This window comes from Mercenaria mercenaria, chromosome 2 (assembly GCF_021730395.1).
Source record: "Mercenaria mercenaria strain notata chromosome 2, MADL_Memer_1, whole genome shotgun sequence".
Lineage (NCBI taxonomy): Eukaryota > Metazoa > Mollusca > Bivalvia > Venerida > Veneridae > Mercenaria > Mercenaria mercenaria.
In genome coordinates, this window is record NC_069362.1 from 34128596 (window position 1) to 34388368 (window position 259773).

The 259773-nt window shown below is 35.4% G+C and overlaps 6 protein-coding genes across 8 annotated transcripts; 4 read left to right on the forward strand and 2 right to left on the reverse strand.

Annotated features, from left to right (window-relative positions):
• The first annotated feature begins 8068 nt into the window (after positions 1-8068).
• Positions 8069-11590, forward strand: LOC123562659 (agrin-like). Its single transcript, XM_045355277.2, has 6 exons — positions 8069-8215; positions 8319-8411; positions 8677-8910; positions 9262-9477; positions 10564-10755; positions 11470-11590. Exons 1-6 carry the CDS (start codon positions 8182-8184, stop codon positions 11556-11558), a joined length of 858 nt encoding a protein of 285 aa, XP_045211212.2. The 5' UTR covers positions 8069-8181; the 3' UTR covers positions 11559-11590.
• A 22874-nt stretch (positions 11591-34464) lies between these two features.
• Positions 34465-70166, forward strand: LOC123563679 (uncharacterized). 2 transcript variants are annotated; one of them, XM_045356619.2, is made up of 14 exons: positions 34465-34576; positions 36078-36255; positions 36578-36773; positions 36887-37060; positions 38050-38419; positions 38949-39171; positions 39673-39793; positions 45582-45831; positions 46665-46794; positions 48764-48980; positions 51185-51349; positions 54717-54849; positions 55986-56091; positions 67063-70166. In XM_045356619.2, the coding sequence occupies exons 2-14, from the start codon at positions 36091-36093 to the stop codon at positions 68638-68640; spliced, it is 3828 nt and encodes a 1275-aa protein (XP_045212554.2). In that variant the 5' UTR covers positions 34465-34576; positions 36078-36090; the 3' UTR covers positions 68641-70166. The 2 variants fall into 2 exon arrangements, with proteins under 2 accessions (XP_045212554.2, XP_045212555.2); XM_045356620.2 differs by having other exon boundaries at positions 38071-38419.
• An 11869-nt stretch (positions 70167-82035) lies between these two features.
• On the forward strand, positions 82036-136956 carry LOC123563680 (ras association domain-containing protein 4-like). The gene is made up of 11 exons (XM_045356621.2): positions 82036-82292; positions 89620-89714; positions 101435-101940; positions 119318-119399; positions 121555-121719; positions 125485-125685; positions 127257-127358; positions 128058-128109; positions 128486-128673; positions 129030-129127; positions 130530-136956. The coding sequence occupies exons 1-11, from the start codon at positions 82253-82255 to the stop codon at positions 130597-130599; spliced, it is 1599 nt and encodes a 532-aa protein (XP_045212556.2). The 5' UTR covers positions 82036-82252; the 3' UTR covers positions 130600-136956.
• A 3423-nt stretch (positions 136957-140379) lies between these two features.
• LOC123563682 (exocyst complex component 7-like) lies at positions 140380-173082 on the reverse strand. The gene is made up of 19 exons (XM_053534741.1): positions 172925-173082; positions 167780-167945; positions 167141-167225; positions 166821-166929; positions 166418-166535; positions 165377-165542; positions 160557-160609; positions 160035-160141; positions 159135-159239; positions 158809-158928; positions 158282-158341; positions 156267-156368; positions 153778-153844; positions 147979-148047; positions 147220-147340; positions 146419-146514; positions 142744-142822; positions 142353-142394; positions 140380-140970 (listed from the first exon to the last, which is right to left on the reverse strand). The coding sequence occupies exons 1-19, from the start codon at positions 172991-172993 to the stop codon at positions 140734-140736; spliced, it is 1971 nt and encodes a 656-aa protein (XP_053390716.1). The 5' UTR covers positions 172994-173082; the 3' UTR covers positions 140380-140733.
• Positions 173083-173208: 126 nt separating this feature from the next.
• LOC123563684 (WW domain-binding protein 11-like) lies at positions 173209-230727 on the forward strand. Its single transcript, XM_053534733.1, has 16 exons — positions 173209-173469; positions 178651-178682; positions 179285-179378; positions 179844-179941; positions 181166-181253; positions 181662-181730; positions 182265-182335; positions 182948-183074; positions 183524-183607; positions 188748-189010; positions 189313-189523; positions 194630-194830; positions 195320-195468; positions 195855-195996; positions 196314-196453; positions 229779-230727. The coding sequence occupies exons 1-15, from the start codon at positions 173406-173408 to the stop codon at positions 196436-196438; spliced, it is 1818 nt and encodes a 605-aa protein (XP_053390708.1). The 5' UTR covers positions 173209-173405; the 3' UTR covers positions 196439-196453; positions 229779-230727.
• Positions 230728-244705: 13978 nt separating this feature from the next.
• LOC123563685 (forkhead box protein J1-B-like) lies at positions 244706-250307 on the reverse strand. 2 transcript variants are annotated; one of them, XM_045356630.2, is made up of 3 exons: positions 250086-250307; positions 248606-249190; positions 244706-248097 (listed from the first exon to the last, which is right to left on the reverse strand). In XM_045356630.2, exons 2-3 carry the CDS (start codon positions 249179-249181, stop codon positions 247255-247257), a joined length of 1419 nt encoding a protein of 472 aa, XP_045212565.1. In that variant the 5' UTR covers positions 249182-249190; positions 250086-250307; the 3' UTR covers positions 244706-247254. The 2 variants fall into 2 exon arrangements, with proteins under 2 accessions (XP_045212565.1, XP_045212564.1); XM_045356629.2 differs by lacking the exon at positions 250086-250307 and adding an exon at positions 249662-249815.
• Positions 250308-259773: the final 9466 nt, after the last annotated feature.

Sequence of the window (259773 nt, forward strand, 5' to 3'; positions counted from 1 at the left end):
CTGTAAAGTACATATGTCTATTTTATTTAAAAAACGTACCCGGGCCAAATGCGAAACTGGCCCCTGCCACTTAACGTCTGTGTAATTGAAAATGAGAGCCATGTTTTACTTGAGTGTAGTATGTACAATGATATCAGAGATACACTTTTTAGTAAGTCCATAGTTTTTGTACCAAATTTTATGGACAAGAGTAATGCTGATAAAATGAAAATTCTTTTTACTTCAGATGGTTTAACTAGAGTATTAGCCAAAACCTGCTTTTTAATATTACAAAGAAGACAGTTTTATCTGTTTAAATAATATATATCTATTATAAGTGATTTCCCTTTACTAATATTATAATTGAGAGACAACTGCTAACAGAATCAGCCTCGACAACATTTTAAAGCCGAGTATTCTAGTCACATTTTAAAAAGTAAAGTTGTATCTGTTTGGACTGATTGGCGGTTGTTGCTCAATTTTATCCATGGGTATGTACTAGTAGTGTGATATATGTACAAAGTTTACTACTGTAAAAGTAATCTTTTTTTATCAGTTATTGCTATTATTAACTTTTCTAACATAAAGTGTTTCTATGGAGTGATATTGTTAGAACATAGACTTAATAAGTAGGGAGTCATTTTCAGAATAAGAATGTTTGCCTGATTCGAATATGAATAGATCACAAGGGGATTTATTACTTGACAAGACAAAATAGTTACTTTAATATAGGCCACACTGGGTTGTCTGTGATTAACAATAAGTTTGTTCTCTTATGAAACCCGACATTACACTGATAGATTTGTAGTCATTGTAAATTTAAGTTATAAGTACAAATTCTTCATACACGTGCATACATATTCCTCATTTTACTTAGTATGCTTGATAATTGCTAATGGATTGTGACTGACTGAATTAAATAACTTAGTCACATGTTCATTGAAATATGGATTTGACTTCCACACTTACCATATCAGTACACTCTGAGGTAACTTTCCCTCACCAGATTCAATCACACACACACACATACACGCACACAAACCACACAGACCAATGCACACACACACATACACACATAGATATACACATGTCTTTACTTTTCTAAGTAATCTGGTTACACACACACGCGCGCGCGCCAGTATGTTTTAAGTAATCTGGTTAAACAGACACCTGCACACAGATACACACTCAAGTACACACAACACACATGCTTATGCACATACTGTTTTAAGTAATCTGGTTGCTTTTGATGTATGTATTGTTATTTTTATTGTTTTATACCGGTATGTCTCTTATAATTCTAAAATTGAATGGCCATTTACATATGTTTTTAATGCTATGATGTTTATTTGTATATACTTGTAGTTTGTAAATGGAAGAGACTGAAATGAATAAATAAATAAATAAATAAATACATTTTTAACACACAACAAAAAAAACCCAAAAGGGTTGGGCTACGAGTTAATCCAACATCAGCATATAGCCCTTCCCAAACTGCGAACAACTGTAAAAGGGTTGAACACTTAACATGCGGTGTGTCTCAAAACAGTAGCGCCATATCCTCTTTAAATAAAACGTTTTATGTTTTTACTTAATACAGTTGAAAAATTACAATGACCCAAAATCTTGCGAAGTTTGTAAACCACACCCCCAGAAAAATCGGGTTTTCATATACCTTTTCGCAGAAGTGTCTTAAAATTAATGTTGAATTTCAAAACCAAACCTGAATTACGATAGTGAAATGTAGCATTTATAATAACGGTAGCCCTGCTGAAAAAGTTTATTTGTCATATATATAGGTTGCGTCCATTGAAATTCTAAGCATGACTGCACGCTCTGGCAAACTGAATTCATTGAGAAATATATATCCCAAAGATGTTAGCTGGGGTACATCCTCGTCCATATGGGAGAAATTAACACTACTAAAAGTAAAATCACCACTCTTGAATATCGATATATTTAATATTGTCATGAAAGTTACGTGGTGGAAAATTCCGTCTTAAATGCATATATTTTATTTACATTACAAAACATTCTTGTACAGCAAAATCCTCCGGACATAATTTACGCCTTTAATTTGACCTAAGCGGACCTTGAATTTATAACTGATTTTTTATTCGTTTTTATTTGGTTACGTTGCGCTGCGTAGTTTTGGCAATTTATTATCTAAAAACTAAAAATAAATATTACACCAAAGTTTTTATATAGATACCTTGCGTTCCTCACTGTTTCTTCTCCAGATAAGCCTTTTAACATTGTATGGCCGATAGAAACCTTTCTCGTTTCATATTTAATTGACACACATTGTAATTGGCATAATTGACACTGATATTTAAATAAATTAAAAAGGTAAGAACAACAACATAAGAAGAAATGCGCATCTCTTTCTTTTTAGAACTAGGATATTAACCGCAATATTTAATTGAATTTCTTATGTTGTAAAATTTGTGATATTAACACAAAAGGAATTATTCGCGAAGTAAAATTGTGTCAAATAAAACATTCAATCACAAATTAACTAAACTGATTAAATCATTTACTTTAACCTTTTGATCATGATACCGCATGTTCACGCGACATAAATATGTCGTCTGCATATGACACTACAACAACAACTTCGCACTGAAGTTAATTATTCTTCAAAAACAGTGGAAATTAACCGTCTGAGAACGTATCAAATTTTTATTTTACAAAAATATAAAAAATATCATTCAAAAGATAAATTTATTGAGAGTAGGAAATCATTTGCACCTAAGCTGACATATCAATGGTTTTATACAAAAAAAAATGCTTTTGAAAAACGCATGTATGAGATTTGTATACATTTTGTATGGAAAATAGAAGGGAAAAATGACGAAATGATGGCATTAAACATCATGTTAGGAACGAATAAAATAAATACCGTGTGATGAATCAAATGTTGAACTTTGGTAATATTTTTGCACCTAAGGTTTCTTATTTTTAGTAATTTTGTTATTAAGTAAAATGTGTACATGCCCTTCTTATTTCTATATTTCTGCCCGCTATCGATTATTGGCCGGAGGCACATTATATTTTCAAACTTGATAGAAATGAAGTAATTACCCACTTTTCAACATGGAATCAGACCAAAACACAGCTGATTAGCTTCACAAAGGAGGTTCTCTATAATTTAGAGAAATGACAAATGTTTTAACTTTTGCATTTTACCATTGTAAACTTACACACTGTATTCCAGACTAGCCTCTCCAAATCATACTTGTGAACGATTGCTCGGGAGTAACATGTAGACGTAGAAATTGCTTACTTCCTGAAATAAAATTCAATGGAAAACAATACTAATATATTTATTTTTTCCTTTATATCGAAACAATTACAGAATAAAACATCGTCAAACAAAGCTAACGTTATGATAAATAAAGGAAACTTTGTCTCAAAGAATTGTGCTTTTGTTACATAATCAATTTTCTAAAATAATGTTATTTCATAAGCGTAAAGCTATCCGCCACAATGTTCAAGATACGCGTGTTATTCCATGTCATACTATTATCAATAACTTCCGTTGGCAAGATACATTACTTCTTCAAAAATGCTTGGACTCTTTTGGAATCTCTGTTAGTAATGGGCAGTTATCTCATGAATAAGCATATGGGTCTTCATAATTAATATGTTAATGCATAAGACGTTATCTTGCGGACCTTTCAGTGTTGTAACAGATTTCTAATCCTTATAACTTGTCCTTATGAAAGCTTGTCTGAGGTCTAAGTTTGAAAGTAAGTTCACCCAATCTTTTAAGTTGTTCTTAGTATAGATTGTTGTTTCATCTGAACCTGCAGAAATCCTCCAGTGTTGTGCACATAAAATGTTATACTGTTCTTGTATTGTACAGTTACATATGCAATGTCAGTGACAAACATTGACCAAATGATAGCCCACATCCTCTCATTTATTCTAAATTCTACCGAGGGACACCAAGAATGATATTACGATGAAGAGCATCCAAATCAAAAAGGCGGTAAAGAGGAACCAATCGACTGTCTTCCCAACATCAAACCACGTGACTTCCGCGTCTTTCCAAAAGTTTACTTCAGGTTTTTCATACTTCTGTCGAATATACATTTGTTTTAGCTCAATTGACCCATGTCGACTCAATGCATCAGCCTTAGTGAACTTCTCCACAGGTGTTTCGGATATTTCCAGATCATGCATTCCAGATATTTCTCCGTTCGATTGGCCTGGGCTATTTGCACAGAATCGAAGACGTGAAGCGTTGATAACTACTTGAAGCCACCTTGGGACACTCTTGTTATTTTCTGCCTTGCCGTAGATCCTCAAGGTAAGTACGGTTGCGATTGTAACACTACAGCTATGAATCAACATGTACATCATGAAATACGAGAGATGTGCGATTGGAACTGAACTCTTTGGCATATTGTCACTAAGCATGCTCATGAATACAGAGAAAGCCAGAAAACACGTGATTGCAAACGACATGCGTTCTCCCGAAGACGCTGGAAGTAGGAACACACATGGGCTTAATATACTGAGGAGAATTGGCGGGATCAGCACGTTCATCAGAAAGTACTCGTACAACCGGGTTATTTCCAATGAAACTTTCAGATATGGCCATTCTTGGTCTACGTTAACAGATTCAACTTTTGTATTACTCAAAGTCCAAGCGCTATTCTGCGTGAACAAGAAGTCCTTAGATTTGTCAATTCTTCCATTAATATGAACTTCTGTACTGTCATAGCCCCAAGGTGCAATATGAACTGAACAAGTCTGTGTGTCAAATGGAAAGTTTGTTACATCAACGGCGCATGAAGCCTAAAATGTAAAACGTCTGTTTATGTAATTATTATTATAAACTGAGAAAAAGGTATATAGAATATAAATAGGCTTTATATGATAAATAACCGAACATGGACGATACAAAGCAGTGCTGATATTTAAAGAAAATTAGACACATGAAAAGTAATAAAATGGTTTCGGGGGCAATAATAATCACTAAATAAAGAAATAGCATCATTGTTGTACGGTAGAAAATGTTAAAACATATTATTGTAAGTTAGATTTTTTATAAGCTTTCTAAACCAAATATTCTGCTAACCTGTTGGACAATGTTTTGTCATCTTACCTCGACTCCTGTGATTAGATCCCAAGATACCGTGCCATTGTTGGAGATTCTTAGGTTCTGTGACACGCTCGTCAGGTCTTTGACCTTGTTTGCAGGGTTGAGCACGTACATTCGAGGTGTCCATATTGAGCTCGAAGAGATTGTCAATGACGCTCGTCCGCCAAGCAGATCTTTATTCCATCTCGGTAGATTCATGGCATTCCAGGAAAGTCGCAAAAAAGCTACAATATTAATTTCACCTGATATTTCATCGAAATTCGTAACTGAGAGAAGAGAAAAGTCCATTGTGACTTCTAACGAGTCAGAAATGTTATTGATTGGAATCACTTCAACGTCGATTTTCTTCAATGGAATAAGGATGGTACGTTTAATTCGTTCATTTATGACTTCGAAGTCATGATTTCCTTCTGTCTCATCATTATAGTACACCTGTGAATTGTAATATTCTGGTAGTCCAGAATTAACCACAATAATAAATTGTGATAGTACCAGTAAACAATTGTAAAACACGAGCTTAATAAGAACCATTTTTTTCAGGGCTTTTCAAAGCAGCCAGGAAGAAATCTGAGCGCCTGAAAGTCTGATTTAAGTTTGAAATTGGACTAATGATAAACAAATGAATATTTAATAAGCAACATTCAGCCCATTTGTAGAATTAGGTATTAACCTACGTTGTGTAATATTCTCTTTGGGAGGATGGGGTCAGGTAATGACGACAGTACTTATACATCACTATGACAGCATTGTACACTGTAACATTGAATATCACGCGTTACTGCAGGCGACACGCAACTGCATAATTATTAATTCACCATAACAAGTTAGAATTAGATCTACTTTTATAGTTCAATATGAAGCATCATAACACTCAGTGTAAGGCTATATCTATATTATTCCCACGTTGAACGTTTGAACATCTGCCCATTTGTGCATAGTATTGGCCGAAAGGATGATGTAGATTCCTTTCCAGATTAGTCCAATAATAATTAAGACGTTTCGGGACAGCGTGATAACTTATGACTGTTGCTGTCTCCGTTAGAGGACGACAACTATAAGATATCAGATCATAAAATAAGTCATTCCGATAAGCCAAATGAGTAAGGCTATTTCCAGATATACTACTTTTTTTAACTTCGAATGATTAATCGGAATGCGATCTAGTAGAGCACATAAGACGGTATTTTTTTCTGGTTACCTTGCTATATTTACTGATATAATTCGATAGAACAAGTGTTTGTTTCATTTCAGATAGCCTTAGTGGAAATTCAGTAAGAATTAATTATGTCTTTTCTATTCTTTTCTATAACTATAAATCTAGCAAAATATGTCGTGACATGAGAGCAAATAGCTAGATGACTGACACTTGTATTGGTGTACTTATATCATATTTCATACAGCTGAAGCTAAGTTCAGGGAAGAATTGTTTTAATGACACTATTGAATTTAGAACATAGAATTTACGCCAAGTTTCCATGACAAAGACTATACTTAAATTATCAAATGCGGTTGTCATAAACATTTTTGAATAACGAAGCATTCCATACCTTGATTCAAGTTCATCTACATGGATTATGTATGTTTTTCTTTCTTACTTATAGTGCTATTAGAGAGGTTGCGGCTATAAGTACGTGTAGGGCTTACTTTATTAGAACATTACACATTCCTGCAAGTTCAATATATTTATCTGAAGTATTATATGAGTAGATTTATATGTACTGTATTAATCTTATAGATTTAGTCAGGCGTTATTATTATTATTATTATTATTATTATTATTGTTATTTTTATTATTAAGCACTAGAGTACACGTTACTAGTATGAAGTCGCATTTTCTCTTTAAAAACAGGCGGTCACCATGTTATTTCCGTGACAAGTCACGTCAGTAACAGCTTTGTACAAATTGCATTATAAGTCAGAAAGCAGAAAGTTCTGTGAAACAGAGCCCTTATCTGCAGCCGGAGTGGTATGGGGATGGAGTTGGGGGGTGGGGGGGGGGGCGGGCGTGGGGTGTGAATGTGCCATTTTCCACTTTTGTTTCTCTGGCATTATACCTTTAAAGAGGAATTCGAATAGCAGTTTTATCATTTCATTAGCACCATGCGGCACAGTAACTGAACTATAGTTTAATACATATCCGTTTGAATGGTTAGTCACATGATAGACCGCCAACATAACATGTTATTTGTCGTCAGATTGGCACGCATAAGGACGATTTCTACTTACATACATTCATTACGTGAAACTCAACAAATATTTAGATACTGTCCATGTAATTGTACAACAGTATTGTTTTTTTTTTCTTATGTCAATTCTATGTTCCACATCTCATGTTTTTATTTCGATGTAAATGAGATGTGAAACCAAAATTTGTAGTCCTGTCTGGCGCCATATAACCTATACTGTGTTGGTGCGACGTAAAACCCAAATAAATAAATAAATAAACAATTCTATGTTAAAATCATACATGTACATTTTGCAACAAATCATCACAACTTGTCAAAGTGTGTTTAAATTGTGCTTTAATCCGTACTGTTTTTTATCAATTATTTGCATTTTACATAATAGTAGTTTTTCAAATTTTCATGAGAATATATGATTACAGGTGCAAAGACTTTTGCAGTAGTGGCACTGACATTATCGACTTTCAAGCACATTTATTATAGACATACACGTCTATGTACAGAATCAAAGTAGTAAGAGAGGACATGAATAAATGAATTGCAAGATATCATATTCATGATACAATTATGTACTCTAATAAACAGAATAGTTAACATAAAGATTCAGCTTGTGTCTCTGCAGTTTCTGTACTTACACTGAGAGGGCATACATATATTTTGGCAATAACATTTTACACTCGACCGGAAACAATTTTTGTATTCACACGATAAACCTTAACACTTCTACTCTTCCGAACTTTATATGATTTGAACTGTTACAATCATCGTGACTCTAGTACGCGGGCCACAGTCTACATTTAGAACATTCTGCAGCCAAAGTCACGAACGTTAAGATAAGCTTTAAGAATATTCAGGTTATAAGTCTACATTGTGCTTTTGATATCAGTTGAGTTAAGAGAAAGCAAGATGAAAGTTATCACCGTCTTTCTTACACTAACAGGTAATTTATAATAAAAAATCGTTAATTTTTAGTTGTTGTTGTTGTGCTCGAAAAATTTGATGCATTGTGCATGTTTTCAACAGACGATGTTTTCGCTTTTTAGGATTGCTGTGTGGTGTAAACGGGTATTGTGGAAGTTGCGATGACCAGTCTGGCGTGAAGGATCCCATGTGTGGCTATGATGGAGTCCGATATCGTATGCATGCTTTTGTTTCTAAGAAATGCAGTATATATACAACTGCTTAATTAAGCTGTTATGTTGACACATGGTAGACATCAGGTATATGATATACTTGAAAATTAAAGTGCATTCTCAAAGATGCCGTATGTTTTAAAGATTTTACTTTATGAACTCGGCATCGTTTAGCTTAATCACATTGCGTCCATTTTATTGTACTACGATATTACTTAGACGGAAGATGAACTTTTGCTAATAAATAAAAAGAAATTAACTTTTTCAGAGACATTCCAAAACCCCTGTTACCTTAAGATGGCAATATGCAAATATACAGAAGCCGGGGAAAAATTGACGCTTGCTTACAGAGGAGAATGCAAGACAAGCGCGTCCTTGACAAATGTCAAACCAGCCAGTCAGCTTGGAACCAGTGGAGCAACTTACCTTAGAGACAAATGCAGCTCGCCCTGTCAGTCTACTGGGGAATTACTTATCTGCGGAACAGACGGAATCACTTATCGTATGCTCTTAAATATGATATATATCCCTCATACAATTGACGTATTTGAAAAAAAATATCAACATTTATTTTTACGAATATTACAAAGTGTATGGACTATGGAATCTAACATGTCTCGACAGAGCGACAGCACCTGACTCTTACCATGCTATCAATTTCATTATCACAAAGTCTAGTAATGCTTGTAAAATGAAACTTTATTACAATATCTTACAATATCTTAAAGACTGGGTTTCCTCTTTAACAGCACGTTGCTATTTAGTTCATTTCAGAGTAATAAAGTCGTAGATTCTATATTAATCCAATAATACCCCTATATATAGTTACTTTCATGTTTCAATATTTCGATAGAGAACAAATGCGATTTCGCACAAGCGCAATGTAAATATCAAGCTAACAACAAACAGCTCGATGTCGACTATTTGGGCGCATGTCGAACTACCGATGTCAAACCGGCCACACAGCTTGGGACTGGTGGTTCAACTTCCTTGATAAGTGACAAGTGCAACATGAACTGTGACTCGACTGAGAGATATCCAATATGTGGCACAGACAGAACAACATATCGTTAGTACTCGCTTTACATTTTTCAAGTAATGACATTATTACCTTGAATGTCATGGGTGTATCAACCTATTGTAAAACATAATATAAACACCTTAGAACAAGCCAGTTTTGAAACAATCGCACGGCAAATAATAGTAGCATAGTAGGCCACGAGATAACGAAAACTCCTTATACTTTCCAACGTGCATATCTTCTTAAAATATCATTGCAATAAGATGCATTTTCATGAAAGGCTATTGAGATATTTTTATGAAAGTTTCGCAGCTTTCAAACCAGTAAATGGCAGCTGCTATACATCCTGTGGGCACTTGAACAAAAAATATCAAATGATAACGTTAATTATCTCAATTATATTTCCAGGAAACTTTCAATTATTCAGATAATCTCATCACAAAACTTTATTGTATCAGGAAAATATAGAATATCGCGATAGATACCTAGATAACTCGTGGTAGAAATATCCCACCGTACCAAAGGGGTATGATAAAATATAATAAAATATAATTTATTTTATGTTTTTCGGTGGTTTATCGAAATATAACGGTGAATTATATCCTGATAAACTCACTGGCCACTCAGTAAAAAATTATCAAGTCTGATACCCGCATTAACGTCAAAAAGTTTACCGAGCGTACTGAAAGCCGGAAACAATATGACGATGACGTCGTTAAAATGACGTCATCTTTGCGATGCTTCCTGATAAAATTTCCCGCAAATTTCGACATTTTATTGAAATAAACACAACAAAAGTAGAGTTTTAGACATAAAATAAACAGAAAAATTGTTGGTATCGATGTAATATCACGTTAATTTCACTCGTGAACACCAAAAGTTGTAATTTTCACTCGTGGCTGCGCCACTCGTGAAAATATCACTTTTGGTGCCCACTCGGTGAAATTATAACATGATATTACACCGAAACCAACAATCATCCTCTAATTAAAAATGATAATTATTTCTATAGAAATTATATTTCACATGATATAAAACGCTAAATGTATTTAATGGTGTAGAAGCACACAAATATTAGTCAAAAAACTAATCAAGAGGGACTGTTTTATTTTTTATTTTTTTGTTTCTTGATAGAGAACAAGTGTTTCTTCTACCAAGCTATGTGTGTGAAGCAAGCCTCTGGAGAAAGACTTGATTTTGCACATGAAGGAGCTTGTATAACAGATAGCAGTTTGACGGGTGCAGTACTTACTTCAAAAGCTTGCTCCGTTACACGTTGTGATAGCTCCGCTCAGAGAGTATGTGGTTCAGATGGAAATGTTTATGGTATGTACGCTTAGAGTTTTAATACGATACACAGGAATAGCTTAGTTGCATTTAAAAATTGTATATTAATCTTTATTTTATGCTAACTAATGAAATACAGTATTTTATTTTATGCTTATATTTCTCGATTCAAATTATTTTACTTAAAGAGAATTTGATACCGTTATGCAGCAAAAAATAAAACAAAATGGAACTTTATGTTTCATGCGTCTTTATAACGTCACAGCACGTCTGACGTCATGTCTGTTTACGCGCGTCTGTTTCCCGCGCTGAGATTAAAATAGTTGCAAAATGCACATTTCAAATTAATTGAGCATAAAATAAAAAGAAAATTTGTTTGTTTTTCGTGAATATAGAATATATCTCACCTCGAAGGGAGAAAATTTTCACATTTTCACTCGCGCTACGCGCTCGTGAAAATATTTGAAATTTTCTCACTTCGAGGTGAGATATATTCCATATTCACTCAAAACAAACAAATATCCTCTATATCATTTGTGTACATATCTTTTCAATACTTTTTCGCAATGAATCAATCTTCCATACATTTATCTGACGTTTTGTTGTTTCAATGATTGTAGACGCCATTACAGAAACTTCATTATAATGACAAAATGATTTCAATTGATATACCCTAAATAATCTGAAAAAGTGATTAAAATGGCATGAGAACACGTTTAGAATATTAATGGTTTCCGTTTCTTTTATTTACAGATAGTGAATGTGGGTTCTTGAAAGCACAGTGCGCCAATCCACGGTTGACGAGAGTGCGTTGTGCAACTCTTACTGCTGCTCTGGGTTAAACAATGATTTACAATAAAGTATTGCAACACTTGTTACCAGTTTGGTTTTTTGGAAACCCACTTTTACTAATACATATAAATATTAAGTATTTAGGAATTTCTGCATGCAAAATGAATGAAAATCTAAAATCCTCTTAGCAGCTTTAGGGCTCAAAAATGTATAATAAACGGCAAAAATTATATCTATATTGGTAAACTTGCAAGCACCAACGCTGAATACTGTGCTGTTAATGCACAGGAAGAAAATAAACAAGGTTTTGTAATCGTATGCATCTCCATTTGATATAAAATACACATTTTCAAATCAAAGAAATACCAAAGTAGAAACCAAGAGTGTTAATTTTCCAAGGTGGTGTGGAGATACTATAAATTAGGTAATGATCCATAATTGCTTCAAAGGATAAAATATTTTATTATTTAAGCTCCAGCGGCTTCTATAGTGGACAAAATGCCACCATTTAAGCAGTTTGAGAGGATCTTACTGTAATGCTAGACACCAAGTTTGGTGATGATCAATGAAGCGCTTTTTTAGCAAGGTGTTTTAAAAGTTATTCTGTTTTCAGCTTTAACAGTCCCTTTAAGGGGCTGATTGATCCAATTTGAACAGTATTTGGAGAGAACTTTACAATTCTGCTGCAGAACAAATTTGATAAGATCTAACACGCGGTTCATCAGAAGAAGTCGTTTTAAGGTAATTCTGGTGTTAGCTTTCGCGTCCCCTAAAAGGGGTCAAGTACCCCATATGAGAAAAAGTTGACAGAGCTCTTATAATGATGTGACAGGCCAAATTTGAGGAAGATCAATGAAGTGATTCTTTGGACGAAGCCATTTAAAGATATTATTTTTTTTTTTTTTTTTTTGCTTTAATGGCCCCTAAAAGGTGTGTTTGTTTGTTTTTTTGTTTGTTTGTTTGTTTGTTTGTTTTGGGTTTAACACCGTTTTTTCAACAGTATTTCAGTTATGTAAGGGCGGGCAGTTAACATAACCAGTGTTCCTGGATTCTGTACCAGTACAAACCTATTCTCCGCAAGTAACTGCCAACTTCTCCACATAAATCAGTGGTGGAGGACGAATGATTTGAGACACAATGTCTTTTATCAAATCGTCACGGAGAAACCTACGCCTCGCCCAGGGCTCAAAGCCGCGATCCGTAGATCTGCACTCTCCCTATTGAGCTAAGCGGGCGGGGGGGGGGGGGGCCCTAAAAGGGGCTAAGCGCCCCCATTTGAAATTTTATTGGACGTTATAATAATGTTTGATGAAGATCCTTCACGCGGTTTATGAGAAGAAGTTATTTACATGTGTTTCTGTGTCCAGTTCTAGCGTCCCCTAAAGATGTCAAGTGTCCCTGTTTGAAAAGTTTTGCAGGAACACATTATAATGATGCAACATACCAAATGTAGCTTGATTAAGATCTCCTTTGGGATGGTTTAGCACTATTCGATCGTTTGGGTCTTTACAAGAAAAAACTTTTCACTTGAAATTGGTAAGCATCCATAGGCACAATATTTACGAAAAATGACTTCCCTTTGTGAACAGTGCCATAGTTCATCAGAACAAAATTACTGCATTAATAAGATCACTCTGAGAGGCAAAAGTGAAGCGGGAATAAATCTGTAAAGAAGGGAGCTGTAGTTAGGATTCTGCACATCCAGTCATTACCATCTATTGGTCCTAGAGTAATGGCAAAGGTTCTGTCTGGTCTGCGGTTGTTGGTAGGGAGGGGGAGAGGGTTGGGGAAGGTATGTGACTAGAGCGGTTATACTTAACAGCAGCAGGGATTTTCCGGATAAGGGTGGGGTTGTTCTACACTCAAGTTCTTTAATCTGTTGTTAAAACATAATCTCTATTTTTTGTTGAAGTTTATTGTTTTAAATATGCTATTAATTGAAAATAAGTGGTTGACTTCTGTGCACGATATTTATCCAGAATATAAATGATATTCCAGAATATGAACATGACATGGAGACATGTTCGGTATTACCCTTACGTAAATAGTACCAATAGTAATTTAGGTCCTGGGTACGATGTAGATCTTCTGAATTTGTTTAAGAGCAACATTTAAAAAACACGTTTTTTTTTCATCCTCAAGTAAAAAGTAAGTAGACTCGCCCAGTGTAATCAATAACCCACAATTGACCGACCCCTCTGGTACAGTATCAAGACGCATAATCTAACTCTATACATGGAGCGCCTACTTCACCCGATTTACATTCGGAACATTTTCACGCGTTTCGGGCTTTATCGTCTGTTTAACATGGGATTTTTGAACCGTCCAAAGATGTTGGAAATGTTTGTCTCATTTTTTTTTTTTTTTTTTAATACAAATGTTAGTACTTTCATTGTCTACCACTTTTTTCCACCCTTGCCTGAAAAAACAGTAATGAGTTTGTACACTGTTCAGACAATTGTGCTCTGATGAAATTTAACCAAACACAAGTTTACCTGCATAAACAGAAAGCATGATATCTTAAACGTATGTCACTATACCTGTCCAGTACTGGACATTATGGTAAACGCTTCTTTCCTGCACAAATGACAATTTCGCAACTTCTGTCCGGTTTGTACAAATTTCTGGCCGCGACAAACCATTTGACTTGTTCTCCGATTTGAATGACATCTGTTATGAATTCTTAGGGGACGCGGCTCTTTGTCACTGAAGTTGCTGTTTTAAGTGATAGACCGTAAATTATTACGTAACTATTATGAAACTGACATGATAAAACATAGGTCACCTTGATGACCATAACATTATTTCGAGGATGTCACCTAATTAGAACGGTTCATAGAAGTTACTGAAGCATATATAAGATGTCTTTGATGTGGAATACTTTAATGCCTTTCGGTCATCAATGCCATTATTAGTACGCACATATTAATATATCACGTGGCGGAGCTCTTTAGTAAATCAAAAATAAACATATCACACAATATCTAAAATTTTAAATTATATACTTCGGAACTTTGATGGACATTTCCTTTTGAAACGATGTTCATTTAGATTATAAGATTCTTTCACTGGTTATAGGTGAAGATGGGAATTTCCGGCCTCGAGGGTAACTGTTTAGGCGGTAACGAGGTTCCTACCGAGTTACCGCCGAAACAGTTACCCGAGAGCCGGATATTCCCATCTGCACCTATAACCAGTGACAGAATCTTTTTCTTGCATACCGATATCAAGATATAATAATAAAAATAAAATCAGTTGAACGGCTTTCTTTTTAGAACTATTTCTTATAGCAGCGTATTTAAACAAAGCGCGGGAAATCAACGTCCGTAAACACGAAAGACGTCATGACGTTTCAAAGACAAATAACAATGTTTAGTTCCGGTTTTGTTTTATCAGTTCCAGCGTAACGTTATGAATTTTTGATAAAATAACGTGTTTTGAATCGAGAAATATACTATCAGGAACAAAGAGGAACTGTCAAGGTATTGGATTTTTATTCCGTTTTTCGAAATAAAATATAAATAACTACATAAATCTTCTACATATATATAGTTCGTAATACGTCATTTAAAGCACGAGAGTCATCTTACACCCCGGGGTGTAAGATGGATTTTTCCAGCACCGGTAAAAATACCGGAAATCCCCGTCTGGTATGCAAGAAATAAAAATCTATATTTGTAAGATCTGGATGAAATCAAGGACTTAAATGACAATTGGAATTTATTTACTGAAGAACAATACCTAGTATATATCTCTGATATTTATCTCTTATGCTTATGTGCTGGATCATTTTCATATTCTTAATATAATCGAAAATGTATAGTGACAGATTTTGTATCTAAGAGCCAAACTTATGAAATAACATGTACTACTATGACAACTCTCCATGTGGCGACTCTATTTAAACATATGTATAGCAAGGCAAATTATGGCAGAGACAGTTGAGTCACTACCTTTTGCACTCAACAACATAAGCCAATAGACAAATTGAGTGAATACAAATGCCGACTGACAGAATTATAGGTCATATATCAACTTTCAATGCATTATTTAAGGTATGGGCGGGAAGCTAGGCTAAGCCACTGACTGTAAGCCAGCTGGATTACTTAAAATCCACACAACTCAACTCAACTCAACTCAACTCAACTCATAGTTTATTATAGTCTCATCTTTGTATACAATTATAAAATCATAAAAAGAAAATTAATACAAAGCCATTCTAAAATTAGAATTACAAGAGACTGTGTAAGTTATTAAATCACATTTATAATAACATTTAAATGAAACTTAAATCTGTATAAAAAGAATACAAATAAAAATTATTTTATCTACTACAAAATACCATTATCTGCACTAGATTCTATTAACCCGAAATTAAAAGTACAGTTAATGTCTAATGTCACGTTCACAACATATTGACTGACTTAAATTAAAACTAGTTAAACAAACCTTACCCCCCCCCCCCCCCCCCCCCCCCCCCCAACAAAAAAAAAATCTTAATCTAATTTCCTCATTCCCCCACACATGAAAGAATTCTACACCCTGAGCAAGTTTTCGAACACACAGCAGTGAAGGACAAATAATTTAAAGTCAACTACCCTAACCACCCGGCCACAAAGATAAAAACTGATATATTTTTATTTAACTGTATCCACTATCCAGTAGACTTTGAAATTACATCATTTGTTTAGAGATTAAGTATTTCGTAACAGGGGTAACTCCTTAATTGAAATCATTGCTATTTCCTTGTTTTAGACACACCCAGCAAAGTATGACAGCTGTGATGTAGTTAATGTGCAAGAATAGATAATGTCATACTACTCAAGGTTCAAGCAAAGCACATATATACTCTGACTCTGGTGCTAAACTGATTTAAGTAACCAGTTGTATTTTAAGCCAGCGAGTGTGTCTTACCTGACAAAATATTTATTAAGATTCTTCAAAAAATGGTTGACATATTTCATCCCTGACATTTTTTTCTGATGATACAATGTATATATCCAAAATCTGGCAACAATGAATTGGATGACATCCAATGACACCCCTGACTTGATCAGATAATATTTAATACTTTGAACTTTTATGTCAATGTATTAAGGGGGACCAGAAACCATGGATATACATTAATAAACAATTGATAATTATGTATATAATGAAATGTGTTTCAGTGAATTGAAATGTCTTCATGTCATTGTACTATTTAGAGTAATATGAGCGGGTGTAGTTATTGATCTTTAGAAAGTACGGTATGTATCATATTTGACCTAATGATTTATTAGATGTACATGCTACTTTAATAAGGCAGTAATCACATTTTAAATACCTTAAGCATACCTCTACCTCCAGCAATTTGCATATAATTAGTAAAATTTAGTCACAACTGGTTAAACACTCACTTTCAACGTGATATTTAGCGCCATGTACGCATTGATCAAGAAATAGCGCTTTCAAATTTCATGAAATATTTTACTTAATAACATGTTTTAAACGAAATGTCACATCGCACAAATGTGTTGAATAATTTACAAACATACCGAGTTAGTTATTCGCTTTGCTGAATAATTCGCAATAATTTTCGCCCGAATTGGACTCTGCCGCAAGACGTATTACCATTTCCGGCCCTGGCGTGTATAAACAAAAACCTACTATTGGCGCCAAGCTTGCGCGAAGACACAGTTCCAACATATTTGATATAAATTTTACAATAAAGAACATATTAGAATCGAAATAATTTATAGCAAAACAGTGCTTTATCACTATTTATACACTCGGGTGATTATACGTCGTCCGAAATAATGACTCGGGCAGCGCCCTCGTGAAATTATTACGCGCGACGTGTATAAATAGTGATAAAGCACTGTTTTGCTATAAATCATTTCTTAAATAATCTCATTGAAGCTAGAGTATCAAATGCAAAGTCATATTGGAAATTGTTAAAGGAGTGTACAAAAAATGTTTCAAAACCAAACATTAGTATATATGAGCAATTTTGCAGATTATTTTAAGTCAATTAATAATCCCGTTTTTCCAGGCAGATAAAGATATTTTGTACTTCTAAGATGGGGAAATGCAGGTTATGTTCGCTGAGCTAGATTCGGAAATCACTATGTATGAAATACGCAAAGCTAGGTCCGGACTTATTTCTGAATGAATTTTTTATACATGGGGCGGATGCTTTAATACATTATTTTCATAAATTATTCAATACCTGTTTGAACATTGGATATTTTCTAGAAAAATGGTCTGAAGGGTTTATAATTCCAGTTCCAAAAGGGGGTGACGAAAATGATCCTGCAAATTACAGAGGCATTACATTACTTAGCACTTTAGGAAAACTATTCACACGTATTTTAAATGAAAGATTGCATTGTTGGGCTGAGAAATATTGAGGCTCAAGCTGGTTTTCGAAAAGGGATGGGCACGATTGATGATATATTTATACTAAATTCTTTAATAAGTCTATGTATTAATAAGGGAGATAAACATTTTTGCGCTTTTGTAAACTTCCTTCGGGATCATTGATTTCAACTCATTTAGATTTGAAGATTGAATACTGCTTAAGCCGGTGCTAGGGGGCGTGGGCAGTGTTGCATTTTCCATTACTGCTCATGAACAGACTCAATCAAACCGAATCTGCAATTTTCACTGTTTGCCTTGTTCTCGGTGCTTCCGAGGTATCTACTTTCCAGATTTTATTCCAGAAGGCATTTGATTTTGTTGTAAGGGATGTCTTATGGTATAAACTAATTAAATACGGCGTGAGGGGAAATATATTGAAAGTTATAAAATCTATGTACAACAACGTTAAGTCAAAGATCAAGAGTTTTGACTCATTAAGCGAAAGTTTTGTATGTGGTCAGACAGGGCGAGAGGCTGTCCCCTTTCCTGTTCAGCATATACCTTAATGATATTGAGGAGGTATTCTTATTAAAGGTAGCAGGGTACACTTAGATTCGAAAATTTTGGGCACGGGCAGCCTTACATGTAGCGAGTCGCAATATTGCACTTCCCTTATGAGCAGAATCAGGGTGGCCATTTTATAACTTGCGTGTATGTTTTGTGCTTTTAATTAATGGCAAGATCAGGATTCTCATACAAGAATAAAGAAAGTTATCAAAACGAAAGTTTTACACCATCCATAAAAAATAGCATGCCAAAATCATCAATTTTGCACTTTTTGAACAGCCTGCAATGATCCCGCTGCAAGAACAATGTCCAATTTTATTGCATTTCTCAATTAAAAAGTCCTTACTGAACTTCAGGATATAAACGGAATGGGGGCCCATCCAGCTTGTTTTTTTTTTTTCACTAAATGGCGAAAATGTTCCTGAGTATCAATCAACAACCACAGAACCTTTCCGTGATTTGAATTTTCCGCGAAAAGGTCCTTTATTGATTCATACAAAGCTACTAGCAGTTAGTTTTACAACTGACATCAGAATTTTACATGTGTCGGCTGTATAAATTTTCTAAAGGATTAACAATCATTATCTCTCACCTTAATTTACAGACATCAAAAATCACGAGGTTCTAATTATAACAAATATTGACGGGGGCCAAAATTCGAAGTGAACCCTGCTACCTTAAGATTTTTCAGTTAATGAACAAAATAGGGTTTTACTAGTTCTGAACTTTTATATGTCTTTCGCAAATTAAACCAAGTAAAAAGGTTTTCAATAGCATGAAAAGAAATCTGCATGAGAGAGTCTAAACTTGCCCACCCCTAATGCGCAAATTTAGCCAAAATTTACAAATTGTCGCCACGAGACAAAGAACGTAAAATACATCCGTTTTTACCATTTTCTGGCATGTTTTAACGTATTTTGTCATTAGGAATGGTATAAGGGCAATTTTGCATCATTTTGCGAAAATAAAATGTCCCCACCCCCTATTTTCCTATTTCAAGGGGTCCCCACCGTCCGAACACCCCCCTGATTGACGAAATGCATAGCTGGTGGGCCAAATATGCGCTGTGTGAGTTAATAATGATAAAAATGCTGTTTTTACTGTACCAAAAACCTGGTACTTGAGTTAGAATCTAAAAAATCGTATGCGTGTATATTGACTTTTATGCTTTTATGTGTCCTCACCGTAACATTTTTGAGCTGATGTGCCGTCAGGTAGCGTTTTAATTCTCCAGAAAGTTTAGAATATCAAAGAAGAGGTTCTAAACTATGTGAAACCGCACAAATTTAAGAGTTCTTTCGAAATTTAATTTTGGCAGATTTCCCTAAAGGTAGCAGGTTACATTTAGATTCGAAAATTTTGGGCACGGGCAGTCTTACATGTAGCGAGTCGCAATATTGCACTTCCCTTATGAGCAGAATCAGGGTGGCCATTTTATAACTTGCGTGCATGTTTTGTGCTTTTAATTAATGGCAAGATCAGGATTCTCATACAAGAATAAAGAAAGTTATCAAAACGAAAGTTTTACACCATCCATGAAAAATAGCATGCCAAAATCATCAATTTTGCACTTTTTGAACACCCTGCAATAATCCGGCTGCCAGAACAATGCCCAATTTTATTGCATTTCTCAATTTAATAGTTCTTACTGAACTTCAGGATATAAACGGAATCGGGGCCCATCCAGCTCGTTTTTTTTCACTAAATAGCGAAAATGTTCCTGTGTATCAATCAACAAGCACAGAACCTTTCCGTTATTTGAATTTTCCGCGAAAAGGTGCCTTATTGATTCATACAAAGTAACCAGCAGTTAGTTTTACAACTGACATCAGAATTTTTCATGTGTCGGCTGTATAAATTTTCTAAAGAATTAACAATCATTATCTCTCACCTTAATTTACAGACATCCAAAATCACGAAGTTCTAATGATAACAAATATTGACGGGGGCCAAAATTCGAAGTGGACCCTACTACCTTAAAGGCATTGAAGGCATTGGCATCGGAACTATAAACATTTGTTTACTTCTATATGTTATCGTTTTGTTCTCCAAAAGCGCGAAAGGGTTACAAAAAGTCTTTAGATGTTTTAGCTGAGTATTGTGATAGATGGAGGTTGACAGTGAATGCAAAGAAAACAAAAATCATGGTGTTTAGAAAATGGGGTAGACTTAATAGGAATATAAGATTTATTTACAAAAGTAAAGAATTGGAAATTGTAAGTAAATTTAAGTATTTAGGAGTGTTATTTAGCTCATACGGCTCATTTAATGAGACAGACAAGATGCTATCAGGCCAAGCACTAATAGCCATTTTCAAAACGAATAAATACTTATATAAATTTACAGACCTACAACCTAAGCATACTCTTGATCTATTTGACAAACTCATATTACCAATACTTAATTATGCTTCTGAAATATGGAGATTCAACAAAAGGGTCACAAGTCAAACGTATACACTTAGGTTTTTGTAAAAAGTTACTCGGTGTTAAAGTCACAACCCAGAACTCTTTCATTTATGGAGATACAGGTAGAATGAATCTTCAAACTGGCAGAAAGTTAAACATTATAAAATACTGGTTGAAAATCTGTAACTCTAATGAGAACAAATATATTAAACAGGTCTATAATTGTTTAAAAGTTATGTCGAGTTAAATCCAGAGAAAACAAATTGGTTAAACATATATTATCAAGGTTAGGTTATTATGAGGGAGGTAGGGGATTCAACATCTTTCTGCGTCAGTTGAAACAGTGTATTGAGGACATATACGTACAAGAATTAAAAACAAGTTTACATGAATCGAGTAGAGCTATATTATATAGAAATACATTTGACTTCAAATTTAACGAATATCTGGATATTGTAACTACACAAAAATTTCGGTTTGCATTGTCTAGATTAAGATTAGACTCTCATGGACTTGCTGTGGAAACAGGCAGATGGAGAAAACCAGAAAGTATCCCTTATGATGACCGTAAATGTACAAGGTGTAATGCACTTGAGGACGAATATCATTTCGTTATGGAATGCCAGGATTTCTTAAGCCTACGAAAACAGTATATCAGAAATTATTTCTGGCACCATCCTAGCTTTTATACAGTTACTTAAGGTATTGGACCCCTAATAGTAATGTTTAAAGAATGGCATTTTAGTTGACCGTGTTTCGCACAGTGTTGCAATTTTTAAAAAACTTTTACTGTGCCGTTTTTTTGTAAATTTTGTATAATTTATGCTATTTCCTCAAGCTCAAGTTGAGACAAATTTCAAAGTGATGGCCACTATCCAAAACGTTTGCAGAGAATTCATTATGCCATTAATTTTGATAAAAGAAGCATCAAACTATTGGTAAACAATCATAAAACACAAAATAAAACTGTCAATATCATTTTTTCTAGGGTGCCTCAAGTAAACGGATTTAATGAGACAGAAATCTAACTCCAACATTTGAAAAATAAGGTCGAATCCTGTGGGTCTGTTTTGAATTTTGCTCACTTCATTCAAAAATAACATTTGGGCAGAAGTAATACCTATCTACATTTATTCAACAATATGTAATCTAAAGAGTAAAGGCAAAGAGAACTTTTACCGCATGTAACTCAATATTTTTAAAGATGTCTAACTCTACCCCTTCTGTTTCAGAGGTAAATTCACTTTGAACAGCAAGAAAATCGCTTATCAAATGATATTTTCCACTTTTGTAAAATAAATCAATAAAAAGTCTTGAAAGAAGTAAAAACTTACTAGAAAAAAAAGTAAAAAAGAGGAAAAAATGTTGGTCCCAGTGGGGCTTGAAACTACGCCCCCTGAAAGTTGCAATCAAAGTAGTTTTATGGTAGGAATTGAATACATGTACTCTTCAAAAAGGAGGTACTCTATTAGGGGTCTAATACCTAAAGTGATAATATCAATGATGTATATGGTGGCATAAAACTGCCACCACTTAATTATTAGGTTTCATGAAAACTTTCACGAAAATAATTTAGGTTTTCACGAAAAGTAAAAAAACAAACACGAAAACAGATAAACATTTCATGAATGCAAGATGAATATCTTAACATGAAAATTTGCTCGTTACTGCTTCAAACTGCCACAGCCTAACAGTTAAAGTTAAAAAATTTGCTTTCCAGAAATTCTGTATTTTTAGATATCTGGTTTCGTGAAATTTATCTGGTTTTATGAAAAATTATCTGGTTTTGTGAAAAATTATCTGGTTTCGCGAAACTTTTCCTGAAAACTTTTTTTGAAATGTTTTATGGTTTCGTGAAAAATTATCTGGTTTCATGAAAAATTATCTGCTTTCTTTCGCGAAACTTTTCATGAAAATTTTCTTTAAGTGGCGTCAGTACAAAACACTAACTAGCATAATTTCGAGTTAAGATATTTAAGTGACCTTTGTGATAATTTACTGTTTTCATGAAATCATCCATTATTAACGTGAAAACCTAAATTATTTTCGTGAAAGTTTTCATGAAACCTGGTAATTACGTGGTGGCAGTTTTATGCCACCATGCCACCATACACCATAGATGTACGTAATTTTTCCATTTATATATTATGGTGGCATAAATCTGCCACCACTTAATTATCAGGTTTCATGAAAAATAATTAAGGTTTTCACGTTAATAATGGAGGATTTCATGAAAACAGTAAATTATCACAAAGGCCACTGAAATATCAAGAGTGAAAGGTCATATATGACTTTGCTGTGTCCGCTCTGTAACTCTTGAACTGCTTGAAGGATTACAAAGAAACTTGGCACAAATGTTCACCACACTGAGGCGACATGCAGAGCGCATATTTTGGATGACTCGCTTCAAGGTCAAGGTCACACTTAGGGGTCAAAGGTCATATATGACTTTGCTTTGTGTATATTGCTATGCATTGCAGTGCTCTTGTTTTTATTTGGCAGATCCCTTTTTGTTCTCTTACAGTATTTTTTTTTTAATTACTTCCCTTTTTTGTTACTATAAAAAGCTTATTTTGAAACTTTTTTAGTATTGTCAGTAGGGAAAACCCGAGACCACTTTTCTGTGGTACAACATGGATGGTACATCCAATTTTTAGATATATTTTGACATAACTTAACCACGTAAGAATGTTTTTGTGGACTTTGAAAAAATTTTTTTTTGAATTTCTTCTCTTTCTTGTTCCTGTCCTTTGGGCTTCAACAGTCAAGTTCTTTAAATTTTGCTCCCATCCTCTGATGTAACCCTTCGGGCGTATATTGCCCCGCTTGGCGGCGCTCTTGTAAAAAACAAATTTTGACGAATATAAACTATATTTGCTGTTTATTGCCTAGATATCAGTGCAAAATCATTTATTTTTTGTTTATATGTGCGTGCAGATCGGGTCAATACACTTATATAATATAAAATAAATATTTTTAAATATGAAATAAAGAAAATATGGCTTGTTTTCGAAAATATTTCTTATTTTCGCGAATATAAACTTTAGGCCCACTCACCTTGACTTCAGAAAGTGACACTGAAAGAAGCGTGAGGAATGAAGCGTACCTTAAATTTCTTATATAAAAGCTTGCACTCCTTTTCCCTTTTCCATAGTACAGGTATAGTTCTTGATGGTAATGTAAGCCATCAAAATCACCTTATTAAAACAGTCTGATTTAGTGGTGCTTAACCTATGGTCTACGAATTTTTGTTATGTTCAGTCAATATTCATCAAAGTATTTTTTCTTTTGTTGATGCTTTACTGCCGCCAACTCGTGATTTGTGTTCAACATAAAAATAAGTTTAATAGAAGCGCATACTCATTATTGATCGTAGTGTCATAGATATACAGCAGACTGAATAACTAAATAACTAAATAAACTATGCAAATGTCTAAACTTTGACTTTAACTTTAAGAAGAAATGCTACACCGATGTTTGCTTGACCCAAAGTTTTCATATCTTCATTAAAATTTCGCGACGCATATTTGCTGTACTATTTTAACCATATATAATTTCACGTGTGTAATGTTATAATGCATTATAACTACAAAATAGAATTTGACAGAATATTTACTACTGCTTATTTGAAGCTGAAACTCAAAACCGCTCATAACAAGTAAATAACAAACCCGTCGTTACGATACAGTTGTAGAGAAATAATATGTTGACTAATGTATGATATACATAAATTGAAAGAGGTCTGGCAGTTGAAGAAGGTCAGTACATGTAGACAGCAAAGTCATTGCGTTTACACTCTTATTACCTAAGCTTGCGTTACAAATTCAGATATGAGTAACTTTGTTTTTTTAATGAAATCATGACGTATACCATTGATCCTGTGACTATACATTACGATAGCATATGACCTATATACTTACAGCAGCTGTTTCAGTGTGATTATTGATTGAACAAAGGCTTGTTTAATCAAGATAGAACTTAAAGTCTGCATTATTTACTTCTTTTGTTGCAAAATGATGTTTGCGAAATAAAAAAATAAATAAACAAACAAAAACATCAGTACATTCAAGTAACGAAGGGTTAAACAGCTTAAATGTTCATGGGTTTGTGTTATATCTCGTATTTTGCTACACGCACAAACGCACACTTTACGATATATGCATAATTGAATTACTTAAACTTACATTTAAGAATAGTACCAACAATAAACTTATTTATTGTAATTTTATGACATATAGTTTAAAAAATCCTTAAAATATAAACAGCAAATGTATGTTATGATATGTATTATTTTCATATTTACACAAAAAGCCTTGCCATGTATCAAATAATGGCGCAATATTATAAATAGAGTCTAGCTGAATATTTGATTTTTTTTATAACTTGTCTAACATTTTGTTTATCGTGTGTTGACCATGGTCAATGATATTTTCCCAAATATGCAAACCTTTTCTCATCAAATACAAAAACCAATTTCACAAAGATAAACAAAAGGAAATACTACACCTGATCAGTATATTTCAAACTACAAACAATGTTTTAAATGTATTTAAATTAAGTGTCAAAGAATTGACACAGAAATGACACAAATTCTCTCAAAATTATCCAATATGGCCGCCATTATGAGATCTCACATCTATAGGGCCATTTTTAAGGATTGCATCTCAAAAATCTACAAAATTCTACATAACTAAAAGAATAATATGACATAACAGTAAAATTTCTGTCCTGAAAAAATTCTCACAATATTTTTAATAAATCGCTTTCATTGGCCAGCTCTAGCCACACAATTAGTTGACTTGGACAAATGTAAACAAAGGGGTATTTTTCAAGGTTCTAAAACTACAAAATGTCATTTCCTCAAAGTTTACATAAATGTTAAGACATGTATTTACCACAAACGGCGGTATCTCTCTATCAGGCATAGATACCAGAAATTTTAATAAAAAAAAGAAACGAATATCTGTTCGGTAAACAGGCTATACAAACCGATAACTTATCATAAATATGACATGAAGTATTCTGGCAAAAGTAAAATAGGAAGAACACTACTGACCGCTTATAGATGCTGTTTGACACTTAAAATGTATATTTATGCCTAACTTGAAGGTTTAGCGTCGACAAGTAGAAAGACAACCGGCAGTTCAAAATGTACAGAATAACAACCTTTAGTCATGTTTGATCATATACTCTTAATCAGTTATGACCTCGCACTGATTTTAAAATTCTCAAAAATGCACAAACTGAATGTCCTGAAATTAATCAAATTCAGAAAGAACAATATATATGTTCAGAGTTTTAGATGGGGCCTTTTGGGGCAGGAAAATATCAATACAAGGCTTGTCTTTTCTCTCCGTTTATTTTGAAATAAGATAAAACATTTCTCTATCGTTTCAAGATATATTGTCAGGCTTAAGTATATATTATTGTTCTTTATTATCATTTGTCTTCACGCTACGAAAATACAAAGAAAACAATGCTCATTTCATTGTAATAGGCAGTCAAATCTTCCCTTCTCGTTTGTTCATCTGTCCAAAATAATTCGGAATCTTGATACATCTTTCCAAGGGATCTTGTTGTAGATTTTATTAACTAGCAGAAGAGCAGACTTTCTGAGTGCTACGTAGCGGCTGTAAAAATGTCTCATCGAAATTGTGCTGTAATATTTGCTGGTGTTTTCGCATCATGGGGATTCATTCAGTGTATTATGATAGCATGAGTTACGGGATTTGGGCGTGAGAGGTATTGCAATGTGATTACCTCTCGTGTACAGACAACCAAACCAAGCCTACAACCGTTTCGCTTGGTTGCTTTCTGTGCATCCAAGGAATCTTCTTATAGATTTTATTTGATGTATCTTATCTCAAAGACACTCCTTTGTCAAGTTTATTGTCAAGTTTCTTGAACGTTCAGTTATATAAATACACTTGATTAGGATGCGCACGGGTAACATCCAGTCATTACGGACATTGCCTAACACTGATCATGATCTCAATTGCTTAGTGCTACGATCACTGATATTACTAGCCATGGCTTCTGTTCCGTCTAAACAGCTGATCACATGTATAGACTGAGGCCCGATCGGTGCCTTAGAAATACAAGGTCGCAAGTCCTATAATTTCTATAGATTTACGACCTTATACGTCTAAGCAGTCGCGATAGGGGTAGCCGAATTCGGAGTTCTATGTATAAATCTATGGTATTAGAATAAAATAGTTTTATTATGCAATAAACCTGACAAGATTCATGAGCATAGCATCATTATACGATTCATAATCTAAAACATGGTATATGGCAAGATGACAAAAAGTACAAATTGGATATAAGTTTCACTGTCTAAATAGATTGTTTAACGGGAGAGACAGCATGTATTAGATCAAATAGTGTTTTAAATAGCTGTTTTATCATGAGTTAGTGTTGATATGCATTAATATCGTACAAAAATAGAAAGTTCAAATTAAGACAACAGCTATATGTATATCACAAGACCCTATTTGTAATATTTCTTACTTCAAAAGCTTTGTATATACTATGGTGGCATAAAACTGCCATCACTTAATTAGATCTATCAGGTTTCATTCTATTTTGAGAAGTCAACCGGTTTCTAGTTTAGCTGATTATGTAATCACGAGCTATGATGGCTATCAAGATATAACAGATTTTTGTGTTCTTGATATAACAGAATTCTCGGACCACTGTCCTATCGTTTTTGCATTAAAAAATTATATTGATATACCACAAAATGATTCGGTTGAATATGACAAAAAAAAATTGGGATACATGTATATCCAAAAAGGATTGTTTTATAGAACAAGTAAATAATAATTCTGTATTGTTTGATAGAATAAATAGCAGATTGTTATCTGGAGAATATGATATTGACCAGTGTATGAGTGAGTTTTCAAATTTGGTTCATGATATCTCTTACAGATGTTTTGCAAGGACTGTTAATAGCCGTCCGAAACCAAAAAAGAAAAAATCGCCCTGGTTTGATGAACAATGCAGACGAGCAAAGTCTAACTTTTTTGCAGCTAAACGTCAATATACATGTATGTCAAATAGGTCTGAAGAAAATAAAGTGCAGTTTTTGAATTCAAAACATGTATTTAGTGCAGTTAAACGTAAAGCTAAATCAGTCTTTTATAATAAAGAGAAAATTAAACTGTCAAATATGAGCAAAACGTCTCCACGTAAATTTTGGAAATATATTAAGAAATTTAAAAACAATAATAATAATAATACTAATAACGTTAAAATCGAGGACTTTGTTTCTCATTTTTCGAGCATTTCAAATGAATCGCAAGGTCAATTTGATATTAACGATCATACTGTGTCACGTGATGTAACTGTAAATGCTGATCAGTTAGATAGATTAATATCTGTAGAAGAAATAAAAAAAAAACAATATCTATGTTCAATCGTTATAAGAGCTGTGATTATGAAAACAATGTATCTGATTTCTTTATTGATACAAAATGTTATATAGCACCTTATTTATGTACCAAGTTTAATTACATATTTGAAAACTGTATTTACCCAAATTCATGGGTAAAGGGTGTGATTGTACCTATTTATAAAAAAGGTGATGCAAATAATCCCTGCAATTATAGAGGAATCACACTGGTAAACGTTATAGGTAAAAAAAAAAATCACTGTTACTAAGAAATCGCATAAACGCAAGGTGGGAATCAGAAAATGTGTTTAATGAGTCGCAGTTTGTATTTCTTGATGGATGCTATTTTTTGTTGCATACTATTATTCAAAAAGTTTTGTCTAAACGTTCTAAGCTTTGGTGTGTTTTCATCGATTATCAACGGGCTTTTGATACCGTTAATCGTGATGCATTATGGGTAAAATTACTCCAAACTGGAATTAGCTGTAAAATGGTCAGTATGATTAAATGTATTTATAATGTTGTTCAGTCTTGTGTAAAATTGACAAATACTGTAGAGTTGTCCAAATTTTTCGATGTTACTATCGGTCTGAAACAGGGGAGCCATTATCTCCCCTTTTATTCATACTTTTTATAAATGATATTACTGATAACTTAGATATTAATTTGTTAACAGACAGGGATTTTGATATGTTAACAATGTTTATGATATTATTTACTGATGATATTGTACTGTTTACCACTGATCCTAAAAGCCTGCAGGCACAAATTGATAGCGTTTATCAGTATTCACAAAAGTGGGGCTTGAAAATCAATGTTAATAAAACGAAAGTATGTGTTTTTGAAATGCGTAAACAAAATGTCTATTCTGATTTTGTCATGAATGGTGAAAAAATTGTGATCGTAGATAATTTCATATACTTAGGCGTAAAATTCACACACACTGGTTATATGTCAGGCGCTGTAAAAGCTCTACATGATCAAGCCCTAAGAGCTTATCATAACCTTTTGTCATTGTTTGATAAAGTTAATTTTGATATTAAAACTAAACTCTCATTGTTTGACAAAATGGTGGTACCAATATTGATGTACGGTTCAGAAGTATAGGGGATTTATAATAGTACCAGTTATAAATGTGTGGATAAACTTCATGTCAGATTGTGTAAATATATACTTGGTGTTAAACATCAAACTCCAAACAGTGCTGTTCTTGGTGAATTGGGTAGATTTCCATTATCAGTAATTTGCAGGGAAAGATCAATAAAATACTGGCTGAAACTTATGAAAAATAGGGACTCGCCTTCTTTTAAGATGTATAATGACCTATGCCAGCATGTACAAACAAATTTCTGGGCAACTAGAATTCATTCTGTGATTGATCACTTAGGTTTTAGTAACGTAAGACTTAATTTTGATAGAACTGTAAATTATTTCCCAACTATACAGCACAGAATCCGTGACCAGTATATTCAAGAATGAAGAGAAACAATACATAACATGCCAAAACTAAACTATTATTGTAGATATAAAAATGATTTTGTTTTTGAAGATTATCTTTGTAATATTACAAATGATGACTTGAGAAAATATTTCTCTAGATTAAGATTGTCATCTCATAACCTTTGTATAGAAAGTGGCAGATATTATGGTACAGTAAGAGAAAATAGACTATGTATATTATGCAATCAAAAGGCAGTTGAATCGGAATATCATTTTATGTTATGTTGTGACAAATTCAGAACAGTTCGTAGAAAATACGTTAGAAACATATCTTGGTCTTGTATACAGAAATTTAACTCGTTTATGTCGACAAAAAGTAAAGGTTTGCAGATCAAAATATTTAAATATATTAAAGAATGCATGTTAATAAGAAAAAATGCCCTGAAAAACTTAAAAAAATAAACTTGAAACTAAACTGAAACATGAAAAGTTTCACGAAAATAATTTAGGTTTTCACGAAAAGTAAAAAAAAAAATCACGAAAACAGATAAACATTTCATGAATGCAAGATAAATATCTTAGCACGAAAATTTGCTCGTTACTGCTTCAAACTGCCACAGCATAACAGTTAAAGTTTTCATGATACCAATTAACATTTCATGAAAGTAGTTAACTAAGAATAGAAGTTGAACATATTCGGAACGATTCTTCTGTCTTTGGGTATCTATTTCAAAATATCTGGTTTCTTGAAAATTATCTGGTTTCGTGAAAATTATCTGGTTTCATGAAAAATTATCTGGTTTAGTGGGTTTTCAATGGTTAAAAATATGGGTCTACTTTTAAATCCTCCTGGAGTTTTTAGCTCGACTATTCGAAGAATAGTCTAGCTATTCTACTCACCCTGGCGTCGGCGTCGGCGTCACACCTTGGTTAAGTTTTTGCATGCAAGTACATACAGCTATCATTTAAAGGCATATAGCTTTGAAACTTATTTATTCTTTTTCTAGGTCAATTACCAACCTCACTGGGTCAAGTTCCATAACTCTAACATGTATTTTGAGCAAATTATGCCCCCTTTTGGACTTAGAAAATTCTGGTTAAAGTTTTACATGCAAGTTACTATCTCCAAAACTAATGCAGATATTGAATTGAAACTTCACATGTGTCTTCGGGGTTATAAAACTAGTTGATAGCACCAAGTCCCATAACTCTGACCTTCATTTTGGACAAATTATGCCCCCTTTTGGACTTAGAAAATTCTGGTTAAAGTTTTGCGTGCAAGTACATACAGCTTTTACTAAAAGGCATATAGATTTGAAACTTATTTTTTCTTTTTCTAGATCAATTACCTACCTCACTGGGTCAAGTCCCATAACTCTGACATGTATTTTGGCCAAATTATGCCCCCTTTGGACTTAGAAAATTCTGGTTGAAGTTTTGCGTGCAAGTACATACAGTTATTACTAAAAGGCATATAGATTGAAACTTATTTTTTCTTTTTCTAGATCAATTACCTACCTCACTGGGTCAAGTCCCATAACTCTGACATCTATTCTGGGCAAATTATGCCCCCTTTTGGACTTAGAAAATCCTGGTTAAAGTTTTACATGCAAGTAACTATCTCCAAAACAACTACAGATATTAAATTGAAACTTCACATGTGTCTTCGGGGTTGTAAAACTAGTTGATAGCACCAAGTCCCATAACTCTGACATGTATTTTGGGCAAATTATGCCCCCTTTTGGACTTAGAAAATCCTGGTTAAAGTTCTGCGTGCAAGTACATACAGCTATTACCAAAAGGCATATAGTTTTGAAACTTATTTATTCTTTTTCTAAGTCAATTACCAACCTCACTGGGTCAAGTTCCATAACTCTTAACATGTATTTTGAGCAAATTATGTCCCCTTTTGGACTTAGAAAATTCTGGTTAAAGTTTACATGCAAGTTACTATCCCCGAAACTAATGCAGATATTGAATTGAAACTTAACATGTTTCTTCGGGGTTATAAAACTAGTTGATAACATCAAGTTCCATAACTCCGATATGTATTTTGGTCAAATTATGTCCCCTTTCGAACTTAAAACTCTTTTGATATTTAACATTTTGGGTAATAATTTCCTGCTTCTGTGACAATATTTTGAATAGTCGAGCTTGGCTGTCTTACGGACAGCTCTTGTTGAAATTGGGTTTATTTTGTTCTTTGGGCCTTTTACTTCAAGAAAAGTATCATCCTCAAATTTTCATGTCAATATTTTGGCGGCCATCTCGAATTCAAAATGGCGGCCATGGAATTCAGTGATGTAACCAATAAGAACTATGCATCTCGGTCAATTTTAGGTATATAAGAACCAAAATAGTATCAAAATGTCCCTAAAGCATTGCCCTTGCCTTTTCAGTTACTTTATGTAAATTAACTAATTTGCATATTTATGAATATTAATGAGAATGTAAAAGTATGACCAAATTTCACTAAAAATGGGCATATATGAAAGTTAATACAAATTATTTTTTGGTAAGTTTTAGTCCATGAAGTAGTCAAATGGTACCAAATGAAAGGTTAGACACTGTGTGTTTGATATCTTATCTATTTATGGTCATATCTAGCAGATACCAGGCGTGAGAGGTGTTGCACATTTCATTACCTCTCATGAACAGACTCAGTCGAACCGAGTCTGCTATTATTCTTCTTGGTTGCATTCTTTGCTTCCAAAGGATCTTTTTACAGATTTTATTAGTCAGTGAAGTAGTCGAATGGAACCAAATGAAAGGTAAGACACTGTGTTCTTGATAAGTTATCCGTTTATGGTCATATCTAGCAGATACCAGGCTCGAGTTCAGTCAAAAAGGGGTGGTGTAAGAAGCTGACCCCTGAACGCGAAAATCAATTGTTTCACCACCAAAGTCTTCTGAACATCAACAAAAGAAAATATGTAGTACATGGCGATTAATGGGGATATGGGCCGCCGTGAGAAAAATATTGAGAAATATTGAGAGCTAAACCCTATTCTAGATTGAAGTGAATTATCGTAATTTTCAATGTATCTCTTTCCGGGCACGTGACTGGAAAAAGTAATGACGTCATAAATTTGGCAGCTCAAGAGAAAATAAAAAGGCAAAAGTATATGACTGCTGAATAGTTACAGGTAACAACATCTTTGAAAATTATGTTATAATTGTGAAAATGATATACTTAGTGAAAGTTATGTTTATTCTAGTAGATAAAACAATTTTATGAAAAAGAAGATTGAAATTATTATGCTTAAAATGAAAACAAATCCATAAATGTCAGAAATGACTAAATGACGATATTAAGTGAGCAAATTTCTGTTTAATGGCGCATTATCTTCGATTAAAATAGAAATAGTCTGATTATCTATCACTATATATCCATTTGTTACATGGTGCAATCTTGAGAATGCTGTTTCTAATGCATAAACAACGGAAAACGTAAACTATTTCATAGTGTCGATTCTCCTGTTATAATTGATAAATTAATACATTATTTCCCATAAACCTGAGTTAAAGACATCTCCGAAAGGAATCATCAGAAATTTTCTCTATTTTTGTTTCAGCATAATCATTGGTCTATGATGTCATGATCGTTTAACGCCTACAATATATTAACGTTTTACATAAAAAACTTTATAGTACTAAAACCTACATAATGAGTCCTTCAAATAAACAGGATTTGGTCACTAATCAAATCCCTGAAGTTTGTATTTTCAAAGTTCACATAGATGATGAGCAAGATTATGTTTGATTCCTTAATTGCATATACAATCACCTTAAGCTCAATTCATAGTTAATTTAACCACTAAAACATGTACCAATAATATTTTTTAGTCATATAACTTCTTGTCGATGTTATTTTACCCCACGTGAAATGATATTACAACAAAGTATATGCAAACTCTAAAAACAACATTCATAGTCAGTATTAAATCTTGCAAAATCCTAGAAAAATTAAAATCCAGCAATTACAAGGTTTGCTGTTCAGTCGTTTTCATATGATTTCTTTACTCTTTATACCTACATGTATTTACCAAATTGCTTATAACATTGCTAGGCATTTTTTCCATGTGAACCTGTGAGGCAGGTTTTAAAACCTCCTCCATCTTATTGAACAACATTGATGTCCGGTTAGGGAATGCAGTTTTTCGAGAGGTAATTAGTTTTCCTGAGAACTATTTCTGCCTAGCTTGTCGCAGATGTTTTAGTATGATTTAGAAAACGTTATAAACAGTCAGGTGTGTTTACTATATCAACAATAATTCACGCATTCTTGATAATGTTTTCACGCATTCTCAGTAATGATGTTTTCGCCCCATCTGGTTCAGGGACGATCTGTGTATGAAAAGAATTGGAACCACTGCGCTATATTATCTTGTAACTCTCAGTATATATAAAGTGGTGCCCATTGTGCATATACATGGTAATCATTTATTTCAAATATACATACCTGTGTATTTTAAGTGATGTACACTGGTGGGACTTAAAAAAAAAACAAATAAATAAATATAATTATACCAAACGACCATATCATTGCACTTTCTCAAAATAATTATATATAACGTTATAGAAATATTTCTTTAAAATCCACATGAATAACTGTCAAGTTATTTCGCCAATGAACTCTATATAAAATATGTGGATAATTTTGCTGTCGACTTTCGGTGCAAGATCATTTATTTTTCGTTTGTAAGATTACATTGGCAGGATTTAAATGAAATCAAATTAGACATATATAAAGAAAATATGGCTTATTTTCGGAAACAGTTCGTATTTTCGCGAAAATTATCTTATTTTCGTACTTTAGGCCTACTGTTTCAATGTCACTTCCGGTCGTGTGGACGCCATTTTGTCGATAAAAATCAGATAAGTAAAAATGATTCCTTAAACAACAATCGATTTAATCGAGGTAAGGGACCCTTAATTTTTTCCTCGTTAAAAGCACCTCCCAGTTGTAATTAGCACCTATCGTTGGACAGTACGCCGAACATGTAAAATCACACAGACATTTTCGAATACATGCAGGAAGTGGGTGGGGAATGGGATTATAGGTTATAACTAGTCCAAATAATTGTACTCGAGAGTTGAATATCGTTATATTATTTTGACTTGTCGATATCTGCCTCCGAGTACAAACCAGAAAAGGTAAAGAATGTGGTAGCACTGTCCTCTTCTTTGCGTAAGTAAAACCCGATGGAAACCGTTGGGCGGGAATTATGTTTTAATAATGCAACGGATAAAAAAAAAGAAATACATACATAGAAAGCCTGTAATTTTTCCTTTTCAATGATGTATATATTACCGAGATTTCTTGAGAAAAATTCAAACTATGGCAGTTAAAAAAATGCCAAGGTTTTACACGAGTGTACTACATATTGGAAAATGGCCGATCACCGGTAAACACATTACTACACGAAGCGTTTTCATTGGTCACGCCTCCGACCGCCATTACATGAAGATGACTGAAACGTTAGAGGTTTAAATTTTTTACAACAGAAATTCTTGATAAATACGTCCTATACTTATGTTTTTCATTTACTATTTATGATTTAAAACAACAGGTAAGCAGTTAGGGCTAAAGAAAAATCGTTACTACTGATAAATCGTAATTTCAATTGACCACAGTTTCCACCACAGTTTTGATTGTTTCTGGTTGAGACCTCTAGGTAGACAACGTAAAATATCAAAATGGAAAATCGGTCTGCCCGAGGTCTCATTATTTAGACTAAGGTTATAACACACTAATAGTTGTTGTTCTCTATTCTATATAAAATTGACCTATTTCCAATGACCGTGTATATTGATTACTGGACTGCAAGTTCAGGGTCTTGCGGTCCAGTTACCAGACCCCTAGCCACTTAGTAAATTTATTTCAAATGTAAAGAGTGGGTGTATGATACTATGAAATCTGCTGAAATTACAGTCCGAAACTAAAGTTAAAAAATGTTTTATTATTGCATGCATAGATAACACTGCTAGAAGAGTTTTTAAAGAAAATGTGGATCACTCTCAATTTTTAACATTTTCAAAAATTCAGAGTCCTACATAAATTCTTAAAATCACTAATCACCTACATTTGTGCATGCACCGCCTAAGTGTTTAATTTTTAATTGCAGGTAACTGGTTTGAGTTAATTGTAATTTTTAACAGATTTCATACTCAATGTCTGTAAATTTACAGATTGTCTATATATTTACACAGTGTCTGTAGTGTTGAGTTAACCTGATTGTCAGAACCACTGGATGTTTTCAATAGATGAATGTATTTTAGCTGGGTATGGCAAGAACAATACAGAAAGTTCTTTATTAAGGATAGCAATTGATCAAATTTGTGTTATTAAATTGGGCTTGAAAATCAATGTGTTAAGCATGTAATAGTCTCATGAAGTTTATTTATGTCTTGTGATGTAGAATCAAGATCACCATGAATCCACATATACCAGGAGGCTTGCTGCCTATGATGATGCCCCAACAGATAGGAGGGCAGCAGTACATGATGGCAGTGAGGTTACCTTCTGGTGGTTTACCAGCAGCAGCAGCTGCCCAGCCATATATGACAGCTGGAGTACCTGGAGTGCAGGGTCTTCAGGTAGCTATTGTTTGCACAAGTCAGCCTTTTAACTAAATAGCTTTAAAAATTCAGCTAGATTGTATTTTAATTTAGGTTCTAAAATGTAAAAAAATAATGTTATCACAATAAATCTTCATACTGTTTTCTATGTTCTTAGACTTTCAAGTCACAAGTTTACAAGCATGAGTATCAAATCCTATATAAGGTTATCAGATTTAGCATATGAATAATATATAACTTCTAATAAATAATACATGACTTTCTGTTTGACAAAAAATATGTTAATTACCATGACCATCCAGCTTCATAATTGTGTTTGCATAAATTTTTCTGTTTCTAGGGATTACCAGTGACTTTAGCACAACCACAGATGATCTCTGCTGGTCATTTGGCTGCCTCACCCTCCCCACAGGCAGCAGCCCTTGCTGCCATTCAGCCATCACAAGCATCTACATCATCAGCAACCACGGCAGCAACTCCAGGAATTATGTCCATAGCATCATCCATACCACAACAAGTTCCTGCAGGGGCAGCAGGTATGTTTGTTACTTTTGACACTCTAATTACTCTCTTGATATATTGACTGTTATGCAAAGGTTAACAACTGCCTTGAGAAATAAATTACATAAATTTATATCTTATATTTTAGGGATTCCAGCCAGTTACCTAGCAGCACAGTATGGTGTTCCAGGGATACCGGGTATGCCTGGCTTGCCTGGTATGTCACTTACTGGTGGTGCTATGGCTGGACTGGTCTCAAGTGCAAGTCCAATGTCAGCAGGACAGTTAGCTGTAGCAGGTGCACAGTACCCAGGGCTTACAGGTAACTTGCTGTTAGTGATCGGACAATTATTGAATACAATCTATTGACACTTAGAAAAGCCCAGTCAGTTCCAATGATTGATACATTTTCTGATAATAGGTAGTGTGTACGAAAATTCTGAGTATGAATTAAATTAGTATAGGGAAATGACTCACATACACAAATAGGGCGGGGGGGGGGGGGGGGGGGGGGGGGGGGGCAAAAATTAACAGGGATAAAGTATTTAACCTGGCTGTTCTTAAACAAAATTGGGGTATGGAAAATATTTGGGTTTACAAAAATCACATAAAACTTCCCTGGGACCAAAACAATCTGAATATGATTGTGGAAGGTTAATTTTAAAGTTAACTCCCTGTGTATTACAGAACTTCAAGTTCATAGAAAGTTGTTCCAGTTTTAAAGTTCTATGAATATGATTATTCTGTAAAGTTTCATCACATTGGCTCACATACAATAATTCTGATTTTGAAAGCTAGTCTGATGTCATTTATTTTTGTTCACATGAAATTCCAAACTTACGGCCAAAGTGGCTTCAAATTTTAAATATAAAAGAAGTGTAAATTATATTTGTTCAGCAGGAAGTGAAATTTCGGTTTTACACTTTGTATCTCGCAGTTTGTTCCGCTTTGACTGATAAATATTTAAATTAAACTGATACCAAAAGGTAAGTTATATAAAAAAGTTGAAAGAAGACATTGAATATGCAAATCTTTGCAAATAAATACATTTATATTAGTGAGGGAGAATGACTTTCTTCTCTGAGAATGTTCAGATTTCATTTATCAAAAAGAAAAAAACGTATATACTTGAAACTGTTTGTTGTCGGTTTATTCAGGGAAAAATCAGTTGATGATCTGGAAATCATATTTTGTGCCATAACAGCAATGGTTCATAAAGGGTTTGCTGATGCAGATATCACAAAAAAGTGTAATGGGTATCTCATGTGAATGTTTCCAAACTATGCACAGAGTTAAATTCTTTCTATTCAGAGTGGTCTCATCCACATGCAGGTGCCCAGGTTGTCACCCAAGCAGGAGCACAGGCTGCACAGTTTGCTGGAGGTATGGCACCCAGTGCTTACAGTCAACAGGTAGCGAACCTTGCCAATGCACAGCTAGCTGGTCTACAGGCACAGCAGATGGCAGCAGGAATCCCAGCCTCGCATCTAGCCCAGTATGGAAGTCAGTTACAGGCTACAAGTCTGGCAGGGTTACAGATGGCAGGCTTGCAGCAAGGGCTACAGCAGGCCATACCTACACAGGCAACACCACCTCCAGCTTCAACAACACCAGACAATAAAAAGAAAATACAACAAGAAATAGCAGCAGCTCAGACAATGCAAGGATTGCATGTAGCAGGGTAATGAGTTAATGCACAAATAATATATTTTTTGTCTGTCTTTTAAGCTCAACTATACAAGTGTATGAAGAAGTAAGCAACATACCCTTGCGTTGGCATCCTTGTCCGCATCTGAGCCTAGAGCTTTTTTGTTAAAATTTTGATGTACTTTCACTTTCCTTGTTATGTGTCAGTAATGCATGTTTTGCTGAAGCAGTATTGTGGTAGTATTAATTACTCCAGTGATAGATCAAGTTCTCATCTGTGCCCTGCTTCCCTATCCAGCATTGAAATAGTTGAGTGAGCTGCCTCCTGCGATAGCTCTTGCTTCTTCCTCATTACAGAAGAATTAGTAGAAATGTTGCGTTATTTAGTTAATCCAGGTATTATATTTCAGACGGTGTAATAATAATATGCTATGTACTAGAGCAAAGTTTAATGAATCTGTTAAGTTACTTGTTGTGAGCTCGGCATTTAACAAATATTTATAGTGTTGTTTTTTTCTTCAGGTTCATGTGTTTTTATCATAGTACATGTATAAATATTGCAGATATGGGGCGTATGCAGTAGAGCAGGCACAGCTTCAACAAGCCGAGTTCCAGGAGCAGGATACAAGTGGCGAGGATAGTGTGGTCATGCTGGATGATTATAACTCGGACTGTAATCTTGTCATTGATGAGAATGGTTACGATGCCCAGCCATTAGTTGATCCACCAGGATTCTGCTTCTGTTGGTCAGGTGTAAGGTGTACACATGGGGTGACTAGAGGAAAGGTAAAGATATTGCATTCTTACTTACTGATAAACGATTTAAGGGACTCAATGGAAAGACATTATAGGGACACATGGAAGGACATTTAAAGGAAAAAGTCTACATAACTTATATAACTAATTTGTTCTTTTATAGCTTATTTTGCGCCTAATATTGGTAAAAAATGATAAATTAGGAAATGACAAACATCTTTGCTTAACGAGTACAGTGGAATGTAGTGATGGTGTATGCTGTGTGAGCATTGAACAGATTGAAGAGTTTAGAAGCTGTGAAATATAATGGCTTGTTCTAATACTACTTATGTCAGCACCAGGAATGTAAAAAAAGATCTAACTAAAGTTCACTCACTTCTTTTCTAAACTTAAAGTGATGGCCTGTATTAAAAATAAGAAACAGTTACAGGTACTGTGTTGGAGCATATAGCTGATTTAGCAAATTTTAATATTGCAGTGTATCATGCCATTTATATTGATTATATTATTGAGACTAGTATAAACTTCCAGGCATATTATGAATGTAAGTTGACAGAAGCACTACAAGTTGATTTTGGTGAAGATCACCAGGAAGTTAATCCACATATAGTCAGAGTGGGCTGGTCAATGGACAGCACATCATTTCAGCTGGGTAAGTTATTTGAAGTGACTTTTGTTGAAATTGCTATTGCTGATCAATTTGGGTTGTTTTTAGCTAACCTGTCACAAAGTGAGCTTTGTGATCGCGGGGTGTCCGTCGTCCGTCGTCCGAGCCGAAACTTTGTGCTTGTGACCACTCTGAGGTCAATTTCTGTGGATCTTATGAAGTTGTCAGAATGTCATCTGATGATATCTAGGTCAAGTTCGAAACTGGGTCACGTGCCGTCAAAAACTAGGTCAGTAGGTCTAAAAATAGAAAAACCTTGTGACCTCTCTAGGGGCCATATATTTCACAAGATCTTTATGAAAATTGGTCAGAACATTCACCTTGATGATATCTAGGTCAAGTTCGAACTGGGTCACGTGCCGTCAAAAACTAGGTCAGTAGGTCTAAAAATAGAAAAACCTTGTGACCTCTCTAGAGGCCATATATTTCACAAGATCTTCATGAAAATTGGTCAGAACATTCACCTTGATGATATCTAGGTCAAGTTCAAAAGTGGGTCACATGCCATCAAAAACTAGGTCAGTAGGTCAAATAATAGAAAAACCTTGTGACCTCTCTAAAGGCCATATTTTTCATGGGACCTGTATGAAAGTTGGTCTGAATGTTCATCTTGATGATATCTAGGTCAAGTTTGAAACTGGGTCACGTGCGGTCAAAAACTAGGTCAGTAGGTCTAAAAATAGAAAAACCTTGTGACCTCTCTAGAGGCCATATATTTCATGAGATCTTCATGAAAATTGGTCAGAATGTTCACCTTGATGATATCTAGGTCAAATTCGAAATTGGGCCACGTGCCTTCAAAAACTAGGTCAGTAGGTCAAATAATAGAAAAACCTTGTGACCTCTCTAGAGACCATATTTTTCATGAGATCATCATGAAAGTTGGTCTGAATGTTCACTTGATGATATCTAGGTCATGTGCGGTCAAAAACTAGGTCAGTAGGTCTAAAAATAGAAAAACCTTGTGACCTCTCTAGAGGACAGACTTGTGAATGGATCTCCATAAAATTTGGTCAGACTGTTCATCTTGATGATATCTAGGTCAAGTTCGAAAGTGGGTCACGTGCCTTCAAAAAATAGGTCAGTAGGTCAAATAATGAAAAAACGTTGTGACCCCTCTAGAGGCCATATTTTTCATGGGATCTGTATGAAAATTGGTCTGAATATTTATCTTGATGATATCTAGGTCAAGTTTGAAACTGGGTCAACTGCGATCAAAAACTAGGTCAGTAGGTCTTGAAATAGAAAAACCTTGTGACCTCTCTAGAGGCCATACCCTTGAATGGATCTTCATGAAAATTTGTCAGAATGTTCACCTTGATGATATCTAGGTCAATTTAGAAACTGGGTCACGTGCCTTAAAAAAATAGGTCAGTAGGTCAAATAATAAAAAAAACCTTGTGACCTCTCTAGAGGCCATACTTTTCATGGGAACTGTATGAAAGTTGGTCTGAATGTTCATCTTGATGATATCTAGGTCAAGTTTGAAACTGGATCAACTGCGGTCAAAAACTAGGTCAGTAGGTCTAAAATTAGAAAAATCTTTTGACCTCTCTAGAGGCCATATTTTTCAATGTATTTTCATGAAAATTGATCTGAATATTCACCTTGATGATATCTAGGTCAGTTTCGAAACTGGGTCACGTGCGGTCAAAAACTAAGCCAGTAGGTCTAAAAATAGAAAAACCTTGTGATCTCTCTAGAGGCCATATTTTTCATTAGATCTTCATGAAAATTAGTGAGAATGTTTAACTTGATGATATCTAGGTAAATTTCAAAACAGGGTCACGTACTTTCGAAAACTAGGTCAATAGGTCAAATAATAGAAAAACCTTGTGACCTCTCTAGAGACCATATTTTTCAATAGATCTTCATGAAAATTGGATAGAATTTTTATCTTGATAATATCTAGGTCAAGTTCAAAACTGGGTCACATGAGCTCAAAAACTAGGTCACTATGTCAAATAGTAGAAAAAACGATGTCATACTCAAAACTGGGTCATGTGGGAAGAGGTGAGCGATTCAGGACCATCATGGTCCTCTTGTTTTAGCACACCTGTCACGAAGTGACAAGGTGAGCTATTGTGACCGCTTGATATCCATCGTCCGTCAACAATTTCTAAAAAAATCTTCTTCTTGAATACCACTGGGCAGAATTACACCAAACTTCACAGGAATGATCCTTGGGTGGCCCCTTTTCAAAATTGTTCCAAGAATTGGATTCCATGCAGAACTCTGGTTGCCATGGCAACCGAAAGGAAAAACTTTAAAAATCTTCTTGTCCAAAACCACAGGGTTAGGGCTTTGATATCTGGTGTGTAGCATCATCTAGTGGTCCTCTACCAGAATTTTTCAAATTATCCCCCTAGGGTCAAATATGGCCCCGCCCCAGGGGTCACATGGTTCATATAGACTTATATAGGGAAAACTTTGAAAATCTTCTGGTACAAAATCACATGGCCTAGGGCTTTGATATTTGGTATGTAACATCATCTAGTGGTCCTCTACCAAGATTATTCAAATTATCCCCCTAGGGTCAAATATGGCCCGGCCCGGGGGTCGCAAGTTTTACATAGACTTATATAGGGAAAAAAGTTAAAAAAATTTTCTTGTCTGAAACCACAACACTTAGACCTTTGATATTTGGTTTGTAGCATTGTCTTATGGTCCTCAACCAAAATTGTTCAAATTGTACACATTGGGTGAAAAGAGGCCCAGCCCTGGGGGTCCCAAGTTTTATATAGACTTATATAGGAGAAAGCTTTAAAAATTTTCTTGTCTGAAACCATACGACCTAGGCTTTCGATATTTGGTATGATGCATTGTCAAGAAGTCCTCTACTAAAATTGTTCAAATTATGCCCCTGGGGTTAAAAGAGGCTCCGCCCTGGGTACACTTAGTTATTATGTGAGTTATATAGGAAAAATACTTAAAAAATCATCTGATCCTATTTCCAAGACTGTTTAATTATAATGACCTGATGACCCCAAGTAATATGATGTCACTTGACTGTGACCTTGACTTTCTTGTTTTTTAAGATACAGCCTTGAAATTTTGATGACATACACAGTTTTTGCACACAAATCATAAAACTGAATTTCATTGACCATGAATGTGACCTACTGACTTTCTTAATATTTTATCATCATTTTGACATTTGAAACATGCAGCATGCCCACTCATTTTAAAAGTTGAGGGTACATGTACCCCCTGCTTTTGCAAAATAGGGGTACACTTCAAAATTTGGGGGTACACTACATCGCAGATCTGAAAATTTTCTATTTAACTACTGAAATTTGTATACTACATTGTTTTTTAGCTCACCTGTCACAAAGTGACAAGGTGAGCTTTTGTGATCGCGCGGTGTCCGTCATCCGTCCGTGCGTCCGTCCGTAATTTTTTGCTTGTGACTACTCTAGAGGTCACATTTTTCATGGGATCTTTATGAAAGTTGGTCAGAATGTTCATCTTGATGATATCTAGGTCAAGTTCGAAACTGGGTCACGTGCCATCAAAAACTAGGTCAGTAGGTCTAAAAATAGAAAAACCTTGTGACCTCTCTAGAGGCCATATATTTCAAAGATCTTCATGAAAATTGGTCAGAATGTTCACCTTGATGATATCTAAGTCAAGTTCGAAACTGGGTCACGTGGGGTCAAAAACTAGGTCAGTAGGTCTAAAAATAGAAAAACCTTGTGACCTCTTTAGAGGCCATATTTTTCATGAGATCTTCATGAATATTGGTCAGAATGTTTACCTTGATGATATCTAGGTCAAGTTCGAAACTGGGTCATGTAGGGTCAAAAACTAGGTCATTAGGTCTAAAAATAGAAAAACCTTGTGACCTCTCTAGAGGCCATATTTCTCAATGCATCTTCATGAAAATTGGTCAGAATGTTCATTTTGATGATATCTAGGTTCAAGTGTTCGAAACTGGGTCACGTGGTGTTTAAAAACTAGGTCAGTAGATCTAAAAATAGAAAAAACCTTGTTACCTCTCTAGTGGCCATATTTCTCAATGGATCTTCATGAAAATTGGTCAGAATGTTCACCTTGATGATATCTAGGTCAAGTTCGAAACTGGGTCATGTGCGGTCAAAAACTAGGTCAGTAGGTCTAAAAATAGGAAAACCTTGTGACCTCTCTTAGAGGCAATATTTTTCAATGGATCTTCATGAAAATTGGTCAGAATGTTTACCTTGATGATATCTAGGTCAAGTTCGAAACTGGGTCACATGGGGTTAAAAACTAGGTCAGTAGATCTAAAAATAGAAAAACCTTGTGACCTCTCTAGAGGCCATATTTTTCATGAGATCTTCATGAATATTGGTCAGAATGTTCATCTTGATGATATCTAAGTCAGATTCGAAACTGGGTCACGTGGAATCAAAAACTAGGTCAGTAGGTCTAAAAATAGAAAAAACCTTGTGACCTCTCTAGAGGCCATATTTCTCAATGGATCTTCATGAAAATTGGTGAGAATGTTCAGCTTGATGATATCTAGGTCAGGTTCGTAACTGGGTCATGTGCGATCAAAAACTAGGTCAGTAGGTCGAAAAATAGAAAAACCTTGTGACCTCTCTAGAGGCCATATTTTTCACGAGATCTTCATGAAAATTGGTCAGAATGTGCACCTTGATGATATCTAGGTCAAGTTTAAAAGTGGGTCACGTGCCTTCAAAAACTAGGCCATTAGGTCAAATAATAGAAAAACCTTGTGACCTCTCTAGAGGCCATATTTTTCAATGGATCTTCATGAAAATTGGTCAGAATTTTTTATCTTGATGATATCTAGGTCACATGTGCTCAAAAACTAGGTCACTATGTCAAATAATAGAAATAACGATGTCATACTCAGTTGAACACTGGGTCATGTGGAGATAGGTGAGCGATTCAGGACCATCATGGTCCTCTTGTTTATATATATACAGAACTCTCGTGGGTGGGGTATAACAGATGAGATAATTTTAGAAAATGTAAAATGTTTTTCCAAAGTTAAGATAGGAAATTCTGAATGAAAAGACCCCTCCCTATATTATACTAAATATAAATATGTTTTCAGCAAGGTTCATGTATTCCCAATTTCGTGAACGGAACACGATTCGTCCAAAATAACATACAGTCAACTGAAGACTGGTAAAATTCGTCCATCAATAATAAATGCCCAAACTATTACAGATATGCAATGTGTATCAAAATTGCAGTTAAATATCGAAAAATAAAATACTGTTAACCTTTTGCCGAGTTTCTTAAAGCTAAAATGCCTTTTTGCGTTTCGTATCCATTCTTTTTTTGCACACGACCCGTGTGACGTCCGACTAAAACATTTACCAAACCCCTCCATACAGCTGACAGTTACGCCGAGAATTCGGTGATGGAAACAAAATTATAACGTTCGTGGACCTGATCTGCATTTTAGACCATACCAAACAATTGGCAAGTGCGCGATGAAATAAACAGCGATTTGTCAGCTGAACTGGAGTTCCGAATCTCAGGTGCATGTACCCCCAACAAGTGATTTTTATGCGTGCATTTGATATTTTGTACGTGATTCACGTACTGCAGTGCGTGAATGGGCATGCTGACATGTAGCTCATATTACTCAGGTGAGCGATCCAGGGTCATCATGACCCTCTTGTTATTTAAGGCACATTGGTTGTGTTCTGTTTCAAATTAACCTTTTTCTAATAGAGATTTAGAAAGAGCTTGAGGAAATTCTTCACAACAGTCTACTGATTTTTGAAGATGTTTTGTATAAAGGTTTTATTTTCAGGTGAAGAACCAAATTCTTACGGTTATGGTGGTACAGGAAAGTTCTCAACTAACAACAAATTTGTCAACTATGGTGAGAAGTTTGGTATTGGTGATGTGATAGGCTGCCTTCTTGACCTTGACTCTCGACCACCGAACATGTCATATGCCAAGAATGGGCGCTGGCTAGGTGTAGCACAACCTTTACATGGATTCCAAGTAGGAAAGAAAGAAACAGCATTGTTTCCTCACATTCTTACAAAAAATATCAGGTACTTATCCCCCAAAAAATGTTCATATATTTATATTTTGACTTAGACTTTAGTTTTTTAGATTTCATCATCTTTTTATACGCCTGAAGGGACGTATTATGTTATGACGCTGGTGTCTGTCCGTCCATCCATTAGCAATTTCGTGTCCGCTCTGTAACTCTTGAACCCCTTGAAGGATTTCGAAGAAACTTGACACAAATATTCACCACATTGAGACGACGTGCAGAGCACATGTTTTGGATGGCTCGCTTCAAGGTTACACTTAGGGGTCAAAGGTCATATGACTTTGTTTCGTGTCTGCTCTGTAACTCTTGAACTGCTTGAAGGATTTTAAAGAAACTTGGCACAAATGTTCACCACATCGAGATGATGTGCAGAGCGCATGTTTCGGATGGCTGGCTTCAAGGTCAAGGTCACACGTAGAGGTCAAAGGTCATACCTTCAGGCATATAGTGCTCCGTATTGCGGTGATCTTGTGTATAATTTGCAGCAGGTCTGCAGAATGTTGCCATTTGTCTGTTAAAAAAACCATAGAAATAAATGAATTGAAATAGAAATATGCAGAAGTGATTTAGTTAATGTCTATATTTAGAGGCAATAGATTGTCGGTTAGAGCTGCAGGAGTTCATAACTGTACCTTGTTGTAGGTTCCAGTAATGGCTGTTTGAGAGTGAATCAGATAATAAACTTCAAACTCTGTCACAGTTTAGCTGAAATTTATATAAGTAGATATAACTTACGAAATTAAGGATGTGGGCCAGCAGTGACATTAACTAGTTTAGATTTTGTCAGATTAAGTTTTTACATGTTATGGTGTAAGTTTATATATTTAGGTTTGAAGTAAACTTTGGTCAGCAGGCTCCATGGTTCCCCCCAGCACCAGGCTTCATGTATATCATGCAGTATTCAGTCAATGAGCGAGTGAGAGGATTGAAACCACCTTCCACAAAATCTTCATGTGAGGTAGATACCTTCTCATTTAGCAAAGAGATGATGGCAAATGTAAAAACAGTACATTAAAATGTGGATTCATATAATCAAAGTCCTAAATGGACTAGCAAAATTTATCCAGTTATCAAGAGTTTTGACAGATCCAAGTAAGAAAATACTTAACAGCCAAGGACCGATAAAATTGCTCAAAATTATCGATGTCCTTGAGATACGAATGCTTGAGCAAACGCTATTTCACTGTATGTTCTACATTTGTTAGAATAAGTATATATACCTTGAATACAATGATATGGTGGCAGCAATGTCAATGTTCATTATTAAATTCTTCTTTTCCCTCAAAACTGGATTTATTGTCAAATCTTTTGATGCATTGTAGCTCAGATGTTTATGGTATTGAAGAGATACGAATCAAAACAGCTTACATTTTTTTTCTCTGAGAATTTAAATATACTGTAGATACCCATGTATAATTCGCACCCGTGTATAATGCGCACCCCCCAATTTTAGCGCAAAACCCTGGGGAAAAAAACATTTTGGTCAATTTTGAGGTGAATGGAAAACGAAAGTAGAGTTTACATCAACACCGGTAATAAATTTTATCTCCGCGGCGGAGAGCATCATCAGTCTCGCAGTACTATCGATTTTTGTTTTCTCGAAAATAAAACTAATAAAATATCGTTACGTTTGTTAAAACCCTAGTGATGTTCGTGTCCGGTCCATAACTTTGACATGCATGGTCTGATTTCAAAATAATTTGACAGAAATAATAAGCATGGATAGACGATGTGTCTTGCGCAAAACCAGGTCCCTAGCTCAAAGGTCAAGGTCACAGTCTTTGGTTGAACTTAGCCAATTTTCACTACGTATATACTGATAATGTGGTCTTCGTGTCCGATCCATAACTTTGACATGCATGGTCCGATTTCAAAATAATTTGACACAAATAATAAGCATGGATAGACAATGTGTCATGTGCAAAAACCAGGTCCCAAGGTCAAAAGTCAAGGTCACACTTGCAGGCTAAAGGTCACATACATGAATGACTTTGTCTTGAGCATTTCTTCTTCATGCATGTAGGGATTTTGATGTAAGTTGCCTCGGTTGTATACCCTCATGAGACAGAATGTCATGTGCAAGAACCAGGTCCCTAGTTTAGAATTACTTCCCTTTGTTGTTACTATGAATAGCTTTTATTGTAACTTTCTTATTACTGGTGATAGGGAAAAAACAAGACCACTTTTCTGTAGTACAACATGCATGTTACATCCAATTTTGAGAAGTATTTTAACCTATCTCTACCTGGTAAGGATTTTTGTGTGGACTTAGGATTTCTTTTTTTTAAATTTAAGATTAACTTCCCTTTGTTGTTACTATGAATAACTTATGCTTGTGACCTTTTTCATGTTGCGGGGGCATCAGTGTCTGTGACACATTTCTAGTTTAAATATTTCTTTTAAATTTATATGAAATTAATTTTGTTTGAAAGAAAAATAAACCACTCTATCTTTTACGGAACAGCAATCTTAGATTTTAGCGTGGAGAGTAGTTTCCCTTTATCAAAATGGCGAAAATCGTAAACAAACGTCTTGAAGTTGGAAAATCGTCTATACCTGTGTATAATGCGCACCCACGATTCGGGGGTGGTCCCGGGGGTCAAAAAACTGCGCATTATACATGGGTATCTACAGTAATCTTTCTTCCACAACAGATATATTATATTTGAGTATGTCTGCCAGAGACCTTTGAGGGTGGGTGGTAAAGGTAGCTGACTTTGAATCGCTTTCTGCTCACTGATGTGGGTTTGAAAACTCACTTGGGGTGTAAAATTCTTTATTTGAGGAAGCCATATGACCATAATTGTTTCGGTGTAATATTAATGAGTGTGACTATTTTGATTCTATTCTTTTCCATGTATTTATCCAGTGTAAGGATTAATCAAATTTAGTGTGATTTTAAAATGTTTTCTTCAAATCCTTTTCAGATGATCATGATTATTGGTCTACCCGGGTCAGGAAAAACAACTTGGGGTATCAATAAAGCTAAATCCAGCCCAGAAATGAGGTATAACATTATTGGTACAGACACACTCATTGATAAGATGAAAGTGATGGGATTGCCAAGAAAAAACAACTACCATGGTAGATGGGATGTCCTCATTGACAAAGCTTCAAAGTGTCTCAACAAATTATTTGAAATTGGTAAGCAGCTTGGTTTTATTGTTTAGTCACTTTTTTTAAACTGACTGCAAGTGAGACAGTAAAGTTTCTGACACCTGACATGGAGGTCATTATTGTTATTTTGGGAAGTATATTTAAAACTGATCATATTGAGACCATCTTAAGCACCTTAGGAAAAGTATCTTGTTTGTGTGTGTGTGTGTGTTTTAGCTTGACTATTCGGTAGTCTAGCTATTCTACTCACCCTGGCGTCGGCGTCACACCTTGGTTAAAGTTTTGCATGCAAGTACATACGGCTATCATTTAAAGGCATATAGCTTTGAAACTTATTTTTTCTTTTTCTACGTCAATTACCAACCTCACTGGGCCAAGTCCCATAATTCTGACTTGTATTTTGGCCAAATTATGACCCCTTTTGGACTTAGTAACTTGCATGTTACTGTCTCCAAAACTAATGCAGATGTTGAATTGAAACTTCACATGTGTCTTCGGGGTTATAAAACTAGGTGATAGCAACAAGTCCCATAACTCTAGACTTGCATTTTAGCCAAATTATGCCTCCTTTTGGACTTAGAAAATTGAACTTTAACCAATTTTCTATCTCCAAAACTAATGCAGATATTGAATTGAAACTTCACGTGTCTTCGGGGTTATAAAACTAGTTGACAGCATCAAGTCCCATAACTCTGACATGCATTTTGGCCAAATTATGCCTCCTTTTGGACTTAAAAAGTCCTGGTTAAAGTTTTGCATGCAAGTACATATAGCTATTACTTAAAGGCAAATAGCTTTGAAACTTATTTTTTCTTTTTCTAGGTCAATTACCAACCACACTGTGTCAAGTCCCACATCTGACATGTATTTTGGGCAAATTATGCCCCCCTTTTGGGCTTAAAACTTTTGGCTAAAGTTTTGCATGCAAGTTACTATCTCCAAAACTAATGCAGATACTGGATTGAAACTCTATAGATATTTTAACATTTAGGGTAATATTCCTGCTTCTGGGACAACAGTTCGAATAGTCAAGCATTGGCTGTCTTATGGACAGCTCTTGTTTTTTTTTGTTGTATTTATGCCCCCGAAGGGAGGCATATAGTTTTTGAACCGTCTGTCAATCTGTCAGTCCGTCAGTCTGTCGGTCTGTCCGCAATTTTCGTGTCCGGTCCATATCTTTGTCATCGATGGATGGATTTTCAAATAACTTGGCATGAATGTGAACCACAGTAAGACGACGTGTCGCGCGCAAGACCCAGGTCCATAGCTCAAAGGTCAAGGTCACACTTAGACGTTAAAGGATAGTTCATTGATGGGTGTGTCTGGTCCATATCTTTGTCATCGATGGATATATTTTCAAATAACTTGGCATGAATGTGTACCACAGTAAGACGACGTGTCACGCGCAAGACCCAGGTCCATAGCTCAAAGGTCAAGGTCACACTTAGACGTTAAAGGATAGTGCATTGATGGGCGTGTCCGGTCCATATCTTTGTCATTCATGCATGGATTTTAAAATAACTATGCATGAATGTGTACCACAGTAAGACGATGTGTCGCGCGCAAGACCCAGGTCCGTAGCTCAAAGGTCAAGGTCACACTTAGACATTAAAGGATAGTGCATTGATGGGCGTGTCCGGCCCATATCTTTGTCATCGATGGATGGATTTTCAAATAACTTGGCATGAATGTGTACCACAGTAAGACGACATGTTGTGCACAAGACCCAGGTTTGTAGCTCAATGGTCAAGGTCACATTTAGACGTTAAAGGATAGTGCATTGATGGGCGTGTCCGGTCCATATCTTTGTCATCGATGGATGCATTTTCAAATAACTTGGCATGAATGTGTACCACAGTAAGACAACTTGTCAACCTAAGACCCAGGTCCGTAGCTCAAAGGTCAAGGTCACACTTAGACGTTAAAGGTCATTTTTCATGATAGTGCATTGATGGGCATGTCCGGTCCATATCTTTGTCATTCATGCATGGATTTTAAAATAACTATGCATGAATGTGTGACACAGTAAGACGACATGTCGCGCGCAAGACCCAGCTCCGTAGGTCAAAGGTCCTAAACTCTAACATCGGCCATAACTATTCATTCAAAGTGCCATCGGGGGCATGTGTCATCCTATGGAGACAGCTCTTGTTTTTCTTCATTTCAGGTAAGCTCATTTGTATTTGATCAGTAGTTAGTTTTATTTAAAAGAAGACATTGTCCATTCACAGCCAGCAAAAAGAAGAGGAATTTGATACTTGATCAGACCAATGTTTATCCATCAGCCAGACGGAGAAAGATGAGAAATTTCAAAGGTTTCATAAGAAGGGCAGCAGTGTTAGTCCCTGATGATGCTGAACTGAAGAGGAGATCAGATAAACGTACATATGAGGATGGTATGTCTTGTTACTTTCTTAGTCTGTCTGAAATTGTGTTGTGCATACCTCAAGAAGTGTTTGACCGAGTCATCAAACCTCACAGGATATTAATTCAGCATGTGAAGTTGGGCACCTGGTGTTTTAATTGTGATCTCACACAGCCAGACCAGAGTTATGGCCCTTGACTAAATCAGATTTGCATTAAAGGGGTCTTTAAGTTTGTGTTGGTTGTTTCTCAAAAGTATTTGACCAGGATTATGAAACATTATAGGAATTTCACTCAGTTATGGTCCTTGACTATTGAAAAATACACATAAAGTGCTTGAACATTAAAATATATTTCACCTAGAGTCATGAAACCATATACAGTGACAGGAAGTGGGGGCACCAATGTCCTATGGACAAGAATCTAGTTCATAACTAATGTAGCTTTCTTGTAATGATATTTTGGAGGTTAAACTAGCTAAATCACTTGCTTATCTAGCGGGGCAACTATACAGTAGTCCTATCAAGTGCCAGGGCTGTTTGTTTTTCTCCAGGAAAACTATCTAAAATTATGTGCACTTAAGTGACAATTAAAGTACTAGCCATATTATTACATCATAAACTGTTAATAGAATGCTTGGAAATACTGATATCTGTTTGTTGTAGCAATCTTTTAATGTGCTAGACAAGAAAAAAATCTTGCATGTCCACCAGTGAATGACAGCTGTTTTCCAAACCCTCAGGGCAGCCTGGATAATAAACCTCGCTAATGCTTGGTTACTCCTTGGGTAGTGAAAACACATTGTCTTGTACAGACAGGCATGTAACATCATTACAGTTTTATAGGTTACTGAAATAATAGTCGGGGGGCCTATGTGGCCGAGTGGTTTAGGTCGCTGACTCCCAATCACTTGCCCCACATCGCTGTGGGTTTCGAGCCTCACACGGGGTGATGAATTCTTCATGTGAGGAAGCCATCCAGCTGGCTTGCGGAAGGTCGGTGGTTCTACCCAGTGCCCGCTCGTGATGAAATAATGCATGGAGGGGCACCTGGGGTCTTCCTCCACCATCAAAGCTGGAAAGTCGCCATATGACCTATAATTTTGTCTGTGCGACGTTAAACCAAAAAAAAAAAAGAAAAAGAAACAATAGTCTAATGCTGCAGTTAAAGTGGCCAATCACATTTTGGCAAAATTAATGCCTTTTTAACCAGGTTTTCAACGAAAACCTGAGTTATTAGATTGGGGAAGATGTCGGTCGGGCGGGCGGGCGGCGGTGGCGGCGGCGGCGGCGTCAAACTGGTGTTTCCGGTCAATAACTTTTGTTTCGGTAAAGATATTTGAATAAAACTTGGTATGTATGTAGCTTATATCAAGACAAAGGCTGGGATTGATTTTGGGGTTTCTGGGGTCAAGGTCAAGGTCACTGTTACTTAAAATAGAAAAAGTGTTTCCGGTCAATAACTTTTGTTTCGGTAGAGATATTTGAATAAAACTTGGTATGTATGTAGCTTATATCAAGACAAAGGCTGGGATTGATTTTGGGGTTTCTGGGGTCAAGGTCAAGGTCACTGTTACTTAAAATAGAAAAAGGGTTTCCGGTCAATAACTTTTGTTTCGGTAAAGGTATTTGAATAAAACTTGGTATGTATGTAGCTTATATCAAGACAAAGGCTGGGATTGATTTTGGGGTTTCTGGGGTCAAGGTCAAGGTCACTGTTACTTAAAATAGAAAAAGGGTTTCCGGTCAATAACTTAACTTAGGAATGAGCTATCATGATGAAACTTGGTGTATAGAAAACTTATATAAAGTTGTAGCTTGGGATTGATTTTGGGGTTTCTGGGATCAAGGTCAAGGTCATTGTTACTAAAAATAGGGTTAGAGTTAGGGTTAGCATATTTTCTACATGCATGGAGGGATTTTGATGAAAGTTGGCACAATTGTTCACCATCATGAGAAGGAGTGTCGTGCGCAAGAACCAGGTCCCTAGGTCTAAGGTCAAGGTCACACTTAGAGGTCAAAGGATACAAGAATGAAAACTTTGTCCGGAGCATATCTTCTTCATGCATAGAGGGATTTTGATGTAACTTGGCACAATTATACACCATCATGAGACGAAGTGTCTTGCGCAGTTCCCTTCTTTAGAATTACTTCCCTTTGTTGTTACTATAAATAGCTTATATTGTAACTTTTTCATTACTAGACGTAGGGAAAAATCGAGACCACTTTTCTGTAGTACAACATGCATGTTACATCCAATTTTGAAGTGTATTTTGACCAATCTCTACCTGGTTAGGATTTCTGTGTGGACTTACAATTTTTTTTTTTAATTTTTTTTTTTTTTTTTTTTTTTTTTTTAAATTTTTTTTTTAAGATTAACTTCCCTTAGTTGTTACTATAAATAACTTATATTGTAACTTTTTTTTATAATTGACCGTAGGGAAAAACCAAGACCACTTTTCTGTGGTACAACATAGTTGTTACTTTCTAATTTTAGGAGTATTTTAAGGTATCTCTACCATGTAAGGAGTTTTTTTGTGGACTTAGAAAAGCAAAAGAATTACAATGATTACTAAACAACCACAAAATTAAAATTACATCTGCAAATACAGGTGCTAGAGTAAAGAAATTTGCTGTGACGGGCGTATATTGTGACATTCTGGCACTCTTGTTTATTCTTATGAAAAGTGTTGAAAACCTGGTTTCATGGCATTGCCGCGTTTCTTGTTTCAATAATTGAATATGAAAGTACTTAAACATCAGAGTATTCTTTCAATTTCAATGTAATTGCTAGTTTTTGCATTTCTATATGATAGACATCAGGATATTTCAACAATCTGAACCAAAGGAAAGTTTTTAAATCAGAATTAATTTATTTCTAATCTGTCTTTGTTGCAACCTTGTTAGGCAGAGAGAGGTAATAATAGTTTTATAAACTTGCATTTCTAATGAATTTCGGCAAAATACAGGTATATCATGTTAAGTTCAACTTTTTGATAAGTATCTCTTATATTCATATCATTCCTAAGGCAAAGTATATTTATTGAATTTATACTTATGCTAAACTTACTCCATCTTGTATGCTAGTCATTTCGTGTGTAATAAGTGCTTGTTCAATTTTTTGCTTATCCTTGAAAACGTAATAAAAGTCCTTGAAAACTTCTTGAAAACCCCTTGAATTTTTTGTCAGTCTGGCTGTATGAACCCTGCCAATGTAAAGCATTGATACACGGGGATGGATTTTTTAAAGCTCAGCATAAGTGTGAATGATCAAATTTTTCAAACAATGCTTTTACCCAGATTCTATTACTTGACCAAAATCAGATTAACCACTTTAAAAGGGAGGTCCTTTTTAGAGATGTGACATTGATTTTTTATGTGGTACATGTATGTATTTCAGGGAAGTATGTTCCAGAGGAGGCTGTGTTGGACATGAAAGCCAACTTCAAACTACCTGCAGAGAATGATGACAACTTTGACTACATAGAATATATTGAACTGCCAAGGGAAAAGGCTGTTTCTCTTGTCGAACAGTAGGTTTTTATTAGCTCTTCTGATTTTTGAAAAAAAAGCTTTTAATACGTATTGTCGTCAATAAATCCTCAGTGTCAATTAAGATTTTTTGTTTAATTCCACTTTTTCTCGAAAACTATAAGAGTTATAGCTTTGAAACTTTGTTCTTTAGTTTATTATTGTTAGATTTAAAATAAGTAAAAAAAAATCATAACTCTCCCTTGCATTTTGTTGGAATTGTCACCCTTTTTAAGTTAGAAAATTGGTGTTTCTTGGTTATTTTTTTCCTGACCCGCCCACTTAGCTAAATAGGGAGAGCGCAGATCTACGGAACTCAATCCCCGGGCAGGGCGTATGTTCTCCACGACGATTTGATAAAAAAGACATTGTGTCTGAAATCATTCGTCCTCCACCTCTCATTCATGTGTGGAAGTTGGCAGTTATTTGCAGAGATCAGGTTTGTACTGGTACAGAATTAGGTTAACTGCCTACCATTACATAACTGAAATACTGTTGAAAAACGGCGTTTTACCCAAAACAAAACAGTTTTTCTGAATACTACAGCTTTAAAACTTTAAAAAAAATTTGCTATCAATAGGTCAATAAGAAGGCGAAGAACCATATTTCTTTGCTTGTATATTGCCTAAGGTCAAGCACTTATGGCAAGCTTTAGCACCCACAGGCGTAGGGCTTGTTTGGTTGAGTAGGGAGATAAATAATTTCACTTTGTTCTGTTCTAGGCTAGTATATCTGCAACATACCATTTAGTGAATAAGATTCACTAGCTGTAAGGATACATGACCAAGATGGGTATTAAATTTGGGTTATTATGTGATAAATACAGTTATTAATCTAGAAAAAGAAATTTGAAGGCCTCTGTAATTAGAGTGGTTACACCCATACATACCACTTGATGATGTCAACTCTTGAGTGTACAGTTGTTCCATATTAAAGAAGCTATCCATCTTGCATATGAAAGTAAGATGGTATTAACAATGAAAGTTATATGGTATTGCAATGCTTGAAATAATGTCTTAATGGGCATCAGTGGTCTTTCCCTACTGGATCTGTGAAGTCACCACATAAAATGAATGTGTCAGTGTGACGTCAACCCAAACAAAGTCAACACATCAGAGTAATATATTGGCAACTTCAGGTACAATTTGGAGGGTCAGACTAAGAGACCTCAGGCAGTGAAGGGTGGTGGTTTCCGTGGTAACCAGAATGATAACAGGTTCAAGCCTCCAGCAGACATGAAGCAGGTAAGTCCTCCAGGGTAAGACATAGGGGACACATGTAAACAGAGTTGCTATGAGGGACAACACTTAGCTCAAATACTTGATTTGGTAAAAAAAAAAATGGGTTTAGTAAAAGAACTTTTTTGTAAAAGCAATAGAATAACTAACATACTTTTAATGTCAGTGTTGTTTTCAACCCCATAAAAATTTGAATCCATTCAAACTGTCTGTACAAAAATTAAGAGCTTCTGTTTTTCAACAGAGGGTAATCCATACATCGTGTGATCAAATTGAAGAACTCAAAAACAATATCCTCTGCAAACAGAAATTATAGGACCTGTGTTTTCAGTTTTACTTCTTATGCATCTCGTGGTTTTGTCTTACTTTCTAGTTTCTATGAAAATACTTAGTTTCAAATATATAAAAATGGATACATTAATATCTTCATTAAATATGTTCTCTATTGGTGTTGACAAAGTTCTATACAGGGTATATCTGATCTGAAGATAATTTACACAATATTTTTCTTAGTGCTTGCTTTGTCTTACTTTCCCCTCTAGTAAGAAAGACGGGTTCATTTATGGACAAAGTATAAAATGTATATCCACTCAATATATGTAAGGAATTACTTCTTCTATTTTAAGGTTGTATATTTCTTGACTGTTGATAAATGGGAAATTTACTAGTGTTTTTGCTTTCTATAACATACAAATGGTAGTGGTTTTCTATGTTTCCATCCATCTTCATTCATTTTCTCCTAAATTTTCGTAGAATGTGTTATACTTTATATTAAAGCCAGTTGTTAGTTTTGACAGGTACATTAGTTTAAATTCAGAAATTCTGACTCTTGTTTCTTTCTTGTGACCTCGGTACCTGTTTAATATTATTAATAAGTATCTTGTAAAACATAGATGGGGAAAAGGAAAATAGTAACTAAAATGGTACTTGAAATTAATTTAACTACAATCATTTGCTTTTTCCATTTTGTTTGTAATACAATAAGTAGCTGTCTTCCAGTAGGTCACTGTTATAAAATTATTTTCTTCCTTTCAATATTGATTTCTTCCTTTCTGAAGAATACTTCTTAAATATTTTTTACATGAGGTATCATAGGGTTAGGATAACTTTATATGAAGTAGATAGGAACACTGTCCTTATGTCTTCATAATAATTTGAGCCACACCATGAGAAAACCAACATAGTGCATTTGTGACCAGCATAGATCCAGACCAGCCTGCGCAACCAAACATGAGAAAACCAACATAGTGCATTTGTGACCAGCATAGATCCAGACCAGCCTGTGCAACCAACATAGTGTATTTGTGACCAGCATAGATCCAGACCAGCCTGCGCATCCGCGCAGTCTGGTCAGGATCCATGCTGTTTGCTTTCAAAGCCTATTGCGATTAGAGTAACCATTAGCGAACAGCATGGATCCTGACCAGACTGCGCAGATGCGCAGGCTGGTCTGGATCCATGCTGGTCGCAAATGCACTGTGTTGGTTTTTCTCATGGTGCGGCTCATATTAATTGCATCTGTTGTAAGATGCATGTGATATATGTCCTGTTTTCACTTTCTGTATATATGAAATATTCAAGCCAGTGTAAACTATAGTTTGGTTGCAAACCTCTTATTGATAATTCCCTTAAAAATAGATATTTACAAGTATAGGGAATAAGTAGTTTGATGGTTTTAACTTTCAAAAAGCCTATATGTATCTTTTTAGAATGTTAAAAGCAGCTTAAGTTATTTTTCTTCATTTGAAAAAGAAATTTCGGAACAGATTTGTATTTTTTTTTTTTTTTTTTTTTTTTTTTTTTTTTTTTTTGTTGTTTTTGGTTTTAACCAAGGAAGAGCTATAATGTTTACTACAATAGATTATTTTTTATGCCCCCGAAGGGAGGCATATTAGTTTTCAACTGTCAGTTCGTTCGTTAGTTAGTTTGTTTGTTCGTCACAATGTTAACTTTTTGCATGAAGGCACTTTACTTGCGAACCACTGCACCCAGGACTTTCAAACTTCACATGCTGATAGTATTTATTGAGTACGCAACCCCTATTGTGTTTGGGGTCACCAGGTCAAAGGTCAAGGCGCTGCGGGGGGGCATTTGTCACCATTAGTGACAGCTCTTGTTTTACATAAGAAGTTGAAGCAGAGATTCTCAATTTTGATAATTAAATAATCATGAGTTATAAATCATGTTGTTATTTTTTTTCTGCCTTAAAGAATTTCAAGATGACATTGATATAGTTTCAATTTCTGCATGCTTGTATATATGAGACAGTAGAGGATTGTGGTGGGTTGCTTTATGTACAGGGACATTGAGAAATATGCTCACTTGTTTTAGTATATGTGTGTTGTATTCCCGTATTTTCCAAATCTGTGTACATACCAGTACTAGCAACAACTACTTACTAACTTGTACACACTTTCTATTCTTGCATTGTGCATAAAATTGTTTTGATTACATATTTTTTTTTTTGAAAAAGTCTATGTCTATTCTGGGATTTTTTTTCTTTCAATTAATGTGATTGAATAAAACCATGAGATGCATTGGGGTTATTATAATTCTACTTAATATTACTAAGAGCAACTCTGTGAATGTGTGGTTGCCCATAATTTATTATACAATAAAAATGTAATTCTTGATTTTTGAAATAGAAATTTCAAAACTTTTAACAAGATGTTAATATTAACATTAATTATAGTGACGATTGAAATTTTGAATGTATCTGTGTTTATACCTCTATGTAGCTGTAGAGAGATTTTGTAATGGAATTACTTTGAACATTAAGATTGATTCTCAGTGTTAAAGAGAACAGGAACTAAACCATAGATTTGTCGTCTATGTAGCCAAGTAACCCCATCTTTGCAAAACTGCACGAGTACCCCTTAATATAATGTTTAGTCAGTCCAAAAGATTTAATGGATTCGGAATCATTTCATTTGTATAAATACTTGAGGTTTTTATGGAAACACTGGAAATTGTAATCTTACTTGCTACTGAGCTATTGACATAGTAGTACACTTAAAGCCAGAATGCATGATGCAACCATGATTGAGGAGGAAATGTCCAGGGAGATTGGAGCAGTTGATTTTTTTTGTATACATTGCTTAAACATGTATTACTTTAGCTTATAAGTTTATATCACAGTTTTTGGGGAAATTTCATGTCACAATTACTTTAGTAATGTAAAGCATGCTTTGCCACATCACCTTGAAGAAAGACCCTCTACTCTTATTAATAACCTGTTATTATCAGACTATAAACTAACATACGAAGAACAGATTCCAGTTCTAATTGCTTAGAATAATCAATACAGATATAAGGAAGGCAGTATTGCATGATTCTGAATTGCTTGAATAATCAATACAATATAAGGAAGGCAGATTCTTGAATTGCTTGAATAATCATTAATCAGTACAATATAAGGAAGGCAGACACTTGAATTGCCTGAATAATCAGTAGAATATAAGGTAGGCAGAAACTGGAATTGCCTCAATGAGATAGGTAGATTGTATTGGTAGAAGCTCTGTATAGCCCAATTTTAACCATTACAATTGAGGTTCTGTGTTACTCTTTAAAGTTGTAGGTCAGATTTTGATACAGAATACTTTGTTGCATGAGAAAAGTAAAAAAACTATTACATGTTGTTAGAAGTTGAACAGAATATAATATTTATTATAAATTCTTATTATTCAAGAGTTCTGGCCTTACTCGGTGTAAAAGCATTGAATTTTTCTCGTAACAAATTGGTATATAGTACGTAAGTGTGTATGAACCCCTTGGTTATCCTAAATAGCTGTAGACCAAACTTTAAAAGATATAAAGTATAAGAATTTGCAACAATTATAATTATATTTTTTTTTAAATAGGATGAGTTAAATTTATTCTTACGATTTTGATTATTCATAAAATCAATAAAATTGACAGGTTACTTAGTATACTGATTCATAGTTGGTGTTTAGTTCAATATTTTCTTTGCTCGTTTTGTTGTGAAGTGTCTTAAATGGATAACTATACAAACTGATCACTGTGTTTTCTTTCTATATTATGTATTGTAGTAATCACCACATGGTGTATATAGTAAAAGTGGATGCTGTGACATGCATTCTACTTAACAGTTTAAAAATAATGGTGCTGGATTATTGAGTGCTTTGGAAAAACAATGATACTTTATGAATTCAGTTGAATTACTGTTGCCGAGATAAATGCAGTTATAATGTTTTAATTTCTACACTTTATAGAAGTTTAATTTAACAAAAATACTTCCATTATTAATTAAATCTGTGTTTGAAAGTGTAATTCATTTCCAAACATTAGTTAAAAATTTTAACAAGTTTCAAGGTAAATTATGGAATCTTTGATTTGTTTTCTTCTATCATTTTCATATCATGGGAACAGTAATGTATAATGATTTCACATAATTTCATACCATCATGTTTACTAAGAATATTTTTCGTAGCATTAGGTTATTTACCAACACTTTCTTGTTCATGCCTATTTCATATCATTTAAATATCTGCATATAATCATTCTTCATTTCTTGCCATTTCATTATGCATTCATTCCACTATATCTGATAAACGACTGTTCAGTTATGAATTTATATTAGTCTATGTATACCATGATAATATAGTAAGCCTTTTGCGCCACTTAAACATTTAGGAAAATTATACTTTTGACATTATCATGTTGTCTAAATGTACATTTAGCACTTGCTGAAATAGTGTATAAAGTATTGTTGCTTTTACTTTATTTCCCACATGTCCCAGAAAGAATAAGCTAATTTAAAAATTCATTTGTGACCTATTTTCAATGGAAAGTCATGTCTGCTATTGCAGTTTTGTTCCACATCTGTTTCTCTTGTTGCTCTTTTCTTAAATCCCTTTCAACCATAAATTTTCATCTCATAATATATTACTGATTAACACATATATATATAATGTAGTGCCTTAATTTGATAATGGTTCTTAGCTTGTGGCCATAATGTTTGTTTATAGCTAAGCACGTCATGTTACAACCTTGCACTTGTTCAACCAGCTTAAACACCTTGAAAAGGGACCCTAGGCTGCATGCTAGAAAGTACAAAAGTATCCGATCTGAAATAAGGTTTTCTTTGGCTTATTTACCTGTAGTTTGCAAACAATTTCATTGTCTTTGAAATAATGTTTTGCAGATATTACACATGTGTACAGTAGAGACATTAGTATGCCCTTTATATCTTGTTGCCATGTTTACATCTGCATAATTTCAGATTTTTTATGTAACATTGGAGAAAGTTAACATGGTGCCATTAAAGGTGAAAGAATATATGCATATTCATTGCTCTATAATTTGGTAAATGTTAAGACCATAATGAAAAATTGTCTGTTGCTTCACCTTCTGTATTCATGAAGTGTTTATGGGCATTATTTAGTTTTGTAGAAAAGTTCGTTTATTTTATAGAAATTAGAGAGATCTATAGAAAAATTTGATAAAATTTAATGCTTTTGACATGGTAGAAAAAAGTTAGAATTTTCATAATAGTTCCAGTTCAGTAAATATTAATATCAAATGTTAATTCAAATAAAGTTTATTGATTGTCCATATGTAATGTGATTCTGTTAAACCAAACATTAACTTTTCAGTATTGGGATTTTGTACCCAGTAGTCATTCACATTTGCTTATGGAGACACCTAAAACTCAATGATTTACTTTTAGCTCTTACATAACTAATATTGACTTTTGCAACGAAAGGTTTAGAATATTTAAATGAGTGTCTTGAATGTCTGAATTGAGAATGCTGCCATCACTTCCTGTTGGTTTGTATTGTAACAAGTTTTCGTATGCATTTGTTAAAAGCATTTCTGAAGGTTTAGAACTCTGGATTTACATGTTTTGAGTTCTTCGATTTATAAATATTTTTAAAGGATTTCGTTTTTAACTTATCAGTTCCTGAAATCTCATTATCACGTACACTGGATACTTATTTTGAAAAGTTACTTTGAATAAGTTCTCAACTTACTACAAATGTATATACTTTTTGGTTTGGCTTAGAAACTGTCGTCCTTTATAGTAACCAATTTTCACCCTCGGCTGTTTTAAATGATTGGATATTCAATACCTACATTTAGCTGTTTGAAATGATTAGATATTCAGTACCTAAATTGAGATCAATATATATATATTTGCATTTTTATTTGTTGTGCTATTTATCTGAGTTGCTTTTATGTATTTAAGAACCGAAATTACAGTACGCATGCAGAGATATTACAAGTTATTAAAAACCTGTCACCTGATTTATTTGGTTGACAATGTTTTCAGCATCTGCGTGGCCTCTATGTTTCAAATGTTTAAAGCTTTTTATGGCTATTGCTTGAATAATATTCGTCTTGGGACGTGTTTACTAATTTTTTCTTCATTTATAAATGTTGATGCATTTTAGTAGAAAAGGAAAACTTCAGTCATCCAAATTTATATTCTTTGGTTCTGTATGTAGCTAGATTCTTTTGTTGTAGTTCCTGTTACTTGTGCCTACTCCTTCATCGAAGCAGACATGTTTTTGTCCACGTTTTCTACCAGTCCATCCATCTGTCTCGCATTACCTCTCTGGATAATCTTTGGACTTGAGACATGCTCAGGGTAGAGGTTTTTCAGGAAGCCGTCCTGCTGGATTGCAGTAGGTTGGCCATTTTACCCAGGTGCTGGATGTAATACCAGTTTTCTGGTCCAGTGATATAATTACACAATTAAAGTAAAAAAGTCACCATATGACATGAACCCTGTTGATCCAAGAAACTTGCAACTACCTTTCCCATATTATACATGCATGTTTGTGTTGCAGGGGACATGTTTTTTTACCAAAGAAAAGAAGTTACAGTACTTTATTAAAGTGTTATTTCAATAATCTAAATACAATGTAGTAAAGCATATTCTCTTCATCTATGGAAACACATGCATAGGGTTTATGTCATGGAATAAATTAATTAAGTAAAGCCATAAATTATACAGTGAGTACAGAGAGGAATCATTTGTTTTTTTGTCAGTAAAGTTTGCACTGCTCCAATAGTATACTTCCGCAAAGTGATGTTTCCCTGGTTATATACTTACCATTTGAAGCAGTATCACCTCTGCCTACAGATACGAAGAGTATGTCTTCTGTATTGAAGTCGCACAGTCATGTCCATCTATCTGTTTTGTCATTTTGGAGACATATCCCAAATGGTCAAATAGCTTTATTTTATGTATTTTCCATATCTTCTAATCCGTTGGAAGGCTAGCATTAGTTTTTACCTCATCAAGATGACATGCAGAGTGTACTACTGAGATCTAAGGTCCTGGTCACACGGTGAGATCAAAGGTCAAGTGTCTTTTGTTTCAGGTCTGCTCCATTTCGTCCTAACGGCTGGAATAGCTTTCCTTCCTCGTATTAAACAGTGTCTTGGGATATTTACCACCTTCTAATTGAGATATTTTATTCCTTTCACCTCCTGTCTCTCAGTTTCAGTGTCAAAATTGATGTCATCTTGTTCATAGGTCTCTAAAGGGTCTCGTATTCATCAGGGCTGTTTAAGTTTTGCGGTTGCTTATTTCTGCATGAATCTTGTTGTTAGAGCCCCATGCTTTATATTAATGTCCTACAGAAATCATTTTGACTTAGTGAAATGTTTTTTTTTTCTAGTTGTTTATTGTTTTGTAAAAACATTAGGATGCCATGGTATTATCTTCAAAAAAAGTTTCTTGTACTTTCATTTGTTTGTCAAAAATATTTTCCAGGGAAATAAACTTCACATGTGAATGTGACTAACAGGCATGATGATCGTGTAATTTCAGATATCATTTTCTTGAATCTATTTATTCTCTTCTTTCCTTGATATATACATCACGTCAGTCATTACATGTAAGTGGTAGGCCTTAGAAAGTTTATTATAATAATAAACAAGGTTTAATGTAAAAACATTTACTCAATACTAGTAACAGTTTTTTGATAACTACAATTATTCATAGCAAATATTAATGCAAGCTTCAAGGCACTGTAGAAACTCGTCAAATAAATTATTATCATTATGTTTCATTTAATATATAATTCGAAATTTACTCAACAGTAGAAATAAGCAGTTTATTTGTGAGGGAGGAAAAGGATGCAAGAAATAGTACTATCGTATTTACATTTGCTGCAGAATAGGTAGCTCAGCAAAACATATCGAATATATCACCAGTAGGAAGCTGGTATCTTGATCATACCTGTATTTTATGTTTAACAATTTGTGAGTGCTATTCCAATGTTAGAAGGACTAGAATATCGTTTAAAGCAGTTTTTTGCCACCAAAGGGAGTTCTATAGTAACCACACGGTACGTCAGGTTGAAGTGTTCGTATCTCAGTTTTTAAAGTTTTGAAGGCTTTACATTTAGCATGATGAGAAAGTGTATTGCATGCAGAAGTCTGTGTCATATCTTCAAGGTCAAAGTCTCAGTTAACAGCACTTTAGTTTACAAGCCTAATAACATGCCAGGCAGTGATTATAAATATCATTCTCTTTAAAAAATTAAAATACACTTTATTAATAGGTAGCATTTATATCTATTGTTAATTGAAAGATCATATCGGTATGTATACCTTCTCTTTACTTTATGGCAGCATCATTTTTGTAAATATATGAAACTTAGAATATAAAACAAAATCACTAACATTAAGCTCTATAGAGTCTGTCGAGATGACTTTGTGCTTTTGCTTCCAATAGACCACTTACAATTTATTACTCTATGCTAACATACGAAAATTGTCATCTCTTTAAGCTACTGAAACTATTGTCCAACTGTCTGGATGAAAAAAAGTTCACAAAAAGTTAAGATTACAAAGGTAGTTAAGATTCCAAATATATAATGGAGAATAAACACTAGCATTTAACATTTACTCCTATGATGTAGCTTACCCTAGGGAAACGCACCGAATGAGGAAGGTTCTTTGTTTATAATCATAATAATTTGCTTATACGTAGCTTTTTGAAAAGTTAGAGCTATTTTAAAGCCTTACATGTTTCAGTGTTACACATGTATCTGTATGTACTCGTCCTTGAATGCATTATATAGTTCCAGCTTGGATAAAAGTCACATTTTGCAGGATCTTACAGGATCTTTTTTGTTGATAACTTTATACAAGTCTTGTACAAATAATCCTTCCGTAAACCATTTAAAACATAATATATATCAGTATGTCATATCATTTAGTCGTTGATACTTTTAACATAAAAATAGATTTCAACAATTTTTTATACAGAAAGTGCAGCATATGTGTATTCATTGTGTATCTCTTACATTTTCTATATTCTGAATTTATTAGACCAAATATGTTAAAAAAAGATACATTTTCCCCTTCTTTGAAGTACCTTTGCTATGTTTATGCCTTTGTTAATGAAAAAGTCTGTTAATCACATTCAGTATACTAAGAAAAGGCATTTTGTGTGCAGTAAAATATTAATGAATTAAGATACAGTTATGCCGTGATGGCAGATATTTTGGCATATTAAAAGTTTTGTGTTTGTTAAATGTTAATACTCGGAATTAGCGAAAATGACGCAAGCAGGCAGAATAGACGTATGAATTTAGCACAGAACACAAGAAATTATATTATCAAAACATTTTTTTTTTCTTCATATACATGTAGAATCAATATATTTCTGTACCCGTTTTAGAAATAAAGAGTAACATTATCGTTGTGGAACAGTAATTTTATAGCTATTATCTGAGAGACTAGACATGATACTTCAAAATATTCCCCTCTCTGGAATATCCATTTTAAAGATAATTGCATTGTTGAAAGGAAGAGGTTAGGTCAGCTGACTTATGTTTATGGTATTGCAGAAACTAAGAAGGGGTTGTGTTGTTATTATAAAAGTGTTCTTTCACGTTTTCATTTTCATACAATCACTTTTATCCATGTTTTAATGTTCTTTCATATATCCTGTTTTCCTGATAAAGTTTTAAACTTTGCAGCTTATTTTGTTTGAATTTGAAATAAGGGGGAAATTGTCTCGAGACTGAGTAGAAAAGACATAGTTGCCTGGTATCATTAATATTGATAGATTTAAGAAATTATAGTCATTGTAAATTTTCTGAAAAATTTGTCTATAAATAAAAGCATTTTTTTTCTTTCATTATCCTCTATCACAAAATGAATGAACTTTATCGTTTGCAAATACATGTCTTTTTTCCAACATCTTATTCTGTATATTTTCCTTGTTCACTTTCATGCAATTTTTCACTTAGAATGCTTTAAAAAGAAAATAATAATATGATAGTTTAATTATAATAAAACACATATACTTTGTCTTTATATATGCCATAAATGACACACTAAACCTTAATGTTAGAAGTTTTAAATGGTGCAGTAATACAGGGAAAAAATAATTCTTTTATCCAGTTGTTATGACTATGGGCCATGCTCTTTTACCAGGAAATGAATTATAATTACTTAAAATAATACGTTGAATATAAATCAGTACACATACTGATTCTTAAAAGATTTTGTGTGAACCTTGTTGCATAAAGCCGCAGTTTAGGGGTAAATAAGGGATATTTTAGGTTAGGTACTGGAGGCGTTTCCTGGCCAGTCTGCCACTGTAAGTTACAGTTTCATTCTAATGTTCACTTCTGAACTTCATGACTTGATCACAAATATTGCCATAAAGATTTTCTGTTGAGTTCCTGTATTAAAAGGTAAATTTGTTGATTACTTTGACCAATGAATCTCCATGTGAGTAAATGTTCAATTTTATTCTTTGGCACCAGTTTATGGGCACATTGTCAGTTGAAACAGATAAACAAAAGAAAACATAAAAAATGATGACAATGCTATTTCGAATTACACAACAATTATTCATTTGGTTCAAATGTGAAAACACTTAAAACAGTGAATGTTCTTTGGAAAATACTATCAAAAAATGCATGGAGGTTCATCTACGATGTTTGTGTTGCACTGTTCTGATTTTGTTTTCCTTTTCTTTTTCAGCCTCCGCTGCCACCAGGAACCTTCCATGGTTCACAAAACCCCTCACAAAGGGGCTCCCAACCTCCCCCACCCCCTCCTCCTGATCATTTTGGTGCTCAGCGCCATAGAGATAGAAGTAATGAGCCCCCTGAAAAACGAGCCCGCTATGACCAGAATGCAGGTGGCAGTGCTCTTGATTTCATTAAACAAGAGTATAGTGGTGAAGCAGAAGCACAAGATCAGTTTCAGGACCGTAAACCAGAAGCTTGGCAGGCATTTGGAGGAGAGCAATTTCCTCAATTGGCTCAGCAGGTGGTTACATCTTCCCAACTTCAGGAGCAGTTTGCTGGAAGGGGTCTTATTGCTGTAGGGGCACAGCATTTATTAGGACAGTTACAGCCAGGGCAGGGGCTTTTAGGAGAATATGGAAGTCAGCAGAATGAACAGTTAGCTGCGATAGCTTACGGTGCCCAGACTGCCTTTGTTGGAGGATTTAATCCACCGGTGGCTACAATTAAACAAGAACCTGCTGAACAGGGTCAGCAATCCTGGCAAGGTCAAAACAGGGCTCAAAATCAGCATATAGGTCAAAATAATGCTAACAGGGGTCAACCAAATAGGCCAAATCAAAATTTTAATCAAGATCAGAATAGAAACCAAGGTCAAGGTAGTAGACCTAATTCTGGGTTTGGGGGTCAAAGGAATCCTACACCACCTAGTTCTAGGGCAAATCAGTTTGGATCCCAGCCTCCACAAAGAAATGTTGGTAGTCCTGGTGCAGCAAACAGAAATCAAAATTTCCAAGGTCGAGGAAACCAAAATCAGTTTAACGTTGAACAAAGTCAAGATCAACAGAACTCTGAATCACAGGAAGATAAACAAATAAAACGTGAAAGGCGGAGACCCAGTAAATGGGATACTCCAGAAGATAACAAAGACAATGAAAATTCATCATCAGAAAATGGACAACAAGACTTTCAGAATGCTTTGTCCAACTTGAGAAACAAAATAGCAGAACAAGAAGCTGCAAATTCTCAGAATAACCAAGGTGATAATAAACCTCCAATAAATGAGTCTGGTAACCATGGCTTTAATCAAGGGGGTCCTCCCGGGGGTCCACCAGGTGGTCCAAACAAAGGGGGTCCAGGAATGCCAGGTATGATGGGTCATGGACCAAGGGGACCACCTCCTAGAGGGATGAATCCAAGAGGCCCTCCTCCAGGTAATTTCAATGGTCCGCCTCCACCATTTGGTCAACCTGGCCCACCAAGGGGTCCTCGGGGTCCGGGAATGGATGGTCCGCCACCATTTGCTAGAGGCCGGGGTGGTTTTCAAGAAAGGGGCCCACCGGGGAATAGAGGTCCTCCTCCATTAAGACCTTTTGGCCCAAGAGGTGATGGAGATGGTCCTAGGGGACCAGGGGGTCCTGGACCAGGTTGGAATCCTAGACCAGGGGGTCCTCCAGGAGGTCCTAGAGGGTTCAATCCAAGAATGGGAGGGCCTCCAGGGCCAAGAGGCCCTTTTGGTGGTCCACCTGGAAGATTCAATCGACCGCCACCACCCATGGGACAGAACCGCTGGCAAAGGCCACCACATTAGATGTGAACTTGCATGTCTCATATGAGTCGTTGATCATGTTTTATAATGTAAACAGACACTGGTAATTGATCAGAAGTGTGACAAATTTCTGTTGTTAAATGGACTTTGGTCTTCTCAACAGGCATGTTTCATAAAATTATTGTTGTGCACTGATATTAGTAGCTAGAATAAATAGAGTATTTTATTCTTGGTACCTTTTATAAGCACTATTCTTAATTTACCTGCCATAGTCTAGTTGGTAACTGCTTGCTTATCTTGTTTAAACAGTAAAAATTTTATTTCCAACAATGGTAACATTAATACCTTGTCTTGCTTTTAATATATTTTGTATTTTAGATCGTGAGTTATTCTTTGTAAACATATTTGAAATTAAGCATATTTCCTACTTATTAGTATTACTTAACAATGAAATGTGCTTTAAAAACAATCAGGCATTTCTCTAAAAATATTTTTATTTTCATCTAACTTTTACTGAATTTACATTTTCCTATATTGCTATGCTTTCGTTTAAAATACTCAGATACTTTACAACTTCATCTGTTTCAGTTTCATACGTACATGTATACATATACATACATCTATCGTATACCTTGAATTTATGTTAAAATGCTTCTTTCCTTCCATTGCTTTTCAGAGATCAACATTTTCTTTAATTTTAAAAAAGGATGAAAATTTAAGCAGATACTGTATTTTGTTTCAGCCAGGGCTACAATTTTGGTTGATTAACTTATTTCAGCATGCACTCTGAGGAACATAAATCTTAATAGCTTTTGATAGGTAATAGGAATACGACTTAAAAAAGTTCTGAAAAACTAAAATTGGTATGTTTATTTGTAAGAAAATTTAATAATATAAAATGTTTCATAATTTTTTTTATATGAAGTAAAGGTGACCGTGTATGCTGTGAACACAATGTCCTGTTTCAATGTCGTAGTCATTATTGGTTATGGTTTCGTTTTCTCATCATTTTTGTCGTAATGAATACATAAAATACGCGAGTAAATTGTAGAAAGCTACTTACAGTCGTTTTCCTTGCATGGAGTATGCTTTGTGTTTTTAATCTTTCCTCAGCCTCCACCTTTTTCAGTCAGCTATGACTCCACACAGTTAGTGTCTTTGTCCTCAGTTTTCATTTCAGTTTACACAAAAAATAAGGTTTTTGTGTGTGTTTTTTTTTTCAGCAACAGTTTGTCATTCCAGCATTGTAGTTTAACTACTAACTGTACATAACAGACATTTTAAATTCATAATTTTGTTTTGCAAAGTCTTCTGTTTCAGGTTATTAAGTTCAGGATTATTTATGAATTCAGTCGGCACATTTGAAAATATTAAGTTGTGTTAATAATATACAGTAACAAATCTTTTAATGAAATGTATAGCATATTTATTTTAAATTTTCAAATATTTGGTAGTCTACAGTACACTTACTTACATCCTTTATAAATATGTCTTTAATTTTCAGCTTTATTTGTAAACCATTTGTTCTACAATGTTGACATATTTAAAATAAATCATGAGACATTCTAGATTTGTATTTTTATTTGTGACGGTACCAGCTGAATGATAGAATTTTAGAAACAGCCTGTTACTATCCTTCTTTGGTTTAATCAGCATTTTATTGTCATATTTGTATTTGTTACTATACAGTATTACAAGTACCAACACAGGGCTCAAGATAAGCGCCGTAGCCGAGTGGTTAAGGTCGCTGGTTTCAAATCACTTACCCCTCACCGATGTGGGTTCGAGCATCACTCGGGGCGTTGAATTCTTCATATTTGGAAGCCATCCAGCTGGCTTACGGAGGGTCGGTGGTTCTACGCAGGTGCCCGCTCGTGATGAAATAATGCACGGAGGGGCACTTGGTGTCTTCCTGTACAATCAAAGCTGGAAGTCGCCATATGACCTAAATTGTGTCGGTGCGATGGCAAACCAAACAAAAACAAAAAATCAAGATCAGCTTATTTGGAACTCGCCTTGCTTCCTTGAATTTGTCCAGCTAATAAGTTAAGAGAAGCGATGTTCAGCTTGGCTAAGGTCGTGAAAAATTGTTCCGAATGATGAGTACACAGACAGTAGATTTAATTGCTTCGACCTCGTTTCCAGCAACTCCAAACAATTCTCGAGGAAATTTGTTAACTATGGCAACAAAGATGAACCACTCCACTTTGCCCTTTCCTGTAGACATGCAAACAACGGCCAAGCAAAATAGTTACAGGCTTGATTTGACTGGACATTGTTCATGAGAGGTAATGAAATGGGTAACGCCCCAGTAAAGTGAAACTTTAAATGTTCCACATGACCGAACAGCAACAGAGTAATATCAGGAAACTTTACGGTCTCCACACAACACTTGAAAGCCTAGTGTTATGAAGGGTTTTATTAATTCTGCAAGAAGCTGCTCAACTTTACCACCACCACACAACACTTGAAAGCCTAGTGTTGTGAAGGGTTTTATTATCCCACGACGAAAGTCGGAGGGATATAGTTTTGGCATTGTCCGTCCGTCCGGAGCCATATCTAGGAAATGGTTGGGAATATTTATTTAAAACTTCATATACATGTTCACCACTATGAGTTCTTGCGGCCCGTCAAGTTTCAGTCAGATTGCCCAAGTAACACCAGAGTTATGGGCCTTAGAAGTTTCTAGTGTTAACTATATAGGGTACAATAAATATGGCAATTTCTGCATCATAACTTTTGATATATTTGACCTAGAACTATGAAACTTAAATAGAATTTAGATCACCATAATATGGTTGTGTACACACGATTTCGTTCAGATTTATTTGTAAATTAAGAGTTATTGCCCTTTAATTGTATAAAAATCCACATATTTGTACACAACAAACTTACCATTGGTAGAATTTCATTAAATTTCTTTCATTCTTTTCCATGAACATTTATTGTAAACATGTGAAGTTGTGTACCCACACTGGTCACCCCCATACCTTGATCACCACCCCCCGCCCCGCCTGCAAAAAAAAAAAAAAAAGTCATTCCTTATTTTAGATTTTTTTCAAACAAACTTCATATACATGTTCACCACTATGAGGTTATGGGGCCCATCAAGTTTCAGACAGATTGCCCAAGTAACACCAGAGTTATGGCCCTTAGAAGTTTCTAGTGTTATCTATATAGGGTACTGTAGGTATGGCAATTTCTGCATCATAACTTTTGATATATTTGACCTTGAACTATGAAACTTTAACAGAATTTAGAGCACTATAATGTGGTTGTGCACACACAATTTCGTATGGATTTCTTTTGTAACTGCAGAGTTATTGCCCTTTAATTGTCTAAAAATCCACATATTTGTACATAACAAACTTCCATTTGGCAGAATTTCATTAAATTTCTTTCATTCTTTTCTGTGAACATTTATTATAAACATGTGAAGTTGCGCACCCACACCTGGTCGCTCACTTGCCTTGGTCACCCCCCCCCCCCCCCCCAAAAAAAATTTTTTTTTTTTTTTTTTTTCATTTAGATTTTTTTCAAACCTTCCATGATTATTTGTCAACATACAAGTTGTACCATTCCCCCACCTCACTCCTCCACCCAGTCATGCCCACCACTGATCATGCATCCCCCCTTCCCCCCCCCCACACACACACACTAAACTTCACCCTTATACCCTTTTTTTTTCATTTTTAATTTTCCATCAATATTTATAATCAACATGTGAAATTCTGTTTCCTCTCCCGTTCCCCCGCACCCCCTAAAAATTAAATATACACATATATATATATATATATATCCATTTCTTTTTTTTTTTTTTTTTTTTTAAATGTTCAAACCTTCAACATGTGACATCTGTTCTTGTAAGTTCAAATGTACATGTTAAACGGCAACACCTGGTGCCAAACCACTCAAAGACAATATTTTGTTCCAGTTAAACTTCAAGCTCATATTTCAATTAACTGCATTTAATTTTAAAAGCTAAGCTTATTACAGTAAGGCGTAAAAAAAATTGTTTGTTTCCGGTATCCTGACCTACCCTAAATTTTTGGCCTGACCCTAAATTTTTATGGCCTTGGAGAATATTTTTTTCAACTTTTTAGCAAAAAGATGCAAAACTGCACTTTTTATGTTTTAAACATGGCCAGTGATGTTAGAAATCAACTTACTGATGCTCTAAAGGCATAACCCCCTTATTTGTAATCATTTTTTTGACAAAAAAACAATTTCCGAAAAGTCTCCCGTAATAAAAAAAATTTCAAAAAAAAAAAAAAATTCCGACCTACCTACCCTAAATTTTTTGAGCATGTTACCGGAAACAAAGAATTTTTTTTAGGCCTAAGCAGATCCCATTCAAAATAAATTCTTTAGTCAGGATCAAAGTATTATACATTTATTATGTACTCTTTAATTAAACATTTGTTTTCTGCTAAATTGATTTTGACTAATGAAATTGTTTGCTTCTTATTAACATCCTTAACTTTTGCCGGATATATTTTTTTGCCATTCCTCACCACAAACCCTTTCGGTGGGGGATACCAATTCATCGAATTTGCTTGTTAATTCTGCAAGAAGTCTGTTCAACTTTACCACCACCACACAACACTTTAAAGCCTAGTGTTGTGAAGGGTTTTATTAATTCTACAAGAAGTCTGCTCAACTTACCGTCACCACACAACACTTGAAAGCCTAGTGTTGTGAAGGGTTTTATTAATTCTACAAGAAGTCTGCTCAACTTACCGTCACCACACAACACTTCAAAGCCTAGTGTCGTGAATGGTTTTATTAATTCTACAAGAAGTCTGCTCAACTTACCGTCACCACACAACACTTGAAAGCCTAGTGTTGTGAAGGGTTTTATTAATTCTGCATGAAGGCTGCTCAACTTTACCGTCACCACACAACACTTGAAAGCCTAGTGTTGTGAAGGATTTTATTAATTCTACAGTAAGTCTGCTTATTCGTCGGCCCTGATGTAGGGAATGATGCTAGGTGAGCTCTTTGTAAAGGTTAATTGCCCTAGGTACGCAAATTTGCTGGTCACTATCGTTAGAGCTCGCAGTTCGGGCTCGATGAAACTTTGTGGAATATGAACCTCTAAAAAATCTCGAACAAGTTCGATTCTGGGTCATTTGGAGCCAAAAACAAGTCGCTGTCATTTCGTAGAAAACTAACTTTAGAGACCACATTTTTACCCAATCTACATGAAACCTGGTCACAATGTTTCTCATTACATCTATTTTTACCGGATTACATGAAAATTCGGTCTGTAGGTTGAATTGGGTCATCTGGAATTGAACATATGGTCGCTTCGCCGAAGTATAGAGCAGCATTGTTAACGCACTGGTCAGGGGCCGCATTTTCTACCTGATCAACATGAACTTTGGTCAGAACAATTGGGTTAGGTTGTAAACTGATAGTCGTGGTGTAATGTTTTCCTTGAAACAGTCTTCTCTTGAAATACGTTTTAGAACTCGGCGAGATCAAGCCAGAAGCATTCTATTACGTTAGTGATTCAAAGCAATTTTGTGATGGTTTACATCCAAATCGAGCTGGAAACAGCTGGTAGGGATTCAGAATCTTATAAATGCTGGTCATAACCCTCACGGACGGGCACTAAGGATTTTCCTTCTCGGACTACCGTGGATAAACTAATTTTGGCTGGAAACATCAACCTGAAGTGGGTATTCAAGAGTGTACAAAGATGATACGGCACTGACACTCGTAATAAAATCTGGAAAGTAGATCCCTCGGAAGCACCGAGAACAAAGCAAATGAACAATATATTCTCAAAATTCAAAATTGCAACAGAGGCCACAATTTCATACCTATTTTTCAACATTTTCCAAGTGGAGACCCCTAGCCTGAACCCCTAGAATGAAGTACCCTTCCTGTATCTCAAAACTTAGACAGGCCACCATTTCATAGCTATATTTCAAGATTTTCAAGGGGGAGGCTCCCCTGACCTTCCCCGCTAAAATGATGGAAGTACCCCTCCCGTACCTCAAAATTTAGACTGAAAAATGCACTAGAGGCTATCATTTTATACCTATAATTAAAAATATTCCAGGGGGAGACCCACTGACCCCCATAAAATGATGCGAGTGTCCACTCCCGTACTTCAAAATTTAGACTGAATAATGTACAAGTTGCCACCATTTCCATACTTAAAATTTCAAAAGTTTCCAGGAGAGACCCACTAACACAAGCAGAGGGCCCCTCCCGTATCTACCGGCCGCCCCTATTGGATGTACGCACGTATTGAGTGTACTATAATACTGACAATGCCCGCGAACACTCCATGCGGGAGAGTTAATGCCGACCATCTACTGGCGCTATGCTATGCGCCTCACCGTTGACACCTTCGTTCTAGACAGGTGCCCGTACCCCCTAAAATATTTCTGGATTAGCGCCCGCCATCAGGAACCACGTGAAGGAACTCTAGTAAAGACGACAAATATCCTCTTGTGACAAGGACTCAAAATGATTCAATGACACTGATGTCTTTGTAGCCAACAGACGGGACCACTAATATGTAAAAAGTCATTTCCTTTCCGTACCTACATTATGGAGATGCAGGAGTAAAGACGATTCAGACAGTACTATAATGGAATTCAACTAAAATCCGGTTTATTTCATTGTCAAGTAATTGCCAAAGTCAAGAGCACGTGAAGTTGGCAAAATGAGCTAGCCAATATTTGATATGCATAATTAACATATAACCTAGTGTTACAGTTGTTCTATAGCTGGCTGTAACTACAGTGTCCGTCCATATGTACATTTTTTCTTGTTTTAACCACACACATCATTAACACTCGCAGGTACAGCATACGATGGTTGGTGTTAGTTATAGTTCAAACACTCATCCACGAGAAACAGATCATGTCTAATTTATTCAAAGTTCGAAGGCTTTCTGACAATTTCACTCGTCACTTGACTCGAAAATGTTCCTCTGTTCGTAGTAAAAGGTCGAGGTCAAACGCTAACATGCGATTTCCTTTCTTCGACCTACTTTAAAAATGTTCCACTAGAAGAATGCACATTTTGTTCGGTCCAGCAGTAGAACGATTTCAAATACAAAACCATAGTATTTCCTGTTGCTTTTGTGGTTAATAGTTTTCTATCAATTATTTGTGAAAGAATGTTGTGTCCAGTTGTACTTTCTGATAAATGTTCTCCTGAATGCATGAGAATGTTGTCCAGAAAAACAATAACAATTTCGGTTTGGCCGAGTTCTTAAGAGATGATGAAATGCGCAACAACCATATAGAGCGATATTAAATTGACGCCTTTTTTCACAAATGTAAAGCAGTAATAATATGTAACAACACAAAATTATAAGTACGAGCTGCCGCAGAATAATACACTAGACTACTGGTGCGTAAGTGGATGTAAATTTACTAGCATCACAGACGTAGCTCCATGCAGACATTGTCTGCCCTTCAGATGGGCACTGTAGACCCGGGTCCTGGTCATTTTCAGAAGTTAAGTATTCAAAATGTCTTAATTTGGCCCTAGAAAACGCATTGTGGACCAAACGAATCCAAGGGGAGCATGTTCCCGAACTTTCCTACCAAGCGGGATCCGCTAACATATTCTGGCCTAGCTGTGCCCCTGACTACACATCGCATTGCAAGTAAGTCCTTTAAATCGTTTTAATAAATCAGAGTGATGTCGTGTCAGAACCGCTTCTGAATGTTTCATTATCAATCCATGCACATGAGTTTATACCTACAAATATGCATTTACAATCCAGAATATTTGAAATATTTCTTAATCCAACATGCATCTGCATTATGCACTGACCGCCTAGTCGCAAAACTTGATATAAAACTGTTCCACTATTCGCCAAAACACTGTACGCCTATTCAATAAAGAAGTGTTTGGGCTTAAAAGCTCCATACACTGTACTCGTTGAATTAATAAATATAAGTTTTGTAATGTATTTTACTTGCGACAGTCAAAAGTATTTATTGGTCTATTCCACCAACAATGTCCTTGTCTTGGACAAGAAATAGAATCCGTATGCGTGTTTCCGCTAACATACGAGAAAAATATATATTTATTCCGCTCAGTTTGACAGGACACTTTGTTTTTTTTTTCTTTTTCTTTTTTTTTTCTTTGTATTTTTATCTCCACTATTCGGGGTTGCTGTTCTAATCGCCCCGGCTTCGGCGTTGGCTTTCTTGGTTAAAAGTTTTTCGGCAAACTTGTTTTTCTGTCGCATCTTTTTTACTTTTGCTTAAATCTTACTGTAACTTCACATAAACATTGTGCAGCATACAAAAAAAGCCTTTTTTCTGCAGGGACTGTGTCCATTATACCCAAGGTCAAGGTCACCCAAGGTGTTATACTTTTAGTGTTTGGAATTATTTTTTGTTTACAAATTTAAGCTCCGCCTACTGACACGCGCGCTGTCCACCTGATTACCTAATAAAGTCAAAGTGTCCAATTAAAACTATCTTCCAGGGCAATGGTAGATTTTATTCAAATTAGTTATACATGTAGAACAGCTGATATAATCACTAGGAGCCGGGTCATTTTCAGTTTGTTCTGTAGCGAATACTGCAGTAATTATGAATGAAAACGAGAACTTGAGCTGGATGTTAGCTTCGATCTGCTTGACTTTGAATAATACTGATCAGCGGTGCTCTGGAGCCGGATATTGAAATAAACTAAAAATACCAGTAACCGCGCCGACCCGACGGCAGCTGTTTTTTTTTCTGTGAATGATGATAAAGTCTCCATCGTAAAGTCTGAACAAGTCCCTGAGATGACGGATATGGACCAAACACTGAATTGTGTCACGTAACGATTACATGAATGATGCGTTAGTGATTAATGTTACTGTGTAAAGAATCTAGTCGTTATTACAAAAAATAATTTCAAACACTATGCAGGTTATGCTGCGTTTACACTTAGCCACGATGTCCACGATTTAAAGAAAAGGTCGGAGCTCCACGAATTTTGTATTACTACGCTTTCCCACTCTTTCATACGCTCTCAGTACGTTATGTTACTACCTGCAGCGTTTTATTACGCAACCAACACGATTCTGGTCTGCTACGATTTTCATCACGTTCTCTCAAGTTCTCTGACGATTACCACGATATGCTATCACGTTTTGTCACGTTCTGTTTAGATCCCTCAAGTTATCAAGTTTTGTTAAGCTCTCCTACGATTTATGGCCACGATTTGATCAAGATTGTCACGTTTTGAGCACGATTGGAGTATAAATAGGAGGCATGGGTCATCCTCTCATTCTCTCCAGAGATTCCAGAGGAACGAGCTATGCATCAAAGAGCTGAACAAGATGCTGAATTTGCAATTTTCGTGTATGCCTATAATAGTTACTCGTCGGCAGCAGCAACAAGGGACGAACAGGGCTGGATAGAAGAGAGAGGAAGGAGAAGAAGAAATAGAAGGCCTAGGCCTGCTGGGTGAGACCATGGCTAAGTGGAAACCGAAGGCACCAACTGGGACAATACCCTCAACTTTTCAACACAGAACTCAGGCATGAAGATGTTGGCTCCAACGTCAACTACGTAAGGATGCCTCCAGATTTAGTGGAATTTAGAATCGTAGTTCATCAAGATCCCCATACGATGAAGCATCAAAGTCAAATGCGCTACGTTAAGGTCTGTTAAGCTGCATTACGCTCTACAACGATTTCCACGTTCTATCACGCTCTCTCAAGATTTAAGATAAATCGGGATAATCGTAGCAAAATTTTTGACTGTCAAAACTTTTGTCACGATCCTTACGATCATCACAATTCCACCAAGTTCCCTCAAGATCACCACGATTCGATCCCACGAGCCCCTACGCTCACCACGCTTCTCTCAAATCGTGGACATCGTGGCTAAGTGTAAACGCAGCATTAGTGTTTATTAATTAGTACGCATTTATCAATTTAAATTGGTCGTGCGGCTGCGCCGCGCTAGACCAATTTAATTTGATAAATGCTTCCTAGTAAACACTAACCTATGCAAAAAGTGGAATCAAAACTGCAGTAATAACATCTAAACTGGTCCATGACTGTTCTGAAACGAAAGAAATTATAACTATTAATTTTTAACGGTTATCATAAAACAAAGTCAAAACATTGAAATAAAAAAAATGAAAAGAAGTTTTGAATAGGCGTACAGTATTCCGACTAAGCGTACCGTCCGGATTATAAATACAATGTATTGCGATTAGTGGGCCAGCAATTAATGTATGTACATGTCTTGGAAAACGTATTCTTTACCATAGAGCCATTCTAGTATTTATCGATGCGTAAGATATTTATCTACGAAGTAGCAAAGGTTTCAAGTCTTTGCAAAAGATACATATATTTCAAAGAATTGATAGTTTCATTTCAAAATCGAACAAATATCAACACGTGATTTGACTTGAAATTAAGCATATAATGCATTTTATTAGACATGTTTGGTATCTACGTAAACAGTAGCTCTTAGACAATATGTAAATTAAAAAATACACTTACTTTATGCGATATTAACGAAATAAACAAAGAAAATCCAAGCCATCCGCGACAGCAAAAATTTGTGTTTTGATTTTTGAACGCCTAGTTTTGACGACTTCCGTTTGGGCGTACAGAGATATACTCTGTGATTTTGGACTGAGCTGTAAATAAAACTTATAAAAGACACAAACATCGTGGTATACTACTTTCAGTGTGCCCAATCACATGATCGCGCTAGGTCATTTTGAGCTCAAAAGTGAATGTGGAAAGGTAAACAAAAATTATAAATCAGGGCGTAAGTTTTTTATTCAATATATTGTGTTAATATCATGCACATTATTCGAAACCTATTTAAAAGTGCTTCCTCCGGTACTACGATTTCCCCACCAAAACCTTTAACGCAATTCCTGTTCAACCACTTTCGACATTGTGCGCTCATTGTGCAAGTCAACTGAAGAGGAACAGTATTAAAACGAGAAGGTTTTGGTGGGGAATCGTAGTACCGGGGGTAGCACTTTCAAATAGGTTTCGAATCATGCTCGATCACGTGATTGGGCACACTGACTTTATAAGAGCATTGAACAACCGATGGATATCAGCATTTCTTTCCTATAGAACCCAAAAGCTTGTCCTACATGAACAGGCATTAGGCGCTGCACACCGCTGTTCTCAGTAATTCCTCGGGCACAGCTCATGGTCATGTATATAAATGTGACCTATCAGATAATATAAGTCTTCTGGCGACTTCTTGCTTATGACCGTGTCCTATATAAGAATATACATGCAGTGATGCAGATTGCATTCTACTGCAGGAGGGTATTGGCTAATGCGATCCGACGCCTCTAAATGTCACGCTCTAAGGGCTACAAACCATCAATCTGATGACCAATTGTGTTTAATTTACGCCATAACCAGGTACTTGGTTTCTGCCAAATATTTCTATAGGTCTCTCATTTGGCAACACGGTATCATGGGACACTGTTATTACACATAGCATTTCTAAAGCCAACAGAACCCTAGCTAGGCTTACGTAGGAGGGACACGACCTTTGCTCCTAGGACAATAAAGGTCTTGGCCTATAAAACACTAATAACACACATCATGTGGAACTTACATCTCAAATTCGGAGTTATCGCGAACGAAACGAAATTCGCAGGTTAAAAAAGGTACAGAGAGCAGTGGCAAGGTGGAACTGTTATTGTTGGAGAAATCAGAGCTAAGTATGTAGTCCTGTTTTCCTTTTTTAAAACTTTAACATAATCTTCCTATAGCTTTTATTAAAGAAATACACTAGCGGAACAGTGGATGAAAAAGTCTTTTTAATTGTTGTGGAATCCATGTTACTAATATTTTACTTACATGCAAAATTAAAATAATTTTGCTTACATGACATACGTGTGCCATGGAATTGCACCAAAACGTGAATCAAATTACTACGTTTAGTTTACTGTTTGTTTAGAAACGAGTAGTGAAATAGATTTCCCAAACGGAAGTTTGCCGTACTAATGCATTACTTATAACGTTCGCACGAATTATTACTTGCACATGTAATAATTAATACGCGTGCACGTACTAACTATTACAGGCGCACGTTATTACTAATACGTGTTTAACCACAGACTGGTCAGCAGATCGATCCATGCAAGTTTTCAAATATAATTATTACATGACTTCTTATATAAATTGCCAGAACAAGTTACTGCGTTTATATTTCACTTACTGATCCATTACTTTTTATGTGCGCGCGAATTAGTTATTTCTTGCACATGTGATAATTCATACGTATACACGTACTTAGTTCTGGATACCATAACTGAAAAGGGTCTTTCATATACTGATGGTGACCTTTTAGTTATGGAATTGTCCTCTTTCAATATCAACTGTTTAAGACCAGCGCATAAAATGTAAGTTCACTGTTCGAATATTGCAGAAAAGTAACATCTACTTTCTATGTCTATATTATTCAAATGTTTTGTCGGAAAAAATCTATATAAAACCTACATGAAATGAAATGTGGGTTAATGCTCATGATCATCGCCTAAGGCATTCGACCAACACGTACTAACTATTACAGCCGCACGTTATAACTCATACGTGTTCAACCACAGACTGGTCGGTAGCTCGATCCAAATTATAATTATTACATGACTCCTTATATAAATTGCTAGTCCAAAGTTTGTACTATTTGCCGGTCTATAGTTCAACATCATTTTCTGCTTGGCTTAAGTTAATTTCGAAGAAGAAAGTTATGAAAATAGATTGCATGCCATTCAATAAGTGTATATTATGTGCGCATGTATTAGCTTTATGACATGCGGACGTATTAACTAATACGTTTGCATGCAACAGTATAAAAAAACATCTATGTTACCACTGTGCCATCGTAGTTATTAAACTTTCTTCCTTTTTTTATCCAGTTGCAAAAAAAAAATGAAGCAAACTTCTCAAAATAGCAAATGAGTTGAACCACGTGTACGAAAAAAACCCATACAACATCGGGAAACGCTTCTCCCTTATCCCACAGGTAAAAAGCCACTGTGTCTCTTGTTTCAATGGACTTTGCCTAAATAGAAGTTGAACAGGGTTAAAAATTGAATCTTGTTTAGATGTGGCTCTAAATGTGCTAGTTTGGTCAGATACTGATAGAACATGACAATTTCAGTCCAAGAACATGACAATTTCAGTACGATTTTGCAGAGGAAGCGTAGAAAAACTTTTCTTATATAATTATATGTAACATAACATGTAAATAAATTGTTTTGTGGGGGTGGGTGGCGGGGAGACATGATAAACTAAATAAAATGCTCTAAAGTACTGAAATTTCATTGTCTATATGAAATAAAGAAGGAACTGAATTGGTATAATGTAACCTAAAAGAGCGCACCACTGAAGCGTGAAACACGGCTTATAATACACCCCTCTCATTATAATGAGTATAGCCTTCTAGTATCGGGATGTCCCACTACGCTGTCATTCTGTCATACACCGGTTGATTGTTGTAGGCATGTTTACATATCATACCTGTTAAAATTTAAATGCTACCGGTAAAGTGTGTATTATGAAGTTATAGGGTGTTCGATATTCTAAAATGGATTTTTAAAGTTGATCTGAAATTGTTAATTTTGTGGCTTATAATTAGTTGGAGTCGCTAATTTTTGACAAAACACGGGAAGGTTTTTCATTGGCATGGATACGTGCTCCAGATGCGGAAAAGCTGTGTATTTTGGTAAGCTGTTAAATTGATTTTCAAAGCCGATAGCAAAAATTCGTAATTATGTATCGATTTTTGAACGGTTAACAGTAGAGTTATTTATTAAGTTGTAGAGTGTTTTGAATTCGTGTATGTAGTTCTAACTTCTGTAGAAAACAGTTTTTGGTCCATCATCTAGAAAATCGGTCACAAAATTAGATCTACATGATTCGATACGATTATATAACTTTGAAACATACAAGATTAAAACAAATACAAGAGTAAGTAAATAATTGATCATATAGTTCTTGGCCTCTGGCTACCATAACTTAACTGACACTGTTTTTACTTTCTGATGGTCACGTCCATTAACAGGCTGGGCACATCTCCAAATCAGGGTAAATTACCTCGTTCGGGGTAATATACCCCGATCAGGGTACAACTAGTAGAACAATAGAAAAGCACAAAAAAATTTATTCTTCCTTTCTCTTTAAAGTGCTAACATATATTTCTAAATATTTTTACTTAAAGTTTTATATCATCATTACAAATATACTTATGTACCATTTTATCAATTTTGCATATGTTAAAAAATGGTTAAAATCTGAAATTTTTACAACAAAGATTTGTTTAAAAATTATCATATTGTCAACTGTTTATATCATACGAAGTTGACACCAGAATATGAGCATTAGCACTTCCTTAATAAAAATGTTATCAAAAATTTTGTACTTTTCTATTGTTCTTGTTATACCCCGATCGGGGTATATAATACCCCGAACGAGGTAATTTACCCTGATTGGGAGATGTGCCCAGCCTGATTAAGAGATCCTAGCAGCATATAAACATCTCTGAGCTGAATTTTTTTAGCTAGTGGTCATAGTGCAATTTAAGTTTGTATATTAAGAGAAATTATCACCCTAGGGAAATCAGATAGTCTGCTAATATTATCATTGTCACAGTTGTGATAATTATATAATAATTAATTATATAATAATTCTACAATTTTTTTTTTGTTATCAAGAAATACGTGTCTGTACCAGCATGCTCAAACAATCTTGATATACCTGCATCTACAAATAGAATATTTAACCTAAAGGGAAATCTTGTTATTTTATACTACCCATATATTTTACACCACCCATATCAGATTCTGAGGTGTCTCTTACCTCTTTACATCAACAACTATCATGTGTCAGAAAATATAATAACCTTTTAGATACAGATGAAGGATGGTTGTCACAGTCATGTATATGTTGTGAAAGGGTCATAAATATTCATTTTACCTGAGGTAAAAGGTGTATCCAGAATAGGATGTAATATAACACTAGTAAACTATTTCAGATCAGTATTGGATATCTTCTAGTTTTTGCACATGTTCAGATATTTTGATCATTTTTCTTAATGATTTCAAAATATCATACAATTATTGATTTGTTTATTTGAATGTTAATTGGGTTTACTTGATTTTCATCTACACATGTAATTGTGGGAGAAGTAAACTGTAAAAACAGAATTTTTCACAAGGGTTTACATCTCGCGAAAATTAATCCTACCGTAAATATTCACAATTTTTAGTATAATTCAAATTCAAATAGGATACCATTTTCACAACTTGGCGAATATTAAACCTCGCGAACATACTCAATAATTTTCAAAATATGTGCCTTTACAGTAAAATGGTATCACTGTAAGACATTTTTATATCCTGCAAGTTAAAAAAAAACATATACTCAGCAAAAGTTCTAACTCCACACCTACAATTTTGAATATATATCTCGCTAACCTTTGGATGTATTTCAATAAAATTTGGACACTATATAGATCAAACGTTTAATAAAAGTAATTCATGAAACAATTGCGTAAAACAGCAAATTCATTAAAGCGTGAACCATTTGAACAGTACAACCCCAAAAATGAAAAAGTCACACAATCCGAGATCTTGGTATCTTGTGTGCCCTCTGACAACATTAATAACGGCCGTACACCTGGAACGCATGAATCGAATGAACGGTCAGATACGCCCCTGTGGAATAGCATTCCATGTTCTTGCAGCAGCATTTTGTAGTTGATTGAGGTTGCGAGGAACAGGTCTCAGACTCCTTACTCTTTGCCTAAGTTCATCCCACAGGTGTTCAATGGGGTTCAAGTCAGCAGACTTTGAACACCACGATAGCATACGAATGTTATTTTCGTTTGAACTAGTTTTCTAATATTATTTCATATAAAACATGTTGTTGAAGGGTGTACCTCTCGGTTTGATATGCCACTCTGGACCAATCCCACGGCGCACTCTTTCTCATCTAACGTCATCCGGCATATACTTATGGAAACAGGAAACTTTTATGTTTTTCAATGTGGACTGATCACACAGATTACATATACACATATTTTGGACCGTGTAGAGAGGCCGGTAGATATTTAAACATGAAAAGCACGTAATGCACGTGCACGGTGGAAATCAATGAAGATGGGGGTATTTGTTTAAAATAATATCGGTTACCTGTAGGACGATACATAGGTACTTAGCAGACGACAAATAGGTATATTACCGGCTATAGCAAGAAAAAGATATCCATATTTCAAAAGTGTGGAGTTAGAACTTTTGCTTTCAGAGTGTACTAGCTGGATATGAACAGTTCAACTGAACTTGAAAATGTGGTTCACTGTCTCAAACAACAATAGATAAACAGACTGGATTAGAGTCTATACAGTATATATAGGGTAATTATTTCAACTGTTTATCTCCTTAAATAACATGATGAAATGTTATTAAGGAAAAAAAATCCTTGTTAAAATAAAACCTTGTATGTATTTAAAGTTTATTGTTGCCTGTGGCATTGAGGCACAGCATGTTTAGATTTAATGCTGTACATCAAAACATTAGTGACAGTTGATCTGCATATTGTATTTGTTGCACTAGATGACTCCTGTTTTGCAGTATGAACCTTGCAAACATTATGCCAGCTGTTAATGTGAAATTATATTAACCCTTACCCTGCAAAATTTTTATAATGAACTTGTCCATCTTTCAATTTGGACAATGCCATTAACTGTTAAAAGGGGTGCTTACCTAAAAAGATACTGACTGAATGGGCAACCAGTGCAGATCATGATCAGACTGCACAGATGTGCAGGCAGATCTTGATCTGCATTGGTCGCAAAGGCAGAGTCAAGCGTGACCTGAGCATGGTAAGGGTTAAATAAGTCAATAGCTTTGGTGAAATGATTTATTAAATCTCTTTTTAATAACTAGTTTATATAGAGCATTAAAGTTATTTAATTTGTTGCGAACTCTTCTATTATGATCATATGGCAGGACCTTGATACACTCTTTTCACTTTTATCAAGTTAAACTCCTTGTTAATGTTGAAATATTTGATATTGGTTGTTGATATCTTACAATGTAAATATGCATTGTTTGTCAACATTGTAAAATTAATGAGATCAACAAGTATATGACCTGAGCGACTTAAAACAAACATGGTAAACTATTTGATATATTTCAGATGATAGAATAAGATTGTAATAAATTTGGACATGTTTCAATAAAGCAGCAATAAAATGTGTCTTACTTGACATACTGGGTGTTCTTAGATTTAATTTGATTAAGGATAAATCAGGTGTTAATCTCTTTGTTGGAGGCACAACAGCACCTCTAAGGATTGGCTGATCTGTGCCATCCTTGTGTGTCAATGCTTGGAAGGCATGCTATGCATTTTTGTGTTATTACAATGCTAATGGTATGTTTCCACTGGTTTAACATTGCAACTATCTAAGTTATGTTATATTTTCCCAGCCTTCCATTCATCATTACAGGAAACTGCAGACATCAGTCAGACATGTCTGTAGGTTCAGTCCTGTACTCAGTTAGCCAGACAACCAACTACATGTAATTGTTCTTGGGCATGCCGGGTGCAAGGCATACATACATCAGGGTATAGTTAATCTTAATAGTTGGAAGAATTGGGGATCAAACTCATCGCCCCTAGTTTCTAAGTCAGACAGTGTTATCACTGGGCCACTGTGTTGGCTGTTGTAACAAGTGACTTGAAATCTGAGCAACTTGTACTTCTTGGTTGTGTACAACCCCCTCCAATGCTACACCTTGCAACTTATTATGTCCGTACATACATACACGTGTACTACTACAAGCAATGCATTGCCATACACAGTACGGTAACTTTCAGAAAGTCATTTCTGTTTCTGACATATATCTTAATTTAGATTTTTTTTCAGCCTAGCAGCACTTCATGACTGCATTGACAATTTGCACATGCTTGTAAATATTCAGTCATTTTAAGATAAAAAGATTAAGTTCCTTTCTATAATAATAAATTAAATACCATGAAGGACATTGTAATTTAAATCGCTGGTCACCTTAAACTTTGCCAAAACACATCGCAACACAAAAACCCCCATATGAATTGTATCTGAATGCTGCAGAAGGAGTGCATATAATAATCACACAGTCTGTCTGTGCTTCAGTTTGTTCGTGAATCTGTTGGTCTGAAACACCTTAAGTGTTGGGGGTTCCAATGAAATTTTACACAAATGTACCACATGCTGAGAAAGTGCGAGATTCAGGTTTGTCTGTGTCAAATGATTGCAAGATTCAGGTTTGTCTGTGTCACATGCAGGATTCAAATTTGTAAGTGTCTATGCTAGGTTCAGGTTTGTACATGTTGCATGCACAGTGCAGTTTTGCATGTGTCCCATGCTTGATTCAGGCTTGTACATGTTGAATGCAAGATTCAGGTTTGTAGGTGTGGCTTGCAGGGTTCAGGTCTGTACATGACGTAGGCAAGGTTCAGGTTTGTATGTGTGTGGCATGCAATATGTGTGGCATGCAATACTTGGGTTTGTATGTGGCATAGGCAAGGTTCAGGTTTGTATGTGGTGTAGGCAAGGTTCAGGTTTGGATGCGTGACATTCAAGATTCAGGTTTGTATGTATCACATGCAATTTTCAGATTTGTATGCTCAAGGTACACGTCACAGGCTTGGTCACTAACCTTAAATCACAGACAAGGACACTCCAGCAGGATTTATCATCTGGTTATTTCAGTGTTGATAGTGAAATGCAAAGTTACTGTTTTTATAATAAGTGGGCTATTTTCGCATTATAGAATCTTAAAGTGTCATCATAAACTAGATAGATATTAACTGACTTGATTTTTGAGACTGAACCCCAAGTGTCTCTTATCCCATAACAGACACTTTGGGCTTCACTGCCTCCTCCCATCCTCCTTTCCTGCCATCAGTTCTTTTAAAACAAACTGAGCACAGCTCTCACTCATAAACCATGTTTCATTACAGTTACAGCATGTTTTAAAAATTTCCCATTTACTTATAATTACCAGTAATGCATAGCCTACATCAAGATTTTAGTTTCCTGGTTCAAGGAATATGAGAATTGATCTGAGCTCTGTCTTGCAGTATTATATATGGTTAAATCAGGTGCAGTCAAGTTTTGCTGTAACCCTGTTGAGAAATTCATGAACAGTTCATGAATAATCCTTGAACTATTCCAGAACTTTGTTCATGAACAGTTCACGAATAGTTAATGAAAGTTCGTGAACTACAAATGGGACTTTTTACGGCATCAAAAATTCATGAACTAGGCGTGGTTCGTCAAGTTCATGAACTGGACTGGTTCATCAAATTCATGAACTGGATGTGTTCATCAAAGTTCATGAATTGATAGGTTCATGAATTTGATGAACCAGAAATTCGCGAACTTGATGAACAGTTCATGAATAATTCTTGAACTATTCCTGAACTATTCATGAACAGTTCATCAACTACAAATGGGACTTTTTGCGGCATCAACTATTCATCAAGTTGATGAACCATAGTTCATGAACCAGGGGTTCATGAACTGAAAGTAACAAGATAAATGGAAAGTTGATGAACCCAGCTGAATTAGAAACAGTCATTTTGACAATAGTGACGTTACTATAGCAACTGCCTGATAAAGCCTGTCTGAGAAATGCAGGCTTTCTCAGGTCAGTGGCTTGAGAACACTTTGCACTGTTTAAACCTGTGATTAAATCCAAGGACATCCGATTGTGTCCTGGTTTTGCATTTAAAAATTATTACGCCCTCATACGACACTGAAAAAGGTCTTTAAATTCCAAAATATGAAAAACGGAAAAAACAACAAAATCCCAAGTGAAATTTTATCCGAAATTCAGTTGCTAGACGGTCTAATTTACTTTAATCTCAAGATTGACATTCAGATTAGATACTAGCTTTGTTTCAGGGTGGTGAAAACATGTGACATTTTAAAAGGATTTTATATTTTTTAAAATGAACAATTTATGACAACACCATAATTACTTATTGATATTCAGTATACTCATGTTCCTTTTAAACCATTCCTTACTGTAGTATGATAAATATTTCCTTCTCATTTGCTGCACAAACTTCTAAAAAATTGCTGAATCACATGTGCAAAAAATTTCCCAGCATGCAGCAAAATAATGGAAACTGATCATGTGACATAAATTTAATGTTCATGAACATTCATGAACAGTTCATGAACTTATTCATTTATTGTAAAAGGAAAACCTAAGTTTTATGTTTAATGAGTGAACAGTTCAGAAACTCCTAATTGGGTTCAAGAACTGGTACTGAACTAGAAAAAGGTTTTGAATTTTTAGTACTTTTATTGAATCTTAGATGACATCAAGAATGTTTTAAGAATTAAATATTCTTAAACTGCTCATAAAATGCTCATCTTTAGTTTCAAGAATTTGGTGAAATTTTTGAAGAACCAGTTCATGAATAATTCTTGAACTTTAGGTTCACAGACAGTTGGTGAACTTTTTCAGGAATAGTTTCATGAACAATTCATGAACTTTTGGTTCATGAACAGATCACAAACTTTTTGAGGAACATTCATCGCATTGTTCACGAATGGTTCAGGAATGTTCACGAACAGTTCGTGAACAGTTCATGAACCCTCATCAGTTCATGAACTACAGCTCAACAGGGAAGTCCTGTGGTCTGAGGCATTAGTTTATGTTCTTGACTTTCTCTTGTCATGGCTGTGTTTATTTCTCGTTGGGTGTGTGTGTGTGTGTGTGGGGGTTGTTATTTCTTCTACTTTATTTTACATTTTAACAATATATTGTTCAATAGTTTGAAGAAAGAGATAGATTTCAGATCATGAGTATTTTGTCCATCATTTTGAAAAAATTATTTGTAAAATATGCATTTTAGAGTATTTTTCTTAGCGGATTGGATTATGTTCAAGGATAACAACAAAAGTTGTAATTTCTATTTAGAAATTTTATTTTCTAGCACAAAATGAAAGCAAAGTGATTTTACAATAACTGAAGGCTTTGACTTCATTTCAGCTGAGAGAAAAACATCATTGGGCAGACACTGGCACCCAAACTGTTTGAGATGCTTAGAATGTAATAAAATCCTTGCACCTGGACAGCATGCAGAGGTATGTAGTTTTAAGACATCTATCCACCATGTAACGCTGCTGAAAAATCAGGGAGACAAAAAATTAAAATATTGCAGGCTTCGCTTGATTGAGCCTATCCCTGGATGGTAGTGGAAATGCATGCTACTGACTGCTATATCTGGCCCTAGGTTGAGCAGAGCTCGACATTTTCACAGTGTTACAAGTACTAAAATACAATGCAGGGACATCCACAAATGTGTACACACAGCACTATAGATGGAACCTTCAATGATACATTGGAGTGCAATTCCATCAAAAGGGGCGTATGGTCCGCAGTTGAAATAGTGGACTAGACCTAAATGAGAAAACTATGGGTAGAACTAAAAAAACTACAATTTGAGAGGGGATCTGTGGTTTTGACTGTAGCCTGCATAGAAACTGTCAAAAGACAAAATAATTAAGCAAGCACCATATCTAAATGGTGTTTAAATTTAAACAATACCCAAAATATAAAAGTGGGAATATTGGAACCACTCCTGCTGAAATGACTATTCAGTACCACTAACAAAACATAAATGACTTGCTGAGCAGTCTGAAAATATCCAAATATATATGAGCCGCGCCATGAGAAAACCAGCATAGTGCGTTTGTGACCAGCATGGATCCAGATCAGCCTGCGCATATGCGCAGTCTTGTCTGGATCCAAACTGTTTGCTAATGGTTTCTCTAATTGCAGTAGACTTTGAAAGCGAACAGCATGGATTCTGACCAGACTGTGTGGATGCGCAGGCTGGTCTGGATCCATGCTGGTCGCAAAGTCACTATGTTGGTTTTCTTATGGCGCGGCTCATATAACAGTTCCTTTTATATATTAAATGTATGGGGAGACTTTTTATGGCCGCCATACAGCACAAACAACACTATTACGATAATAAAGACAGAAAAAGTGGAAAATTGTACATGTCAGTCAGTATATCCGCCTAGTATCATGAAAAAGCATAATTATAATAAAAATTTGAATAGGCCTGACAGATACCTGTAAAATTATGATCAAAAGATTAACTGCACCACACACCCTACCCTCTACATGTTTAAAACATAAAGCAGTCAAGCTGAAACATGGAGATATTTCAGTAACAGTTGAACTTCAGCAAGCAAATCATTCTGCATTGTGAAAATTTAAAATTGTGTTAAAATTATAAAAAGAACAACATTAATTATAGAGCTTGAGGGTATCATGAAAAGGCAGAAGGTCATTTCAGCCATATTTAGACAGTTGAACAATAGCCATGAAACAATTCTGCATTGTTAGTAAACATTAATTAATAAAAAAAACTGTATAGCGTAGGATTCAAATAGTAATGCCAGTGTTCTAAGTTTGAATGAACAGATTATCTTTTCCACAATCTCTTACAAATTTAATGGCACAGTTCAGTCTTGAGTGTAAAAGTAGATCAAGGTCTATTAAACATGATAATTTATTCTGATCAATGCAGCTATTCATATTTGTGATGTAAAATAAATGGATACTTCATGTCATTAAAATACTTTGACATAATATCTTATCATAAACTTGAAGTCAGAAAATGTCCTAGGGCACCAAGGACATTCAGTAGCTAATGTTAAAACTAAAAAAATGGCCTACAGATTGTATTTCAATTCAAACTTTATTAAAATAGAGAAATACAAGTAGAGCAAACAGAAGTGTATAAAAGCATTCAATTGAACCAAATTTCCATGTTTTTGCCATGTTTTATAGCCACAAAATGTCAGCAGTGGATTTTATGAGATATTATAGATTTATGAGAAGATTTAGGACATTTGAAAATGTTTCTAACACAAGCTCACCAGAGGGACAACTTCATGACTGAGCCACGCCATGAGAAAACCAACATAGTGGCTTTGCGACCAGCATAGATCCAGACCAGCCAGCGCATCCACGCAGTCTGGTCAGGATCTATGCTGTTCGCTAACAGTTTCCCTATTTGCAATAAGCTTTGAAAGTGAACAGCATGGATCCTGACCAGACTGCTCAGATGCGCACTGCCCCTGCGAGGAATTCAAGAAATAGTTCTTGAACAGTTCTTGAATCTAGTTCTAGAATAGTTCATGAACATTAAATGGCCGTTCTAGAACTTCTTCTAGAACTAAACCTAGAACAAATTCTTGAACTCCTAGTTCTAGAATGGCAATTTAATGTTCTTGAACTATCCAAGAACTAGTTCAAGTATTAATTGAACAGTTCAAGAACTTCTAGATATGATTACAGAAGTTCGATATAATTGAGTCCCTTCCTTTGACTATTCAAGAATAAATTCAAGAACAAATTCAAGAACTAATTTAAGAACCCTGTCGAAAATTTTATGAACTGATCTTGGCAGGGGCTACAAACAACATTTTTTTGAAACTACATTACTGTTATTTAGCAGACTGACCATCCTATGAAATCTGTCAACTATAGGTCAAAGTGATGTTCAGTTAGTGGCTAGAGACTGTGGTCTGTTTTTAGTCTCAGTCACTGTGAAATGACATTTTACACCCTCAACAAATGACATGAGTAAAACAGTAAACTAGAGTGGGATTGGGGGCATAATAAGAAGTAAACAATAGCTGCATAAAATACAAAACATTAAGTTAAACAATGTATAATTTACTTTAATCTCAAGATTGAAATTCAGATCCTTCAGGGTCGTGAAAACTTGTGACATTTTAAAAGGATTTTATATTTTTTAAAATGAACAATTAATGACAACACCATAATTACTTATCTGATATTCATTATACTCGTGTTCCTTTTAAACCATTACTTACTGTAGTTGATAAATATTTCCTGCTTATTTGCTGCACAAACGTCTCAAAAATTACTGAATCACATGAGCAAAAAATTTCCCAGCATGCAACAAAATAATGGAAACTGATCATGTGACATTATGAATTTAATGTTCAAGAACAGTTCAAGAACTTATTCATTATTGTAAAAGGTAATAAACCTAAGTTTTTTGTATAATGAATGAACAGTTCAGAAACTTACAATTGGGTTCAAGAACTGGTACTGAACTAGAAAAAGGTTTTGAATTTTAGTACTTTTAATGAACCTGTGTTCATGAACAATTTTGGTTCTAGACCAGCAGTAACTGTTCAAGAACTCTGGTAAAGTTCTATAAGTTCTTGAACTTTTGCAGTTTTTGAACAAATGTTCAAGAACCATCATTGTTCTAGAACCACAGTCTAAGAACTGTTTTGCTGGTTCAAGAACAGTTCTATAAGTTCTTCAGAAGTTCTTGAATGTTCAAGAACTTAATACTAGTTCTAGAACATTTTTAAAAGGGGAGGCTGGTCTGGATCCATGCTGGTCGCAAAGCCAATAGGTTGCTTTTCTCATGGTGCGGCTCATGTTAATAATAGATGTTCATCCTAAAGCACTGATTTGCAACTTTGCAGAGATTTAAGTAATGAAAGATTATATCTATTTTGTGGGTGTTGGTTTGATACCCAACAGAGTTTAGTGTTCTGTAGTGATAGTAGGTTTAATGCCACTTCCAACAGCCTTGCTGTTGGATTAACCCTTTAGCAATGTGGTTAGAGTGTCCGCCTGCAGATTTCAAGGTCCAGGGTTCAAGCTCCAGTAGGGACTTTGGTATTTTCTCTCCCAGGAGTTACTTTAATAGTGTCATAAGTGTTTGACAGACTCATGCGGTTGGCATGGAGTGTCATTCTGGAGAGCTGGTAAGCTCTGAAAAGTTAAGGGGGAGAAGTGTAGTGATAGTAGGTTTATAGGCCACTTCCAACAGTGACGTGGTTAGAGTGTCCACCTACAGATCTCAAGGTCCGGGGTTCGAGCCCTAGTAAGGACCTTGGTATTTTCTCTCCCAGGGTTTACTTTAATTCTATTCATTAAATGTCCATCTTTAACATAGTGTTATGTGATTCCATATATTCTCTTGAGAGAAACAGGTAAAATGAAATAATGAAGTCTGTAGCATATTGTAATGTTTTTCAAATAAGTACAAATTACATAATGGAATACACATTCAATGTTTTGTTTTCATGGAAAAATAAAATAAGTTCTAACTGTATCTAATGCTTGACTCACACTTGGCAAAACTGCAGATACAGCAGGTGAAGCATTATAAATTATATTTTGCATTGAATTACAATAATTATGAAATTAAAAAAAAAGAGTTATGAAATTACTTTAATTACTCCCCATTTTTTTTTTTCAATGAAAATAAAAATGGCATCTTAGGGTATTGAATCTGAGCTATTTGTGTCACAGGCCACCGAGCAACCACTTCCCCATTCCAAGTAGTTGTAACATGTAATTGTTCTGCAGATTTCCCTTATTTTGATCTCTCTAGCTTCAGACTATACTGTTTCGCTAATTTACAGAATTTCAATCATTCTAAATGGCTGTAATACACAATGTAAATATTTAATTGCAGAAATTCATATCATATTTCAGTTCTCAAACAAAAGTGTTTTGTCCAGAATTGGAACTATTGATTTCAGTTCATAGTAAATGCTTTTTCACATGAATAGGTGTCAGTAAGTCATTAAAAACGGAAGGCTGTTATTTTTTATGAGCATTTTTGTCCCTTAATAATTAAAGCTCATATTTATTATTTGTAAAAGCTATTGTTTTGAGGTTAAGGCAGTTGGTCATAAATGGTGTTTCGAAAAATGAGATAGATTGTTAGGATTCTGTGAACCATTTATACAATTATAGTAGAACAGAGAATGTCATGATATGTGTTCTACAATCGCCTCCTGTTTTAATTCAAGCTGTTCTCAGTCATCATCTCCATACATGAGCAGTTGTGAAACCATTTCTGTAGACAATTGTAGTATTGTGGTTTTAGTACTGCCTAAATTACAAATAATGATGTTAAATTATTTACTTATCTTGTCAGGAAACACAGCTGTGAGCCAGTAGAAAATAGATAACATATAATCAGTAACTAAATGTTTTACAATGAGATACTGTTTTTCAAGAGTATTTATAATGGTGCAAAATGTATGACAACTACAGTACATTTGGTAACTTTTGCATCATATTTATTTCACAATATTATAGGCAATATACCCTTTTGTGTGCATCATAATTGTTTAAAATACTAGAGATAATGATTTTTAGCTCGACTTTTCAAAGAAGAAGTAGAGCTATTGCACTCACCCCAGCACTGGCGTCGCCGTTGTTTAAAGTTTTTGTTAGAGTAAAATATCTCTGTTACCTATCAAAGCTATTGATTTGAAACTTAAGATAGTTATTTACTATCAAAGTCTCCACCAGGAGAAATAATTCCCTTAACTCTGATTTGAATTTTGACAGAGTTACGCCCCTTTTTAACTCATAAGTTTTTGGTTAACGGCTTTGATAAAGTCAAATATCTCTGTTAGGCAATAGAAAATTAGTTTTTAGATTCTCATCCCTGCCCGCCCCTATATGAAACCCCCTCCTCGAAATTTTTTATTAGTCAAAATTCGGATATCCAAAATTTTATAGCCGGATACCGTACACTTGCATAAACATTGCATAATTCTCGAGTTTAAAGAAAATGTTTGACATATTGTGGTGATGCAAAGACAATTTAACAGCATTTGACAGTATCTGATATTAAAATTTACCATGACATTACCTCTTAATATAATAAATAAAATATCGGCAATTCACACGACAAGCAGACGTTCTGGCAACCTACTTTCGATTTCAAAAACTTTTAGAAAAAGGTAAAGCCAATGTATTTTCTTATCCTGATTTGATTGTTATTGATTTTTATTGATTATAAATAAGTATCTGTTGTCTGGATTTCAGTATTTCAATTGTGTTTAACATTTGCCTTCGTGGGGAAGCCTGACATGCCATTTTCACGTGCAAAGAATACCGAACTAACTGGCTATTTGTTTCATAGATCTGGAAATAGGATAAAAATATGTTATGTATGCAAGTGCATCTAATTAAGAAACATCTAAAAAAATTTCAGGTGTAAAACTACTAGATTCCTCGTATTTTATACTTTAAGCTCAAAAGTCAATAGCATCATTATCGGTTACAGGGGTATATATAGCTTTTAGCACATGCCCAGCAGGAATGACAGATTGATTGTTCTTTTAAAATACAGGTCGTCGTTGTACTTTGACAGAACTAAATATTTTGAATTTGCAAATACACTGAACAGACAAATATTGATTTGCCATTGTTGTAGATTTAATTATTTGTAGATCTACAGGATACAATCAACCTTCTGACAAAATGATTAACTATCACATTATAAATAAGATAAAAGTTTATGACATGAAATTATTTTTTCCCCATAAACATATGTATTTCAAAATGAGTTTAACATATAAAAGATTTCAAAGACACAGCAACATACACTAGAATATCAATACAGTGATATTTTAAATATAATTTGTCAAATTGACCTCCAGACTCCCATATTTCCAAATTAAAAAATAAAAAATAAAAAGTGCCCACCCACCCCATTTTTTCTCAAAATTCGGATGAGGATCTAAACATTTATTTTCTCTGGCCTTACTATCAAAGCTTTTGACTTGAAACTTGAAATAGTTATGTACTAGCAAAGTCTACTCCAGGAGAAACAATCCCCAAAACTCTGATTGAATTTTGACAGAGTTATGCCCCATTTTAACTTAGATTTTTGTGTTAAAGTTTATAAAGTTTTTACTGGCAAAGCTGTAATTCAGAGTCAAGCACTGAGAAAAGTGGAGCGCGTTTTGGCAAAGCTGTATTTCAGAGTCAAGCACTGAGAAAAGTGGAGCGCGCTGTCATCAGACAGCTCTTGTTTATTATTCATAAGACGTTTGAATTTGCATGTTAATTCAGTCTTGAAAATAATAACTTGCTTTTAGTACTAATTCTACAATACCGGTATATGTTTTGTATCATAGTTTGGTTTTGAGGTCAGCAATGTTTTTGTAATCTCAATGGAGTGGTCTGTTATTTAGGTAATGTTTACAGATCCGAAAGATTTAATAAGTATAGTAGTCGCAACTTGACTGCGATGGTTGACCTTCAGCTGATTATTCATATTGATTATTTCATTGTAGAAATAAAGGGTGATGAGGGTATCTATATATATTTATATGGAATTAGTTTGTATACAGTGCAGTGTCAAAGTATGTATACTTACATTTGATCAGTTAAAACTTTCCAATACACTAATTTATAATTACACAAATTTATATTTCCATTATCTCATGCACATCCTGTTTTACGTAGACTCCTTTTCAGTAATAGGTTGTGCCTCATTATGTATTATAATACAAAGGTCAACCATCGGGGTCAAGTTGCGTCAACTATATTTGTAGGATAGAGATTAATTTTGTCAACACAAAATTATTTAGCTAAACATAAGCATTTAAATATTAGTATTTCGATTTGTTACAGTGGCAAATTTGTTTTTTAGTATTTTTAGCTCGACTATTCGAAGAATAGTCTAGCTATTCTACTCACCCTGGCGTTGGCGTCGGCGTCGGTGTCGGCGTCACACCTTGGTTAAGTTTTTACATGCAAGTACATACAGCCATCAATTAAAGGCATATAGCTTTGAAACTTATTTTTTCTTTTTCTAAGTCAATAACCAACCTCTCTGGGACAAGTTCCATAACTCTGACATGTATTTTTAGCAAATTATGCCCCCTTTTAGACTTAGAAAATTTTGGTTAAAGTTTTACATGCAAGTTATTATCTCCAAAACTAATGCAGATATTGATTTGAAACTTCACATGTGTCTTCAGGGTTATAAAACTAGTTGATAGCAGCAAGTTCCATAACTCTGACCTTCAATTTGGCCAAATTATGCCCCCTTTTGGACTTAGCAAATTCTGGTTAAAGTTTTGCGTGCAAGTACATACAGCTATTACTAAAAGGCATATAGATTTGAAACTTATTTTTTCTAGATCAATTACTAACCTCACTGGATCAAGTTCCATAACTCTGGCATGTATTTTGGGCAAATTATGCCCCCTTTTGGACTTTGAAAATTCTGGTTAAAGTTTTACATGCGAGTTTCTATCTCCAAAACTAATGCAGATATTGAATTGAAACTTCACATGTGCCTTAGGGGTTATAAAACTAGTTGATAGCAGCAAGTCCCATAACTGATATGCATTTTGGTCAAATTATTCCCCCTTTTGAACTTAAAACTCTTTTGATATTTAACCTTTTTAGGTAATATTTTCCTGCCTCTGGGACAATATTTCGAATAGTCGAGCTTGGCTGTCTTACGGACAGCTCTTGTATTTGATAACTTCATTCTTTAAAAAAGTGTTATGTGAATCCATATATTCTCATTAGCGATATAGTAAATGAAAGTCTGTTGCATATTGTAATACATGTACCTTTTTTAGCTCATCTGATTTTTTGAAAAAAAATGATGAGTTATTGTCATCACTTGAGCGGTTGTCGGCATCGGCGTCGGCGTCTGTGTCGGCGTCGGCGTCGGCGTCGGCGTTGCCTGGTTAAGTTATATGTTTAGGTCAGCTTTTCTCCTAAACTATCAAAGCTATTGCTTTGAAACTTGGAATACTTGTTCACCATCATAAGCTGACCCTGTATAGCAAGAAACATAACTCCATCTTGCTTTTTGCAAGATTTATGGCCCCTTTTGTACTTAGAAAATATCAGATTTCTTGGTTAAGTTTTATGTTTAGGTCAACTTTTCTCCTAAACTATCAAAGCTATTGCTTTGAAACTTGGAATACTTGTTCACCATCATAAGCAGACCATGTACATCAAGAAACATAACTCCATCTTGCTTTTTGCAAGAATTATTGCCCCTTTTGGACTTAGAAAATCAGTTTTCTTGGTTAAGTTTTATGTTTAGGTCAGCTTTTATCCTAAACTATCAAAGCTTTTGCTTTAAAACTTGCAACACTTGTTCACCATCATAAGCTGACCCTGTACATCAAGAAACATAACTCCATCCTGCTTTTTGCAAGATTTATGGCCCTTTTGGACTTAGAAAATATCAGATTTCTTGGTTAAGTTTTATGTTTAGGTGAACTTTTTCTCTTAAACTATCAAAGCTATTGCTTTGAAACTTGCAACACTTGTTCACCATCATAAGCTGACCCTGTACAGCAAGCAACATAACTCCATCCTGCTTTTTGCAATAATTATTGCCCCTTTTGGACTTAGAAAATCATTTTCTTGGTTGAGTATTATGTTTAAGTATACTTTTCTCATAAACTATCAAAGCTATTGCTTTAAAACTTGCAACAGTTTTTCACCATCATAAGTGGACACTTTACATCAAGAAACATAACTCTATCCTGCTTTTTGCAAGAATGATGGCCCTTTTTAGACTTAGAAAATCATGGGTAGGACAATATTTCTATTATACAAAAAAAATCAGATGAGCGTCAGCACCCGCAAGGCGGTGCTCTTGTTTCACATAATTATACAGTATTTTATGTAATACATTATCAATCTGTTACATGCATATGCAGATAAAATATTAAGTTTTAATTTTATCTAATGATTGTCTAGAAAAATTCGTGCTGTGGACACTGACTCAAAGAATCTGCTGACACAGCCCTCTATGTGACAGGGAGGGCACTACGTAGCCACTGTGCCATTCTGTGTAGTTATAACTTGTAGTGGCTCTAATCTAAATATGGCAAAGTAAATCATTTTGGTTCCTTACTTGGCAGAGGTGTCTGTAAATTAAACTGTCAAACATCAAAATCAAACTACAACAATAATTGATTAATGAATACCATTGTACATTGTATTCTGATAATGATTCTAAAAATACAAATTTGTGCATGTGAATGTTACATATTGTTAGATCATGTTTTTGTAAATGAAGTGGACCAAATTTCATTAGTTTACTGGTTTCATTTGGACTAAAGAAATATAAAAATAGCACAGAGTCACCAAGTATGATACCAAGGTGAAGTTACATCTTGATTGTCGAAGTCAAGCACGTGTGAAGGTTTCGGATGTCTGTGGCATGATTTGGAGCTTTTTGGTTTAAGGAAGTAATGCGGTTCTCAAAATATGATACTGTACCATAATGACTGACGGTTAATATGGTGAAAATTTTTGTCGAAAATATCTGTTCACTCTTTATCTTGAAGTACTTGTGCAGATCTAGACAAAAAATAGCATGTTTAGGAAGTAAATTACACTAAAGAGCTCCCATAAATATAATTTATTGTTGAATGGTATGAAATATGCCTTAATCAATAGTTATATTCTAAATAAGACGCCATAATTGTGTAGTCTGTTAATCCTTTTGGTTGAAAAATACAATGTATAACAAATGTTGAAGTTTTAGAATATTATAAGCTTATTTTTTCACTTCAGTTAATTGTACAAATGCTAGTAACATTAAATTTAAACCACTTCTGTCATACTTTTATGCTATTCTGGTTCCGGACATAAGTTTGCCATTACGCATGCCTAACCCTTACCCTAACCCTCTACCCCACACTTATAAGGCGTGTTACAACCATAGTACTAAGCAAAATCTCGGTCTAACTGTTAAAGGGGAAGTTCCTTAATTGTGTACAAACCTGTCTATAAAGACCACCATTGAGAGAGACAAATGTACCCTTTATTGGCAGGTGACCATTATTCACAAGTTAAAATACACTGTAAGTGTTACAACAGGTAACATGAGTAACTGTCTTTAGCCCTTATCCTGCTAAACTTCTGTAATGAACTTGCCATCTTTCAATTTGGACAGTACCATTAGCTGTTAAAAGGGGTGGTTACCAAAAAGATGCTGACTGAATGGAGAACAGTGCAGTTCATGATCAGACTGCATGGATGTGATCTACTCTAATCATAAAGGCAGAATCAATTGTGTCTAGCATGATAAGGGTTAGAGCTAGGTGGTCTTGTCCAGAACTTGTCTTAAATTTAGCTCAGGTTTTTGACAGTATGTGGTGAAACCATTTACAATATTTTTTAACTGATGTTTGGTTATTGCCACACAAATGAATATATAATGAACATGCTTTTGAAAAGACTCTAAAAACACTGTAGTGCCAATCTTCTATCTGATATGTCTAAGAAGCCACAGGTTGATATAGATTTTCAATATGTCCCAGAGAATGTACTGCAGATATTCAAAGATAACCACAGCATGGAAAATGTCTCATGCCATAGAAATGACTTTAGTGTGGATTGATGTAAAAGGAAGACATTGATTTTAGAGGCCATGATTGATTTACAGCACCATATACAGTACCAGCTGATTATTTCTACATGGAGGAATAGCTGTAAAGCCCGTTTAAATTGTTTTCTGCAGTAAACCATCATTGTTTCTATGATAGAGAAAAATTAAGAATTTTGATCTTTAGCACCCATGATTAAACTTTTATTATGTTTGTTCATATATAAGGGGCCATCACAGCCAAAAAAAAAAAAAAAAAAAAAAAAAAAAAAAAAAAAAAAACAGAAAAAAGTTTTGTCAGTGCTAAAAGAACTGCTTTATGGAAGTTTACCAAATTCGGTCAGAAGCAAGACCAAAAGGTCAAGGTTCTTCTTATGTGAGAGACTTAGTTTGTTTTTTGTTGCTAGTATGAAAAACCCTCCTGACAATAATCTGCTTAAATAACGACGGTTGTTTGAGCTAAAATAGGACTGGAAAAGGCCTCTGCCACTGATAAGGGGAAATTACATAAGAAGTAGAGCAACAGCTTTTCTGACGACACAGAAAAAAAAATTTTCTTGTGTCAGGTTTGTAATATATAGTTATCTTCATGTTAGATTTTCTGTATTTCAGCACAAAGGTATGCCATATTGTCACAAGCCATGCTATGGTGCTCTTTTTGGACCTCAAATGTTTGGATATGGTTCAAATGTAACATCTCCAGCAAATTTTAGAAAGTCGGGGGAGCTCCCCAATGGATCTCAGGATACTAGTTTTGATAGTGAAACTCCAGATGGACTGAAATGTATTTTTAAAACTTCAAACACAAGTCCTGGTCCAATGAAATTACAGCGCAACAGTATTGGGGACACACCACCACCACCACCACAAAAAGTGTATCAGAAAAGAAATAGTGCAGGGAGTATAGATTCCTACTCTAGTAGCAGTGGTTATTCCAGCAACGAAAGCACAAAAAGTGTTTCGGAACTGAAACCAGTCAGTGAAAATAACAATGACTCAGGGTTAAAGTGTGTATATCAATCCAGCGCAGACCAGTCACAGAAAGCTTCATTAGTTGCACGAAGTAAAAGTGATGCAGGCAATTTTGTCCAACTGAGACCGCATTCAAACAAAGTTAGGTAGGTTACTTAACAAAATCTCATGCTTTCCAAAACTGTATTGCTTATATATAAATTTTCTTTTCAGGAAATTGACCAGCCAATGATTTTTTTTTTTATCTCTGCACATAAATTCAAAATGAAGAATATTCTCAAATGTATCTATGCCTGCTTCTTGGATTTTTAACATGCAGTATTTTGGGCCTTGAACACTACAGTCAAATTCCCCTCACAGAGGGATTCTAACCCAGAACCCAACCCAGGATCACCACATCAAATGCTCCATCCCTTCACCAAATACACAGTAATACGCATCAAGGGGAACAGTTGTGTCATTAGCAGCTCCACAATACTAGTAAGGGGAAGTAACACTGTGTTTGGGTTTGTAGCAGCTTTTGCTCTAATAATTTCCCCTGGATATCCTACGTTTTACCAACTGATACAGTTACTCTCCCCTTTCTCGCTACTCTTTCAGTATATTATTGATAGAGGGCAGCACTGATAGTGCAATTTCTCTCACATGTAGCATACAAATTGTCACAAAAATGGCTAACTCTAGATTTCCTAGGTAAGACATCCAGTTTTAAATGTTATCAAAGTTTTAATCTAAGATTTGGGCATCAGGGTGTAACATTTTCTTTGTGAATGTTTAATGTGTATCATAGATTAGCATCTGTCTGGTCTCAAATTAAAAGATAGATGGCCAGGTTACACTTAACATGATATGGGGCAATTTTTTCTTATTATTTGGTTTACTTCCTTCTCGACATATAAACGTTAAAGCATTTAAAAAGTCTTAAGATTGATAATTATTGTTACAAAAATTGTAGAAGATTTTTTTTTTCAGTATATAATTTGTGTTAAAGATGTAAATATGGGTTACAGGGTAACGTCTCTTTCTTTAGTTCTTTAATGTCTTACATCTAGTGTGCAAATAAATAAATATAGTTTTATAAAATGCATGAAAAAATGTTAAAGACACTGAATAGATAGCTTTTAGATTTTTAGATTGTGTAGAACTGATCTTAATCATTGTAAAAGCTTAACGGAATTAGTAAAATATGGTTCCATACATTTCGGGTTTTTTTTTTTTAGGTTAGTTATAATTGCCTTTAAGGGAAGCTTATTTTATCTTCCTTTTCCTGAAATAATTTTGATATGATTATTTACGTGATTTTCTTTGTATCTGTACATGTATGATATTTTGTGTAAACAAATTGACATGAAGAATTTTCTGTAAGGTTTGGCCTACGTCTTGATTTAAGTGTGTTTAAGTTTATATTTCCTGCTCCTATACACAGTATTTCATTTGTAGTAACTGTTGACACTGGTTAATGTTTTAGTTTTTTGATAGTTTCTATTGTCAAATTCAATCTTTTTATAGCTTGTTCATACAGGGCAGTCCAAAGCTGTATGCATATGCAGCAGTTCTGCCCCTGTTGAGTAAAGACTGTTTTGATAAAGGTTGTTGTCCTGGAGAGAATTTTATTTGTAAGTAGGGAAATCAGATATCTCACTTTGATAGGGAAATATTAGCTTCAGAGTGCTGTTGTCAGAGGTTGCACTGTAAATGATTGCTCAGATATACATAACAGATGGTCTGTAAGAATATTTAATTTTTTTAGATGTCTTTTACTTGTTGCTATATACTTAGATCACAGTTTTTTAAAGACATTTATAACATGGCATTTGTATCTTGTTCAAGAGTTTTAACATTGCAACTTTAACATTTAACTGATTGAAACCCATCCAATGTTGGTGATGTGCAAAATGGATTATTCATAAATAAGTGAGAAGATAGTTGCCAAAATTGTACTATATATTTTCCAGCATTTAATGAAGTTGAACTGTATTTTTAGTAGCATTAAGTTAATATATTGAGCCTGTAGGTGCAGTATATATTGCCAGTTTAATCAAGCATTAATTAGAGGTGTTCAACTTGTTTAACATTAGATTAGGTTTAATAGCTAGGTAATACAACAATAAACTTCAGTTCTGAGATGCTTGTCACTGTACTTGTAAAGAAGTCGTTAACAAATGTAACATAATTATGTGGACATACAATCACTGTCAGACATAGTATTATTATAATGTAGTCTAGGTAAGATATGACATACATAAAGTGTTTTTGCAGGTTATGTTTAAGGTGGTATCCTGAAATTTAAGAAAATTAACATTTCATGTGAAGTACTTTGTATTAGCCATAGATGCTTACAATTTTGTAAATGTCTAACAAGAGTCAGTATTAAAATAAGCTTGTCAAGGTTTAAAGGGTTAAATATTACAGTCCTTTGATTTAACTTCACTACATACATTACTTGCTTACAAATTATACTCCAGTTTTTGCATTGTTTAGAAGTAATTGATACCTGGTTTGAGCGCCTTTAACTGATCCTACATGATAAATACCTGGTTTGTGTGTCGCTTGACCATATAAATGTCACATGTACTGGTAAAATGACATTGTCAGTAACGAGATCAGGTGTTATACTTGCTGTAGTCATCATTGTCTACATGCTAATTACCGCAGCAAATAGTTTGGTTGGTCAGTTTGTTTTGTGTAGTTTTAACCGCTGTATTTAGTATGAACCCTACCTTTTAGTCTATTTAACCCTTACCCTGCTAAATTTCTGTAATGGACTGGTCCATCATTCAATTTGGGCAATACCTCGAAGAGGTGTTTACTGAAAATTTACACGGATGTGCAGGCTGATCTTGGTCTGCACTGGTTGCAAAGACTGAATCACTTGCCGCCAGCAGACTAAAGGTCAATTGGTGTCTGCTTATTTCCCATAGGAACACGATTACAAGTGTAAGATTTTAAAGGGGAGCTTAAGTGTAGTTTTGGTTTCAGTACATGTAGTTGCAGGTTTGAGCCCAGGTAGAGTCACAACTGCTCCTCATGTGACTGTGACTTTCTTTTTCCAGGTAGAGGACATCAGACTGATTCAGGGGGATTTACAGCTGAAATAGTATTATAAATACAACAAACCTTTTAAGTCAATTTTCCTGCTTTGATGTGGTCTCAGATTTTTAAGGTCGTTTTACATAATAATAAGGATCAAACCAGAATTCTTACGAAAATTAAGAGTTAAGCCACAATTTTCTTAGAAAATGGTAGTGGGGATCTTATTGAGAGTCAAGAGTAAAGTTTCAGGTTACTGGTGTATTCATGTCCAGTTACAATGACAAAAGTCTTTAGTATTGCTTTAAAGTTCTCGCAAGATAAAACTTTAGGTAATAGCAAAGGTTTTCATAATCTTGTTTCCAAACTTGATTCCAAGAAAATGTTTGATTGAATCAAGTGCCTAGATATATTAGCCCTTGTTACCAGAGAGATGTAGGTGTTAGAGAGGAGGGTGAATGTCTGGATTGAAGCTGATTGCATGCTGGTTCTGTAATACCAGTACATTTTTGTTATTGTGAATATTATTGTTGCTAACTACAACAGTATTTTCGTACTTGACTGGAGTAGAAGATGTGTAAATTTTGTCTCCTGATCCGGTTATACTGTACAAACAATCTTCTACATCTGATTGTTGTTGTGACAATGTTTTTCCAAGGGCATCTCAATATCTCATTTATCTGACATTAAAACAAGATTACTGAATTTGTGACAGCAGATGAAGTTACAAGCAAGAATTTCCCCACAAAAGGAAAATTGCAGATGCAGGAGCACTTTCTCAAAGGAGAAACGTGAATGCCGAGCATTTACTAATTTATATTTTGCATTTAGTTTGAAGTTATTTAAGGAGGAAATGATGACAGCATTAGAATAGAAGATCTTAAGATCTTCATTTAATAGTACAGGTACATTATTTTCATTTCATCAGCATCTGTTAGCAATATGATACTTAGAGATGCCATGTTTTATTCTGCAAATGTTTCATTAGCATCTGCACAATTCATGAAGAAACAGAATATACATAACAAGGGTTATGAGATCTTGTTTGAGAGCCGACTTTGGCTTCATACAAACGAAGTAAGACACAACATAATATTGGGGGGGGGGGGACCTCAGTGGCAGTGAAGTCACTTGACTCTCACCAGTGTGGGTTCGAATCACCCTACCCCTTACAATTGTGGGCTCAGAGCCCTGCTTTGCTTGTAGAATTTTTTTTCATGTGTGGAAGCCATCTAGCTGGCTTATGGAAGGTTGATGGTTCAACCCAGGTCTCACCCATAATGAAATAATGTCCAGAGAGGCACCTTGGATCTTCCTCCACCATCAAAAGCTGAGATATCGCCATATGATCTATAAAACCAACTGAAAAAGGAAGCCATGTGCAAAAGAAATAATTTTGAAATAATTTCATTTTCAGTAAAAATCCGATTGAGCACAAGAAAAAAACAACATGTATTGGATTAAGTACTTCTGTTTTAAAAGTGTTTTTGGATTTAGTGTTATTTCAGTTTCAACAGTCAGTGTATAAATGAAATACGAAAATGAAAAGATTTATCATTTGACCCGAACATACCATCTCATTCTGGTGTTTCTCAGATACATGACTTGGTTTCTTAGATACTCCTGTTTAATGTCTCAGTAGTTTGTCTATCTCCTCACAATGATATTGACACAAGACCCCATCATGTTGAAGAAACATTATTCAATTTGCATGGATTGTGCCTGAATAGGATATGTTTTCAACTGGTAGTTTAGGAAAATGCTTTAAAATCTTGTCCAGGAAGTAACGTTATATCAACAAACTGTTTACATTCTCTGATAAAACTTTAATTTATTGTAAGTCAAAATTTAATGTAAATGTGGGTTTCATATTTTAACTTACATAAACTTTGCTTGATAAAATGTGTCATGTCAAGTTTGTTTTGTGGTTTCGGTCTTGCCAGCTGTTGTAAGGTGGCCTTCTGCAAGCAGGTAGAATGGCTGCCTCACAACCAGCCAGATGGTGAAGTGATTTAAAGTCAAGGATGACCCTACCATGTCCATTCAAGAAAGCATCCTGAGGTTATTAGGGCAAGAAAAAGAAATTAGCTCACCTGAGCATTTACCCAAGCACAAAATGTAGCCTGCTCTGCAGCTATTCAAATTCTTTTGTGTGTATGCAACCCATGATTACAATAGGTAACAGTTAACGGCCATGTGCCACACTTTAGTACCCAAAACCACAGGTATTTCATATAGAATTTTAAATAAAATAGACTCTGTTTTGACAGGCGTCACTGTTCATAGTCAGGATTTTAATGCTTTTTAGTGACAATTCAAGGTTAAAAGGTAGGACGGGGGCAGGGCTTTAAATGAATATTTTGTACAAGTATTCAGGTGACATTGTCACCTTTTGCTAATATTTTTGGGCTGTTCGATCACCCATCAGGACCATAATCCATTCCAACCTTGCTGAAAGTTGTAAAAACAGAAAAAAAGAAAGATTTTGAGACATTAGCAGTACCGGTACTTCTAGTGGCTCCTGAAGAGATTATAGTTTTTTAATTTTTGAAAAATGTTTCTATTAATTTCTATTTAATTTTATTCACTTTACTATCTCAGCAAATATTCTTTTAGCTCAGATTTTCTGTATTTTGAGGAGAAGATGGACATAACTGCATAAAATTTTAATAGCTTCAAGTTTAATCCCCTGTGAAAAAACTTTGGGTCTGAATATCTTCTGAAAACAGACTAGACACTTCTAACCTTGATACAGTAAAGATTCAGTGGAATATAGCCAAACATCAGCAGTTAACTTGGCATGAGGTTCAAAATGTTTGAAATGTTGACCAGACTGTTTAAATCTAGAAAAGTATGAAATTGCCATAGATTGAAGTGCTGTGTATATACAACTGGGCTGTTCTATTCTTGATTGAAAATCTGAAATTCTTGAATTTTTGTGACTTTTCTTGAACAAGGGTCATTGCTTTTTTGTGGAAATTACAATTTTATACTACCAAATAATTTTTTGTACTTTTAAAATCTGATAGCACATTGCTTTAAGGCATCGCCACAGTCACAACTCAGTATCAGTTCATATTTTCAGGCCGAGTATTTTTCTCTTGAAAACTGCACTAAAGCCTTAACAGCTGGTCAAATTATCATCAACATAAGAAGCATATGATGATTTATAGTACATATGCTGCTTGTAAAATGTTTGAGTCTCGTTTAGACCGAAAGTTTACCCCAAAATATTGAAATTTTATGTGCAGTCAAACTCCAATATAAAAAATATTACAAAGACGAAATTTAGTTAATTTCATAGTACAATATGTATACTGCAAACTCTTATGGATTTTTGTCGAAATTATTCCTGGTTATTGCATTAGACACAAAAAGACAACCCCATGTAAATTTAATTTAAAATGTTGTTTGTACATGCATTACTGACCACAGGTAGCCAGGTAAACCTATACATAATCCTATAATATCACCTGTTTCTATACATGTAAATTATATGTGAACAGATAACACAAATTGGATAAATTGATGGTGTTGGGATTTTTGTGTATAATTCAGTAATCAGGTAAAATTTCAAAATAATTTCTGAAGACTTTATTCTTCACGGTCTGCTTTACAATTTGCAGAAATTATCTTTGAAATGTATTAAATATATATTGAGTTTGACTGCACGTAAAATTGCAAAATTTTGTCATAGAAAAATATTGAATAAAGGCATAATACAGGTAGTGAAATGCACATCCTTTTACTTGCATATGTTCACATAGATATTTAAAACATAATTATGACAAATTTGGCAATATCCGGTTATCTTCCCCTCTACGGAATGAAGTATATTATATCCACCTCAATCCCCGAGCACCACCCCCTAAGAGTGTCTTAAACTTATAGATATTGAATTATGACATACAGAAAGGTTTCTAAATCAACGTATTTTTTACCTCCCTTTATTATTTTTGTTCATTCTGTACACAGAGGGGAAGATTCCCGGATATTGCCACAAATTTATTGACTTTATTGTTACCACTTAGTCATCTTTTATTTTTATGAAAATTTGCATGTAAAATTTTGAGTCAAATGGCTGCTACTGTAGGCGATGCCTTTAAGGAGAACATCTTTTGAACACTTTAAAATAAGATCAGTGAAATTTCAGTCGATATGTCAGCTCTTTTTCATATCATTTTGTGCTTTTTAAGACCACATACAGGTAGGAATTTATGAAAGCATAATCTCAAGTCAGTTTTTTATGGTTATTGAAGTATCTTGATTAGTGATATGTCACTGCTATCATTTTGTGAGGCAATTCATGTAATTTTTAAATATGATATGTGGTTTAAGCACAGCATGTATTCTAACTGTACAGATGCAAGGTTGTAAAAAAAAATACAGGAAAGTATTTTGCTCTTATTTTTCTGTTACACCAAGACCAAGCCCATTGCCTGTTGAATAATGTTTTCATAACAAACTGTGACTGTAAATTAAACTGCACTCAACAAAAAGCAAATATAGGACCACATGAAAGTATTTTTCTGCAGCAGTTAGTTCATATCTCGAATATTAGTTTCTGTCTGATCACTAAGTCTTACACTAAAAAGCAACTCTGGCTGAGATCAATGTCTGCATTCTGGCATAGACATTTTCTCTTAACCCTTACCCTGCTAAATTTCTAAAATGGACTGGTCCATCATTCAATTTGGGCAATACCATTTATTATTCAAAGCGGTGTTCACTGAAAATTTAATGACTGAATAGCGAACAGTGCAGACCATGATCAGACTGCACGGATGTGCAGGCTGATCTTGGTCTGCACTGGTTGCAAAGGCAGAATCACTTGCCGCCAGCAGGCTTAAGGTTAAAATACACTTTTCTCTAAAATATTAAAACATGTTACAATATTTATACTAAAATATTTCAGAAAATTTTACATTGGGGCAGGGATATTTTAAAAAAACAACTGAATCTTAATCCTGGCTTCAGTTTTCACATAGATGGGTGTATTTACAGTGAATATCAAATGGAGTGCATGGCTTTAAATATGAAGTAGCTGCAGTGTCCACTCTTTAATTAACCAATGTTCACCAAACTAAGAGGCATAAATTCTCAGACATGTTTGATAACTAGCCAGATATTCCCAGTCACCGTTGAGTTATGTCCCTTGAATTACTTTACAGAATTATGAAAATTGTAAGTGTCCACTTTATAACTCAAGCAGTTCTAACCCTTAGCATGCTTGACACAATTCTGTCTTTGTGACCAGTGTAGATCATGATCAGCCTGCACGTCCATGCAGTCTGATCAAGATATGCACTTTTCGCTATTCAGTCAGTATCGCTTTGGTAAGCACCTCTTTTTATGCCCCCGGCATCTACTGATGCGGGAGGCATATAGTGATTGTCCTGTCCGTCTGTTCGTTCGTCCGTCCATACGAGGTTAACCAAATGGGACCATTTCATCTAGCATCAATACCCCTTACTAGAATGACTTGATACTAATGCAGATGTAACCTGTGACCATTCCTCATCTTCAGACATCACCTGACCTCAGTTTGCCTTTGACCTTGACCTCATTTTAGACTTCGGTTGCTTTATATGGGCCATCTCTTGGTTAACCAAATGGGACTGTTTTGTCTAGCATCAATACCCCTTACTAGAATGACTTGACACTAATGCAGATGTAACCTGTGAACATTCCTCATCTTCAGACATCACCTGACCTCAGTTTGACCTTGACCTTGACCTCATTTTGGACTTAGGTTGCTTTATATGGGCCATCTCTTGGTTAACCAAATGGGACCGTTTCGTCTAGCATAAATACCGCTTACAAGAATGAATTGATACTAATACTGATGTAACCTGTGACCATTCCTCGTCTTCAAACATCACCTGACCTCAGTTTGACCTTGACCTCGTTTTGGACTTGGGTTGGTTTGTATCGACAAGGATGCCACCGGGGGCATCAAGCATTTATTGAATGCAGCTCCTTGTTACAGTTAATGGTACTGTCTAAATTGAAATATGGACAAGTTCATTATAGAAATTTAGCTGGGTAAGGGCTAATCTAGTGTTCACTAAACTTTCTTTAGTAGAATGTTTGTGGTCATATTGTCTTCGCCAAGTTTCTCTGTAGTTTTAGCCCTTTAATTAGTCAAATTTGAGAAAATTGACAAAAGTAGCGTATTTTAAAAGTCAAAGTAATGTACTGCCTCAGACATATATCATGACAATTGGCAGTCTTGTTTAAAACTGCAAACTGCTTCTGCATCAAACTAGATTCTTAAAAACCAACATTTTGAATTTCTTGAATCTGTTCAGATTGAAACGTTTGAAGTGGAAGAGACACAGAATTTTATAATGAAAATTTTAACAGTCTGAAAAAATATTTTCCAGAAATTCTGGCTTGCTATATCACACCCTATAACGTGATAGCGCGACACCACCAGATAACATGACACCAGATCGGATAACGCGACACTCTGCGGAGTTTGTTGTCGATTAGAAGTAAGTATTTTCAATTTTTTCTTTACACAATGTGAATCAATGAAAAGCAGACTCTTACCAGGTTTCGAGGATAGAAAGAGGCATCTAAAGGAATGTTTTCTGAATTAAAAAGACCACCAAATAATCATACAGATGGCTAATCCACGGCCAGATTTTCATTGTTTTGGATATTGAACCGAGGATTTTTTCTCATTTCTGAAGCAACAAGCTTGGCATTACCCTCAATAGAAAGCCAAACATTCTCTCTCTTTGTCTGCCAAATATCCCGGCGAAATCTCCATTACTTTCGAAAATACGAGGTGTTAAAGTCGGATGGGTAGACCAGAAATGTTCTGTCTGACACCACATAATTCCCAGGGAAGGTTCTTACTGACACCAACTTTTGAAGATTAGATGTTCTGTCTGACACCAGAATTTGATCATACTTTTTTTTGCCTTTATTTCGCTCGGTTTGCAGTATTTTATCAAACTTACGCATGTTTTCGGGTATAACGGGTCGTTAAATTCATTTTTCTAATAAGGGTTTAGGTTATAGTGTAGAAATTCACAGTAATTCGGTCGGAAATGTGCCTTCGTGGTGTTGTTGAAAGTAGTATACATTAAAAATACTTACTTTTTTATTTTTGGCACTTTTGCGTGTAAAATGGGGGCTTATTTCATTCGCAGAGTGTATTTTCAGTAAAATAAGACGCGTTTCAGGTTAAATATCGCGTGTATATGGCAAATGATGAGAGAAAACGAAAGATGGGTCGTTTACTGCGCGACGCCGTCAACACCGCGATTCGAGAAAGGGTCAGTGGCTTCAATCTGGCGGCGTTCCACCACAAATCTGTCTACACCACCTTTTCTTTTCATAGTTTGACGGCTGATTATTTGTAGTTTACTATATATATATGGGTTTCTATGGGTTGAAGTTCTAGAAAGTATAGTACATGGATCTAAACTATGGCGAATTTACACTAGAACCCTGGTATAAAACCTTTACAATTCAAGACGACATTCAGCACGATTTTAGGTGTCATGACAATAAATGTGTAGAGAAAGTAAAATCCCGAATGATTTAACGGTTGTGCACCTCGGAGTGGGGTAGGAGGAGTCATATAGGATTGTCAGAGTCAATATTCAACAAGCTCTGAAAGACCTATTCATATATTGTTGACCTATTCATATTCTGTCAATGTTTGAGTATCTAGATATATATGATATATGAGCACCATGAGAAAACCAACATAGTGGCTTTGTGACCAGCATGGATCCAGACCAGCCTGCGCATCCGCGCAGTCTTGTCAGGATCCATGCTGTTCGCTAACAGTTTCTCTAATTGCAATAGGCTTTGAGAGTGAACAACATGGATCCTGACAAGACTGCGCGGATGCGCATGCTGGTCTGGATCCATGCTGGTCGCAAAGCCACTTATAATGTTTGTTTTCCCATGGCGCGGCTCATATAGAAGTAGAACATATATTTTGAGGGGGTCTCGGGCGTCATTTTGATTCATTGTGCTGTTGGTGGAATCCAGAAATTTGAATTGAAAAGACTGGCTGGCAGATAGGTTGCTATTTACAGTAATGGAGACCCATTATTAAAAACATCTTATAGTCCAAAGGTCGTGTACAGAAAATTTAAAGACATTCTCTCCTCCAGAACTTATTCTTTGGTACGCTTTCAAAAAATCGAAAATGAATGTACTATCGTATTGCATACATGCCCTTGATACATTAAATAGTTTCAGCGGCTATTTCAACCATTTTTGTATAATTTCTGTATATATCTATATATTCCACACATTAATAGCAGTTAATATTTCAGGTTAATGGGACGGAAGTACAAGTGTTAATACTGTGATGAAAGCTTTGATGTATTCAAAGTTACAATAGATCATTTAGTGCAAAATCACCCATCATACTGTATCACATATCGAGAAATTGAACTGAATCTTGAAAATGGTTGAAATTAAAAGGTTTTATACCAGTATAAATTGAAACCACTGACCCTTTCTCGAATCGCGGTGTTGACGGCGTCGCGCAGTAAACGACCCATCTTTCGTATTCTCTCATCATTTGCCATATACACGCGATATTTAACCTGAAACGCGTCTTATTTTACTGAAAATACATTCTGCGAATGAAATAAGCCTCCATTTTACACGCAAAAGTGCCAAAAATAAAAAAGTAAGTATTTTTTAATGTATACTACTTTCAACAACACCACGATGGCACATTTTCGACCGAATTACGGTGAATTTCTACACTATAACCTAAACCCTTATTAGAAAAATGAATTTAACGACCCGTTATACCCGAAAACATGCGTAAGTTTGATAAAATACTGCAAACCGAGCGAAATAAAGGCAAAAAAAAGTATGATCAAATGCTGGTGTCAGACAGAACATCTAATCTTCAAAAGTTGGTGTCAGTAAGAACCTTCCCTGGGAATTATGTGGTTTCAGACAGAACATTTCTGGTCTACCCATCCGACTTTAACACCTCGTATTTTCGAAAGTAATGGAGATTTCGCCGGGATATTTGGCAGACAAAGAGAGAGAATGTTTGGCTTTCTATTGAGGGTAATGCCAAGCTTGTTGCTTCAGAAATGAGAAAAAATCCTCGGTTCAATATCCAAAACAATGAAAATCTGGCCGTGGATTAGCCATCTGTATGATTATTTGGTGGTCTTTTTAATTCAGAAAACATTCCTTTAGATGCCTCTTTCTATCCTCGAAACCTGGTAAGAGTCTGCTTTTCATTGATTCACATTGTGTAAAGAAAAAATTGAAAATACTTACTTCTAATCGACAACAAACTCCGCAGAGTGTCGCGTTATCCGATCTGGTGTCATGTTATCTGGTGGTGTCGCGCTATCACGTTATAGGGTGTGATATTATAATTAGATTTGTTGAACAACCCAAGATTTATTAAATTCTTCAGGTTGGAGCATGAGTAGTAATTTGTTTATCAGGTGTGTTTTATTTGATGTCAAATCTCATGTTGATTTCAGCAGTCAGTGGCTTATCAGTCTATATTTCCACTTCATGAAGATAAACATTTCCACTGGGGAGAAGCTGAGCCAGAACATATACATATTATGCTGTTGAATGGAGGCACATGTTACCTCAGTATACATAAAATATGATTATGTACCAACTGCAGACAGAATTAATTTGGGTTAAAGTTGATAATTGTAATCCAAAACCTCTCTGAATCATGCAAAATGCTCACTAAGTAGTTGTGATTCTTATTACATCCTTTCAAAATTGTTAAAGTTGAATGACATCATAGCATCTTGTTACATAAAGGCTGTGTGTTAGTAATATCCTGTTATGTAAAGAGATTTGTGTTTCTTTTGTTAGAAATAAGGACCTGTATATGTAAAGAATGTGTGCTTTCTTGTGTTAGAAATAAGGTCCTGAAAGTAATATCCTGTTGTGTAAAGGCCATGTGTTTCTTGTGTTAGAAATAGGCGCTTGCAAGTAGTACCCTGTTATGTAAAGGGATATCTTGTGTTAGAAATAAGGACATGCAAGTAATATCCTGTTGTGTAAAGGATGTATGTTACATATATTAGAAGTAATGACCTGGAAGTAATGTCCTATTATGTAAAAGGATTTCTTGTGTTCGAAGTAAGGACCTGCAAGTAATATCCTGTTATGTATAGGATGTATGTTTCTTGTGTTAGAAGTAATGACCTGGAAGTAATATCCTGTTATGTAAAGGATGTATGTTTCTTGTGTTAGAAATAATGACCTGCAAGTAATATCCTGTTGTGTAAAGGATGTATGTTTCTAGTGTTAGAAATAACGACCTGCAAGTAATATCCTGTTGTGTAAAGGATGTATGTTTCTTGTGTTAGAAGTAAGGACCTGCAAGTAATATCATGTTATGTAAAGGATGTATGTTTCTTGTGTTAGAAATAATGACCTGCAAGTAATATCCTGTTATGTAAAGGATGTATGTTTCTTGTGTTAGAAATAAGGACCTTGAAATAATATCCTGTTATGTGAAGGATATATGTTTCTTGTGTTAGAAATAAGGATCTTGAAATAGTATCCTGTTATGTTAAGGATGTATGTTTCTTGTAATGGAAATAAGAACATGGAAGTAAAACATTTGTGGGGCAAGTCAAAGTGTTATCTATTAGGCAACCATAAATTGGAGGCATTTTGACTTGTTAATGCATAAACCCTTTGACAGTAATTGAATACCAAGTAAATTTCATTTAAAATTAAATAACTTGAAATAAAATTCATATATATTATACCAGATTTATGTAGCACCCTTTTCATGTAAATAAATGGTTTAAATTTAAGGCTCGTATATAAAATTTGATTGCACAAATTGAAGCCCTTGCATTACACTTGGGGAGAATCAAGTTGAGGCTTTAAATTGGCATAAGTTGCTTTTTATGTAATTTAAAAATGCATTCTGAAGTTGGAAATAAATCAGATGGAAAGGACTTGCTACCTAACATTTGAAAACTGAAAGTGGAAACTTTAAGACTAAAGATGATGATGCACTTTAAGATTTTGACTATGAATGGGAAGGTGACGCATTTCATGAATTTGAAGGAAAATGTTAACATTTTCTAGGTTTCGGTAATGCAAATGAAAAGGAGTTGCATCTTTTTAAGTTGGAAGTAATGTAAATGTATAGGAGGTGAATTTTGTAATGTAAATGAGTGTTGTGTTTCCACATGCCTGCTATTGTTCAGTGTAAATGAACAGTTAACTTCAACTGTTGGTAGTCTCAGTTGCCTGGAGAATTCCTGGAGTTAGAGATTGATATATGAGCAGGTAATTTCAAACAACTGGAATATTCTCATACCAACACTGGAAAATGTAAACATGCTGGCAGTGTTTCTTACACTATCTTACTATTTGCTAGTGTCCCGATTTGGGAAAAGGTATGTTTTGTATGGAGGGAGATATTTTTATATTTATCATACATCTTCTGCCATGATTTTTCTCTGGAAATATAACTAGGTAGATTGTACTACACTGGAGTGGAAAAAAACTGGAGATTTGCTGCTTTGATAATGAGGTCAGTGCTTAATGATAAGGTACCATCTGGAATTATGATGTTGTGTGAAACATATGTTTTCAGATGCCATGGACCTATTACTGAAAGGTTATGGCAGTGCTGTGTAATTTACTTGGGACTGAACGGAATTGATCTTTTGTATAAATATTGTGTTCCCACATCTTGTATCTATGTTTGCAAGACAAAATATGACTGCATTGATTATATTCATCTGTATGTGCTATTTACCATATCATATATATAGTTGCTTTTTGTCTGTGATTTATGGATGCATATTTATCTATGAATGTGCTATTTGATCAGATCAAATAACTGCATTCCTGTAGTCAGTGTTTTGCTATCAATTCTATGTAATCCTTTAAATACGTTACAGAAAATTCCTTTCAAATATGCTTTATGAACAAGATAAATAAGGCCCTTTAAATTTTGACAATGAAATGTTTTGCAAAGCATATGAGGTGAGAAAATTAGGCCACACCAAATTGATAAGTAGTTCATCGGATTTTTTTCTGAAAAAATTGAGGCGGCGAGCGAAAAAATAATTTAAATATTTGTTTAGGTTTTAGAGAAAATCAGGAGCGAGCGAAGAGCGAAGAAATATATTTATCTTCATTTGGCTCTCGGCTGACTAATAAAAACCTTAAAATAGAATGCATAGCCCTTTTAAATTAAAAAGTAAGTCCCCAGGGATTGAGAAAATCTGACCTGCAGACGCACAACAAAGCGAACTCGTGAAAAAAATGTATTAACAGTGTCATACAGTACACTGTAATCAAATAATGCATGCTTTTGAAAATGCTGTTACTGTTAGAAAATATGTAATAAACAACAATGCATAACCTTACACCATACTTATCACATACATAATTATGTGACTTGAATATTTACTGCTATGAAAATGTAGCATTCTTAGCGGAGTCAGACTTTACAAAGTTTTTGATACATCAAATATTAAGTTTTATATAATGACCAATACCTCTGTACTTTCAAAGCTTCTGACTATCATGCCCCTTTTACTGGCAAAGCTCTAATTCAGAAAAGTCGAGCATGATGTCTTATTGTACAGCTCTTTTTCTAACTTTAAACTTTCATAACATATTAAATTTGTTGAAACAAAGTCTCAATTAAAGTCTGAAATGGAGATTAACGTGCACTAACATTAGTCAACTAAATGACTGGAAAATTTGAAAATGAAACGGTTCTGAAAACAACTCGTAATGTAAATTTCTTACCCCACCAACTTTTGACCATCGTATGCAAATGCTGATCATTTGGACAGGGAAAACAGATAAGTGACATGCATCAATAAGTATTTACCCTTACCAAAATAATGTAGATTGATGTTATCAAATAAATTAGTAAGCTTTTCTTCATCCAGTTTTCAATGAAATAAATCGATTTTTTTAGCATGTACATTTGAAGAAAATGGCGTAACTGTATAAAGGGGAAACAACTTTAATGCAACTAAATATAAGTGTTATGATTTATTATAGATGATGTGTGCGTAGTATGTATTTATTTTGATTAAAATCCATTTGAGAACAATCTAGGACTGGAATTATAAGCATTTATACACTTTTACGTCCGTAAAAAGTAGCGCACCAAAAAAATTTGGATTGATTTTTTTCAATGGGGCGAGCGCAAGCCAAAAACAAAAAAAATATTTGTTTGGTGTTTCTGAAAATATACGAGCGGCAAATCCGATGAACAACTTTTTAATTTGGTGAGGCCTTAGCATCATTTTTAGCTTGACTATTCGAAGAATAGGGGAGCTATCCTACTCGCCCTGGCGTCAGCGTTAGCGTCACACAAATGTTAAAGTTTGCGTACCACCCCAAATATTTTCAAACTCCATTGAGATATTGCTTTCATATTTTGCATACTTGGTTACCATCATGACCCCAGTCTGTAAAAAGGAGGAGGCAACTCTATCAAGCATTTTGACTTAGAATATGCTTATTGTAATGTTAAAGTTTGCGTACTACCCCAAATATTTTCAAAGTCCATTGAGATATTGCTTTCATATTTTGCATACTTGTTTACCATCATGACCCCAGTCTGTAAACAGGAGCAGACAACTCTATCAAGCATTTTGATTGAATTATGGCCCCTTTTGGACTTAGAATATGCTTATTGTAATGTTAAAGTTTGCGTACCACCCCAAATATTTTCAAAGTCCATTGAGATATTGCTTTCATATTTTGCATACTTGTTTACCATCATGACCCCAGTCTGTAAACAGGAGCAGACAACTCTGTCGAGCATTTTGACTGAATTATGGCCCCTTTTCGACTTAGAATATGCTTATTGTAATGTTAAAGTTTTACTCATAGCTTATATTATACTATCAAGCACTGAGAATAGTCAAGCATGCTGTCAACTGACAGCTCTTGTTGTTTTTTTTTGTTTTTTGTTTTGGTTGGATTTAACGTCGCACCGACACATGATAGGTCATATGGCGATTTTTCTGCTTTAACGGTGGAGGAAGACCCCAGGTGCCCCTCCGTGCATTATTTCATCACAAGCGGGCACCTGGGTTAAAAATTAGCATCAGGTTGCAGTGGTTGATTATATATTCCCATGGCCCCTCATCAGTGTGGGTTCGAGCCTCACTCGGGGCGTTGAACTCCTCATGTGAGGAAGCCATCCAGCTGGCTTACAGAAGGTTGGTGGTTATACCCAGGTGCCCGCTCTTGATGAAATAATGCATGGAGGGGCACCTGGGGTCTTCTTCCACCATCAAAGCTGGAAAGTCACCATATGACCTATAATTGTGTCAGTGCAACGTTAAACCCAACAAAATAAAATAAATAACTGCTTTAAAATTGGGCCTGCTTGTTTTCTATAACTATCCTGGTGACATGATGAGCCAAGTGGATACATATATTTCTGTATGTTTAGTTGTATAAATATGTGCAGTTATATGTTGTTAGTGAATTTGTATATCTGTATATTTACAGGGGTGCTGAGTTATTTAAACGTGTGCAATCATACAATGAGCATCATCAAAACAAACGGGGCCAAACATTATCTATTACAGAGGTAAGATATCTGCCTAGTATTGAAGGATATTAAGATATATGCCAAGATTTTCTCTCATCTCTTCATTACAAGGCAAGGTGAACTGTTCAGTGCTGATAAATCATGTTTCTATGATTCAGTGTACTGATACATTATCAGTCTAAGAGCAATTGTTAGCACATAGCTTGTTTCCAAATTTGCAAGGATCACTGAAAGTTAATTTATTTAGTTTGAAGGTAAGAATTGAAAATGTTTGCATTGTTGTTATTAAAGTCACAAAAAGTTGAGCATAATATGGACTTTATACATGCATTAACAAATGATGAAAAATCACAGGACAATTATTGTATATTTTAAAACAAACTAAACCATTATTTAACCTAAAGATACAAAGTACTCGGATTCACGCATGTCGGTACGCTGGTCCATCTATCAGTTGTGTCAGCTTCATATTTTCTTAAACGCTGTGAAGATTTTTATAACCCTTGCATCAGCTATTAACCTCTTCAAAATGACATGCAGAGCACCCAGCCCTTGTCAATATGTCCAGGGTCGAAGTCACACTAGGAGGTCAAAGACTAAATAACTTCACTTGCTGTCTGCTCCGTATTTCTTAAAATGCTTAGATTTTCATAAAACTAGTATCAAATATTTACCTCATCAAGACAACATTCACAGCACACAATCAAGGTTACTGGATCAAAGTTAAAAAAAATCACACTTGGAAGTCGGATGTAAAATGGTTTTAATTTGTGTCTGATCCATAAACTAGAATCAGTTAAGTTTACATCATCAAGACGACTTGCAGAGCACATACCCTGGTTATTGAGTCCAAGATCATTGTCCTATCTGGAAGTTAACAATTAAATAACACTGTGTCCACTCTGTATCTTCTAAAAAACTAGAATTGAATTCCATAAAGTTACCAACAGTTTTTGACCTCATCCAGATGATATGAAGAGTGCATAGTCTAGTTCCAAGGTCAAGGTCACATTTAGAGACCAAAGATCGAATAGGTCAGATTTGTATCCACTCCATATCTTTTTAACCACTTGAAGCATTCTTGTAAAACTGGCCCCAGTTGTGAACACTATCAAGATGACATGCAAAGTGCATAATCCAGGTCACTCAGTTCAAGGTCAAGGTCACTGCTGGAGGTCAAAGGTCATGATCAGAACATTTTACATTTCCTCCATCAAAGTGGCATCAGCAGGTATTAATCACCTTCTGTGATAGCACAATTTTTATGCCCCCGTCATCTACTGATGTGGGAGGCATATAGTGATCGTCCTGTCCGTCTTTCCATCCATCCGTCTGTTCGTTCGCTCATACGATTGGTACCTTAGGTGATAGGAGGTGTGGCCTAGGACAATCCTTCGTATTCATTCCGTAACCACATAATTCTTTTGTTCCTTAAGTGGTCATTCTATTGTTTTCAAACAATGGAATGACCACCTAATACATGAATCATATGGGCGTCCGTCCGTCTGTACAGGGTTAACCAAATGGGACCATTTCGTCTAGCATCAATACCCCTTACTAGAATGACTTGATACTAATGCAGATGTAACCTGTGAACATTCCTCATCTTCAGACATCACCTGACCTCAGTTTGACCTTGACCTTGACCTCATTTTGGACTTAGGTTGCTTTATATGGGCCATCTCTTGGTTAACCAAATGGGACCATTTTGTCTAGCATCAATACCGCTTACAAGAATGAATTGATACTAATACAGATGTAACCTGTGACCATTCCTTATCTTCAGACATCACCTGACCTCAGTTTGACCTTGACCTTGACCTCATTTTGGACTTAGGTTGCTTTATATGGGCCATCTCTCGGTTAACCAAATGGGACCGTTTCATCTAGCATTAATACCGCTTACAAGAATCAATTGATACTAGTACAGATGAAACCTGTGACCATTCCTCATCTTCAAACATCACCTGACCTCAGTTTGACCTTAACCTCATTTTGGACTTAGGTTGCTTTGTATCGACAAGGATGCCACGGGGGGCATCAAGCGTTGATTGAACATAGCTCCTTGTTTTCTTCTAAGAATAAGAAAAATGTTTCACCAGGAATATACACATATACACAAAAATAAAGAATTGCACTGTCATATGAGATTTCTTAAGTAACTTGTTACTGATTCCTAAATTTGATTTTTTAGGATGAAGGCAATGTTCGGATATCGGGTCCATTGAGGATATACTGGGGGTTGAAGAAGCCAATTATACTGCAGCATTGTGACAAGAAACCAGCTGTATCTATACCAAAACGTCACAGTGTAATAGCTGACAAATCAGACCTTCAGTCCCTGCCCGAAGTCAGTCATGTAAGTTATTTCTCATCACAGTAGTTTGGTACAGTATCTACATCTGTGACAAAACTTTCTATGATATTTAGTTGTCTCTATATTTGAAGGCCAGAAGTCATTGATGGGTCCAAAATACAGTTTTAATTTACAATTAAGATTTCCCTTTAGTCATTCTTGTTTTTCGTGCTGGAATACTGGTATGGTCATATATTAATGTAAACAGTAATTCAAGAAAAGAGATTAAAATAGATCAAAGTGTATTCTTTTAATTGTAAATACAATTGTCAGACATGCTGAAATTAAAGAACATTTGTGATTTTTTTCTAATAATGAACTGCAATCTGGTTGGAAATGCATCCCATTTCGACTTCTTGTAGTGCATGATGTTATTATGTCTCCCCCAGGAGACATATTGTTTTTGCCCTGTCCGTCCGTCCTTCCGTCCGTCCGTCCGTCCATCCGTACGTCACACTTCATTTCCGAGCAATAACTGGAGAACCATTTGACCTAGAACCTTCAAACTTTATAGGGTTGTAGGGCTGCTGGAGTAGACGACCGCTATTGTTTTTGGGGTGACTCTGTCAAAGGTCAAGGTCACAGGGGCCTGAACATTGTAAACCATTTCCGATCAATAACTAGAGAACCACTTGACCCAGAATGTTGAAACTTCATAGGATGATTGGTCATGAAGAGTAGATGACCCCTATCGACTTTGGGGTCACTCCGTCAAAGGTCAAGGTCACAGGGGCCTGAACATTGTAAACCATTTCCGATCAATGACTAGAGAACCACTTGACCCAGAATGTTGAAACTTCATAGGATGATTGGTCATGAAGAGTAGATGACCCCTATCGATTTTGGGCTCACTCTGTCAAAGGTCAAGGTCACAGGGGCCTGAACATTGAAAACCATTTCCGATCAATAACTAGAGAACCACTTGACCCAGAATGTTGAAACTTCATAGGATGATTGGTCATAAAGAGTAGATGACCCCTATTGATTTTGGGGTTACTCCATCAAAGGTCAAGGTCACAGGGGCTTGAACATGGAAAACCATTTCCGGTCAATAACTAGAGAACCACTTGACGCAGAATGTTGAAACTTCATATGATGATTGTACATGCAAAGTAGATGACCCCCTATCGATTTTGGGGTCACTCCATTAAAGGTCAAGGTCACAGGGGCCTGAACATTGAAAACCATTTCCGGTCAGTAACTTGAGAACCACTTCACCCAGAATGTTGAAACTTAATAAGATGATTGGTCATGCAGAGTAGATGACCCCTAACGATTTTGGGGTCACTCTTTGAAAGGTCAAGGTCACAGGGGCCTGAACATTGAAAACCATTTCCGGTCAGTAACTAGAGAACCACTTGACCCAGAATGTTGAAACTTCATAGGATGATTGTACATGCAAAGTAGATGACCCTTATCGATTTTGGGGTCACTCCATTAAAGGTCAAGGCCACAGGGGCCTGAACATTGAAAACCATTTCCGATCAATTACTAGAGAACCACTTGAAAAAGAATGTTGAAACTTCATAGGATGATTGTTCATAAAGAGTAGATGACCCCTATTGATTTTGGGGTCACTCCATCAAAGGTCAAGGTCACAGGGGCCTGAACATGGAAAACCAAATCTGGTCAATAACTAGAGAACCACTTGACGCAGAATGTTGAAACTTCATATGATGATTGTACAAGCAAAGTAGATGACCCCTATTGATTTTGGGGTCACTCCATTAAAGGTCAAGGTCACAGGGGCCTGAACATTGAAAACCATTTCCGGTCAGTAACTTGAGAACCACTTCACCCAGAATGTTGAAACTTAATAGAATGATTGGTCATGCAGAGTAGATGACCCCTAACGATTTTGGGGTCACTCTTTGAAAGGTCAAGGTCACAGGGGCCTGAACATTGAAAACCATTTCCGGTCAGTAACTAGAGAACCACTTGACCCAGAATGTTGAAACTTCATAGGATGATTGTACATGCAAAGTAGATGACCCCTATCGATTTTGGGGTCACTCCATTAAAGGTCAAGGTCACAGGGGCCTGAACATTGAAAACCATTTCCCGTCAGTAACTTGAGAACCACTTCACCCAGAATGTTGAAACTTAATAGGATGATTGGTCATGCAGAGTAGATGACCCCTAACGATTTTGGGGTCACTATGTGAAAGGTCAAGGTCACAGGGGCCTGAACATTGAAAACCATTTCCAGTCAGTAACTAGAGAACCACTTGACCCAGAATGTTGAAACTTCATAGGATGATTGTACATGCAAAGTAGATGACCCTTATCGATTTTGGGGTCACTCCATTAAAGGTCAAGGCCACAGGGGCCTGAACATTGAAAACCATTTCCGATCAATTACTAGAGAACCACTTGAACCAGAATGTTGAAACTTCATAGGATGATTGGTCATAAAGAGTAGATGACCCCTATTGATTTTGGGGTCACTCCATCAAAGGTCAAAGTCACAGGGGCCTGAACATGGAAAACCAAATCTGGTCAATAACTAGAGAACCACTTGACGCAGAATGTTGAAACTTCATATGATGATTGTACAAGCAAAGTAGATGACCCCTATTGATTTTGGGGTCACTCCATTAAAGGTCAAGGTCACAGGGGCCTGAACATTGAAAACCATTTCCGGTCAGTAACTTGAGAACCACTTCACCCAGAATGTTGAAACTTAATAGAATGATTGGTCATGCAGAGTAGATGACCCCTAACGATTTTGGGGTCACTCTTTGAAAGGTCAAGGTCACAGGGGCCTGAACATTGAAAACCATTTCCGGTCAGTAACTAGGGAACCACTTGACCCAGAATGTTGAAACTTCATAGGATGATTGTACATGCAAAGTAGATGACCCCTATCGATTTTGGGGTCACTCCATTAAAGGTCAAGGTCACAGGGGCCTGAACATTGAAAACCATTTCCCGTCAGTAACTTGAGAACCACTTCACCCAGAATGTTGAAACTTAATAGGATGATTGGTCATGCAGAGTAGATGACCCCTAACGATTTTGGGATCACTCTGTTAAAGGTCATGGCCACAGGGGCCTGAACATGGAAAACCATTTCCAATCAATAACTTGAGAACCTCTCGACCCAGAATGTTGAAACTTCATAGGATGATTGTTCATGCAGAGTAAATGACCCCTATTGTTTTTGGGGTCAATCCGATAGAGGTCAAGGCCACAGGGGCCTGAACATTGATAACCAGTTCCGATCAATAACTTGAGAACCACTTGACCCAGAATGTTGAAACTTCATAGGATGATTGAACATGCAGAGTAGATGACCCCTATTGATTTTGGGGTCAGTCAATTAAAGTTCAAGGTCACAGTGGCCTGTTCATGTAAAATCATTTTTTGGAAATAACTTGAGAACCACTTGACCTACAATGTTGAAACTTAATAGGATGATTGGACATGCAGAGTAGATGACCCCTATTTATTTTGAGGTCACTTGATCAAAGGTCAAGGTCACAGGAGCCTGAACAGTGACTTGAGAACCACAAGGCCAAGAGTGTTGAAATTTAGCGGGATGACTGGACATGCCAAGTAGATGATCCCTATTGCAGCCAACCATCAGTGTCTCTTTGACTTTCGCTCCTGACCCCTATTGACTTCTTGCCTATAGGACTTTGCATTTGGGGAGACATGCGCTTTTTTACAAAAGCATTTTCTAGTTTGAGGTAGTTACTCATTTAGCATGGTTGGTAAGAGTTGTTTTCTCTTTAAATGTTACTCTGATTTTGCTTGTTATTGTAGGAATCGACTAATGGGAGTCCAACTTCACCTCGTAAAAGTCGATTGAACCTTGGATTGGATGATAGTGTTATATCTTCACCATCCTCTGACGTGGTGATGAGACGGACAAATATTAAAAAGTCCAATACAGTTGCGTATCGGGGCGACAGACCTAACAAATGGAAGAGAGCATCAATTAATGGTCATATATATAATTATGATGTAAGTATCTGTACATATGTCAGTTAATTCTCGTGTATATATTGTGTTAGTACTCATGATGTTGGTATCAATACTTCTGAAGTCAACAGTTAAATGGTTAACTGGTTAACCTTTTGAATGTCTAATTACATTGTACTAGGTAGTAAAACTAGTAAGCAGTTATTAGCGTTTTTTATGCCCCCTAAGGTGGGCATATTAAAATCACACTGTCCGTCCTTGCTTGAGTGTGTGCGTGCATCCGGTAAATTCTTGTCCGGGCTGTAACTCTTCCATCCATAAAGGGATTTTGAAATAACTTGGCATAAATGTTCATCATAATGAGGTGAAGTGTCATGCACAAGACCCAGACCCCTAGCTCCAAGGTCAAGGTCACAGAGGTCAAAGGTTAACATGATCTGTTTCGTGTCTGGTCCATAACTCTGCCATCCATGAAGGGATTTTGAAAGAACTTGGCATAAATGTTCACCATAATGAGACCCCTTGGTCCAGTGTCAAGGTCACACTTAGAAGTCAAAGGTTAAAAGGGTATGTTTCATGTCCGGTCTATAACTCTGCCATTCATTAAGGGATTTTGAAATTACTTGGCATAAATGTTCACCATAATGAGACGACGTGTCGTGAGCAAGACCCAGACCCCTAGCTCTAAGGTCAAGGTCACACTAAGATGTCAAAGGTTAACATGGTCTGTTTCTTGTCCGGTCCATAACTCTGCCATTAATGAAGGGATTTTGAAAATACTTAGCATAAATGTTCCCTATAATGAGATGAGGTGTCATATGCAAGACCCAGACCACTGGCTCCAAGGTCAAGGTCACACTTAGAAGTCAAAGCCCTAATCTCAACACAATTTGACAAGAAGAAAAAATGGGTGAATTAAAATTATATTGTATTTGAAACATTTTACTGAATGGGGACAAGGTGAAATGTTACTATGATGTTAGTATAAATAAATAGTTAAATTAATGGTTATATAATATGTATAACCATAATGTACATAGTCAGTACATTCACCAGATTTACAAAGGCAGAGTAGCACGTTATGCTGCAACTGTAACTTACCACAAATTTTAGAATACCTGTATTGAAAAACCTTTGCCTGATGATTTGAATTTCGTCAAATGCTTCCATTCATAATAACAAACTCTGGTTCAATACTGAGGTTAAAAATGAAGACAATTATCTTAAAAGATCCATTCAGTTTACATGATTGCAGTGTTTTAAGGCAGTAGATGTAAGTAGGTAGATGGTAGAAGACAGTTATAGACTGCAAAACATTTCCTTATCATAGCTGCCAACACTGAGGTTATGATAACCTGTACACAGTAACTGTTTTCCTCCTCTTGTTGGTGAAGTTTGAAGATTTGGCACCTAACACAAAAATCAGTTTTAGAGAAATCTGCCAGCAACACTTCACTTTTAAATACAATAAACATTTCAAAACATTTTAAGCAAAGCAGGTAAATGCTATATCCTACAGAACAAGCCATAGTCTACACTGGACATGTTTGATGTGAAGTTGTAGGAGATGTTAAATGTCAGTTGAAGTTACAAAGTTATGTTTTAACTTTCAGACGAGTGTATTTACTCCAGTTCTAGGAAGTTGTACTTGCGTTACTGTAGATAATAAAATGACAGTAAGCCAAGTCATCAAAACTTTACTGGAAAAATTTATGGTAAGTTTTCTTATTTCTTAATGATCCTGTTTAGCCCTTATCATGCTGGACATGATTGATTTTGCCTTTGCAACCAGGGTAGATATTTATCAGCCTGCACATCCATGCAGTCTGATCAAGATCTGCACTGTTTGCCATTCAGTCAATATCTTTTTGGTAAGCACCTCTTTCAGTAGTTAATGGTAGTATTGTCCAAATTGAAAGATAGACAAGTTTATTAAAGAAATTTAGCAGGATAAGGGTTAAGATCAATAGCATCAGTTAAAACCACTAGAGATAAGGTGAAATCAAAAATACTTTTAGGGGACTAATTTTCGTGGATCTTGTTGTTACCAGTAGACAAAATCAAATCCCAATGAACAAATAAAAGCCCCTTTCAAGTTATCTTCAAAAGTTCACATCCACAATTCACATCTCCAAGAGAACCACAAAATTAATTGATTTCATTACAGGAATTCTGAAACATCTGCTTCCACCTTGAATGATTCATAAATTTAAATTGATTCTTGTCTCCAGATTATTAAGAAAGCACAAAGAACCTTTCATGATGTGTGTGGACCTAATCTAGATTTATAAAAGATGATATCTGAGGCACAAAATGAAATAAAATCCTTCTCCTGTCAGAATTTGAATTATTAGGTGCTGATTAGTTCCCTGTATATGTTAAATGATAGATAATGAAGTTGTTTTTTGTTGCAGGTTGAAAATCAGCCAGATGAGTATCATTTGTGTATAATAACTGAACAGGAAGGTAATATATCTATTCACAAACAGTAAAATACATGTACATAGTTTTCATATCACTGTCTTTTAAAACTCCATGTTTTACCACTTATTATTAGGGTGATATATTTCATGTCATGTCATTCAAAACATGATCTTGCTTTACTTTTTGTAAGTGACATTTGATTTTTGATTTTTATAAGTATCACTTCAGTTAATATGGAGGCATGATTCTGGAAGCCCAGGTGTGCTGTACCTTTCCTTTATGTGAATATATAGCAATATCCGTGGGTGTAGAGTATATTTGTAAGACATTGAAATAAGTATGAGCATTTAATTACTATAGCAGTAGGAGAGGATTTTTTTATTACATTGACTTTATAATGTTGTTGACCCTGTTTCAGGTGAAAAGTTGTTAAAGGATTCTGACATTCCATTGTTGGAGAGACTAGTGTGTGGTCCGACTGACTCGATTAAAATATTTATACGTGATCGACCAGATACACTTCCTACTGTAAACCCCGCCCACATTCCAGATGACTCCTCCCCTACCACAGAAACTCCCATGGAGGAAATGGCTCTACCAGAAGAGGTAATTTCTTAAGTGCTATAATTTGCTGAAACTTGTTTTGAGAAGTTATGATATGTGTGTTTGAAAGTAATTAAAAAGCTTTCTTTATGAAGTCTGATCAGTTCAGCTTCCACTGACATTTTAAGGATAAAGGTTTGTCTTTAGATTGAATGTTTCAGTTGCACAATTTTTTTCTTAAAATAGAATATGAATAATTATACATTTATCATATACATGTAGTCTGTTTTTCAAAACTTATTCTGATAGGTAACTGACTACCATATTTATATGAAAGAGTGGTGAACATTTCCATAGATGCCAAGAAGGCAAACCAAAAGAAACAAATTAAATATTAGCTTAAATTTGTTCCTATATAGGTGGAGCAGTTGATGAATATTCCTGAACCTGTGTTACGTGGCTTGCTTGATAAATTCAAACAAGATGAAGAAAAAGAAGTAAGGAGATTAAAAGCAAAGTAAGTCGTCATTAGATTTTCATTTCTAGGACAAATTTGTTGATTTCTGAACAACATTTAATGGACAGATTTGGGACATAGTGAGTGGATGCAGCATTCTTATACCTTTGTTCTTTTGCAGTAGTAATCTTGATAAGTGCTGTAGGATTGTTCAGGTTTATAGGTTTGTGTTAAATGATGAAGTTTGGCATTTTGGTTTGGATTAAATAGATATCCATATATACATCTGCTTGCATATCACATACGGTATGAAATTCTACACCAGGCTTTTTGTAGGTGAAATTATCTCTACAGGATATAAATATATACAGTATATACTTAGTGTAGCAAACTGCTCTAACTACTTGCAAATTTAGGGAGTCAACTCATCTCATTTATTAGCTCATATGAGTTTTTGAAAAAAAAATGATGAGTTATTGTCATCACTTGAGCGGTTGTCGGCGTCGGCGTCTGCGTAGGCGTTGCCTGGTTAAGTTTTATGTTTAGGTCAGTTTTTCTCCTAAACTATCAAAGCTACTGCTTTGAAACTTGGAATACTTGTTCACCATCATAAGCTGACCCTGTATAGCAAGAAACATAACTCCATCTTGCTTTCTGCAAGATTTATGGCCCCTTTTGTACTTGGAAAATGTCAGTTTGGTTGGTTAAGTTTTATGTTTAGGTCAGCTTTTATCCTAAACTATCAAAGCTATTGCTTTAAAACTTGCAACACTTGTTCACCATCATAAGCAGACCCTGTACAGCAGGAAAAATAACTCCATCCTGCTTTTTGCAAGATTTATGGTCCCTTTTGGACTTAGAAAATATCAGATTTCTTGGTTAAGTTTTATGTTTAGGTCAACTTTTTCTCTTAAACTATCAAAGCTATTGCTTTAAAACTTGCAACTCTTGTTCACCATCATAAGCTGACCCTGTACAGCAAGCAACATAACTCCATCCTGCTTTTTGCAATTATTATTGCCCCTTTTGGACTTAGAAAAATCATTTTCTTGGTTGAATATTATGTTTAAGTCAACTTTTCTCATAAACTATCAAAGCTATTGCTTTAAAACTTGCAACAGTTTTTCACCATCATAAGTGGACACTGTACATCAAGAAACATAACTCTATCCTGCTTTTTGCAAGAATGATGGCCCTTTTTAGACTTAGAAAATCATGGGTAGGACAATATTTCTATTATACAAAAAAAGTCAGATGAGCGTCAGCACCCGCAAGGCGGTGCTCTTGTTTTAGCTTTCTAATGAGAAATTTGAATCACTCTCAAATCTGTTTCCTTGAAAGAACCATTACTGGTGTTGGATGATGAGGTACACCGGCCCGACACAAATGGGGCTCCCAGTTTGATATCCAATACTGAAACTGCTAAACATTGGTTTAAACAAAAAAAAATTTTTTGTTTTAGATATGAAAGAATTAGACGAAGAGTTAGACAGATAATTGAGGATAAAAAAGCGAATTCTTCCCGATGCTGAAAGTGGCTAATCCTAGCTTTGGTGTATAAACCTGCTGATTATACTGAAATAAAATCAAACAACCATATCTCTGGAATTACTTGTCAGGAACATTCTACCTACAGATGTTGAACATTGACGGACTATTTAGACCAACACAAGGTTCCGGGATTGAGTGATCATCCCATTATTTTTGTTATGAAAGACTGTCGATCATACATACAGTGATGGAAGTCGTGTGTTGACCAAGGAGCATTTATTTTTCACCCTGACACTAAGTGTGAAACAATAGGGATACTGTACTAAGCTAGTTTGAAACCACGGAGGAATTCTATACAGCTAGCGTGACACTATGAGAATAATTAGATACATTATGTTGAAAATCAAACGATATTCAAGAATTAACAGCATTTATACACACAACTTTTCACAGTTCTATGCTGGACTAGTGGCAGTATTGTAAGAGGAGCATTCGTAGAGCAGTCATTGTTAAATCAGACTCTTATGAAAACGAGTCTTCTCCACACAGGTTTTCAGTTAAACTATCAGTTTGAAATTGAAATAGACCTACAACACTTGCATCAGGTTTGAAAGAAAAATATTGAAATTATTTCATTTTCATCTTGCAGTGGTCAAGTGCTACTTAATCATATTTTTGTAGTGCCAAATTAATTTATCAGAGTAGATTATGAACATTCCATTTGTACTTTATACTGAATCAGTCATTTAAATCTTACAGCTTTAACCATTTCATGTAACAAGGCTTGAAAACTTTAGTGCGCAAAAAAAAAAACACCAAAAAAAAAATGGAAAATTCTAATGCAACCTCCTTATCCTGGTAGAATATTGGAGGAAAAATTATTTATACTTAGCTATTTCAAGGGATAAGGCCACTAATAAATCTCCAGTACTTGCCATTCCATGTAATTTCCCTAATACTCATCTCTTGGTTTACTGGATAAATTTGGAAAATTGATAAATATTGAAGAATCTTGATCATGTGGAGGTATACCTGAATAATGTATCATCATTTGCTTCATATTTAACATGGCGTTGTTCACACAAGATGCAGAAAGAAACTTTGCATAATAAAATGATCAGGAAAAAAAAATGAAGAAACTATAACTGTAGAAATATTCTACTAATATCATTAGCATTTTCTGCTGTTTAACTTCCCCAGAAATTGACCTATGATACATAACATTGGTTGACTCGCCTATTTTCATCTCAACATTTTCCTCATACCCCATTACCCCCGTCTTCCCCACCCACCAACCCATGTTTATTTCACTATTTCATACTACAAATACTATGCAGCTTGTTTACAGAACATATTGCGAAATCATTTAATTTGGTGGGCATGAAATTTCATGGGGATATGAATTCATGGATTTAACCCGTACCCTACTAAATTTCTGTAATGAACTTATCTTTTAGTTTGGACAGTACCATTAACTGTTAATAGGGGTGCATACCAAAAATATACTGACTGAATGGCGAACAGTGCAGATCTTGATTAAACTGCACAGATGTGCAGGCTGACAATGATCTGCACTGGTCCCAAAGACAGAATCAGTCGTGTCCAGCATGATAAGGGTTAAAATTTGGAAAATAAATGAATGGGAATTAAACTTGTTTCCCGGAGTTAATTTTGTGGATTGGCTCAACAACAAAACTTATTTCCCCACAAATTAATGATTTCACAGAATGTGATATTGTGGTGTTTGCTGAATGTTAAAAGCAATAATGTTGATGTGCTTCCAGTCAGTTTTAACAGCATTGAGTATCTTGTGGGTGTTAAATCCCTTGTCAAGTATTATACATTGATAAATCATAATTTTAAAAATATTTTTGTCATCTTCTAAACTAATATTCTTAAATCTATGTTCTTTGGATTTATACCTGTAAAACATCATGAACTAAGTCTTTCTTCTGTCTTGTAAAGTTGATGTTTTCTAAGGATTGTAAAAAGTCAAGTATATCTAAGAATTGTTCACACTGATGTTATCTGAGAATTGTTGAAAGTCAAGGTTGTCAAAGAGTGTTACAGATAAGAATCCACATGGTATTAAATCCATGATATCCAACTGCTCACACACTTTTTATGATCTTCTTCAGATTTTATGGAAAAGTTGGTATTATTTCAACAAATGTTGGACATTTTAACACTATGTATTTTTTACTAATTACCAAGACCAAGGAAATTATAGTTGTAATTTTTATGCCCCCAAAGGGAGGCATATAGTTTTTGAACCGTCTGTCGGTCTGTCAGTCTGTCCGCAATTTTCGTGTCTGGTCCATATCTCTGTCATCGATGGATGGATTTTCAAATAACTTGGCATGAATGTGTACCACAGTAAGACGATGTGTCGCGCGCAAGACCCAGGTCCATAGCTCAAAGGTCAAGGTCACACTTAGACGTTAAAGGTCATTTTTCATGATAGTGCATTCGTGTCCGGTCCATATCTTTGTCATCCATGGATGGATTTTCAAATAACTTGGCATGAATGTGTACCACAGTAAGACGACGTGTTGCACACAAGACCCAGGTCCGTAGCTCAAAGGTCAAGGTCACACTTAGACGTTAAAGGTCATTTTTCATGATAGTGCATTCGTGTCCGGTCCATATCTTTGTCATCCATGGATGGATTTTCAAATAACTTGGCATGAATGTTTACCACAGTAAGACGACGTGTCACGCGCAAGACCCAGGTCCGTAGCTCAAAGGTCAAGGTCACACTTAGACGTTAAAGGTCATATTTCATGATAGTGCATTGATGGGCGTGTCCGGTCCATATCTTTGTCATTCATGCATGGATTTTAAAATTATTGGGCATGAATGTGTACCAAAGTAAGACGACGTGTCGCGCGCAAGACCCAGGTCCGTAGGTCAAAGGTCCTAAACTCTAACATTGGCCATAACTATTCATTCAAAGTGCCATCGGTGGCATGTGTCATTTTATGGAGACAGCTCTTGTTTTCCTACTTTTTCATTCAAATAAATTGTGACAAATTGTGTACAGTGGAATTCAATGTATAACAATAAACTGGGTTGCTAGGTATCAGTATTTCCAATCTAAAGTAGCACAGTCCTTAAACTGGATATAGCCCATTTCAATTATTTACCATTGTCATACATTTTTAGCTCACCTGAGCCTTTGGCTCATGGTGAGCTTTTGTGACTGCTCAATGTCCATCGTGTGTTGTGTTTCCATCAACATTTTCTAAAAAAATCCTCTTCTTGAAAACCACTGGACAGAATTACACTATTTTAGCATCAGTTTGCCATTTGAAACATGTGGCTCATATTACTCAGGTGAGCAATCCAGGGTCATCATGACCCTCTTGTTAGAATGAGGCAACTGTTTGCACAGGTTTTATCTGGCAAGTTCATGATAAAAACCATATCTGTGGTGTTGAGGTTTTGTGAAAAATGTTTGTTTTATCAACTGTACAGATCAATACTCATGAATTTGTGAGTGGTGGTATTTGCATATATTAGTGAACATAATATTATTGCTAATACAACTTGGTTTACAATATTTAAAAATTTTAACATTTCCATACTTTGTGTATTTTAGGTATGGTTAAAGCTTTTAATGTTTGATTTCACCAAATCGATAAAATGTAAACAGAGCACTATTAAGGCAACAGCTTACAGCAGATGGTATTGGTTACTGCTGGAATGTCAAGTAATTAAGCTGGCCATACCTAAGGTCCAAACGTATGCTACATATGTACTTCTGGCATCATTCTGGTATAAACAGGCTGTTTTTCAAGCTAGTGTCATCTTTGTACAGGCAAACCAGAGTTATAGATCACCTCTGACTTATGGCCACGACTATAAAACCTGTCTATAAAGATCAGTTTTCTCTTCCCGTTTAACCATTCAAAATAACCTGTATAGAGAGGCCACCTATCAACAAATACCACTTTTCATTTCTCAAGGGTGTTGTTTTGAGACAGGTTTTACTGTTATTCAGTTTTTGGCAACAGTACTTCAAGGTGTTTGTCCTAATGTAAGGATATGTACTGTGTACTTGGAAAGCTAGGATCATCTTGACTACTTTATAATTTTGTGAAAATACAATTCTCATAGCATTTAAGTAGATAATTTTACAATCTACTTCTTCTATATATTTAACTGTTTTTTTTAAGACCAACATTATTTAATTGGGAAAGTTTATATTGCAATGAAATATCCAGACAGTATAATGACATTGTGGAGGTAAATCAAACAAGTTTTAGTATTTATGATGTAAATTTGCTTAATTTTAAATCAAGGATTTTATTAAATCCTTTTAAAGCTTATAGTTTTAATAATAAATAAGAACTAGTGAGTTGTATGAAGTAAATACTGATATTTTAGTGTCGATTTTTTACTCCAATGTCTACAGATTTACTCGAGTTTTAGATGATTTTATCAATTTGCAGGCAAAATTTATCACTTATTATCATGGACCAGATTCATTGAATAATGAAATTCATCACAGAATATTCTTTTAACATTTGACATCAAGACTGGCTCATTTGTCTAGTTGATAAGCAATCAGTTAATAACCTTTCTCATGGACTGACAAAACTCTGTAGTTTATACTCATTACATGGAAAGAATTTATAACTGGATATTGGCAGCAATATTTTTTCACATTTCAAAGATTGCAGTTTTCAAGGAAAAAGTAGAGCTATTGCACTTGCCCGGCGTTGCCGTTGGTTAAAGTTTTTGATAAAGTCAAATATGTCTGTTACTATCAAAGCTGTTGACTTGGTACTTAAAATCTTTATTTACTATCAAAGTCTACGCCAGGAGAAACAGTCCCCATAACTCTGTTTGAATTTTAGCAGAGTTATGCCCTTTTTTAACTGAGAATTTTTTGGTTAAAGTTTTATAAAGTTTTTACTGGCAAAGCTCTAATTTAGAGTGAAGCACTGAGAAAAGTCGAGCGCATTGTCTTACAGACAGTTCTTGTTACCATAATTTCTCTTACATTGATTTGTATACTCCTATTTATCTACTTAATATATTTATTAACCAAAATGTTATCTTTTATTGATTATTATTACGAAATGTATTTGTTGTTTTCAGATAACTTTACCAACTTTATAAATACTTGAAATATAAATCTCTGCTATTTGATCTGTGCTTTCAGTCTCAGTGATTTGTGAACATGTTGTAACACGTCATATATCATGGGGCTGTAAAGGGGGTTTGTGGGGAAAACATGAGACATTCATGGTATATTGCAGTGTTAATAGTCATCATGTATGTATTGTCCTGTTTGTGTTATATGATAAGCACATATGATGTGATTTTTAGCTCATCTGATTTTTTGAAAAAAAATGATGAGTTATTGTCATCACTTGAGCGGTTGTCGGCGTCGGCGTCGGCGTCGGCGTTGCCTGGTTAAGTTTTATGTTTAGGTCACCTTTTCTCCTAAACTATCAAAGCTATTGCTTTGAAACTTGGAATACTTGTTCACCATCATAAGCTGACCCTGTATAGCAAGAAACATAACTCCATCTTGCTTTTTGCAAGATTTATGGCCCCTTTTGTACTTAGAAAATATCAGATTTCTTGGTTAAGTTTTATGTTTAGGTCAACTTTTCTCCTAAACTATCAAAGCTATTGCTTTGAAACTTGGAATACTTGTTCACCATCATAAGCAGACCCTGTACATCAAGAAACATAACTCCATCTTGCTTTTTGCAAGATTTATTGCCCCTTTTGGACTTAGAAAATCAGTTTTCTTGGTTAAGTTTTATGTTTAGGTCAGCTTTTATTCTAAACTATCAAAGCTATTGCTTTAAAACTTGCAACACTTGTTCACCATCATAAGTTGACCCTGTACAGCAAGAAACATAACTCCATCCTGCTTTTTGCAAGATTTATGGCCCCTTTTGGACTTAGAAAATATCAGATTTCTTGGTTAAGTTTTATGTTTAGGTCAACTTTTTCTCTTAAACTATCAAAGCTATTGCTTTGAAACTTGCAACACTTGTTCACCATCATAAGCTGACCCTGTACAGCAAGCAACATAACTACATCCTGCTTTTTGCAATAATTATTGCCCTTTTTGGACTTAGAAAATAATTTTCTTGGTTGAGTATTATGTTTAAGTCAACTTTTCTCATAAACTATCAAAGCTATTGCTTTTAAACTTGCAACAGTTTTTCACCATCATAAGTGGACACTGAACATCAAGAAACATAACTCTAACCTGCTTTTTGCAAGAATGATGGCCCTTTTTAGACTTAGAAAATCATGGGTAGGACAATATTTCTATTACACAAAAAAAATCAGATGAGCGTCAGCACCCGCAAGGCGGTGCTCTTGTTTTATAAATTATTGTTTACAAATAAAATTATTGATACATTGTATGCAGTTGTTGTTACTGGCTGAAGGCTTGCTGTAAGCAAATGTAGTACAGGTTTTGGGTAATATTTGTTGCAACTTAATGCAATGAGTCATGACCACCTTTTAGCTCGACTATTTGAAGCATATGGAGAGCTATACTACTCACCCCGGTGCGAGTTAAAGTTTTTATGAAATGGTAATATCCAAAGAAGTATAAAATACACAGAATAGCAACTGGCGGTAATCTCACGTGATCTCTTGAATCGGCGTTATCTTAGTAAAAACAAACATCGGCGAGCATGGAGTTACAATTTGTACCTTTAAAACTACATTTAAAATACATGTTAGCTTCTAAAACAACTTTAGTTTAATGTGAAATAGCCTTAAGACACAAAGTACACGTTTCTTACCATCAAAAGAAGCGTGTTCATACGGTGATAATTAATTTACCGATGAATAATTGCTTTTGCATACAAAATGGCGCGTGGAGAAAGCGTCACTTCTGGTAAACGAGATCTCATTCAGTTATCACGGAATGTTGGCGAGATTTGCTCTATATGCCTTTTAAGTTGCCGATCTATTTATTTTTATAGCTCTTTGTAATATCTTATATACCATCAAAGATATTTACTTCAAACTTGGAACACTTGTTTATTATAACATGTACGTGTAGGCAAGAGTACATAACCCACATGTCAAGTATTTTTGCTGAATTATGACCCTTTTTGGACTGGGAAATTGGTTCAGATTTTGTACAAGTCCGTGTTTTGTAAAATTTATTTGACATGTGGTTTTGAAACTTTGAGCACTTGTTTATTAAACAGTCTCTACCTGTAGGCAAGAGTACATAACACTGTCAAGTATTTTGGTTGAATTATGGGCCCTTTTTGGACTTGGAAATTGGTTCAGATTGTTTTATCAAAACTATTTGACATGTGGCTATGGAACACAATGCCATATAGTGCAAGACTTATCCAAAACCACAAATACAGGTACATTGTCTTATTAGTCCCCTACTGGTTGAAAACCAGTTTTGGGGACTATAGGAATGCTCTTTTCCGTCATTCCGTCTTTCCGTCATTCCGTCATTCTGTCATTCCGTCATTCCGTCCGTCCGCAATTTCGTGTCCGGTCCATAACTCTGTCATCCATGAAGGGATTTTAATATTACTTGGCACAAATGTTCCCCATGATGAGACGACGTGTCATGCGCAAAACCCGGACTCGTAGCTCAAAGGTCAAGGTCACAATAGGAGGTCAAAGGTCAACAGGGCTTTTTTCCTGTCCGGTCCACAACTCGCCCATCTTTGAAGGAACTTTAGTATTACTTGGCACAAATGTTCCCCATGATGAGATGATGTGTCATGCACAAATCCCGGACCCCTAGCTCAAAGGTCAAGGTCACAATTGGAGGTCAAAGGTCAACAGGGCTTTTTTCCTGTCCGGTCCATAACTCTCCCATCCATGAAGAGATTTTAATATTACTTGGCACAAATGTTCCCCATGAGGAGACGACGTGTCATGCGCAAAACCTGGACCCCTAACTTAAAGGTCAAGGTCACAATTGGAGGTCAAAGGTCAACAAGGCTTTTTTCCTGTCCGGTCCATAACTCTCCCATCTATGAAGGGATTTTAATATTACTTGGCACAAATGTACCTCATAATAAGACGATGTGTCATGCACAACTTTCAGACCCCTAGCTCAAAGGTCAAGGTCACACTTAGCAGTCAAATGTTAACATAGCATGAACAGGGCCTGTTTCGTGTCCGGTCCATAACTCTGACATTCATTAAGGGATTTTAATATCACTTAGCACAAGTGTTCCCCATGATGAGACGACGTGTCATGCGCAAATCCCGGACCCCTAGCTCAAAGGTCAAGGTCACAATTGGGTGTCAAAGGTCAACAGAGTTTTTTTCCTGTCCCGTCCATAACTCTGCCATCCATGAAGGGATTTTAATATTACTTGGCACAAATGTTTCCCATGATGAGACGATGTGTCATGCGCAAACCCAGTACCCTAGCTTAAAGGTCAAGGTCACACTTTGAGATCAAAGGTCAAGAGGATTTTTTTCCTGTCCGGTCTATAACTTTGTCATGCAAAGCAGGATTTAGATATCAGTTGGCACAAATATTCCCCTGGATGAGACAACATGTCATGCGCAAGAACCAGTTCCCTAGCTCTAAGGTCAAGGTCATATTTAGAGGTCAAAGGTCAAATTCAAGAATGACTTTGTACGGACATTTCTTCTTCATGCATGGAGGGATTTTGATGTAACTTGGACCAAATGTTCAACACCATGAGGCACCCTTGTTTTTAGAATTACATCCCTTTGTTTTACTATAAATAGATTTTATTGTAACTTTTTTATTACTGGCGGTAGAGAAAAATCGAGACCACTTTTCTGTGGTACAGCATGCATGTTACATCCAATTTTTAGGTGTATTTTGACCTATCTCTACCTGGTAAAGAGTTTCTTGTGGACTTATGTTATTATTATTATTATTATTATTATTATTATTATTATTATTATTATTTTTTTTTTTTTTTTTTTTTTTTTTAAAGTTTTTTAAAGATTAATTTCCCTTTGTTTGTTACTATAAATAACTTACATGATAACATTTTTATAATCAGCCCAAAGAATTCAATATGAAAACAACTGTGGGTTTTTATATATGCACATTTTAATCCAAGTGTGTTGTTATAATGTTATAACATATTGTATATGAAGTACAAAATTGTTTATACATCATTGACAGATATCAGTTCATCATGTTATACTGCAGTAGAAAAAATTAGGTGCCTTCCAGTAGGGGACTTTGTATTGCATGGCAATACTTCATTCACTTGTTTTTCTTCTTTTGTATGAAAATCTCTGGTAATATTTTGTCCCCATACTTTCATCAATTCTTCGATTAGTCGGCGTCAACAGACAGCTCTTGTTTCTCATGGACATACCATGTTAAATACCGAAGATAATGCACAAATCACACTTCACTAACAATAAAGCAACATAAAATCACTATAAAAAGTTAAATCCACAAGCCATTTTATGAAGACTCCCAAATTCTTGAAAGGTAGTCTTAGTCTGATCAGAGCTGGTTCACCTGACTGTGCAGGCCTGGGATTGATCAGGTTTTTTTGTTGCCAGAATTTCCCTATATAACTCCATCGAAAATGGGGATTTCAGGTTTGAGAATTTTTTGATTTCTGACTGAATCCCAGGCCTGTGTGAAAAAAACAAAGCATGTATAAATATTTTTGTTCCTTTCACCATATCCTGCACAACATAAAGTGGGAGGAACTAAAAAATACACCATTGTAGAATTAAATATTTTTTCTGGTGTTCATGCATGTGCCAGGTATAAACTCGGCTAAATCAAAAGCACACTGAATAACGCCAATGATGGATATAAATGGGAAAAGAGTCAAAACCACACAATATGTTATATATACATATTAATATTGCACATTCTTGCATATTACAGCAAAACTAATGAATGTATTGCACATTTCGAAAGTACTTCCTGGTTCAGATGACAAGAGAAGACAACTATCACAGTGTTAGTCACTATTTGTCCTTTTAAAGTACTGATTGCAATTAACTGCCAGTTTAAATGTTACCTTCATCAACTGATGTTTCAACTGCCAACAATCACTAGGAACACTCTAAATTAACTTGGAAGTAACAGTTTTAAAACTCGAAAAAAATTAAGTGGCTACTTCTGAGCACTACTTTTATGGCAAGGATGCAGTTTCAGTTAAGCAATTCACATAATTATCAGCCAAGGAATGTCATCAAGCTGCTGTATCGAAGAACCTATTTATCATTTCCTCGACATCTTCCACAGTGTATTTTATATACTTGTCGAGATTCTTTGTAAAATTCATTCTCTTGTACTTATCACGGAATATTTTGTAGGCAGGAATGATAAATTCTATATTGTCTTTCTTCAATGAAGATCGTAACTCCTGATCTGGAATGGCATAACCTTTCTGTGTACGCAGGATTTCCTCCAGCTCCTTGTTAAAGCCCTGCAGCAAACAAATGTACATGATGTAGATTTTTTCTGAATTTAAAAATATCAGCTGTTATAAAATAAACTAACATAATTACTTTGAACAATAAAAATCATATGGCAAATAAACCTGAAAAAAAAATGGTAAGAGAAATCTATGCAAGGACAGGTATAACCCCTGTTCTGATGCATATTACAGAATACTGAAATTTCATTTTTTTGTACAAATATTTGGGCCGTTCCATGACAAAACTTGTATAAGTGACCAAAAAAATCGAAATTCAGGAAACAAAATGTTCACGAAGAATGTTCTTTTCACTTTCAAATCTGAAAATTTTAAGAAATTATCTTCACTATTTCAAGACTTAAAATGCTTTTAAATAAGTCACTGAAGGCATTTAGAGATGTCGTGTAAAGAACATCATGAAACCAGTATGATGTTGTCGTACATGCTGTGTATTTTTCATGTCATTTATGCAACAATTATGTGTATCAGTAACCAAACATTTTACATTTGAATATTTAGAAGCAGTTCAAAATGATTTAACTGAAAAAAAGGGTATTTTCGGTTTCATCACAGGGCCTTTATCTATACACCTCTTCATCTTAAGGTGCATGGAATTTCGGTTGCCATGACAACAAAAATAACATCTATTTGTAAAATACTCAACAGAGAGAGCATAATATCTATGGATCTCAGGGTCGTGAATTCGAGCCCTGGGTGAGGCGTATGTTTTCCATGACGATTTGATAAAAGACATTGAGTCTGAAATCATTCGTCCTCCATCTCTGATTCATGTGGGGAAGTTGGCAGTTACTTGCGGACAACAGATTTGTACTGGTACAGAATCCAGGAACACTGGTTACGTTAACTGCCGCTGTTACATAACTGAAATTCTGTTGGAAAAACGGCGTTAAACCCAGAACAACAACATATTTGTTAAATATGATGGAATCTGATTTGTCCTAGATAACTGAATAACAATATACTAGTTTCTGTGTAAACATACCAAAAACAGTGATTTTCCAGTATTTTAAACTATTTGTTATGCAATAATTATATGATGTCACTAACACAGGTTTTCTCCTGGAACGTCTCATTTATATACTGTTTGTGTTTCATTTCTGTACATTCCATTTAAAACCTAGTCTAAGAATATCTGGGTCAGCCCTCCATGTTCCATAACTAGTTCTTTAAAATACCGACACATCAGATTTCATCAACACTTTAAGATGCTAAATTTTCATTCTGCCTTATTCTTATCAAATGAATAATGTGTTTCACAAACTTCTACTCGAAGAAAGGTATACGTATTTTCAACAGTACAGGTGCAACAGAAGTTACAGTAACTTGAATTTTAGCAATTCAAAGTGTAAATCCAGCCCTAAGATACTTACTGTAAATTTATCCTTTATATTCTGTTTTTCTTTATCTTTTAACTGAAATGAAAAGCAGATGCAAAAGATAGTAGCCATAGGAAATTATATACATACAGGAACAAGAGAGCAAAACTATTCTAGTTAATGAAAAGACTAGTTGCCAATCTTCTCAATTTTTACTAGTTTAGGAGTCGTAACACCAGATCAACAAAGACTATCCAACTGGTTATCAAACTTTGCCAAGATAATATGCCCATTGATATTTTGACTAAGTTTGGTGAAGAACATACACGCACATGCCAAATTTTATCAAATTCCATCAAACTGTTTCAGAGAATAAAAATGTGGTCTGAAAGACAGACATACTGCGGTTGAAGTCCTCGCCAGAAGGGGACAAACAAGAACTAACCTTGGCATCAGGATTGGCCATTCTCTGTGAGGACATTGGTTCATTCATCTCCAGTATAAAATGCATTACTCGACTCCAACTGTAACACAAACAGGATATAGTGTACGTAAATAACATTAAGTTATTGTCATCGTCATCTACCCAAAGCAAAATACCACAATATAAACAAATCACAGTAAGCTTTACAGATTTAATTATATGACTCGCAAATGGCAAACCACTAATGGCACATGCCAGTACATTATGAAAGAAAAACTTTAATGGTGTATATATATATATATATATATATATATATATATATATATACACATACACACACAGTCGAACTTTGTTTACTTGAACACTACAGGACCGACAAAATTTGTTCAAGTTACTGAACAATTTATTTGACACAGGAATTTTGCTGGGACCTGACAATGAATTCAAGTAAAGGGTGGTGTTTAAGTTATCTAAGTTCAAGTGAATGCAGTTTCACTGTATTTATATTCAACAAGAGGGCCATAATGGCCCTATATCACTCACCTGTTATCATTGCACTTCAGGACAAGAAGGTTAAAAAATCGTTATCAAGATCAATCAAAAGAATCATGAGATATGTCAAAATACACCTAAAAATTGGAGGTACCATCCACAGAAAAGTGGTCTCCGTTTTTCCTTATGGCCAATAATAAACAAGAGGACCATGATGGTCCTGAATCGCTCACCTGTTCCTACATGACCCAGTTTTGAGTATGATGCCATTTTTTTCTATTATTTGACATAGTGACCTAGTTTTTGAGCTCATGTGACCCAGTTTTGAACTTGACCTAGATATCATCAAGATAAAAATTCTGACCAATTTTCATGAAGATCCATTGAAAAATATGGCCTCTAGAGAGGTCACAAGGTTTTTCTATTATTTGACCTATTGACTTAGTTTTCAAAGGTACGTGACCCTGTTTTGAACTTGACCTAGATATCATCAAGGTGAACATTCTCACTAACTTTCATGAAGATCTCATGAAAAAATATGGCCTCTAGAGAGGTCACAAGGTTTTTCTATTTTTATACCTACTGGCCTAGTTTTTGATCGCATGTGACCCAGTTTCGAAACTGACCTAGATATCATCAAGTTGAACATCCAGACCAATTTTCATGAAGATCCATTGAAAAATATGGCCTCTAAAGAGGTCAAAAGATTTTTCTAATTTTAGACCTACTGACCTAGTTTTTGACCGCAGTTGACCCAGTTTCAAACTTGACCTAGATATCATCAAGACGAACATTCAGACCAATTTTCATACAGATCCCATGAAAAGGAAGGCCTCTAGAGAGGTCACAAGGTTTTTTTATTATTTGACCTACTGACCTAGTTTTTGAAGGAACGTGACCCAGTTTCAAATCTGACCTAGATATCATCAAGGTGAACATTCTGACCAATTTTCATGAAGATCCATTCAAGGGTATGGCCTCTAGAGAGGTCTCAAGGTTTTTCTATTTAAGACCTACTGACCTAGTTTTTGACCGCAGTTGACCCAGTTTCAAACCTGACCTATATATCATCAAAATAAACATTCAGACCAACTTTCATACAGATCCCATGAAAAATATGGCCTCTAGAGAGGTCACAAGGTTTTTTCATTATTTGACCTACTGACCTACTTTTTGAAGGCACGTGACCCAGTTTCGAACTTGACCTAGATATCATCAAGATGAACAATCTGACCAATTCTTATAAATATCCATTCACAAGTATCGCCTCTAGAGAGATCACAAGGTTTATCTATTTTTAGACCTACTGACCTAGTTTTTGATCGCACGTGACCCAGTTTCGAACTTGACCTAGATATCATCAAGATGAACACTCAGACCAACTTTCATACAGATCCCATGAAAAATATGGCCTTTAGAGAGGTCACAAGGTTTTTCTATTTTTAGACCTACTGACCTAGTTTTTGATGGCACGTGACCCATTTTCAAACTTGACCTAGAAATCATCAAGGTGAACATTCTGACCAATTTTCATGAAGATCTTGTGAAAAATATGGCCTCTAGAGAGGTCACAAGGTTTTCTATTTTTAGACCTACTGACCTAGTTTTTGATCGCACGTGACCCAGTTTCGAACTTGACCTAGATATCATCAAGATGAACATTCTGACCAATTTTCATAAAGACCCCATGAAAAATGTGACCTCTAGAGTGGTCACAAGCAAAAGTTTACACACGGACGGACAGACGACGGACGCTGCGCGATCACAAAAGCTCACCTTGTCACTTTGTGACAGGTGAGCTAAGAAGTTACTAAATAAGCTATTTATAGTAACATAAAATAAAGTAACCCCTGGGGCGGGGCCAATTTGACCCTGGTGGGTCAAGATTTGAAAAATCTTTTGTAGAGGTCCACTAGACAATGCTACATGTAAAATATCTAAGCTCTTCTGGTTTATTTTTAGAAAATTTTGAAGATATTTCTATGTACAATCAAGTAACTTCATGGGGCAGGGTCAATATGACCCCAGGGGACATAATTTGAACAAATTATGTAGAAGTCTACCAGGCAATGCTACATGTCAAATATCTAAGACCTAGGCCTTGTGGTTTATTTTTAGAATTTATTTTAAGATTTTCCTATGTGAAATCAAGTGACCCCCTGGGGCAGGGTCAATTTTAACCCGGGGGACATGATTTGAATAAATTTAGTAGAGGTCCACTAGGCAATGCTACAAGTGAAATATCTAAGCTCTAGGCCTTCAGGTTTATTTTTAGAATTTTTTTGAAGATTTTCCCATGTAAAATGAAGTGACCCCTGGGGTGGGGTCAATTTTGACCCAGGGGGTCATGATTTGAACAAATTCTGTAGAAGTCTACTAGGCAATGCTGCATGTGAAATATCTAAGCTCTAGGCCTTCAGGTTTATTTTTAGAAATTTTTTGAAGACTTCCCTATGTAAGATCAATTGACCCCTAGGGCGGGGTCAATTTTGACCCCCAGGTCATGATTTGAACAACTTTAGTAGAGGTCTACTAGATAATGCTACATGTCAAATATCTAAGCTCTAGGGCTTCCTGTTTTTGAGAAGAAGATTTTTTAAGGTTTTCCTATGTAAAATCAAGTGACCCCTGGGGCGGGGTCAATCTTGATCCCGGGGTCATGATTTGAACAATTTTAGTAGAGGTCCACTAGGCAATGCTACATGTCAAATATCTAAGCTCTAGGGCTTCCGGTTTTTCAGAAGAAGATTTTTTAAGATTTTCCTATGTAAAATCAAGTGACCCCTGGGGCGGGGTCAATTTTGACCCCGGGGTCATGATTTGAACAAATTTGGTAGAGATCCACTAGGCAATGCTTCACACCAAATATCTAAGCTCTAGGGCTTCTGGTTTTTGAGAAGATTTTTAAAGTTTTTCCTTTTGGTTGCCATGGCAACCAGAGTTCTGCATGGAATTCAATTCTTTGAACAATTTTGAAAGGGGGCCACCCAAGGATCATTCCTGTGAAGTTTGGTGTAATTCTGCCCAGTGGTTTTCAAGAAGAAGATTTTTTTAGAAATTGTTGACAGACGACGGACTACGCACGACGGACATCAAGCGGTCACAATAGCTGACTAACTCGGTCATATCAAAAGTACTGAAACATAAAAACAAGCCTGGAAATTGTATAAAACAAATATAAGGATAACAAACTCTGTGTACTACCTTTGTGAATAAGCTTTTTTCTGGTCCATAATCTGTTCTTCATAGAACATCTCTACATCTTTGTTCCACTTGTGTATGAGGTCTATCAACCCGGACCTAGAAAAATAGTACACATTGTATCAAATACAGGCCATGTACTATGTAAATATGAGAAAGCATTTAGTGCATATAGTACTATGTAAATATGACAAAACAATTTGTGCATATTGTTCAATGTAAATCTGAGAAAGTATGTACTGCAAAAATAATAAAAGGACTATGTAAGTATGAGAAAGAGTTTAGTGCATATAGTACTATGTAAATGTGAGATAGCATTTGGCGTATACATTTACATGCCATATAAGCAATATAAATACACCAGCAAAATGTACAACTGTAGACAGTTTCACTTCATTAAAAATATCTGGTATACAAATGCTTAATTTTGTAGTTTCCATAAATCTTGCAGTGTTTAAAAAAAATATCATTGGTACAGCTATTTCTATAGAATCACATCAGTCCAATTACAAAGCATACATATGGATCATGTAAAGTCAGTATGAAAAGTTCTTCCTAAACAAAAGAAATTGATCAACAAGAGACTGGAATAGAGACATGTGGAGGTCAATAAACTAGATAGACATGAATAGCCACTGAATACTTCTCAATAACTGTTTGTAACAGAATTTCATACATCTGACAACACAGAGTGACAGACAAACAATCAGACAAAAGACATTGCTTAAGAAGTCCTGGTAATCTATCATTTTGTTGTTTAATAGCCACTTTTTTCATTTTCAAAGTGTCTATACACTGACAAACCTTCTTAATGACTTCAGTATATAGTTGAAGTTGTTCAGCATGAAGATAGGTTTAAGGTAGGGATCACTGTATGTTTCAGCCTTGTTGCTCAAATTCAGACCTAATGCAGACAACACCTTTGCTGAAATTAACAAGAAGAACATGTTAGTGGTTTTCTCCTGCAAAAAATAATACAAATATCACATATACCATTTCATTACTCTATTTGAAACATCTAATTGTAAACCCTAAAGCCATTTACACTCAACGTTTCAAAGTGTAGTTATTCAACAGCAAAATTAAAGCGCATGTCTCCCACAACTGCCTAATCATCTAAATAGTAAGTCAGTCTTTATATACTGCTTACCTTATCCATAATGTGCATGCGCTTTCTTGACACCAAAAGGATGGCATTACTACTAGTAGTATAGGTGCCAGTTTAGGGGTAAAACTGCCAAGAAATCGAGTGTTTTTGTTAAATCAAGGGCCATAATTCCAAACTGCCTAGGCCAATTTGGCTAGTTATAGAACTTGGCCCAGTACTAATAGGCAGACACATTTTGCTGAAGTTTGGTGAAGATCGGATAAGAAATATTTGATTTAGAGTGCGGACAAGCTTTGTGACAGATAGACAGATACACACACACAAACACACAGACACAGACTGGTGTAAATCAAAATGTCTCTCACACCACTGTGTGGTCGGAGACATAAATAGTATTCCATCATGATTTTCATATTACAAAATTCAAAAAAAAATAGGCAGAAAAGAAAACTTACTACAATAGTCTGCCAGCTTTAATCGACTTTTCCTGTCATCAACAGCTTCACTTGGTGCTGCCTGCTCACCTGCAGTAGTATAAGGAGAGGTTTTATACTTTTTAGCAAAGGTTAGACATACTAAACATTTCAACATTAAGGGAACATTCCACCTTTATGTACTAAAATTCTTATTAGAAAGTGGCAACATGATACTTTGAGAAACTAAACGAGAAGTATGTTGATGACAGCACTGAATAAAATATGAAATGAATTTACTTCACATTAATGTTTAACACAGAACTGAATGTGTAATGAATCTACTTCACATGAAAGCTTTACACTGAACAGAATGTGAAATGAACTTACTTCACATTGTTATTATTATTTATTATTATACCAGATTTATATGAAATTTTTACACTAAACAGAATTTGTAATGAACTTACTTCACATGAAAGCCTTACACTGAACAGAATGTGTAATGAACTTACTTCACATGAAAGCCTTACACTAAACAGAATGTGTAATGAACTTACTTCACATGAAAGTCTAACACTAAACAGAATGTGTAATGAACTTACATCACATGAAAGTTAAAGTTTTACAATGAACAGAATGTGCAATGAACTCACTTCACACATATGTTTTACAACAAACAGAATGTGTAATGAACCTACTTCATATGAAAGTTTTACACTGAACAGAATGTGTAATTAACTTACTTCACATGAAAGCCTAACACTAAACAGAATGTGTAATGAACTTACATCACATGAAAGTTTTACAATGAACAGAATGTGTAATGAATTTACTTCACACATATGTTTTACAATGAACAGAATGTGTAATGAACCTACTTCATATGAAAGTTTTACACTGAACAGAATGTGTAATCAACTTACTTCACATGAAAGCCTAACACTAAACAGAATGTGTAATGAACTTACATCACATGAAAGTTTTACAATGAACAGAATGTGTACTGAATTTACTTCACACATATGTTTTACAATGAACAGAATGTGTAATGAACCTACTTCATATGAAAGTTTTACATTGAAAAGAATGTGCAATGTATTTACTTCACATGAATGTTTTACATTGAACAGAATGTGTAATGAACTTATTTCACATGAAAGTTTTACACTGGACAAAATTTACAATGAATTTACTTCACATTAAAGTTTTACATTGAATAATATATTGAACTTACTTCACATGGCAATGTTACATCTCTAATTATCAAATACACCACACACTCTTTAACATACTCAGAAAAAAGTATTACATAGCTACATTGTTCAGCTGTGTATTGTATATATTATCATCACAAGATTTTGCAAGGGCTTTTATGGTGAGTTCCGTACAGACTTAAAGCAAGAATAGAGATGACATATAATTGTCCAACATAAAATGAAAACTTACAAGTAAAAATGACAATCATGAAACAGTCAAAAAGAAACTGAACGGTTTTATGTTTAAATAAGAAAACTAGAGCTCTGCTGATTGAGATACATTTATTATTCTGTGAAAGGAACACAATGGTGTCAACTGTAATCACATACATGTATTGTATAAACTACATTTTTAAAATCAGTCTATAATGGATCAGTCTATAATGGATCAGTCCAATAAACCTGATGTACAGCAGTATATTTGATTTTTATCTTAAATTCATTGGAAACCACAAATTATTTAGACAATATTAAGCAATAGTGTCTTACTACTTTTTCTAGATATTAAAGATTTAGAATGACAAAGCTTGTGAAGGGAAATATATCATGCCAATGTTTATAATCAAGCAAAAATTCTTGTTTAAAATTTTGTGACTACAAAGTGTACAGGTATACGGATATGACATAATTTAGATGAGAATGAATATCATATTCTACGATGTGAAACCAGAATGGCATGCTATCACTAATGAAACTTTGCACTATGTATCCGAGAGCACACACACTCTATGTGAAGCAGTTCTTGTGTAAAATCATAAAGGAAATACAATCATGTGTTAGACACCAGAAGTATTACCACTTGACTGCTCAAACATTGATCCAAAATTGAAAACTAGTGCTTGGATATTCTTGCAATCTGATCCTTAAACACAGAAATCCACATGAATTTAACAATGTTTAATATGTATATATGATAGAGACAGCATACAATTCTACAGGTGATGTGACATCAACTATTCTTTTACAGCAATACTAACCTTAATAATGACAAGCCAAGATTCTTTAAATGGGAAAAATCTCAGTGGATGTTCACTAGCTATATATAGTATAAAGATCTGCTACAGATGTTGACCTTTCTACATGCTTCAAACAGATCATTGGAGACAAAACTCTTCTCTGTTTATTTTTTGAAGGACTTTTTCTGTTGATATCACATCTTGAAATCTTAGTCCAGACACCTTTTATCAACTATTTCCAAAAATGTTGTTATATTTGAAATTTCACTCAATGAATTATGATAAAATAGCTCTCAAAGACTTCTAATTGACTGCTTCCAATCTATAAGAGATCAAATACCAAATCATCTTTCAAATTATCTTCAAGTTTCTATTTAAATTCATTCTTTCCACAAAGCAAGTTGCTGAAAGAATGTTTAATCAAGGAGTGTTGGGTGAAATTCAAGCAATTTTCTTCAAATTCAAGTATGTACTTTTCAATATTTCTTTTAAGCTTTTGGTGAGTTTTTTAATGAGAGGTACCAAGTTTAAGGACTTTTCAATGTCTGTGCAAACCCTGTTTAAACCATCATTGGCAACACTCAATACCTATTAACCCAGACAATGCATGATGAATTTTTTATTTTTTTATTTGTTTTTTGGTTGGGTTCAACGTCGCACCGACACATTTTAGGTCATATGGTGACTTTCCAGCTTTGATGGTGGAGGAAGACCCCATGTGCCCCTCCATGCATTATTTCATCACAAGCGGGCACCTGGGTAGAACCACCAACCTTCCGTAAGCCAGCTGGATGGCTTCCTCACATGAAGAATTCAACGCCCCAAGTGAGGCTCGAACCCACATCGATGAGGGGCAAGTGATTTGAAGTCAGCGACCTTAACCACTCGGCCACGGAGGCCCCATGCATGATGAAAATATATTTCAAGTAAGTCCAAAGTAATAACAGGCTGGGATTGAATATAAGGGGGAAATCATGTGCAGTTAAACATGTGCTGTAATTGCATTCATACGGATTGGGTTTCAGCATGGGGGCATTTATGTTTTGACTAAACTAGGCTTTATTTCAAGCAAATGATTTTAATTACAGTATAATATCATGGGTTTGTTGGTACACGTAATAATTTTGGCAGGAAAATTTTTATGGCAAATGTATCCAACATACATTTGCTTCAGTTAGATTAAATGCTAGAGTTTTTATCTTTTGAACATTCCATACACTGTAAAGGATCTAAGACTCAGAAAGTCAATTCTATCTGTATTCAAGATTTATCTGATAACAGCAAAAATGTCATATTGGTTTAAGCAATGTAGATAAAATTCTAGCACTTCAATCATACTGGCCTTACCATGACTTTTTGTACTTTGGAGAACTGTTGTATTGCAAACAAAGTAATTAACATATATCTAACAGTTGAAAGTGTCACTCTGTTATGCTTTGCTTTTTTTAACCAATCACAAAATGAGTAAATAATGTCACTTCAAAAATCTCAAGATTTTGTAAGTCTAGCAGTAAAACTAATGCTACATGTGTGCAAAAAATATGGCATTCAATAAATTTTCATTAAAACAAAATAAAGCATAAAACAAAACAAAAACAAAAACAAAGAAACAAATATAAACAGAAACTAGATATGTGTCCACAGGACACAAGTGCCACACACTCCTGTCACTGGACATGGTTTTTAAGATATATGCAATACAAACTTTCTAGCACTCTTTGTATATTTTACCCTGAGCCAAGAACCATAAATCTGGCCTAGCCGAGAGAAATCCCAAACAGAACACCAGGTGTGCAATTTCACATGCTATATAACAATCCCCTAATGGTTTATGACTCTAAGTTGAATACTTTTTGAGATACAAGTGGTACAAACTTGTATGCCCTTTATGCATATTTCTGACTATCAAGGGCCACAACTCTGGTCTGACTGACAGAAATCTGGAACAAAATCCCAGGTGCACAATTTCACATGCTGAATAATTATTCCAATGATGTTTTATTACCCAACAGGGGCTTGAAGCTCTATCAATAGATATATGCATTACCATACCCCAACCACTAATATACTATGAAATTTCTTTCTCTTTGAAATGGTGTATCATAGAAAGAAATCCAACGTCATTTGCCTTCAAAAGCGCCGTTTAAAAAATTGAATTGAGCCGTGAAGTTGACAACCTGGATCTCTTTCAGAGATCTACGATCTTTTCAAGAGATCTAACATCTCTTCAAGAGATCTAACCTGCATAATTTTTATTATGTATTTTATTGATTGAGCTTCAGACACCTGTGATTACCCTAGGTCAAATTCTTCATATGAGTGTGACATCCCAATTAAAACATCCAGTGCATAACTTCAAGAGCTGAGTAACAATCATGTGAGTTGATGACTGGATCAAATACTTTTTCAGGTTTGCACAACACAAATTTGGATGGACAGACAGACGGACAAGGGCAACTCTAAAGGCTCCCCCGAAAAAAACTGGGAGGGGTACAAAAATTAGAAGTTTAATGTGAATTCACAATTTACAAGTAACTAAATCAAGAAAGCACACAAACAAAATCTATGAAAATGTTTTGTTTTTTTTTCCTGATACCTGCCTCTACTGTTATTCTCATATAGAACATATTCCTAACATGCAGTAACATCAAGTAGACCAATGTCTATCACTATATCACTATTTTAAACATTAATCATTCCTGGTGTATAATTTTATAAAAAATCTATTTGAGGCTCCGCAACAAGAAATAAAATCACAGAAAATGGAAGGTATGTTACCTCAATAATACTAAAACTTAAATACTCCCTTTCAAATAACATACAATGTTTCCTTTTAAACATCAACATTATAACTGATTTGCTATAAAACATGTAACTACGACAAAATTATTTATTTCATACTGAAACATTTTACTAAAGAAATGAACAACTATTCTATGGCATCATGTAACAATGAGGCAGATATCATGTCATGTTAAGGTAGTTCTGCACGTTTGGATCGAAATATATTCTACAATGTAGAATTTGATTAAACTCTTGATTTTTCAAAGCTTCAGAATATACCTAGAAAATTCAGCAAATAAAAAAGGTAGGGTCGTGTGCTTGATTTTTCGCCAGACTGATTTGAAAAATATGGACCTCATGCAATTTTTCATAATGGGAGTCTATGGGAAAATCATAACTTTCATAACATTTTCGCGAATAGAATTTTTTCTACAATGTAGATTTTGATGAAACTTCTCACAATTGTGAATAAAGGCATGACCTATAATTTGATGAAATAAAATGTATAGGTCCGTGAGCTTATTTTCAAGATCTTTGACCATGATTAAAGTGAACCGGACATTTCACGCTAATTTTAAGACATTATTTTGAATTATTTAACGTGTCATTTGTTTAAATACCATATTTTGACTTTAGAAATATAGCAACAGTGCCATTGTAATAAATTTACTCACAGTTTGGGTTTAATTCATAAAATGGTTTTCATTCCCGTAGGCCGAATCCAGGCTTTACTCTGTTTTCCGGATAAATGACGTCACGTCATCACTTCCGGTTTATCAAATGTGCAGAACTACCTTAATGTCCCATACAATATTATGCTCCAGTGTAGAGAATACACCTACCATGCATAAGTAACATAGCTCCAGCTGTCTCCACATAGTCCTGTAGCTGTTCCATGAACACCATTGTCTGTAATATACACAAATAACTGAAGATTTAACATGATCAGCCACCAGGGACAAAACAAGGGCTGCCAAACGACAGCAAAGCTCTACTTTTCAAAAAACCTTGTCACCTAAAAAAATTAAAATATTGAAAAATAGACATAAGCAAGTACAACAGGGACAACATTTTCGAGTCATAGATTTCCCTCTCTTAAGATGATTAATGAGTTAATTGAAAACACCAAAACAATGCAATATTAGTGAGGAGTATAACTATGTGAAAACAGAGTTACTGGACATCAGCACAATGAATGAGAGTGTTAAGTTTCGATCCATTCCCACAAGTGGTTATTGAGGTACCGGCTTACAAAAAAAAACATAGCCAAAAATTGCTAAGTACATAAAGAGGCATAAATTTATAACAAGAGCACCGCCTTGCGGGTGCTGACGCTCATCTGATTTTTTTTGTGTAATAGAAATATTGTCCTACCCATGATTTTCTAAGTCCAAAAAGGGCCATCATTCTTGCAAAAAGCAGGATAGAGTTATGTTTCTTGATGTACAGTGTCCACTTATGATGGTGAAAAACTGTTGCAAGTTTTAAAGCAATAGCTTTGATAGTTTATGAGAAAAGTTGACTTAAACATAATACTCAACCAAGAAAATGATTTTCTAAGTCCAAAAGGGGCAATAATTATTGCAAAAAGCAGGATGGAGTTATGTTGCTTGCTGTACAGGGTCAGCTTATGATGGTGAACAAGTGTTGCAAGTTTCAAAGCAATAGCTTTGATAGTTTAAGAGAAAAAGTTGACCTAAACATAAAACTTAACCAAGAAATCTGATATTTTCTAAGTCCAAAAGGGGCCATAAATCTTGCAAAAAGCAGGACGGAGTTATGTTTCTTACTGTACAGGGTCAACTTATGATGGTGAACAAGTATTGCAAGTTTTAAAGCAATAGCTTTGAAAGTTTAGGATAAAAGCTGACCTAAACATAAAACTTAACCAAGAAATCTGATATTTTCTAAGTACAAAAGGGGCCATAAATCTTGCAAAAAGCAAAATGGAGTTATGTTTCTTGCTATACAGGGTCAGCTTATGATGGTGAACAAGTATTCCAAGTTTCAAAGCAATAGCTTTGATAGTTTAGGAGAAAAGCTGACCTAAACATAAAACTTAACCAGGCAACGCCGACGCAGACGCCGACGCCGACAACCGCTCAAGTGATGACAATAACTCATCATTTTTTTTCAAAAAATCAGATGAGCTAAAAATCAAAAACAGAGTTATGGGACCTTATTCCTAATTAAGGCATGCTATTTCAGAGTAGACTCCATGGCATATGTAAAAAAATATAGAGAAATTAAGGCTCTTCCCCATTGCAGCTATGTAGCTTTAATAAAAAAAAAAAAAAACAATTTGAAGAGATTTGGTAGAGGGTCACCCTAGGACCATTGTTGTCAAAGAGTTTTGAAAATTAACCAGCAGTTTCAGAAGAGATTTTCAAGGTTTCTATAAATCTATATAAGGAAAACTAGCTCCTCCAAGTGCCCCTGTTTATTCATATATTTTTTTTAAACAGAATGATTTGAAGGAATTTTGTTATAGAGGGTCTCATAAAGGAACACTGTTGTGATTCTTCTTTTTTTTTTTTTTTTGAAAATCAGACCAGTGGGTTTGAAGGAAAAAAATCAAAGTGTTCTATAAAGCCTAAGGGGGAAAACAACCCCATCCCTTGCAAGTATTGTTTGTTCAGGAAACATTAATTTACTTGAAGGAATAAAGTAGAGGGTCACCCAAGGAACAATGCTGTCAAATTATTTGGAACTAGATCAGCTGTTTCAGGAGATTTTCAAAGATCTCCATCATGTCATTAAGTGGAAAACTAGCCATACCTCCTTGCAGCTATATTTTTTAATGAATTAGAATGATTTGAAGGAATTTGGTCTCTTTAGGAACACTGCCATTAAATTATTGTGAAAAGTGATCAGTAGTATTTAAGAAGGAGAATTTCAGTGTTTTCCATATAGAAAAACACTAACACCACCTCTTGGCTGCCATGTTTTTGGACAGAACAGAATGACTTAAATGAATTAGATAAATGGTCATGCAAGGAAAACTGATGTGAACTAATTTCAGAACTGGGCCTGCATTTTCTGAGGAGAAGATCTTTTCTTTTCTTTTTTTTTTTAGTTGCCATGGCAACCTGAATTCTGCATGGATGACCTGATTTTAGGAATCTGAAAGAAGACCATCCAAGGAACATTCTTGTGAAATTTGGTTGAAATTGGCTCAATATGGAAGGAAATGTTCTTTAACTTAATTGTGTACGACAGAGGATGGATGGACAGATGGATGACTGGCATCCATCGATCCTTAAAGCTCACCATGAGACATTTTAATTCCTATAAATCCCAATAATAAGAATAAATGATGAAGCTGACTCACATGATTTGTAAGTTCATGTACAGTGCCATCTCTAGGCATATTGGAGGCCTTGTCCGGATCATTCTTTATATTGTCTATAAACTCCTCCAATGCTTTTGCACCCTGAAATTTACATGTAAATGTATCACTGACTAAAGAGTGGTTGAGATTTCATGTGTACTGGTATGAGGTGTACGATTTCTATTAGATACTTCAATAGATTAAACAGATTCAACATTTACTTAAAACTCGACCAGATCCATATCTGGAAGTACACATTAAAAGAAAAACATTATAAAAGTTTTTCAGTTAATATTATCATATGCATTTTCTGACTCCGTAATATATTATACTAATGTGCAAAGACACTCATATTGTATCCATTACAAAATGAAACAAACAAACAACTTCAATACATGAAGACATGACAAACTGCCTACACAGGTGTAACTGTGTAACATTCTCTGGCATGCTCCGGAACACTTTACATAAATTATAAAACTTGTTCTCCAAATCAGTATATAGAACAAGAGGACCATGATGGTCCTGAATTGCTCACCTGTCCCCACATGACCCAGTTTTAAACTGAGTATGATGTCGTTTTTTTTTTATTATTTGACATTGTGACCTAGTTTTTGAGCTCATGTGACCCAGTGTTGAATTTGACCTAGATATCAAGATAAAAATTCTAACCAATTTTCATGAAGATCCACTGAAAAATATGGCCTCTAGAGAGGTCACAAGATTTTTTATTATTTGACCTACTGACCTAGTTATTGAAGGCATGTGACCCAGTTTCGAAATTGACCTAGATATCATCAAGGTGAACATTCTGACCAATTTTCATGAAAATCCATTCAAAAGTATGGCCTCTAGAGAGGTCACAAGGTTTTTCTATTTTAAGACCTACTGACCTAGTTTTTGACTGCAGCTGACCCAGTTTCAAACCTGACCTAGATATCATCAAGATGAACATTCAGACCATTTTTCATATAGATCCCATGAAAAATATGGCCTCTAGAGAGGTCACAAGGCTTTTTGTTATTTGACCTACTGACCTAGTTATTTAAAACACGTGACCAAGTTTCGAACAAGACCTAGATATCATCAAGGTGAACATTCTGACTTATTTTCATGAAGATCCATTGAAAAGTATGGCCTCTAGAGAGGTCACAAGGTTTTTCTATTTTTAGACCTACTGACCTAGTTTTTGACCGCAGTTGAACCAGTTTCGAACTTGATCTAGATATCATCAAGATAAAAATTCTGACCAATTTTCATACAGATCCCATGAAAAGTATGGCCTCTAGAGAGGTCACACGTTTTTTTTGTTATTTGACCTACTGACCTAGTTATTGATGGCATGTGACCCAGTTTCGAACTTGATCTAGATATCATCAAGATGAACATTCTGACCAATTTTCATGAAGATCCATTCACAAGTATAGCCTCTAGAGAGGTCACAAGGTTTTTCTATTTTAAGACCTACTGATTTAGTTTTTGACCGCAGTTGACTCAGTTTCGAGCTTGACCTAGATATCATCAAGATGAACATTCAGACCAACTTTCATACAGATCCCATGAAAAATATGGCCTCTAGAGAGGTCACAAGGTTTTTTTTATTATTTGACCTACTGGCCTAGTTTTTGATGGCACGTGACCCAGTTTTGAACTTGACCTAGATATCATCAAGGTGAACATTCTGAATGACTTTCATGAAGATCCTTTGAAAAGTATGGCCTCTAGAGAGGTCACAAGGTTTTTCTATTTTTAGACCTACTGACCTAGTTTTTGATCACAGTTGACCCAGTTTCGAACTTAACCTAGATAACATCAAAATCAACATTCTGACTAACTTTCAAAAAGATCCCATGAAAAATGTGACCTCTAGAAAATGTGACCTCTAGAATTGTCACTTTGTGACATGTGAGCTAAAAACAACAACCATAATAGAGTTATTTAACTCGGAAATGGATCATATAATACTAGAAGACAAAACAGAGAAGATTCAGCATATTTCAAGCTGCTATACTTACCGTGCTACCTAATGTTGACAACAATGAAGCAAGTTTAGCTCTTGTAGGTGCTTGGCAACCCTAAAAGTATTAAGATGAACCAATAACAGTAATAATATAATACTAAACTGCCATTTTTTCTCCATTTCTTAAACCATCTTCCTGTATATCATGAAAAAGATCTTATCAATATGAACACTCCATTTAGCACTAAACCTTGCTCAGTCTCAAAACTCTTGCTTACTCAGGTAAAAATACTGCTAAAAATTCACAGATATAGTCATTATATATTGTCAATATTACTAGTGATATCTAGAAATTCAACTTTTATAACAGCTATAATACTGCTGGTAAGGGATAGATAGTACACCAGTGTATTATTGCAATCTACCAGTCAGCAATTTATTATATACAATTTAGGTAGTGAGAGAGATATTTTAACATCAATAGTACTAGTGACATCAATTATCAATTTTGAAAAAAATTGTCAAGTTTACGTATTACTGGTAAAATATATAAATACAACTACTGTTAGAATAGGTGCTTACCTCTAGATTACGATCAAACTCTGGTTTAATTGATCGCAGATGTTTAACTACAGGAAATATAGAGAGTACAGAACTAAATTCATGACGACCAATACTCTTTCTTGAATATGCTGCCAGAGTCTGAAATAGAAATAATAACAGTTGTGAAAATAAATATGACTGAAATCAGAACTTTCTGAAGAAATTAAAATAAAGTGGTTATAATACGTTTTTGCTCAACATTTTGTTTCTATGAATAGATTTTTTTCTATACCGTATTTTTTAAGTGCTACTTATAACTAAGACATTGATACTAGAATAGACAAGTATGAAGTATAAATGAATACCTCTCCTTCGTTGACTACACTTTCCAACCCAGGTTGTACAATATTATCATACACAGATCTCTGGTACTTCTCTGGAACTATCTGAACAAGCAGTTGTAATTCACTCTGAAAGAATACATAAACATGTAATAGGGGTCATCTACTCTGCATGTCCAATCATCCTACGAAGTTTCAACATTCCTGGTCAAATGGTTCTCAAGTTATTGATCAGAAACGTTTTTCCATGTTCAGGCCCCTGTGACCTTGATCTTTGATGGTGTGACCCCAAAAACAATAAGGGTCAACTACGCCATAAGTCCTATTCTATGAATCTTGGAAGGAATGTTAATCTTGATGGCCTCAAGGTCCAGTTTGAATATGGGTCATGTAGGATCAAAAACTAGGTCACCAGGTCAAATCAAAGGAAAAGCTAGTTAACACTGTAGAGGCTACATTTATGACCATATCTTAATGAAACTTGGTCAGAATGTTGATTTTGATGAACTATAGGTCAAGTTCAAAGCTGGGTCAGGTGGGGTCAAAAACTAGGTCACCAGGTCAAATCAAAGGAAAAGCTTGTTAACACTCTAGAGGCCATATTTATGATTTTATCTTCATGAAACTTAGTCAGAATGTTAATCTTGATGATCTTTAGGTCAAGTTCGAATCTGGGTCATGTGGGGTCAAAAAACTTGGTCATCATGTCAAATCAAAGGAAAAGCTAGTTAACACTTTACAAACCACATTTATGACCATATCTTAATGAAACTTTGTCAGAATGTTAATCTTGATGATCTTTAGGTCAAAAGGTCAGGTGAGCGATACAGGGCCTTCATGGCCCTCTTGTTTTATTTTCATACAGCTTTCTGAACTGTACATGAATTACAGCACAATTCTACAAGGTTTATTCCAACTGTCTACCTGCATTAACTTTAGAAGTGCTGTCAGCTCTGTGATATAAACATCAATATCAACATCACATTGCTCGTCTTTTATCATCTCGGCAGCAGAACCCGTCCTTCGGTGACCTGAAAAATTTACAGCATCTCATAATACAGGACAGAACACATTCCATGACATAAATACAAACTTGCTAAGTAATTTTAGTTTAATATGGGTATAGCTTACACAAATCTCAAAATTTTAGCCTAAAGTTATCTGTCATGCTTGCCTTCCATTATTGTTTCCAAATATTTTCCTTTTCAGAACAGAAAATTTTTATTTCATAAAGAATCACTATTTTTCCAACATTCAGAACCTGTCATTTTATAAACTTGAAGATTATATAAAATTGGCAGTTATCAGTTTGAATACAAATACAGCCTGGGAGGCTGCAACTGAGCAGATAATTGTGTTTGATTGTGTTTGACTCATTATTCTATTACATTTGGTAGCAAAATAAATTGTAAAGACAGCAATGAAACATAAAAATATTAATATTACCAGCTTCAAATGGAGATTTCAGTAAGGCTGTGGAGGCTTTCTTTGAAAAATGCCTGAAATAAAATCAAGACATATGTTAGAAAGCAAAATGCATTTCAAAAAAACTAGATGATGCTTTTGTAGAAAAGTACATGTCTCCCCAAAAAGCATAGTCATAGACAAGAAGTCAACAGGGGGCAGGAGCCAAAGTCAAAGTGACTCTGCTGGTTGGCTAAGCCATTGAAATGCAATAGCGATTATATAAATCATCAATATGCAAATGCTTTTCAATGACTTTCAATTCCTTTGGTCTTTTTTGGTCCTTTTTAGTGGGGGAGACATACTACTGAATAAGTTCAATCATCCCTAGGGTTAAGTGGTTCTGAAGTTATCGATTGGAAACTGTTTTCATGCTTCAGGGCCCTGTGAGCTTGACCTTTGACCTACAAATCTTAAAATCAATAGGGGCCATCTACTTTGCAACTTCAAACATCCTGTGAAGTTTAAAGGTTATAGGTCAAGTGGTTCTCAAGTTATGGATCGGAAATTGTTGGCATGTTTCAGGGCCCTCAAAATCAAGAGGGGTCATCCACTTGGCATATCAAATCATCCTGTGTTTCAAGATTCTAGGTCATGTGGTTCTCTAGAAATGAATCAGAATTCGTTTTCCATGTTCTGGTCCCTGTGACCTTGAACTTTGAAAGAGTGACCCCTACGATCAAAAGGGGTCATCTGCTCTGCATGACCAATCATCCTATGAAGTTTCAGCTTTTTTGGATCAAGTTGTTCTCAAGTTGTTCTCACTTGCATCTGTGACCATTTTTTTTTTTTATTATTTAACGTCGCACCGACAGATGATAGGTCATATGGCGACTTTCCAGCTTTAATGGTGGAGGAAGACCCAAGGTGCCCCTTCATGCATTATTTCATCACAAGCGGGCACCTGGGTAGAACCACCGACCTTCTGTAAGCCAGCTGGATGGCTTCCTCACATGAAGAATGCACCTGTGACATTGCCCTTCTGCCGAGTGACCCCTAAATCTATAGGGATCATCATGTTTAATCATCCTATGAAGTTTCAATGTTCTGTGTAGAATGGTTCCAAAATCAATAGGGGTCTTCCACTTTGTATGTCCAATCAGCGCATGAAGCTTTCAGGTCCTTGGTCTTACAGACAGATAGACAGGACAAAAACAGTACGTCTCCCACAAGAAAATAGTGAGAAGTTTTGCTTTTTGCTTTACCAAATTTATACTCCTGTATCCTGGTAACTGAAATCTGATATATCAAACTTCAAATTAAAAAGAAATAAACATTTATCTGGAAAGTTATGTTTGAATTTCTGCTATGTGTTTAATGATAAAAACTGTACTTTGAATTATAACATTATTATCTTGCATGTATGAATCTAAAATGTTGTTGACATTTAATTAGATCATTTTTTGCAACATTGATGTGAGTTTACATGACAACTTCTTCGAGTGATTCTGAAAACATATTTATGGGTAAACATTTTACATGTCTGGTTATTTCATGGCAACATTGGAGGGTTTCAAATAAAGCAAAATTTGGAAAGTCCAAAACCTATGATAAATGATTTTGTTTTTTGTATGGGAAAAAACCCAAACGCTAAATAAAATTTTTACATAAGTCTGAAATCCTAAATAAATGTTTCGTTGGGAAAAAGCAAAACCCTGGATAAATATTTTACCCCTGAAGTCTGATACCCTGGATAAATATTTTGTAGGAAAGTTCACAACCCTGGATAAATATTTTGTGGGTAAAATCCAGGATTTTCTGTCTAAAACCCTGGAATCATGTTCTAAAGGGAAAGTCCAGAACCATGGATAAATATTCTGTGCATGGAATGGATAAATATGTTGTGGGGAGTGTAAAATCCAGGATTTTTTATCCAAAACCCTCGAATCATGTTCTAAAGGGAAAGTCCAGAACCACGGATAAATATTCTGTGCATGGAATAGATAAATATTTTATGGGGAGTGTAAAATCCACGATTTATTGTCCATACCTCTCGAATCATGTTCTAAAGGGAAAGTCCAGAACCATGGATAAATATTCTTTGCATGGAATGGATAAATACTTTGTGCGTGGAAGTAGGAGAGTTTAGGGTATAAAAGCAGAGATATAATTGATGGCACATACCCATACCATTAGAACCGTTTCCTAACAATAATGCCCAACTTTTAGATTTTTTGTCAAATAGTAGCTGAGCAATTTTATATTTTCTCGGGACAGAAATTTGCCTGTATAATATTATAACTATTCATAGTTAACAGTAATGAAGATGTGTACTGCATCAAAAAACATAAAACTGAAAAACAAAATTGTCATGACTTCTTCAATTATTCATGTTACATGAGTGATACTCCTTTTGTATATATTGTTACCATTATAGCGAATTTATTTTACTGCGATTTGTGCTCACAAAAAAATTGAAACAAAAATTTCTGGATGTTTAATGTTTCTTTTCATTAATAAGAAGAGAATATTTCTGCGTATTTTGGTATTGCCAAATAAAGGAAAATTTCTTACATGACAGGATGTTGTGCAGAATAAGTGCATATGAAAACAAGTAAGACTCAATATTACTTGGTAATTTATCTGTATAAGTAACTTATGCATATTAATGAATATCATGGTAGGATCAAATAACTTGCAAATGATGAAAAAATTGGATAAGGTCAACAACAATAATTTTGCATTCAAAGCCAACTCGCAAAATGTCGACGTTATCAGTAATATAAAGTGACATCTTCAATGGTACTAAAGTAATCCTTGTTTGGCAGATTGTCAAATGCGGCTTAATGCGAACAACACGTAAATTCAGGCTAGATTATTTCAGTTCAATTCAAGGGCGTAACTCCAAAATGCCTAGACCGATTTGGCTAGTTATCAAACTTGGCCGAGGTCTCATGGTCAAACACATTTTGTTCAAGTTTAGTGCAGATCAGATGAGAAATGTCCGACTTAGAGTGCGGACAAGCTTTGTGACAGACAGACACACAGACAGACACACAGACAGACTGGAGTAAATCAATATGTCTCCCACACCACTGTGTGGTGGAAGACATAATAAAATGATCACATTGTCAAAACAGAATCAAATACATATAATCCTGTAACTTTATAGCATGTTCTTAATGGCATTTAGTGTCATTTGTATATCATTACATTAGCACAGGTATCTACATAAAAATACATGTACATGTATAACTTGATGATTTAAATGCTTTAAAATATTCACAAAAGCTGGTAGGTGATTGGGCTGCCAAACAACATTACTGCTCGCATATACATATACTTCCCAAAGCTGGTGAGTGAGGGGCTACCAAATTAAATTACTGCTCGCATGTTCATATTAAACTTTCCAAAGTTGGTGAGTGATGGTTTGTTACTATCTGACAGTTCTCATGTACTTACTGGTGCTAGTAAGTGAGGGGGTAATCCTACCTGATTGCTCTCATGTGCTAACTGGTGCTAGTAAGTGAGGGGGTAATCCTGTGCTAGTAAGTGAGGGGGTAATCCTACCTGATTGCTCTCATGTACTTACTGGTGCTAGTAAGTGAGGGGGTAATCCTACCTGATTGCTCTCATGTACTTACTGGTGCTAGTAAGTGAGGGGGTAATCCTACCTGATTGCTCTCATGTACAACTGTGCTAGTAAGTGAGGGGTAATCCTACTGATTGCTCTCATGTACTAACTGGTGCTAGTAAGTGAGGGGGTATACCTACCTGATTGCCTCATGTACTACTGCTGTATAGGGTACTACTGATTGCTCTCATGTACACTGGGGCTAGTAAGTGAGGGGGTAATCCTACCTGATTGCCTCATGTACTAACTGTGCTGTACAGTGAGGGTACCTACCTGATGCTCTCATGTACTACTGTGCTAGTAAGTGAGGGGGTAATCCTACCTGATTGCTCTCATGTACTTACTGGTGCTAGTAAGTGAGGGGGTTATCCTACCTGATTGCTCTCATGCACTTAACAATGCTGCTGAGTGAGGGGGTAATCCTACCTGATTGCTCTCATGTACTTACCAATGCTGCTGAGTGAGGGGGTTATCCTATCTGATTGCTCTCATGTACTTACCAATGCTGCTGAGTGAGGGGGTAATCCTACCTGATTGCTCTCATGTACTTACCAATGCTGCTGAGTGAGGGGGTTAGGTAATCCTACCTGATTGCTCTCATGTACTTACCAATGCTGCTGAGTGAGGGGGTAATCCTACCTGATTGCTCTCATGTACTTACCAATGCTGGTGAGTGAGGGGCAGTTAAGGTCATACTGGTACCACTAGCTGATTTCAAATGTTCCTTCAAACTGTAAACAGATATATGTTACATCAAAAAAAGTTTTTACTCACTTGAAAGTAAAAACTTACATAGCTTTATGTTATTATTTTGATTCTCAGGGATCAAATTAATTAGAACAGAGTATTTAAATCTGGAAGGAAGCCTCTTCTACAAAACGATTTTCTTTAATAACCATGAACCTGTCTAAACATTTAAGGCAGCCAGGTAACTCAAAGAGGTGGACAAGTGGTGTAGACAATAGCTGTATGTTATTCAGTCCAGAGGTCATGGGTTCAAACCATAGTAGGATTGTCAGTAATGAATCAAAGAAACATACATATATTGACACTTACTAAAAAATTCTATGTTTCCTTTTTAAATAAACGTTAATTATTCAAATAAACTTACCAGTAACTAAGGAAGCACAAAACACAAATCAATGAAATGAAAACAAAACTCTACTTAGACTTCTACTAGTATGTTCCTCTGACACAATTGCAAGTAATAAACCAGACCAGAACTTACCCAGTCAGTGACTTGATAAGCATGCTGGATCTCATTGTTATGTAGTTCTTGAGGAAGTCTGTTGTGTTGCCATTGGTGATCAACCATTTACTGATGTCACTGAGGTCTTCTATAACCTTCTCTGGGAGATGTTCCATCTGTACATCTGATGTGTCACCTTGTAACTCTGACAAGCATCAATGTTTGTAACTGGTAAATTACACAATTTAAAGGAAAGAAACTGCAGTTTTTTATACTTCTGCTGTTTAACTCAGCTTTATGAAATCTATGGAAGTTTCTAATCATTCCCTATTAATGAAGAATAGTAGGTACACAGATTTTCCTAAAACATTCAAATGAAGATTTAAGCAAGACTATAAGGATTATACATTCCTGCTTGTATAAAACATGGTATTTCCCTACATGAGGGACAGTCTGGAATGAAAAACCAAACATTAGCAAGTTTTTTATCCATGCTGTCCTGAGGGTTGGAAAACAGCCATTATTCACAGGCAGAAATTATTTTTAGATATTATTGCCAAACCAAATTAAAAATAGATCCTGATAACAACTTGATTTGGGTGTTACCTGGCAGTAAGTACATATTTTATGTCATGACAGTGCTAGTACTGTGTGACGTCACTTCAGTGCAAGCCATTTTAGGTGTTTTCCCTTGGGAAAGACAGGAATATCTATCCCTAGCATGTTATTAGACAAATGTATACTTTCCCCTCTAGGTAGGCAAGAAAAAAACTTAACTGCATTTTTAAACTTGTCACACCAACACAATTCAGTCCATAATAAATTATGGTGACTTTGAGGAGTAGGCCCGAAGTGCCCCTGTGATAATTGTTTCAGGTATGGGTACCTAACTATAGCCATGATTTTCCACAAGCCATCTGGTTTGCTTCCCTACATGACAATCTGAGAAAGAATTGAACCCAAAATGGTGACGGGAAAGTGATTCAAAGTTAACCATCTTGACCATTCAATCATAAAGGACTGACTTCCTTTTAATAAAGGAATATAGTTATATACAGTTTTAACATGTCAGAAACGAACCTTCATCCCCACCAATGAGATCTAATACTGAGACAGGAGGAACTGGACGACCATGTCGAGCCAACAACGTCTGAAACTCAGCCTGTAAACAGTCCTTGCCTTGTTCAAATAGAGCAGCCTACAATGAAAAAACACACACTGTATGTTTGTCTCTATGCTTTGTACTAAATATCTGTGTTAACAAGAAATGCCCATTGCCTAATGATCTTTTATTAAAAATTATTTGAAGGTTTCAATGCACAACAGAGGAATGAAACAATATTTGCATAAGTAAAAAGTTTGAATTTGTTTTCATGTGCATATTTGTATTTCAAAATATGAACATTATTTTACCTGAAAAACATATTCCTGTCAACTCAAATCTGTTTTAATATTTCAGGTCAAGTGTGTATAGTTATCTTACCACGTCACGCAGTTCAACTGTATTCTGATTATTCTTCTTAAAATAGTTCAAAGCTTCCAGTATTTTGTCCATTTGCTGAAGATATCTGTCTAACCCATGCATCTCTGGTCTGAAAAATCATAAATTTGTTCATTATTAGAGGACTCCTCTAAATCACCAGTACATATCGACTGGAGACTATATCAACCAGTTTAATGTTTCCTTTACAACTGAGAATAAAAGCAATATTTATGTAACGGTGTACAAAATTACAAGTGTAGATAAAAGCATAAAGCTGTTTTGAATTTGAAGTTTTTACTTTAGAATCATGAAGTATTTACCCATCTTTGATCATCATATCAGCTTCCTGTGATATATGATAGTATCCTAGAACATGGTCTAGTGTGGTCATTGTCTTGTCTATATCTATATACCAGATAAGGATATAATGTTGTGCTGGACTATAGCTTAAAAACTATACTTTTTTAAATTTACTGAAAAGATTTTTTTTCAATTTCTGCCTGAAACAATGTACCTAAAATGATAAAATATTGTTCATTTCAATACCACTGTTTATGCTACATTTTTTTCTTATTCTTCTTCCTTCTTTACATATTTACTGACCAGCTAGTTGAAGCATCTACAGTACTTCTTGATAGCCAAAACAAGTTTTCCCTTTAATTTTTCCGCATTAACTATTTATTTGTACTTCACACAAGAATAAACCTTTCTGAACCTCTTAAAAAAGATAGTTTAAAGTTTACACAGAAGAATTTGTTGAGTTTATAGAAAAGCAAATTCTTTTCCGCAAATTTTTTGCTTTCAAGACTGAACACAACATAACAGACTGAAAACAAGCCTTTGGATTCTTCATCATGTTAAACAACTTTTCCATTTCAAAAGATACGCTATGTAAAGCGCCTTTGAATGTGTATATCATGAAAAGGGCACTATATAAATCTGGTATAAAAAAAGGATACTTTCTTGTCTTCTTCTCAGATTTTCTGTTTCATTATATACAGGTACAATGGTCTGTTCCAGTTTACGTAGACGACCTTCAAAACTGGTAAGAATACTCAGCATGTTTTCTGTATTTGTATTACTCTTCTTCAAAGCATCTCTCAGTAATGATAAGTTACTCATCTCCTGTTCATAAATAAAAAAAATATTGTTTTCATAAATGATACAGAGACTAAACATTTTATATTATCCTGACTGCATTCCTCATCACTTGAAAAAGACCTTATTTTAGAATCTGGACTGTGACAGCTTGCTGGGCATGGACTCTAATGTTAACTTGAGCCGTGCCATGAGAAAACCAACATAGTCGGTTTGCGACCAGCATGGATCCAGACCAGCAGGATCCATGCTGTTCGCTGAAAGTTTCTCTAATTGCAATAGACTTTGAAAGCGAACAGCATGGATCCCGACCAGACTGCGCAGATGCGCAGGCTGGTCTGGATCTATGCTGGTCGCAAAGCCGCTATGTTGGTTTTCTCATGGCACAGCTCAATTATAATGCACTAAAAGGCACAAAAGTCAGTGTCAAATGTGGGCTTGATTGTGTACCCTTGTACACTGATTTTGCCTGATTCATGCATGTTTCTGTCAGTCTAGTTGCGTTGGGTGTTGGAGGATTCGTCAACATACCTGTTTGTCTAACTTAGTTTTCTGTACAAAACAGGTAGTGGGTTCATCAGCCTTAATTTATATAGTAGTTTATTCTAATTATATAGGGGCCTACAGGTGTGAACAAACATCTATTCATTTATAGGCTAATGTGGCAATTGTGTACTTAATGTTATGTGCAATCTTTAAAATGGTGACATAATTTAAGAATTTTAATTATAGGTATCCCACAGTAATAAGGCGTTTTGAAATGTAAACAAACAAAACAATAGCATAAATCTAATTCAATGCACGTTTACGCTGCGAATAGTAATTCCTCACTGGCCGAGCAGTTTTGGTATCCATCTTATATTTTTTCATCGGGAGATTGATTCCCGGACCCGTAAAAAGTATTTATATATATATATATTTTTTGTTTTATATAATTTTATTACAAGAGGACCATGATGGTCTGGAATAGCTCACCTGTCCCCACATGACCCAGTTTTGAACTGAGTATGATGTTGTTTTTTCTATTTTTTGACATAGTGACCTAGTTTTTGAGCTCATGTGACCCAGTTTTGAACTTGATCTAGATATCATCAAGATAAAAATTCTGACCAATTTTCATGAAGATCCATTGAAAAATATGGCCTCAAGAGAGGTCAAAATGTTTTTCTATTATTTAACCTAATGACCTAATATTTGAAGACATGTGACCCAGTTTTGAACTTGACCTAGATATCATCAAGGTGAACATTCTCATCAATTTTCATGAAGATCTCATGAAAAATATGGCCTCTAGAGAGGTCACAAGGATTTTTTTTATATACCTACTGACCTAGTTTTTGACCCCACATGACCCAGTTTTGAACTTGACTTAGATATCATCAAGGTGAACATTCAGACCAATTTCCATGAAGATCCAATGAAAAATATGGCCTCTAGAGAGGTCAAAAGGTTTTTCTATTTTTAGACCTACTGACCTAGTTTTTGAAGCACATGACCCTGTTTCGAACTTGACCTAGATATCATCAAGATGAACATTCTGACCAATATTCATACAGATCCCATGAAAAATGTGGCCCCTAGAGAGGTCACAAGGTTTTTCTACTATTTGACCTACTGACCTTGTTTTTGTAGGCACATGACCCAGTTTCAAATCTGACCTAGATATCATCAAGGTGAACATTCTGACCAATTTTCATGAAGATCCATTGAAAAGTATGGCCTCTAGAGAGGTCACAAGGTTTTTCTATTTCTAGACCTACTGACCTAGCTTTTAATCGCATGTGACCCAGTTTCAAACCTGACCTAGATATCATCAAGATGAACACTCTGACCAATTTTTATAAAGATCCCATGAAAAATGTGACCTCTAGAGTGGTCACAAGCAAAAGTTTACGCACGCACGGACGACAGACACTGCGCGATCACAAAAGCTCACCTTGTCACAATTATTATATATTTTTCAGACAAGAAAGTAATGCAAGCAGTTTTTAATCTAATATATCATTTTATGCAATGCAAATTCTATACACACACAATGTTTACATTATCATTTATCTTGTCTATCAGAGTCTCATGGAACAGTATCAAAGTCATGGGCAGAGAGGCAATACGACTCAGCGCAGGATCAGGGAAGCCCTTGAGATCATGAAGGGGGCCCCCTCGCTAAACGAAAATACAGGCTATGACCTCCCTCCAGTGTATAGGAAGGTCCTGTCACGTGATCATCGATCATCACGTGAAATCAGTCCGCCCTGATGAAGGTTCTGAGATAGAGCCGTAAGCTAAGCAAAGCCTCAACAAAAAGTCTCAGATAGGTAACTATCATCACTTATTATTATGCACGTCTGAAGAAGCTGAGTGGTGGTCAAGTTGTCTTTTTCATATTTGTCCCAAGCATCAAATAGCTCTCCGTGTGTGTCAGAAGGTGCAAGTCTACTTCTAATGCCTACTGCTGGAGATGTTCGAATGATGCTTGGGAGGTAAGGTAGGAACATCACTTTTCGCAGGAACTGGAACTTGTCCCCTCTCGTGTTGTAGGCAGTTGCTACTAAGAAGCGTGTCGAGTATCTTCCTGTATACACGCTGATTCCAGAGGAACACACACCCCTTCAATATGCAGTCTCAGAATACCTCCCAGCTTGCCAGGCAGCAGCTTCAAAGTGTAACATAAACCATTCAACCAGTGTGTGCTGCAGTCAGCGACGGATACTGTTCAAGATCTCAATGTAGTCCTTCTTGACATTAGAATTTACACCAGTGGTACTTGCTTGGCATCTTCTCCTTTCTTCTTGACGGAGGCGTGAATCGTAACCAGTTGACAGAAGGGCCCCTTTACAATCTTGAATGTTCCATCAACAAGTAACTGGTCTTTTGTGGCAAAGATAATGTGCCTCTGGGTGCCTACATGGATGTTGTCTACTATAAAAGTGCCTTATAATTTCACACTTTATTTGTACGTATATTTTTTTCTATATTTGAAAATTAATTTAGTAATTTTGTTTCAAAGTAAATTCTAAATAAATCAATATTATGCTACATGTATTATCTTCCTTTAAATTAAATTATCATATCCTTTTATGATATCTTAACATTCATAAAAATTAATTTATGCATTTGTTGGGAAATATATTGATATAACTTAAATTATGAACACAGATTTCAATTTTTTTAATGTGTACTTTAACTCTGAGCAATATGATTGAGCGATAGACATTAGAAGGAGCGATATACTATGTATTGTAATGCTGTTGAAACCTCTTCGCAGCTACTATATTAAATTAAGTTAGACGAACCGGTAGTGTGACAAATCCTCTCTAATAAGGGATTTATCCACGGCGCAAAGCGCCGGAGATGAAAATCCCCGAGACGGTAACGTCCGTATATAGTTATTCGTCTTTGTTGTCTGCATATACTGAGGCAATTTTTTCGATGTTTTCCGGTTCCGGTTTATGTACACAACATAGACTGGTTGTCAGCATGAACATCGGATCAACCCGAATCGGTCGTAGAAATCCGTAAACTGCGCCAACATGATTCTTTTTATTTCTTTTTCGTAATGAAAACTGTACATGCAACTGAAAAAACACTTTAAAACAGTCATGAAGTGTAAAGGCCGTCAAGTTTCTGAGTGGAGTGCAAACAAACAATAAAATCGAATCGCGATGAATGACGTCACCGTCACAGCTTCCAGTAAATTTTGCAAAGTATGATATTCGCTGTAAGAGGTATGATGACACAAAATATAAACTGTTTAGAGCGAAGTTTCACTTTCTATTTAGTGTTGAATATTTCTTCATAAGTAGATACATAAAAGATAAATCCCCATGCTATGCAGTGCCTTAATTCATATTACGTTGCACTTGCATGATCAATTTGTTTCACTGCGGGACATGCCAAATAGCCTGATCGAAACTTCACAGCGCATTTCAGTGTACAGGTCGCATGATCATGATTAGGGGTGACTATTGAGGCCAATTTTGACTATTGCAATACTATTGATATTGCTTAAAAACTATTGCGATACTATTCTATTGTAGGTTACTATTGCGATACTATTGCAATAGTTATCGGCCATCATATTTTATACAGTAAAGCTACCAACTGGCATTGTTACACAGTGTAAGAGACGGCACTGTTTATGATTGCTGTTAACACACATTGAGATGTTTGTATAACTGAGACGGACAGAAATAATTCTAACATTAAATATTTCTTGCCTTCCTTGGCTTCGGAAAAATAAGTAAAACAATAAACCTATATATGCAAGGTATACTCAAACGAATCGGCCATTTTGTTGCGAATGTCAACATGTTTAGTAACCCAACGCATCAAAAAAGACGAAAATTAACGGATCGGATTAAGGTGTACCAGCACTAAATGAAGGGCCCTACCGAACAGTTTGCTGTATAATACAAGTATATAGCCTTCTTTCTCCATGTCCATAGTATATTTTCTCATCTAAAATTAACTGGTTATTTAAATATATTTAATCAAAGTTTCTAAGAAACTAAATTTATTAATTATCTCCCAGACTGACTTCTCAGTCCTTTATGGTAGTTTAATTCCGTGAGGGTAATTATTGTAGATGTAGATGTAGATAGATGTAGATTGCAATGGAGGCGTAAACATTTTCCGAGGCGCAAATGAAAGCTGGCTCTGTTTCTTGGTTTATAAATTATAAATTATTTCTGCATTTACAAAAATTTCAAAACTATCGAAACTATCGATTGTTGAAGGAACTATCGGCGATTGTTATTGGATCGTGACCTTTCTATCGATGCATGCTATTGGGACACTTAGTATCGCAATGCATCGATAGTTCGAGGTATCGTTACACCCCTAATCATGATAGCCCATTTTTGTATGAATGAAGCCCAGCTAAGGAAAGCCCTGAGCTGAGCCGAGCCTGAGGTAGCTTACAGTATCGATACAGAACTGGGGAGTCTACCAAGAAATAAATAATTGGAAATTTCCATACAAAATACTGATTTAACAAGTGTGACAACCTTTTCAAGTTTTGAATTTATCTCTGTTTTACGTAATGCAATATCTTCCATATTTGACAAATCTGCCATTATGAAAAATATAGAAAACTAAAATAATTTTTATTTTGTTTTTGAGCTACTTCCGGTATGACGTAAATCGGCAGTCATGTCGCAAAATAGTCTAAAAAAATTTTTTAAAAGTTAGGGAAAGATTAAATCAATGAATGACATGAATTTTCCACTACAATAAACAAATAAGAATATTACAATTATTATACTGAAATGAAATAATTCAGGTCGCAAAGGGATAATTGACGATTTACGGCAATATGGACGTCTACAAAATTTTGCAAGCACATTTTTGAATTAAAAGCTTTAAATGCATTATAGATCTAAGTGAAAAGTGGTGTATCACAATACATGTTCCAAACATAAGCTTGTTTTCAAACTTCCCAAGGTTTCTTGGGACTGATTTTTACAGACGTTCAATCAGAAAATTAAAATGGGTCGACGTTCTATCAACACCACCAAAAGTGGGAAGTACATGAACCCCACGGATCAGGCCAGTATGTTGTATCATGTAGTCTTTTTATACTGATGTCAAATACGTTTAGACAATATCACGGTATTGTGCCATTTCTACTCTGACACAATAGGCGTGTTCGATTGTGTACAGTAGTGTCAGTACCCCACCCAGTACACCGATAAATTATTTTGTCCGCTTTGTACTCCTTTCAGTTGGGCGAATACAGGCTGACTCGGAACATGGCTGATTCGGCCCAAATTTACTTTGCTTATTTGGCCCAGATTGCTTAAGTTTTCCTGACATTAATATCACAAGTAAAAATAACATTTATAAAAATTAAGTTTAGTTTCTGATGCAAAGATTAATTGATTAATTAATGCAAACAGAAGAAATGATGCCAGGCTACTGATGTTTTACAAGATTGTCCATGGACTGGTTGCAGCGCCAGTGCCATCTTATATTTTACCTCCTACCCAGCTGACTAGACACATGCATTCCCTATCTTTCCTGCAAGTTCAAACACCCTGTAATTATTACAAGTTCTCTTTCTACCCGGCTACCATCTTTCTCTGGAATTCTTTGCCGGCTGACATTGCTCAAGCACCTACCCTGGACCAGTTTAGGCAAGGGGTAACCAAACTGGGCCAGGACTTCTGAGTGACCAGGCTGTTTTTAATCCTTTTACTGTACATTTCGTCTTTTTATTAGCACTATCAGCTTTGTCTCAAATTCTCACAAATACTTTATGTATTACTTTATTTCTCCTGTACATTCCTGCTTTCAAACTCTTAAGCACTGACGCGCACCTGCATAAAATACTCGCAAGGGTGTCATGCAGTATTTATAGATAGATAAAGTGCCTATTTAGATGCATAAATGATGCATTTAGCTTGTCAAAACTTGTTATCTGCTTGTACGTTGTATATTTTATGTCCTTACTTAAAGTTAACCCATATAATCGACATTATTTCTTGAACTTTGCTGAATTATCCAAAATATATGGTCATTATTGACTCTATAATCAAAATCTGTGGGCCGAATCAGCCAAAATATATGGTCATTATCTACTTTTATTCAAAGTATAGTGTTTCCTGCAGACTCTAAAAGGGGCATGGTGCTTCCCTTGAAAAAGGGCACTTTTATTGCGCGGTTTGGCACTGAAAGGGCATTGTCCAAGTACGCTTGCTGGCATCATTTTACAGACACCATTTTACATATTATTTTCACATTGCATTTGAGAATTTTTCATATCTCAGATATGGTGTAGATATTTTGTATTATTCCTTAGATAATGTTTACCATACTTTCAAACATTTTTATTTTGTTACCAACATGAAGTGCTGGCTTGCATTTTCAGAGACAGATATCTGGTGATAATTTAATAAGCAACAAGTTTTATTGAACAACTATCAATGCCCAACTTTATTTTGTCAATCATCACATACCATTTCACCATTGAATTACGTTAAGAGCATAGGCAGTTCATCAAATCTACATGTAATCAATGACTGTGTACCTAAATCGCTGATTAAACCCATTGTTTTTCGTTGTCAGTAAGATTTAGAAGACAAATCTACATGGAAAGTTGTTTTCTTTTGTTTTGGGCATACGAAAACAAAAGTAGAATGCTACGTAAAAAGTACATGCTGTGAAATTTGCTAGATTAGATCGTCTGCCACTATTTTTATCAAGTTTCTGCGATACAGGCTGAACACCACTAAATCCAGCTGTTCTTTATTCCATATAAAATCCACTCACTTCATAACGGTGTTTCGACATTTTCTAGCATATCAGATTTTCAGACACTTATATTCCCATAAAGAACTAGACCGCTACTTTAGAACAAGAGCACCGTCTTGCGGGTGCTGACGCTCATCTGATTTTTTTTGTATAATAGAAATATTGTCCTACCCATGATTTTCTAAGTCTAAAAAGGGCCATCACTCTTGCAAAAAGCAGGATAGAGTTATGTTTCTTGATGTACAGTGTCCACTTATGATGGTGAAAAACTGTTGCAAGTTTTAAAGCAATAGCTTTGATAGTTTATGAGAAAAGTAGACTTAAACATAATATTCAACCAAGAAAATGATTTTTCTAAGTCCAAAAGGGCAATAATTATTGCAAAAAGCAGGATAGAGTTATGTTTCTTGATGTACAGGGTCAGCTTATGATGGTGAACAAGAGTTGCAAGTTTTAAAGCAATAGCTTTGATAGTTTAAGAGAAAAAGTTGACCTAAACATAAAACTTAACCAAGAAATCTGATATTTTCTAAGTCCAAAAGGGCCATAAATCTTGCAAAAAGCAGGATGGAGTTATGTTTCTTGCTGTACAGGGTCAGCTTATGATGGTGAACAAGTGTTGCAAGTTTTAAAGGAATAGCTTTGATAGTTTAGGATAAAAGCTGACCTAAACATAAAACTTAACCAAGAAAACTGATTTTCTAAGTCCAAAAGGGGCAATAATTCTTGCAAAAAGCAAGATGGAGTTATGTTTCTTGATGTACAGGGTCTGCTTATGATGGTGAACAAGTATTCCAAGTTTCAAAGCAAAAGCTTTGATAGTTTAGGAGAAAAGTTGACCTAAACATAAAACTTAACCAAGAAATCTGATATTTTCTAAGTACAAAAGGGGCCATAAATCTTGCAAAAAGCAAGATGGAGTTATGTTTCTTGCTATACAGGTCAGCTTATGATGGTGAACAAGTATTCCAAGTTTCAAAGCAATAGCTTTGATAGTTTAGGAGAAAAGCTGACCTAAACATAAAACTTAACCAGGCAACGCCGACGCAGATGCCGACGCCGACACCGACGCCGACGCCGACAACCGCTCAAGTGATGACAATAACTCATCATTTTTTTTTCAAAAAATCAGATGAGCTAAAAACAAAAAGAAAAGTGGGTGTTAACTTTTATATAAGAAAACTACAGTTCGTTAAATACAACCCGCTAAATTTACTATTTTTCGCTTCTTTCAATTTCTCTTTTCGTGACATTAAATTCTTACGCCGCCATTTTTATCTAGCATGCCATAGGAACATGCCGATTTCATTAGAATGCAAAGTGATACATACTGAAACGCGGTAGTGTAAAAGTAAGCACGTTGCTGCCGAGAAAATGCACTAGGAAAGGAAAAAAGATTAGTACTATTTATATTTGGACTACTTGTGACTAGACCTGCAGAGGCTTACATTCTATTTGGTAGTGATCAGCCTACATACACTAGTTTGAATCAATGATTGACTAAGAATCTGGTTTTTTTTCTATCTAATCATACAGTATTTAGTAAAATAAACATACATGTGAATACCTATGGTTCATTGCGAATAATAATTCAAAATTTTGGCTTGCTTGAATGCGGCCGTGCACTTTCAACTTAAATATCAGCCTTATAAAATTATTTTGACAAATTATTTACTAAAACAAAACTAGGGCCTTGCATTTTTAGTTTATTCATTTAAATCTCGATCAGGTTTTATAACTTAATCGCTAGGTTATCGGTTATTTTCATACCGATGTACGTTTTCAAATTTTCAAGATGGTGGCGACTTCTGCGTCGGCGCGTCATGAATGTGCTTTTGAAAGTACTACTTCATAATTATTAAACAAGACATTTGTCGATTTTAATGAATTTGGTATCATTCTGAAGCTTAAATGTTTATCTTGTATTATTTTTATAAATGATACCCGTGAAGGAATAAAATATATCTTGTAGATAAAATCGATGTAAAACATTTTGAGTCTGGTAATTTTTCATGGGTTGGTCGGCGATCGGCAAAGGGCAAACATTCAACATTTTATTTTTAAAGGCCTAATGAGCGCATCAAAAATGTCCGACAATCAATCTACATTTTAATTGATTACAACCTTTTAAAATAATTATCCTTTAATCATGTGTTAACTGACTGTTTTCAATCATCTCTTCCGTAAAAAGGCTAAATGTAGCTTCTCCGCCGACGTGCTAAAAACAACAAATTTTCATCTACTGTTTCCAATTAAAGAATCATAAAACAGTAATTGATTGCATAATCCTGTCAGTTCTTAATCAGGGTCATTCACGGTTGATGCACCCACGTGTCGACCTGTTGATCAAAGCCGCTAATTGACGGTACAATACACGGAACATGCCCCGCGGACATTGGCTATCCAGGCTGGTTTTGAAAGGGCACTTTTCAAGATAAATACAAAAGCCTGATAAAATAAAAGGGCACATGGCGCAAACGGGCAGCTTGAAGGGCACCTTGGCGGCACTTCAAACGGGGCATGGCGCTGCGCCATGTTAAAAAGGCCTGCAGGAAACACTAAAGTATGTGGTCCGACTCAGCCAAATTATTTGGTCCGAATCAGCCTGGACCGAATCAGCCATGGTCTGAATCAGCCTGTTTCCCAGTTGGGCTAGTTGCATATACACACTATCATGCAAACTCCATTTTTCACAGAAGTGTATGGCTGTGTAACAGTCTCCCTGTGTCTTTGCAAGTTAGTCCCAGCTTATACCAACTACTGTAAACACTGGTGTATAATGCGCAGCTTTTTACCCCTGGGACCAGTCCAAGTAATTTGACGTCAGAACTGATTCTGAGATATTTTCGTGATAGGGCAGAATCCCTCTCATTACATCAAAACTAGTAAAGACCTTTTCTGTGGTGAAGATAGATTTAAGTAAAAACATGATCAGACAATATACTTGAACAATGAAATCATAATTCTGAATCGAATCATTTTATGGTTTAAACTTAGCAGTAAAACATGTTAATATTTAGTGTAAACACTATAATATTTCATTTTGGCTACCTTGCGGTATTTACATGTCCGCCATTACACTCGTCGCGTGGATGCAATATATGTGAAAGCAAGAGGAGAAGAGTAATGTGTGCTTTTCCAAAATTAAGTGCCTGTAATTTGGACCCCAAAACTTTTTACCCTGTCTACTGTACAGGCAGTACATTGGAACCTGACTGACATCAAAACAGATCATTTGTTAAAATTACACTTAATTGATTTTTGTAACAATATTTGAAAAATTCATGATAAATACAATAAAAAAAATAAAAGTAGTGAAATAAAAGAAAAAAGAAAAAAGGTCTGGTGCTGATAGGGATCAAACTCCCGAACTCTTGTGTGTAAGGCAGACATGCTACCTCTAAGCAATGGCTGTCTTACAGACAGCTTTTGTTTAAGCTTGTTATATACTAAAAGATACTATTTTGTTTTTTCTATTCAGGAAAAGAGGCAAGAAAAAGAGAATTGAAGAAGGTAATTTTTCATGTTTTAGATTTTATATTTGAATAGTTTTCACTTAAATAACAAAGTTTCTGTTCAGTTGTTTCTCTTGTGACAGAAAGAAAATTTACATTTCTGTTGTTTCCAAATTAGAAAATGTTAATGTAAGGCCACAACTGATAATCTGAGCTTTTATTATATACCTATATAGATTCTGGAAAAAATCAGTTTGGTTTTCACAAGTAAATAAGGAGAGGCAGAAAAAAATTCAGTATTGTGCCTTTTGTATTGTATGTTGCCGGACTGCTTTCATTCGTATACATGACCTGACACAGTTCTATAAATAGGGCACATAAAACCTTCACTAAGTTCCATTTTAACATTGATAAACATTGAAGATTTTGTTCAGTAACAAAACAACAAACAAAAGGTGGAGGTATATAATAAAAGGGTCATTATAACAGTAGCTAGAGCTGGGATTGTGTATTTGGCTCTCATGGCTTTTGCAAGGTTGCTTGTGCGCCTCGTGAGATCCGCTCTGGCAAAAATCCACTCAAGCTGAGTACAGCTTCCCAGATCAAGCTACTGTTATAATAGCCGTATTATATTATGCAGTTATGTTTTGATATTTACAGAATAAGAAGCAGCGTATGTTGGTTCGTACAGCTGTACTGAAGGGCAAAGATCCACTGAAACTTCTAGAAGAGATGGAAATTATTGATCAGATGGGTAAGTTATATACTGATATATCTCTGTAGTCACTAGTTGTTTGTTGAATATCTACATAGGTAACTGTCTGATGTTTGAGATGTAGAAACAGATTGATATAGTCATGGTGTGATCAAGAAAAACTTGATGTTCAGCAGTCATAAGTTTATTGTTGTGACTCGGACACTGTGTTCGAAAGAAAAACTTGCTTGTGTTAAAGAGACAACTTTATGTACTTATTTTCTGATGCTCTAAATGCTTGAAATAAATGTGTGTGAAGGAAAAAAAACTTGATATAGTCACTGTGAAATAAAGAAAAAACTTTATTTGATTATTATGTGATAAAAATGATGAAGAACAAGAAATAGTTAACCCTGTTTATATTTTGTTTAAATCATCAGTAAAATGTCAGCTTGGTGAATTTGAAGTGACAGTATTTCTTGTGTGCACCGCTATTTTAATTAAGATTTTGTTTTAAAATTTCAGAGTTTAATCCAATGGAAGCTCCCAAGTTGAATGAGAAAGTACTGAAAGACAAAAGAAAGAAACTAAAAGAAACATTCCTGAGAGTTTTGAGGTTATATGTAAGTGTTGCTACACATACCTGTCCTATAATTGGTTTCAGTTTTACTTCAGAGAATGTGTGCATGAAAAAGGCAATTACAGCTTATTTTGGATAGACTGCTTTTCAGCTCATCTGAGCACAAAGTTCACGGAGTGAGCTTTTGTGATCACTCACTGTCTTGCGTCTGTCTGTTTACACACTTTTCTTCAAACAGTATCTCCTCGGAAACCATTTGATGGAAGTTGATGAAACTTGGCATGGATGTTCTTTGGATGGTCCTCTTCCAGAGTTGTTTGAACCAAAGCAGTTCCCCTTGGTTGCACATAGGGGCTGCTAGAACTAAAAATAGTAAAATCTTCAAACAACATCTCCTAAACCGCCAGTCAGATTTTGAAATAATCTCACACCGGTGCTTGCAAGACCGTCTACCAAGATTGTTTAAATTATTCTGATTTGTCAAAAAAATGGCCTCTAGAGGGTGTGGTCACTTTTCCCTATATGTATGTAGTGGGAACTTTATCATATCACATTCTCCTAATGTCTTACCCCACCTTCCCCCACCCTCACAACACAGAAATACACATTACCTGCCCATATTTATTTAGTAGAAACGTTTAAAATAGTCTTGTTTGAAAACACTGTCACTGTTTCAAAGAATTTTACATACATTTTCCTTGCATAACCATCTACCGTACCAAAACCATTCAAGCAAGCAGCATAACTCGGGTGAGTGATCTAGGGCCATCACGGACCTCTTGTATCATTTGTGTCCATTGTTTTCCAGACGTAAACAAAATAGTTGGCCCATATGAATAATTTTGACTCTGTTTTCCTTTAAATGATAGTATTACCCTTTTCAAGGGGCATCCGTGGCCAAGTGGTTATGGTTGCTGACTTAGAATCACTTAACCCTCACTGTTGTTGGTTCAGACCCTCGCTTGGGTATAGAATTCTTCCTTGTGAGGAAGTCATCCAGCTGGCTGACTAAAGGTCAGTTGTTATATCCAGGTGGAATAACGCCTTGAAGGGCACTTGGTGTCTTTCTCCATCCTCAAAAGCTGGAAAGATGCCATATGACCTATAATTGTGCTGATATGACATTAAAGCAACAAAAACAAAAAGAGTATTGCCATATTCTTGAACTGAAATTTTTAAAGATATTTGGACTCCTACAGGTCTACGTTTTGCTGTGGAAACCTTGATTAACGTGTTTAATGTAATTTAACACCATTTGATATTGTAGGAAAAAGAAAATCTAGACTATGCAAAGGAATTGAAGAAAGCAGAAGTTGAGTATGAAAAAAAAAGAGAAAGACTACAGATACATTATGGTATGTATTCCTGTACTTCAAATTACTGGAAGATTTAAAAGTGTGAATTGTTCTGTTTGGCTTCATAATTCAAAGTGTCTTAAGTACGAAGGGACACTTTCTTAGTTCAGTCTTAGCTTAGGCCAAATTCTTCTACATGAAACAGCCATCAGAATGTTTTTAGGTTGGAAAGGTTTTATCCAGGTATCTCCAATGCCACTAAAAAAATTCCTCTATTATAATCGTAGCGGGAAAGTAGTCATTTAACCTTTGCCATCAGTGACTGTGTAACTCACTTCAGCAAAAATAAACTAACCCGAGAAATTTGGTTGCCTTTAACACATTTTATCTGAAACATCAGAATCCATTTGGATAGGAACTGTTGTGATTTGTACATGTGTATTTACGTTCTCTTATTTTGTGTTACAGAGCAAGTTAAGATAGCTGAGCGTGTACAGTTAAATGAAATCCCCTTACCAGATATGCCAGCAGAACCAGGTTAGTGAAGCTGGACAAAGGACAGTATTTATATGTATTTGATATTTTATTTGCATATATTTTGGCGGGAAGACTGGGGTTTCAGATGTTTTCACCAGTGCTGGAAAAACATATCAAACACCCAGGCTGTAGGATGACTCTTGTGCAATAAATCAAGTCTGTTTTCAAACCATTTATGAATGAATGCATCATTTTTGAATAAATGTATAAATTCATTGGTTATTATTAAAAAAGAAGTGGCTAAAAGAAAGTCAGTCATTTGATGAAAGATTCTTACAGTGTGTACTATTGTCCAGTGAGTCAGCCAAATTACTACATCATAAGATGAGCATATAATGGAATACTATCAAACCAGCTTCATGCTGTAATTATATGTTTGTCCTGTTAATGTCTTTACTACAGTAAGCAGCATACTATAGTTTTTCAGTAAAAACTTAGTTAAAAGCAAGATCTCTGTAGCATGAATAACATGATAATAATTGCTGATTATTGAAATCATTTGCATTTATGATATGATACTGTTTCTTTTTCCAGCCCCCTCTGCTATCCCATTACCAAGTGATATCCCATTACCACAGAAAGGAATTCTGAAGAAACATTCAGCATACAGGAAAGTATATAAGCTTACATGCCCCACAGGGCATTCTTCTTAACCTGAAGCATCATGTCTTACTGTCTGATTAGAATTTAATATAAATGGCCTAACATCTACCAGCTTAGCCCAGTATGGAGAGAATGAGACCAACAGTCCAGTGGTGGTGACTTCTATTCCTAGTCAAATATTTTCCTGACATACTGCAGACAGTGTATTTAATGTCATTTATTCTCCACCTCTGAATCATGTAAGGAAGTTGTCAGATACTTTAGGAAAGTACTGGTTCATAATACAGAAACTCTGAAGTAAGCAGACTGCTGCAAATGACTGAAATACAGTTGAAAAGCACTGTTAAGGCTAACAAAAATTCAGAATGTGGTAATAACTTAGTATTTTGGTGAATTACCTAATGTAGAAAATGAATAGGCTACATCATGTGTTAACTAGTTAGATAGTTAGGTATTATTCCATTACAGGAACGCAGAAGCCCATTGACATTCTTTGAAATGTAACAATGAATTTGGCAAGTTTCACATTGGTTTCTTCAAAATTATTAAGTTACAAGCTTTTGCATTCCTGTTTTGGACACAGTTTGCAAATGTTTTACCAGCATTTCTTTATGTACAGTGACTCCCATATAGTTCCTCCAACATCTGAGAGAAAGAAAAAGAAACCTGGTCCCCCGCCAGGGCCTCCACCAGAACTCAGTGATAGTGAACCAGAAGAGGAAGAATATGACCCTGCTACAGGTGAGGCCCTGCTGTAAGAGTGCCGATGTGTTACTGGTGTTTGATAGCTAAATTTGTACATTTAAAGACATTTAGAGTTCCGTTGATGTATGTTCAAATTCTGGTTCCCACCAAAATATTATATATTTAAAAGTTTGATATTTGTGCAGTGTTGGGCTGTTAAAATTCTCACATGCTTTATAAAAATCTTTTGCCTGAGTTACCCATGTGACGTGTTTAAATCATATATATCTGCATTATTTGGACAAACTTTTGTGGGATAGACTTGTGACAAATAAAACGCAATCGGTAAAATAGTCTAATTGAATCATTTGTTTGATAAATTATTTGTTACTAGGCTCTGTTTCTTTGTTAATGCTTGTTCCAGTCTTGGCGCAGGCAAAAATAATTTACAGGCTTTTGGTAATGAAGGTGGTTTTTATGTGTATTTGATTATGAATTGTTTTCAGGTGTAGAAGAAGTTTTGGGTACTGTAGAAGTAGATCATCATCCAGAAGAGATGGAAACTGAACCGCCACTACCAGAATTCTCAGGTATCTCTCTATTATATATATTGCGATGCTAATTTCATGCTTGTTTTGCTCTTTAGTTTCACTGCACAGAATTCTGAAATAAAAATTATTTTTACAGAAGGTTTTTTAGCTCAGGTGAGTTATTCTGAGTGCTCGATGTCTATCGTCTGTCTGGCGTTTGTCATCCGTCAACATATAGCTTGTGTATGCGATAGAGGCTGTATTTTTCAACTGATCTTCATGAAATTTTGTCAGAATGATTACCTTGAGGAAATCTAGACCAAGTTCGAAAATGGGTCATCTTGGATCAAAAACTAGGTCACTAGATCAAATCAAGGAAAAACCTTGTGTATGCGATAGAGGCTGTATTTTTCAATTGATCTTTATGAATTTTGGTCAGAATGATAACCTTGATGACATCTAGGCTGATTTCGAAAATGGGTCATCTTGAGTAAAAAACTAGGACACTAGGTCAAATCAAGAAAAAACCTTGTGTATGGAATAGAGGCTGTATTTTTCAATTGATCTTCATGAATTTTGGTCAGAATGATTACCTTGATGAAATCTAGACAGAGTTTGAAAATAGGTCATCTGGGATCAAAAACTAGGTCACTAGATCAAATCAAAGAAAAACCTTGTGTATGTGATAGAGGCTGTATTTTTCAATTGATCTTCATGAAATATTTTGTCAGAATGGTAACCTTGATGAAATCTAGGACGAGTTAGAAAATGGGTCATCTGGGGTCAAAAACTAGATCACTAGGTCAAATCAAAGAAAAACCTTGTGTATGCAATAGGGGCTGCATTTTCACCAGATCTTCATGAAATTTGATCAGAATATTTGTCTGGATGAAATCTAGGTCGAATTTGAATATGGGTCATCTAGGGTCAAATTAAAGAAAAACTTAGATATATATAAAAGTTAGTCAGAATGATTGCCTTAATGAAATCTAGGTCAAGTTAGAATATGGGTCATCCGGGGTTAAAAACTAGGGCACTAAGTCAAATCAAAGAAAAACCTTGTGTATGCGATAGAGACAGTATTTTTTAATTGATCTTGATGAAATTTGGTCAGAATGATAGCCTTGATAAAATTAAGGCCAAGTTCGAAAATGGGTCATTTGGAATCAAAAACTAGGTCGCTAGGACAAATCAAAGAAAAGCGTTTTGTATGCATACAGGCTGTATTTTTCAGTTGAGGTTCATGAAATTTAGTCAGAATGATTGCCTTGATCAAATCTAGGTCAAGTTTGTATGTAGGTTACCTTGGTTTAAAAACTAGGTCACTATGTTAAATTGAAGAAAATACTTGTTTACACTTCAAGAGACCACATTTTTGGTCCAGTCTTAATGAAAATTGGTCAGAATATTTGTTTCCATGAAATCACTAATGTCAAACATGTTTACACTGTTATGGTGTGAACCTCAGGTGCGCGACCTAGGGCCGTCTTGGCCCTCTTGTTTTATGCCCCCAAAGGTGTGCATATTAAATTTGCACTGTCTGTCAGTGTAAGTTCTTGTCTGGGCTGTGACTCTGCCATCCATAAAGGGATTTTGAAATCTTTGCATAAATGTTCACCAAAATGAGAGGACATATTAATTCACAAGACCCAGAACCCTAGCTCCAAGGTCAAGGTCACTCTTAGAGGTTAAAGTTAAAACAGGGTCTGTTTCGTGTTCGTCCATAACTCTGCCATCCATGAAGGGATTTTGAAATAACTTGGCGTAAATGTTCACCATAATGAGATGACAAGTCATGCACAAGACCCAGATTCTTAGCTCCAAGTCCATAACTCGGCCATCCATGAAGGGATTTTTAAATAACTTGGCATAAATGTTTACCATAATGAGACAGTGCGTCATGCACAAGACCCAGACCTCTAGCTCCAAGGTCAAGGTCAGACTTAGAAGTCAAAGGTTAACAGGGTCTGTTTCGTGTCTGGTTCTTAACTCTTCCATTCATCAAGTGATTTTGAAATTACTTGGCATAAATGTTTGCAATAATGAGACAACATGTCATGTACAATATCCATACCCCTGGCTCTAAGGTCAAGGTCACACTTAGAGGTTAAAGGTTAACATGGTCTGTTTCTCGTCCTGTCCATAACTCTACCATCGATGAAGGGATTTTTAAATTACTTGGCATAAATTCTCGGGAGCATTTGTCACTAATAGTGATAGTTCTTGTTAACTTTATCTATTGACCAGTCAGTAACGCAAACTATGAACCTGCAATTTATATATTTGTGTATTCTAAATATATATAAAGATATTTAATTGACAACATCTCTTGTATAAAATTTCGAAACCAAAAGTTAAAGTTACCACACATAAAAAGTAATGAAAATTGCAATATTTCATTTTACTTGATGAAGTTGTTATGATGTGATTAAATCTATGGTTTTGCAATGAAATGATTATAGAACATATTAAAGTATTGGCCTCATTTTTGTCGCTGGTGGTGAGCTCCATATAGTTGTCATGGCGGCTCGGTGTATGTGTGTACGTGCGTCCATCTGAGTTTGTCCGGGCTGTAACTTATCCTTGGATCAAGGGATTCTTAAATAGCTTGGCACATGTTTGCCTCAATGACACGGTGTGTCACATGTAAGAATCAAATTGGTAGCTTAATGGTCAAGGTCATACTTTGAGGTCAAAGGTCAAAACTTGGTGCTGTTCTGCTTGTCCGGGCTGTAACTCAGCCATGGATTGAGAGATTCTTAAATACTTTGGCACAGATGTTTGCCTCAGTAAGATGATGTGTCATGTGCAAAACCAGGTTGGTAGCTTAAAGGTCAAAGGTCAAAACTTGGTGCAGTTTTCCTTGTCCAGGCTGTAACTCAGTCATAGATGAGAGTTTCTTAAATAACTTGGCACAATTGTTTGCCTCAGTGAGACAGTCTGTCAGGCGTAAGTAGTTGAAAGGTCTAGGTCACATTTAGGGGGTTGATGCAGACAGCTGGCGGGCTCAACATATTGCCCATGGGCACATAGTTTAGTGGTTAACACCTTTGGTCACTTTTCTCTCACCAGTCAGGTTTTGATTGTCATATGAGAAAGATATCCAGCAGGGTTGAGGAAGGTTGGCAGTTCTACCAGTGTGCCAGCCCATACCATGTCTTATGTTGTGATCTGTAAAATGATAAAATGTTCAGTAATTATTGGCATTAAGCAGGATAACCTACTGTGGCACCTTGTGTCAGTTTTGTTGTTCACAGTTTGATCTCTGTTGGAAAAAAAAAAACACTCTCCTTAATTAATATAATAACAATAAAAGTATTATGATTATTACCTCGACTATACAAAGTATATGGAGAGCTATTTTATTTGACACGGCCTCAGCGTCCTTCCACGTCCACATTTTGATGCACTTTTTCGTTATCTCTGTAATTACATGATGGACTTGTTTCAAACTTAAAATAGTTATTTTTCATCATCACCCACATCTTTTGGCACAAGGGTAATAACTCTTGCATCAATATTTCTTAAATTATCTCTCCTTTTTACTTAGAACTTTAGGTTAAAGTTTTGATGCACTTTCACTTAGTCCCTAAATGGATTTAATTCAAGCTAATAGTAGTTGTTCCACATCATCACCCACATCATATGACTTAAGGTCCATAACTCTTCATGATTTATACCCCCTTTTTACTTAAATTTTAGGTTAATTTTGATGCATTTCACTACATCTCAGTTATTACAGAAGGGATTTGATTCAAATTTTAAAATAATTGTTCTTCATCATCAACCACATCATTTGACACAAACGTCTTGCACTAATACTTTATGAATTAGCCATCAAGCTGGCTTACGGAAGGTCGGTGGTTCTACCCAGGTGCCCGCTCGTGATGAAATAATGCTCGGAGGGGCACCTGGGGTCTTCCTCCACCATTAAAGCTGGAAAGTCACCATATGACCTATCATGTGTCGGTGCGACGTTAAATTAAAAAAAAAACAAAAAAAAACTCCCCTTTTTAGCTCACCTGTCACATAGTGACAAGATGAGCATTTATGATCACCCTTTATCTGTCAGTCATCCATCCGTCCATGCGGATGTCCGTGTAAATTCTTATCCAACCTGGCCAAGGACTTATTGGCAAACACATTTTGTTCAAGTTTGGTGAAAATCGGATGAGAAATGTTCGATTTAGAGTGCGGACAAGCTTTGTGACAGACAAACTGACAGACAAACACACAGACAGAAAATCAGTATGTCTCCCACATCACTGTGTGGTGGGAGACATAACTAGTGTGCCCTAGACCTTAGAACCAGGGGTCTGATCTTGCAATAAGTCCTTGGCCAGGTTGGATAACTAGCCAAATCTGCCCAGGCACTCCAGAATTATGGCCCTTAAAACTTGTTTTTAAAAATCAAAGCACTCAAAGTCTGATAAGGCAGTTGAGGTCTTGGTGCATGGTTGACTCATATACTACTATTCAGATGATTAGGCAGTTATGGGAGACATGCACTTTTATCAAAAGCAGCTCTAGTTAAAGGTTAACATGGTCTGTTTCTTGTCTGGTCCATAACTCTGCCATCGATGAAGGGATTTTAAAATTACGTGGCATTAATGTTTCCTACAATTAGGTGATGTCTCATGCACAAGACTCAGACCCCTAGCTCCAAGGTCAAGGTCACACTTAGAAGTCAAAGGTTAACATGGTCTGTTTCTTGTCTGGTCCATAACTCTCTCATTTATCAAGGGATATGAAAACAATTTGACACAAATGTTAACCGTATTGAGAATGTGTGTCATGCTTATGACCCAGGCCTCTAAGATCAAGGTCAAGGTCACAAAATGATTCATACCTAAACTATTCTGGCATATTTTGCACAGACAACTGTAGCATTCTTGGCTTGCTTCAGGGGCAGTTGTCACTAATAAGAACAGCTCTTGTTTTTTTTGTTGCTGTTGTTTTTGTTATTGTTTTTTTGAAAAATGTTGACTGTCTATAAATTTGTAACAATTTAAATCAGTTTAAGTGATTTGAATTTTAAAGTATTTGTCTTGCAGAAGTAGTTTTATTCTAGAAAAGAAATTGAAACTTCCGCCTAATACAAATGCTTGTTTTATGTATTGATTTTTTTTTCTAAGAAACGAGTTTTAAGATAGAAAGAAATAAAATTTTGTTAATTCTAATTTTTGAACATTTGCTGTAGAAAAAGAAAAGAAAAAGAAAATCCGATTTATTGACGATGATACCAGAGATCTTACATTAGAAGAAAAAGATACAAGACTTAAGTTTGGTCCACCAAAGAAACCTGCTGTCACATCATTACAGAAGAGAATGTTAGAAATGGCGGGACAGGAAGTGCCGAAGGAAGACAGTGATAAGGACGATAGGGATAGTTCATCAAGTTCCGACTCTGAGGATGATGATGATTATAAAAGAAGAAGAGATAGAAGGGATAGAAGAGATAGAGTATGTACAACATTTCCTAGATTACATACCATAAGCACTTATACAAGTGAGGTTTGATTCAACATGTAAAGGCCATTTTATTTGTCATTATTACAAGTTAACACTAGATTATATGCTCTGAAGATCACCAAACATTAATAACCCCAAGTTATTATGTAGAAATACGTTACCTGTTGATGTGTACACACTCGTCAGATTCTGTTACATGTTATATATGCTTCATGGCAATAAACGTCATTCAGCTTTGTAAAGAAAATTGTAACAATGTCAATTTGTTACATACATTTGCTTGCTGTTTACAGGACAGTGATTCTAGCAGTGACAGTGAGGAGGAGACGTTTGCCTCCCACCGTGATGACAGTGATGATGATGATGATAATGACAAGAAGGTTGCTGAACCGATAGAGAAGATTGAAGATGTGCCCATACCTATATCAGTCCCAGTGAAACCGGCAGCTCCCCCAGGCCCTCCACCCGGGGCCCCAGCTGGGTTGCCGCCTGGCTTACCTCCAGGTAAAAAATCAGTGTTAGTTCTAGCATACACAGAGATCATATAATTGGAGGAAAAAAAGACATTTAAGAATTGGAAAATATAGAGACTGGCATGAAGCATAAGCTGCTTAGAATAAATGCTGTCTTAACTAGTATCTTTTACTGTATGGCAAAGAATCGAAGTATTAAACATTACCAAAATATACAGGCTCGAAAGTAAAAGTTGATGTGAATATTGTATGTAATGTTTCATGAAACAGTGGATATGAAAAACACTTTGCCTTACTTTTTATATAGTTTTTATATGCCCGAAGGTTATGGTCCCGGTGTCCTTCCGTCCATCCATCCGTCCGTCCGTCCGTTAGCAATTTCTTGTCCGCTCTGTAACTCTTCAACCCCTTGAAGGATTTCAAAGAAAGTTGACACAAATGTTCACCACACTGACACGACGTGCAGAGCGCATGTTTTGGATGTCTCATTTCAAGGTCAAGGTCACACTTAGGAGTCAAAGGTCATATGAGTGTGTTTCGTGTCCGCTCTGTAACTCTTGAACTGCTTGAAGGATTTCAAAGAAAATTGGCACAAATGTTCACCACACTGAGACGACGTGCAGAGCGCATGTTTTTGTTGTCTCATTTCAAGGTCAAAGTCACACTTAGGGGTCAAAGGTTATATGAGTGTGTTTCGTGTCCGCTCTGTAACTCTTGAACTGCTTGAAGGATTTCAAAGAAACTTGGCACAAATGTTTACCACACTGAGACAACGTGCAGAGCGCTTGTTTCGGATGACTAACTTCAAGGTCAAGGTCACACTTAGGAGTTTAAGGTCATATATGACTGCTGTGTCCGCTCTGTTACTCTTGAACTGCTTGAAGGATTTCAAAGAAACTTGGCACAAATGTTCACCACACTGAGACGACTTGCAGAGCGCTTGTTTTGGGTGACAAACTTCAAGGTCGAGGTCACACTTAGGGGTCAAAGGTCATATATGACTTTGCTTTGTATATATTGCTATGCACTGCAGTGCTCTTGTTTTTATTTGGCAGATCCCTTTTTGTTCTCTTACAGTAATTTTATTTTTTTTAATTACTTCCCTTTTTTGTTACTATATAAAGCTTATTTTGAAACTTTTTTATTATTGGCTGTAGGGAAAAACCGAGACCCCTTTTCTGTGGTACAACATGGATGACAGGGCTTCCGTTAAGCGGCGTCCCGGCGTAAAATACGCCGAAAATTGTGATCAGTACGCCAATACACAAAGTTAGTGGCGTACAAAGGACTTCCGATATTTTCAAAGGACGACAAAATCAATACACCGTGACGTACCTTCAATTTTTTTCAGTAACTACGATTCCCCGAGAAAGATTTCATTAGCTCCGCCCCGATGATTGATAGCCTTGTACAGACTGTCGGCGTTTCTTTAGATGTCATGCTTGAAGCGTGAGAATGATATTATAAGCTCCGCCTCGTAACTAATCATCGCGGTTAACTTTTGATGATTGACAGCCTCATGAAGGCTGTCGGCATTTCTTTAGATGTCATGTTTGAAGTGTGTGAAAGCATCGTGTTTGATAAAGACACCGTCTATGAATGTAAACCTTGACATGTTTGAGAAGGTACTAATTTCCGATAATTAAACATACTACATGCATTTGGCTCGGATTAAGTTGGTAAGTTTTTTGCTCCGAAGTCGGAAGACAATAAAACTAATTGCCGAAATTATATCGGCAATTTCAGCACAAAAAAAAGATTTGTTTGTAAATTATTTGTTTGCAAATTGGTGAGTAAATAGAAGTTGATGAACGGAAGGGAAAAGGAAATTTAGCATCATACGCTGTTTTTCAGTTGTTATGGCACAACGTACTCTCTTTGATTTCGGCGTAAATACGCCAGACAAGAATAAACGCAAACGTAATGACGAGTCTGAATGCACCGAGTCTGTTGCAAAAAATCAAAACCTAGTTCTGAATGCAAATCTGTTATGAAACAACGAAACTTCAATGAAAAATGGTTGCGTGAATTTCCTTGGTTGGAGTTTAAATCAGACTCAAAAAAAATGTACTGCACTTACTGTCGTGCGGCCAAGAATAGTAATATCTTTGCTAAAGATGGTGCAGGTTCGTATTTTTTTTTTTTTTTTTTCTTTTTACATATACATATACTTTACTGTGCTTTTTTGAAGACCAAGAAAAGTGTTTGTTGGCGTCCACAATAACAATCAGTTTAGTATTTCATATTTGTGAAATTTTTGCAAGTGGTTATAATTGTTATATTATTTCCATTAATAGCAAAAAAAAAAAATCATACATATATATTTTAATAACATTATTATTTAGTAACCTTGTTGTTAATTAATTTCAGTGATGTTTTTTTGTTCATTTATCTGGTATTATAAATAGAAATTTCTTTCTGTTCTTAGGAAATCTTCAACACTCAACCTTGACCAAGCATAATGACACAAAAGAACATAAAGATGCAGTAGAAGCCCATCAGATGAGAAAACAACTTTACAATGTTGAAGACACTATCACAGTCAGTGACAACGAAGAACTTAAAGTTTCAGAGGCAGACAAACATTTGTTCAGGACTGTATACTTTGCTGCAAAGGAAAATCAACCAAATTCATCAGTGAACAAACTGTTGGAATTACTTAAAGCAAGTGGGGTTCAAATAAACTATCAGGATTTAACAAGTGATACCATTCTAGACATTCAAAAAAGCCTCTTGTTTGTTTTAGATGAAGCAATGAAGGATGAACTGAAAGAAGCAAAATACTATGGATTAATTCTGGATGAAAGTACTGATCTGTCTGTGCACAAAAAACTTGTAGTTTATATACGTTATGTGTGTCCCTCGGATATGAAAGTGAAGTCACAACTTGTTGGGGATATTCGGATCCCAGATGGAACAGCTGACACTCTTGTGTGTGAAGTGCGGAAATTATTGCGAACTCTTGGACTGAAAACTGTTAACTTGGTTGGATTAGGGAGTGATGGTGCCTCAGTGATGTTTGGAAGAAAAGGGGGTGTAGGTGTTAAATTACAAGAGGACTCACCGATGATGACCCATGTTCATTGTGTTGCCCACAGACTGGCATTGGCTTGCTCTGATGCTACCAAAGCAATCCCCTACTTGAAAAATTACAAAAATATACTTAAGAATCTGTACACCCATGTGAATGGTTCAGGGATAAGGACATACAAATTAGAGGAGATGCAGAATGTGATGGAAGAACCAAATCTAAAACTGAAAGACCCCATTAACATTCGCTGGCTGGCCATGGAGAATGCTGTTAGGACTGTTCATAAGTGCTATGGTTCAATAGTTACATATCTCCAGTCAAACGAGGGAAAAAACACAGTTGGTGATGTGATCGCAGAGGGATTGTTGAGGGAAGTTTTACATTATAAGTTTCCAGCATTCACAGCTATATTGGCCGATGCGTTACAGGTTCTTGGCGTATTGTCAAAGCAACTCCAAGCTGAGTCATTGGATTTAAGCCAGTTCACACCAATGAAGGATTCCGCAGTAGGTAAATTAAATGGACTTAAGACTGTGAATGGAGAATGTATGAAAGAGTTTGAGTCTCAGATCAGCACAAATGGAAATAAGGTGTACTACAAGGGTATCCAGCTGACTCATAGCAATGAAAAAAGCAGTGTTGAAAAAATGAAAAAAGATTACATTGACTGTGTAAGTGATTGTATTGAAGAACGGATGACAACTAACACCCCAGTGCTTGAGGCTTTCAGTGTTCTTGAACCCATCACCAATGAACTGTTGTCTGCTACTGAAACTGAGGAACATCTGAAATGTCTGGCCATGAAATACAACATTGATTTAAATGAACTGAAACTTGAATATGCAGGTGTCAAGTGTCTCCTCCAAGGTGCCTACAAGAAAAAGAACTTTATGGACTTCTGTAGAATAATGATGAAGTGCCATGTAACTGACTATCCAATCATTAGTAAACTTTGTAACATGTCCCTTTGTATTCCTGTAACAAGTGTATCTTGTGAAAGAGGTTTCAGTTTGCAGAACAGAATTAAAGTAAAATCCAGAACTTCCCTTGCCCCTGAAAATTTAGAGACTCTTATGAAACTGTCATGTGGTCCTACTGTTGAACAATTTCCATATGAGAAAGCAATTGTGCACTGGCACAAGGTTAAGAAAAGGCGTCTGCAGAGACTTTATGCACCAAGCAAAGTCACTAAGTAAATGTTGGAACATTCACACACACTGTCACTGCTATGAAAATCATACTGATCAGTACTTTTTGCTATGTGACTGACATTGTGGTATTCACATTGTTGTGTACTGTACATGTATTTTATATCATGTTGTGCAAAATATTATAGCTAGAAATGTTGCAGATATAAGCTAAAAACACCGTATCTATACTTTTTGCTATGTGGTTGTTAAAATAATAACTTATTATTTTGGTATTCACATTGTTAACTTATGTACTGTACATGTATTTCATATCATAGTGTGCAAAATATTGAACTAGAAATGTTGCAGATGTAAACTAAAAAAAAACATTATTTTACATATCTGATCAGTTGCTGTTTTATGCATATGTGTTGACTTTGATAAAATGCTGATGATAACTATACATGTAATAAAACAATAAAAAGATTTTGTTAAATATAATGTTTTCTCATCACTCTAGTGGTACTTTAAATATGACGATGTCTGATGATGATGATAATGATGATGATGATAATGATATTAAGGGTCAGCGTACAAAGTAATACTAGGACTCCAAGAAAATTTAAGAGGGACTCCAAAATCTGAATGTCAGGCAGTCCTGACTCCATGAAATTGAATCTTAATGGAAGCCCTGGATGGTACATCCAATTTTTAGTTCTTTGACATAACTTTACCTAATTTTTTTGTGGACTTAGAATTTTTTTTTTTTTTTTTGAATTTCTTCTTATTGTTGTTCCCATCCTTTGGGCTTCAACAGTCATGTTCTTTAAATTTTGCTTCCATCCTGTGATGTAACCCTTCGGGCGTATATTGCCTCGCTTGGCGGCGCTCTTGTTATAGAGAGTAAGAGAACTGTGTATCTTTTTATGTATGTTTTACATTTCTGTTGATACCAGAAATAAATTTTGATTTCTAGGCCCACCTCCTGGAGCACCACCAATGATGATGAGGCCCCCACCTCTACGAGGTGCTCCTCCTGGACCTCCAGGAGGCCCTCCAAGGATGATGCGTCCAGGACCTCCTCCAGGCCGACCACAGGGTATGCCACCTGGACCCCCGCCTGGTCTCCCTCCAAACATCAGATTACCACCGAGGTTACCTCCAGGAGGACCACCAGGTATAAATTGTCAAACTGTTTTTCTCATCTATATATATAATAGAATGGAGATATTTTGCATGACTGAAAAGTGCGCAAAGTTTGAGCATATTTTGATTGTCATAATGTATGTGTGATTCAAATTCAGTATTTGCTAATTTTAGTCAAATAGATTAATAAGAAATATTAAGATTTTATTCTTTGTAAGTGTTGAATTATCAATGTCAGTAAGTGTTTTTAATATGTATAGTATTTCTACTTTAATAGAATTCAGATATATCCATTGAGTCATTAACACAATAATGGTCAGTTCTATTTCTGAAGTTCAACACTGCATGTACGTGTGTACCAGAGTGTTCAATTAATATAGGACAATATATTTCAGATATTTATTACTAAGTGAAACTGTTGTACTAAATGTTTAAGTCTTTGTATCTCTATAATTGTATTTACAAACTGCTTTCTTTGAAAAACACAGTACATGCCTATTTCATCCTTATAATATAATAGGAATGCCACCTCCAAGGATGTTACGACCTCCTGGGGGTCCGCCAGGGATGGGCCCAGCTTCACTACCACTACCACCAGGAGTCACGCCCCCTCAACAGAACCCAAATGTACTCAGTGCTCCTCCAAGCATCATGAAGTTGCCACAAAAGGTAAACTGTTATCCCTGTGATTTTTTTTTCTAGGGTGTGAAAGATACACCAACTTACTTTTTTGACTTACTGTAAAGTATACATCGTCTTAAAAAGGAATTAAAATAATATATGCTAATTCACAAACCTTAACTTTGGTCAAATAAAAATAAAAGAGTTTCTGCCATAGTGTTTATTTTCTAAGTGGGTCTATGTCAAATATCTGTACTACGAAAAATTTAGATACAGGTTCAGTCTAGAATGGGAGTAGTCCTCCCAGCGGTATTGATCATGGATGAGAAATATGTTGTATGAAAACTGAAGTATTGTTAGGTCTAACACAGCTGTTTTTATGGAAAGGTGATTGTTCCAACTGTCAACAAAACTTTATATTGATCTTGTTACAGGCTGCTCCGGAGGAGAAGAAAGATGCTGCTACTATATCAGCCAAGCCCCAGATCAAAAACCCTATCGGGGATGTCACAAGGTTCATGCCTACATCCCTCAAGGTCAAACGATCTGGCAAAGACACAAAGGTTAAAAAAGCAGGTAGGTTAAGGTTACTTCCCTTTGTTCACATTTCTCTGGTATGATGTTTATAGTACAAAGTGACATTATATATCAGACGTAGATATTTGCATACTTAAGTTTACTTTAAACAGTCTATATACATTTGTCTTGTGATATATACCTGAAGTTGGTTTGTGGTACATGATATGTTTTTTAAACTATGTGAAAAGATAATAGAGATAAAATTTTATTCAAGGATATGCAATTATAGCCAAGGCTATAGATAAACTGGTGTCATATACCATTATGCAATGCTATGAATTAACTGAAATTGTATGTAAATATTTATTCCACAGCTAAGGAAGATGAGAGACATACTGTTGGTGTACCAGTGAAACCTACACCGACGGTACAACAGCCTGGTAAAAAGAAGGATGACGCCTATGATCAGTTTATGAAGGAAATGGAAAATCTCTTGTAGCAGAAGTCAGTCATGGTAAATATCTTACTGTATCACACCTTGGGCACATCACTTTGTCTTGCCTTCTCCCGGGGGCCTCTGTGGCAGAGTGGTTAAGGTCACCAAGTTTAAATCACTTGTCCCTTATCGATGTGGGTTCGAGCCTTACTCAGGGCGTTGAATTGTTCATGTGAGGAAGCCATCCAGCTGAATTATGGAAGGTTGGTGGTTCTAACCAGGTGCCCGCTTGTGATGAATTAATGCACAGAGGGGCACCTTGGGTCTTCCTCCACCATCACAGCTGGAAAGTCGCCATATGACCTATAATTGTGTCTGTGTCACGTTAAACCCAACAAAATAAATAAATGAATTGCCTCCTCCCTATTGTCATTTTGATAAGATAATTCTGTACACTCAGCCAGTAGCTATATATTTAAACCTATTGAAATGCAATGTTCTTCAAGACATTTTGACCAATGGCATAGGAATTTGTTCTTTCCCCCACTTTAAGGAGAAAAATGTGAATGAGTTTGTATAGGGGAGAATCTACTAATACAATCCTTCACTTTCAGTGAGAAAGAATTAAATTATAACCTCTGATAACATCACCTTCAAGGAGCACACACCTCTCTACAAGACAGAAATCTCCTTTCCTCGAAATAGAACTCTCATTGAATCACAAACAAATTCACCGTGTTGTTAGCTTCAGAGTGGTTCCATGCTACTGTCTTAACTTACTTACATATCATATAATGACAGGATGTGTGCAAAGTTCATAACTATGATCCTGCTATGTAGCAAAGCTGCAATAATGACTCCTTGAGGAAATATCAGATTGTTTTATGGAGCCTATGAAAATACAGGGAAACACTGCTGGCTTGAGCATCAATTTCTAGAACACCCGGCCTTTCTTCAGCAGTTCATATGGTCCCTGTCAGTTTGTCATCTATTTCCTGTGTTTAGATTGCTTAAAGCCTTAGATAACCTTGAGCATTTTGCTCATTTCCTTGCATCTTCAGTGATAGATGTTTACTATAGCAGCAGCATTTTGTTAATACTATACACAGTATCATTCAGAAGATCATATTGTTATATGTAAACATTGATGGCAAAGCAATCAAAGGGTTAGTCACTTAGTTTGAAAATCTTGAGAGCCAGCCCCACTAAGATATAACTACACCTGCAAACAAAAACTGGCCATATGCTCAGGATTGAACTATTGTAATCACATGTTGTCTGTGTCTGCTGCAGTAGTCTGTGTGGACTATGTCTGCTGCAGTCATCTTTGTGGACTGTGTCTGCTGCAGTATTCTGTTTGTACTGCATCTACTGTAGTAATCTGTGTGCACTGTGTCTGCTGCAGTAATCTGTGTATACTGTGTCAGCTGCAGTAATCTGTGTGCACTGTGTCTGCTACAGTAATCTGTGTGCTCTGTGTCTGCTGCAGTAATCTGTGTGCACTGTGTCTGCTGCAGTAATCTGTGTATACTGTGTCTGCTGCCGTAATCTGTGTGCACTGTGTCTGCTGCAGTAATCTGTGTGCACTGTGTCTGCTACAGTAATCTGTGTGCACTGTGTCTGTGGCAGTAATCTGTGTGTACTGTGTCTGCTACAGTAATCTATGTGCACTGTGTCTGTGGCAGTAATCTGTGTGCACTGTGTCTGTGGCAGTAATCTGTGTGCACTGTGTCTGTGGCAGTAATCTGTGTGCACTGTGTCTGCTACAGTAATCTGTGTGCACTTTGTCTGTGGCAGTAATCTGTGTGCACGGTGTCTGCTACAGTAATCTGTGTGCACTGTGTCTGCTACAATAATCTGTGTGCACTGTGTCTGCTGCAGTGATCTGTGTGTACTGCATTTAATTCCATTATTACTGTCAGATTTGCCCTTAAGTTGTTTTCCTTGTACTTTGAAATCATGATTTATTTGTTTCTAGAAAAATTTTCAGATGGGATTTGGGGGAGCATAAAATTATTGCCATTGCTTTTTCTGTCCATTCCAAGATTCTTGACAGGTCTGTTTCTCAGAAACCAGATGACTTGCTCTTCCTGATCAGATTATTTATTGCAGTCATTGCCCTTAGATAGTCATTTTTAGCTCGACTATTCGAAGAATAAGTAGAGCTATCCTACTCACCACGGCGTCGGTGTCGGCGTCGGCGTCGGCGTCGGCGTCACACCCTGGTTAAGTTTTTCGTACCAGTCCACATTTTGACAAAGTCTTTTGAGATAAAGCTTTGAAACTTTCAACACTTGTTTACCATCACCATGTCCAGTTATAGGCAAGAGTACATAACTCTGTCAAGCATTTTGACTGAATTATGGCCCCTTTTGACTTAGAAATCTTGGTTAAGTTTTTCGTACCAGTTCATATTTTGACAAAGTCTTTTGAGATAAAGCTTTGAAACTTTCAACACTTGTTTACCATCACCATGTCCAGTTATAGGCAAGAGTACATAACTCTGTCAAGCATTTTGACTGAATTATGGCCCCTTTTGACTTAGAAATCTTGGTTAAGTTTTTCGTACCAGTTCATATTTTGACAAAGTCTTTTGAGATAAAGCTTTGAAACTTTCAACACTTGTTTACCATCACCATGTCCAGTTGTAGGCAAGAGTACATAACTCCATCAAGCATTTTGACTGAATTATGGCCCCTTTTTGACTTAGAAATTTTGGTTAAGTTTTTCGTACCAGTCCACATTTTGACAAAGTCTTTTGAGATAAAGCTTTGAAACTTTCAACACTTGTTTACCATCACAATATCCAGTTGTAGGCAAGAGTACATAACTCCATCAAGCATTTTGACTGAATTATGGCCCCTTTTGACTTAGAAATCTTGGTTAAGTTTTTCGTACCAGTTTATATTTTGTGTAAAGTGTTTGACATATGGCTTTGAAACTTTTATATCTTGTTCAGTATAATAGTCTCTATCAATAGGCAAGAGTACGTAACTCTCTCCTCTTTTTTGGCTGAATTATGGCCCTTTTTGAACTTGGAAACTGGTTCTGTTTTGTATATGTCCATGTTTTGTCAAGACTATTTGACATATGTCTTTTAAACTTTAAACACTTGTTTATCATTATGATTTCCATCTCTAGGCAAGAGTACATAACTCTGACAACTATTTTGACTGAATTATGGCCCTTTTTGGACTTTCAAATTTGTTCAGTTTTTCTTACAAGTCAGCGTTTTGTCAAAACTATTTGAACTGTGGCTTTGAAACTTTTAACACTAGTTTATCAACATGATTTCCATCTGTAGGCAAGAGTACATAACTCTATCAACTATTTTGACTGAATTATGGCCCCTTTTGGACTTGGAAATTAGTTAAATTTTTCATATAAGTCCATGTTTTGCCTAACATATAACTTAACATATTTGCCATCATGGTCACACATTGCCATTTAGTGCAAGATTAATCGAAATCCACAAATACAGGAACATTTTTTGTTTAATCCATTTTTTTGTTTAGTCTGAAAATCTATGGAAATATTTTGATCCCATTCTTCAATCAATTCTTCGAATAGTCGAGCGCGCTGTCATCCGACAGCTCTTGTTGAATAAATTTGTCGAGACTACTTCTACTTTACTATTGGTTGGATTTGAATTGATCTCTGTATGTATAATCAGTATGATAATTATGTCTCCCCCAGGAGACATATTGTTTTTGCCCTGTCCGTCCGTACGTCACACTTCATTTCCGAGCAATAACTGGAGAACCATTTGACCTAGAACCTTCAAACTTCATAGGGTTGTAGGGCTGCTGGAGTAGACGACCCCTATTGATTTTGGGGTCACTCCGTCAAAGGTCAAGGTCACAGGGGCCTGAACATTGAAAACCATTTCCGATCAATAACTAGAGAACCACTTGACCCAGAATGTTGAAACTTCATAGGATGATTGTTCATGAAGAGTAGATGACCCCTATTGATTTTGGGGTCACTCCGTCAAAGGTCAAGGTCACAGGGGCCTGAACATTGAAAACCATTTCCGATCAATAACTAGAGAACCACTTGACCCAGAATGTTGAAACTTCATAGGGTGATTGGTTATGAAGAGTAGATGACCCGTATTGATTTTGGGGTCACTCTGTGAAAGGTCAAGGTCACAGGGGCCTGAACATTGAAAACCATTTCCGATCAATAACTAGAGAACCACTTGACCCAGAATGTTGAAACTTCATAGGATGATTGGTCATGAAGAGTAGATGACCCGTATTGATTTTGGGGTCACTCCGTCAAAGGTCAAGGTCACAGGGGCCTGAACATTGAAAACCATTTCCGATCAATAACTAGAGAACCACTTGACCCAGAATGTTGAATCTTCATAGGATGATTGGTCATGAAGATTAGATGACCCCTATCGATTTTGGGGTCACTCTGTGAAAGGTCAAGGTCACAGGGGCCTGAACATTGAAAACTATTTCCGGTCAGTAACTTGAGAACCACTTGACCCAGAATGATGAAACTTCATAGGATGATTGGTCATGCAGAGTAGATGACCCCTAACGATTTTAGGGTCACTCTGTTAAAGGTCAAGGCCACAGGGGCCTGAACATGGAAAACCATTTCCAATCAATAACTTGAGAACCTCTCGACCCAGAATGTTGAAACTTCATAGGATGATTGGTCATGCAGAGTAAATGACCCCTATTGTTTTTGGGGTCACTCCATTAAAGGTCAAGGTCACAGGGGCCTGAACATTGATAACCAGGTCCGATCAATAACTTGAGAACCACTTGACCCAGAATGTTGAAACTTCATAGGATGATTGAACATGCAGAGTAGATAACCCCTATTGATTTTGGGGTCAGTCTATTAAAGGTCAAGGTCACAGTGGCCTGTTCATGTAAAATCATTTTTTGGAAATAACTTGAGAACCACTTGACCTACAATGTTGAAACTTAATAGGATGATTGGACATGCAGAGTAGATGACCCCAATTTATTTTGAGGTCACTTGATCAAAGGTCAAGGTCACAGGAGCCTGAACAGTGACTTGAGAACCACTAGGCCAAGAGTGTTGAAATTTAGCGTGATGACTGGACATGCCAAGTAGATGATCCCTATTGCAGCCAAACATCAGTGTTTCTTCGACTTTCGCTCCTGACCGCTATTGACTTCTTGCCTTTAGGACTTTGCATTGGGGTAGACATGCGCTTTTTTACAAAAGCATTTTCTAGTTATTACATGTTTTACGGTGAAATGAGTTATGGGCCTTTGATTTTAAAGCTGGACTTCATCTGCTTTTTCTTTACTATTTATTCACTATTCTGATACCTTAAATGCTTTTCAAAGGTTAAGTGATACCTCAGAAAAGATTAAGGATTAGTTTATGATTTCTGAATATCAGTAATTTGAACAAAAGAAATGATATTGTATGTTTTTTGCTTATTTGATGATATTATAAAATCAAGTTTAAGATATATTTAAAAAAGGTTTTTATTTTTTATGCCCCCGAAGGTGGGCTATATTAAAATCGCACTGTCCGTCTGTCCCTGCATCCAGTAATTCTTGTCCAGGCTGTAACTCTTCCATCCATAAAGGGATTTTTAAATTACTTTGCATAAATGTTCATCATAATGAAATGATGTGTCATGCGCAAGACTCAGACCCCTAGCCCCAAGGTCAAGATCACACTTAGAGGTCAAAAGTTAACATGGTCTGTTTCGTGTCTGATCCATAACTCTGCCATCCAAGAAGGGATTTTCAAGCAACTTGGCATAAATGTTTACCATAATGAGACGACATGTCGTGCGCAAGACTCAGACCTCTAGCTCTAAGGTCAAGGTCACACTTTTAAGTCAAAGGTTAACAGGGTATGTTTCATGTCCGGTCCATAACTCTGCCATTCATAATGGGATTTTGAAATTACTTGGCATAAATGTTCCTCATAATGAGAAGACCCAGACCCCTAGCTCCAAGGTTAAGGTCACACTTAGAGGTCAAAAGTTAACATGGTCTGTTTCTTGTACAGTCCATAACTCTGCCATTGATGAAGGGATTTTGAAATTCCTTGGCATAAATGTTCCCTATAATGAGATGAGGTTCATGTGCAAGACCCAGACCTCTAGTCCAAGGACAAGGTCACACTTAGAATCAAAGGTGTTTCTTGTCTGGTCCATAACTGTCATTAGAATCAAAGGTGTTTCTTGTCTGTTCCATAACTGTCATTTATCAAGGAATTTGAAAATAATTTGACACAAATGTTAACCATATTGAGAAGATGTGTCACGCTTATGACCCAGGCCTCTTAGGTCAAGGTCACAAAATGATATGTGATTTTTTGCGCATACAACTGTGGTATTCTTGGGACTACTTCGGGGGCATTTGTCACCAATTGTGACAGCTCTTGTTTTTGTTTGTCAGTAAATCATTATTGATATCTTAAAATTGAATTTAAGATATCTAAAATGCAGTTAATAGTATCATTTAAAATGCAGTTAATAGTATCATTTAAATCAGGATGGTGATATCACAAAATCGATCTGTCTTAATGATACTCTTAATTTTAATTTATTAAATTACGTCTTAATTTCATTATCTCAAAAAATGTTTGACGTAAATCATAAATCATTAGGGGATTCTTATATAGCATGTGAAGTTGCGCTCCTGGTATTCTGTTCGGGTTTCACTTAACCTGACCAGAGTGATGCTTTCTGACTTAGTGAAAAATACATAATAAATTAAAAGTGCCTAAAAGTTCATGTTGCGTACATCTTAAAATATATTTCACCTAGAGTCATGGCCCTTGACTTAGTAAAAAAATCATGTTTGTGTCCCATGTGTCTCAGAATGTACCTAGAGTCATAAAACATCAGGGGATTGTTATATAGCATTTGAAGTTGTGCACCTGGTGTTCTCTTTGGGATTTCACTTAGCTAGGCAAGAGTTATGTTCCTTGACTTAGTGAAAAATACCCATAAAGTGCTTAAAGTTTGTGTTGCATATATCTTAAAAAGTATTTTACCTAGAGTCATGAAACCATGTACAGTGACAAGAGTTAGGGGGACCTGTGTTCTATAGACACACATAGTTAAGGACACCTGTGTTCTATGGACAAACATGGTTAGGGGCACCTGTGTTGTATGGACACACACAGTTTTGGGCACCTGTGTTCTATGGACATACATAATTAAGAGCACCTGTGTTTTATGGACACACATTTTTGGGGGTACCTGTGTTCTATGGACACACATAGTTAGGGGCACCTGTGTTCTATGGACACACATAGTTTGGGGAACCTGTGTTCTATGGACACACATAGTTAGGGGCACCTGTGTTCTATGGACACACATAGTTTGGGGAACCTGTGTTCTACGGACACACATAGATTGGGGCACCTTTGTTTTATGGACATACATAGTTAGGGGCACCTGTGTTCTATGGACATACATAGGGGCACCTGTGCTCTATGGACACTCATCTAGTATGATTATAAATCCCACTACTCAAAGGTTATTTGAGAGAAAAAAACATTTGCAGTGGTTGGTCAGTATTCCAGTATTAAGCTGTGTGCAAAGTGACCTTGTTGTGAGGTCTAAATGTTATGACACTGCTTGAGGTCAGTACATTTTTTGGCTCTCCTACCATTCTGTATGTCTTCTTATCATTAGAAATGTGACTTTGTTTAGACCAGTGGAAAAGACTTTCAATATAGATTGAATTCATGATAGCATAAAATTGCACTGATTTTTAAATAGAAAAAAAAAATCAAATAACAGATATTTCTAAATTCTTTTTCTGTTGTCTTTAAATGCATTGCATGATATAAAAATGATTAATGATACCATGAAATGATTTTGTGAAACCATAAAATTCATAAATGAATTATTAACGATCTCATCAAATGAATTAGTGATGTCACAAAACAGATTAAGATCACACAGAATAGTGAATGAATAGTAACATGGTACCTCATATACATTGCATACGATCCCTCTACGAAGCACCATTAGGGAGCATCCATTGATTCAACAGATCTTGTTTTATAAGAACTTGAATTCATGGATGTGAGATATCATTGATAAGACGAATTTTATGTTTTAATGATATTTAATTTTTAGCTCATCTGATTTTTTGAAAAAAAATGATGAGTTATTGTCATCACTTGAGCGGTTGTCGGCGTCGGCGTCTGCGTCGGCGTTGCCTGGTTAAGTTTTATGTTTAGGTCAGCTTTTCTCCTAAACTATCAAAGCTATTGCTTTGAAACTTGGAATACTTGTTCACCATCATAAGCTGACCCTGTATAGCAAGAAACATAACTCCATCTTGCTTTTTGCAAGATTTATTGCCCCTTTTGTACTTAGAAAATATCAGATTTCTTGGTTAAGTTTTATGTTTAGGTCAACTTTTCTCCTAAACTATCAAAGCTATTGCTTTGAAACTTGGAATACTTGTTCACCATCATAAGCAGACCCTGTACATCAAGAAACATAACGCCATCTTGCTTTTTGCAAGATTTATTGCCCCTTTTGGACTTAGAAAATCAGTTTTCTTGGTTAAGTTTTATGTTTAGGTCAGCTTTTATCCTAAACTATCAAAGCTATTGCTTTAAAACTTGCAACACTTGTTCACCATCATAAGTTGACCCTGTACAGCAAGAAACATAACTCCATCCTGCTTTTTGCAAGATTTATGGCCCTTTTTGGACTTAGAAAATATCAGATTTCTTGGTTAAGTTTTATGTTTAGGTCAACTTTTTCTCTTAAACTATCAAAGCTATTGCTTTGAAACTTGCAACACTTGTTGACCATCATAAGCTGACCCTGTACAGCAAGAACATAACTCCATCCTGCTTTTTGCAACAATTATTGCCCCTTTTGGACTTAGAAAATCATTTTCTTGGTTGAGTATTATCTTTAATTCAACTTTTCTCATAAACTATCAAAGCTATTGCTTTAAAACTTGCAACAGTTTTTCACCATCATAAGTGGACACTGAACATCAAGAAACATAACTGTATCCTGCTTTTTGTAAGAATGATGGCCCTTTTTAGACTTAGAAAATCATGGGTAGGACAATATTTCTATTACACAAAAAAAATCAGATGAGCGTCAGCACCCGCAAGGCGGTGCTCTTGTTTAACATGTGGCAGTATTTTGCATTTAGCAAGTTGCAACGCCTTCATATATTAATTTCAGTAGCTGAAAAGAGTTAGTATTCCTTTGTGGTGGATTTGGTTTCAGGCAGATATCAACATTGTAAACTGTTCAGTAATATATTTTAACTAAATTGAATTTATTATTTCATTCTGTTCAGAAATGTCTTTAAGTTTAAGGATTAGTTGAAGCCCCTGAAATGACCAGCTGAATTTCAAGTTTTTAAATCGTGCGTAAAGCTTTTAGCGAAGACATATTTAAAGTTGGTCTACTATTTATTGTTGTATATTTAAATTTAATCTGATGTGCACCAGTGGTACATGTATTCTTTTAATTTTCTCACTTTGGCTTTATCCTCAACAGTAATCCAGTAAAGGGGATTTATATTGTATTGTCTTCTCATGGTGGATTCCCTTTGAACAGTCAAATCCATTAATCTTCTTACAAATCGCAGTGTATTAACATCTAATGACCTTTTTACCAATATCAAAATTTTAATAAATATGGAAGCATGACTATTTATTATGGATATATGATAAATACCAGCATTTCAACTTGACTTATTTGAATATTTGTTGAGTGGGTGTTTCGAAATACATCTAATATTATGTATTATGATAAATACAAAGGTTAACATTTAAGATATAATCACTTCCAGTAAGAATCACTTTCATAATGCAAAATTTTTAAAGTGCTTTTAGTTTGAAGAGACCTGCCTTATATTTAAGTTTAATGAGAAAACATAATATTAAGGCCATAATAAAATAATTCCTAGATTATCATCCCCACTCGCCCCCCTCTTTTTAGCCCACCATCATCAGATGGTGGGCTATTCAAATCACTCTGCGTCCGTGGTCCGTCGTCTTTCCGTCGGCCCATTAACAATTACTCGTTAACACATCTCCTCAGAAACTACTGTGGGGATTTTGACCAAACTTTGTCAGAATGATGTATTGGTACCCTAGTTGTGTCCCTCTGAAAATCAGACTGGTTTAACAATCTTTGAGTGAGTTATGGCTCTTTGATTATTTTTAGCTCACCTGTCACAAAGTGACAAGGTAAGCTTTTGTGATCGCGCAGCGTCCGTCCGTCCGTGCTTAAACTTTTGCTTGTGACCACTCTAGAGGTCACATTTTTCATGGGATCTTTATGAAAATTGGTCAGAATGTTCGCCTTGATGATATCTAGGTCAAGTTCGAAACTGGGTCACGTGCGATCAAAAACTAGGTCAGTAGGTCTAAAAATAGAAAAACCTTGTGACATCTCTAGAGGCCATATATTTCACAAGATCTTCATGAAAATTGGTCAGAATGTTCACCTTGATGATTTCTAGGTCAGTTTCGAAACTGGGTCACGTGACATCAAACACTAGGTCAGTAGGTCAAATAATAGAAAAACCTTGTGACCTCTCTAAAGGCCATTTTTTGTTATGGGGTCTGTATGAAAGTTGGTCTGAATGTTCATCTTGATGATATCTAGGTCAGGTTCGAAACTGGGTCACGTGCGGTCAAAAACTAGGTCAGTAGGTCTAAAAATAGAAAAACCTTGTGACCTCTCTAGAGGCCATACTTGTGAATGGATCTTCATAAAAATTGGTCAGAATGTTCACCTTGATGATATCTAGGTCAAGTTCGAAACTGGGTCACATGCGGTAAAAAACTAGGTCAGTAAGTCTAAAAATAGAAAAACCTTATGACCTCTCTAGAGGCCATATTTTTCATGGGATCTGTTTCTAAGTCAAGTTCGAAAGTGGGTCACGTGCCTTCAAAAACTAGGTCAGTAGGTCAAATAATAGAAAAACCTTGTGACCTCTCTAGAGGCCATATTTTTCATGGGACCTGTATGAAAGTTGGTCTGAATGTTCATCTTGATGATATCTAGGTCAAATTTGAAAGTGGGTCATGTGCCTTCAAAAACTAGGTCAGTAGGCCAAATAATAGAAAAACCTTGTGACCTCTCTAGAGGCCATATTTTTCATGGGATCTGTATGAAAGTTGGTCTGAATGTTCATCTTGATGATATCTAGGTCAAGTTCGAAACAGGGTCATGTGCGGTCAAAAACTAGGTCAGTAGGTCTAAAAATAGAAAAACCTTGTGACCTCTCTACAGGCCATACTTGTGAATGGATCTCCATAAAAATTGGTCAGAATGTTCATCTTGATGTTATCTAGGTCGAGTTCGAAACAGGGTCACGTGCCGTCAAAAAGTAAGTCAGTAGGTCAAATAATGAAAAAACGTTGTGACCTCTCTAGAGGCCATATTTTTCTGGGATCTGTATGAAAGTTGGGTCTGAATGTTTATCTTGATGATATATAGGTCAAGTTTGAAACTGGGTCAACTGCGATCAAAAACTAGGTCAGTAGGTCTTAAAATAGAAAAACCTTGTGACCTCTCTAGAGGCTATACCCTTGAATGGATCTTCATGAAAATTGGTCAGAATGTTCACCTTGATGATATCTAGGTCAAGTTTGAAACTGGGTCAAGTGCCTTAAAAAACTAGGTCAGTAAGTCAAATAATAAAAAAACCTTGTGACCTCTCTACAGGCCATACTTTTCATGGGATCTGTATGAAAGTTAGTCTGAATGTTCATCTTGATGATATCTAGGTCAGGTTTGAAACTGGGTCAACTGCGGTTAAAAACTAGGTCAGTAGGTCTAAAATTAGAAAAATCTTTTGACTTCTCTAGAGGCCATATTTTTCAATGGATCTTCATGAAAATTGATCTGAATGTTCACCTTGATGATATCTAGGTCAGTTTAGAAACTTAATCATGTGCGGTCAAAAACTAGGCCAGTAGGTATAAAAATAGAAAAACCTTGTGACCTCTCTAGAGGCCATATTTTTCATGAGATCTTCATGAAAATTAGTGAGAATGTTCACCTTGATGATATCTAGGTAAAGTTCAAAACAGGGTCACGTACCTTCGAAAACTAGGTCAATAGGTCAAATAATAGAAAAACATTGAGACCTCTCTAGAGACCATATTTTTCAATAGATCTTCATGAAAATTGGTCAGAATTTTTATCTTGATAATATCTAGGTCAAGTTCAAAACTGGGTCACATGAGGTCACTATGTCAAATAATAGAAAAAACGACGTCATACTCAAAACTGGGTCATGTGGGAACAGGTGAGTGATTCAGGACCATCATGGTCCTCTTGTTATAATTTACATAGATTTATATAGGGAAAAACTTTAAAAAAAATTTGTCCAAAACCACAGAGCCTAGGGCTTTGATATTTGGTATGTAGCATCATCTAGTGGTCCTCTACAAAGGTTATTCAAATTATTTCCCTAGGGTCAAATATGGCCCTGCCCCAGGGGTCACATGGTTTATATACTTATATAGGGAAAACCTTTGAAAAACCTCTTGTCCAAAACCACAGTACCTTGGGCTTCGATATTTTGTATGTGACATCATCTAGTGGTCCTCTACTAAGATTGTTCAAATTATTCCCCTAGGGTCAATTATGGCTCCGCCCTGGGGGTCACATGGTTTTCATAGAATTATATAGGGAAAACTTCGAAAATCTTCTTGTCCAAACCACAAAGCTTAGGGCTTTGATATTTGTACTGTAGCATCATCTAGTGGGTCTCTACCAAGTTTGTTCAAATTATCCCCCTAGGGTCAAATATCGCCCCGCCTCAGGGGTCACATGGTTCATATAGACTTATATAGGGAAAAACTTTAAAAATCTTCTTGTCCATAACCTACAACATTCAAATTTGGACCACATGTATAGTTTTGAGTGGCAAGGTGAACCTTAATATGAGTTGACCTTGATCTTGACCTAGTGACCTACTTTCACATTTCTGTAGCTACAGCCTTCAAATTTGGACCACATGCATAGTTTTGTGTACCAAAAAAAACTCTGACCTTTTGGTTGACCTAGTGACCTACTTTCACATTTTTGACAGTACAGGCTTCAAATTTGGACCACATGCATAGTTTTGTGTTCCAAAATGAAATTATGTCTCCCCCAGGAGACATATTGTTTTTGCCCTGTCCGTCCGTCCGTCTGTCCGTCCGTCCGCTGTCCGTCCGTCCGTCACACTTCATTTCCGAGCTATAACTGGAGAACCATTTGACCTAGAACCTTCAAACTTTATAGGGTTGTAGGGCTGCTGGAGTAGACGACCCCTATTGATTTTGGGGTCACTCCGTCAAAGGTCAAGGTCACAGGGGCCTGAACATTGAAAACCATTTCCGATCAATAACTCGAGAACCACTTGACCCAGAATGTTGAAACTTAGAAGGATGATTGGTCTTGAATAGTAGATGACCCCTATTGATTTTGGGGTCACTCCGTCAAAGGTCAAGGTCACAGGGGCCTGAACATTGAAAACCATTTCCGATCAATAACTAGAGAACCACTTGACCCAGAATGTTGAAACTTCATAGGATGATTGATCATGAAGAGTAGATGACCCCTATTGATTTTGGGGTCACTCCGTCAAAGGTCAAGGTCACAGGGGCCTGAACATGGAAAACCATTTCCAATCAATAACTAGAGAACCACTTCACCCAGAATGTTGAAACTTCATAGGATGATTGTACATGCAAAGTAGATGACCCCTAACGATTTTGGGGTCACTCCATTAAAGGTCAAGGTCACAGGGGCCTAAACATTGAAAACCATTTCCGGTCAATAACTTGAGAACCACTTGACCTAGAATGTTGAAACTTAATAGGATGATTGGTCATGCAGAGTAGATGACCCCTAACGATTTTGGGGTCACTCTGTGAAAGGTCAAGGCCACAGGGGCCTGAACATTGAAAACCATTTCCGGTCAGTAACTTGAGAACCACTTGACCCAGAATGATGAAACTTCATAGGATGATTGGTCATGCAGAGTAGATGACCCCTAACGATTTTGGGGTCACTCTGTTAAAGGTCAAGGCCACAGGGGCCTGAACATGGAAAACCATTTCCAATCAAAAACTTGAGAACCTCTCGATCCAGAATGTTGAAACTTCATAGGATGATTGTTCATACAGAGTAAATGACCCCTATTGTTTTTGGGGTCACTCCGTCAAAGGTCAAGGTCACAAGGGCCTGAACGATCAATAACTTGAGAACCACTTGACCCAGAATGTTGAAACTTCATAGGATGATTGAACATGCAGAGTAGATGACCCCTATTGATTTTGGAGTCAGTCAGTTAAAGGTCAAGGTCACAGTGGCCTGTTCTTGTAAAATCATTTTTTGGAAATAACTTGAGAACCACTTGACCTACAATGTTGAAACTTAATAGGATGATTGGACATGCAGAGTAGATGACCCCTATTTATTTTGAGGTCACTTGATCAAAGTCAAGGTCACAGGAGCCTGAACAGTGACTTGAGAACCACTAGGCCAAGAGTGTTGAAATTAAGCGGGATGACTGAACATGCCAAGTAGATGATCCCTATTGCAGCCAACCATCAGAGTCTCTTTGACTTTCGCTCCTGACCCCTATTGACTTCTTGCCCATAGGACTTTGCATTTGGGGAGACATGCGCTTTTTTACAAAAGCATTTTCTAGTTTGACCTTGATTTTGACCTAGTGACCTACTTTCTCATTTCTCAAGCTACAGCCTTCAAATTTGGACCACATGCATAATTTTGTGTACCGAAATGAACTTTGATCTTGAGATTGACCCAGTGACCTACTTTCACATTTCTCAAGCTACAGGCATCAAATTTGGTCCACTTGCATATTTTTGTGTTCTGAATTGAAATTCGACATCGATTTTGATCTAGTACCTACTTTCACATTTCTCAAGCTACAGCTGCCAGATTTGAAGCACAATGCATAGTTTTGTGTACCGAAATGAACTTTGACCTTGAAATTGATCTAGTGACCTACTTCCACATTTCTCAAGCTGCAGCTTTCAAATTTGGACCACATGCATGAACCACATGCACATGTTGTGTACAAAAATGAAATTTGACCTTGATTTTGACCTTGAGCTAGTCCTGAAATTTGGAACATTCAAAAATGGCTCAATGGTGGGCGCCAAGATCACTCTGTGATCTCTTGTTTATGCCGCCCCAACCTTTTTTATTTCTTCTTTTTTTTTAAAAATGTACGAACTGTGGAAGGGTCCCGTATATTTGTTTTAATGCTGCCGCAAAAAAAAAGAAGATAAAGCATGTCACAAATTAAACTCATGCTCCTCTGATTGAAGAGCATTGTTGTAAAAAAAAACTTTCCCTATGGTTTTCATAATCGTAGTGGTTTTTCAATGTGAAATAACTCTCAAAAACTGGTTTGTGTGCAACTATTCTGATGCTAACTCGTTACTGGACTTTATTTCGGGCAGTCTAGATCATAAAGTGCCGAATGATCGTGGCGAAACCAGTTGTATACAAGCATTCATTGGTCGATCTATAGTTGGTTCATCACAAAAGCAGGTCGATCCAGCTACTAAATAAAATGTTGAATCGTTGATAACATGTATGAGGGTAAAAAAGAAAGCCTGCATGTTTGTTTTTACTTAATTCTGTTTTTGCCGTTTGCCTTGACTTGTAGTCAGGGGTTTGATTTATATATAATAGCTGCCATTTTGAATATTAAAGGCTTGATTTTGTGAGTTTAAACTGAAATTTACCTCGTGTTGATAAAAAGGACCCTTCAGCAGAATTCATAATGCTAATTTCAGGAGTTAAAATCCATCCCTACTCCCAGGTCAAATGGAACCTGTGCGTACAGTTGTTTTAAAAATAAAAAATAAAATTCTCCCCCTGCCCCCTTTTTAAACAAAATTTGGATGATAATCTAGGAATTAATTTATTATGACCAAAAATGCAGAATTTGTTAATAAAGATATCAGATTTGGAGGCAATGATTAGTATGGTGGCATATCAACTTATTTACATAGACAGTTTTCTCTAAAAATGTCACATATTCAGTTATTATCTGGCAAGTGGCAAAATTGCGGGTTATCCAGATAATTATGTTAACAGGACAAAACTGCCTGTTAGTGCTCACTTCTGCCATCCACATATTCACATAAATAAGTGGTTATTGTGAAAGTTTTCTTGATCTCCAGTTAATATCTGTACCCAAATTGGCGATTAACGGTTAGACGTTTTGTACCTTATACGGAATTGTTAAGGTATAGAACTTGAATATTGAAATGGGGAGAAAATGTATAAGCAGCCGCATAGCTCAGTTGGGTTCAAGTCCCTGTCTGGCTGCACATTTTTCTTATCCTTGACATTTGACGCCCAACGTGGGCCTTGACGGCATTACATTGGTTTGTCTCCGACACCTGTAATTGCTTGATTTATAAAGTACCCAAGGACGAATTTCAAAATGTTGGGGAAATATGTCTCGGTATAGAATTTGAATATTTAAACGGGGAGAAAATGTGTAGGCGGTTGGGTAGCTCAGTCTGTAGATTATCGGTATTCCGAGGTCCTGGGTTTGAGTCTCGGTCTGGCTTCACTTTTTTCTCAGCCTGAGACAGATGAATGAGTGTATATCCACCTCATCCCCTTTCACCACCCCTTATGGTTTGTGCCTATAGATAGGATTTGGAATGATAAATTTGCATAATTGTTATGCCCCTTTATGTATTTTCATTTATTCCGTAATGATAGGGGACAATTATGGGATATTGCCAATCATAACTGACTAACTGACAGGTCAAGATACCTAGTTAACGTAAGTGAATATGTGGATGGCAGTAGTGGGCACTAACGGGTAGTTTTGTCCTGTTAAGATACTTAAGTGGATAACAAGCAGTTTTGTCATTTGCCAGATAATAACTGAATAAGTGACATTTTAACGAAAAATTTCGAGATAAGTAAGTGGATATGTGGTTGGCAGAAATATGCCACCATAGGTTAGTCTTAATCTTAAGCATCAATTAGTGCAACCTCATCCATAATAAGATCTCTTTCACAGTGTGACCTTCTTAATGGTGTGATCTGTACAATGCAATCATCTCCTCTGGTTTGTTCAGTACCAGTTTGTCAACTCAGAAATAAGCCTGTGGACCAGTTTAAAAAAACTACTCTGTTTAGAACTGAATGAAACAGACATGATTATTATCATGGTGTAGAGTTTAGTAACTATGTCAGAATGTTAGTTTGTCTCTTAAAGAATATACAAAAAGCTGACTCATTAGATCTAGTGTCAGACACAGATAACATCATTCATTTGTAAAGAATAAGCCAGGAAATGACAGTACCTGTTTGAGTGGCACTTCACTGAGCAATACATAGGCATCTCTATACAAATAATGTCAGAGTGCATGTCAATAGTTTAATGCAGAACAGAAGTTCAAGGTACTTAATGTAGAAAATAGAAATGCATGAAAACTGCTGCTTTAGGAATTGTTAAACATTGCTTGCTTTCATGCTAGTGTTATGCCAACAGGTTAGACTCCCAACCTGACAAGAGTCAGAAATTGAAAGTTTCCCTGCATCATACTGCTTTCCATGAATATCTGAAAGCAGTATAATAAAATTAATGAATTTACGTTTTTCCCTTTTCATATTACTTCAGCTGAAATTTCTTTGAAATAATATCATATAAAGTGTAAAGGGGCCCATACCTCTCTATATTCTGGGGCCAGAGATACTTTGTCTGCAATGTATAATATATACTGTAAAGGCACATATTTTTGCTGGGTTGAAATTTTGCAAATTTGAAATTTTGAGTATGTTCGCGAGGTTTAATATTAGTGGAATTGTAAAAGTGATATTATACTTGAATTAAAATTATGCTAATGGTGAATATTTATGCGAGGATTAATTTTCGCGAGATCTAGGGCCTCGCGAATATAGCGAAAATTAAACCCTCACGAAAATTTCTGCTTTTACAGTAGCTGAAATAGGAGAGGTCTTTCAATGTCTGTGATCAGTAATAGTACTGATTTTTCATGTGTTAACATCCCTCTAATGTCTGAAATAAAAATATCTTCTAGAACCAGTTTGTTTTAGATGCTTTGTGATTTTTGTATGAAAGACAGACATGCTCTGTAAAGTAAATCAAATTATGAACTTGCTTTGAAAGGTTAAGAATTGTATAAGAATAAAAGACATTCTGTGTGAGACTTTCACTTCTTTTGACATTCTACTGGGCCAATGTTTGCTACTATGATGTTATTATGCAGTTAACATGGAGGAGATTAAATATTAATTCTTTATGGGCGTATTATGACAGTTAATGCAAGTTCAAACAACTCTGTAAGTAATTGCTCCAGATTGTATACTGATGGTTCTTCAAAATATTTGCAAACTCGCTTTGCATATTTAAATATCCCAAATGCTACGTCTTCCACCCACAATACAGACTTGTTAAAAGATAAGGTTCATTTAGTTCAGCTGCAATTTAATGTGAATGGGTTAAGTTCTTCGGGCTTTTCTGTATGTCCTTCGGTCGTTTGATCAGCCATTTTTAGCTTGACTATTCAAAGAATAGGTGGAATTGGACTCACTCATGCGTCGGCATCAGTGCCCCGATTTGGATTTTGTATGTAAGCTGGTATCTAAGTAACCACTTGTGGGAATGGATTGAAACTTCACACACTTATTTACTGTGATAAACTGACTTACATTGCAGAGGTTCCATAACTATTTTGCTTTTTTACAAAATTTTTGGTTAAGGTTTTATATGTAAGTTGGTATCTCTGCAACCACTAATGGGAATGGATTGAAACTTCACACACTTGTTCACTGACATGCAGTGCACAGGTTCCATAACTCTACTTTGCATTTTACAAAATTATGCCCCTTTTTCGACTGTTTTTGGTTAACTTTTTATATGTAAGCTGATATCTCAACCTACTAACAGGAAAGGGTTAAAATTTAAACACTAGTCCATTGAGCTGATATGCATTGTAAAGGTTTTCTACCCTCTCCCTCTTTTGCTTAGGGGATGATAAATGCAGTATCCAGCTTGCACAAACCTTATGCAGGTTTAGCCTTTCTTTTAAAATCAGAAAAACTGCTGACAAATTAAGGCCCGACATTTCCCCTATCTGCTCCACTGTGCATCTTGCATCTTTCTCATTTATTACTTATACAGCAGTCAGAAGGCACCCAGGATGGTCCTAATCTTTGGTGCTGGTTCTTCCCTCTTTAAAGAGAGATACCAGTCGGGCAATAGTACGGTATGTCAGTGCACCCATGATTTTTGTGCCCCCCCCCTCCCCCCATGAGTGGTTGGGGCATATAGATTTGCTCTTGTCCGTCCGTCTGTCCTTCCGAGAATGTTGTGTCGCGCCTAGCTCCAAAAGTATTGGACATAGAGTCACAAAACTTTACAGGAATGTTGGTCAGCATGTGTAGTTGTGCACCTGGGGTTACGTGTCCGCATTCATTCAGTCATGTAGGAAAAATGGCCCCTGACTTTGTAAAAATTGGTCATTTTAGTGTTGTGTCGCGCGTAGCTCCAAAAGTATTTGACGTAGAGTCACAAAACTTTACAGGAATGTTGCTCAGCATGTGTAGTTGTGCACCTGGGGTTTCGCGTCTGGATTCATTCAGTCATGTAGGAGTTATGGCCCCTGACTTTGTAAAAAATTGGTCATTTTGATGTTGTGTCATGCGTAGCTTCAAAAGTATTTGACCTAGAGTCATCAAAGTTTACAGGAATGTTGCTCAGCATGTGCAGTTGTGCACCTGGGGTTTCGCGTCCGGATTCACTCAGTCATGTAGGAGTTATGGCTCTTGACTTAGTTAAAAATTGGTCATTTTAATGTTGTGTCGCGCGTAGCTCCAGGAGTATTTGACCTAGAGTCACCAAAGATTACAGGAATGTTGGTCAGCATGTGCAGTATTGCACCTGGGGTTTCGTGTCCAGATTCATTCAGTCTTGAAGGAGTTATGGCCCCTGACTTTGTAAAAATTGGTCATTTTAGTTTTGTGTCGCACCTAGCTCCAAAAGTATTTGAAGTAGAGTCACAAAACGTTACAGGAATGTTGGTCAGCATGTGCAGTTGTGCACCTGGGGTTTCGTGTCCGGATTCATTCAGTATTGTAGGAGTTATGGTCCCTGACCTAGGAAAAAATTGTCATTTTAATGTTTTGTCGCGCGTAGATCATGTTTTACCTACAGTCATTATTTCGCTACACAAGACCAGACTTCTTGTCCAGACTTACTCAAAAAAAGAAGTTTTTGAAACATGTATGTTAAAATGTACTTGACCTAGAATCATAAAACATTAGAGGATTGTTTTTATAGTCTATGAAGTGTTCTCTTTAGGATTTTACTCAGCTAGACCAGAGTTATGGCCAACTAAGTGAAAAATACACATAAGGTTCTTAAAAGTTTGTGTTGCAAACATCTTAAAAATTGTTTAACCTGAGTCATTAAACCATGTTACAGTGGCAGGAGTGGGGCAGGGGTGTGGAAATCCCAATATTTTTCACTTGTCCACGGACAAATGAGACTTAAAAATCTACTTGTCCGCAGTCAAAACTTACTTGCCCGGATTTTCAACATTTTAGCATGCAAATAATTCTTTATTTTGGACAATAATCTACAAGTAGGCCGTCGAACATTCAATAGAAATACCTAAAGACTGCTCATCATGCCATGCGAACCCATGTGAGAAAGCATGGCACATTCTGACTGTTAGAATAACAAACATGAAACTTCCTGACTCGTACTAGCGAGCTCTTTGTGCTTTGACTACTTACTTCAGTTTTTGTTGGCAGACGAAGTTGTAACCGTTGAACAAATTTGTCCAAAACATTGTGATAATTGTTTATGTTTCCGGTTTCTATTCGTCAAGTTACCGTGTGCAAAAAAATCACGCGAGATCATGATAGGGAACCAATCAGAAGGCAGAGAAAGAGCTGCTAAATTTAGACACAGTATGGTTTTCCCTAAACTGGAGAAATCGAGAGGGCCTTGGCGGGTGAAACATCCGTTTCGTACATCAAATTCTTTTATAAACTCTATAAACTTGAAGTACTGTTCAGCGTTCCTAAATTATTCTTTCCTTTTTTCATTTCAAACCAGAAAATTTGTGCTTGTCCACGGACAAACGGAATGCGAAACCTCACTTGTTCGCAGTCAAAAAGTCTCGAGTCGGACAAGTCAGACATGGGAATTCCACACCCCTGTGGGGGCACCTGTGTCTTATAGACACACATCTAGTTTAAGTCCATAAGAAGCCATAATTCTTACAAAAAGCGATGTAGAGTTACAGTACTTGCTGTGCAGAGTCAGCTTTCAATGGGGAATAACTGCTCCAAGGTTTAAAGCAATAGCTTTGACCGTTAAGGAGAAAAGTTGACCTTGTTCACCATCAAAAGCTGACTTTTGCTGAATTATGTCCCTCCCAGTGGTTCCCTGTGATGACTTGATAAAAGATAATACTGTTAATTAATTTGTCCTCCTTAAATGATTATTGTGAAGAAGTTGTCTTTTACTCGTTGAGAACAAGTTAGTACTCGAGGTTGACTGACTTTGGATTAAAATCTCAAGAACTTTTGAAAATTGTGATAAATATACATATGTATATCAAACAATCTTATAGTTGGGAAGACATGTATTGGAGTAGGCATTGTATATATCAGTGTCAGCTGTTCACATTTGGAATGTATTGATTTTATTGATTGATTTTATTGATCCAGATTTAATTGAACACATTGATCATATCAGTTGAATGACATTAAAGTTTATATCAACCTTGTAAATGTCTGGCACACAGGATATTTCACCTCAATACAAACTGTAATTTTGTCATTAGAAAAGATATAAATTGTTTATTAAAAGGACTAAAGAATATAGCCCTGTCATGTTAGACTTATTAAATCATCAAGTATCTGTGAAATAGTGACCTATCATTGGTTGATAACCAATTATCCTGTAATTAGGACTTCGCCAAACTTTTTGCGCTGCATTTACTAAGACTGTGAAAAAGGATTGAAAAGAAATAGAGGATATTTGTTTGTTTTAGTGTGAGATCGAAATATATTTCACCGAGTGAACACTATAATGCAATATTTTCACGAGTGGCATAGCCACAAGTGAAAATGTAAATTATGGTGTTCACGAGTGAAATATATTTCGATCTTACACTGAAACAAACAAATTTTCTATTTATTTTGTGCATTTTTAATCGTTAAACAAATTTATAATCAGTTTGTCTGCGCAACGTCACGTGCATAGCATCATAATGTCAAAATGTCGTGAGGTCAGGATGTCTTTGTAGAAAAACTAAATAGTTCTATTACGTTTCCTGATTTCTTTTAATTTGATTATGATAAAATGTAAATATTTAGGATCCTTTTATCATTTTTATACATCTTTACTTTTACTGAAGAATATTTTGCAATGAATTTCCTATCATTTATAATTCATATCATTTCAATGTAGTTCCGTACCAGTGAAAAATAAAAATGATATTTTCACTGTTTGAAACAGTGTAAATATCAATTTTATTTCGCTAATAAATTTCAGTATTTCACAGAAGAGCATAAAATAAAGTAATTTATTTCATGGTTTTCAGTGGATTACTGAAGTATGATTTTAGTTAACATTTCCAGAATTATACCCTTGCTTAACATAATAATTTTGGTTGAAAGTTTTGTATAAAGTCCAATATCATGTTCATTACTTAAGATATTCATTTGAAAGTTGCTGTACTAGCTTATAGTGACAGTGTACATTAGTGTGACAAGTTGCATAGGTCTTCTTGCAGTATTTCCATAGTTATTAATTATCATGTTTTCAGATTACAGTCATCGACAAGGTAATACCACAAATTTATGGTGGCATCAAGTCCCAGAACTCTTACATGAATTTTAACAATATAATTCCCCTTCTTAAACTTAGAAAACCTAGGTTGGTATCCTCTCTCCTGAAATCAGTGCAAATACTGAATTTACACTTCATACAGGAAGGTTGGTGGTTCTACCTAGGTGCCCACCTGTGATGAAGTAATGCACTGAGGGGCACGTGTGGTCTTCTTCTCAAAGCTAGAAAGTCACTATATGACCTATAATTGTATCAGTGGGACGTTAAATCAAACATAAACAAAAAACAAAACTTAAATTGAGAAAGGGGCCAATGTACAAAGGACCTATTATCAGAAAGTAATGACCTTGAACAATCTGAATGGGCAACCAAAATGGCCCCTTAGGGTATCCCCCCTAGTTTTGGATGCATGGTGTAATGGGCCATTTTCTGGAAACAATGTTTTACCTCCCTTGAGGCCCTGTGACTCATTTGCAGCAAAAAACAAGGGGCCATGGTCACTTATTGTAAAATGGCACTCTAGTCATTAAAATGGCCTGCAAACCCAGTTTAGAAGCATGAACATCAGTCTGTCCGTCTGTCCATTAGCAATTATGTGACCATTCTGTAACTTTTGAACCACTTGAAGGATTTTGAAGAAACTTTACACAAATGTTCACAACATTGAGATGAAATGCCGAGGGCATGTTTTAAATGCCTTGTTTTACGGTCAAGGTCACACTTAGGGATCAAAGGTCATATTACTGTGTTTCGTGTCTGCTCTTCAACTCGTGAACTGCTAGGCTTTTAAAGAAAATTGACGCAAATGTTCACCACATCGAGATGACATGCAGAGCACATGTTTCAGATGGCTCACTTCAAGGACAAGGTCATACTTAGGGGTTGAAGCAATTTCGTGTTCATTCTTTAACTCTTGAACAACTTGAAGGATTTAGAAGAAACTTGACACAAATGTTCACCACATCGAGATGTTATGCAGAGTGCATGTTTTGGATGGCTCGCTTAGAGGTTAATGTCTTACATGTGGGTCAAAGGCTATATGATTTTGTTTTTTGTCTGCTCTGAAACTCTTTAACTACTTGAAGGATATTAAAGAAACTTGACACAAATATTTCTGGTGGCTCATTATAAGGTCAAGGTCACATTTAGGGGTAAAAGGTCAAACCTTTGGGAGTATATTGCTCCTAAAATGCTTCTACCACCAGCAAAGCCTCTCTTCGAGTAGCGTTATAATGGGTTTTGAGTGTACTGCTTTAACAGGCGATAAAACCTCTCTTTATAAATACTGCTTCAACTGACAGCAATACCTCTCTTCAGAAATACTGCTTCCACTGGCAACAATATCTCTCTTCATAAATACTGCTTTAACAGGCAGCAAAACCTCTCTTCAGGAATACTGCTTCAGCTGGCATAAATACTGCTTCAGCAGGCAGCAAGACCTGTCTTCATAAATACTGCTTCAACAGGCAGCAAGACCTGTCTTTATAAATACTGCTTCAACTGGCAGCAAAACCTGTCTTCATAAATACTGCATCAACCGGCAACAGAACCTCCCTTCGTAAATTCTGCTTCAACTGGCAACAATACCTCCCTTCGTAAATACTGCTTTAACAGGCAATAAAACCTCTTTATAAATACTGCTTCAACTGGCAGCAATACCTCTCTTCAGAAATACTGCTTCCACTGGCAACAATATGTCTCTTCATAAATACTGCTTAAACAGGCAGCAAAACTTCTCTTCAGAAATACTGCTTCAACTGGCAGCAATACCTCTCTTCATAAATCAGCTCGCGGCAAAACTTCTCTGCAGAAATACTGCTTTAACTGGAAGTAATACCTCTCTTTATAAATCATCTGGCAACAAAACTTCTCTTCAGAAATACTGTTTCAACTGGCAGCAATACCTCTGTTCATAAATCAGCTGGCGGCAAAACTTCTCTGCAAAAACACTGCTTCAACTGGCATCAAAACCTCTCTTCATAAATACTGCTTTAACAGGCAGCAAAACTTCTCTTCAGAAATACTGCTTCAAGTGGCAGCAATACCTCTCTTCATAAATCAGCTGGCGGCAAAACTTCTCTGCAGAAATACTGCTTCAACTGGCAGCAATACCTCTCTTCATAAATCAACTGGCAGCAAAACCTCTCTTCATAAATACTGCTTCAACTGGCAGCAATACCTCTCTATTCAACTTTGCTGCCAGTTGAAGCGGTATTTATGTAGAGAGGTTTTGCTACTGTTTGCAGTTCTTTTTATACGCCCGTTTGAAAAACGGGACGTATTATGGGAACGCCCCTGGCAGGCGGGCGGGCGGGTGGGCAGGCAGCGTCCACAGACCTTGTCCGGAGCATATCTTCTACATGCATGAAGGGATTTTGATGAAACTTGGCACAGTTGTTCACCATCATGAGACGGAGTGTCATGCGCAAGAACCAGGTCCCTAGGTCTAAGGTCAAGGTCACACTTAGAGGTCAAATGTCAAATTCAAAAATGACTTTGTCCGGAGCATATCTTCTTCATGCATAGATGGATTTTGATGAAAGTTGGCACAATTGTTCATCATCATGAGAAGGAGTGTCACGCACAAGAACCAGGTCCCTAGGTCTAAGGTCAAGGTCACACTTAGAGGTCAAAGGATACAAGAATGAAAACTTTGTCCGAAGCATTTCTTCTTCATGCATAGAGGAATTTTGATATAACTTGGCACAAATGTTCACCACCATGAGGCGTAGTGTCATGTGCAAGAACCAGGTCTCTAGGTCTAAGGTCAAGGTCACACTTAGAGGTCAAAGGATACAAGAATGAAAACCTTGTCCAGAGCATTTCTTCTTCATGCATAGAGGGATTTTGATATAACTTGGCACAAATGTATACCACCACGAGACGTAGTGTCATGCGCAAGAACCAGGTCCCTAGGTCTAAGGTCAAGGTCACACTTAGAGGCCAAAGGTCAGATACAAGAATGACTTTGTCCGAAGCATTTCTTCTTCATGCATGGAGGGATTTTGATGTAACTTGACACAATTATACACCATCATGAGACGAAGTGTCATGCGCAGTTCCCTTCTTTAGAATTACTTCCCTTTGTTGTTACTATAAATAGCTTATATTGTAACTTTTTCATTACTAGTCGTAGGGAAAAATCGAGACCACTTTTCTGTAGTACAACATGCATGCTACATCCAATTTTGAGGTGTATTTTGACCAGTCTCTACCTGTCTACCTGGTAAAGATTTTTGTGAGGACTTACAATTTTTTTTTTTTTTTTTTTTTTTTTTTTTAAGATTAACTTCCCTTAGTTGTTACTATAAATAACTTATATTGTAACTTTTTTATAATTGACTGTAGGGAAAACCTAGACCACTTTTCTGTGGTACAACATAGATGTTACTTTCCAATTTTAGGTGTATTTTAAGGTATCTCTACCTGGTAAGGAGTTTTTTTGTGGACTTAGAAAACTTAGTTATTACTAAACAACCACAAAATTAAAATTCCATTTGCAAATACAGGTGCTAGAGTAAAGAAATTTGCTGTGACGGGCGTATATTGTGACATTCTTGCACTCTTGTTCAATATATCTTTACTTACAGTTACTTAAATAAAACTCTTAACATTTTGTTTGTTGTCAAAACAAACAAAAAATGAATGATAGAGAAACAAAGTTTTTATTTTGTTTGCTTATTTAAACTTCAACACAATCAAATTAGAATTGTATAAAAGAGTATTATTTTCACAATTCAATTTCACAATTGATTGAAAGTCATTCAACTTTTTATTAAGCACACTCATTACATTGTAAAAGGATAAAATCTCTAATCAAAATCTCTTGTTACATTGATTTGCAATTAAAATCTTGTTAACAGTAAAGAATGGTATGTACTTAAGGGATGTCAACATACTCTAGATGAAATAGTGTTTTACTGTGATTGATATATTTTCATGAATATTAAATGATTCTGTACCTATTATTTGACTGATTCTGCATAAAAGTATGATTTTCTTTTCATCACAGGGGGTATTGTGTTTTTTAGCTCACCTGTCACAAAGTGACAAGGTGAGCTTTTGTGATCGCGCAGTGTCCGTCGTCCGTCGGTGCGTCCGTGCGTCCGTAAACTTTTGCTTGTGACCACTCTAGAGGTCACATTTTTCATGGGATCTTTATGAAAGTTGGTCAGAATGTTCATCTTGATGATATCTAGGTCAAGTTCGAAACTGGGTCAGGTGCCATCAAAAACTAGGTCAGTAGGTCTAAAAATAGAAAAACCTTGTGACCTCTCTAGAGGCCATATATTTCATAAGATCTTCATGAAAATTGGTCAGAATGTTCACCTTGATGATATCTAGGTCAAGTTCGAAACTGGGTCACGTGGGTTCAAAAACTAGGTCAGTAGGTCTAAAAATAGAAAAACCTTGTGACCTCTCTAGAGGCCATATTTTTCATGATATCTTTATGAATATTGGTCAGAGTGTTTACCTTGATGATATCTAGGTCAAGTTCGAAACTGGGTCACGTAGGGTCAAAAACTAGGTCATTAGGTCTAAAAATAGAAAAACCTTGTGACCTCTCTAGAGGCCATATTTCTCAATGGATCTTCATGAAAATTGGTCAGAATGTTCACCTTGATGATATCTAGGTCAAGTTCGAAACTGGGTCACGTGGGATTAAAAACTAGGTCAGTAGATCTAAAAATAGAAAAACCTTGTGACCTCTCTAGAGGCCATATTTTTCATGAGATCTTCATGAATATTGGTCAGAATGTTCACCTTGATGATATCTAGGTCAAGTTCGAAACTGGTTCATGTGGGGTCAAAAACTAGGTCAGTAGATCTAAAAATAGAAAAACCTTGTGACCTCTCTAGAGGCCATATTTCTCAATGGATCTTCATGAAAATTGGTCAGAATGTTCATCTTGATGATGTCTAGGTCAAGTTCGAAACTGGGTCACGTGCGGTCAAAAACTAGGTCAGTAGGTCTAAAAATAGAAAAACCTTGTGACCTCTCTAGAGGCCATATTTCTCAATGGATCTTCATGAAAATTGGTCAGAATGTTCACCTTGATGATATCTAGGTCAAGTTCGAAACTGGGTCACGTGGGGTTAAAAACTAGGTCAGTAGATCTAAAAATAGAAAAACCTTGTGACCTCTCTAGAGGCCATATTTTTCATGAGATCTTCATGATTATTGGTCAGAATGTTCACCTTGATGATATCTAAGTCAAGTTCGAAACTGGGTCACGTGGGGTTAAAAACTAGGTCAGTAGGTCTAAAAATAGAAAAAACCTTGTGACCTCTCTAGAGGCCATATTTTTCAACGGATCTTCATGAAAATTGGTGAGAATGTTCAGCTTGATGATATCTAGATCAGGTTTGTAACTGGGTCATGTGCGGTCAAAAACTAGGTCAGTAGGTCGAAAAATAGAAAAACCTTGTGACCTCTAGAGGCCATATTTTTCACGAGATCTTCATGACAATTGGTGAGAATGTTCACCTTGATGATATCTAGGTCAAGTTTAAAAGTGGGTCACGTGCCTTAAAAAACTAGGCCATTAGGTCAAATAATAGAAAAACCTTGTGACCTCTCTAGAGGCCATATTTTTCAATGGATCTTCATGAAAATTGGTCAGAATTTTTTATCTTGATGATATCTAGGTCACATGTGCTCAAAAACTAGGTCACTATGTCAAATAATAGAAATAATGACGTCATACTCAGTTCAACACTGGGTCATGTGGGGATAGGTGAGCGATTCAGGACCATCATGGTCCTCTTGTTTTCACAGTTGGTTAGGTGGTGTAAATGAATAAATCAATGAAAGGATTGGTAAACAAGAGTGGCGGAGTGCAAACTCAGCATTGTTTCACATTTTCCTTTTAACATGTAGGATCATAGTGAGCCAGGTTTTTCAGAATATTAGAACCTTTTGTTATAAATGCCTTTGATTTTTCAACATCATCATTTTATGTTCAAAGGTTGATAAAAAAGATAATACTACCTTACAAACTAACTGCCTGTAATACTTGTTGGTTCAGATCTTGCTGCAGCAGGTATATACTGCTGACTTGTTATACGCATGAAGGGATGTATTATGTTATACACCTGGTGTCCATCTGTCCGTCCATCCGTATGTCCATTAGCAATTTCGTGTCCGCTCTGTAACTCTAGAATCCCTTGAAGGATTTAGAAGAAACTTGACACAAATGTTAAACTCATTGAGATGACGTGCAGAGCGCATGTTCTGGATGGCTTGCTTCAAGGTCAAGGTCACACTTAGGGGTCAAAGGTCATATGACTTTGTTTTATGTCCGCTCTGTAACTCTTGAACTGCATGAAGGATTTTAAAGAAACTTGGCACAAATGTTCACAACATCAAGATGACATGCAGAGAACATGTTTCGGATGGCTCAAGGTCAAGGTCACACTTAGGGGGTCAGTGGTCATAACTGAACCACTTGAAAGATTTCGAAGAAACTTGACACAAATGTTCACCACATCGAGACAATGTGCAGAGCGCATGTTCTGGATGGCTAGCATCAAGGTCACACTTAGAGGTTAAATGTCATATGACAATGTTTCATCTCCACGCAGTAACTCTTGAACTGCTTGAAGGATTTTAAAAAGACTTTGCACAAATGTTTACCACATTGAGACATTGTGCAAGGCGCATGTTCTGGATGACTCCACATTGCAGTGCTCTTTATGGTTCAGGTCTTGCTGTAGCAGGTATATACTGCTGACTTGTTATAGTAGTCGCAACTTGACCGCGATGGTTGACCTTAGGCTGATTATTCATATCGATTATTTCATTAGTATGAATAAGGGGTGCTTAGGGTATCCATGTATATTTATATGCAGTAAGTTTGTATACAATGCACTCCTTTTCAATAATAGGTTGTGCCTCATTATGTATTATAATACAAAGGTCAACCATCGGGGTCAAGTTGCGTCCACTATATATAGTGTAGAGCTACTTTCAAACAACCAAACAATGCTTACAAGTCTGGTATCTTTCCATTGTGCCTGGATATTGCATTGGCATTGCATGGCTTGTACAACTAAATGCACAATGAATAATGTATATTTCTATATTTTATTAGGCATCCAAGAACATGTGATTGCAATTTCAATATGGCAAGGCAAAGCAATTTAAAATGTTTCTTTTTCCAGGTATCTTTCATGTTATTGAAGTAAAAGAAAAATTTAAAATTAATAATCTTAGATCTCTTCAATACAAAGTTTTATCACAGTTTTGTCCCTATTTCACCTTGCCAGTGTCAAGATTAGAACACCTCAATTGTGTCAGTGAAGTCACAGAGCGGCAGTTTTTACAGGACTTTTTATCAGATGTACGTTTTATATACTTCAGAATCCTGTCCAAACAATTGATTTCTCATTATATCAAACTTGAAGTACTCTGTGCTGGGTGTTAAGATATTTGTATACAGTCTCAAGTGGAGTAATCATGACTAAATGACCATTGATAGATACCCCTTTGCACAGGTTATCTTCTCCCCTGGCCTCCTCTGATGCAAGAATCCACACTACATCTTCCCATTATGTGGACTTTGATAAATAGTTAGTCTCAAAATAAATGTGTTAATTGGTTTGGTATACTTTTGTCAGTGCTAGCTCAGCTGGGGGAGCACTGGAGTGCCATCCTGGCAGTTAGTAGTTTGATCTTAGACAAGATCAGTGTCCTTCTTGATAATTTTACAGTAGATGTGACATCTAGTCCTTGGTCCTCCACCTACGTTTCATGTGGGAAAGTTGTTAAATGACTAGAGATTAAGTAATTATGGGAAAGGAGTCCAGGAACACGGGTTGATTTTAAAAACAGTATTATAACTTGTAAAGAAGATAGCTTTAGCCTTCTTGAATATATAACTAGGTAAAACGTTCTTAAAATGCATAAAATTTGGTGTCTTAACAGAAATGGCTTTTTCAAAAAGACTTATATTCGTGGCTTTCAAAGATTTAATAGCAAATATGGAGGAATTTTCTTTGTATACTGGGATTTAATTTTGTGGATTGACAAAGCGGTGAAATCCATAAAAATTTACTCTAACTAAGATACAGCAGTTTATTTATTTATTTTTTATTGTAATTGGGTTTAGCGTCGCTCAGACACAGTTTAGGTCATATGGCGACTTCCCAGCTTTGATGGTGCTCCTCTGTGCATTATTTCATCATGGGCAGGCACCTGGTAGAACCACCGACCTTCCATAAGCCAGTTGGATGGCTTCCTCACATGAAGAATTGAACGCCTCAGGTGAGGTTTAAGGAAGGTGTAGCTCAAATCTAAGGACATGTAAGATGTTGCAGTTTGCTTCTTTACTCTGTTTTTAGCTCCACAATTCGGAGAATAGAGGGGCTATTCTACTCGCCCTGGCGTCGGCGTAACCTTTCTTGGTTAAAGTTTTTCGGCAACCTTTGTTTTTCTGTCATATCTTTGTTACTATTGCTTATATTTTACTGTAACTTTACATAAACATTGTCCAGCATACAAACAAAATATGTGCAGGGGCTGGGCCCATTATACCTAAGGTCAAGGTCACCAAGGTGTTATACTTAGGTTATTTTTAAGGTTAAGTTTTCGGCAACCTTTAGTTTTCTGTCATATCTTTGTTACTATTGCTTATATCTTACTGTAATTTCACATAAACATTGTCCAGTGTACAAACAAAGTATGTGCAGGGGCTGGGCCAATTATACCCAATGTCAAGGTCACAAAGTTTTTATGCTTGGAATTATTTTCATGTTAGATTTTTTCGAAAGCTTCGTTTATAGACATTGGTACTTTAAAATATAATGACTTGAAATTAAAAGTATTTATTTATAATCGTCATCTGCATGTGTGGTTACAATCCCCATATCTCTAATTGTATTTTTTGACAGAATTATGTGCCTTTCATACTTAAATTTTTTAACAAACTTCGTTTTCTGGACATAACTTTGGTACTATATAAGATAATTACTTGAAACTCAAAATATATCTTTACCATCATCAGCTGCATGTGTGGAAACAATCCCAATAACTCTAATTGGTGTTTTTGACAGAATTATGCCCCTTGGAGTATCTTCCTTTTGAAGTAGAGGTCTCTTATTGAGACATATGTTCATTTTGCTGTCAGATCGCCAAATAGTGGAGCGCACTGTCTTACAGACAGCTCTTGTAAGTCGTGTTCAAGTCTGTACATACAAACATTTTAGGCAAGATCATTTGTTTCTCAGAAAACATGAGATTTTATCATTTCAAGTGTCATACATACTATTAAAAGAACATCAATGTTTTAATGATGCCTGACTTTGCAAAATCAGAGATTTCAGATAACTTTTTTTTTCTTAACAAACATTGCATTGTTCTGTAGAATTTTAAGTACTGTGAAGCACCCTCAGACATGTTGTAGCCACTTAAATCCTTTGCAATGCATGAAATATTGAGCAGCCTGTCTGACCCAGTGTTTGACTGGGTCACTGAGATAGGGCGATTGGCAGCACATGTAACACTATGTTTAGCCACTAAAATAAAATTGTTCCCCTATTTGTCGACATTTATGCAAATACAATCTACATTGGAATGCTAATGAATTGCATGTCAATATAGATGTAAATAAGTTACAAGATAAGTTATCTGTACTCACTGCCTCGATTCTCGTATTGATTGTGGTTTCTTGCGGGTTAGGACAAATAGATTTAAATAGTTGTTCACTCAGTACATTATCGGCAGTTGCCATTAACTCTCTGAAGCAGTAAAGACAGAAAGAAAATGTAATAATGGTCAGTAAAAAGAAAAAATCTATCACAGAGTAGTGGATGCTCATTTCATTGATATTCTTTTTAGGTTTGTCTATATTACAGAGCAAATACATTACAAATTAAAGTTTTAAACCAGTCAGTGACATTTCACAACATGCCTTAATCCGTTAAAATCCTCTGTGAAAAGTGTGGTTGAATTCATTTTAAAACTGTAGTTAATATATGGAATATTTTGTAAACTTTAAAATATACAATCTTGTGGAGTAAATACAACTATTTTGTGACGCCATTATTTATTGTTAGCAAGTCTGTTATCAGAGGTTAGTCTTAGAAATGAGAAAAAGGATGGGATCATAGTCAAACCTCCATATTTGATACCAGCATTTTGAATTGTTGTTGTTGAACCTTGATTTATCTAGATTAGCAACAGTGTTTCTACACAGTTTTTGAAATTTATGGCACATAAAGCAGCTATATACATTCCCTAAATATCTTTTCATGAAATGATCACTGAGTAAAATGCTTACATACTGCTTATGAAGGGCAACATTAAACCATATATTTTAAGTAAAGGTTTAATACACCTTTGTAGGAAAGTTTGTTTTATTTGATACCGTGTTATAATGATATCCTAGCGGGAGTATGAATTCCTGAACTCCTGTCCCACTGTCGTGCTCTCAAATTATCCGAGTCTTGTTAAGACACCAAGTGTTCCTCAAGCTGAGGTTTATGTTATACAGCCTTGCTAAGCAGATATCATGGATACATATATAAACTTGATTAATGTTTGTATTTTTCAGGTTGTGTGTTCGAAAAAAGGAAGTCAGAATGTGGATAGATTCATCAGCAGTTAGAAACTGTTACAATGGGGAATTTCATCATTTCATTTACATGGTTCCTTCCGAAGGATTTAGTTCAACATTTACTTTATTCCCCTTGTTGTTATTTTGATGTAGTAGAAAGATGAATGGATTTGAAGATATCTTAATGCTAGTATGGACAGTAGCAAGTGGGGTCATTCAGTGAGAACATGACTTTGTTCAAGCAAAACAGTGATACTGCATAAAATCTTGTCCTTTTTTTCTCATCATTATATGGTTGTCCAGACGAAAAGAATTATTTTTCAAGAAAACATGCAATACAATCGAGTCCAACATGAAGAAATTATTTTAGCACTTTTGTAATTGATAATTTTGTAATTAGGTTAAGTAACTATGAAGGTAATTCTGTTCTATGTCACAACAGATAAAATAGACTTTAAATGAACTTTTTTAATTCAGCTGTGCTAACTGCTTGCATAAAAAAATTTCATTTGTTATTTTGTTTTTGGGTATCAGTATGAATTTTTCCAAATTGTGTTTTATGTACAAGGCACAAAACTCCTGTATATGAGGTTGTCCGACTTGAGCAGTGTTACAGCAGGCAATATGAGACTGGAATATGTAGGATTTTTATATTGTATATTATGAAATTAGGGTTTCTAAATTTAGGACACTGAAATTTCAACTGGATTTGCGTGTAAACTTTTGTTGAAAACTTGTTAGACCTGAATATACAAGTAGTAAGACACTTGATCTAGACTCTATTTTTGGGTCACTTACTGATATCTGAACCTCTAACATCTTTTGCAAATGCTTGTTACATTTTGCAAGGACATGGAAATAGCAGCAGTGTATATCAAGGAAATGATGTTCATATTTCACTTTCATTTGTATATTAGATAACATTCAATAAATATCATTCATCCCACTTTTAGTTGTGTTGTTTATTACTTAGCCCTAAAAGCCATATTTATTTTTTTATTATATAGATTTTCTGTCAGGTTTTTGAATAGCTATGAATTTTATGTACATAATATATAATAAGCCTGGATTTTAATATGCTAATCTCTTGTAAAATATATTGATTTTCTATACTTTTAATTCCCATGTATTGTTAAGCCAGGGTAAAGAGCTTTGCATTGTTTGATGTTTATGATAAATGAATTTTGATGAAATTGTAGAAATCTAAGGGGGGCATTTTCCCCTTGATTGTTTGTCACCTGTGATGGAGCCGATACCTGATCTGTCTGTTTTTAATGTACTTTAAGTCTTTTAAATTTATACAATGAAAAAGAAGTCATTTGTATATCAGCAGTTTTGTGAAATCATGATATTCATATATTTAGCATAGATAGATTCTAGATAATCAGGTTATTAGGTAGACTTATATTTGATATTTGATTGGTCAAACTGAAGGGATGTGTAGTTTTGGGAAAGTAAGCTTCTTGTATAAACCACAGCCGCATATACTTTTCATCACTTGAAGACAAAATCTGGGAAAACATTTCTTATGTCATGTGATAAAACAGTTATTGAATGGCTTGTTTTCAATGTGTATTATAGAGCCACATGTAGGTTAAAAGGCTTTTTAATACCAGATTTATATAGCACCTTTTTCATGACTAACACGTTCAAAGGCGTTTTATATACAAAGGCTGCTACTCGGGCTGCCAGTTCACCCACTACCAGTACAGACAGGATTATCTGACCAGAGATATAGCGAGAAAATGCCCCCAGAACAGAGAAAGATAGAGAGAGAAATCTTCTAGATACAGCCATGTTTGTAATCCCATTCTGAGGCAGCAGTTCTCGTTAGAATTTAGTAATGTTTGTACCCGACAACATATCTTAAAAAGAAAGTAGAGTAACTTGTCTCAGTGCTCATTTATTTCTGTTTATTAGATACCCACAAGAGATTTTGTGTAACCAGTATATATATGATTAATAATTGTGTTTTTAAAATGATTCATAGGGAAATTTTCTTTACAAATTCTTTTGAAAAAGAAAAAATCCCCTGACTACAATATAAAGAAATCTCCTACACTATTAGACTTTCTTTAGAAATCTGTTATATATTGCATTGTCTGTTAATATTACAAAATCATTGAACTAAAATTTTATTGTATGTGATGAATGAAATATGAAAATGAAATGTATGTCAAAATGTTGACATAATTTCCATGGAATTTAATTTTTGGTTCAGATTTTTGTCAATATATTGGCAGGCTGTCATTGATTTTAGATTTATATTTACGATAACAGAATATAAATCGAAATATCCATGGTAGAATAAATACAAACAAAACATATTCATCAGATAGTGATAAGATATAAACAAATTACGAGACAATAGTTACACATTTTGTGTTACATATGACCCGGTTATCAACTTCTGTTTGGCATAATTTGGAATGAATCTCCTAGTAATACAATATTTACACAATATTTATTGGCACTGTAACAGGTTGATATACAGTGAATAATCATAACTATTTAACCGCTGTGTTTTGTACACATTATTGACCTTGAATCTAGGTCATTTGTAAAGGTATTCTTCGCCTACTGGTAATATGTTGTAAGGTATTAGATTTAAAGAGTTTTAAATCTTGTATAAGAAATTTTGAAATGTTCTTTTTTTTTTCAATTTAAATAATCTCTTTTTTTTTTCACACAAAAAGAGACATGGAACGTCAAGCACAAATGCAAAGGAATCTCTCTCTTGACTATTTTGCATTTAAAGTTGAAGCAGTTCATTCTTTATTATATGAGCCATGCCATGGGAAAACCAACATAGTGGTTGTGCGACCAGCATGGATCCAGACCAGCCTGCGCATCCACGCAGTCTTGTCAGGATCCATGCTGTTCGCTTTCAAAGCCTGTTGCAATTAGAGAAACCGTTAGCGAACAGCATGGATCCTGACCAGACTGCGCGGATGCGCAGGCTGGTCTGGATCCATGCTGGTCGCACACCCACTATGTTGGTTTTCTCATGGCATGGCTCATATATAAAAAGAAAGTAATAATTTTATTTGAAGTTGTAATAGTAGAAAAAGTGAAAGCCCTAAATATTACTTGATATTTTACGAGTTTGAGTATGAAAATATGTTTTAGTATTTTAAGTTATGCCATAAGAATAAGAAATCTGTTTTTGTATGTTAGTAAAACATGAAGTTAAGAGCATGTTATGAGTGATACGAGACTTTATCCCCCACCGAAGCTGGAGGGATATTGTTTTAGCATTGTCTGTCTGGCAAAATAAAAATTTACACATATGTAGCATTATCTCCCTTGATCCAGTAAAAGCAGTTTTCCCCCTTGATTTGTTTGGGTGGGGGGGTGGGGGGGGAATGAAAATGCTTATAATTCAAAAAGTATTTCAGATAGAATCACCAAACCTCTCATTATCATTAATTTGCACATGACCGTTGCTCACATTATAAGATTATTTCACTGGTTGTACAGATGAGAATATCGGGCTTTGCATAACACTTTAATACCTGAGATTCGGATTTTCCCATCTGCACCTGCAACCAGTGATAGAGTCTTTTTCTTGCATACCATATTAAAAAATAATAGTAAAAATGAAATACCAGAAACAACTTATTTTTAGAACTATTTTCTCATAACAGCGCATTTTAACATAGTGTGGAAAATCAACATCCGTAAATAGGCAAGACGTCGAGACGTTTCAAAGACAAATAACATTTTTTAGTTCCAGTTTTGTTTTATTTCTTGCAGCATAACATTATGTATTTTTGATGGAATATCATTTTTTTAATCCGGGAACAAAGAAGAATTATCAAGGTATTAAATTTTTATTGGGTTTAATGAAATAAATTATAAACTACATAAATCTTCTACATATATGTAGATTGTAATACGTCGTGTACAGCGTAAGAGTCTTCTTACACACCTAGGCGTAAGATGTAGTTTTCTAGCACCAGTAAAAATACAGGAAATACCCATCTGGTATGCAAGAAATTGTATTATCCCCTTGTCCCGGAAAAAGCTGCGATTTTTCCCTTGACTTGGTAAAAAAAAGTTGAAAAGGCTTACAATTCAAAAAGTCTTTGAATTAGAATCACCATACCTCACATAATGATTAATTAGCACACTACCTTTGTTCACATGTAGTGTTACCCCCTTGATCTAGTAAAAACAGATGTTTTTTTTAATGTCTTGCGCAAGACCCAGACCCCTAACTCCAAGGTCAAGGTCACACTTAGAGGTCAAATGTTCACATGGTCTGTTTCGTGTCCTGTCCATAACTCTGCCATCCATGAAAGGATTTTGAAACAACTTGACATAAATGTTTACCATAATGAGACGTCGTGTCATGTGCAAGACCCAGACCCCTAGCTCCAAGGTCAAGGTCACACTTAGAAGTCAAAGGTTAACAGGGTATGTTTCGTGTCCGGTCCATAACTCTGCCATCCATGAAAGGATTTTGAAACAACTTGACATAAATGTTTACCATAATGAGACGTCGTGTCATGTGCAAGACCCAGACCCCTTGCTCCAAGGTCAAGGTCACACTTAGAAGTCAAAGGTTAACAGGGTATTTTTCGTGTCCGGTCCATAACTCTGCCATTCATGAAGGGATTTTGAAATTACTTGGCATAAATGTTCCCTATAATGAGATGAATTGTCATTTACAAGACCCAGACCCTTAGAAGTCAAAGGTGTTTCTTGTCTGGTCCATAACTCTGCCATTTTTCAAGGGATTTGAAAATAATTTAACACAAATGTTAACCATATTGAGAAGATGTGTCATGCTTATTACCATAGCCTCTTAGGTCAAGGTCAAGGTCACAAAATGACATGTGATTTTTTTGTGCATTTAACTGTGGCATTCTTCTGCCTACTTCGGAGGCATTTGTCACCAATTGTGACAGCTCTTGTTTCTTTTGATTTGGTAAGAAGTAGGGATTTTTGATTGTTTCTAAGTAATCCCTTCATGGATCTTCATGAAACTTCACACTAATATAGATCACTATAGGGCAATGGAGCACACAGTTTCATCAGGATCACTTCACACTTCATTAAGTTACTGCCCTTTAATAAGTTTAAAATCCATAAATTCCCACATAACAAAGTAATCCATTGATGGATCTTCATGAAATTCAAGACAAATATAGATCACTATAGGGCAGTGTTGCATGTATATCTTTCATCAGGATCTCTTCAGTAACTAAGTTATTGCCATTGAATTGTTTTAAAATTCATAAATTCATACGAAACAAAGTAACTTATTGATGGATCTTCATGAAACTTAATCTATATAATCTAGATCACTATAGAGCAGAGACTTTCTGCTTTATTTTGTAATAAATAGGAATGAACAAACTGTTGCATGGTCCTTAAGTACATAACTTGTGTATATCTGGAAATTAAATGAATTTCAAAATACATGTATAGTACTCTCATTTGCAAAACAACTTATTTAGTAGGGTATATTAATTCACTGAATTTACTTGTCTTATAATATAATATGTTTACTATATCAAACTATTGTATGCATCTGCCAATCAACCTATTAAATTTTAGTTGCTTTAAAAAAAAAAGCAGGACAGATTGCCAAGTAAAAAAAATCTGTCAATATTGAATTCCCCCTGATGGTATTCATGATTATGTACAAGAAATCTTAGTATATTATATAGCACATGGGCACAAGTGTTAGTATAAAAATTCATTAAAACTAGGTCATCTTGAAAATCATGTTTTCCTTTCAAATCTTTTAGTTCAAGTGCCTTTAAAAGTTTTCTAAAGCACTATTTATATATAGCTTTTTAAATTTCAACAGAAATTAACAGCCTGTTGAGTGAAGTCAATAAAGTATTGAATAGGCTTAAGCCGTGATACATTCTAGCATACAATATAACCATATTTCATATTTGTATTGGATTATTACACTGCATTCAAGCCATAGTTTGCAGATAATAAATTTACCCTGATAAAATAGCAATGTTGTAAATAAAATTCTAAACTTTCAAAAGTTCAGTAACATTATGGACAATTCAGTTGTGCATTTTTAAGCAGTGAACGTATATTAAAGTAGTTTTAACACAATCAGTTACATTGTTAATAAATCATGAAATGCATCACTTGGCAGAGGTTATTACTATATGCTCATTTATATACTTGTTGTCTTGTCCTTCTGTCCTTGTCCCAATAAAACTCTAGTAGTTTTCAAAGAATTTGGTGGAAACTTGCAGAAATGTACCACAATGAAGACAACTTATGAATATTGTAAAGAGTAATGGCCCTTTGAAATTTTACAAAATGCTGTGTAATACACAATGCTAATGAAAAGCTTTTGCTTAAATATTGTAAGAGCTTTTAGCACAGTTCTTATGGTGACCTTTTATTTTCACTTATGGATGCACAAAAATGACATCATATAAATGATAAACAGAGTTTCCAAGAAATGCAGATTTTCCTTATAAGGCTTCTAATCCCAGCAGCCAATTTGACGAAAAGCATTGCAATTATATAAGTTCTTAACTGATTGTCTTACGTCTGAAAGTTTTAATATTTCATGCTACTGAATAAGAAAGCAGAAATTTTCACAAGCTTTCAAATTTTATTGACTGTAAACCAGGGATGTTGCCGTGCCTTAATTAATATAGCGGCTCACTGACCTAAAACTTACATCACCCGTTATAATATATTTTGTAAATTTACTTTATTAAAAGGCAAAGGGACTTAAACTGAAGAATTTGTAGTAATAAAAGTATAATGAAGATTCAGAAGCCAATATGGCAGTTTTATAAGGATTGCAGTTGAAAGTGCAATTTAGCGTTCGGTTACTGTTATAAAGCAGTTTATATATATCAGTCTGCTTTTGAATGAGAACAGATTGGCCTCATTTACTGTATCGTGTGTATTTTTTTTATCTTGGCCAATAATTATGTGACATGATACACCATTTTGTTCTAATTTACATTGTTTTATTCAATCAGATTGTCTGTAGATTTTATTTATATTGCACGCATATTAGTCCAATTGTTTAGTAGGGGGAACTATTTGAAATTAGATACACAGCCCTGCAGAAAGGTGGTGTCTGTTTATCAGATTGGTGACATATTTGAATGGAAAGCGACGACCCATGTACTCAAACATGGTGTGAAGTTAGTTATAGGCCTACAGTGGGTATGGGCAATGGACCTGAGAGATTAGGGTCAAGGCACATCTTTGGAGTTATTCCACATTTTTGGATATTATTTCATAAGTTTCTTAATATACATTGATTTGATAAACTGGTATAGTCTGTTTTTTACTTTATTAATAATACGTTTTTATAAATGATGACATTGTGTTATAAACTGTCTTAATTTTTATTTGTTTTGAGTTTTGAAACAAATAAAGAGTTATCTGCCCTTGAAAACGGCATTTCCCCCAAAAATAACGTTTTCAGGGGCAGATAACTCTTTTTCGATACCGGTGACCTATGATTTTTATTGCATATTTTTGTTTCTTAGATGATTGTCCTTCAATATCCAAAGTTTAAAGAAATTCTGTTTTTGGGAAAATTTTCGCCCATCTCATATACAGGGAATTCTAGCATACGCCTTTAAGAGAAGGTATTGAATGAATCTTAACATGCCAAATAAGCTTGAAATAAGACATTTTGGTCTGTATCCATTTTAGGCATTGAATGTATTTAAGGGTGGTCATATTTCAACACATTTTTTACATTCCCATACATTTTGGGATATTAAATCAGACTAAACTATAAGACAAGTTTTGAAACTGCTTTTAGCTTCAAAATTGGTTTGTTACCAAGAAAGGCAAAGAATAATTTTTTGCTTAACGTAGAATTATAAGTGCAAATGTATTGGATATGTACTAAAATTGGTCTTATGGGCATATTGTTCTTTATGTAAAATGTATGATAAAAAGTCTTTTCTGGGCTGGGCAATCAGGACAGAAAATTCAATTTTAGAAATACCTCAAGTGAAAATCTAACATGTATTAAGTACTAAGTGAATATAACTAAGTGTAAATGATCAGAGTTAAAGTTTTGAATAATCAGATTTACCATCTTTAATTGATTCCTGCTGTTAATAGAACCTACCATTTCCATGTAACTACTTTATATGCACATTAAATGTCACTTTCCTGGTAATATTGAGGTACTTAAAATTACTTTATTGTATCACCTAAAGAATGAAAGGCCAAAACAAAAATATGGCAACAGTTAATATAAATGGAAATAGCAAGCAGTTATGAAATAATTGAATTTTGAACAATGTGCTTAAAAAGAAAAAAGATGAAAAAAAAAAACATTTCCAGTTTCTCTTAAATAACATTAACAATTAACATGAAAGTACAGCACAGTGTGTACTAATTGCAATAATGGGTTATGGAGAATAGACTATAGTTTTTAATAACAATTATTCCAGACCATTAAACATAAAGACTGAATGAATAATGTTATGAAATGGGATCTATCAGTTGTGTTGGCAGGTTATATGTCTTGGGCCCACAATTGCACAATACAATGAAAGATTTAACATGCAAAATAGCTTGATCATCAATTTCTATAGAAGAATAACTGAATAATCACATCTCTATCACACACAAGGACAGAGATAAAAGGATACCTATTACATATTAATGATTTCCAATGCAATTTGATTCCTCATCAATAGAAAAGAAAAAAAGGGTATGGTATGGAACTGTGTCAGTAGATTCTCAGACTGTTGGTGTTGATAATGCAGGAGAAAAGAGAAGATATAAGACTATAATATATAGAGGATATTTATTTGTTTCAGTGAAAAAATTAAACATCTTTCATTAGTGAACAACAGATGCAACTTTTTCATAAGTGGCATAGTCACAAGTAAAATGTATAAGATATGGTGCTCATTAGTGGAAGATATTTTAATCTTAAATGTAAAACAAACAAATTTTCTTTTATTTCGTGTCTTCACTCTTTTTATTTCATTTTTTTGACAAAATTTACCCATTAAATAGTTTCTTACCAGTGAAAAATATATTTGATAATTTTCACTGAGATAATACCAGATATATATACTGTGAAATCATTAATATTCGAGAGGGATTAATTTTTGTGGTTGAGTCAATCCATGTTACAGTCAAGGAACATAAATACAATACCACTAATACCAATGCCATTCTACTCACCCTGGCGTCGGCGTCAGCGTCACACCTTGGTTAAGTTTTTGCATGCAAGTACATACAGCTATCATTTAAAGGCTTATAGCTTTGAAACTTATTTTTTCTTTTTCTAGGTCAATTACCAACCTCACTGGGTCAAGTCCCATAACTCTGGCATGTATTTTGAGCAAATTATGCCCCCTTTTGGACTTAGAAAATTCTGGTTCAAGTTTTACATGCAAGTTACTATCTCCAAAACTAATGCAGATATTGAATTGAAACTTCACACATGTCTTCGGGGTTATAAAACTAGTTGATAGCAGAAAGTCCCATAACTCTGACCTTAATTTTGACGAAATTATGCCCCCTTTTGGACTTAGAAAATCCTGGTAAAAGTTTTGCGTGCAAGTACATACAGCTATTACTAAAAGGCATATAGATTTGAAACTTATTTTTTCTTTTACTAGATCAATTACCAACCTCACTGGGTCAAGTCCCATAACTCTGACATGTATTTTGAGCAAATTATACCCCCTTTTGGACTTAGAAAATTCTGGTTAAAGTTTTACATGCAAGTTACTATCTCCAAAACTAATGCAGATATTGAATTGAAACTTCACATGTGCCTTCGGGGTTATAAAGCTAGTTGATAGCAGCAAGTCCCATAACTCTGACCTTCATTTTGGTCAAATTATGTCCCCTTTTGAACTTAAAACTCTTTTGAAATTTAACCTTGTTGGGTAATATTTCCCTGCTTCTGGGACAATATTTCGAATAGTCGAGCTTGGCTGTCTTATGGACAGCTCTTGTTACCTGTAACAATAACGAGGTGAGCTTTTGCGATCACCTTTCGTCTGTCCACAATTTCTTGTGAACACGATAGATACTTCATTTTGCAATGGATTTTAATCAAACTTGCGCACAACTTGTATTGGCATAATATCTCAGGGGGCCTCTTTTGAAAACTTGCCAGATCCCATCATGGGTTCCAGAGCTATGGCCCCTTAAAGGGCCAAAATTTGCTATTGTGGCTTTTGCAGGCAAATCGAGATTTTATTTATAGTTTGATTTTATACAAACTTCCAAAATATCTTTAACAATAATAGATCTTGGATTCCATGATTTCTGTTGACATCTGGTATCTGGCCCGGCACCTTTCTGTTGACATCTGTCGCGGCACCTTTCTGTTGACATTTCTGTTGTCATCTGGCCCGGCAACTGTCTATTGACATCTGACCCGGCAACTTTCTGTTGACATCTGACCTGTCAACTTGTGTTGACATCTGGCCTGTCAACGTTCTGTTGACACATCTGACCCGGCAACTTTCTGTTGACATCTGGCGCAGCTACTTTTTTATGTTGACATCCGGCCTGTCAACTTTCTGTTGACATCTGGCACAGCTACTTTCTGTTGACATCTGGCCCGGCTACTTTCTGTTGAAATCTGGCCTGGCAACTTTCTGTTGACATCTGGCCTGGGATACATTGAAAGATGTTATAACTAATAAGCATTTATTAGTTTTCTCACAAATAAAACATACAGCAGGTGGCCTACTTTACATTTTGTACAGTGGAAATACGAGTATTCAAAATATGCCAAAAGTTCACGGTATTTAAGCCAAGTCAACACGTCGAATTCCTGAATGCCGTAAATGATGTGACGTGACTGCCACCGGAAGATGCACACGTTTTATTTATTTATTTATTTATTTATTTATTTATTTATTTATTTTTTATAAGAAAAGACCAGTTATGGTAAAGCTGTATTATATACATAATTAAGTAAACTTTGACCAAAAAAAAAATGCTTTTTTAATATTTCATGACTAAGCACAATACCGCGCAGCAATCTTAGCCAAAACAAATGAATTGTCCTGTAATTTCGATGGCTATAGGATAATTTCTTACTTATTTGTCTATAGATACTTACCTTTTCCGACATCAGGGACCTAGAATTCAATTGTGAAATCTTCATGTTGGAACTTGTCTGCCGACTGATTATCCTAGACATAATGTAGAGGTCGAAATTACAACCGCTATTGTATTTTATTGGCATTAATTTGGCCATTGTAACAATTTGATAAATACATTAGACAATGCGATGCAACATATTGAATGACAAGTTGTGTCGTGACCGCACGTTATTATGAAATAAATGTGACATTAAAAATGACAATAGAATTGCTGGCATTGCAGACTTTAAGAGGTCATCCAAGAAGCCGCTTTCGTGCTCGAACTTGAGCCGACATGTTACAGTTACAAAGTAATGTTTACATTGAGAAGTTACATTTTACAGCTGGATAGCGAAAGTTGCCAAAACTTCCAGAGACGAGGAAAACGGCAGATCCTTGTTTCATTTACAAGCAATATTTAGCGACAAGGTAGAATGAATTGGTGTGCACGTTTCACACTTATTTGTCCATTTGTATTATTTATTTCGGGACTTCATCAGGTAAAAGTATAGCGACTCTGTCCTAGTCTATTCTGTCTTTACATGTCACTGGCAACTTCCAACCACTTGAGGAGTATGCGAATTTGCAGATTGTACAGAAATGAGGTCGGCTTACAGGAGTGAAAATAATGTACTTTTAGAAGGACGTCAATAAAAAAATCCGTCGCTGATAAACGGTATGTTTTTTCCTTGTTGCAAAAATAGAAAAGAGATTCAATTAAGTGGTGCTACCTTTTTACTTCTGTTTTTATTATCTGATCGAAATTTCCATAAAGAATTGCATAATTCTATTGACATTTTAAAGCAATAAAAAGAGGATATGTAATCGATCTTAGCAAAGAAATATCCGGATAGAGGATTAGGTTGATTCAATCTGACGTACACAACGGCTGAAGTATCAATATTTACGTGAGAGGTTATCGTGTTAATTATCTTCTAATTGAAATACGATGCAGAAAAATGTGCCCGTGCACGCGGAACAATGCAACATCTTGACTAGATCGTGTCCCTATGACGCATTCGGCTGGAGTATACCCGAAGGTTGAAAACGAGCGTGTTTCATTATTTACATTCTGGTTTCCCATATATCTTTCAAGTCACGACACACAGACTAAATGGAAATACTTCTATAAAACTTTCTTATAATATAAATATTTAATCCAGTGTACATTCCCTGCTGTTTTCCAGTGATTCAAAGTTCATACATATATTAATAAGACTTTTCAGACAAATAACATGTATACAATGAATGCTTGTGCGCTTTCGACCTTAACACAAGAGCGAACGAATTTATGACACTCATTTAAAACTGTTCTTGCAGATTAATTAGGAAGTCACTTCTTTTATAATATACATACAAAATTCTATAAATTACGTCGAAAATGCATGTATATGTCAGCTTATCGTAAACCGTTTGCTAAGTTGGACCACAGAAAAATATATTTGCTTTTCACCAATCATAACCATATTTCAATTTAGTTTTGGTCACTTAATTCTATACGCTTTTTCGATTACGGAATATCGGTAAACTTATAACCTTTTATACATACTTTTCTTCCAAATATAAAATTTGACTCACTTATCACTGGGCCGCTAATACACAAATGCGCAAAATCAGTTAAATCAATATAACCGAAAGATTAATTTGGGTATTTCAAAGATTATTCATATTCAAGATAAATCATTATAAGTCTTAACATATTTTTCCTGTCAACATATCGTTTTAGAACGGTTTGGTTAGACCCCACTTTAAGCTAGGATATGCCTAGGCCCTGGAAGTTAATGGAGTACGGTCACGATTTTGTAATAACTAATCGCAGCACCAATGACAAATTTAGCTGCATGTTCCCTCATACACCATTGAAAATTGTTTACAATGATAATGTAAAAAAAAAAAACACACACACACAAAAACGCCTATCATTGTCATGTTGTTTATTCCCAACTGAACGTGAAAATCATTTCAGCGGCAACTGTCAGTCACGTGATCAGCGGCAACTGTCAGTCACGTGATCGATGCTGTTTTTCGTATTTACGTCAATAAGAAATCCTGACAGAACACGTTTGAGTGTTTCCCACTCGAATTTAATAAACTATTACATACTTGAGACCCAGATGTTCTAAATGTAAAATACTAAAAACTACAATGTGTGATTATAAAGCCGATGTAGAGCGCGCATTTTCGACTTTTCTGATGGTATTCGTAGAGCCTATCTAAAAGCGCACATTGCGCATCTTGGGCTAAACGCTTATAACATGGCTGTTTGTGTTTTACGTATGTTCAATTATTATGCCCGTACTATAATCTAGTTATTTAATTTCGTTTGTATGATTATTGGTGCAATGTAATTTTATAGAAAATGTTCATATGAAAAATCTGTGTAGGAAATACATATAGCTATTCGTTTTTTGTTGTTGTTTTTTTTTAATCTAAATTTTGGACAATTTTCCACCTGCTAAGATTTCAAGTGCAAACACTTAAGGTTATTTACATATCAAATGCTGGGTTTGTATGTACAGTATTTGAAAAGCATTAAACCTGTACATTCTCAATATATACCTTTAACCGCAAATGGTGTTTATAGCATTTTAATATTTAAATATACTAATATACCTTAAGAATGAGGTAGGCATTTAGTAGAGTGGAGAATGTATAAAAAAAAGTCCTGTTAAAATATTACCCGATGACTCTGAAAGCAACGTCTAGTACGTCATTTTAGGCGTGTTGGAATGTATTTCTTCAGCACTAATATCAAATGGATTTGTTACAGAAATGTCGGCAATACTGACAACTGTATGATGTACGCAGCAAACAGAACAAACTCACAGCATGGTGAACTAAACAGCATGGTCTGAGTAGGGCATGGTCCCGAGTACATTGCGCCTCTTAGAAATTCCTTAACAGTTATCTAAGGTCTTGTGATAACTTGATTGTTTTTTTTTTTGTAATTAACTCTTGTCCTCTAACGAGGTGTTTCTGAAACTGTCGTATGTGCGTGCGATCACCTTATTACCAAAGCAGAATAAAACCACTTGTTGTTACTATTCCAACCATATGATATTGCCGTTGTTATTAACAAGACATTGAAACATGGCCCCTGAACTTTTTATTGGTTTTCAAACTAAGGTGCAATTATCATTATTTACAACACTACTCTTGTATTGGTAAGTTGCGTGACAAAATATTCTCATCAAAACAGAGGTTATTTTTGTCATAAATTAACTACACAAACTCAGAGGACGTCACATAAACTCGTATTGCTCGATATTCTTCAAAGAACAAACATGTTCTATTTGTGTCTTGCTCTTTTAATGTCAATAGATTGTTTATGAACGGTCAGATAGACATTAGTTTCCGACAGTCAGCCACTTTAACTCCACAAATTAAACTAGCATTGATATATATATAGTACACACCATTCCAAAAATCTGCAAAAAAGAACAAAAATATTTTTCTTAAAGGTCCATTACTAAGGGAAAGTGAGTAGGCAATTTTTTTCATAGCCAGTGCATAGACTTCTGCAAGACACTAAATAATGAAGATTGGCAGGTCAAAATTTACAGGAGGTCTTTGGAACTCAAAGAAATGTATGTGTATTATGTTGAAATTTCAATGAATCGACAGAATGACCCCCCAGGTCTTTTTAACTTTCTTCATACTTCATAGAAAAATAATTGTACATATACTGCGATTTATTTCGAATTTCTACATACAAACTTTTATTTTCCAATAAAATGAAATAGTTTCTGTGCTTTTTAAAAGAAATTAAAATGTTCACTTTCCTTAGTATTGGACCTTTAAACTATAGGTGTAAAACAGAATAAACAACTGTTTTCTTTTCAGAAATATTTTTATTTTCATTTTTTCTCATAATTTATTATGAATACAGTGTAAACACTGGCAACCGGTGTAGGCACACTAGTGCTGGGAACAAGAAACATGAGGATTTAATACTGAATGAAACTGGGATCCAGCTGATACTGCGCACAAGGGGTACAACTCTCTTCATTGCTATAAAAAGTTACATAACTCTTGACAGAAAACGTTTAAGATGTTTTTTTACCTTAATAATATAATATATGTCATAATTCCACAGGTACTACCAGTATTAATATTTTCAAGTACAAATAGTGCTTCAAATGTAAGTCCGTAAATTAAGATTTAAACTGAAAGAAGTTTTCCCTTGTGAGCAAAAACAATGCAAATGAAAATGTTTATTACAAAACTATATTTGTATGATACATTATATGAATGATAGAATCATGATGTTTTGAAATTCTGACAGACTGTGATATGACAATGGAAAAATTGATTAAATCTCAAGCTAATAAATGCTTTTAAAACACAACAAAATAGAATTAAGATAATCTGCATTGACACCCTTCTGCTACACTACCTGGATTAATACTTAATTTAATACACCTACATAAAAATCAAAAACATGAACCTACATGTCTGAAATCTATGTACTTTCTATATATTGTTATATTTTCACTAGACTATATTGAATACTATTGTATATTGGCTGATCAAATACAGAGAAAATATCCTATAGTATTTTGCTACAATTTAAAAAACAGTTTAAAAGAACAAACAAACAGATATAGCTTTCATCTTGATTTAACCATTTGTGAAAATGATAGTTTCTTGGCAGTGTAAAGCCTCTGATACAAAGGTTATTTCGTTTATGATTTGATTTTTACCCCCCCCCCCCCTCCCCCCACCACAAACCCTCCCCCACCCCATTATAATTTCATGGGTCATACAGAACCTAATATATCACAATAATTTTTTGTAATAAAATCTATTTTGTAAAAAGAAAGTATGTCTTGTTAGTTATTGGTCATTTGCTTTTAGTCCTATCTAGCTTAGATATATTTTAAGTATTTTAAAACACGATTGAGACATGTTTCTTTTTTTCTGATACATTATCAGTAATTCTCATGTTCTATTCTGTAGATCAGTATAAAAATATTGAATTGAGGTAGGTCATATCAGATATTGGAAAATAAAGTATATTGATTTAACAATGTTTAAAGCATTTAAAATATCAGATTTTACCAATCAATTTAATAATACAATCAAGGCTTTTAATACTGAGTGTCACACTGTGTATTTCCAACAGAAACAAGTAATCCATTTTCAACTTAGAAATATAAAAAATAGAATCAGCTGAAGGTGGTAAAAGACCTTAAAACACTCATTAAATATCGCCTTTAATATATTACAGCTTTCTTTTTTAAATAAATAAATATAAAATGTTAATATTTACATGATTTATAAAACTATATACAAATAAACTTTTTAATTATCAACCCTATTTACAATATGTACAATTTTAATATGAATAAATACGTATTACTGGACGGAATACATAAGGACGGAATAGATAAGGACAGAAAGTCATCAGAAATGACATCCTTCAAAATTTGCACAATGCCCTAGAGAGATACCAGAATGAAACTTTTTACCTTTGGAAATTTCAACAATTTTCTGTAATGAACTCCAACACTTCAAAAACTATGCGCATCAAAAAAATTGACCTTTGAAAACACATGCATTGGAAATAACTAACTTGTGAAATAAAACTGTACAAATTGAAAGAAACCATTAACTTCCTACGAGTAAGACTTTAGCTAGAACAGTATTGCAATGTAAAGATTGTACTGAATGTATTCTGACTAATACGAAAAAACTATAGTTTCTATGTGCTCATGGTTTTGCTGCAGCTATAAAATAGTATTACACGTGTATCTCTAAGTTTCAAAATGGAATCTCTCGCTTCGCTAGTACTTTAACAGCACTTTTATCATTATCACATTGGTAAGGTAATACCAAATCTATCTACAACAAATATATCAACAAATAACAAAACTTTCTTAAAATACTCATGAACAAGTAACAAAATCATTCCTCAAGCATGATAATGCCTCTAATAAAATCAATGATTTAGTGATAAAAACGAAATCAATGATATATTTACACACATGATTGAGCTAATTATGAAAGCCTTGTGAGACATAAAGAACTATGATCTTTAAATTCAATGTTCTAGATAACAATGCTTTCTGTTAAAAAGTTCAGACTATTAAATATGAAAAGATTTTACCCTTTATATTTTCATGATATAACTGACATTTTGTGTTTGAAATTTAGTATGAAACTAAAACATGAATTTTGTTTACTGGCAGTTTTTATCAATGATAATGTAATGTATATGGCTACAGAATGCTATTTTTTGGCAGCTTTCTACACTCAAGCTCTTATAGATTTTTTTCTCAAAATGGTCATACGTTTACATGAAAACACAGACAATTTCAGAGCTAACAGCTAAGGCAACTAGTGGTTTTCTATAACTAAGATATTGCATTTTTTTCACATCATATGTGAGGACTTGGGATGTTTTCAATGTCAAACAAATTGTCTACATCAAAAGGTGTATCAAGATTTAAGTCTGTTCTGTCGAACCATGGATGATCATTTTCTTCATTTTCATGCACAGGTGAAGGTGCTACTGGAGTATTTAGCCCACTTCTTGTTTCAATATTTTCAATGTTTTGTAGCAGATTTCGGTGCTCACCAGCATTAAAACTGTCTGCCCACCAGTTAGGTGCTTTAATACCAGTGCCAATAACTTCTAAACTGAGAGAATCATGTGTTGTGAAGTCTAATGGAGATTGTGATGGTGAGAAATCATTTTCTCCTAAAAGATCGTCTAATCCGAAATCACTTACAGAATTTGAGTCTGATGACGGAGGGCTCATGGCCATGATTGGACTAGCAGAGTCATCATTTGTATCAATCAAGTCTTCAGTTTTAATTTTTACACCACCAATTTCAATATCCTGATTAAGAATTGAGGTCCAGTTGAAATCACCTTTTAAATGACCTTCATCCTCAGTAGCACCAAAATGTAAGACACTATTTCCACCATCTAATCTACGCATTTTTGATGGCTGGCTTGAACTACTTTCTTCATAGCCATCATCTTCAGGCTCACGTTTAATTCTTTTTAAGTTAATGGGAAGGGTTGTAGTTGGTGAGCTAGATGTAGACCCTGACTGGCCATCTCGACTGTTTCTACGTTTCTTGAACACACCGTTTTCAATAAGGTCACTATATTCAGGATTGATTCTCCAGAATCCTCCCTTACCAGGTTCATCTTTTCTTCGAGGAACTTTCTGGAAGCATTTGTTCAGTGACAAATTATGCCTAATGGAGTTCTGAAGAGGAAAAAGCGATCAATATTATTAATGATGAAAACTTTTTATGAAGTATAATTTTAACAGACAGCTGGTATTTCAGAATATTTACCAAGATCACAATGATCGTACAACCAAACTGATCTATGTACAAGGTCATTAAAGATACATGACTTGGAGAACAATTCAAGAAAAGTAATCAAGGTTAACTGCTTCTAAAGCAATGAAGACTTGGCAACCACATTGATTTTCAATAAAGGCAGTAGGAAAATGTGAAGATATTAACACACCTAAGAACTTTCTGGAAGCTTTAAAGGCAATGAAATCCAATACAAGTTCTGTGCAGTACCTTCAATACTAGCACAGTTCCAGGATTCTTACTTCAGTCAATAATTGGGTATCACTTCATTCATAAAACTGAAATTTCACGCTTTAGTAAATATTTCAATCAAACCAACTTAATTATTAAGTTGCCTTTAACACTGTTGAATAAATTTTCTTAACAACTCAAGTATTAATAAGAACTAACCTGCCAACTTGGATCTGCTAATCTGTAATACATGAAGTTATCTGTAATCCAGTTGTAAATTGCTGACAATGTAATTTTACTTTTCTTTGTCTCTTTCATTGCCATACATATTAATGTTGCATATGAGTAGGGTGGTTTTACATATGGATTAGTTTTGTAGTCTATTGAATCTCCACCTAGTGTGGTGGGTGTAAGTGGAGGAGTGTCTACTGGTGGAAATCTCATTTCAAACATTTTGGTCGGTGGAGGCCCACAAGCAACATTCAATATCGAATTAGGATTCACTTTAATGTTTTTGTAGTCTCCTAACATTGGTGGCCCAGGGCTTGATGGTGGTGTTGGTGTGGTGATCTTGAGGATGTTCAGATTCTGGAGCCAGTTTAAGCTTGTAAGACTGTCATCAAGATTTGTTCCTCCATTACTGCATGTGTCCATGGGATATTTGGCCATCCAGTTCTGACGTAGTCTGAGGGCTAGGTGATCACGTGTAAGAGCTGGCATCCTGGGCTGATGTTGATGAAGGGAATAAGCCTGTGGATACTTCACCTTGCCTATATTGGGGTGTACTTTTAGCATTGATCTTGGCTGAAAAAAAAGAAGTAACTATTAGAACACTATATATGTCCTCCATTAAATTAAAAACAATAATTATTACATGTTAAACTGTTTAATTCTAAGCTTACTTTTCATACAGTTTTGTTTTGGTGGGTATTCAAACATTTTTTCATATACAGTAATATAAGTAATTAAATACAAATAATAATAACACTGATAAAACATATCCCATGGAGATATTTAATTTAAAACACTTGATTCATAATTGTATTAGAATTATCTCTCCTGCTTGCATGTATGCTATCAAAACCAAAAAAAGAAATAATTATTCTTCAAATTATGAATGTTTTCAGTATCAATTTCTTGTTAAAACATGAAATTGACCTGAAAAATGAAATCATCATCAAATATATCTTAAAATGGTATTTATATAATCATTATTCATTTAAAAGACATATTTATACATGTATAAATGATATTTCATTATGATATTATTATTACCTCATAAATTCAGTTTTTTTCCATTAACTTTATGTTGTGTTTATAAATTCCACTTATGTTTAAATGTTCTAAAGTAATGTGACCTCTACAATGCTTAAACCCAGAATGAAATAAATTGTTAAACCTCTTTCCCGGGCAGAAAAGTTTCATGTATATACAGGTACAATTCAATAGTTCTACCTATACATGTCTTTAATCTACTTATTATGCAGGTAAATGTGTTCAGGCATGCAACCAGAAAAAGCGTCAAAGAAATATATGTTCAGCCATTGGTTGATCGATTTTGTCCAAAAATAGATTTCCACGTGGAAAATATCAACAAGTTGTTCTGTATCCTAACTGACATTTTCAAACGAAATAAAATAAATGTCAACAAAGAATCCTGAATAAAAGAATGTAACCAAATAATTAAAATTTTACTTACTGCTAAAATTTTATCATTTGAAATAAAATTGCCGGTTGGTCACTCTGATGGTAAGAATAAGTCTAATAGAAATATAAATCCTCCAAATATATTTTACAATACTGATTTTATGCTATTGTCATGTTGTTTCAAAAGTTTGAGTCCCACAATTTTATCAAGAAATGAATTAATTAGCAAATGTTATTCAGAAAATATGAATGAATTTTGGTCTAGCAACAATGTAAACAACTATAAATACTGTCCTCATAAAGGACCAATCAATTTGTTTTTCACAGAGTTAGTTTTGTTAAACCAATTTCTATTGGCTAACTATTTCAGGCCAAAACATTTGATTGGATTCCGCGTTAAGAAGACGATTGATTTGTGCAGTTGAAACCGTTTACATGACCCTGATAATAATGTTTTGACGGCTAATTTGGCTACAGCAACGAGTAAACATCGTTTGTAAATATTTGAAAGTTGTCACTGCACTTATTTCCCTGATGACATTCCAAATACAAAACAATTCTAAATCTCGGCCTTTTAATTCTTTTTTTTTTAAATGAATCCTGATTAACTGATTAAGAAAGTACCTTTACTATTGCATTGATAGCAAAGGGCAATTTGGTAACATCTTTAAAGGCCCACAATATGCCTTTGTATAAACTGTGGCTGCCACATTTTCCGTTATGAACATAAAATACATTCTTCGTGTCTTAATTGTATTTATAGAAATAAATGAAATAATTACTTCGGTTTGTTATGGTGTGTAGATGGCGGTATCTGAATGAGTAAAATGTTTTGATGATATTTGTACCGCCGTTAAAGGCCTAGATTCACTACTATATAAGTGTCCCCCCCCCCCCCCCCCAAATCCAATATACAACTTCCATCTTATCTGCTGCTTATCAGCGATTATGTAATAGCAACTGATTAGAGGGCAATTAGCACAGCAGGGACCCCAACTAGACCATGAAGATGTGTGCAGTGGAGTTGAAAGAAATTATTTTTTCTTCAGTAAATGTGGAATGATAATAATAATTCTTATTATTTTGATATTATGTAGATGATAATAACTATTACTTTAATGTTGAAATAATAATAATAGAAATAATCATAATCATAATTATTATTATTATCAATATTATTATTATTATATTATTATCATTATTATTATATTATATATAGGATGATAAAAGATACAGTAATAATATTGAAAAAAATAATGATAATAAACACAAGTATAGTAAAAACTTTCTGAGTTCTTTGTGCTGACAAACAATATTTTTCGATTTGGAAATTGATTGTTATTTACAGTATTCTGCAAGCTTTAGATGAGCGAAAGTCACATTTTTCAGAAATATCACAATTCTCCAGACAGAATTTGAAAAAATAAAAACTTGCATGTTTCTTTAAGTAAGTTTCTCATTATTTCATTATTGTGAAAATAAGTTTCTGATTATTTTATTATTGTGTTTGATAAACAAATATTTTTCTTTACATAGAAATGCAAAAGAAAAAAACAACAACTAGTATAACTTTAAAAGTTATCAATTATTCATTAATTTAAAATAAATAACACTGTTTCCCCTTCTCACTAATAGATACACTTGTAAGGTAGACTGACTCTCCAATAAACAATGACCCTTGTGTATTGGAACCATACTGTGATGGTCATTAGGCCCCAACTGTGCTGGTGAAGACAAAAATCCCTTGGCCCACTGCCAAAATCTAGGCCTTTAAACGGACATTTTTATGACATAAAAGGCATATTTCTACCATGAGAGAGCTAAGCAGATAACGCGATAACATTCTAAACTTTCCGGAAAATATCTGCATTTTCCTGACATTATTAAAACAATATCACATGAAAATATCTCTAGGGCCTATATGATTTTTTTTCTTGAAAATGTCAAAGAGCTATAAAAAATAAATATATTTTATACTTCTTTGAAAATGTCATAGCTACTACGATAATATTCTAGACATTCTAGCAAAGTCGTGCATTTTTCTGGAAACATTAAGGAAATTAATTATATTTTCAGAAAACTTTAGGTTTTTGAGATAGACTGTTATATCAAGATAGTTTTTGAGGGTGTCGAGATAGGTATCTGGTTGTGGGCGGTTGCGCAATAAGTATTGATATAACAATCAGTAAACTATTGCAATAGTGTTTCCAGGAAACTTCGACTATTGAGATTTTTTCCCCAGCAAATTTCGCTTTTTAAAGCATCACGATAGCTACCTGGCTATCTCGTGGCAGAAATATCACACCATACATGTTCACGTTCTGTGTACGCTACATTTTCTGGAAACTGCCTTTTTACATTCAAACAAGAATAAGCGAACTCCACTAACGCATGTGTGCCCTCAAACAGCTATAGGTTCTACATTAGTCTGGTTTTCAGATTAAGTAATCTCAAACGTTTTCCAGTATAGCTAGAATAGGATCGGTTGAATATTTATATTTGTAATATTCTAATTATAACTCATATCTGTCTTCTGCAATTTCGTTTGACGAGTGCGGTATTAGGTCGGCAGTCCGCAAGGGACGTAAACAGTACAAAATCATTTTTTTTTTGGCCAAGAAAGATTGTCGGTATTAACAATACAATAAAAATAAATTGTCTTTAATCATGTGGAGTTGTTATAATGCAGTTTAGTATATAAGCTTTTTGTATTTTAATTGCAGCGAGCCAACTAGTTTAGTGGGTATCTATTACCGAAATGGAACATAAGCGACCAGAATTCGGAGCAAGAGAAAATATTGACAAACCTTGAATAGACAAAAAGCGGACAGGACTCGTTACCGACAAGGCCAAACATATTTTTAAAAAATATGCAGAATGAGAAAGTGGAAGTTTGCCAGGTTGTATCGGTAATACTGCAGTTAATGACCAGATTTAGTTTCTTTTTAGAAAAAAATATTAGTTCCTTTTTGTTCAATTATTCTCGTGTCTATGGAATCTGTGCAGAAGGTAAGTTATTGATACGCGCAAATAGCCAATCTGCGCGATTTAAAAATTTTCACCCTGACAAAACTGCAACTCTCGGCCACTGGTTTTCCCCGCCCAAACGATGGCGTTTCGTTTGAAAAAAAAAAGTGTTTATAGTTCAGCAAAGCGTTGGATATGATTATACTTACTTCTGATGGGAATCTTACGATTATTTTGTTCGTGGTATTACTGGAACAATAGCAACAATACAATCAACATAATTTCAAATAGCGACGGAATTCCTTTGATCATACCAGTAATCATTTTGCCCCTTTAATCCTGAGTTTTATTTATTGTGTTTCTTTAATATTGAGCAAATATCTCTGCATCTTGATGGGTCTAATCAACAGGAATCACACTCCTTTCACAAATATCCAACTTGAAAGAGCATATTCTATCAGTGGTTTTCACAACTTTTCCTTTCATTCGCGAAAACATGTTTACTTGTTTTTCTTAATGCGATTAAAATCAGTTTAAAATGTGTGTCAAATAAAGTGACAGTTTTAAGGCACGCGTCAAAACTGCAATATATATTGTATTGCATGAAATAATACTTTTAGATTAAAGATGAATCGAATACAAAAAGAATACACAGAAAAATGAATAATATTAATAATAAACATCAGAAGAAAAACACTTTTTAGTGGAAATGGAATAGCGTTTGCTTTGCCATGGGCTCATCCTGCTTGGTCCTGAAAAACAAAATATGTATAAACGCCGGCACGCCGCTTCTAACAGGGGGAAACTTGAAAGGGGCAGACTCCAGATGAACTCCAAGATTTGATTGCGGGCAATGTCGCATATATACGTCATTTTAGAATTAAATATTCGTAAAAAGTTGAAATATACGCGAAATTTGCTTCTTTTACGATTTTTTTTTTAATGAAAGCATAAAGTAATGTCCTTTTGTGAGTTTTTTTTCTGAACTTTCTGGTAACAATAATTTAATATCTACGGTGAAAATCGGTTTATTTTTTGGAATTATTGTCTTCGACTTTGATACGTTATCTCTTACTTGGTTATCCGATGCCTCCTGAAACTAAACAAATGGCGTTTTAGAAGTACAAATTAATTTACATGCATTAACGATTTTGCAGCTTTCTGATTACATATTTTCGCAGAACTTGCGGTATAAGACAGTCGTAAAAGATTTGCTTCGCAATAATGAATATACTGGAATTTCGACGCCGGCCCACGTATGGCTTCGCAGTCTAAAAAAGATTTAAGAAATTCTAAAAAAAAATCCGTGCCCAATGAAAAATTAGAAAACAAACAACAATAGGATTGTGTTTGTTTCCAAGTGCATCACGTATGTAGCATGTAACACTGTAATATTTTATAGCTTTTGATAACAAACGGTGAAAATGATGACACGATTGACATGTGCAGACAACAATGTACTAACAACTAGACATGTATATTCGTGTAAGGCCATATTGCTTTCTTTTAAAATCAGTTGTTCTATAAACATAATCAACATAGGGAAAACTGAAAAACCTGCCAGACATGAAAGAATCAGGGACCATTCTCACTTAGCTTTTTATTTATTGTCGTCGTTATTTTAACTTGCCACTGACAAAGATCACATGGTATTACGTGCGGCAAACGATTCCGCGACTCCCGTGGATATAACGCGGTGAACTATTTGTATAATTATGACATAGCATTTTATCATCCGTCGACTTTTGTTTTCGTTATAAGCAACATACGTATTTCTCTACCAACCCTTATCGTAGTCTAGTCTCTCCGTCATTTATATTCAGTCATGACCGTCCGACACATTAGGACACCAAGAAACACATTAAGTAATAAGGAGAGCTATAGTCATTTCCATATATCTATGGTTATTTATAGTTTTAAAGCTAATTTATGCCATGCGGTCAAAAGACAGGAAACTGTGGCTACGGAAAATGGCGGGATTCCTTGAACTGAAATTGAAAATAGTTAATTAGATTTGTGTACATAGGCCAACTTGCATGTTTTTCATGTAAAACCGCATCCTGTACTGTGCTTACTGTATTTGAATTCCCAAGCGCCTACCCCTGGAGAAGTAAGAGAGGACGAAGTGGTGCAATGGTAACACTGTCTGGCTACAAATTAAGCAGGGATCATGAGTTCGAGCCCCCGATCATACAACTATAGTAGCTAACAATGTTCTGTTCTCTGTTTAACGGTTCTGTTAAAAGCTCCGTGTATAGGTACTGTATACCTGCCACGTTAAAGAACCTTAAAATTAAAATTATTTACAATCGTCTGGATGAGTCTCCCACAAGGGATACCGAAGGCGCCTATAGATAAACTTACAAAAGCACCCACTGTAGGAGTAACAGATATGTATCGTGAAAAGTAGACTTTGAGAAATCGGACCAGTGACACCAGTTTCATACATCACTGTTCAATGACTATGTGCTTACTTAGATATTCTGAAAGTTTTTCATATGTATCTTGCGACAAATGAAATCCATCTCATAACAAATACTTTTTTATACTTAAATGCATGAATGTAATATTGCAAGATGTGATCTTAAAATAATTTGAAAATTACATCATGCATGTAATGTTCAAATTTTCAACAATAACAACAGTAGCAGCAGTTACAAAAAAAAACAAAAAAAAAACGAAGTCTCTAACGAAATGTATACATTCATAACATTCAGACTGATACATGTACCATTGCAACTCGTTTGAACCGTAAATACAAAACAAGAGGGTCATGATCGCTGGATCGCTCACCTGAGTAATATGAGCTACATGTTTCAAATGTCAAACTGATGATTTTTAGAAATTATTTGGAAGATTTTCCGATGTACAATCGAGTAACCCCTGGGGCGGGGCCAATTTTACCCTGGGAGTCATGATTTGAACAAAATTGTAGAAGTCTACTAGGCAATGTTACATATCAAACATCTAAGATCTAGGCATTCTGGTTTATTTTAAGCAAATTTATGAAGATTTCCCTATGTACAATCAAGTAACCCCTGGGGCTGGGTCAATTTGACCCTGGGGGGTCAATATTTGAACAAATTTTGTAACGGTTCACTAGGCAATGCTACGTGTCAAATATCTAAGCTCTAGGCCTTCTGGTTTATTTAAAAAAAAATGAAGATTTTTCTATGTACAATCAAGTAACCCATGGGGCGGAGTCAGTTTGATCCCAGGGGTCATGATTTGAACACATTTTGTAGAAGTCTACTAGGCAATGCTACATGTCAAATATCTAAGATCGAGACCTTCTGGTTTATTTTTAGAATTTGTTTGAAGATTTTCCTATGTAAAATCAAGTGACCCCTGGGGCGGAGTCAATTTTAACCCGGGGGTCATGATTTGAACAAATTTTGTAGAGGTCCACTAGGTAATGCTACATGTCAAATATCTAAGCTCTAGGCCTTATGGGTTTTTTTTTTAATTTTTGAAGATTTTCCTATAGAAATCTATGTAAAATCAAGTGACCCCTGCCTGGAGCGGGTTCAGTTTTGACCCCGGGTCATGGTTTGAACAACTTTAGTAGAGGTCCACTAGGCAATGCTACATGTCAAATATCTAAGCTCTAGGGCTTCTGGTTTTTGTGAAGAAGATTTTTTTAAAGATTTTCCTATGTAAAATCGTATGACCCCTCGGGCGGGGTCAATTTTGACTTCGGGGGTCATGATTTGAACAAACTTGGTAGAGGTCCATTAGGCAATGCTTCACACCAAATGTCTAAGCTCTAGGGCTTCTGGTTTTTGAGAAGAAAATCTTTAAAGTTTTTCCTTTCGGTTGCCATGGCAACTAGAGTTCTGCATGGAATTCAATTCTTTGAACACTTTTTGTAGAGTTTCACCCAAGGAACATTTCTTTGAAGTTTGGATGAAATTGGCTTAGCGGTTTATGAGGAGATGTCGTTTAAAGTAAAAGTTTACGGACGGACGACGGACGGTGAGTGATCACTAGACTAGCCACTAGACTGATAATAATATATTTCTACATTTTTCCTTTTTTGATAAATTTGATTTCATAGAGACAAAAGCCAGTCTATCTTAGAGATCTTCACAGAGGAATGATGTTGAAATTATCAGTCTATGATATTGGACATAGAATATAGACTGGCTCAGTTCACTACATTTAATCATAAAAATGTAAAAAAAGATATTTCATAGTCTAGGAGCTAGTCTAAGTGATCACAACAGCTCACCCTGAGCCTTTGGCTGAGGTGAGCTAAAAATACAACGTGTCTTTAATTACATAATTATACACGTGCTTCCAGATTCTTTGATAAATATGAATAGTAGTACAAACCGGGAACCAGGCTACCATATTGAACAGAAGACTTTAGTATTGTGTCTTTTAATAAAAAGACGATCTCAGCTCATTTTTTTTTTAAATTGTAATGATAACTGCAGTCATTTTTGTACGATTTACATACTATCGCGGTACGACATGCACTAATGCTATTAAAGACTACCAAGTTCAATTTTATTTGTTTTTTAGTATGAATTCAGCAACTCTGAAGATTAATTATTTAAATTTTCAAAATCACTTGTATTATCATCTGCTGTAAGCAATGCATCCGCAATCAGAACAAAATGAAATAAAGGAATTGTAAAACAATTCTGTCCTTCCTGTTGATACATTTCAGGAGAGGAATTTTTTCTGAATCTGTTTACTTTGGTGGCATATTTCTACCACGAGATTGCGATACTTAACAAAAGTTATCTTGATAAAGTGAGGTTTTCTGAGGATCTCAACAGTCGAAAGTTTCCTGGAAATATTATTGCGATAATTTACATTAGTATCGCGATATTTTTTCACAAGTGCCCACAGTTGCCATTTATTAGCAAGGTAGCTATCTCGATACTTTCAGCGATTATCTTGAAATTTTCCAACTTTTCTGAAAACTTAATAACCTAAAAAAGATAATAAGTAAGGGTAGATTTCTCGGAAGCACAAGAGCACCACAAACACAGCCTCAGAGCCACGCATTTGCAAAGTAGGCCCACAGCAAAAAGAAGCTGTAACGAAAAAATATTATAGACGGGTTGCTTCAAAAATCCAACCATAGAAGGGGTGGGGGAGGGGGAGGTAGGGGGTAGAAAGGGGGGGGGGGGTGAAGGAGAAAGTGGAACAAGGATGAATATCCAAATCCAAAAGGGAATGCTACGTTCCTAAATCATAGTTACTCTACAACGTAAACCACAGCAGCGCAGACACTCATGTACAAAGGACAAACACACGCACGGACGCACGATCACACACACACACACACACACACACACACACACACACACACACACACACACACACACGCACACGCACACGCACACACACACACACAAACACACAACTAAGGTTCCCTTGAAATAAAAAAGCTTATCTTGATAACATGATTTATCGCGATAACGTTTTCAGAAAAATGCACAGAAAGTTTAGAATATTACCGTGATAGCTACCAAGTATCTCGTGGCAGTTTTGCGCTAAAATATTTTCAGGAAAGAAATAAAATATATAGAAAATATAAAATACTATGTTTTGCTTAAATGTTTTCAGAAAAGAAAACATGTTTCTTGGAAAGTTTACAATATTATCGTGATAGCTACCTACCCTGAACTCGTGGCAGAAGTATGCCACCATTATTTTCTAAATATTTTTATTTATGTCCTGAAAATGTTTTAGCTCAAAATTTCATGTTAATGCTTGGAACTGCCTTTATGGGCCTTGCAATGTCGTGTTAGATAACGCAGATTTCGACATATTTTCGCGAGAAATCAACATATTATCACAACAAGTCGATATATCTTATTGACATGTTGCATTCCCTTTTTAATCATTTTTACTTGAGATCCGCGTAAGCTGTAATGATATCTCGACATATTATGTCGATATAAACCATCCCATTCTTGATTTTCTAACGCAAGTTCTCGTCTTAACCCGACTATATGTAAACAAAGTCACTTCAATGACAGTGACCAGGGGCGTAGGAAAGGTGGGGTTGGGTTAAGGATTCAGTATGTATGCGTGGATCTTGGGTCTCCTCAAGCAGGGTTTTGTTTGTTTGTTTTGGGTTAAACGCCGTTTTTTAACAGTATTTCAGTTATGTAACGGCGGACAGTTAACCTAACTAGTGTTCCTGGATTCTGTACCAGTACAAACCTGTTCTCCGCAAGAAGCTGCCAACTTCCCCACATGAATCAGAGGTGGAGGACGAATGATTTCAGACACAATGTCTTTTATCAAATCGTCACGGAGAACATACGCCTCGCCCAGGGCTCGAACTCACGACCCCACGTTCCGTAGATCTGCGCTCTCCATACTGAGCTAAGCGGGCGGACTGTCAAGCAGAGTAAACAATGAACATAAATATAAAATAAAAACGTATAGTAATTCCAGAATAAAATGCGGATTCACTGTGTAAAGGCAGTTTACGAGTACTTAGGCACCAAATATTCACTCGGCGGATCATTTGCCTTTCTATAAAGGGACTCGGTAAAGCTACTGTTATAGCACTAAAAATTAATTTCTGGTTTACGGCAATTTGTAAGTGCTTAAATGCTACTCGTTGACAGCTAGTATGATGCAGAGAATAACTGCATACACAGTTTGGTTTGTCTGTGAACAAATAACATATCACTAGCACATAACACATTTTTATAAATATTTTCTGAGTGCATATTTTTTTCCAAAACAGCAACAGCAAACAAATTAAACAGATAAAGAAAATTAAAAAAGAAAACAACCTC

What these genes read in the sequence shown, in the direction of transcription:
- LOC123562659 (XM_045355277.2), top strand. Translation starts at nt 8,182, where the DNA reads ATGAAAGTTATCACCGTCTTTCTTACACTAACAG. An exon ending in AACAGACGGAATCACTTATC is followed by an intron (nt 8,911 to 9,261) that starts GTATGCTCTTAA and finishes ATATTTCGATAG; the next exon opens with AGAACAAATGCGATTTCGCA. An exon ending in CACAGACAGAACAACATATC is followed by an intron (nt 9,478 to 10,563) that starts GTTAGTACTCGC and finishes GTTTCTTGATAG; the next exon opens with AGAACAAGTGTTTCTTCTAC.
- LOC123563679 (XM_045356619.2), top strand. Translation starts at nt 36,091, where the DNA reads ATGAATCCACATATACCAGGAGGCTTGCTGCCTATGATGATGCCCCAA. An exon ending in CTGGAGTGCAGGGTCTTCAG is followed by an intron (nt 36,256 to 36,577) that starts GTAGCTATTGTT and finishes TTCTGTTTCTAG; the next exon opens with GGATTACCAGTGACTTTAGC. An exon ending in ACAGTACCCAGGGCTTACAG is followed by an intron (nt 37,061 to 38,049) that starts GTAACTTGCTGT and finishes CTTTCTATTCAG; the next exon opens with AGTGGTCTCATCCACATGCA.
- LOC123563680 (XM_045356621.2), top strand. Translation starts at nt 82,253, where the DNA reads ATGGATACGTGCTCCAGATGCGGAAAAGCTGTGTATTTTG. An exon ending in AAACATTATCTATTACAGAG is followed by an intron (nt 119,400 to 121,554) that starts GTAAGATATCTG and finishes TTGATTTTTTAG; the next exon opens with GATGAAGGCAATGTTCGGAT. An exon ending in AAATGGCTCTACCAGAAGAG is followed by an intron (nt 128,674 to 129,029) that starts GTAATTTCTTAA and finishes GTTCCTATATAG; the next exon opens with GTGGAGCAGTTGATGAATAT.
- LOC123563682 (XM_053534741.1), bottom strand. Translation starts at nt 172,993, where the DNA reads ATGGCAGATTTGTCAAATATGGAAGATATTGCATTACGTAAAACAGAG. An exon ending in GAAATCTCCATTTGAAGCTG is followed by an intron (nt 160,142 to 160,556) that starts GTAATATTAATA and finishes TAAATTTTTCAG; the next exon opens with GTCACCGAAGGACGGGTTCT. An exon ending in AAAAAAGCTTATTCACAAAG is followed by an intron (nt 142,823 to 146,418) that starts GTAGTACACAGA and finishes TTTGTGTTACAG; the next exon opens with TTGGAGTCGAGTAATGCATT.
- LOC123563684 (XM_053534733.1), top strand. Translation starts at nt 173,406, where the DNA reads ATGGGTCGACGTTCTATCAACACCACCAAAAGTGGGAAGTACATGAAC. An exon ending in GGAAATTATTGATCAGATGG is followed by an intron (nt 179,379 to 179,843) that starts GTAAGTTATATA and finishes TTAAAATTTCAG; the next exon opens with AGTTTAATCCAATGGAAGCT. An exon ending in ACCTCCAGGAGGACCACCAG is followed by an intron (nt 194,831 to 195,319) that starts GTATAAATTGTC and finishes ATAATATAATAG; the next exon opens with GAATGCCACCTCCAAGGATG.
- LOC123563685 (XM_045356630.2), bottom strand. Translation starts at nt 249,181, where the DNA reads ATGCTAAAAGTACACCCCAATATAGGCAAGGTGAAGTATCCACAGGCT. An exon ending in TAGCAGATCCAAGTTGGCAG is followed by an intron (nt 248,098 to 248,605) that starts GTTAGTTCTTAT and finishes TTTCCTCTTCAG; the next exon opens with AACTCCATTAGGCATAATTT.